Below are 281,949 nucleotides of genomic sequence, written 5' to 3'. Positions count from 1 at the left end.
TTAATCCTCTCCCTCTCCCCCGAAAAATCCCTTCTTAGTGTGCATTCTCATTGCCTACCCTAACTGTGTACCAAATTTCATCTCTTTAGGTTCGGCGGTTTGCTCTGGGCGATGATGAATCAATCAGTCGGTCGGGACATATATACATCTATATACCCTGTATACTATATAATTTTATATAGTGTTCGGGGTATATAAATGTAAAATTACTGCTTAGCGCGTGCAATTTTGAAGGTCGTTTCGTTAGAAAAATTCACTTTGCTGCCGGAAAACTGTGGGTTTTTTTTAACAAAGAACATTGCTCGAGTGTTCCTTTCCGACTTTAACGATTCTTTTATAGCACGCTCTATATTGTATGACGTACAGTTCCATCGAAGGAATTCTTTCCATTACCGTTTCATTTTTAACCGTCGTAAATGTCGATAGAAGTTAATAGTTAATGAACGTTACAACATTCTTATCCGCAATCCCTCTTAGAGTGGTAAACTATTTTCTAATTCGCGACGTCACTCGGAAATGCATACAGCCCTTAAAATTTTGAAAGGCTCCGAAGGTCGATTTTATCTCCTAGAATAGCGCTATTCCGCTACTCGATATATCAAACCGAAATCAATATAAGCGTACGTCCGTAACGATAATTGGTATTTTGGTGTTCGATATAACCTACAATAATGGATATTTCGGTGTCGGTCGAAGTTTATCGATTATCGATACGTCGAAGGAATTTCGAAATCGAGCGCGGTAGCTACATCGATATGAAAATTTTGGTTCGGGGCAGTTCTATCCTAGAACCCGAAGAGAAAAACACTCGTCCTTCTAAATTTTAACGTCATCGCTTCATTCACTTTTTTCATTTTTAACTTTTTCTGCCCACGGGTGCGAAAAAGGCTTTTCTATACATCTCGAATTTGACCGGATCCACCACGGGAGCGCCCGGTGACGAGGGACGGGGCGACATATCGCCTACGAAGGACTGGTCGGATGCCCTCGGACTGCCTCAATCGTTTCCGCCAGCCGCCCGGTTACAATATATGACAGAATCACTTACAGTAGGTGATGCTCCTGGTCGTTAAGGCAGATTCCGTTCCAAAGAAACTTCCCTTGTTAGAATTCATTGATATTTTGATTGTAATGTATATTCTAATATTTGTAATTCGTACAAACGTATATACCACGCCCGATTTAAAACGCAGAAAACTTTAAAATAGAATTTCGGATCGATGGTAGAAAATATTCCCCAAATGATACTCCAGCGAATTCCCAAAAACGACAGTCGACTAATTCTTACGATAATAAGCAAATAAAGTTATTTATTTATTATCTAAATCCTTGTCATTTCTGTAAATACGACAAACCTCTTCACACGGTCAAATATTAACACGAAATTTTATAACGTTTGCAAAATAATTAAAATCAATTTAGAAAAACATTAAGGCACGTTACGAACACTTAAGGTGTTTATAAGGAGCACTAATCGTCTTTTTTGCCATTATTCGTTCCCGTTGCATCACGCTTTATTAGAAATATCTCCTTTAATTATCGAAATCGAACCGATAAAAACTCGAAGATTGCGAACATCGTTACAACTGTTATTCGTAAATATTATTTCTTATCATTTTCTTTTCCCGCTTGTTAACGTTACGTTTCGGTCTTTTTAAATAAAGCAGCAAATTTTAATTTCAGTTTCGAATTTAAATCGAAACCGCATGACCGTTTGTAAAAGCAACAATAATCCCCTAAATGTTTAATAATTCATCTTAGGTAATGTGAATTTTTTTAATAAAATCTTTCAATAAATGAATATAAATACAGATATTCGATGCGATTCGACCTTCCACGATAAATGCTCCAACAATTTGTCTACGGCAGCGGTTCCCAACCTTTTTTTGACCAGGACCACTTTGATTTCGTTGTTGTTAGCGGGGACCGAAAGGTTTAGGAAAAATAAACTTTAATCAAAACTTTTAACGTAAGTAATTGTTAAACTCGAGAGTAACGCGCTTTAACAGTACTATTATAATAGAAAACATAACATTTTTAGTAAAAATTAAATTCATTGTACGACCTTACCGACTTAAAATCTATATAATAATAATAATAAAATAAAGGAAACAATTAAGAAAATCATTTTAAAAAGTATTAATTCGCTTTAATCGTTTCACCGAGTTAATATTTTTAGTTTTAATACTTACAAACTGTAAACAATACTAAAGTCTAACTGTAAAGTCTAAATTTTATTATTTTTGTCAAGCAGCTTTAGGTAAAAATATCGTATTAGTTAGTTTAAGCAAGAAAGGAAACCTATTTCCAGGTATACGTTTTATAGTTGTTTAGTGTTGTGTCCCTAGTTTCTTTGTTGTCTCTTAGATTCCGTTTTGTCTTAATTCTATCGTTTCGTTTTGTCGTCTTTGCCATCTTATATAAAAAATTTAAGAAATAAATAAAATAAGGTAAAATATATATATATATATAAAACAACTGTCGTCGTGCTGGTAGATCTTTGTCACGACACGCTCTTACTTGTCAGCATTCTTGTTTAGTAATGAGTTAATGTAACTAGTTTTAAGTTAGTTACCTTAAATTTAATTTATCACTAACTTAAAATTAACTTTTAGCTAAGTTAGGTTTAAGTTTTTAGCTGTTTTACCTGGTTGTTTCAGTTATGTTATTCCGCTTCCGCAGTTACGTTATTTATCACAGAGGGAGTAGTAGGGTGGGCGCAAAATACTATTTTTGGTTCTCTCCTTCCTAACATTTAACCACAACATAAAATAGCTTACGGCTAAAAATAGAATAACTAAAACACTAATTAATATTATTATTCTTCTAGAGAAAGAATGAAGAAATCTTTGATGAACCGTTACTTGTCTTTCTGTTTTTCTCAAATTGGATACTTCGTCGGAAAATATCCTCAACATTGTGCCGCAGCCTCCTTCTTGGTCTTCTTGATTATGGGAAGTGGATTTGTCAATTATTCTATCGTCAGAGACGTAGAATATCTCTTCGCTCCAATCGACGGAAGGGCCAAAAGTGACAGAGAATCCATCAACACTCTGTTTTCTAGCGAAGAAACGATCGCAGACGACTTATTAAGGGCCACCTCTCTCAATAATTCGGTGAATGTCATTGTTGTGGCAAAAAACAACGGATTCTTGACGGACGACGCTCCCGCGAAAGATTTAGTTCAGATAGACGCCATCGTCCGCAACGTCAGCATCTTTTATAATAACAAGTTTCTTCGTTTCCGAGACGTCTGCGTTAAGAACGAGCGTAACAAATGTTCCGAAAATTCCGTTTCCGCCCTGAAAAATAAGTTGCGAAACCCCGATAAAATTTTAATGAGGTAAGCTTTTATTCTCGACGAAGAAAATGTTCGCGAGTTTTGAAAAATAGACAATAAAAATATAAATTGGTAGTGTAGGTTTCGTGTTACGAATAAAATTATTTAATCGAGGAACATCAAAAAAATTTACATCTGGTGTTTTAAAGAATAGGATATATATGTATATATATATATGCAATAGCCACGCTATATATATATACAGGGTGTTTTTTTTTATCTTGAGACAATGAAATAACTCAATTGGATCTCATTATTTTGGGAAAAAGGTAGGCAAAAGTTATAGGGTTTCGCGCTCTTTCCCGCTCTTTCCATGTAAATTTTCCTAAGGCTATGGTTAATAACGCAAAAAAAAAAAAAAAAAAAAAAAAATGAAGCAGGCAAGATTGGCGTGGACCCAATAGTACAAACGCCATGTTTACAGACGAGAGTGGTTTTTATTATCCAGTGGCCAGTATCAGCTGCTGCGCTGCAAAATAGACGAAAGACGTTACTCGAATGTCTAACGAAGTACAAAAGTATGCTCCTTCGGCAATGATTTGAAACGCAATCGCATGCAATGGCATTGAAAAACTTTAGTTTTTGAAGGTCACAGTGAATTCGAATCGGTACGAAACCGTTGTTAGATGTCGTGACTTCAACACGGGCAGAAATGCATTTGGATTTCAGCCGAGCATTTTAAAGCGAGACTCGTCACTCTTGGCCATCTCGAAAGTGGTTTTTATCAAATACAAATTTCACTAATTCCTATTCATTTATTTCTTTTTTAACGCGCCATAAATCGCCTTACTCGTTATTGCTGGATGCATTGAACTGAAATTTATAGGACTGGATTTCAATTTTTCCGTCAATAAGCGAATTAAGTAAAATATTTTGTACGCTATATTTCGAATATTCTATTTTATTTATATAATTTAGAAAAATACAGTATAAAAAAAATTGACGTATTAAACAATTTAATTTGCTGTGTTAAAGGTCTCGCTTTATCTTTCAGTTTGTGTTTTCCTTGGTAATTTCAGACGTTAACATTAGAATTTCAGTTTTAAGATCTTACTTTTCTCATTTTCCATTATAATTTCTTCTTTATAAAGTTCTGAAATGTTCTTTTTTAGCTTCTTTTTAATAATTTCTGTCGAATCCCTTCTAACTTGTTGTAGTTCCCACTTTCCGTAACTTCTGTTTTCTGTTTTGTCTACCGGTTATGGACCGATACCAGTTGTTTTGCTTTATCTGCTTGAATTATGGACAAATCATTATTTATTAAAAACTTTTCAACTATTTTATATTCAAGTCGTACTTTATATTTTTTTGTCGAATATGCACCTCACCTTTTCTCGTTGTTTTAACCTAACCTAAGTTTTTAATAAAGCAATTCTTGAAAATGAATTTTCTTCTCTTCTAATTTCTTAAAATCATTTTTCTATCTCTGTCGCTACTTCCACTGGCGGTTTATTGATTAGATTACAAAAATCTCCTCCTCGAAGTAATATTTACTTCCGTTTTATTTAAAATTATTTAATTTTCCCATTTATCATTTTCTTCTTTCGAGGGATATTCAAATTATATTTTTCATTTCTGTTCTTTTTTTAATTTTATACTTTTGTATAGAAGACTGATTCGATGGTTAGAAGTTAAAAATATATTGCACGAAAATCAGGCAGGATTCCGGGCTAGTTATTCCGCATTGGATAATATTTTTGTTTCGTACACGGTTATTCAGAAAACTTTTTTACCGAAACGGAGGAAAGCGTATGCTTCTTTTTTTTTTTTTTTTATTTATCTTCTGCGTTTGACAGAGTCTGTAGGAACTTGTTGCGGTCTAAGATGTTGCGTTATGGTTTCAGTTATAAATTTATATCTTTACTCGTTGCTTTGTATGAAAATTCCTCGCTTATGGTAAGAGTTGGAGGGAACCGTTCGCCATTAATGTTTTTTAAGACTGGTGTTAAGCGGGGCTGTATTTTGAACCCAATCTTGTTTAGTATTTTTTTGAACCATCTCTTTGGTATTATTAATTCTTCCGGTGATGGTATAGAAATAGATGGTTTCCGAATTAAAATACTAGCTTACGCGGATGATATTGTAATTTTATCTGATCCTGCGGTTGGACTTCGAAGATTGATTGATAAATTGGCAATTTATTTAGATGAAAATGGTTTGAAATTGAATTTGAATAAGTCTAAGATTGTTGTTTTTCGAAGAGTAGGTAAGAGTGCGAGGGCGGGTAAATGGTGGTTTAAGGGTTCTCCGATTCGAGTTGTCTCCAATTACAAATACTTGGGTGTTACATTTTCGTCTAATGGTTAATTCCGTACGCATTACATTAATAAGAGAACTCGTGCCAGATTATTGATGAATAAAATTATTCGGTTGGGGAGATCTGCCAAATTACGTAATCTGACGGATTATTTACGTTTATTGAAAATTGTGGTTTTGCCCTCTTTGTTATATGCTTCGGCGATTTGGGGTTTTAACCCGACCGATGATGATGGTATACAGACTGAATTTATTAAAAACTTATTTTATTTACCTCGTTGTACTGTACACCGGGTTATCTAATTACGATGGAATGTGCTTTGACCCCTATAAAACTTATAATATTTAGTAGGATAAGAAATTGGATTATTAGAATTTCTAATCTCGATGACTATCGTCTGAGTAAAGTTGGTCTGAAATTTATACTTAACAAAAAGTCTATAGATTGGACACGTTATCTTATTGATACATGCAATAATCATGGTATTAATTTTATTAGGTTAATGATGATTTGGATCTAATGGACTGGTCTCTTCTCCTTGTAAAGATTTTTGATAATTTTTTATATAATATAAATGAAAAAATAAATAAAAACGTATATAATTGCTAGTATAAGAATTTGAATGTTACTTTTTTTGATAATTCTTTATATAATCGAGATGTTTCCCTTAATATTTTGTCTTTATTTATACGGGCTAGGTGTAATTCGTTGAACTTTTTAAATAATTACTCGAGAGAATCGTGTAACTTTTGTGTTGAGAAAGAAATTGTGGACGCCTGGCATATTTTGGCTAAGTGTGGGCGTCTTAAGGTGTTACGTAAAGAAATTTTTGGTTGCGAAGTTCTTACCAGGTCTTTATTTCTTAAAATTTTATCGGAACCTCGTTATCAATTTAATGTATTTCGTTTTCTAAGAAAATCTGTTAAAATTTTGTTTTAGGGGGCGTGCTTCCTCTACTATAAATCTAGCCTCGTAGACGGTGCCGTTTGGGAGCATCTGTCAGTGCTGTGTCTCCGATACTAACTTTTTTCTTTTTATACGTAAGCAATTTGTCTTTTTGGTTGTTTTATTTTTTTGGTATTTTGTATTATATTGACAGATGCTCCCGAACTTTAACTTTAAACTTTATTTAATTACTGCATTTGATTTGTAAATTTTATATAAATAACAATTTACATGTAAAATAATTTATTATTGTATAATTTTGTTGGATTATATGTTTATTGTATTTAAGGGTTTTGTTTTTGGGAGATGGTTTTGCTCCCCGCATCAAGGAATGTATCCAGTATGCGTAATAAATAAATAAATAATTTTATACCTGTTACGTTTTCATTCTTCAGCTTAAAAATTATTTATTTTTAAATTCAAATTTTTAATCTTTATTCTTAATTGTCTCTTCCTAATTTTATATCTAATAACTGATCTTATTATATCTTTCTATGTTTTTAATATCGTGATGTTGCATTACCATTGTAATATTCCTTGACCGTCTCGATGTTCCGGGCAGAGGCACATACTCTTCTCTTAAAAAACCTATAAAATGTCATATATCCATTCTCGGCATCCTTAATTAAGTGTTCTATGAGTGTTTTCAATTTCCACCTTTTTCCGTGGTTCCCAATATAAGTGCATTAAAAAATATAGAGTTAAGCGTAATTTTCTCCATTTTTTATATATTTTTTTTACCAAAGTCGCGTTATTTTTATTAAAATTATATTAAAAGTATATAAAATTTGATGAAACTTCGATAAAATCTTAGATATTCCGACTCGTAATCCGAGGTGAAATGTTAAAAACAATAAACTGGTGTTAAAAAATACTTTAAAATCTTACTGTTTGTAATTTTCTTTCTTTTTCCTGTGTATGCATTTCGATCTTTCGAACTCTCATCAACACATTCGCAGGACTAACATTATTCTATAAACAAATAAATATCTCGAAAAGAAGAACAAAAACTTGCTAAACGGTAATACAATTCTTTCCATTACTATCAATTTCTTGTTTCTATATCGTATCGGCTACTTGGGCATTAACTTCTGGGCTATATCACCCCCGTGGTAAAGTGAGAGTGTGACGTAATTACCATGTAATAGTAGTTGTATGCGTTTATAATTGTTACATGGGGCATAATGCCTTCCGGGATTTTTGTTTTACATCTACAGTCGTACACCATTTTGGTGACATTTATACCCGTATTTAAATTTAGTAAATTTACATTTTTGTTTTTAAAATAGTGAAATGTTCTCTTATTTTTCTCTTTTCACTATTTTTTCAATTTTATTTTATTATTTTAATATTTGGTCTATTATGCGTTTTCATTCTTGTTGATGTTCCATCCAAGGCGACCAATGGTGTTTCAGTCTCAGCTCTTAAATGTTCTTTCACTCTAATCTTAAGTTGTCTACTTGTTTCTCCTATATAATTCTTTTATTATTATTACAATTACAATTTAATTCATACACTACACCCGCTGAATTCATTTTTCCCCTTTATTTCGTTTAATCTTTCTCTGCCTGTAAATTTTAGTTTGTTGATTAACATGGATATTACTTGATGTCCTATTTTTCAAAATTTTTATTTTTTGTTCTTCAAACCGTCCTTTAATGTACGGAAATTTATAAAATTTATCTTTATATATCTATTTTTCCATTTTCATCCTATCATTTTTAAGGGTAATCCTAGGATAATCATTAAGAAAATATTTCCTATAAGTATCATTAACATTTTTTTCTATGAACTTGGTTGCTCGCTGTTCTCTCGATTATATGTACAGTATTTCCTCGGAATTAGCGCAAGGTTGCCGTTGAGAACAAATCACACAGGAACACTTTGAGTGGGACAAGACCGGTTTATTGATACAAAAGGATATGTATTTCGGGCTTAATGCATCTCTTCAGTCCTATTATATCAGATATAATAGTATATTATATACTATTACTATACTAAGACATGATAATTTCATTACTTTTAAAAATATATAAAACCCTGTGACGAAGTCTCTTTGAACCCTCGTTAGGATGTGACACCACCGAGTCTTTCAGGAGTCGGAAATCGCGACGGAGAGTTGTCACGTCACGCGAGCGGTCGCGGGTGAGCGGTTACGTCCGTTGTGGAGGTGGAGGAAGGAGAAACGAGGAAGTAAGTCACTCGGGACACTGGCTAAGTAACAAGAATAAATTTAATAAAAATAACAGAGAATACAGGCGATGCATAGTTAACAGTCCACCAAAATTTCTTAATACACGGAGAGAGAGAGTTTACATACCTTGGTTAAATACCTTGGTTGGGAGATTGGCCGTCCAGCAGGGTTTAAATGGTATCCACGAATTATATTCCACCGAGACACACAGTAAACAAAATGTCCGCGGTATAAAACACTCCACACAGTCTTCTAGGTAGCACTTGGGCGTAGATCGAAGGTAAAAGTTCCGGGATGTTTTTCCAAGGGTTGGTTTCACGGTGACCAGAAGACGACTGCCTGGATTTGTCATCGTTCTTCCTTATTATTTTTTTCTCTTGGGTTTTTCCATGAGGTCAGGATCTCGTTGTTAAGGGCCGGGTGTCCAATACATGAATTACTTCTAAGAGTTCCGGGTGACACACAACTAACTATCAATAGATAGATCATTCTCAACGAGGAAGCAAGTTCGTGGGAAATCATTTTTATGATCGTTTGTGGAGGTGAAACGATCGAAAAAGTGATTGAACACCTTCGTCCATTCGTCCGTCACATAATTAACTTCTACTCCATTATTAAAAAATATATATATATATAAAAAAAAAACATTCGATATGTATATCAACGATATCAAAACACGTACAGTACAAGTGATACTACAAACCAAAAAATAGAAATAGAACACATTTACTGCACCTTTCAATTAAATAACTACCCGAACAATTATCAACAAATGGATGCACAACCACGCGATAAGAATAATTTACAGAAAATTAGATTATACCCTACTGTTTTTGAAAGCATCCAAAGAATACTAACACTATATAATATCATTTTAGCACCCAAAATTTCTTAAAAATCAAAGAACAAGTTAATAGTAATATTGACGTTTCATTAAATAATAATCTTGTTTACAGCTTCATTGGTATCTGTCATCCTAAATACTATTACATAGGTGAAACTAGCAGAGTGTTTAAAAATCCGTATAAAAGAGCATGTAAGTGCTGTGAGTATGATTACACCAACTCAGCAGTCGCCACTCACTGCGATCAAATTGGCTGCGAGATCTCACTCAACAGCGTCAAAATCCCTAAAAAAAAAAAAAAAAAAAAAAAAAAAAAAAATATTATTAAAATTATGAGGTCCCAAAAATGGGTTGACATTAAACATTTATATTAGAAAATTGTTAAAACGAAACTAGAAAAAAACAAGAACCTCCATTGTTAAAAATCGACCGAAGATCAGATTAGCTTGTTCTACTCATATGAAACCGCGACGAGAAAAAATGCTATTGATGTAAAACAGAGCGCAATAATTGTAAACGAGCGTCCTCCAGTAGAGATGGACCTTTGACAAGGCACTCGTATACAAATAATTAGAACAGAAATTTTGAAAAGGGGAAAGGTTAATGACGAAAAGGAACATCGCGTCGGGTTGTTAATATTATAAGACGTCACAGACTACACAACAATGGGGGAAAATATGAGCGCAAGTTCCAAAGTTCCATCAACACTTTCCATCGGATGGTGTCGGGTAGATGCGGCGGGCAAGGAAAAGTGGTGTCGCAAACGCACCTTCGCCGGGCGGCAGCGCAACCACACAAAAGGCAATCCGCTTATATTTCGGTGCATGCGTTCAGTATTCAAGATGGCGAACGATATCGACACTGCCGTTTCCGAATGGTTATCAGTTTCTCATTTCTGGTAGCAATGAGCCCATGTACGGGGCAAGAGCTTTATTCTGACACTCGAATCACGTTTGTATCCACAGTCATTCTCTCAAACGAAGCTAGACAGTATTTGAGGTTTACTAAATCGACGTATAAATGTAGGATACAGTAAATGTTATTTGAAGAAGAATATAATTTCTACTATGGTCGTTGTTCCTGTAATTTTTAGTGAAAGCTTTAGCCTTTAGCTTTTATTGATAGTACTGCAGCATATCTCAGAGGTATGGAATTAGAGAAGCGAATATGGTTTCCACTACCTCTGTTTTTGTTTTATTTGTTTTGTTTTATTGGCCACCCGATAAGATATTCCGATTAACGATTTTGCAAATATTTTCGATGGGAGTTAATATCCGGATGTCTACGTGAAAAAGTAACAGAAACCATTTTAGAATACGTGTTGGCGATCTATAAAACGGAATAACAGTTTGTTTGTTCATTTACGGGCGATCTGCCTAGGAAGAATGCCTTCCGAGAGGTCTTTTTAAGGGTATAAGGGTAACTGGCCCTATTTAGGCGTTACACACGTGGAAAAAACCCGGAAAACTCCGCGTGGCCGTCCGTCCTGGCCAGGCACGAACTCACGACCGAACTCCCAGCGTTCAGCGAATGGCCACTGGTGGGCTAAGGCAGAGATGGCGAACCTACGGCACGCGTGCCCAAAGTGGCACTAAGAGAAATCATCTGGCACGTAATGTATCGTATGATTTCTGTCTTTTTCAATCATCCTTTCTGTTTATCACCCGATCATCTTTTTTTCAATCAGATTTTTTACATTTATTCGAATTAAAGCGTATTCGTTTAATTTCTTTAAATATCATTATTCGAAGTCTAAGACATCTTTAAAGCTAAGTATGCTTACAATATGGCAGGCGGACTCAAAAAGGTTCGCCATCCCTGGACTAAGGAATAACAGAAATTGTTGCTACGCGATTAAGCATTATCCCTAACGTCCCTTTCCAACAATATTTAGTAGGATTAAATTGATTCACATTTAAAATTGTTGTAGAAATACTTTTGTTTGTAGAAATAATTGTTTTTATTTTTTAAACCAAGGTATCCGATACAACGAAGCAATGTCGGGATAGAAACGTACCCAATACATTTCGGAGGCGTGTCAACCAACGGAAGTGGATATATATTGAATTTCAAAGCTTTTCGTATGTTCTATTTCATGGATTTCGGGACAGAAGAAAAGGCCAGGATAGCCGTAAAGTGGGAAGAAGCAATAATTGATACGTTGTCTCGAGTGAAATTTCGACACATCGACGTTATGATGGCGACTGCTCGCTCTTTCGACGTCGAAGCGACTGGTAACTCGGCATTGAGTATACCGCTCATGGCTATATCCGGACCTATCATGGTTTTGTTCTCGATGGCAAGTTGTATGACGTTCGACATAGTCAGCAGTAAACCGTTGGTCGGATTGGCCGGACTCATCAGTCCTTTAGTGGCTACTGCAGCTTCTTTCGGTTTGCTACTACATTGCGGAATGGAATACGTCGACACGAACATAGCAGTTGCCTTCTTATTGATAGGTGAGTTTCGTTTCCAAAATTTATCGAAAATTTTTAATGTAGAATGTACCTTTAACAATATTTGGTTGACAGTGGCGTGCCGTCATTGGAAGCGGTGGAAGCGCCGCTTCCCTTGTATTTACTAAAAAATAAATACTTATTGTGCGATTATTTTCGTATAATTAAAATTAATTTATTATAATTGCAGTATGTATCTTATTACAAATTTCTATACTACATGTGAAAAAACCGATAAGATTGCTATTGTATATTCGAATATCAGTGGCGAAATGGAAGCGCCGTATTGTCGAAACCGGATCAGCTTCCAAGCAGCCAGATTATACGCATTGGCGCACGCGCTTTACACAGCATCAACCTCACCCGGTTTAGCTGGTGGAAGCTACACACGTATAACGCTTCCGATGTTTCTAGCTGGCATGTTTCCAGCTAGATATTCGGCCGCCCTCGCCCGATTATGTGAATCACGAGTAGACTAGATTTATAACTTAACCCAACCGATAGGAGTTTACTGGTATGTTTTTACGATGGCGCTGTATAGTTGACAGGAGTTTTAAAAAATCCATTAAAATATTTGATATTTTTATTCCGTTCTCCTATCTTATATTACTTACGGATTTCAAGGTTATTGAACAAGTGATATTACGATTTCGTATGTCCCGTCTATAAGGAAATGTAGAAAAAACGTGTACAAATCTTGTACAATGTTAAAAAAATTAACTATTACTGTGGCAGCATCATTTACAATTAAATTTAACGAAAGATGCATAAGGTACAAAAAAGCTCTAGAATTTATTTTCCTTAAATTTACGATTTATGTATCCGTTGTCATAAAAATTTGTCTTTCCACTTTTTCCCAAGACTACAAATATTCCAGTACGAAGTAACCGGTTTCGACTTATTTCTACTTAAGAAGTAGTTAAATAATTAAGAGATTAGGGAATTGGGAACATAAATAAAACCCTGCCGAAAGAGCCGGAATTTTACTAAACAAAAGCTTAACCCAACCAGTTTCTAGCCCAGTACAGTAGGGACTGATTTCTTCGTAATATTAGATAATAAAGATAGAAATTTTTCCAGTTCGACGAGAGTGACCGAAAGTTGTAAATTTTGGAAATTTTCGTGGACCCTAGTCCTAAAACGAATTAGTTAAAAAACAAATGACGGACAATCTATTAAGTTTAACATATTTAGATTTTCACAGCTATGGCCAGAAACGTTTGAAATGTACAACAAATGTGTCGCCTCCTTTGAAGTATACGAGTGATGCGGCAAAAGAGGCATTCGACATTGACCGGTATCGGCACCCTCGGGATTTGGCAGCCCGCGTGCATGCCGTCACCGATTTCATCCATTAGTCACTCGTAGGGAGCTATTTGACTAAGTGGATTGTTTTAAGATTTAAAAAGTAAAGAAGATTTTATGTACGTTTCTTTACAAAGCTACATTTAATTATAATTTTTTTTAAAAGTATATTCATACAATTGAACAATATATTGTACCGGGTATGTATAACCACCGCACATTTTATTTCGCCGAGTAAGTTTTTATCATTTTACATATAATTTTAGCCCTTATATCGTGGCTAGCGATTCGGAATGTAATTGTGATATTAAAAATACATTTCGAGAAGTCTACGGTTTTTACTGGCTTATCGAACAAACAATACGAATGGAACCAAGATAATCACTGACGCGCAATTAACTGACTTCCCCTGGAAGTCGGCTTCTTGCAGAAACGCAGCTTCCCTATCATCAAATGTCACGGCACGCCACTGTTGGTTGGTAACAGGTATTTTATGACGAGAGAGATGGCGCTTTTGAAAGTAAAAAAATGTTTTTCGGAATTTAGTTTTTACGTTAATAAAATAGAACTAAATGTTAATTTTTTCTCTTTATTCTATTCTATTCGTCTTTCTCTGTTTTGCCAGTCTCCTAATTGATGAAAATGTATGACTTTATTATAAAATATCATGTATTACCTCGATGAATTCGGTGCTGTTTTTATTTTCTTTTCTCAATCTTCTGATTTTTGAATTAATTTTTTCAATCGTCATTACCTCTTTCGATATTAATTTACAAACGAGCAATTATTAATTATGATATCGTCACAATGCCATATATCAAACTTTTAATCATTTTTTAATTTAAAAAAATCACTTGATTTTCGGTCCGAACCGGAAGTTGATATACATATAATCGGTACTTTCAGCCCGAAACCTTCCGTAGCTGGTCTCGATTTTTACCGATCGAACTCCGTTCCCCACATTAAAGGACAGACAGGAAAACGGATGACAGCAGGAATATATGTCTGCAATTTGAAAATTGCAGTCTAATAATTGTAAAGCGCTATTAATCATTTTGCAATGAATAGCTGTTCTTGCGAAATCTTTCTTTTAAATTTTGCAAATTTCTTTCCTACAGAATTTAGAGGTTTTTATGGAATACATTAGCGAGGTTGAGGCCGAAGTTTTAAACGCGAAAACGTGTACGTCGGACGTTCGGCGCCGCTTTCTCGTAAGCCTAGAAGTTTGACAATGGCGTTTGGAAAGTCAGTGGAATTACGCTCGACATTTCAAACGCCATTGTCAAACTCTAGGCTTACGAGATGTGGAAAATTGCAGGAACAAGTGTTCACGCTATTTGTGAGTGTAGGTGAATTACCAAGTGGGGAAGAGACACAAAGAGACAAGTTGACAATAAGTTTATATATATATATTAGAGATGATGATACAATTAAAGTATATATATATATATATGGTTAGGTTTACAAAAATACGATTTCACGAGCACCTGAAGTCACACCGTTACAAAGTTATAGTATAGATGGTTCAACCTGCCGTAACTCAGTTCGTCCTGGGAACAAAGAAATCACAGTAAAGATGAATATTTCACAATATATTAACGTTTGTCTATAAATATTGAGTGACACACGACACTTGGGGGAATAACACACATATGGAGCACACGTACTTGTCCGAGGCGTAGAATGGTCGATGGATCACGATTACGAATTGTCCCTTATTCGCCTGTAAAAACTGTCCTCGTGAAAAAGCTTACCGCACGGGTCCGTATGATTCACCAGTCTTCTCAAGGAAGGACAAAAAGCCCAATAACCGGTTGGTGCCGCCTTAAATACCCCTTTTTCGTGTACACGACGGGTTGCCAACCATCATACCCCCACAACCGAAAATAGCCCAAAAAAAAATACAAAAATAAAAATATATATATATATATACATATGACAGACGGCTGCAGCCACACATATGCCCCCCCTAAAGAGAGGAAAAAAAAAGAAAAAAGGAAACACCCTTATAAATTTTTTTTTTTTTTTTTATAACACTAGTACCCTCGATTCAGGGTGACATAATCAACCCGTCGCCGTCTTAAGTTATAGGGATAATTCCGTTGCTGCGTCACATGAACTTGATCACGACTCTCCGATGTGTCGTGCGGGTCTTCCAAGGTCTGAGGTGGGTCACCTGTAGAGGGGCAGTAGTACCGAGTTGGTTGACTGGTTTGGCGAGGGTCGACTTCCTCATTATCCTCATCATCACAATCACCCTGAGTCCATTTGCTTGACCTTTTCTCCTTTCTAGATGGTGTAACTTTGTCTCTTGGTCCAAAGAACAGTTTTAAACGGTCAATATGGATGGTCTGTTCATCCTTCTTTTTTATTCCTTTGACTTGGACTACTACGTCACTAAGTATGCGCTGCACACGAAAAGGGCCCAAGTACCACGGGGAGAACTTTTTATGATGAACTTTTGATGGTCTTCTCACCAGCACCAAGTCTCCCACTTGAAAGCTTCTCAACTTCCGGTTCTTGTTCCAGTACCCCCGTTTGGTTCTTAATTGCACCTTATTAAACTCGTCAGCAGCCCTGCGGCAGACCCTAAGTTTGCTCATCAGCCTCTCTCGATATTCCACGATCCCTCCACTTCCTGTTTTCGGATCTTCGACCCTCAATTCTCCGGGTAGAACTGGATCGAAACCGTACATTAAGAAAGCCGGGGTTTCCCCTGTTGACCCATGGATGGTATTCCGGTATGCCAATAATGCGGCAGGGATGTACTCATCCCAGTTGGCGTTATCACCATTCGAGATCTTTGCGATCATCTCGATAATTGTCTTGTTGGCTCTTTCACAAGTCCCGTTAGATGTGGGTCTATATGCAGTGGTTGTTTTACGGTCGATCCCAAGTAACCTGCATGCGTCAGTCATGAGTTGTGAAGTCAAGTTTGTCCCACGGTCGGAGATGAGGGTCTGCCCCCCACCGTAGCGACACACAATGTTCTCAAATAACGAGTCGGCTATTGTCTTGGATGATATTTCAGGTACTGGGATAGCTTCGACGAATCTTGTGAACATGTCAACGAACACAAGAATGTAACGGTTCCCCTTCCGGGACTCGGGCACCGGTCCAACCACATCAACCGCAAGCACCTGCATCGGATTATTGGGGTGGGTTACCTCCTGGACGGGGGCCTTATGGGTGACCCGGTTAAAGCGCTGACATGTTCCACATGATGTTATATAGTTCTTGACTTTAGTTCTCATATCAGGGAAAAAGTAGTTGTCTCTAAGTTTTCTTAGTGTTTTTTCGATCCCCATATGCCCCCCTATTTCATGGTGGTGTTTTATCACCGGGATCTGGGCAGCGTCACCTACACAAATGCAATTGACACGTTCGCCCCGTCGGTTCACCCCGCTCTTGACTAGGATCCCGTTCCTTACCTTAAAGTCATGTAGGTGGGTGGGGGCTTCAATCGCCCCTCTACTTAATAACTTGCCCTTTGTCGAACAAATGTGATCATCACTTTCTTGAGATGCAATTACCAAATCACTTATACTTTGCTCATTATTATTCGGCAGTGGTGACACAGCGTTAATACTTACTCCCACCTCCTCAGGTTGATCTTTGCGACTGTTACGAGCGCGGGATAGCAAATCCGCCACCTTGTTTTCACTCCCTTTTATATGCACCATCTTAAGATCGTACTCCGTCAATTCAATAGCCCACCGCATGAGACGCCGATTATGATTATTCATGTCCCTTAGGAACACAAGTGGCTTATGGTCTGAATACACAATTATTGGTCTGCCTAGGACCAGAAACCGGAAATGACGGAGAGCTGCTAGTAAGGCGAGGCACTCCTTCTCCACGATGGAATAGTTAAGTTCCGTACCGTGGAGTTTCTTGCTAAAGAAACCAACTGGTGCGAGTTGGTCCCCATACCCTTGATGTAGAGCAGCTCCCACGGCAAGTTCAGACGCATCGGTGTGAAGGTGAAACACAGAGGAAAAATCCGGGTGCTTCAGCGTTGGAGGAGTGGTGATAGTTTCTTTTAACTTAAGAAAACTATCCTCGCATTCGCTCGACCACTGGAACCGACGCCCTTTCTTTGTTAGCTCGGTGAGCGGCAAGGCTATGTGTGCGAAGTTTTGTATAAAAGGGCGGTAGAAGCTTAAGGCTCCCAAGAAGGATCTCACTTCTTTCACAGTCTTGGGTTGTGGTATCTTTAAGAAGGCACTTACGTTATCTGGATCCGGCCTCACCCCTTCCTCGTCAATCATGTGACCCAGATACCGGACCGAGGTCACGGCGAACTTACACTTTGAGGGCCGCAAGACTAACTCGGCTTCCCTAATAAGGTCGAGTACCTCCCTTAACAATTCTATATGATCGTGCATATTTTCAGAAAATAAGACTACATCGTCTTGAAACACAAAGCAATTTACTCCCACATGTTTGGAGAGTATAGAGTTCATTACACTCTGGAAATAGCGCCCCGAGTTCTTCCCCCCTTGGGGCATCCGACACAATTGATATTTACCCCAAGGGGTCGTGAAGGCAAACACCTCACGTAGATGGGGAGCCACCGGTATCTGAAAATAGCCGGAGTTCAAATCCAGGACAGAAAACACCCTGCCCCCTTTCAGCTGTGCTAAAATGTCATCTATTCTCATCAAGGGAAAGTCTTGTCCCTTAGTGACCTCGTTGACCTTCCGCAAGTCCAGGGTGATCCGGATGTCTCCATTACTCTTTGGGACGATGTGCATAGGGGAGTTCCACTCAGAAATCGACGGTTCAATGATGCCAGCTTCCAAATACTGCTGGATTTTTTCCTTTAATTTCGATAGGAAGGCATGCGGAATGCGATATTGCCGAGTATATATCGGGGTGCTAGTGCACAGTTCGAAGTCATGGATGTATTTAGTTGTACCTGTTAGCCCTTCGACCGCTTCGTTGAAGATATCAGTGAAGTCATTGATGATCTGCTGTACCTCTACAGCCTGCTCTGGCGGAAGGTGAGTTAAGTCAATTTGGGCAGTGGCGCTTGGTGGTGTGGGTACTTCACGAAGAGAAGCAATTGCAAAGGCCGCATTTTGTTCGGCCAGAGGGTCCCCTCTATCCATGAGGCGTGCTACTTTAACTAGCATTTCCGGGTAAGCACGCAGGAAATCCATACCAAGGATGCCCTGATTACCCACCAAAATTACCGAATCCACCACAATAAATTTCACGGGGAACGCCCTATCGTTCAACACTACATTAGTTAATAATTCTATGTTGCTTTTCATTACACCGCCTGACACCCCTTTCACCCGTACATTGACCGTGCTGGTATTAAGGGAATTACCCTTTAAGTAGTCCAGTTCATGACGATTTATAAGTGACCTTTCCGCACCGGTGTCTAATAACAAGTTCACAGCATGGCCGTTGATTTCACCGGAAATGAAAGGGAGGTTGTGGTTATTAATGCCCGGTTCATTTGCCAGTTGAATATTCACTTCGGAACCACCGTCCTGGCTGCCACGATAGTCCCATTCTAGTTTAAATTTTTCGGGCAATTAGCACATAGATGGTCCCTACTTCCGCAGGCGAAACATCTCCTAACCCGACCAGGTATGACCTTAGGTTTATTTGGGTTGCATTTATCCGGCCCACATGCTAATCCCATGACAGCCTGAGACAGCTGTAGTACGGTCTCTTCCAACTTAGCTAAACGAGTCGTAACTTCCGATCCAGTTACGTTACTCTTATCGGGAGAAGTTGATTCATTGCGAGGTGGTACAACAACACCACCTACTTGAACTTCCTTGAGTCCGCAGGCTTGCTCGATCTTGGCTAATTTCTCGGCTAGTTCGACCGCCTCATCAAATGATTTTGGTTCGCGCTCTAACAGTTTCATTCTTAAGTCTGGGTTTATCCCGTGGATAAATTGATTGCTTAACATCTCATTTCTCAACGTGGCCATGTGCGGGTTTGCACAGACCATCTTTTCAAACGATATACACAATCTAACTTTGTACTCACCTACCGACTCATTACGTCTTTGTCTTATGTTGATGAAGTCCTTCAATGTGCTTCCTTCAGTTGACTTCTGTCTGTGGAAGCTATCTAGCAGGGATGTCTTAATTCTGTTGTAGTCATTTCGGTACACTTCCCGTAAGTCCAACAACAGGCTGAATGGCTCTCCTTTCAGGCGTGATTGGGCTACCACTAAGCGAGTTCCGCTTGTCCACCCGGCGATTGTTGACACCTCCTCCAGAATATCAAAAAACTGCTTGATGGATACATTATCTGCTGAAGTGCCTGAGAATGTTGGAATCATCCCCAGGTATCCCGTAACTACTGGGGTTGCCGCTGCTGGGTCGTGGTTTCCTGTAACGTTCGTGGTCGACTCAGGTTGCGTGCCATCACTCAAGTGCTCGACAGTCTTTGTCTCCATTATAGACCACGTGGTAATCCTGTCGCGGACGCCAGATGTGGAAAATTGCAGGAACAAGTGTTCACGCTATTTGTGAGTGTAGGTGAATTACCAAGTGGGGAAGAGACACAAAGAGACAAGTTGACAATAAGTTTATATATATATATTAGAGATGATGATACAATTAAAGATATATATATATATATGGTTAGATTTACAAAAATACGATTTCACGAGCACCTGAAGTCACACCGTTACAAAGTTATAGTATAGATGGTTCAACCTGCCGTAACTCAGTCCGTCTTGTCCGAGGCGTAGAATGGTCGATGGATCACGATTACGAATTGTCCCTTATTCGCCTGTAAAAACTGTCCTCGTGAAAAAGCTTACCGCACGGGTCCGTATGATTCACCAGTCTTCTCAAGGAAGGACAAAAAGCCCAATAACCGGTTGGTGCCGCCTTAAATACCCCTTTTTCGTGTACACGACGGGTTGCCAACCATCATACCCCACAACCGAAAATAGCCCCAAAAAAATACAAAAATAAAAATATATATATATACATATGACAGACAGCTGCAGCCACACACGAGAAAGCGGCGCCGAACGTCCGACGTACACGTTTTCGCGTTTAAAACTTCGGCCTCAACCTCGCTAATAATTTCACTTCGGTGTACGTATTTTCTTGAAATTTGTGTTATTACGTCTGATATTTTGAGATTATTCAAATTTGAATGTTAGTGCAAGAAACTACAACTCTAACAGAAGAGCAGAGTTTGGATTGATTTCTTTTCAGGAAAGGAAAGATTTTTCCTTTATTCAAATAATTTCTCTTAATAATATTGCTAAACATTGAGTGCCAACCGAAAATTTGTTTTTTGCCAAGAAAATCGAAATTTTTTGCGAAACGTTAGAAACGTCGAGAATTTTTATCGTTCCGTGCCAAATTTTCTCCGATTATTTCTTTCGAAATTTACAGATAAAGATTTTTACAGGCATAGGCATGGACGATTCCTTCGTCTTGCTGGCCTCTTGGAGACGAACGAACAAAGAAGACAGCGTGAAAAAAAGAATGGGCGAAACCTTTTCCGAAGCGGGAGTATCCATCTCCGTCACTTCCTTCACCAACTTCGCCTGTTTCTGCGTAGGATTCGTTTCGCCTTACAAAGCCGTTCGCATCTTCTGCACGTACAGTGCCGTGTCTGTGTTGTTCGACTTCATCTACCAAATCTTCTTCTTCGGAGCTCTGATGGCACTCGACGGTTACAGAGAGCAACATCGCCTTCATTCGTTTCTGTGTTATCCCGTCAAACGAAAAGATATCGGTAAGTAATATTTGATAAGAATTCGGGTATATACTATGATTGGCAATACTATAAAACGTCTAGTATGTTCTATTCTTAAATGGAGATTAATGGCGAACTAACAGAGCATTCGACATTTTTCCCTTCCTAACGTACAAAGTGGACACATCCATGATATTTTTAGAATTTTACAACTGTATTTTAAGTTGTAACTATAATTAATCCGAAATTGGTAGAATTTCGAACGTTTTCTTATATGGACTGTGGGTTCGTGTGTAATCAGTCATAAGACGCGTCAATAGACATGTTTGAAACCGTAACTAATTGGCGTTTTTCTTCTCTGTTTTGGAGGATTTTACCATTTTAAGACAAATTTTTCCAATTGAAATTAATCGAATCATTTATATCCGAATCATATTTTGAATGCCAACCTCGTTTTGTTTAGTTTATCAACGAGACGAATAAACCTGTTTTATTAATTAATGTTTTATGATAACACTATTTCAAAGTGTTGTTTTAATTATTAATAAGTTGAAGATTTCATTTTTAACGAAAACTTTATAAAAACTTTAAGTATTTGTAAATATTTTCCTACATACTAGCTTCGAGGCTTTACACAGTTCTAACCTATAAGTTTTCTAAAACGAAACTTGTACGGAACGGAGAAAATTCTCGGCAGGGAACGGTTTTCTGCGTAAAATTGTATAATAAGCCGAAGACCATTTGACCACCGATAGCATTAAATGTAAAGTGGAATATTCAGCGTAACGACAGCTTAAGTTTAAATTTTAACGGGATGCAAGTTTTAATCATCTTTTAATTTTAAAAAATCACGTCGCTTCGGTCGGGACCGAAAGTTCGTGTATAGTTAACTGGTATGTCTGGCCTCTAAGCTTTCCATATTTGCTGTGAATTTTAGTGGTGTCTTGCCTCTGTATTGTACATTGTACAGTACCTCTCCCGATAACAATTCTGGAAATTTTGGAATTGAATTCACGTAATTTCTGATCCAAACCGGAACTTGGTGTATCCTCCTGTCTCTAAGCTTTCCATTTTTGGTCTCGACTTTTATCGATCTAACTTCGTTCTCGAGATTAAGGAAGAATAGACAGGCGGACGCCATCGGAAATTTATAGGTCTGAAACTTGAAAGTAAAATTAAATACTAAGTAAAACGTGGTACGCTCTCAAAAACAATTAAAATATATATACTGTATATGTATTTGGCTCAACTTTCTGAGGTCTACACGACTTCGGCGATAAAAAGTTACTTGGTTGTACCGTAACTTTTCGCATTTCGCGTGTTTTGTGTATTCAGTAATTATTATGACAATTACTTACAATATTTTACTTTCAGAAAATGAAACGTCCGAAATGGAAAAAGTCAAGACGGAATCTGACAAAAGTGACATGGCCATGAAATACCTCTCCGAAAAACTGGGAAACCTTCTCTGTATAAAAATAGTAAAATTGGTGGTAATAATCGGGTTTTGTAGTATTGTTGCCGTAAGCGTGTACAATATGAGAGATATGAAACAAGGGGTCGAATTCGTGGATGCATTTCCCTATTCCTCTTACGTTACGAAATTTTTGAACGAGCACTATCGATATTACACAGACTATCCGCACCCGATACAAATCGTTTTCAATCACAGTTTGGACTATTCTAATTCTATTGTACAGGGAGACGTAGAGAAAATTTTACAAACGTTTGAGAATGCTCCTTATATGGGCGGATCCGAGCTCTCTTTATGTTGGATACGAGAATATCTTTCTTTCATTCGCAATGGCGAAATAAACTATTTGATGAAAGATTTTAACACCAGCGATTCTCGGGGATTCCTACAAGGGCTGAAACGGGTATTCCTGAGAATTAAACCTTTCTCTCCTTTCCGAAAAGACCTAGTGTGGAATAAAGAACGAAACCAAATTCTAGCTTCTAGGTGTTTTGTGATGTCAAAGGGCGTCAGAAGTGGAAGTGACGAAAAATTTCTATTGGAAAATGTGCGTCGTATCGCGGACGGTAGCAAACACCGGATATTTGTCTATAATTTCTGGTTCGTCATTTACGATCAATATTTAAACGTGCTGGCCATGTGTGTGCAAAACGTGGGTGTCGCCTTAGGTATGCTGAGTTTAATACTCCTGATTTTAATACAAGACGTTCGAATTGTCGTTTGCGTGGCCCTGAACGTTCTCTGCATTTTGATACAAACTGTGGGGTTCATGAACTGCTGGAAGGTCAAATTAGATCTGGTCTCGGTCATGATATTAGTGATGAGTGCGGGGTTCTGCGTAGACTTTTCGGCTCACGTGGCTTACGCGTACAAGTGTTGCCAGAAGGAGACTTCCGAAGAAAAGATCAAAGCTTCTCTGTATGCTGCAGGTTATCCGGTAATACAAGGATGTCTGTCTACCATTTTGGGTGTAGTAGTCTTAGCATTTGGACCGTCGTATTTATTTATTTTATTTTTTAAGCAAATCTTACTGGTTACGGTTTTCGCCGCTCTCAACGGATTGATTCTGTTGCCAGTGTTGCTGAGTATCGTAGATTCTGTTCGTGTTCCTTGGAAAAAACAGATAATTGTCGACTCTTCATTTGAAAATAGGCCTATCTAAAATGTAGATATTGGAATAATTTTCGGAATTGATACGAGTAATCATTTGTTTCAAGCCATTGAATTTATTATATTACTGGCTCTTCCAATTAACGTCGACGAGTTATCGTCGTTAAGTTAATAATTATATTTTGGAACATTGTGGCTTCTACTAATTTTTGCTTAGAACTGGGTCTATTTATGATGTTTTATATAACCATGCGGAAGATATTGTACTTAATGTAATTGGGCACGATTGAATAGAAATCTATTGTTTAATTGACATTACATGTTATATCTAGATAATTTAAACAGTTATTCGATTCTATTTATTTTTCAAAGTCAGTTTGATTATGGTAAGTATTGTTTGTAGTTAAAACTTCCATTGCTATTATTAAAATTTTCATTATATATCATTAAAGAATTTCCTACATGTCTTAGGCCGCGACTCCACTAGCGTAAAAACGGCCGTAAAACCACTCGCCGTAAAAGCTTTTAATCACGTGACTATGATATTTTACTCTCGAGCAGGTCGTAAAACCAATGTAAAAGCGAGTCGAGCAGCGTTCGACTTTCGAAGCGAATACGGCCGCAAAACGGTACCATCCACCAATCAGAAGCCAGTGAAATCTAGGTCATTGCGACATGATGCGAAAATGGCGGAAAACGAGCTTTTGTGTACGTTCTCTCGTGGCTACTAGGAAAAGAACTAGAATAGATCCGGAAGGATTTATCGAAAACATCCGAAAGTATTCGTGTATCTACGACAAGAGGTATCCCGATTATAATAATGAATGCCTAAAACACGAGATATGGACAGCCCAAGGAAAATCTTTCATTTAGAGGAGTATATAATAAAAAAGCTAAGCTTATAAATGCTGTATATTATCTTAATAGTACAATAATAAAAGTTAATATATGAAAGTAAAGATATTATTTTTATTGCAGTTGTAATTATAGTACAGAAAAAACTTAGAATGTAATCATTGTCTTTATATCGATATATCACCCATACAACCGTAATATTAATAGTACCGTCGCCGTAAAAAGCTTCGCTAGCCGGACCTCCACCGCAAACCCAGCGCAAATAGGTCACGTGATTAAAAGCTCTCATGGCCAGGGGTTTTACGGCCGTTTTTACGCTAGTGGAGTCGCGGCCTTAAAAGGAAAATAATACCACTTATTTTAGAAATCTGTATATCTATCTTACTTATACTTTGGCTAATACCGTTTATCTGTCTATACGATATATTATTTACTATCTATGCACAAAGAAATTATCTAATACAAATTTTGTCCCCTCGATAACTTACGTAGATATAATAAATAGAAAAACAACGTAAGTCTTTTGGCAAGATAAAAATATACAAAACCATTTGTTTGGATGTCTTTCATAATTTAAATTTTAGTTGTGTTTATAGTTTTCTTATCTATAAACCAGAAATTAACAGAATCGTACCGCAAGGAAACCGAATGCGTCCTCACTATTAACCTCCGAAATGGGAGGCGTTTTCGTCTCATTCTTTCATAACTAAATAAAGTTTAATTACATTATTTAATTAACAGAATCAATAATTAATTTGCATATTTAAAATTATAACGTATTGTAAATAAATAATATATTATAATATGATAGTAATCGAAAATTATATGATTAATATGTCATATTATGTAGTATATTAAATTTTACTCCATTCTAATTTTTATCATCATTAATCTTTGCTTAACTTATCATCCAGCTCTTTAGAACCTGTATATGGAATATTGGAGTATAGATTGATAGTTATGTGGAATATAGGATGATAGGTTGATGGTTATGTGGAGTATAGGATGATAGGTTGATGGTTATGTGGAGTATAGGATGATAGGTTGATGGTTATGTGGAGTATAGGATGATAGGTTGATGGTTATGTGGAGTATAGGATGATAGGTTGATGGTTATGTGGAGTATAGGATGATAGGTTGATGGTTATGTGGAGTATAGGATGATAGATTGATAAGTTTTTATTTTGTGAAAGGTTTATATTAACTAAAACAGACTCCTAAAGATTAGAATGGGGTTAAATTTAGTTAATCTGTTCATAACGAAAGTGAATAAGACTTTATGTTTGATACTTTATTTGTGACGATGTGCCTAAAGCGAGTGAAATCTTGCTGCGTTACCTTTTGATGTGACCCTAGTGCATGAACAACGCATTCAATGTTGGTTACATAGTGACCAAAATTGAATTACGTTTAAGTCGAATACTACAGTCAACTAATAACAAACTGTCTAGTAATTAAATTATATGGATGTATTAGAAAGGGAAATTGAGGAACACAGCCCTACAGGTATGAGGGAAAAAAGGTATATACGCCGACAACAAATTGATGTCAAATATATATATATGTATATACACAAATTTGTAAACCCATTAACTGGACTAAGGTACTTGTTTATAATTTACATCCAGAATGTATAAATGAGATGTTAAATTTGATTATAAACTATATTTTTTACAGAATAAAAAATGACATTAGTTTTCTATGTCTTTATAAGATCATTCTGTTTCCTGTTTATGAGGTACGTATACGGTTACTGTTATGAAATCTCTGCAGAAGATGCAGATTTAATAAGGCTTATAATTTTTAAATTACAAGCAATTTTGATATAAAAATTATAAATTATTTAATAAATTTTAGTCTCATTTTTTATTTTAAATAGAATTATTTGAAAATAAGTTTTGTTTTTGTATAAATTTACGAAAATTCTTAAAATTCATGCCTAAAACCAAGAGGGGTGCAGGTTTGAGCCATAAACTGTAGAAGTGTACATCTCCTTGTATCATAAAAGGCAGAATTGTATATTGTTTTGAAACTGTAAAGTGTAAAATCAACAATATAGAAATACTTTTGTACGAATCATGTAAATTTTATTTAAAGTTATGTGTAAAATTTTATTTATTTAACAGTTTTAAAATGTAAAAAGATGTATTAATATAACTATCATCTATATAGAATAATAAAATAATTCATCCCTTCATAAGTCTTTATTTAATTTATTTATAACACAATCACTATATTCTGTATAAAATAAATTACATTCTTAATTTATAACAAAAATTATAAAAACATTTATTAATTTTTACCATAAACAATAACAAAAAAACATCCACTTTTCATGTGTGGAACACAAGAAAGTAACTTAATTTAACGTCCAAAAATTGCTTTCAAATTAAAAGATCATAAATAAAATTATAATTAATTTATAAAATATTATTAAATTGTAGCTTTATAAATATAAACTTCGATACTTTTGACACTAATAATGGAGCGGGAGTGAGAAAAGTGGAAGTATGGCCATCATTCTATTGTCAATTTGTGAAATGGCCGAATGATGCACCACCTTTTCCCCATTTTGAATAATTACTGTATATCACTCGGCCAGATTTTGAATAATTTGGAAGTAAGTCGTTAGCGAACATGTGTCACTAAACAATATATTATTACATTGAAGTGGTCATTAAGTAACAATTTCTAATTACCGAGAGTTTATAGAATACCGCTCTTATACTCTTTCAAGTTTTCCTTTGATTCTACTAAATTTTCATTATGTGGCTAATTTATAAAATAATAAAATAAATATTCGTATTTTTTTCAAAAAAGTATAATAATTTGAATAAAATATATATATATATATATATATTTTATATACTTTACAAAAGAAGATTCAAATCCTTATACAATAAAATATTGAATATGGGATCAAAATATAAAAACTTGAATTTTTCTTACTAAAATATATATTTTAAATATATTGACTGAAAAATAAATATTTACATTGATTAATATTTCTATGTTTTTTTCCTTGATAAAAATTTTATACTTATTTAAATAAATTAGAAAAAAAATTACACGTAAAAACATCAATATTTAAAAATAAATTACTAGGTAAATATTATTAAAAATATTAAATTTGAGTTAATATTTTTAAAATTATTTTCAAAAATATTAATTATTAATTTTATATGTATATATATATATATATATTTTTTTTTTTAAAGTTAAACACGTCTGCATAACGTCATCTGTGTTCAATTTTTGAAAGAAATAACGTTATTAAATTAACGAATTATATAAATTTACGATTCTACATCTAAATCATAATCAATATTTTAAAAATGTCCGAAATTCTATTTTAAAAAAAAGAAGAAGAAGAACAGAAAATAATAAATAAAAAAAAGAAAGATCAGAAACTGTGTATTGGATTTCTTTTCGAGATGCATAAACAGATATTTCAAAACTGTCAGTTTTTATTACAAAAAATCATATATTTTGTTTAAAACGATTTAAAATTCGTTCATGAAACAAAATTCATATATACATAATTTTTTTCTTCCTTCTAAAAATAACATTCCATTAGACGTGCAGAATGTAAAAGAAAATTACAGTGAGTCTATCAAGTTGTTTTCCATTGTATATAAGAATAATATCGAACAGAAATTTACTTAAACAACGAGAAGCCATATTTTTAAAGTACATTCTCCGTGAGTTTTCTTGTGTTCATTAAACTTTTACCGATTTACACTTTGCAAAGGTACAAGAGCTTTTATAGGGAACGAAAGAAGCACGTCCTCTTGGTGCTACTACGGTTTGTTTATAGGATGTTGGATACGTCAACAAACCATATTTCTAGTGTGCAGGTAAGGATCACATGTTAAGCTATAATACTCCTTCTTCTCTTCCATGTTGATAATGCCAAAGATGATTTATTCATTGTTTATTTGTTCAGTTAATATCTAAGATGATGGCTTGCAAATTAATTTTTATAAATGAGAGTTCTTTCTTTTGTTATTTTAATCGAAAATAATTAAATTAATAATTTAAATTACACACAAAAAAAGTCCCAAAATATTTTAACTATCTGAAAATATAAAAGGGGAGACTTTGAGGATTTAAGCCTGTTACTTCAAGATTCATCGTATTAGTTTCTATTGAATCTTCTTTTTTAATCGAGATCTCCGGCTCTTAATCTTACCACGTATATTCTCGATTTTCATCTACCTAACTCATTCTCGAGATTAACGAAGGACAGACATACAGATGAACGATAATGGAAATGTATAAATCTGCAATTTGAAAATTGCAGCCCAATAAAGATATTTTCCATGATTCTGTAAGACCGGTTGGATACTCTTTGAATATTCAGAACATTTAAGTCACATTTAATATTAAACATGATTAAATCCGAGATCATTAGCTATATAAATATCTGGACCATATCATATGTGGATCAAAATCTATTAAATATCCAAATAGCCTATTGGCATCACATCCTATTGAATTCGCGTCAGATCAGCCTGAATGACTGGATGAAATTGGACATTGGTTGACTACTCATAATCGTTTAAATCAGTTAGATTATGCTAGATAATTAAAATGATTATGTAAACGGAAAGTTTAAAATAACCGAATAAATATTCTGTGGATTAAGTGGATGGAATATTTATACATATTAAATTGAGTGGATCAAACCGAATTCAAAGACGAATGGGTTAGAAACTCTTCTGATCTGTGGATAATCCGTATTCAAATCTGACACGAATCTGATTTTCATGGTAATTTGAGTTAACCATCATTTTCTATCCCACATTTACACGAGCTGATCAATCGTAGATCTTTCATAATGCAAGAAACTGAATCCCATAATAAAAATCTTACAAATAAATTATTTTTACTTCAAGTGTAATGTTTGATTTCTTCAGTTCATGGGTATCTAATTTAGAGAAATTAGATAAAATATTTTAAATAATTAATTTAACAAATCAGTAATTAAACAAGTGAAAATTATTGTGACATCATTACAATGGCCGGGCTGCAATCTTTAGTTTATTTAATTTAAAATATATGCTCTCGATCTCAAATTAGTTACATCTTGCGCCTGTACATCATACTTTTCCTGATAACAACAGAGTCATGCAGATGATCTGCATGACTCTGTTATTATCAGGGAAAATTCTGGGGGAAATTTTGAATTTAAATTACATATCTTCTGTTTTAGACCGGAAATTTATATATAGTTGATCGGAGCCTCCTGCTCCTAATCTTTCCATACCTGGTTTCTATTTTTATCTATCTAACACCATTCTTCAGATTAAAGTTGGAATTTATAGGTCAGCAATTTCTTTAAATTGCAGCCCAATTAGTTTGAATAACCAAGAATACTTCCAAGTGGGACGTTAATAAAATAAGCAAATTTGATAACCAAAATACCACAATTCAACTGAGTATCTGATATTGTTATCAAGCCACATATCCATACACTCTAGCTTGATAACAATATCCGAGCTAAAATAAACCAGTTATTCAAATTAAAATTGAAAAAAGGAACGTCCACAAGCTGTATAAAGTAAACCCAAAACTTTTATACATCAATCATGGTCATTTGGGACCCGTGCATATTGTTTGATGTGCAGAACGTAACGTACTAAACATAAATCGACCCTTAATTAAATTAATACATTTAATTAAGTTTAAATGATTATGCCCGTAACACAAAATATTAATTATATTTAAGAAAAGCAATTATTATGAATAATTGCCGCGAAAGTTTTATTTTTAAATAAGATACAAATCAATTGCATAGAGGATTCTTTCATAACAACCTCCAACATTTCGACTTCACCGTGACCTTTCACCGTAGAATCACCGTACACCTTTCTTAGCAATTTTAAAATCTCCGTAGGTGTTTTACCTAAACGCTGACAAAATTTAATGTTGGAGGTTGTTCTTGAAACTCCACTTTGATTACGTCGCAGGACAAAGGTAACTATCTCCGGAAAAAAACAGCAGCGCTCGCGGTTTAATCACATGACATGGGTGAAATTAACCTGAACACCTAGGGGTGGTTTGGTAGAATCCATTTCATACGCTGTAACTTCAAATACATGCTTTTGTTGTCGTAGATTACTGCATTCCCCGAACTTTTGGATCGTACCACGTATTACTTGAATAAAAAATGCACTTTAAAATGGTGTTTCGTCGTTTTTTTATTAATTACAGACCCAAATAAAACAAATATTTATTTTATAATGTTTTCAAATTATGCTTTTTTTTCAAATACATTTTTGTTTGTCTCCTTTATAATAAATGGATTTGTCTATTTCTAAGTAAAAATTGAAAGTGTCTGTAGAAGTAATTTTTTAAAATATCCTTTTTCGTGATAAATTTTGATACTTATTACTATAATCTAGACACGTTAATCCTTAAATAATAAAAGTAGAACAAAAATAATAATTTTCCTATTCCAAAAAACTTCTCAAACCACAGTTATTTAATTTGGAAGTTGACTGAAATTTCTTTATTAAACCAATATGTGCATTTTGCATGTATCAATACCGTTCACCAATTTGGTTTTAGGTTTTTCTGTTTAAAAGATATTTTAAGCGATTTTAACTTTTCTTTTTTGAAAATTTTTTCGCCCTGTAGGCACTAAGAAGGCCTTTTTAAGCAAGCCCATTACGGGTTCGGCCACCACACAATTGGGCTGGGTGACGAGGGACGGGTTCCGACATATCCGCTTGGACGGATATGTCGGGACCCGTCCAAGCGGATAGTTTAACCCACCAGAGGGGTGGCAGTCTACCCCTCCAGAGGAGTAGACTGCCACCTTGACCTCTCGGCTATTCGGCCGTCTTTAACGTTTCTTTATGCTATTTTCGATGATAAGTTTAATATCTGCTTTTAATATTTTAATTTGTTTCTGTAGTCTACTTTCTGTACTGTGGGGTATAGGCATTTATTATTATTATTGGGTGTACTATAGATTACTCCCTATGGAATTTCAGGACTTTGATTATATATTTGAACTCAGGGGACCGAGACGAGTTCAACGATACTCTACTTTTGGACCGGAGACGAAAAATAAAAAAGTTATCATACTTTTTTCCGGCGATCGCGCGATGATAGGAAGTCGCATTGCTCTCCGCTAAGTCGGCCTCGCTATCGCGATCGGGAGTCGCGTGCTTGCCGTTAAAATTGCTTTTAGTAGACGTTTTCCCCCCTTTTTTTTACTTTGTTCAAGAACTACCGTGAATCGATCACTAGTTTAGCACATGGCGGCGTGTGGTGGCTCCCATACGAGAGGTCAGTCGGGCCGCCATGTTCGTTGCCATAAGTAACCTTAACCGAAATGGCGATCGCGCGATGATCGGAAGTCGCGTCGCTCTCTCCGCTCTCGTATCGCGTGTTTAACCCTACTGGAGATGACCGTAGTCCGACGTCATAGTTTGCAGACTTTACCGCAAGATGGCAATACTAGCAACTACGGTGCCGTCTGCATGAGAGCATTAAAAAAGTATGGTAAGTGAAAAAGTATGATAACTTTTTTTATTTTTCGTCTCCGGTCCAAAAATAGGATACTGTTGAACTCGTCTCGGTCCCCTGAGTTCAAATATATAATCAAAGTCCTGAAATTCCATAGGGAGTAATCTATAGTACACCCTTATTATTAATAACAGTACCTATTGGCTTAATAAAGAAATCTATTAGTCAACTTTCAAATTAATTAAATAATTGCATTTTGATAAATCTTTTGTAATAGAAAAATTAAGTTTTTAATAAAATTTACTATGTAATATTCTTGATAGTTATTAATTAATTATAGTCCATCTTGGCAAGATCATTTGTTGCATAATTCGTTGCAATCTACTTCACAGATAAAATGAGTGTTCTCTGCATAAAATACACGCACATACTGTAATTTACTGACTTATGAGTCTTGCCATCCTTCTGATCAGTATACAGGTCTGTAAAGTGGCCAAAAACATTTATTGTGATTAAAGTAATTACTGGAAAAGCACGAATGGTGTGTTTTTTATTTTATCCTCAAATTTCAGGTTATTAGAAAGGAAATTTTTGAGTTGGCTACTTTTGGGCTACTTTTTAGAAAATTGACTACAAACACTAAAAACATCTGGCAATGTTGGTCGCACGTTCTATCTCGAGGGGTGCTTACACTTTCGGAATCAAACTGATCCAAGATCACTTCGATCGTTCAAATCGTGTATACATACATACATACATACATACATACATACATTCTTTATTTAGGTACAAAAGTACATTTCTCGGCCCCGCGTATGCATTACCTCTCGGTAATGCATACGCGGGGCCGAAATATTAAATAGAATAACAATGGGTACATTGAGTAAATATATATATACATTAATACAATTAAATTAAGTAAAAGAATAAGTATGATAAGTACATAAGTATATGTAAGAACAATATAGTATTTGTAATAATATAATTTATAGTGTTTAAATGAATAAATTAAACAAAAAAAAGGCAGCTGAATTGCCACACGTGTGGGCTCTTGGAAACAGCATAATGTATGTGTGAAGGTTTCAAATAGCTGTATAACTTAGCCCAGGTAATTATAGTTGCTGAAAACTGTAGGAACATCCGTGGCAGTCATAGTTTTATTCAGCAATTAAAATGTCAAAATGTTTGTCTGTAGGAAAAAAGCAGAGATCCAAAATGGAGAATGCCTGATGAGTGGTCTACAGGTGATCCAGTATGTCTATGGTTTAAGACACTTTTCCTTTGACAAGGCACAACTCTCAGACGATGTAGCGTTCACGCACTAAGGGACGACCTAAAAGCAGCACCTCTCAAAGCACAACTGAAGCATACATAAGCACATTGGTTTCCACGAAAAACTGAAATTTCAAACTACAATTAGAAACACGTCGAATACATCAGGGCACGTTGATTACTTGAAACACGCTGAACACTGAAATATCGAGGCACACAGAGAAAATCCATTGCACAAATTTAGGAGCTTGCCGAAACATATTTGAAGCACACTTGACCCATTGAAGACACCACAATGATATGTTGAGACACACCCAAGCACATTGAACTGATTTAAACACTGAAACACAATAAGCACTAAGCTTATTAGGCACACTAATGCACACGAAGCACATTAAAACACTTATGAACATGCTGAAGACACATTGGTGGACGTTGAGGCACTTAAGTGGTAAATTAAGAAAACTAGAACTCTAGAATTCGTTGAAACATATTATAGACATGTTGATCACACTAAACACGCCAAGCGCGTTGAAGCACATTGATGAACACTATGAGGCACCACAGTAAAAAAAAAAAAAAAAAAAAAAAAAAAGGTCGGTTTGTTCCCGACGAGACCGTCGAAGAATACAGCCACGTAGATCACCACACCTATAAGTTCAATATCAAAAAAGCACTTCTCCATCGAAACGTTTTATTAATAACGTACTTTGTTCATTAAGCATCTCACCCGTAAGGGTTGACACTGACAGAGTAATTTCTCTGTTCCGTCATAAGCTGTTAAAAGTACATTTCTAGCTGGTGAGTATTACACTTTCTTAAAGTGTGCTTTATCAGTACGCAGATTGCCGTTCTTAATGTGTGCTCTGTTAGTACACAAATTAATAAAACAGGCTGCGGTACAAGCTGGTAATTAGAACTCGCCAGTGCAAATGTATTCTGTCAGTACATATAATTAATACAGTACTTTTCTTCGTAGGGCAATCACTAAGATAGTTAACGTTCAGTTGATTGGGAGAAAGCACCGGGTCATCGCTTCACTCAAAATGTACACACTTTTCGTTAGAGCGAAATTGAGCATAGAATATCAGTAATGAATGTAGTATGTATATGGTGTATCATTGCTTATATTCAATTTCAAGTTATTTTATACTAAGGATATACTAATTATATATGAGTTGATTTGCAATTTTAACAGTTTGTTTGGCAAGTTTTATAAAAGCATTGTAAACATTTTTGTTTATCCAAATATCTGATAAGTTGCATGGCCATCTCACACCAAGCTCCTCCATCAGTACCCTTAGTTCTTGTCTTTCTCTCTCAGTCATAACACAATCATAGAAGTAGTGTTTCGAGCCATCTATGATATGGCAAGTAGGGCATTCATTCGATGTCCTATTAGTGAATCTGGCCAGATTACTGGCCATGGGAAGTTCGCCAGCTAAGAATTGAGTGGTATAATAATCCGGGGTAAACAATTTTAATTTATAAAATTGTTGTATATCCGGTATGTAATCATAATCAATCGTGTATACAAAGGAACTACTGCGATCCGATCAATCTCTATTTGCGTATACAAACGCCATCCAGGATCAACTGGATCGCGATCAAAGTAATCCGAGCGGAGGGTAAGATCGTTTGGATCGGATAAAAGAGATTAAAGATGGCGGCTTTCATTGTTGAAGTTAAGCTTACAGTAAATAACGAAGAAACACGTTTAATTGTTGACAAGGAAACTTATTTAAAACTTATAAATGGCAAGTAAAAACATCATTATTAAAATATTTTTTCATCTCAGTTTATCGGATAAGTATTTAGAGAGTTTTGCGAGATTGTACAGCAAGAATGTATGGCGTGCACTTTCATCTTTTCTGAAAGTTTTATTTTTTAATTTTGTAAAATTTTAATTTAAATTTTATTTTGTGGAAAACAATTATATTCACAGAGTAATACGATTTAAAAATTCGTACGAATGAGCACAAACAATTTTGTCAAATAAACGATAATTCGTAACAGCGTACGTCGTTTAGTACTAACTACAGTTTTAATATCGAAGGATAAAACAAGGATCAATTAATTAGATTATATGTTAACTAATGGATTATTTTACAGAGTTTCAAAGATATTAGACATACTGAGTTTTAAAAATATTATACATGTTAACTAACAAGGAGAGAGTATTATTAACTAACAAATGTTTGCCGCCATCTTCGATCCTACTTGTATACTTTGCCATGACGGAAGCTATCTGTATCACGTGACAAGGACTGATCCGATTTTACAGATCGATCCATACAAAACGAAAAGTATATGCACCCGAGTACAGTCGGATTTAATGACGATTTTATTCTTTATTAGCATTTACAATTTTTTAATAAAATCCATCCCTATTATCAAAATTAAGCTTTTTGCCATTTTATAACAACTAAAAATATAAAAAGTTTTTAATAATAAAATTTCAAAGGATGGCGCCCCACACACAATTTTAAACGTCGTCGAGAAAGTTAAGCGACTCGTTGCCAGATTTTCTGTTCTAGGTGGTGTTGGCACGCGAATAGCACCGAAAGGTTATGCGCATGCGCATGGTTGTTCCGGACAGTTTCCGAGTCCGAGGCGACCTCGATTCAACGTTAATTACAATAAATATATAATTAAACATTGCTCAGGTAGCTTTCGAGCAGTTAATTTCAGTTTGGAAAACTACCTTCGGCTTTTAACATTGCCGGCTGTTGGCATACGGAAGCTGACTATAACTTTTGGAAATAAACGAAGGAAATGAATGTGGGTTTGCCGAAAGGGGTGCGAGTATTCGCCCCCGAGCGGTGTGGGTGAGTAGGTAGGAGTGTGGACATTCCTTCGAAAGCTAGCCCGTTTATTATAAACGTTGAAAAAGAGCTTACAAAAGTTCTCCCAAATCACCTCTGAACTGCGAGATTGTTCCTCGGTGAGGTAGATGCTCCGGGGCAGCGTTGATGGAGTTTAGTCGGACCGGAAACGGTCGAGAAGACGAAGCAGAAAGACAAAGTTTACAACTCGCGCTGACCTTAAGTGGCTACGGGAGAGAATATAGCTAAACAAAAGGCGGGAAAAAATCCCGCCCCCTCTATTCCGCGGATTAAAAGAGTTCTCATTTGGTTAGATCTTCCGCCCTCCCTTCCCGATTGGTCACCCCTCCGTTTTTGCATGCAACAAAACTCGGATTAGGGCCCGAGAAAGATCGATGGTCCGCGTACAATTTAATATGTTATTTCGACTCGTCCGAGAATTGTTTATTGAAATCTCATCTCCTTTTCTCGTACTTTAAGCTATTATGTTTCGATATTACGACAGTCGAGAATTTTAACGATTCTGTTAAGACATTCTCCCGTCCATAAATTAAAAATTCCTCTTTCTAAAGTTCATTCTATTTTACCGATTCATCGTATTTACCACTACCACGTCGGGTTTGGCCTTTCCGAACGAGCGGCCGCAAATTCTCGTCGTCTGAACTCGCCACTTTCGTAACTCTTCCGGATGTGTTTACAATATTCGTTTGCTTTTCTCTCTGAACAGTTTCTCCTCGTCACCACGCTGTTCATTCCACACATTCTTTCGTTAATAATTTGTTACGTTCGCGTTCTTTCAATTTTTACGCGCGTTCGCTGGGTCAGCAGCCTGGCATTAAGAACTCTTGATCTCTCTAACCTAAAGCCAGTAGATATTAAGAAATCAACTATCTCCAGTGTCGTCAATACTTCCTTCCTCGACATCCTTTAATGCTAAACATAGATCGTTGCGATATTTACATAAATATGCAATATTCGGGAGTATAATTTAAAGGCACGAGTTTAGAAATATCATTTAAAAATGAAACGTTTTACAATGGTTAAATTCAAATCCTTCGCTGCCATTGCGGAAAAATGGCGTCGGGGCAGGGGACATTTTTGTATTGTTATTTAGATCGTCCGTGCCGCCCGATTTTTCGTCGGTTACCCGTTTGTCCTTAACAAACACTTCGTAGTTAATTATTGCGTTTGGATGTCGACAATTTATTGCATTATTGTTTGGTAAAGCTAACCTATTAAGTATGCGGGCCGGATGGCCGAGCGGTCAAGGTGGTAGCCTACCGCTCTGGGGGACCCGGGTTCGAATCCGAACGGGTCGAGAAATCCCCAGGAATTTTTCGGGGGGTGGTCCGTTCGGATAAGTCGGGCCCCGTCCCTCACCACCCGGTCGCCCCATTGTGGGCCTGGCCGAACCCATAATGGGCCTACTAAAAGAGGCCCTCTTAGTGCCCACAGGGCGGAAAGAGTTAAAAAAAAAAAAAAAACCTATTAAGTATTGTTATGTAAACTACTGTTTTTAGCAGTGGCGTGCGATCATTGGAAGCGACGGAAGCGCCGATTCCACCTTCCAATGACCTTCCCTTGAATTTTATAAAATATAAATTTTCATATTTTAACGTACTTTGAATTAATTAAAATTAATATTTTATTATAACTGCATTATGTATCTTTTACAAATTTCTATACTACATGTGAAAAAAACGATAAGATTGCTATTGTATATTCGAATAATTCGGTGGCGGAAGGAATGTCGAAACCGGGTCAGTCTCCAATCAGCCAGATTATATAGGCATTAGCGCATGCGGTTTACAGTGCACCAACCTCACCCGGTTTAGCTGGTAGAAGCGACACACTCGTAAAGAGTACAGCTTTATATCCGGGAGCGGTTGTGGGCTGTTATCCGCCTGCCTGTCAACTTCCAAGCAGCCAGATTATAGGCATTGGCGCATGCGCTTTACATAGCACAAACGTCACGGTTTAGCTGGTAGAAGCGACACACGCGTAAAGAGTACGCGACTTTATATCCCGGAGCGGTTGTGGGCTGTTAGCCGCCTGCTAGATATTCGGCCACCCTCGCCCGATTTATGTGAATCACGAGCAGACTAGATCAACGGCGGGCAACCCGCGGGCCAGCTACGGCTGGCGAAAAGTTTCTATCCGGCCCGCGAGATCTTTAATAGATAATTAGTTATTTGTCCAATTTAATAAATAGTTATTTTTCCAATTCTTTGTAATTTTCGAAAACGATAAGAGAAATAAATGTAGTAATTAACTTTTTATTTATTTATTTCATATTTGCAGACTAAAAAAAATTACGAGTCACAAGAAGGCGTCAATTAAACTACTACGGCGCGGAAAAAAACGTAAAATTTATTATGGCCCATGTTATAAAAAGGGTTGCCCACCCTAGACTAGATTTATAACAACCCAACCGATAGGAGTTTACTGGCACGTTTTTATGATAGTTCTGTATAGTTGACAGGAGTTTAAAAAAACTCCATTAAAATATTTGATATATTTATTCCGCGTTTATTCCGCTCTCCCATCTTATATTACTTACGGATTTCGATGTTAAACCGGTGATATTACGATTTAGTACGTCCCATCTGTAAGGGGATGCAGAAAAAACGTGTACAATTCTAGTACAGTGTTAAAAATTAACTGTTACTTTGGCAGCATCATTTACAACCAAATTTAATGAATGAGACGTACAGTAAGTACAGATACAATGGTACAAAAAAAAGCTCTAGAATTTATTTTCCTTAAATTTACGATTTATATATCCGTTGTCATAAAAATTTGTCTTTCCACTGTTTTCCCAAGACTACAGATATTCGGGTACAAAGTAACTGGTTTCGAGTTATTTCTACTAAGAAGTAGTTAAATAATTAAGAGATTAGGGAATGGCGACATAAGTAAAACCCTGTTGAAAGAGCCAGAATTTTACTTCAACAAAAGCTTAACAGAACCAATCACTCGCTCGGTACAGTGGGAAACTAATTTCCGTGTACACCTGGTATTAAAACGAATTAGTTAGAAAACGAATGACTATTGAGTTTAACATAGTTAGATTTTTACAGCTACGGTGAGAAACGTTTAAAATTTACAACAGCCCCGCGGCGTCCTTTGAGATATACTAGTGACGCGACAAAAGAGGCATTCGACATTGACCGGTCGGCACCCTCGGGATTTGGCACGCGCACACTCACTACACACCTACCTGGACCGGCACTAGTTCCACCCATTAGCTACTCGTATCGAGATATTTGACTAAGTGGATTGTTTTAAGATTTAAAAAGTAAAGACTATTTTATGTTATTTTTATGTACGTTTCTTTACAAAGCTATATTTTAATTATAATTTTCTTTAAAAGTATATTAATACAATCGAACAATACATTGTACCAGGTATGTATATCCACCGCACATTTTATTTCATCGAGTAAGTTTTTATAATTTATTTTTAATTTTAGCCCTTATATCGTGGCTAGCGATTCGGAATGTAATTGTGATATTAAAAATACATTTAGAGAAGTCTACAGTTTTTACTGGCTTATCGAACAAATGAATACGAATGGACCCTAGACCGGTGATTCTTAACAGGGGGCCGCGGCCCCTGGGGGTCCGTAAGAAGTTTGCCGGGGGCCGCCAAATTATGCAAAATTTCCTTCGGAATATAATAGAAAGAAAATTGATGTATAATCCGAATATCGTATTGAAAAGTAAAATAAGAAAGATAAATAAATAAAAACTAAATAGGAAAACTTTATTTTGTATTTCTTCCTACATACAGCTTTGTTAGTACAGAAGAAATAAATGTAAATATGCTACTTACACCGCAGTATTTACTTTTTTTATTCCAAAGCAATTTTAAGAAACTATTAATGCTTGGAATTTTAAAAATAATTAGGAAAAATAGTAGGCTTTGAAAATTTAAATATTTTTGCAAAAGTTATGCAAAATCCTTACCACAAGTGGGCGTTTTAGTTTTAGTTTAGTTTTAGCATCGACATTGGATCGATTTATTGACGTGTTTCTTATTTTATTTTCTGTTAAAAATTAATGAGTTTTCGTGTTTAATTGTGAAGTTTGAATGTTATTTAAATAGATAATGAAATAATAAAGTTATGATTTACATTTATTATATAAAAAATAAAGCAATAATAAAAAAATCAATTTATTATAGATAAATAATCAAATTATCAAATATAAATTATTATTAAAAAATGGGGGTCACAAAAAAATTATGAAATATTTGGTGGGCGGCGAGTATAAAAAGGTTAAGAACCACTGCCCTAGACCATCACTGACGCGCAATTAACTGATTGCCCCTGGAAGTCGGCTTCTTACAGAAACACAGCTTCCCTGTCATCAAATGTCACGGCACGCCACTGGTTTTTAGTATCTCGGGAAACCGACACTAACTGCGGCCGGTAAAACTTCCGTTAACTTAACGGGTACTTTACGCTGATTCGACATTAGTTTGCCAGGCCTGGGCTTTTACGCGTGCACCGAAAAAAATTTAGTAAGAATAACGACAAATATCAAGTCAAAGAAAAAGTTCCAAAATATATTCGATTTACTAATTAAATATAACTATGTACTGTACAAATGTCTATAATCCAAAACAAAATTTATTAACGAAAATCAACCCGACAATAAAACTCAGCTACTTAGCTTAACTTAATCTTAATTCCCCTTTGAAAATTCGACAAATCAAATACTTAAGAACTACGAACAAAATCTCTTACGAACTAAACGTCTATCCGTCACCTCACTATACTAGGAACCCGTTTCCTCAATCCTTTCGCTATCGTCAAATCGAATTCCTCTTTAAACACCTTGGACTTCGCCTCGAATTTTTCACTCGGTAGTACACCTCGATCGTCTTCGGTTAGCGTGCTGGTTTTATGCTGCGAGGAGACGTCACAATTCAGCTAGGTTACTCCCCTTATTTACATACTTAATTTTTTCACATCAAATTTCTTTCTGACAGCTTCAATTCTCCGACAAAATCTTATAAACCGTTTACAAAGCATTTAGCACAATTTTCTGGGATGTTTTATGACTGTTTAGTAAGTATTTCTTTTCTAGTGAGTGTGGGGATTCCCCCTCCATGTTTTTCTGCGGACTGTTTATTTCCGCTGGGCAGCGCAAGTGCGCGTGATTTTTCCTACGGCGCTCGTTCTTTCGTGAGTTGGTTTATTATCTTCTTTTTTGGTTACTAAGAGAGTGGAGGGGAACCTTCGTCCTAACTAAACATAAGCCCCAAACAAAATATAATAAAACGAAAAATAATAATAAAATAAAAATAACGCTCGGACTCGGTTCCTTACAGTTAGGATTAAAAATAGCCAGTTGTTGTTTTTAGTTTTGGTCATATAGCGATTAGTTCCCTAGGTAATGCGCAAAGTCGGAAGCTCGGTTGCTCCCGAGGCCGTGGTCTCTTCGCCTCACCTGTCGGCACGGTCCCGTGTACGCGCATCGTCTTCGACGTCACTCGGGACGTTTTTGAAACCACCCAGTGGCGTAGCGTAGTGGGGGCGGCGGGGGCGGTCCGCCCCGGGCGGCACTTTTAGGGGGCGGCAAAATTTCACAATAAATAATAACATCTTGTAAAAATTTGAACCATTTTATTTCATATTTTTGTCGCACCTACGATTCGGACCGATTGAAATGAGCACGGAATTTTTCATTACTTGTTCTGTGACGAAACTGGGGAATCCCCTTTCTTTAAATGAATGTATAATAATGACATCTTGCTCATTGTGGCGACTGACAACACCGTCTGTACTGACTTGTAAGGATTCCCCGTATTTTATTTAAGGGGGCAAAATTTTCCTCCGCCCCGGGCGGCTGACACCCACGCCACGCCACTGCTCTCGCTTCCTGTAGTTTGCGGCGGCTCTAAGAATTGATTAGTAATAAACTAGCAGATAAGCCCGGCGATGCTCGGGCAGAAAGTAACAATAGCGAAGATTATTACATTATAGCCAATCTCACCCGTTTTCGCAGAATGCGAGGTAATTAGTCTAGAAAGGGTCCAGACTAATTACCTCTTTCCAGACTAATTACAGAATTTTTAGACGGTCTAAAAATATGTTCCATTTCCCGCAAAAATGCAAAAAACCGCATCTGCGCCTGTAAATCTTGCACGTCGCTTTCTCTTCACACTTCATTGTTAACACTTCCCCGCGGGAGAATTTCGAAAAATCCCTTCTTAGTGTACGTTCTCGTGACGTATCCTAACTGTGTACCAAATTTGAACTTTCAACTCCTAACGGACCTAACCGTTTGGGCTCTGCGCTGATTATTATTATTATTATCATCATCATCAACCCATCTCGAATATATATATAGACTAACCAGCAATTATTTATTGTGACGTGGTCACGATGTCGGGCTGCAATTTTTAAGGATGATATTTTTAAATAATTTCATTAAAAATACATGCTCTCCGTCTCAAATTAGTAGTGGCTCGCCCCCTACATCATACTTTTCCTTTAATAATACAGTGGTGCCGGTTATCTATCTGACATCTTTCGGGGAAAATTTTTGAATCGAAATAAAGTGACTTCCGGTCTGTATCGGAAGTTCGTATATAGTTAATCGGAAGCTTTTTGCCCCTAAGGTTTCTACATCTTGTTTCGGATTTCATCTGTCTAACTCCATTCTCGAGATTAAGGAAAGACAGCAGCCGACAGTGGGAATTTATAGGTGTAGAATTTTTTCAAATTGCAGGCCAATAAACCGTAATAATAAGATTGCAGTTATTTTCGCTAATACAAAAATAAACCTTCCAGACTAAACGACGAACATTAAAATATCCGTCTCTCCCTGGGATTTTTATAGGCTATAACTCGGATCTAAAATAATAACGGATAGATCTAAAATTGTTAATTACCGGGAATAATTTTTTCCGAAAACCAGAAATATTTGTTGAGGGTTGTTCGAGTAAATGCGTTGCTACTTTTTAAATTAACTGGAATAGTTTAGTTTTTAATTAAACTTAAAACCAGGGCTAAAATAATTCCCACTGGATTAATAATTGAATAAATTTGCGAATAAAAATGGCTTTCCTTAATTTATTATTATTATTATTGAATATTATTTCCGACAAATTTAGAAAAAGAGAGAGAGAGAGAGAATTAGGAGCACCAAATACCCGAAACAATGTAAATGCTCAAATATTTAAATAAGAATTGAAAGAAATATCTTAGCGAAAACAAAAGATAGTTTACAAGATATTTTTTAAAGTAATTTTGATAAAGTAGAGAAAATACTGACTTAATAAATAAAAACAGAGTTTATTGAACACAATCGGTATATGAAAACAGAAGAATGAAACATTCGTTTCCAGTGAGTGGAATACTTGAAAAGTTTAACATAATTGTTTCGATAAAGTAGAGAAAATATTGACATTCGCACAGTGTATCTTTAAGTAATATACTAAGAAAGATCGAAATGCGGTTGTTCCCGTTATGTATACAGTCGTAGATACCAAAATATAACACAGCTGACCCTTGATAATCCGACAGGTATCACGGCCGGATGGCCGAGCGGTCAAGGTGGCAGCCTACCGCTCTGGGGGACCCGGAATCGAATCCAAACGGGTCGAAAAATCCCCAGGAATTTTTCGGGGGGTGGTCCGTTCGGATATGTCGGGCCCCGTCTCTCACCACCCGGTCGCCCCATTGTGAGCCTGGCCGAACCCATAATGGGCCTACTAAAAGAGGCCCTCTTAGTGCCCACAGGGCAAAAAAAGTTAAAAAAAAAATTCGACAGGTATGGGACCAAAAGGGGTGTCGGATTACCGAAAGTGATTACATATTTGGCATTGTTTTGCTAGCAGTAGCCTACAATATTCCTACATTTTATGAGTAAAATGCTGCCTAGGTTAATATGGAAACGAAACACCCATTTCGGTTAACTAAAACGTGTTTATTAAAAGAAATGTGGAAGCCGATAAGTGTACAATAAGTGTACATACAGTATGTATAGGCATAAATAATACAGTACGTACAGAACTGCTCGCGGAAAACACAAGAAATGTGTGTCGTCGTGTAAGAATTGGATGGGGAGATTCGTGTCGCTACATCTTTCTGCGCAAGCAGACACGTAACGTGACGGGGACTACGGTGACCTTGACGGGAGGTGCGTCGGACTACCGAGCGTGTCGGATTATCAAGGGTCAGCCGTATATCAGTAATAACTGCGATGGTATACGCAATTATATACAATAGTGAAGTATTTAATGTCGACCGAGTCTAAAAGTAAACAAAGCCCGAGGCAAGTCACGTGATCGGACCTTCTCCAGTGTTGGTTAATAGTCGATGCGAAAAACATCGCGTGTATCAGTCACAATCATTTCTGTTCCGAAAAATGTCCGCCGAATATTATAAAGATTTAAACGAATTAAGCGGGCATAGGCATAAGAAAAATTAATGGCCAACGAGCGAGAACTGCCCTATCCAATGGACGACGATTTAGCAAAAATGTTATTTCACGATAACGCGAAAGCGTGGCCCAAGATCGCGTTAATGGATCTCTACGCTTCATTTGTAGACCGGCTCTGCTTTTACACAAAACAACTGAAAAATTACACGTCACTCGAGAGTTATAATTACCCAGCGAGTGGAAAGGTGAAAGAAATCACCGTTTACCCGTTGACGGATTTGAAGGTAAGAATTAACTTTGCTACTTTAGCGCCCGTTGCGAAACAAGTTGGAGTGTGAAATCTTTATTTATAACGTTTAGTAAATTTAAAATATACATAAACAAAAGATAATTTTTCATAGCTAAAAAAATTCTGAAGAAATTTGGTGGAACAATAGTTGTAAAGATCTTTCCATTTAAAGCGGCGGCCACTTCTAGGTCTAAATTAAACTAGGTCTATTTAACAAAAAGCGTGGTAAAAGGAAAAATACAGTCTGGACAGAAGAAGACGTTTCAACATCCCTGGGCAGTGGTGCAAATGAATGGAGTTATTGTAACACAGGTTATTGCACAGGTATGGCCGGGTACGCAAATCAAAGCGGAATAATCCATTCCCACCAAACAAAAAACAAAATACAAACAGGTTATCGCGTCCTCCAACTCCAACACTGTTGGATCAGAAACTTTTTTCTGGAATCTTTGAAGGTAATTGCACAAAATATAACTAATGTCTTTATAACTTTATCAGTTATGATTGTTACTAAAGATAGATTTATGTTGTCGTTCACGAATCGGGCCACTGGTAAAAAACATCAATCATAGAAGTAACTCTGTCTGAAAGTGACGAAACAGAGACAGCTAGCGAATCAGAAATTGACTCGGCACCAAATGAACCATCGTAAAGTTCTGCGTTTCCAGGATGTTTCATTATCACGTACTGAACTCGTCGACGAAATCGAGTTAACAAACCGGGAAAATCGGTTAGTGGAATGTCAAACTAGAGATCGAGCGAACGAGGATTTGTGGTGGAAGTATCTAAAAGGAAGATTAACTGCATCTCTGCTCGTATTCTTAGACGTCAAACTTTGCAAAAATTTGCAGCTCCGCAATCAACGTGAATATTACGCACAAATACAAGGACAGATGGGGATTGCAAAAGTCAAGGAGTGTTTTTTGTATGTTACAGCGGTAATGATGTACTGTACAAAAAATTAATTTTAACTTGGTTTTCTGGCAACACGTAGTGCAAAAACTCTCGTCATTTTATTTCAATTACATAGTAACTGAAATATTTTCAGAATGTGTTAAAAAAGTTCGGAACAGATATCGTTTACTTCGGCATGCGAGGGAAAAAAGACCGGAAGTACCGAGGGTCCGGGATGTTTTGGTGCTGGTGCTATCACCTGTCGTGACGAATACGGTCAATAGTGAAACAGGCCTGAAAAATAAAAACGAATTCGATAGAAACGGAAATATTAAACTGTACACCTGCATGCAATAAGTTTATTAGGACATCGAATTAGATAAATTAGTTTTCCGCTTATAAAATATACTTAAGAGAGCGAGTAACCGAGTTGTAATCAGCGATTCTATGGAAGCGTCAGGCGTAATGATGTCAGTTTCTTTTGTTTCGAGTGTCGCTACAGAAAAGATGCCACCGCAGGAACTCGTTTTGTTATTCCCTTTGTTTCTTCGCTTCTCTACGTAACGCATTACTAACTATATTTTTTCGGAACTACCGGCAGACGAGGAATGAGCTTAGTTAAAATCAATCTGTCGAATCCTCCTGCCACATTACTAACTTTTGTAAACAAATATTTGCCGTTTATAAAAATAATACCATAAAAATATTTAAAGTGTTTCCAAACATTACCATTTAAACCTTACCATTGCTAATTATACCGGTACTTATGGGTTAAGAGGACGCCAGTCGGAAATTGCGATCAAAATCGCGTTTTGAATGAAATTATCTAAATAACAATGGACCGGTAAATTTAATTCTAAAAAGAAGAAAAATTACTGTTTAAGTTGTAAAAATGAAAAGAACAGCAAGAAAATTGATTATTGATATCACCTCTCTGATTCCAGCAAACAGAAGAAACAGTGGGGACGCACGTTCTAACCTAACCTAACCTATTCTAATAAATTACCATAATTATTATCAACTAAATTATTAGAATAGCTTAGGTTAGGTTAGAACGTGCGTCCCACTGTTTCTTCTGTTTGCTGGAATCAGAGACGAGCCGCCATTTTGGCACCATAGGTAACACTATCTGGAATCGTAAGAAGTAAGCAGTTTTTGAAATTTGTTAAATATTAAAACTAACCCTTTTGTAAATCGTTAATTTATTATTTGATTTAACAATTGTTTTAAATAAAAACTAAAAATTATTCGGAAAAATCACAATTTCCGACTGGCGTCCTCTTAACACATAAGTACCATTATATCTCGAGGTAAAACGTAAAAATGTAATAATGGAGAAAAAATTTAAGCTATTGAAGAAAATGAAAAAAACCCGTCTGAAAAAATATGTAAAACAGTTGGATATTCGAGCCACAGGCAAACTTCACGCTGGGAATACAGAACTCGTTAGTTGAGACGAAAGGTAAACGCAGCACCCCTAAATGAAGCTTCGATGGTTATCGGAGGGAACGTTTCTCTTCAGCGCATTGCTCAAGCGTAGCCAAAAGAGGGGAGCGGAATCTTCGGCCTGGTGCCACTCGATGTACTTTTTGGTCTTCATCAGGTAGCGCAGCTTCTTGCTGACGATTTCGTCCGGGATGGCGCCGTATTTCAGCAATACCAAAGAATTGTTGGTTTCGAACAGTCGGTGCTGCGCCAGTTGCATCTCGAATTTGCAAAACTCGCTGCGTACGAAGTTTTGGGAAAGAACGAAAACCACTTTTCTGGAATTGTCGATGCTGTGCACGATGTTGTCGGTTATGTCGTTGCCTGCCAGGAAGTCCCTCTGGTCTATGCACACGCGCAGGCCGAAGTCCTCCTCTATCTTTACCACTAGTTTCTTGGCAAACGCTATATCTTTGGAGCTGTACGAAATGAAGACGTCGTATATATAACTGTCTGGATTCTTTGTCTCTTCGTTATTAGAAATTCTCAAGCGAACGTAAAATACGAAATATCTGACATACCAGCGATACTTGTAGCCCGCGCACGAAAACAAAAATAGGAGAAATGTTAGGACCAGCGCAGGAATACCCACGCGGACCAAGTAGTTAACGGGAACGACGACGCACAGATCCAGTCGATAGGTGGCGTTTATCAATAAAGTGCCATCCTGATTTTCTTTGGTAAAACTGCAAAGGTATTTGTCGTGTTCCGAATCGGGGACGTCTTTTCGCACCCAGTCGATCATCCAGGGCAAAAGACAGGAATTGCAGTCGAAAGGGTTTTCGTACAGCTGCACTCTCCGCACGTGCTTGACGTCGCGGATCATCGACCGTTCCAACACGGCGACTAAGTTGCCGATCAGACTCAAATTTCGCAGACGGGGCAGAGCGGCGAAGGTATCCGATTTCCAGAAAGTCAGTTTGTTACCACTCAGATCGATGCGTCGTAATTGCTTTAAATTCCGGAAAATACCGGAAGGAAGTTGTTTTATCAGGTTTCCGGAAAGATGCAAAACTCTGAGTTTGCGGAGAGAACGAAAAAGTGACTCTCCGACCGACTCCAGGCGGTTCTCGTTTAAAATCAAAATACTCAAGTTCTTCAAATCCCGGAAAGTTCCAACGTCTAACTCCATAATGACGTTCGAGGACAAGTCCAGGGTAGTTAATCCGGTCAATCCCCGGAAAGCTCCCGAATGAATCTCCCCGATTTTGCATTGTCTCAGTTTTAGAACCAAGGGGAAAAAACGAGCGAAGGAATCGTCCGGGAGATACCGAAGGGGAGTTCCTTGCAGGTTCAGAATAGACTTCGAGGGGGTTGCCCGAGCAACGTCTTTGGATAATAAAGCAAAAAGATTGCCGGGCGGACACAAATGGCCGAAATTTAAGCGGAAGAGACGAGGCATAGGAAAGATGGCCGACGGGAAACCCGAAAGGGGATTTCCTCGCAAGTCTAAGTGCTCCAAGTTGCGAAGGACTAGGAAGGCCTCGGACTCGATCCAGCCGATTTCGTTATAAGGAAAACGCAAGACACGCAAGGTGGAAAGAGGGGGAAAGTTACCGTTTCGTATGGAAGTGAACCCGCAATAAAAGCAGCCGACGCTCCGGATGTCAATGTCGTCGAAGACTGGGAGAACGGGCGAAGGCAGCGTCTGCACGTCTTTGCTGAAGACGAAATTAGCTTTTTCGATGGTTGCCACCGACAGGTAAGGATTCAGCATCTTCATCCACACAATCACCGAGTGATTCACTTTGGAATCGTCCAGCGTCCGCAGTAGCAAAGTCGGATCTACGACGACCGGGTGCGGACAGGGAACCGCGTTTTCACCCAATTCCGACAGATCGAGAGAGGGAGAGACCAGGTAGGTGAAGACGCTCGACGTATAATTCCAAAAATATATCTCGACGTCGTATTCTTTCAACATCCCTTTCGTTATCAGTTCCAAGCATAAAGGTCGGGCGTTCAAAGGTGGCTCTAAATTGGCCACGTGTTTTACGCTCTTTAATCGTACCGAGTGGAAGTACAGGGGGTACTTTTGGCTGCTGCGCTTCCGTTCTTCCAGAGGCAACCGAAAGACCAAACGAACGGTGAACCACTTGGAGCTGGTGTGGAATATCGAACGGCAGTGGAAGTGATGATGATAGTACAAACTGCAGTAAACGAGAACGGTCCCGTTTTCCTTCTTCAGCCATTTGCAGGTTTTCAGTTTATGCATGCCCATCCACGTGTCCACGGAACGGCACCGATTTTCCGAACCTTCCTGCCGAGCCGTTTCCCGGAAGCTCCACGTTAACGTCGCCAGGAACATCTAGAAACGAGAACGAACGAAAATTGTAACGATTGGAGATTTGCCTAAGCAACGCCATCTTAAAAAAGGTAAGATTCTGCGAAACTTTTCTTAATGAAAACTTTTTGCCGTATATTTTACGCACAATTGCGCAGAAATGAAATTCCACCATTGGTTAACCGTCAGGAGTTTCATTTCTGCGCAATTTCTTTTGCGCATTCAAATTGGAGAAATTCGAAATACAGTATATAAAAATAGTCCCCGTCAAATATACGGCAAACTTAAATAAGCGAGCAAACAAATTACAGCGTGGGGTGTTAGTTTCAGACACATTACACGGGTGTATTTTACCTTCCCGGCTATTGCACGTAACGGAGGGAAAGTACGGACACGGGTTAAGAAACGACCCCTAAGGTTTTTAAGTTGTTGGACTGGGGATACCCCGAAACGTCGAGAAATGCGAGAAAGTTGGGAGTTTTTTCTGTGTGTATGGATGTTAATGCGTATGTGTATGACACGATTTTGTTCACCTACTTCGAAGCTTAATAATTCCCGTACGTTTTGTCGAAAATTTCTGAAAGTTCGTAGGAAGATTTGCGTATTAAGGACATATTAGAATTTGACGGTTAAAGGTGGTGACAGTGGGAAGATAGAGGAGTCACGTATCGTATCTCCAGTAGAGTGGGACTTAATGAAGATTTTATTCGTTATTAGCATTTAAATTTTTGTTATAAAACACGTCTCTACCCTCAAAATTAAGCATTTTAACCATTTTATAACAATTCATAATATAAAGTGTTTCTTTTTTTATAAACTCTGGTAACAGATGGCGTCACACGCGATTTGAAATTTTTAAAAATATTCTTGTGGTTTGGAAATGTCGTAGATGAAAGCGCGCGTTTTTTCCGAAAAAAAAAATAATAATAATCGAAAGTTAATTAAATGTTATAATTTACAAAGAAAAAAGTATAAGAAATAATTTTGTAGTTTTCTGTCTTGTATTTCGCGCCCGTACAGAAACGAGGGGAGAGAAAAAATTGCGGAAAGCGTATGGCGAGGAGAAAAAGTAATTATCGAAGTAGAAAAATATTCCATTGTATACAATCTTAGGACAAGGCATTGTAAAAGTATGGATACTCGACGTGTCCGCAGAGCGTTTCCTTGGCCTAAGCGCTAATCTGAACGTAGGCTTTACGGTTTATTTTCCCGGTTTGTTAGGTTCTTCGTATTCGAGAACTTGTTCGGTTTTCGCGTCGGACGGGTTTCAGATTTAACGTGGAAAACCGCGTCGTTTAGACAGGTTTTCGTTTCAGACGATTTTACCGTATCATTTAAAATTCGAGTTAATCGAAGATACAAAAAGACAGAGAAAATTTTTCCACTTTAATTGAATTGTTATAAAATATTTTAGTTTACATGTTATTTAATCTCGAAAATTTATCATAAATTAATTGCGTACGTCGCAGTTCGGGTTTCTTTTCCGAGGAGTTCCTTTCAACTCGTCGAAACTATATTTTATAAACAATTGCGCTACTTTAATTGTGGGCAAACTTGTCGACGAAAGTTAAGAATTTTTAAGAAGTTATAATGGTTTATAACAAAAGGCGGATAAGGGGAAAAACGAAATCGGCAGTTTTAGACTTTTGGTTTTATTGTGTTTAAGCTAAACCGACAGTGCGATGATTTCGACGTCTTCCCATTAACGGTACTTGGACCCGCGACTATTTCTGTGGTCTCGATTTCGGAGTGAAAGAAATTCTGATACTTTGCCAAGGGGGGATATTTAGAAGAACGCTTACCTGAGAAATGTAAATCGAAAACAACTTCATGAGAGTCGCGCGTGAAACTCGTTACGAAGGAATAAGCTGATTCTCTGTTTATTCCCCAGTTTTTATCTCGCCCTCGGTCGCTATCGGAAATTAAACAGAACGAATCATCCCGAAAATCGCCGATCGATCCACGCAGCCGTGGCTAATAAGACGGTGTGGCATATTGGCGAAGGACAAATGCGCAAATCGAACACTGTCAATTATTCGCAAATTAGAACGATTCTTCGACTCGTAATTCGAGTTCCGTTAATTACGTTTAACTTTATTTAAATCGGGAAACTAACGAGGTGTCGAATTCTGAAGAACGATGCCGAAATGCCTGGCATCGTTCTTCAGAATTCTGTTCCGTCGGAATCTATATCGAAAGAAGATTAAATTCTGTCGTAGAAGAACTCTTAATTTAAAACAATTAAATTTTCATCAAAAATTTAAATGTTTTCTCATCGAGCGAAATATCGCAGAAATGACGTTAAATAGATGCAAAATAGTTTTAAAGGAGATTCCTTCTGTCAGTTTGGCATTAAGGTAAAAATAAAACTCATTACGTGGCCGAATAACCTTGGCCATACGCGTAATTTGGTCCAGGTTTCGGCGGATCACGGGAGAAATTCCTAATTAAGGTGTGGTGGCCGAGCCATCCGCTTCGCGTATCCAGCCAATTAAAAAGTATTAATAATTATAGTTTCTCGGCTAGACGACGCCATCCTTTACAAACTTTACTGGTTTCGGGAATTACGTAGGTGCTACGTAAAGTCTCGACTCTTATGAATATTGAGAATGACCATTGTTACTTATCCTTTATTTCGTAATTTCGGCGACGAGGGGACTAAAATTTTGTTGTGAGAAAAACGAAAGATAAAGCGATATTCTTTATCTTCGTCCGATGAACACAATACAGTGATACCTCGGTTTTCGTCGATAATCCGTCCGAAAACAATCGACGAAATCCGAAACCGACGAAAACCGAGGCTGTATAAGACATCCACCATCCTTCGCCGGGCTAAGTCTACCGGACAGCCCCCTTCTCAGTAACTCCGTCTCCGTATAAAGCGTCCGGTATAAAGAAAGGATTGGGGCTCGAATTTAATCTTAAGTATTGCTCGAGTCCAATCTTCCCGAAATCTTCAAAGTTATGGCGAATCGCGTCATTATCCAACCGGGAATGTTAATGTAGTATGAAGATTACCAATCGTTAATTAAAATCATTTACTTCCGCCTTTTAATATCCGTTTAGTACGAGGCCCAGAAATTGCGTTAAAAGAGAAAAATGTAAAATTTGTTCGGGTCGGCAGTAAAGAAAATAAGTCGGATAAGTGTCGAGTGGGCGACACAGGATTTTGACGTCGACGCTCGTAAAGAGCAGCGGGAAAAACAAAATTTTAGATAAAGAAAATTTAAAAAGGAAAATAGTAAAAATTTAAGACGCAATTTAGAAAGCAAAACGAAACTAGAAAAAGTTTTAGGATGAGCCCCACTGTCATCGTCACCGATTAAACGCCATCGAAGTCTAAAAGATTGTATCGGGTAGACCGTCTCTAGCCGACATTTCCCGTACCCTAAACGGAGCTCTGTTTACACCCGGAGACAGGTGGGAGACCACTTGGGAAGCCAGGAGAAAAAGATTTAGCCAATTAGCAATAATTCGATCCCGAGAAAATTGTAAAACCTCCGATGCCAAGGACAAAAGAGAGCTTTCTCTCTAGAATACATCTGTTGTCATCGTCGTCCTCTTCCGTCTTCTTCCATTTTTTTTTTTTTTTGTGCTTTTTCTCTTATCGAACATTGACTCCACGTCGCCTCGGAGCTCCGCCAGCGTTGAAAAAGAAAAGGGAAATGAACTCGCGAAGACTCGTAAACCAAACTTCGGACTTCCGAACATCCACTTAATTGTGTAAGCATTGTCTCCTAAATAAACGGTTTCCTTGCGGAACCCTTGTCTTTTCTGCAGTGGCGTGCCGTGACATTTGACGATAGGGAAGCCGTGTTTCTGTAAGAAGCCGACTTACAGGAGCAATCAATTAATTGCACGTCGGGGCCCGTTCGTATTCGTTCGTTCGATAAGCCAGTAAAAACCGTATACTTCTTTAAATGTATTTTTAATAGATTATCCGACGTACTTAATAAATAACAGAGGTAATTATATCGAACTTTGTTATTAGATTCAATAAATTCCCTACGTCCTCTAAATGCCAATTCTCGCTTCGAGAAAAAACATATAACGTCTATTAATTTAGATATATCTATTAATCGTAATTATCTCGTTATAATTTTCGATATTTATTTTATATCGTCTACAAATGTTAAATTCTATTCCGCTTCGATTTCCAAATTGCTTCAACTTTACGAAAGAATCGTCATTCGTCATAAATTTTATGGTCAAAATGTCGAAATTTTTTTGTCGACGTATTTATATTTAATTTCGGCATCGCGTCTTTCTCTTTTAATAACGTTTTCTTTTTCGTTATACGGTCTCGAGCCAAAACTTTTTTGAAATAAATTTTTGAATCACTAGCCACGATATAAGGGCTAAAATTAAAATTATAAAAAAAAACTTACTCGGTAAAACAAAATGCGTGACGAATATACGTACCTAGTACAAAAAATTCTTCGATCGTACGAATATACTTTTAAAGAAACTTATAATTAAATATAACTTTGCGAAGAAACGTACATAAAAATAACAAAATATTCTTTACTTTTTAAATCTTAAAACAATCCACTTAGTGAAATAGCTCCCTAACGGGTGGCTAACGAATGGAATCGGAGACGGTCCGGGTAGGTGTGCGCGTGCCAAATCCCGAGGGTGCCGATACCGGTCGACGTCGAATGCCTCTTTTGTCGCGTCACTAGTATATATCGAAGGACGCCACGGGGTTGTCGTAGATTTTAAACGTTTCTCGCCGTAGCCGTAAAAATCTAAATACGTTAAACTTAACGGATTGTCCGTCGTTTTCTAACTAATTCGTTTTAGAACCGAGTGTCCGTGGAAATTTCCAAAATTTACGACTTTTCGGTCACTCACATTGAACTGGAAAAATTTCTGTCTTTATTACGTCTAATATTACGAAGAGATCGGACCCCGCCGTACTCGGCAAGAGATCGGTTGGGTTAAGCTTCCGTTTAAGTAAAATTTCGGCTCTTTCGTCGGGGTTTTATTTATGTTTCTAATTCCCTAATCGCTTAATTATTTAACTACTTCTTAAATAGAAATAAGTCGAAACCGGTTACTTTGTACTCGAAGATCTGTAGTCTCGGGAAAGAAGTGGAAAGAAATTTTTACGACAACCGATACATAAATCGTAAATTTAAGGAAAATAAATTCTAGAGCTTTTTTTGTACCTTGTACTGTACGTCTCATTCATTAAATTTGGTTGTAAATGATGCTGCCAAAGTAACGGTTAATTTTTTAACACTGTACTAGAATTGTACACGTTTTTTCTGCATCCCCTTACAGATGGGACGTACTAAATCGTAATATCAGCGGTTTAACATCGAAATCCGTAAGTAATATAAGATGGGAGAGCCGAATAAACATATCAAATATTTTAATGGATTTTTTAAAACTCCCGTCAACTATACAGAACTATTGTAAAAACATGCCAGTAAATTCCTATCGGTTAGTTATTATTTAAAGTCGTCTACGTGGACGTTATTTATTAATAGGACCTTGTACTGGTGTATTGGCACAGTAATGAGAGTTAATTCAGTAAAATTTATTTATTTTATCACCTGTAGTAGCAATATTTGATAAAATAAAGAAATTTTACTGAATTAACTCTCATTACTGTGCCAATACACCAGTACAAGGTCCTATTAATAAATAACGTCCACGTAGACGACTTTAAATAATAATAAATTGTAAGGACAGTAAGGCTTTTCTAATTCCTATCGGTTAGATGAAGTTATAAATCTAGTCTACGGTGGGCAACCTTTTTTATAACGTGGGCCGGAATAAATTTTACGTTATTTCCGCGGGCAGTAGTAGTTAATTGACGCCTTCTTGTGATTCGTAATTTTTTTAGTCTGCAAATACGAAATAAATAAATAAAAAGTTAATTACTACATTTATTTCTCTTATCGTTTTCGAAAATTACAAAGAATTGGAAAAATAACTATTAATTAGTTATTTTTCCAATTTAATAATCTATTAAAGATCTCGCGGGCCGGATAGAAAATTTTCGCGAGCCGTAGCTGGCTCGCGGGCCGGGGGTTGCCCGCCGTCGATCTAGTCTAATCACGATTCGCATAATCGGGCGAGGGCGGCCGAATATCTAGCAGGCGGGCGGCTAACAGCCCACAACCGGTCTGGGATATAAAGGTTGATGCTTTATGCGTGTGTTGCTTCTACCAGCTAAACCGGGTGAGGTTGGTGCTCTGTAAACCGCATGTGCCAATGCCTATATAATCTGGCTGATTGGAAACACCCGGTTTCGACATTCCTTTCGCCACCGAATTATTCGAATATACAATAGCAATCTTATCGTGTTTTTCACATGTAGTATAAAAATTTGTAAAAGATACATAATGCAGTTATAATAAAATATTAATTTTAATTAATGCAAAGTACTGTACGTTAAAATATGAAAATTTATATTTTCTAAAATACAAGGGAAGGTCATTGAAAGGTAGAATCGGCGCTTCCATCGCTTCCAATAACGGCACGCCACTGCTTTTCTGCCTCCTCAAAGCCGCCACCCGCATACATTAACCTCATACCCGTAAACCTTGGCCATCCCGACGGTTGGGAATACCCCCCCCCACTTCTTTTTGTTACATTAGTTAATGTATAACACTGACTTTTTACAATAAAATTAATAGTTATTTCACAGTTTAGAACAAATAAAAACTTTTGATTAATGAGGTCGCGTGTCTACGTTATATTTTACAACAAATTTCGCATTCTTCGGCATAAAAATAAAAGAAATTCGTCATAAAATGAGTGCCTCCACCACTTCGCATCTATATTTCTGGGTGTTCTCTCTCGAACCGGGATACGCAATCTCTACAGCTGTTTCGAACATCTGCATAATTTCAATTTTACGATAATTAATTATCGATAAGTGTGTTTAATGTTACACACAAAGATCGGTTAACGAAATATTTGTATTCGCATTCGTTGCGGTCTTATATTAATTTTAGGACCGCCAGAGCACGAGGTTAATTATAATTATAATTAAAAAACAGAGGTCGCGGCCGGTTATAAACAAAAGTCGAGCAAAAAATTCTATCAAAGACGTGAAAATTAATAAAACTAAAATGCGAGTAAAGGCTGCATTGAATTTTGTTATCTGATATTCGGACAAGAATCAATTTTATCTGAACTAAAATAATTATTTACCGGCGATAACATTGTTTATTTTGTAAACAAATGATGTTATCGCCAACATTCTGTGGAAATGACTAAATACAAAAGTTGCTAACCAGCTAAAGAAATGCGCTATTCAAATACCATTTGAAGGTTATTTATGTGAAAAACGTGGCCACGCCCTGCCTAGATTTTCTTTTAAAATATTTCGTTATACTCGGAATTTACTATTGCTTGAAGATTTTTAATTACACGAAAATAGAGAAAAATAAACATAAAATAAATCGTTATAAATTGTTTATAACGAAACTTTTGTATACATAAAATGCGTGTATACGTTTATAACGATGGAATTTAAATAAATTACAAAAAGTTTCGATAGTTTTCAATAATAATAAATAAAAATATTTTATACATTGAATCGTTTCTTTTACATTGTCTAAAAATATTCAGAACATGAAATTGTAAATATTTATTAACAACATTCGGAAAATGTAAACGTGATTTGCGTACTACTGTATACGTTTAATAGTTTAGCATTAAGAAAAGAAATTATTAACTTTTATGTAAATCTAATTATAACATTAACTGTTCAAAAAACATCAGCAATATTGATTTTAAACATATTTAACATCTATATATATAATCGAGAGGAGTTGATGATAATAATAATAATAATAATAATCAGCGCAGAGCCCAAACGGTAAGGGGTTGAAAGTTGAAATTTGGTACATAGTTAGGGTACGTCACGAGAACGCACACTAAGAATAGATTTTTCGAAATTTCTCCCCACGGGGGAGAGGGACAGGATTAAGTCTTAACACTTCCATCGTTGATGGAAGTGTTACGTAACAATGGACGTGTTAAGAGAAAGCGACGTGCAAGACGCAGATATAGTTTTTTTTTCGTTTTTGCGGGAAATCGAACATATTTTCAGACCCGTCTAAAAATTCTGTAATGAGTCTGGAAACAGGAAGGACCCAATTCTTGCATTCTGTGAAAACGGGAAAGGTTGACTATAACGTAATAACTTTAATATTCGCTAAAACCGTTAGGAATTGAAAGTTGAAATTTGGTACACAGTTAGAGTACCAGATTTAAGTACCAAAGTGTTAAGTAACAATGGAGAACGAGAGAAAGCGACGTGCAAGATTTATGGGCTCTGGAAAAAAAAGAAAAAAGAGGAAGAGTAATATGTTAGAACAAATTCGGTTTTCAAATTTAAACAGGTTAGTTCGGTTTTTCTTTAGAACATTCGATGAAAATCGAACGATAAAATCAGAACACGTCGTAAAAATCGAACAATATCAGAACATTCGATTTTCAAATTCGACCTTTCTTTAGAAATACTTAGTTTGTTGATGAAATTACTCTTTTTCTTTTGTGACTATAACTTAATCATCTTAATTATCGCTATCGTTACTTTTGCACGAGCAACGCCGGGCCTACCTGCTAGTTTAATATAATTAAGTAAAATATTGCGCTAAGAAAATACAGCGAAAAAGACTCTTTTTGTAAGTGTACTTTGAAGTGTTGATTCTAATTAGGCCTACTTAGTTTAAACATGGCGGACCGCTAGGCTCCGCCTACTGCTTGTCAGCGCATCAAATGCAGCCACAACGAGTGCTAACACCCTATTGTTTATTTTTCGTGAATACTCACGATATATTATCTTCGTAACTGAAGTTTTAGACTATTTACAAAAAATATAATATTTTTGAGTCTATCGTAATCATTTTAATGTAAAAAGTGTCAGATCCTGCAGAAAAAGACTGACACTTTATCATTTTTAACATTGTGGATTTTTACCTGTTTTTTACCTTTGTTTTTAAGAAGTATTGTCTCCAAAAAACCATGTTAACTGTTACTTCTGTGGTGATGTCAAAGGATTATGATAGACTCAAAAATATTATATTTTTTGTAAATAGTCTAAAACTTCAATTACGACCCTATTCTTTACTCTGGCTCTACTGAGTGTCCTAATAGTTTTTCTGGCAGTGGAGTTTCCGTCATTTTATTCGTTTCATCCTATTTTTTAACACTATGGCGTATTCTTCTCTTTAATGCACACGCCTAAACTGTGTCACACACTATTTTTAACGATGTTAGCGGAAATAATTCAATACTTTATTTTTAAATCCCAAACAATAAATTTTATTAGAACAAAGATATAAAGTATAACTTGTAAAGTTCGTCTATCTTTTCCTTTTCTAAACAAAATATTTGAGACAAACAATGAAGCAGCAGCAATTAAAGAGGAAAACTCTTCGAAATGTTTTTGTTCAGAAAATAACACGTACTCCTCGCTTTACGACCGCGTTCCGTTCCGACGACTAGGTCGTTAAGCGAGGAATTTGCGCCGGGAATATAGGATCGTTGTAAAATTATACAAATTATGCAACAAACTTGAAATTTATTCATAAAAAGACTATTTTAGTACGCTATTAGCCGATCATAGCACTATAAGACTATTATAGTACGCTCAGTGCGCGTCACCATTCGTCACTGACCGACCTCGGGCCGAGAAAGGGGATTCCCCGAATTACAGGCCGAAACTCGATTGGTCGTTAAGCGCATAGGTCGTAAAGTGAGGAGTACCCGTATTTCTAAATAATTGAATACAGAACTGTTATAATTTCTAAGTCCTGTGTAAAGTCTATATAATCTGTTGTATAGGAAATACTCTATAAAATACTTTAGATGAATTATTTTGCAGATTATGTAGTTCGTATTGCGCGAAATGTCTTCGATAGAAAAAATTATTAATTGTATCCTCTGGCTAGCTGAACAAAAATCCTTAATCCTAAGTTTATAGATGTTAAATCTCAAATAAATTGTCTTCTAATACATTTTGTAGATTCTTGTTGTCCGTTATAAAACTAAATTATTAATATTTCAATTGCGCGGAGATTTCTCGCAGTAACGGCTCTTCAGTTTAATCTTATAATTAAAATGTGTTAAATTTTAGAAGAAAAAAATTATAAATTAATTTAAAATTCAAAAATCTTTTTCATATATATGTTATGAACTAAGTAATGGCCGGGCATTATGAATAACGACAAACAAAATCGGTCATTGTAATAAATTATGATAAAAAACCTGAAATTTTTCAGATTGACCGGTCACTACGAATACTGCTATCACCTGGTCGGGCAATACTTTAATTAAACTCTTTATACAATGTTAGTATCATTTTTGGTATACTTAAATATATAAAATAAATACAGTCAAACCTGTTTTTATGCGCTCTTTTTATGTGCGATTTTTTTAATGCGAATTTTTAATTTGTGCGGTATAGTTGGCGACTAGTCTCGTGCGATCCGTCATGTCTCACGTTGACTTATTATAGCTAAATAAACTTATTATAGCATAAATGCACTTATTATAGTAATATTATTGCATGAATATGCGAAAAATGAAATAATTTACTTTTTAAGTCAACAAAACACCACCTGGACATAAATATGTAAAACAGACGATAGACCAGACGATGCAGTCAAGTGCTGACATCTGTTGTCAATAAATTCTATTTCGTACGGTTTTGAGTTATTTTCTATGTGAGACTTTTTTATGCGGTCCCTGTTGACCGCATAAAAAAATATTTTTTAATTGTGTCGCGAAAACTATTATTTACAGCCATTCGTGAAGTTTCGTGAGATTTTTTTTATGCGTTTTTTTATGCGGTCCCTATCCCCCGCATAAAAACAGGTTTGACTGTATATTAATGACTGTTTCGGAAATGTCTATCAAATATGTATCTTTAAAAAATTATTAAAAAAACCGCGTAATGGTAAGAATCTAGTTTTACCAATAATATGGTTATAAAAGTTACTTTTTAATAAAATCTTTTAACAGATGACACCACACACAATTTTAAACTTCGCCAATGCGTGGACAACCGGCGGGAACGAGGCCCGATAATTTATATCGAAGACTGACTGCCCGCGAAATATGCCTGGAGAAAATTCTTTACCTGGATTGGATCCTGGGTCCTCCAGAACGGTGGTTCTACGCCTTAACCAACTCGCCTATCGAGCCGGCTTTTGAAAATATTTTGTACTTCTATTTTAAATGGTTTATTTACAAACTTTCTGAACTTAATTATTAAAAAGATATCAAATCGTGTTATTAATGGTTAACTATTTGGTGTATCTTATTAAACTTAATTAAAATTAAGAATCTTTAACTAACAAGGAGACCCTACGGCTTTGGGGAAACGGATTTTGATGATCTTCGGTGTGGAGGTAGTACACCGTGTGAATGAACTATCTGTAAAATACTAAAGTGCAATACTCAAATGTAATCGAGAAAAATGAACTTAAAGTTTTCTTTAGCACTTTATATAAGTTACGCGTACTTCCACTTGAGCGTGCTGTGGCGTGAGTGGTAACGCTCTCGACTCGTACGCTTGCGTACTCGGGTTCAATTCTCTTGTTCTGTATACTTTTTTTAATTCATAAATACTTATAATGTATTTATTTATTTACTCATTCATTTATTTTTTATTATTTATTTATTTTAATTTAAAGAATGAGTGAAAAAGACTTTACACCCATGTTCAAACCCGGCATAAGTAGTTCTCTCTCAACTTGAAAAAGGTGGGTTTTCAAAGTAAAAATATTAGACTTGGAACAGTAGAAATTAAATTAAAATGAATGAATGAGTAAATAACATTATATTATTTAAGTATTTATGAATAAAAAAAAAGTATACAGAACAAGAAAATCGAACGCGAGTACACAAGCATACGAGTCGAGAGCGTTACCACTCACGCCACAGCATGCTCAAGTGGAAGTACGCGTAACTTATATAAAGTGCTAAAGAAAACTTTAAGTTCATTTTTCTCGATTACATTTGAGTATTGCACTTTAGTATTTTACAGGTAGTTCATTCACACGGTGTACTACCTCCACACCGAAGATCATCAAAATCCGTTTCCCCAAAGCCGTAGGGTCTCCTTGTAAGTATTAGATTTTAAATGAAAATATATCAAATTTTCTAAATAATACTTCAAAGTTTCATTTGTTACATGATTTTTTTTAGTTAAAAAAGTGAAACTTGTATTGATTGTATGCCACGGTCCAATTTATATTTCAGTTTATTTAAAATATTAGTAAAAATAACATACGACGAAACAGGTGCAAATACATCATCAAAAATACCACATATAAAATGCTTGAAACTTGAATCTTTCCATTGGGTTATTGAAGTACAGATACAACACACGTGGGATGCAATTATTATTTGTAATCATCGGGAGTTTTTCTTACGAAATGATAAGATTGTAACTTTTTAAATATTCCTATTCACTAAGACTTATGCCTGTGTTCTGATAAAGCATTTTGTAAAGTACAGTAGAGTCCATTTATGATCGCCATCGCCATTAGACATTTAACGTTTTTCAGAAATAGAATGTCTCACAACGCATGTTAAGACTCACTGAAATTTTTAAAGCAGCATAAAAATTTTAATAATGATATACTCGTACAACAGAACTGTTTAATTAAAAATAAAAAATGATGTTATAAAATTTTTATTCCCCTTTAATTGAACGAGTCTTAATATCTACCTAAGCAGTTATTTTTGTACGAAACTTATGTTATAATAATTAAACTATTTTTTTGCTATTTCTATCCCGTGGGCGAGCGGGTTATCATCGAGCCTTTCGACTGGAGTGGCCGCCTGGTTCCGACTCGGACGACTCTGGTAATAAACCCGTCCGGATTTGATCCGGATCCTTCGAAGTGAGGTGCAGGCGCTTTAACCGCCTCGGCCGTCCGACTGGCTATTAATTATAACAACATTAATTACAATAAATAAATCTTCGAGTTATACATTTTTTTTTAATTGTTTGAACCTATCCTTTTAATCCCTGAGTTAATAAAACCAGAATTTCCATTAGGGAAAGGTCGTCTAGTACCGGACGGCGGCTAGAATCGGACAAGCGTTGTTTCTAAAATTTGCTGCAAGTGGCAGAACCTGTGAAGACACCAGAATGTTGGGAGAATAAAGTTCAGATTCCGCCATATTTATTCAATCAGCAGTGTTGTTGACACTTGGCAAAATTTTTTTTTTTTTAAATAGTGTTTTGAGTAAACGAAGAGAACTTCTGTTTGTCATAGTTTGCCTGAAAATGAGAAGTTTTTTTTTTGGTTAGTTTTGTTAAAGAGCAACAAACGTTGTTTTCAACAACGTTTGTTGTTCTTTACTTTGTAGGCCGGAAATCTCCTTAAGCTTACTAATAATACTGATAACAGATGTTTTGTTCCATGATGTTTCGGTTGTATCGGACAGATATGTTGCGGGTTGTATCGGAAACAGTTTAAGGTTGATAAGAATTATATTCTGACGGAATGTTTTTGTTTTACGAAACAATATGGATAAACTATGGCAGAAAAAAGGAAAGAAAGAAGAAAAAATCTATGCAGCTAAGAAAAAACTGCTGGAGGAAAATCATCTAAATAAAGAGAAACAAAGAAAAAAAAACAGTAAATTGGTCTAAATCAATTCAAGAAAAGAGAGAAGACCAAGAGACTCACTGCATCATCTGTAGTGAAATCTTTGAAGAAGACTGGATTCAGTGTAGGATTTCTGAAGGTTGGGCTCGAGAAAATTGCGCTGATTTTGAAGGAAACAATTTGTTTTATGAATGTGACGTTTGTATTACAAAAAAAAAAAAAAAAAGTAAACACAGAATGCATTTGTCATCAAAACGATTTGTTAAATTTTCAGACTGATAATTTTTTAATTTTTCTCATTTATACCACTTTCTTATCATGTATTAACTTTGTTTTACGATCTGTAATTTGTACTTTTATAAATTTCTCAATAATAACTCTGCCTAATAATAATAAGTCGTTTGTGAAACCAAAAGTAATTCTCTTCTTACAGATTTTTCTCATGTCCAATACAACCCCCTCTACAATTATAATTGGTAAAAATATAACGACTATAAAAAGTGTAAAAAAATGATTAATATTTTTATCTTAGAAAAATGAGTTTTAACAGGTGTTTTTATAAGACAATGAAGTTTTGTGTGGAATGTAATCTAGACCAATTAGGCAGTAAAATTTTTTTATAATACAGGAAAAGCTTAGGTGTCCGGTACTAGACTACCTTCCCCTAATTGTAATCTTATTTAACTATACCACTTTATATTATCAGTCTTTTATCGTCATCAGAACACACTAGTCACAAAGTAATTCCTACAAACAAGTTGTACTGCATTTCTAAAGTTTAGTTCTCTATAAATTCTTTTATTTAAATCTCTGAAAAAATAAGTACTTATAACACTAAGTAACTTTATAAAAAAATAGATTAATGGATGCGTTTAACTTTACGTGATCTACAGGTCTCATTTCATAGGCTTAAGCTGGCCTGTCCTTCAATTCATCTAATTTAGTCTTAATGTATAAAAGTGTAACTATCATATAAAAAATTTTTTTCTTTTAATTTTAATACATTGTTTTAATAAAAATATTTCATTCTTTAAATAATTTTTATAACAAATTGCAATAATGCTTTGTTGATAGAATGTTCATTAAATAAACGTAGGAACATACCAAAGCTATTTTCTCACACTTCAGACATAGACAAATAAAATTAATAAGATTTGTTAATGGAATAATGTGATTGACTTAGCTTCTCCTTTTTTGCTTGTCGCTGATGATAGAGCTGTAATAAAAATTTCTATTAAAATCATATTATGCATAGAATATCATAAATAGAATTCTTACAGCTAGACTAAATTATAAAAACATTTGAAACAATATCTGATAAATAAATAAATAGAAGTTCAAAAGCGAAGCCATTGTTTCAGTATCTATTCATACTTAACTGATCTGAGTGATATTAATTGCAGAATACATAATTTACATTAGATAACTATTTAGTGTATTAACGAGAGATTTCTCTTAACCCTGGAGTTGGTAAGTAGTGGAAGCCGTAGCCCGTGTACGTTTCTACACCGTTCATGTACTACGTCGAGTTAAAGCTTGTGGTTTAGCTTGAGTTAGCTTTCCGATCTTTTAAAAGTTTGAGCATTTCAAGCATTAATATGTAGGACTGTAAAAGTGACATTGTGGCAGAAAGATTTGTGTCAAGATGGGGTGATTTATGATGGCATAACTGTATGGACTGAGAGAAAAGAAGTAGAGAGATAAATGAAAAATATTCACACAAGAAAGGAAAGAACAAACAGATGAATGGATGCCCATTCACCCACAGACCAATGCCATAAAAATGTATGTTGTCAACAACTTCCAAGGAGTGTTTGGATGATTAATGCAGAAGTAAAAAAGATATCCTAAAACAGAAGGCTGCAGATGTGACACAGCTATCAAACAGCAAGTTTTATCAGGCCAATATACAGATCCCAAGCCTCCAATATCTCTGGAACCTTAGATCTGAGCCAAGACAGACCTTTCAGGCTTCTAAGTTACTGTGAAGTGTGCGAATACTGTACACAAAGAAACTGAAATTTTAAAATCAGAATCTTTAATTCGCATAACAGGATACAGGAAATTTTGTGGAATGCCAGCTATAAAATCTCTATCCCCGACAGGTGTATATATTAGTATAGTTACCGACAATATAAAGATAATACCGACATAAGTTTAAATCTCGCGACGATTCTTTTCCTTTTTACAAAATAACCAGTCTACTAAGAGTAATTAAAATATATGTATATCTTACAACTAAACTTATAATTAATTATAATTAACGTAGGATAATAGATAAACATAGAACAATAAAGTAAAGAATAGAAAGAAAAAGGAAGGGGTACCCAAATATTTTGGCGTTATTTACGGTGCAATATATATATATGTGGTGTCTGTGGATGGCTGAGCTGAGCGTTAAGAGGCGTATGTAGAACTCGGTTTAAGAAAACACGAAGAACTTCTTATAACATATAAGGACGTACACTTTAATATAATACAGAGGACGTTACAACACAAAAAACACTAACAAATCGTCTTGAGGCGGACACGTCGTAGCTTCTTCCTTTCCTACTCTTACCATCGTCTTCTTTTCGCCACGGGGGAGAAGAATGCGCTTAAGCTTTGTCTTCGTCTTTTCCCGCGTGCGCCAGAATGGGTGCGCACGACATTCGGCTTGACCAAGTCGCTAGCGCGGGGGACGGGCACCACATATATATTGGGCGGATCACTTCTTAATCACGAAAAATATTAATTTCTTCTCTAAAACGTGGATTGCTTAACAGACTTGGACGAAAAAATACTCTTGAACGTTTTTACGATTGGGATTTTCCTTCTTTCCCTCGTACCTCTTTGTCGTCTCCACGCGGTTCCAAAAACGTGGTGGGGAGCTACCTTTTGCATGTTTTTCCTCGTCCAGTCCTCTCCAAAGAATGAGCTTTTGGTCCCCGTTCTATCCCGAGGGCCACATACCGTCCCATTGTCCTTAAGAGACTGCCTGCTGTTACACCGTTAAGCACCGGTTGGGAGAAAATTCCAGGAAGGGAAGATAATAGTAATAGGAAGAAGAAAGAAAAGGGAAATATATTCTAATATAAAATTAAATACAACCGTACAATAATGGCATTTAGCCACATTACCCATCTAAGGCTTGTTGAAAAATTCAGAAATGCAAACAAATAAGCACAAAGTTTTTTTTTTACAGGACAACGCCCATCTGCACACAAGCAAAATCATGACCAAAATGGTAGAAAACCTTGGGCTTCGTATTACCTCACTCCTTAATTTCCCTGATTTTGCACCAAATAGTATACTTTTTTGACAAGATGAAACACATTTTGTCTAGACAAAATCTTACAGACTGAGTTTGTCCATATATTAGAGAGGTGGTGACCGACGTTTTCATTGAAAAAATATGAATGTCGGACGTTCAGCACCAACTTCCTGTAAGCCTAGAAGTTTGACAATGGCATTTGGAACGTCAGTGGAATTATGCTCGACGTTCCAAATGCCATTGTCAAACTTCTAGACTTATAGAAAGGCAGTGCTGAACGCCGACATTCATGTTTTTGCAACAAAGACGTTGGCGGCAACCTCTCTAATATCCTAAAACAGGGATGGCGAACCTTTTTGAGTCTGTGTGCCATATTGTAAGCATACTTAGCTTTAAAGATGTTTAATGTGTGCCAATGTCTTAGACTTCGAATAATGATATTTAAAGAAATTAAACGAATACGCTTTAATTCGAATAAATGTAAAAAATCTGATTGAAAAAAAAGATGATCGGGTGATAAACAGAAAGGATGATTGAAAAGGACAGAAATCATATGATACATTACGTGCCAGATGATTTCTCTTACGTGCCACTTTGGGCACACGTGTTATAGTTTCGCCACCCGTCCTAAAACATTGGTTTGCTGAGGCAAAAAGAAAATTACCCATGAGATGGAAAAAATATACTGATGTTAATGGACACTACATCAAACAGGCAGAAGTGTAAGTTTACCTAATAACTGAGTATAGTATCATTTATTTCTAAATATGCTGCATAGTAGATTTGCATCAAGGAAATTAATACAATGTCCTCCTTTGACTTTTTCTTCTGCATATTTGGCCAGGAATATTCTAGCTAAATATGCAGAAAAATTACATTATATTATAGACAAATACTCTTAAAAAGATTTATATTAATATATTAATTTTTTTGGAAAATTTTCTTCTGTTATGCCTGTCATCATCAAGCATAATACTTTAAATTCCAATACTATATTATTATTTTTTTAAATAATTCAAGCATGGCATGTTAGGTTTTTAAAAATGGCACACCATTTTTTTAAAAACAGGCATAATTATAACTTTATTCTAATCTGACAGAAAACTATTGGTTTTTATAACAGGGTTAAAAACAATTTATTCATGTAAAAAATTCTACAACTTGAAATATTTCAAGAATTTCATTATTTGACTTCTGAAAATGAATCCAAATTATGAGTGATATTTTTCTTTGTTTTCTAATTTTCTTTCTTTTTTTTAATCTCAAAGAAAGAAGTTCATTGTATATGCTCTTTTGTTAAGAAATTTTTATTCCGTGTGTTTCTATATATACAAAGATACATCTACATACAGTATATACATCTAATAATTGATATATTTTTTTAATCTTTAATTCTTTACACTCTATAAGAACTAACAGAATGACCTTCATTATTCCCATCCTAAGTTCAAATTTTAGATTCCAAAAGCATAAGTACACATTTTTATTAGGGAAATCAATTTTTGCCCAATGGCCATTTCTCCCTCTATTATATATAACAGTCTGGAAAGTAAAAATCTGTTTTTATATTGTTTAAATGTTTTAGCTGATTTATATTTTTTTTATATTATGCAAATATTTTCCAGTGTTTTCTAATCACTCCTTATATTTCATTACATTTATAATACACATACATATTATCACTGTGTGGGTACCGATGCGGTACGATGAAGTCGGACCTCCGTCTAATTTCGGCTAACAAGTCGGAGGGACTTGCCCACGTGTCAGAGGTGGCTTATTTTTCTGTAAAATTTCCCGCGGGGACGGGACTACTTTTTCATCTGGTCGAGTGTAGGAGGGAACAGGGTCGTGGTAAGGCAACAGGCGATATTTGAGCAAGCAAGACACCAATTAACAAGATAACAACATTTATTGGATACTAATGAGACGTTACAAAAACTAATATTTAGGGGGTGATATATATATTAGTATATCCCTAACACGCGAGGAGAGAAAGAGAGTTCACATTGGTGGGTTCCATACCTCTTAGAGAATCCGTAATCCAAATCTGCTGGACACAAGAGTCGTTAATTCCTTTGAAAATACAAGGGTCGGTAACTCTTTAGGCACAAAAATAAAATTTTTCGTTAGGCACAAGGACAAGATGCAAAATCCAACGGGACTCGATCTCGGTCGACGATCCACTCCCGAGGGGGGGGAAGAAAGCATCTTATATAGCTTTTTGATGGGAAAATCGATCATGCGATCTCTCGCGGAATGTGATCAGGCCATAGGTGTTCCCTGGATTTAAAACAATACGGCGAATTCGGACACTAACTATAAACTCAAGCTGCAAGCTGATCTGCACACAGCGTGAGAATAATGGATAGTTAACATTTATATGGCGAGGGACGCAATATTTTCTTGGTTAGGAATGTTTCTATCGAGGTTGTTTATAATAGGGAAAAATTATTACAGTTTTGGGTCTAATGGAATTTCCAGATCTCACAACTGCATTTTGTCAAAATACAGTAATAATATAGGTTATGTAATAAAAGTTGCCTTTTTTATATTTTTCACACATTTGTGTTCAGTCCCCAATGGACCTAAGTCTATTGGACGAAATGTTCGGGTAAAGGCACATTAATCAAGGACTTTACAGTTTTGTACATTTTTTTACAATAAGGTTTAATAATGAACACATAATACAAAATTAATATATTCTAAATGACATGAAAAATAACGTAATTACAATTTTGGGTTTTAAAGACAAAGGATCGAAGAAATTACTTAAAAAGTAAGATACAGCAATTCACATACCGACAATAATATTCTTCGGACGTTCCTTGAAGTCTCCTTTATATATCTGGCGTGATATTTTTTTATACCATAGAAATGTTCTCCTCGATGGGTCCGGATTTTTTTCACTGTTCAATTGAATGTCCGCATGTGTAGTCTTCCTTCTCCTTTGTTCTTTCACCACAGTCTAATTTTGTCGCACAACTGGTTGGGACCGAAGGGAGAAACCAAAAAGTGTGGTGGACGGGAGTCCAACCTTTATAATCCCCGCCATTGCGCGTGACGTCATGTCCGTTGCTAACCAATCCGCAATGGAGATCGGTTTTTACCCATCCAAAAACCGATATAGGGTACAAAACGAAACGTTAAAAAAAAAAAACACAAACAAAGAAAACCCGATACAAATGTATACATATATATATATACAAAAATAACGATATAATAGTGCTTAGGCACTACATACCTCCCTCAATTCAAGATTACTTGCCGTAGTGCAGTCTACGGAAGTCTATAATTCTATGTCGTAAATTATACGGTTCTTCTTGTTTCTCACTTTCAATAATGTCACCATTAGAATGACTTTCGCTTCTCTCATTAGGAACGGTCTTAGATGCTGTCCTAATTATTCTCAGATCAGGGGTCTCATCCTCATCATCTGACATGTTTTCTATTTGCACCCTTTTTTCAATTTTTTTACGTTTGGGTCTATCAACAACATCACCGTAACATAATTTTAGTCGATCTACATGCACAGTGTCTTTATCCCTTAGATTACATCCCTCAATTTGATAGGTGGTGGGATTGATTACTCTCACTATGCGGAAAGGACCTTTATAATTACTAGAAAATTTTCTTTTCTTACCACCCTTCCATTTTACCCACACCCTCTGTCCTACACTAAACTCCCTTAATTTCTTATTAATATTGCGGTATTTCCTACAAATTTTATTATGCTGACGAGCTTGATCGCTTGCCATACACCTAATGGCCCTGAGCTTACTTATCAAAAAGGATCTACGTTCATCAGTATTGGTAGGATCCCAACTTTGATCGATGTTTGGAGTGTGGGGGTCAACACCGAAAAGGAGAAAAGCAGGTGTATCATCAAGGGCTGAGTGGTGCGCATTATTGTAGGCAAAACATGCGGGAGGAATCAAGTCATCCCACTCAATATTGGTCTCACCCGATGACTTAGCGATCATGTCGATGATAGATTTATTTACTCTCTCACAAATGCCGTTTGAGCATGGTCTGTATGCGGTCGTTATATTTCTTTTAATGTTAAGCCATTTGCAACAATCAGAAAATAGGGATGATAGAAAATTTGTCCCTCTGTCAGAAATTATCACCTCAGGGGTGCCATATCTACAAATCACTTTCTCGAAAATCATGTTACTAACAGATAAAGCAGTTTGGTCGGGTAGTGGGTGAGCCTCAACAAAACGAGTAAAGATGTCGATGATCACTAAAATGTACTGATTTCCCTTACTAGTTTTATGAATGGGCCCTATTATATCCACGGTGAACTTCTGAAACGGTGCTATAGCGGTTTCATTTTCCTGTAAAGGTGCCTCCCCCCTATGTATGTTATATCTCTGGCACCTTTCGCATTCCTTAACAATCTGATCGACCTTTTCGTTTTAAATTCCTGATGAAGTAGTTTCTTTCTATGTTCTTTATAGTTTTACGTACCCCCCAATGGCCTGAAAGTTTGTTTTCATGTACAGCCTTAATAACCTTTTTGGCCAAATCTTCGCCAACACATAATTGATTCATTTGATATCCCCGGGATTTTAACCAAATTTTTTTATATAGGCAGTCGTTCATAACAACATAATCACTCGAGAGCTGCCTCGTAACCCCCTTACCATTACCCCTTAACAAATCCCTTTTTATAGGACCCAGGGCACTATCGTTATCCTGGGAATGAATAATTTCCTTTCTTGTTGGGAATATTTCCCCCGTTGATTCAATATTTAAGCAACTCACTCCATTTACATTCCTTGATAAGAAATCAGCCACCTTATTGTCAATTCCTCTCACATGCTGTACCTCAATATGGTAATCTGATAGTTCCATCACCCAACGGGTTAAACGCCTGCTGCCGTTATTGATGTTATTCAAAAAAACCAACGGTTTGTGATCTGATAGAACTATGATTTTTTGACCTAAGACCAAATATTTGAAATGTCTTAATGCTAGTATGATAGCAAGACACTCTTTCTCGATGGTAGAATAATTAACTTCTGCACCTTGAAACCTCTTGCTAAAGTACCCTACAGGAGCTAAACCTTCATCTCGTCGCTGTTCCAACACAGCAGCAGCTGCTATATCGGATGCATCTGTATGTAAATAGAAGGGCTCATTGAAATCTGGGTGGGCCAGTATGGGAGGATGAGTGATAGCCTTCTTTAAATTCTCGAAACTAGTTTGACATTCCGAGTTCCAAACAAATTTAATTCCCTTTTTCGTAAGGTTGGTTAATGGATTTGCGATAACAGAGAAGGAAGGGATAAAATTTCTAAAAAATCCCACTACCCCTAAAAAACTCCGCACACCTTTTACGTTATTTGGTGGTTTAATTCTTCTTATGGAATCAATGTTGCTAGGGTCTGGGCTTATTCCCTTATCATTGATCACGTGCCCTAGATACTTCACTTCCTTGGCTATGATCTGGCATTTACTGGGGTTCAACTTTAACCCCTCATCCTGCAGTACTTTCATGACCCTACTAAGTAGCTCCAGGTGGTCGTCTATTTTTTGGGAGAATAAAACCACATCATCTTGAAAAATGAAGCAACTATTTCCTACAAATTTTGCTAACACCTTATTCATAACGTGTTGGAAGTAACGGCCACTATTCTTAGCTCCTTGGGGCATCCTGCATAACTGGAACTTTCCCCAAGGAGTAGAAAACGCAAATATATGCCTAACTCTCGGGTCCAGGGGAATCTGGAAATACCCGGCTTTTAAATCTAAAACGGAAAAGAACTTATTACCATTGAGTTGAGATAAAATATCGTCGATTCTCGCCATTGGATACACTTGGGCTTCAGTGACCTCGTTTATTTTTCGTAAGTCCAAAGTTATTCGGATCTCCCCCGACTCCTTTGGCACCACGTGGATTGGTGAATTCCATTCTGATGAGCTTTCCTCAAATATCCCAGCCCTCAACAATTCACCCACCTTCTCCTTTAGTGCAGGGAGATAACTGACAGGGATTCTGTATTGTTTCACACTAATGGGGTGGTTCGTCGTCAGGCTTACGGAGTGCATGTAATTCTTCATGCCGGATATATCGGCAATCTCCATAGCCACAGCCTTGGGGTATTTATCTAATATTTTTCTAACACTAATTTTTATATTATCGTCTAAGTGATCTAGATTCCATACCTCATCCTGATGCCCCCCTCTACTACTAACATTTAAACTAACGTCATGGTTTCTAATCGAGGGACTTGCCCTCACAACGGAACCTAACTCAGAGAATATCTCGGGTTTATGATTCAAAACGTCCATTCCGAATATAAAATCATAATCCACACCATTAGGAAAATTGATTATTGGAATTGTGAGATCCATTTTATTACCACTTATTGACTTAATTGTAAGGGCCAATGCCTCATTACTCGTAATAATTACACCTGACATGCCTCTAATGCATGCCTCACTTGTGATAGTATCACTTATCAATTTTTTTCTCCTAAGTTCCCTTACAAATTCATTATTTACCAAGGTGCGTTCAGCACCGGTATCGATTAGTCCTCCTACCCTTTTTCCTTCCAGATCCGCCGACATGATTGGCAGCATATGGTCAGATAAAAAAATACAATTGGTTAAGTTCAAATTGTTTTTTCTCTGGTCAATTGTCTGACCCCCCAATTGACCAGATCTTAGTTTAAACACACTCGCCTATTACATTTTTTTGAGACATGCCCTATTTCGCCACACGAGTAGCATCTTCGCGTGTCCTCCCATTTAGTTTTAGGGTTTTTATCCAATTTCATTGTATCTAGCATGTGCGTCATGGACTCGTTCAACTTCTTCAGTTGTACTTCTAATTCAGCCACACGATCTGCCAACTTATCTTCCTTTTCACTTGCATTCCCCGAATGTCCTAAATTTGCATATGCTTCACTAAACCTACCGCGTGTGTTACAAGCGGATTCCACTTCTTCCTCTTCCTCTGCCTTCAATATTGCTTCATCTAACGTACTAGGTTTGGATTGCATTACTTGCCTACGGGTCTCAACTAACAAACCCTTTATGAAGCTCTCCTTGACGGTATTATCCCGTAAGATTTTAACATGAGGATTGTGTGTTACAGCCTTAGAGAATAATGACTTTAACCTACTGCTATACTCACACACTCTCTCCTCCTTTCGCTGGGCTATATTTAACAACTGGCCTAATGGATTACGCCCCTTATCTTTATGAATAAAACATTTTATAAGCTCCTGTTTTAGTTCTTCGTAATTGCTAACTCCCTGATCCTTAAGATCGCAAAAGACTGATAAAGGCTCACCTTTCAAGCGGGCTTTGACGACGCTAACTTTGACCTTTTCATTCCAACTCGCCAATGAAGCTACTTCTTCAACAGTTTCGAAAAATCTCCGGACATCCAGACTGTCACTAGGTAGATTAGAAAAGTAGGGGATCATCCCCATAAAGCCTGTCACCACTGGTGCATTTCCTATCTCTCCCATTCTTTCACCAAGTGATCCGCTTGAAACTTGTTCGTCCATGATTTACCAATTTCGATCTTGCAGAAAGTTCCCGAATTACTAGTCCTTTTACACAACAGGCCTTACCCTTTTTTTTTTAGTATTAATAAGAATCCTTTTACAACATCCTGTCGCGGACGCCAATGTTCAGTCCCCAATGGACCTAAGTCTATTGGACGAAATGTTCGGGTAAAGGCACATTAATCAAGGACTTTACAGTTTTGTACATTTTTTTACAATAAGGTTTAATAATGAACACATAATACAAAATTAATATATTCTAAATGACATGAAAAATAACGTAATTACAATTTTGGGTTTTAAAGACAAAGGATCGAAGAAATTACTTAAAAAGTAAGATACAGCAATTCACATACCGACAATAATATTCTTCGGACGTTCCTTGAAGTCTCCTTTATATATCTGGCGTGATATTTTTTTATACCATAGAAATGTTCTCCTCGATGGGTCCGGATTTTTTTCACTGTTCAATTGAATGTCCGCATGTGTAGTCTTCCTTCTCCTTTGTTCTTTCACCACAGTCTAATTTTGTCGCACAACTGGTTGGGACCGAAGGGAGAAACCAAAAAGTGTGGTGGACGAGAGTCCAACCTTTATAATCCCCGCCATTGCGCGTGACGTCATGTCCGTTGCTAACCAATCCGCAATGGAGATCGGTTTTTACCCATCCAAAAACCGATATAGGGTACAAAACGAAACGTTAAAAAAAAAAAACACAAACAAAGAAAACCCGATACAAATGTATACATATATATATATACAAAAATAACGATATAATAGTGCTTAGGCACTACATTTGCATTCAAAATTTGTTAGTTACTTTTTATTTAAAAGTCCATTACATTCATTATATCCTTTCCTTCTTTTACTTGTTTCAAATTCAATATTATCTATTTTTTCTAGGTATTACTGGCTTGTATTGCTTATAATTTGATATGAATTTATAAAATTAATTTTACAGAATTTTAATTCTAAAAAGTAGTTAATCTAAGTAAAGTTTTTGAATTCACTGCATTTACCAAAAGATCCAGACAATATTTTAAATATTTATTATATAGCACAAAGAGGTGTAATATAAAAAACATCCACAAAACCTTTGTATCTGCAATTGTAAATTTTTTATTAGCAATTAATGTTTTTGATCTTAAACAGATCATCTTCAGGTCTAAATACACAACTGAATTAAAATGCGAAAAATAGAACATACTAGTTTAAAAAATTAGAACAAACCAAATAAATAATAATTTTATTTTATAACTATTTACATTATGTATTCATTTATTTGGTTTGTTTCAATATTTTAAACTAGTATGTTCTATTTTTCGCATTCTAATTCAGTTGTGTATTTAGACCTGAAGATCTGTTTAAGATCGAAAACATTAATTGCTAATAAAAAATTTACAATTGCAGATACAAAGGTTTCGTGGATGTTTTTATTACAATTAAACCCAGTTCATTTGTATTGCTGTAGAATTGTTCAAAAGTGTGATATATCAAAATGATAAAAGATACTACCATGTACTTTGAAAACTGTTTGAATACTAAGAATAAGGGTCATCATCAGGAATAAGAGAAACAAAGCTACTAGAAACTAGGCATAGCTACAAGTTTTTTTAAGGAGACAATTCAAAATTTGCATAGTGTATCAAATTCATCAAATGCACCCAATGGAAGGTTAAGCAAATTACAAATTTTAGTTTAAAACTTACCACTCGTTTCCTTGAAAATTCTAGTAAGAACTCATCAACTTTTAATTGACCTAAATTAAAAATGAAAAACTAGTTTAAAAATCTTTATCTTAAACAAACATGATATATATTACTTTATGACATGTTCAAAATAAATTTTATTGCAAAAATAAATCAATTTTGATAATTTTAAATGAAGTGGTGATGATTTTACTTCAATAAATGAATTTCTAACTTCATTAATGCATAATAAATAAATAAACCAACGATATTCTTTCAAACTTTGAACAACAAACTTCTACATGATAACAAATATAAAATAATTATTTTAATTATCTTAGTTTAGTAATAAATATGAATATAGTAGTTATATTAATAATTAACAAGTGATTTGTGAGACCGCGAATTTTAGCGGAAAAATTTGTGTAAATGAAAGAAAACTTTCATTTTTTTGTTCAAGAATTTTGTAAACAATCACAGATAGAAAAAAACTCCTCGCGGAGAAACGGAGCAGAGGTCTCCAGTAACTATCAACAGTTAGGTGGAAAGTTGACACTTGGCTGTCAAGAATTCGCAAGTCATCGTCAACAACCGACAGCTTCCCACACTAACTCTATAAAAGCTCGCGCAACCGGAACTTTGCGCGAGCTTTTCCTTTGCGCGCTCGCATAGGAAGTTATTATTGTACTTGTGTCTGTCTCCATGCCCAGGAACGAAGTCCTGTTGGAGAGGACCTACGAGAAACTCTTCCACATCGTCAGTGACCGCCATACATCGAATTATATCGTCCAATCTCACACCCAGAGGTATTTTGTTAAGACCTTTGTAAACTCTCTCTCTCCTGCAACGGCATTAGGCTTAACGCATAGCAGTCTTAGAATCTGTAACTTGATAGTTGCATTCAGGCGTATGTTAACCGCATTTACTCTCATAGTATATAGTAGAATAGCCTTGTAACCAATATTGTAGTAATCTAGTTAATCAATAAATGTTTTCTTTGTTAACCTGTCTCCTGTCAATCAAAGATGCCTGTTGACTTACCGACGCACCTCCCCACTCACTTTTTTGCCCTCCTAGCCATCCGAAACGACGAGATCGGGTTTTGCCAACCTGTGCAGTGTAAGTGGTCAGAGAAGATAAACCCCTGACCCTCTGCTTATCTCACAAATTATTTTTATGATGACATTGTCACAATGCTGGGCTGCAACTTTTAATCATATTCTTAATTTATCCAATTTAAAATGTATGTTCTCTATCACGATTTGTAGTGTCTTGTCCCTGTACATCATACTTTTCCTGGAAACAACAAAGTCATGCCAGTCATCCATGTAATTCCATTCAAGAGAAAATGTTTGAATCAAAGTCACATGAATTCAATTCAAAATATATATAAATATGAATACTATATACAAATACAAATTAACTATGTGAAAACTTCCAATCTAAACCAGAAGTTTGTATATAGTTAATTGGGGCTTCCCACCCTTAAGTTTTTCGTATCTGGTCTTGACTTTCTGCTATCTAACACCATTCTCAAGCTTAAGAAAGGACAGAGAGACAGATAGATGACAATGGGAATTTATAGGTCTACAGTTTTTTTTGAAATGCAGACCAATGAATTTTTAGTTTATCAGTAACTATTTTAATAATTTTAATTCAGTTGAGTATGCTTAAGACAGCATTCCTCAGTATTGCTACATCATGCCCCCTTATTCAAAATAACAAGATCAATTAAATACAAACAAACGTTCTATCTGGTAACAGAACTTCAACAAAAATTCTGAATATTTTCGGCCTTCACCAAGGCCTGCCTCAGGTTTTTAACGAAACCAAATTCCAAAGTCAAATGTCAAAATAATGATGTACGAAAATTGATTTTTTAAAATTTTGAATGTCTTATCATGTAAGGCAAATTTATATGGTTGATTGACTAAAACTGTAAAAGTGTGATCATGTGATCCATACAAATTTTTATGCCATACATATTCTATAAGACAAAATTATTGTGTGTTAACTTTGCTCAACTCTTTAATACATGTATGTACTTCCATGCATGTGCCACTATATTGCAGTCCTTAAAGTTAATACAATTGCTGGTTAGGCTGGCTTTATATATTTCCAATGCTTCCAGGCTACAAATATGATCTGTTTGAAAGGCCTGCCTGATTAACTTAGTATTCTGTAGGTCCGCATGTACTTCTGGGTATGCCTAGTGGGTGGCGTACGTGGACAAGGTGGTAGTATGCCTGTTGTTCGCAAGACTGTACTGATGTTCACATACCCTTTTACATATTGATCATTTGGTTGAGCCAATATGGACTAAGTCCCTTCGAGGAGTTTAGGTTTTGGAGAGGAAGAACCTGTCTCCCTCTGCTCCTGTCTTAGTTTTTGTGAAGTTTGCCAAACTAAGCCTAGTTTTAGGCCTAGCAGCATTCTAGATAGTACTAGAATATAGGATTTTAGGGTTAGAGTAGAGTTAGCAAAGTGGTTTGGCTTAGTTTTGTTAAGCCTAACATTAGGGTATTCTGAAATTAGTATAGTATTCGTGTTTTGGCATCTCCATCTTGGCCTCTCCTGCTGAAGACAGCATCAAGCAACTTTAAAGGAGTTCCACCATCTTGGAGCGGTGTTTACCCCAGTGTGAAGTTGTGGTTTACTTGTGTTAAGTTTGTGCTGCTACATCACGTTTCTGCTCTGTAGATTAGATATTTTCAGTGTTGTGTGCACAGTGTTTCCTGACCAGGTAAGCTGGACATTATTCTCTAACTTTTACTTAGAGAGGGCCCCCCTATCTCCCCTACTGTTCGTGCGTACAGGTGCTGTGATAGCACTGGTACACGTGGGAGGATGTACAGTCTGGGACTGCATGCTTAATAGTGCTACCACCAACCATGCTTGCTTGGCCTTCCTTGACTAAGTGCCCACTCTTGTCAGTGGTCATTGCTATTGTCGATAGTGTGTTCATGCATCACACTCTTTCACGGTTTGGCTCCTAGACCAATCAGGATTTTCGCTACACATCTGTTTCCTGTCATTCTAATATACAGATTTACTGGGCAGTTTAACAGTGGGTGTTCCATAAGAAAAAAAGTTTCATTTCTTCTGCTAACAGTGGGAGTCACCAAGTTTTGTGTGTCGCCGGTTGGAATATCATCTCTATACATTCATATACGGTTGTCATAAGAAGCTATTTGTTTTGGGCTGTGGACTTTGTTCACCAAAGAGGTGAGATCTCTTTATTATCTATTTCATTTTTCTGCTAAGACAGTATAGCAACCTGTAACCCCCAGGGTTTCTGTATGAGGCCTGTAATATGCTTGATGAACTGAAGGGTTAATTAACTTCTAATAGTTGAAGTTTGGGAACCAAAAAGCACTCGAGGTACATTGTTGACCTGTTTCAAAAGGTCACTGACCTCACAGACTCTAGCTGTGGTTCTTGTTTGTTGGATGAGTTAAGCAATAAGCTTGGGTCTTTGGCTACCTAGGAGGATTTGGATGAGGCACGCCTCACAGTCTGCTAGAACCACAGCTGCCCTTAATGGGCTCACCAAGGCTGTTCGTGGTACTGGCAGATTTTCTCCACTGTCGGGCATATGGAAAATCATGGTCAGCTCACCAGTTACAGCGACACTGTTAAACATTTGGGCAGGCCTCACAAACCCATTTCTTCTCTACCTAGGCCATGCCACACAGTCCTTGTTTATGGGGAGCCGAGTCAAATGATTCTGAGGCTACAAGGAAATTGCTCACTAGCAGTATTAGCCCTCATGGACCAAAAATTGGAGTTCAGCACATTTGTAGGTTGCAAATGGATGGGGTCAAAGTTGATCTTAGTTGTAAGGGGGATGTAGCACACGGTCTCAAAGGTTTGCGGTCTGCACTCATCCATTCCAAAGAAGCACCTGCCACTGATGAAGATTATTTCTGCGCCAAAGCAAGTGAAAAGAGTGAACTTACTAGATGAAATCTATGAGCAAAATAGGGTGTTCACGAAGTCTTTCACCAGGGAAGAATTTCAGGGAAAGGCTAGGATTCATTTTCCCATTGGTCAGTGAAGTGCACTGCACATCACATGGGTGGTCGAAGTGTTCCCTGATGTGAAGGCTCTTCTAATGAAGGAGGGCAAATAAATATTTCAGTGGACATGCTGCAATGTAACTGACTTTGTTCCACTAAATCAATGTTTTAAGTGCCCTAAATTTGGGCACTTTGCAAGAGATTGTGCATCAGAAATTAAAGCTTGCAGTCAATGTGGTGGCCCACATTCATACAAACAGTGCGAGAAAAAATCTGAGATGCCAAGCTGCACTAACTGTCTAAGAGAAAAACAAGGAAATCATAATCATAACACTCTCGACAAAGGGTGCCCCATTATGATGAGAATGAAATCACAGCCATTTACAGGATTGATTATGACCTTTAACCTCCTCTCTGGCAACTGTTTTCTCCTGTGTTGGCATTCTGACAACACAGGAGGCCCTGGGCGTTGGATATTGTCAGAACCCTCAAGCTGGCTGTTGCCTCACATCCTAGGTTTTCTTCCAAAACATCATCTGCATTGAAATCTCTTCCCTGCTTCAAGGTGACTGCTTTTAATGTTTACTCTTCACTAGTACCAGGATCTCAGATGCACTACAGCATCTTTCTGATGCAATGGGGCACTTTAGGGATGTACAGTTTCTAATTGTTGGAGATTTCAATGTGCATTCACCCATTTGAGGTGGAGAGTATAGAGATGAAAGAGGAGAAGCCACGGAGGACTTTGTGGCAGTGCACAATCTACTAGTTTGTCAATGGCCCGAAGTCACAGCCCACTTTCTCTGGTGTCTCCTGGATTGATCTCACCATCTGCTCCGGGGGCTCCACCCCTTTATAAGAAATTGGAATGGCACCATTGACAGCCTTTCAGATCACAAGTATCTGATCTTCAATCTCTACTATACTGATCCCTGCTGTGAAGAGTATCTGATCTCCTTCCTCTCCTTTAACACTAAGTCTGCTGACTGGAGTCAGTTTGGGGACATTATTCATGAATGCTGCCATCTCCCCATTTATGATTACTCTTGGACACAGACTGAGGAGTGTATTGAAACTGTCATTGGGAGCATTACTGATGCATGTAACGAGTCTATTCCTAGGAAGAAAAGAAGAAGGAGAACAAACCCCTGGTAGAATGACATACTCGCCTCAATGCACAGGATCAATAACCAGCTGTGAAGGAATTTCCAGCACTGCTAGAGTCACTGAAGGAAGAAACTCTGCTGTTGCTACCTTCAGTTTCAACAAGAATATGAGGAGGAAATTAAAAAGACAAAGCTGGAGTCCTGGTGCTCCTTTAGGTGGTGGGGTTTTATCTATAAGCTTAGCGTCAACGAGCTTAAGACTCAGAACCTTATCAGAAAACTTTGGGGTCATTGTTAGTGATCTTCAAACCACCATGAACAGATTGTTTGAACACTTCTGTTCCTGCGACCCCAGTGATGATGACTACTCTGAACAGGTCTTGATCAGAAACCATAACCACTCTGAAAAACTTTCAGGAAATGATCCTCTTTTCTCCTTCTTGAAAGTCAACAATATCATTACAAATGTGCAAAAAAAAGGCTGTAGGCTATGATCAAATTAATGCTGAGATTGTTCAAGAAATTTGGAAAGCCTAGCCAGATCTTCTTGAAATCTTTAATGTATATCTACAGAAGGGTATCTTCCCTTGCTCATGGAAATGTGCACAACTCATCATCATCCCCAAAAAGTGAGGGGAGCCCCTTACCATCAACAACATGCAGAATATCTCCTTAATGTCTATTCTTGGTAAAGTCCTGGACAAACTCCTTTATAATAAGCTATACTGGTTCTGGGAGTCGCAGGGGCTCTTTCATAGTGCACAGCATGGCTTTAGATGGCAGAGAGGGACCATTGACGCTCTTATGGAATCAAAGAAGCACATCAAAGGCTTATTCTCTGAGAATACTTATGTATTTGGGCTCAGCTTGGATCTCAAAAATGCCTTCAACTCAGCATGGTGGCCACAGGTCCTGTACCGGCTTAGTGACAATGGCTGCCCCAAGAACCTCTTCTGTTTGATGAGGGACTACTTTAAAGACAGAGAGGCATCATCAAGGTTGAACAACATCTTTTTTCAAACAAACTCCAGCAGGGATGCCTGCAAGGGTCTGTCTGTGGCCCCCTGTTCTGTTATATTCTGTTGAACAGTTTTCTCCGCCTTGACTTTGGCACCAGTGCTAGATTTTTGCTTATGCAGATGATGCCTTCCTTGTCTTCCCAGAAACTTCCAGGTGCGTGATCGAGACCATGGTGCGAGACCACCACTAATGATATTTTATTGAAAATGTTTGACTGGGGCTTCAACAACAAGCTAATGTTCAACATAAACAAGACTAAGGGAATCGCCTTTTCAACTCCACGCTCGACCGATTTATATTCATGTGTCCCTTGTGTTTGCTTCAGGAACACCTCTATTAAGGGTGTGGAAGTTTGTTTACTTGTTTACATTAGTCACTTTGGACTTTTCTGATTCCTTTAAAAATTTTTTTCAAATGATATATGTTTCTTACATTTCTGTTTGTATTTTCTTAAAAATTTCTTCAACATTATGAAAATTTTCTTCAACTCGCCCAGCTATCAGCTTATAACTTTACAAATTCTATTTTATTGGCTATTATTGCTAAATAATATTGTAGATCCTGTCATTCTATACAAATTGATACCAATTTCGCTGTCCTATCTCTTCGCAATCCCAACTTTCACCCCCCGAACACCGCACCATGTTGCCATTTTCAGTGTTTATGTGCAACTTCTATCCCTTCCCCACACAGCTGCACCCCCACTACCCACCATTTTAAGTACAGATGTAAACCTTCTATCCAACAAAAATTAAAACGTGAGATTATCATTTATAGTTTACGAGATATAAGCATGACAAATCTTGCCATTTGTTTGGTCACTTCAGTTTCCATAGATCTCCCTATACTGAACCAAATTTAAAGACGTGTTTGGATCAAAAGGGAGCGAGAGCGACAGATGGATTCTCCAGTGTTTGCAGATTTCCTGACTTTCCACGACTTTTTATGCTAAAAATCTAATCCTCCGACTTTCTCTGATTTTCCAGGTCTGTAAGGACCCTGCACAGGTCAATAAAAGGTCCTTATTAATCATTCAAATATTTTTAACTTTCGAGTAAGCATTTTCCTTTGGGATCCACTTATGCTTACTGATTACAATTTAGTTGAATTTTATTTATATCAAATCTAATATCTTAGTTTTTCCTCACCTTCCTTGGAGTTGTCCTTGACCACAGACTTTCGTGGAAGGAGCACATTTCCCACATAACCAGTCACACCAACCTTGTCTTTAACAACCTTCTCTGGATGCCAGAAATAGTTGGGGTTGTGACTATGAGGCCGTCAACGCTATTTACAACTGTTTGTTCATGCCCATCATTTGCTACACTTTGGCTGTCTGGAGTGAGGCAGCCTCCCAATCTCACAACCATCATCGGCTTAAAACAGCCCAGCATCTTGTTTTTCTACAACTTACTTGTTGTTACCGCACTGTTTTGAATGTTGCTTTTCCTGTTCCTGCAGGGAAGCCTACCATTCTCCACCAAATCCAATACTGTGCTAGATAGTTTCTGCTTTCCACGAGAAAGAGCATCACTATTTCTGGTAATACATATAATGCTTCTTGCTATGAGGTCAGCAGGCCTTTAGTGAACTTGTCTCATCCAACACTTAAGAGGAGCCTTGAACCTTGTGATTTCCCGACTGACAACAAGGTTTATACTGATGGGTTGAAGACTTCACAGGGTACTGCAAGTGCTTATGCTGTGTATATTAATACCAATAAAGTTAGGCTTAGTAAACACTAGTGTTGTGTTGTGTTTCAAAGACACTGCATAAAGAAAAATCAACATAAACAGGAAGTTTAAAGAAACCATAGAAATCATAAAAAGTAAAGACAGTATAAATAAAAACTTAAGTCTTAAAATAAATGAAAACTGGCTCAATATATTGTAAATTAAAAAAAAATTTTCTGCAAAAAGCAATCTTTCAAAAAATAATTTTTGCAGAATAGATTTTGATAAAAAATCAACCACAAGGTGGAGAATGCCATACGTGGCAACACTAACAATACCAGCGCAAACATCAAAAAAGGGGTGAAGAGGAAAAGGGGGTGGAAACAGCTCAAAATTTTTACAGTTGTAATATATTTTTAGTTTTTACAGTTGTAATGTATTTTTACAGTCATAATTTTTTAAATTGTAATGTATACTGGTTTATCCACAAAAGGATTAAGACAGTTTTTACAAGATTTTAAATTATACGAAGAGTAACCAAAAGGTACTGTACATCTATCTATCGTTCGTATACTCATTTTTTATGTAAGTTCTCTCTACTGTAATAGATAAAAAATATATACTGCATTATAGTTGAGTGAAGAGGGGCAAAGCCCGAAACGTGTACAAAATAATGTACCGTATCGACTAAACTAAATAAAGATATTTGATGAAAAATCTTGCCAAGTGTCTTTGGAACACAACACAACACTAGTGCTTACTAAGCCTGAATTATAGAACGAGACACGGTTTCATCGAACAAACCAATGAAGTTAATCATGATGCTTATGTTCTACACCTAGGGTGTTCAGGCTTCAGGCTATGATGTTTGCTGTGTTTAAAGCAATAGAGTTTTGCAACATAAACTTTAGTGATAATGACATCTCCAGCCTGACTGACTGCTTTGCCACCATTCATGTATTATCTAATAAAGATAGCACCCATTCCATAGACAAAGATATTAATGTAAAACATTGTTGTACTACGCACGTGGTGACTGTGATCTAACAAAGAGAGGAACAAATAATACAAAAGAAACGTTCTTTTATTTCACCTGCGGTCTTTACAATTAGCAGGATTCTTACAGATTCCGATACTCCTCGTGGTATGTTTGTATTCTTATACACACAATTAACCCACACACACAGGCAGAACTGTTAATGCAATTCCCATGACAAAAAAATTGGTCTATAATAATCTAGCATGGTACAAAGAGAACTTATATCTAAAGAACTTAAAAAAAGAAAAAAATAACTGGGAAAAAAAATAGGACAGGTAGATCGATAGTGTAAGACAAGAAGGGTACCCCAAAATGGTTGACACTCGTGGTGGTAGTGGCCGAAATATATCTTTCTTGGTTGATGAAAATGACGTAAGTATAACTCAATCAAAAAACTTTCCTATAACCTTTCAGAAGTCCTGATATCAAAATATTCAGTCTTCTCGAATTATGGTCTTAGCTTAACATCTCTTTCTATCTTTCCAACCGATGCTAAAACAGTCTGGAGAACACTATGATGCATCTTCTTTCGACGTCCCAGCTAAAAGTGGCTTATCCATCCTTACTTTTGCCCTCAGGGTTACCCCCTTTCTTTTGTGTTCGAAGTAGGTCACTCACCACCCATACTTTCTAGAAATTGTTTCTAGAAGAAGAAGTTTCTAGAAATTGACAGACAAAAGAACCGAGAACAAAGGAAGAAAATATAAAAATATATAGGTCTTCTTGTATATATCTGTAATATATAAAATAAAAAAATAATGGTGTACTACCACAACATAGGAGAGAAAATCAGAAACTTGGGAAAGTGCTCTTTTAAACAAATTGCTACCTTATCTAATGCTCTGTTAAGTAGACTAGAATGTACAATGATCTTTTAAACATATTTACCATTTAGAAAATGGTCTGCAATTTTATCAGATTCTTCTTCAGCTTCCATTGTAGCAACTTGCAAACTATCTAAAACTGAACTCAGACTGTAGGCATCAGCAAGCCTTTCATAATTTTCACTACTCTGCTCAAATTCTAATTTCAACATGTTTGCTTCTTGTACCTATTAAAAATATATTAATTTATAAGTTGTGAAAACTTTTATATATATGTGTAGTAACAATAATAATAATAACAACAACAACAACTTGACAAAACTGTGTCAAACAGCTGGTTAGCTCGGGGATGCCTCTTTGGAAAGACAGAAGGCTTCATGATTGCCATACAGGATCAGGTCATAAATACTAGAAACTATAGAAAATACATACTCAAAGATAAACACTCACAAATGACACATGCAGAAAATGTCACATCATTCCAGAAACTATACAACACATCACTTTCAGTTGCACAGACAGATTATTTACATAGACATAATCAAGTAGCAAATATAATACATCAAGAGCTTGCAAACAAACACAAATTAGTAGACATTCATGAACTATACTACAAATACATTCCACAGACACTATTAGAAAACAACACGCACAAAATGTACTACGACAGAGCCATAATCACAGATAAAACAATTTATCACAACAGATCAGACATCACACTCATTGACAAACACAATAAAATCACATACATTATAGACACATCCATTCCAAACACTCACAATGTACAAAACGCATGCACTGAAAAAGTCAGCAAGTACACAGAACTCGTCCAGGAAATAAGGCATCTGTGGAGGATGGATAGCGTGCTTACTGTACAGTACCTGTCGTTCTCTCCTCTACAGGTGTCATACCACACACAGTACACAAAAGCCTGGGCACATTACAATTGAATAGAAACACATACATCATACTATAGAATGCCACTATATTGAATACATGTCATATTGTTAAAAAATTCCTGAATACAGACATACACACTGACACAATTAATTTTGGCTTGTTTTGGTTGCTATGCTTTGACTCTGGTCCAGCATAGTACACAGCAACTGGTGTCAACCGAGCATAACTCACTATACCCAACATAATAGTGATATAAATAAACAACAACTAACCCGTTACATATAAAGATCAACAACTGCCGAATTATCGGGCTAGCAAATGGCTATAGCAATATTAATAATTAAAGTTAATTTGCTACTAGAGTTAGGCGTTAGGCGCCATCTCTTGCTAAATTTAATAATTAGAATTTTAATTAAATAATTTAAATAAATTTAGGCCTAACTGGAAGAAAAGAATCGGCCCGAAGCGGGATTCGAACCCGCAACTTCTGCTATCCGTGCAGACACGTTACCAGTTACGCTACCCGGACCTTCGCTCCGATCTTCCCTTCCAGTTGATATAAGATTACCGTACCACCATCAACGGTCATTACAATGCCGGCTGGGGACACATTAATTGCCCACGTCTTCCCAAAGGCACTCAACCGGCCATCGCAAACCCGGCAAGGCGTATATATATATATATATATACGCCTTGCCGGCTCTAGTAGCAAATTAACTTTAATTATTAATATTACTATAGCCATTTGCTAGCCCGATAATTCGGCAGTTGTTGATCTTTATAATAGTGATAAATAAACTATCCACTTTCTTCATTCTATTTACAGTAGAGCATCGTTTATCTGAATCAATTGGGGACTCGGGTTGTTCGGATAACTGATTATGTACGAAAAAATATATTAACCTATCCGATGTTGAAATTTTTCTCCGTTGTGTATCGCTTCGTTTGAATTTTCGTTGATTTTAAGCCTAACAAACATTTTTATAATAATAATTGAGTCTATTGTATTGTTAAAAATTATTTCTTTATTTTGTATAAACAAAATAAATATATCGAAAAATAAAAAAATTAAAAAAATATACTTTAGAAGTTAATCCAGTATCAAAAGCGTTCGATTCGGCACGACACAGTCCGACAGAAAAGCTTTCGGTTAACTGACGCTTTGGTTGACTGGTTTTTGGATAAATGATGCTCTACTGTATATCGAAAAAGAATAGTTTCATTTTAAATAATATCTACGGTATTCAGTATTTTCCTACATTGACAAGGAATAGGTTAGAAGACACCCCACAGATGCTTGAAACCATGGAGAATAATAAATCCTATATAATGTATTTTTTAACATATACACATATAGTACAGTTTAATTAAAAAATTATATACTCAAATTAAGGAAAATAATTTATATAAAGCACTGTACAGTATTTATAACAATACCACATGCATGAATATTGTTTGTTCTGTGAATGTTATAGCATGTCTGTGTGAGCAGGAGAGGAAACTAGATAAAGACAAAGGGATAATTCACGACACTGCCCAGGTAAAGAAAATGCATGCAAAATTTGAATGTTTCCAATTTTTCAAACTGCAGATAATTGAAACTGCTGTTGATGAAATAGTAGATTGAACATCATTTTGAAAGTTAAAAAAATTGGAATATGGTAATGTTTGAACGATAGAACTGTTTTTTGTATTCTTTCCTCATGAGGGCAGATAGATTGTGACCGAAAACATTTGACCAGTAAATTGTTACTTGTTTGCTGGAAATCGCATATAAGTTTCATTTCTTTGAATATTACAGTTCCAGTTTATACACACGTCATTTTTCTTATGGAGAATGTTTGCTTCCCTTATCATATCTTAAAATTGAAACAATTTAAGAATCTAGTTAATTCAAACTATTAATATATAACAATTTTCAGAATAAAATTAAATAAAATATATTCAGAATAAATTTTCTAGTAAACAAAAAAAAAGTAAAATAAAAAGCAAACACAATTTTGAAAATATTCAATATGAATGTGCAATAAATTTCATTACTTAGAATCAAAAATTTAACATGATAAAGATATTGAAATGAAACTATAGAATTAAAGTTGAATGAAAATAAATAAGTAGAATCTGTGTGAAAAATGAGTATCAATAAGATGAAAGGAAAAAATTCTACAGTTACATAGGGATATCTCCCGCATAACTTAGCAGTTAGGTTCTGAAAAAGTAGTGTTATGCAAATCCATGTTATACAAAACAAAGGGATAGAACAAAATACAGTCGACTCTGCATAAGTCGACACCCGAATAACTCGACATCGTAGGTTAATTAGTCAGTTTTCTGTGGTCCCAGCCGACTTACATAGGCAATAATGTTATTAATGTTAAAAAACTCGGTTTACTTGACATCGTTTAATTCATCACCACTGGATAAATCAACATACTTTTTCTGTTTCACACTTTTTAGAATTCTGATAAGTCGACTTCCTCCTGACAAATGAGTTCACACCACACGACTTATTGTACGGTGTGAACTCATTTTTTCAGGAGGGGAGTTGACTTATCAGACATCTAAAAAGTGTGAAACAGAAAAAGTATGTTGATTTATCTAGTGGTGACGAATTAAACGATGTCGAGTAAACTGAGTTTTTTAACATTAATAACATTATTGCCTATGTAAGTTGGCCGGGACCACAGAAAACTGACTACGTAACCAACGACTGTCGAGTTATCCGGATGTCAACTTATGCAGAGTCGACTGTGTTTATTTTTTAAAATTATTATTAATTATGTAATGAAAAGCTGAAAATTAAATCTTAACATTGAGGCCAGACTTTTTTTGATAGTGCTACCAAGTAGTAAGTGTTTAGTAAATGTACAGTACAGTACAATATGTTCAGAGATGCTAGAAGTATTGTATTAAAAGAAAGTATAAATTACAACTAACAAAAATTGTTTACTTTTTTATGAATGCAGAAGTATTATTGTTCCTTCATTGCAATTAGGGATTGCAATTGCTGGATCCCTCATCCAGCAATCCAGCTTGATCCAGTGCATTCTTCAGCCTGCTGGATCCAGTACCAGGTGCTGGATCCAGTGCTGTGGATTTGCAAATACTCAATTAACTTTCTAAATAATGGTGCAAAAGTCTACGTTGTCAGTGTTGCTGCTTTGCTACATGCACTAATGCTCTACGGTGAGAGTTGACGTTGCCATTCAGTGCAGCACGTGCTACACCCCCTCTCTATACCGCACCACCCACCCTTTTACCTCTGCCGATCTAATTGCCAGTTGACTTTCCACTCTAGCTAAATAAAATAAGTAATTCCTCTCCTAGTCCTGGTGCATTATTCTAATTTACGGTTAGTTGTGACATCAATGAATCACGTGACGGGACAATTTATGATTATTTGACGACCTTGAAACCAACTAATGTAGAGACAGAGCTTTCTCCACAGCGGGATATATATGCAGTTCATTAAGAAGTAGGTTGGGAGACAACACTATCAATACCATTTGTTTCTTGAGATCCTATTTCCAGAAAAGTAAAAAAAATAACAGAAGTGATTGATTTAATTTTATTTAATCCTTTATAATATTTTATTCAAGACAAGGCTAATATTTTATAACTTCTACTCTAATTCTATTAAGTATGAGTTTTTAACTTTAATTCTATAAGTGGTTAGTGGGCTAGGCTAGGCAATTTTATTGTGAAAATTAGTGAGAAACTGAGACTATCTAGTTAGTTAAATAAATTAATGACTATCAGTATCTTAGATATGTTATGATATGAATGTATGTGATTCATGATTGTGATAATAATAACTAACTACTAGACTACTACTAATTACTTACTCACTATTTTACTAACACGAATAATTAAATTAGTTATAAATTACTACAGACTAATATGTAGAGCCTATATAAGAAAACTGGTAAGACTGATACCCACTTAGCCACTAATTATCCGTCCTCACATTATAATAATATATTAATATAAATTAATTAGTAGAATTACCTTTGCTATTATTTAACTTAAAGAATACATCATAATTATAATCTAAGTAAACATTTAAAGTTAATTATCTCTATCTCAAGTGTTAAACCGAACCAAAGTTAAGTTTACTACCTAAATGTGTAAGAAGTTTTACTGATTTATAGTGACCAGTCTAAATAATAAAAGCTGCTTAAGTATTTCAAAAAATGTTTTATTTCTTTAAAAAAAAAACCATAAATTGCTGGATAGATAGATAGATAACACTTTATTGCACCAAAAATACATCTGCGCTGGATCCAGCTAGAATGATGTTAATCCAGCAAAAATCCAGCTGGATTAAAAACACTGCTGGATTGCAATCCCTAATTGCAATTTATCATTCATGAATTACAATTATTAATAATTAATATTTAAACAAGATCATTTATTTTTTAAAGTTATATTTGTTTTGGAAAGGAATAATAGTACAGTAGAGCATCGATTATCCGACTTAATTGGGGACTGGGGTTGGTCGGATAACTGAAAAGTCAGATAACTGAAAAGTATGAAAAAATACATTATTAGTATAGTGTATTAGTCCTGGTTTAAATACTAGCCTCCCTTTCATGGTCGAGCCAGTGCTGCCAGCTAAAACATGCAAAAATTTAACAAAAATAATATTAAAGTAGCCAAGACGTAACCAAATATTGTAGCGCCACATCACTAGTGGACATTTGAATTTGCCGACTAGAACGTGGATAATCGATGCTCTACTGTATTTTTAAATATCTGAGTTTTTAAATTTTCTTTACATTCTATGTTTTATATCTTTTTCTTCCTTTTCTCTCAACTAAAATGAGATTATTTGGTTGAATATCAAATACAGGTCCTCAATGTTTTCAATCAAATACAGGTATTTAGTATCCAGCCAAATTCTAAAAACTTATTTTCTGGCCAAATATATCTGAATATCAAATAATGCCAAATGTTCAGTCCAACATAAATTATAAATAAATTAATTATTCAAAACTGTGAGGTTTTATATCAAGATTCTTTTATTTGTATTTGCAATTATATTATTGTTCATGGATATGGAAACAAGATAAAAGGAATGTATTTGTATATTACATTTGAAATCAGAAAAGTTAAAATAATTAATAATACAGTATATACTAAAACTTTCAGTTATTTTTAAATTATCATCTTTTAATTTTAAAAATAAATTTATTATATATATACAGTATATACAGTGGAACCTCGGTATACGACCTTAATCCGTTCCTGATGGTTGGACTTATACCGAATAGGACGTATGCCAAACCAACCTTTCCCATAAGAAGTAATGTAAAAACAATTAATCTGTTCTTATGTAAAAAAAAACTCCTCTTGATATGGTATATTAATGGGGTTGTAAAATAATTGAAACACTGTTTGAGCACATTAATAAAAAAATAAATTTTATTATAGATTTTTAAAGTTATTACAGTAATAATCGCAAATAATTGCTTCTGATATGCTGTCGCCGGCACATTGTTTTTCAGTTATCCAAAGCAAAAGCAATTTCTCAACACAATCTGATGTCTCCGATCTTTGTTTAGAAATTGATTTAACCCCTTTTGCAACGTTAGCAGATTTAATAATGTCTTTATTTTTCATGATTGTCGATATCGTCGTTCTCGGAATACAGTAAGCAACAGCTAAATCTCGAACACGCATGCCACCTTCATATTTCTCAACAATCTCTTTTTTCAGTTCCATTGTGATTCTAGTCATTTTTTTTAGTTTTCTGTTGCTTTTCATTTGCCTTTTTGCAATTCATGATTAATAAAAATAATAAAGTTTTACATACAAATTAAAATCAGAAGAAATTTAACAAAGTTATAGACTGTGGCACTGCGAACGTCTAGTCTGGTCTAGTACACCGATAGTGCTACTTGTTCATAGATGATATGTATAATTGAATTAAGTCGTATACTGAACAAAAGTCGTATACCGAGCAAAATTTGTTTCGTCCAAACAGGACGTATTCTAAAGCAGACGTATACCGAGGTACCATTGTATATAGAAATAGTTATATATACAGTAAAACCTTGATTATCTGAGTCCCAATTAATTGAGGTTACATATTATCTGAGGCAAACCTGTAAATTAACACAATGTTTTTCTATTATTCAGAAAAGCTTTGTCATGAATACACAAAGTGTATAATTACTGTAATAAATTTAATTTCCACTGTACTGAGGCACCTGCAGAACATTGCAGCAAAGGGAGAAACTGCTATAAAACAAAATAATTTGAACTTATAAAGTACAAATAAAAGTACTTTTGTACAAAGTTATTTTTGTTTCTGTTACCCATTTAAACTTTGATGTGGTTTGACAGGATATAGCAACACAACACATGGACAATCTGCCAAGAAAGAATGTCTAGCAAGAGGACCTTCTATGGAAAATTGACCCATGTTTAGCTGTTACAAACATGAAGAAAACCTGGAAAATCCATGCAGCCAGACTGCTGGTTAAGCACAAACCCACAACCAACTACCAATGTTCAGGAGTTTTATCACTTAGCCACTGGTGAGCCAACTTCAATATAAGACAAACTGTTCATATTACAGTGTAGCTAAAATAATACATATTCATCGTAGACTGCATAACTTATCAAAACAACATACTCAGAACACCTTACAGATTTGCAGCTGTGTTTATTAGGTACTAACGAACGTTTTCGGTCGTATTTAACGACCTTCTTCAGGAAATATCAAAAAATCAAACACAAGGACAATTTGCAGTAACAAACAAGCATTTGGAACGTTTTTAAAAAATATTCTAAAGCTCTCTTTAGAATATTTTTAAAAATGTTCCAAATGCTTGTTTGTTACTGCAAATTGTCCTTGTGTTTGATTTTTTGATATTTCCTGAAGAAGGTCGTTAAATACGACCGAAAACGTTCGTTAGTACCTAATAAACACGGCTGCAAATCTATAAAGTGTTCTGAGTATGATGTTTTGATAATACATATTTTTATTCTTAAATTTTTGTCTGTATTTGTTAGGATCAAGAAGCAATCTTGTACAATTCCATTTAAGTAAATTTAAGATTTAAATTATAAAGTGTTCAGAGAGTTGAACACAGAACAAGAGTGGAAACACAAGTGAAAATTTGAAGAGAAGTTAGGGAAATAAATGGTTAGTTTAGAATGTTAGATTCAAAGTTTGAGAATGATTTATTGGATTCAAAGTTGTGACTTTGGTTTTGGAGAGAGAAAGAAAGGACAGTGCTCTCTGGTAAAAGTTGTGTCAATCCATAGTGGAATGAATGTAAACACAAAATGGTGTCAAATTGCAGTTGGGTATGGAAACTCAATGTTTGAAGAGAATGTGGAACTATTTGAGTCAGAACTGTAGCAGTGGTTTATGTACACTTTGAAATTAATGTGTTTCCTAGTTGTATATGTTATAATAATGAACTTGTGTGAAACTATATAAATGTTAATCTTATATTTTTGTCACATCAATGGCTGAATTCATTTTGTCATCCTTTGAAAAACATTTTTTACTATACTGTATTAACAGTATAAAAACAATGTAAAAAATGTTTTTCATATTACACTCACTAAGGTATAAAAAGAAGCTTAAAGGTAATACCATAAAAATCCATTATATTCATAATTTTTACTGTGCAGATGTGCTGCCAGTTACACTACCCAAGCTTCCAGTTGCACAGTTATACTACCTCAAAGGCTCGGGTAGTGAAATTAGCAATGCATCTGCATGATAATCGGCAGTTGCAGGTTTGAGTCCCACTCTGGGCAGAGTGGTTTCTTCGAGAATTTTCTTAATTATTTAATTCATAATTTTTAATTTGAAATGACCTTATTTGTCTGTTTTATCTAAGTTTTCAGTTATCCAAGGAGGCACTGGTTCACATTTACTTGGATAATTGGGGTTCTACTGTATACAGAAATTTCAAATAACAGAATGAAATAAATTGTAATACCATAAAAATAATTTTATTTTTCATATCTTCTAGAACTTGCTGCTGTTGCAGATTCTCTCCTATATTAACAAAATATGAACATTAATAATAATTATAAAAATATTGTATTTATTATTGCTAAAATATAACAAATTGCAAATTGTGTGATAAAAATAAAACTTTTTTTTTATGTTAAATTAGAATAATATCTATTTTAAACATTGGATTTATAATAAAATCCAACTTTTAAAATTGACAGAATAAATTTTATCAATTTATTACATCTAGGTTAAAACAGAACAAACTAATATTGAATTACTGTTATTAAGTATAAAAACTTAACAGTACTTGTCAATCATTTTTTGATTGTAGCTACTAAAGTTCTTTCCAAATTCAGATTTAATTTATCAACCCCTTTCTACATCAATACAAAATAAGAATAAAATATATAAACAACAACTCAGATGAGCATTAATAATAATAGATTTTTTTTATTAAACTTAATCAAATTTTTTTTGACAATTTTATTATAATTAAAATTATCTTTAATCTCCAAATACATTTAATTCAAGTTCAAGCCACTATTTCACAAGGAATATAGGGATACTTATAAAGATTCAAAATTTAATTTAAAGAATCACTACATTTATAACAAAATGTATTAATTATATTTTTGAAATTAAAATTCTGAATGAATGTTAAAACACCATCACCACAAGGTCAAAAGAACATCAACAATAGAGGCACCATTGAAAGAGTTAACTCAAACAAAAACATCTGAGATGTAAAAATTGTGCCAAGAAAAAGTTATGACAATTTACATAGCAATCAAATGTTTTCCTGAGGAGTTTTTCTTTGGTAAAGATAAAATTAGTGCTTTGAATTGTTACCCATTGGAAAATCCTGTAATGGGAATTAATACGAGATACATTGGGGCCACAGCAAGAATGTTGGCTACTCGCTTGACCGAACACCAAGATGATGTGGCAAAAGGAAGGCGCAATACTGAACTCGCAAGAAGGGTGTGTGACATGAATTACAATCCGTTATGGGCTCACTACTATACTCAGGACTTGCAACGACCAAAAGCTCCTCTTTATATGGGAGTCGCTATATATAACAACGTTGGAAACATGCAACGCACCTATTCTGGAACTGCACAATGTATGGATTGCCCTATACAAATGATTAAACGGCAATTTACATCATCTGTCACACTATTGACAGGAAACAGCACCACGCATGCGCCGTATTACATCACATTTGCAACATTGTATGTATTTCAAAATCGTAGTGGATTCATATCGAATGTTGTGCAAAAACCATTTTTCATTTAAATTTTGTGTGTGTTCTTCTTTTCAAATGTTCATGTTCGATATAAAAATCTTTTATTCGCCTGAAGACGACAGAAATACATTCGTCGAAAGTGCTCGGAAGAAAAATATTTGGTAACACTGTACACAGTGAGTTCACTTTGTATTAATATTACTTTGGCGTGAATAGCATACTAGACTATATTAAATAAAAAAAAATTTATGAGACTGACATTATAGTGGATGTTTAGGTAGACTTACTTACATCCCAGTTTTAAAGCTTGTCCCAAAGTCCCGGTTAGTTTGATGTTTTGCCCTGGTTTACCTTGTAATGATTAGATCTCTTCATTGTCAACATTAAAAAATACATTATTATTATTAATTTTATTTCTTTGTTTTTTTAGAGATGGAAACCCATTTAATTCAAAATGCTGAAAAAAAACTGTACATTCATAGATGCATTGAAAAAACAATATCCCTTTTTAAAAATAATAAATTGAATCATTAACTAGTCATTTTTTTTTGTCTCAGTTTGGGAAAAAATAAATATGGTAAGCCTGTGTATAGGGGTCTATAAAGCATCTGTTTTAAGAATGTTGGAAATTTTTTAAAATTTTATTATCTAGCAGGATCTGCCACATTGTTGAAAGGGCCATCTCGTCTTTAAAACTGATGCATGTGGTGTTGCGTCCTGCTCTAAATATCTCCATATTGGCTCCACCAAATGTACATTGGAGATAAGAATTAAAGAACATAAGGCTGACATACAGCACAACAGAACTACAACGGCTCTCTCAACGTATGTGACCGATCAGGACATCACAGCGGACTTTGATGTGGAGCACATTATCCTCGCCACCACCCCCCTGAACATCTCAAATGATTGGATGCTATGGAGATATTTAGAGCAGGACACTACACCATGTGCATCAATTTTAAAGAATAGATGGCCCTTTCAACAGCATGGCAGATACAGCTAGATAATAACATTTAAAAAAATTTCCAACATTAGTACGGAGCGCATGCGCTTTACACAAAACATCGCTCGTTTCGTTTTTAAATCTGCTGGAAGGTTTGTGCGTGTGGTGATTCGAATGGTAAACTTTTCAAAGGAAAAATATTCAATTCTCAACGTCCGACTTATTATTTACACAAAAAGCCTGAAGAAGAGCCCAGAAGGGGCCTCGAAAACATTAGCTATCCTGTAACAAAACCACTCCGGTTACCAGGTTTAACTTAAGTGTTATTTATGACAGTGAAAATTTAGTCTACTAGTTTTTTAAATTGTAGCCCAATCAAACTGAAAAATTGTTTTATTTTCAAAAATATATGTAAAATTACATTTATGCTCAATATACTGTCAATAACTTTTTTGTAAATATTGATTTTAATTTATATTCCATATTGAGAAAAAGTGATATAGGACAATATTGCTTGTTCTTTATCCCATCAATCCAGGATCTCATCTGCCTTGATACCATTGATCTTGGTGGAACTTCTCTCCTTGCCCATCACTGAGAGCACCCAAATTTTCAGGGAAAAATTTATATGCAAATGTAAGAAGTGTAGTTTAAGGGACATCCTATAACCCATTTTATTGTAGTTTTCAGTAATTCTCTTATAGTTTTCTGTTGCCCAAAACTATGTTCCAACTGCTTTAAAAGAGTTTTTGAGCAAGCTGTGCATCCTGCAGTAATTTTTTGATTTGATTTCCAACAAATATTCCTTCCTTAAGCTTATCATCATTTAGTTTTAAAAAAATCTGTTTAAGGTATTTTTGAATACCTTAAACATATTTTTTTAGCAGTGCCTTCTTTAGCCAGTGCTTTGATGAAGGGTTTTATTAATCTAAGTTTTATGTGCAGTGGAGGAAACAAGACTTTTTGGGTATATCCTTTACATTACCTTGACCTGAAATAAATTCATCTCTCTGAGGCCATTCTTTTACGTTAAAACAATTTTGTGTTGCTCTACTATCCCAAAAACCAAGAAAGCAATATTTGTAAAATCACCCTGAAGTCCCAGTAACAGCCCCAGACTATTTAATTTAACCTAAAATATTGGATTTTTACCCAGGTCCTGCCAAATCAATGTAATTTTTCCTACTTTTAGTAGATCTATAACTCAAAATAACAGATTTTTTTCTAGCCCCATCTATTGTAAATTTTGTGTTTTTTCAACATTTAATTAATATTTGGATGTTTCTGGGAAGTTGAAGAGTTCGATGATGCACTTGTTACATCTCTGATATGTACTGTACAATAGAAAAATTGTATGAAGAAAGTCAGAAGACTGATACAATTGAAGAGAGGCCATCTACTGAACATTCTGATGCTGGTCCAAGTGTAGTGCCGAAATTTAGTGAAGCCATTGAGTCCTTCCAAGTCATGAAGACTTTCCTGATGAATTTCAACATAAAAGAATAGACTGTACCCCTATATGACATTGCTAATACCAAGTGGTTGTTGTATTTGAAAAGCAGAAAGATGGCATCAAAATAAACCAAGATGGACAAGTTTTTTTAACAAATTGTGAAGTCAAGTTAATGCTAATGAGCATATGTAACACTGGTCTACATTAAAATTGCCTTTTACATGAAAATGTACTTTAACTATAGTTTTCAATTTGCTGAATCTAATTACAGAACTTAGAAGTAATAGTTAGCTCAAATTGTTGATTTATGCTACATAATTGATTTTTAAGGGATTATTTTTAATCAAATTGAATTCAACGTTCTAAAGTTCTAGTGCACAGATTTTATGTTGGTAAAGTTATTTAAAGCTACTTTCTGATGTCAAAAATGACATTCAATAGTTTAATTTTTTAATTAATAGATTTTTTTATATATAAGTTTAATTAAGTGGGGGGGTCGCAAATTGCAATAAAAATAAATAAATTTGCAAAAAATTTACAAATATACAGATTGCTAGTATTCACCCTACTTTAGAGTTGTCTTATTCCAAAGGTTATATCTAAAAGTCCCGGGAAAGAGAAAACCAGCTGTTCTCAAGGTCATTAAGTTGTAAACAAAGCTGAGTCAGAGGTGTCACATTTCGCAGAAAGGCGAGACAAAGGACAATAAAGGGCTTTGAAAAGGAGGCATGAGAATCTTTTAGAGGAGTTGTTCATGATTATTTTAGGCAACAGGAAATGTGAAAATTATGATGAGCTTGTAAACAATCTTCTACAAAAGTATCAGCAGATGGGTTACAATATGTCCCTTGTGGGATTGCGAAGATCCTTAGGGTTGAAGATCACAGGTGTGGGTGTTTGATTACCACGAAAGAATGGAGACAAACGAGAAATACACTTAGAACTAACTTTATGTACCAAAAATTTTATATACAACGTCAACGTCTCCACAAAGTTGGCACACGTAGCACAAGGCGGTTCACAAAACAAAAGTCCTTCGGCGAGAAGACAAAGAGTTGAACAAATCCAATCGGTTCAAATAAAAAAAAAACTATTTGCTCCGTGAGGTTATAAACCAGCAACCGATTCGCTTGTCTAAATCTTATATCGTATCTCCGATTTCTCCCTCCGATGGAAACGGATTACCAAAACCAGGAACTTCCACACACACAAAGAGAAGGAAGACTGTTCACCCCTATGCACACAGCAGTCATGAAAAATCGTTCTTTCCTCAAACATCAGGAACCAGAAAATGGGACGTTGCCAGCCCCTCACACTTTATATAGCGTGCCTACCGCCAACACAGTGCTGCCATAACATATATACAATAAAAAAAAAAAATATAATAATAATAATAATATTTTACAATTTTAAAAACATCGTGCGTACAGAAATAGATAAAATAAAAACAAAAATGACAAGAGAATAAACAATAAAATAAAAATATTTCGACAATATATAAGAACGACACCCTTAACGTTCACTTTCTTCTTCTCTCATCTTGATTTTTTTCCTGCCAACTGCAGTGAAGTATGTGACAAACATGGCAAACAATTCCACCAAGACATATCGACAATGGAAAAAGATACCAGGGCCAATGGGATGCGTGAATGTTTGTGGACTACTGATGAAACTTGAAAAGAGATACCCCTTAAAGTGATTACAAAAGACAAGTGAAAAAGAAGAAAAATTCTTGATTAAAAAATGTTATAATATTTTGGTATTATTTCTTAATTCTCAATTTCACGTAAAAAGTTACAAAAACTAAATAAATTAATGTTCTTTTTAAAATAAATATAGTTGAGGTTCTTTGACATTTTACTTAGATTTATAATATTTCATATTTGTGATATTTTGAAACCAAGAGCTAATTTTAAAATTTTATTTGTATATTCATATTCAGTGACCCCAAATTAGTAAAAAAACATAGCATTTATTTAAAAGACACACAAAAAATTCAATTTTGTAGACCAGTGTAATCTGCCTCTTTTTGTGTGTAACAGTATAGACAGTCTGTTAGCTTTCTTGTACACATGTATGGCATAGTATATGATCTTGTAACATGTGTGTTTCTGTAGAATAAAAAAAAGATCTTGAGAGACTGAATAATTTCAGGTACAAGTATTTCTTACATATAGGGGGTTAAAAAACAGAATTTTTTTGAACAACAAATGTTTACCAGAGTTTGTGGGAGATCCATTGTTTGTGATATAATGGATGATTTTTGTTAGCCCAAGAAATCCATTAAAACAAGGTTCTACTGTATCTGTATTTTAACATCAAGTCTCTGCATCTGTAAGTTCACAACTCAAAAACCTTATGTGCCAGAGAATTTTAACTTCATTTTTGTGTTCAGTGCGTAAGAATTAACAAAAAAAAAACCCCCTTTTTCCAGTCACAAAAATGGCTGTAAACTAGTATTATCTTTCAACAAAATATTCAGAATTACTACGAGCATTTCGGGATGGAAAAATTAACCCCCCCGAAAACTGGCGACTCTGATTCCCGTGTATATAGTCAGTCAGTGACTTTTTTTCACTTCGCACAGATATTAATTTTTTTGATGGCTGAATCCAGATTTTTGACATTTGGATTTTCAGATTTACTATTATTATTATTAAATATTACATTTTAAAATACAGCAAAAGTAAATTTGTCCACCAACTCCTTCATTAAATGTAGTCTGTTTAACTTTTATTAACAACCCTTCATAATTTGTTAATCTCCAGTTAAACTGATTGATCCTTCAGTAGTTCATAGTAAAAAGAATGGAACTTCTGCTTTATAAAATAAGTTATAAATGTAAACATATTTTTATTGTTTCACTTTATATTTTATTGCTTGTATTTTATCTCCATATTATGAGAAAAATCATACTTATATGAATCCTATAAAATCTGGAAAAAACTGAAGCAATATATATTTCTACATCATTACTACTTCAGATAAAATATAACTAATTGATGTATTGACTTTCCAGATAAAACGTCATAATATACTCGATGCTGTTATAAAATTTATTATAACAGCATTCGAAAAATTATTGATGTATTGTGAAGGCAAAGCTCTCTGTCAAAAAACTTGAATCAAAATAACGTTCTAATTAAATATCTAAAGACTTCTTATCAAATAATTTCAGTGAAAATCATTTCCTTTATGGAAAAGGAAAACGTTGAAAAACTAATTTATAGTTTTGATATATAACTTCCTTTCAATATTTGATAAGTTATATATTTGATTTCAAACTACATTAAATGATTATGACAAATTGGAGCAGTAGGTCAATATTTCTTGATACTTTTAATATTAATTATTTTTTAAAATAAGTAACTTTATTTTAATATTTAGTTACATTTTTCTATTATAGACTATTCATGTAATTATTTCATATTAAATTAATAGACTATTCCTTCATTAAATGTAGTCTGTTTAACTTTTTTTACCAATAATTAGTCTACTGTGGAATTTTTATGTAATTTACCATTTAGTAATCAGTCAAACAGTTAGTATTTAAAATTTGTCAGTTAAATTTTCAGAAACTGAAAATGCACTTTTGCATATCTTTCCTTTATGATTTTGGGTATATAGCAAATATCTATAAACATTTCTTAAGTAGAACTTTTAAATAGCAATTTTCTGTCATTCATTAACATAAATTAATTAATGTTTATTATAATTAGTTTAATATTTTCATTTGTTATAAAACTGTATTTTTTTTATAGAACATAGAAGTAGAAACAAGTAATACAAATTATTATTCTATAAAATTAGCATTTGTTTCAAGCATAGCAAATATTCTATTATTATTATTATTATTATTATTATTTTATTTCAAATAAAGCAAATATAAATACTGATTTTCATACAGAAAAATAGTTTTTAATGTCCAGGAAGGAAGAACAATCTGGACTAGGACTTTTAATGTTTATATTATATTTGTATGTTTTTTGTTTGTTGTATGCTTGTTCCTAAAATGTTTATTTAGTTAGTAAACTATGTACACAGATTTTACAATATAAAACTGATATAAAGAATGGTAAATATAAAATATATCCTATAAATGATAATTTTATTCAAAATTGTTATTGTTTTTACACAAAAACACCAATTTTCACTAGTTTATAATTTACTTTACGCATAAAACAAACAATGTAATTAAAATTATCTTTGTCAGTAAAGAAATTATGAATAAAGTATCAAGTTACAATATCTACTCTATAGTACATACATAAACTGCTTAGTTTAAAATTGTTATGACACTTTTTTCTGTCATAAAAAAAATAAAAACAGTGGCACTGGGAATTGATGATTTGTCATCACAAAATTTTTGAATAAGTGAATGAAACCTATAGCATGATCCAGCAAAGCAAGTAGGATGTTCCAATGGGAAGTCCAATGTCAGGAGGACTCTTATGAAAACTTATACTTTGTAAGCTTGAGAGAACTATCTGAGGATATTTCACAGAAGACATAATATTATACAAAAAATATGTGAATGATATGTCCATAATTTGGAGAAACAATCAAAATTCAAGACTTTTTGAAATGGTCAACAATGACAATGGTTTGAATATAAAATTGGAACAAGAGAGCTCACTTTTTAGACATTAATATCTGTTTAGACAAGGAGGTATATACACTATCAAACCAACATACACTCTCATACACAAATAACCCTTACAAATACAAACTTTCATCATTAAGAACACTGGAGGAATCTTTTTATATTGCTCCAATATACAGGACAGAATAAAAGAAATCAATAGAATCAAAGAAATAGCAACAACATTTGGATATAAAACATCCACAATAGATGGGTTATCAACAGTTTTGAAGAAGACAAAGATAGAACTCTAAGAAACATCAATAGAACTAATAAGTTAATATAAAATAAAAGGTTGAGTTGCATCACGAATGAACCGGCAACTTAAAATAACTTTATTTTAATATTTAGTTACATTTTTCTATTATAGACTATTCATGTAATTATTTCATATTAAATTAATAGACTATTCCTTCATTAAATGTTTCCTTCACTTTATATTTTATTGCTTGTATTTTATCTCCATATTATGAGAAAAATCATACTTATATGAATCCTATAATTGTTTATATAATAATTGTCTTATAATTGTTATTTAATATAATTTCATTGTTTCTCTTTGATAAGATAGTGTACAAAAGTCTCTAATATTTATAACCTGTTAAGAAATGATAAAGACAAACTTAAGAAGGAAGAACAATCTGGAATGCACAAAAAACCCTATGAGAACCAACAATTAGGAATAAAAAAAAAATTACGTTGGTGCTACACAAAGAAACCTCATGACGTGTCTCAAAGAACATAAATACAATATTGAAAATTCATACTAACACAATACTGTATTAGCAATAATGTCACAAACAGAAAGTGTGAATGTAAAGTGGGATGAAACAAGCATTGTGAAAGCAGTAATCTCTCCATCTCTTGCAATGAACATAAAAGAGAGAGAAATATGAAAAAGCAAAATTAATGACCAATGGCTGAATGCCAGTGATGCAAATGCATTACCCTCAGCATGAAAATACATAATAGAAAAGAAATTAGGACATAAAAGCCCTCAAGTCTTATATGGCTCTATGATCAAGTTTTTTACTTTTATGTTATATTTTGTTAGAAATTTATCTAATATTTTTGTTTTCTGAATTTTATTTTTGTTAATTATATTTTGTTCATAATACATTTATTTCATTTGTTCAAGCTTAAATTTATAATTGAAATTTTAAGTTTAAATGTAGAATTTTAAACCCTTTTACTAAAATGTGGTTGGTTGTACTTTATTCTTCTAAACAATAATCCAAACTGCAGTCACTCAGGGTCATTCTATGTATTTTATTTTAAAAATTCACCAAAAATCAAATTTTTATCATAGAGATACAACAAAAAACATATATTACTTTACATAGTTTTTGGCACAATAATATATAATTGTTCGGAGTAAAAATTACTTACAAAAAAAATGTTAAATGATGACCTAAATTTTTGATGTTATAAATTACTTATGGCTCAAAAGTTTGACAAAATAAAATTCTCCAATTTTGTTATCTGTTTTTTGCACCAAGCCAGCATAAAAGAGACTATTGTTTTGTACATGATGATAGAAGATTTATGCATATTTATCTTTTTTTTCATGAACAATATCACTTTATATGAAACAGTCCATATATACTAGTTTCCGACTCTCTTAGGTTAGTAGGAAATTTCATTTTAGGCAGTAAGTGGAAAATATCGAAACAAAAGAACAATAAAACACCCTACACAAAGAAAATCAATTAGTGAACATGTTTTATTTGTTTGAGAAAATAAGTAAATAAAATAAAACTAGAACAAAAATAATAATAAATAACTAAATATATATATTTATAACTTATAGGCAAGGCTGTATTGGTAAAAAATCTAGTCTGTATACTCTGGTCGATATAGACGCTAATGTTATGTCTTGTCCCAATTTCCCATCTCTCCCGCCAGCAAATATGAAATATCTGATAGCAAGGTACTGTCAATGTAAAACTCATGTTTCAATTTTTTATTATCTGTAGGAATTTACAAATTACAATACTACAAAAATACTGAAATTAAAATTCAAATTTGATTACATAGTTAAATATGTTTCAACGAGCTTTTGTCTTGTCACGGGTAGGTGAATTGACATGGCTCTTCTTAACTCTACCATCTATAGCAGAACAGTGGCTAGACAGCCAGGATTTAACTAATTTATCAGGTTTGAACAAATGTAAAGGAGGACCGTTCGCATTTATAAACATTAAATTTGACACATAAGTGAGAACCTTAAATCTGTGATTATATTGTTCATTAAGCTGTATCCTCTTTCACATTCTGCTATAGAACAAGGCAAAGTAGCCACAGTGTATAAAACAGGTTTCAAATTTTCAGGTATGAATTTTGCAGCACAGTCTTCAGTTAACTCCCAAGTCCTTGCATAGCTTTAAGTTCATCTAGATGGAAGTGCCAACAAATCCTTCTTATCTCAATTTCTCTATAGTGGGTGTTTGATTGCATTGTTTAAAATGTTTGCAGTTTCTATTATTGAGATATCCTTAAGCATTTTGGCATTGCTGTCCGATTCAGTCAGAGTCTCGTTTTCATTCTGTCCACCACACTTTGAATGAATTGGTTTGCATTAATACTGACAGTTTTAGCATTTGGAACAAGAGTTATGGTTTGAAAATTGCTCTTCATTTTGCAGTCTAAAGCAGTCTGCGTTTTTTCACCGGGCTTCTCTTTGAAACTTTCAATAACTCGTATTTTTATTTGGATAAGATGCTCTACCTTAGGAAGAGTCATTTTTTGAGATTGAACTTGTTCCGATAGAGCAGACAATTTCTCCAATATGTCATATACAGAGTTCCTACTCAAATTTTTGTTTTGAATTCCCTGACTTTCCCTAACCAACTTTGTCCAAATTTCCTGACCCTCACATTTCTTACGGTGTGGAATATCGACATAATAAAACAGCATTTTATTTACTGTGAACATCGAGTATATCTATCCCTCTTTTTGCCTAGTTGTATGTTTCAAAGACTGCCACATTAAAAAAATACAGTACATACATGACATCCTGTAGAAAAACGTATGATAGAATCCACAACTTCAATGTAATTAAAAAATAAGCAATTTACAAATGAAACATGAGCTTTTTATTTTATCATCATTTATCAATATTATTTGTATGTAAATCTAGTAAATATAAGATAGCATAAAATCAACAAACAGTATACTGTGCTTAAAATGAACTCTGCAGAATGTAGCTTTTTTTTACTTTCACAATCTGTTTTCAATGAATCTTTTAAATGTTTATGGATTGCTTGATAAGATGTCCATAAGGCCTTTATGGTGCAAAAACTGCTTGCAACCCATCTCACTTCAAGGATCCATCCTATTTTTTAAAATTGGTAACCAAAGTCTTCGCAAGCAGACTCCAAAGCCCAAAAATTTTTGGGTGACTGACTGTATAAACTGTATAATTTGCCCATAAGAAATGATCAATGCCTCTAACATCATCCATTGAATCTTCTACTGACAATTCCAGTCTACAGGGCAAGAGTCTTGTCCTACATGCCTCTTTCCTAATTTTCCAGTTTTTAACCAGGTATCTGTAACAGTTTCTTGTTGTGTACCATATGTGTTGGTTAAATCCTACCAGATAATGCAGCTAGAGTTAAATTCGCCGCCCTCTAACATACCCGAGTATATTAATCTGTTAAAATAGAAAATTAAAATGACATATTGAGAATAATGTAGATGCTTTTTTTAAATAATTACTTATTTATTCAATAAAAAATATAGAGTAGAAAAACAAAACTTATCGAAGCAGAATGTAGTTGTATTTTGTTCTGTGCAGGTGATGGGACAACGTAAATGAGCTGATTCTTCTGAAGTCAACAGCTATAAACAGAAATTATAAATGATGCTTTTTGCCCACTTGTATACAACTATGAAACCATGAAAATGATGTGATAAGCCCTTTCCTTTATTAAAGCTGGTAATGCTAAGCTGATGGTTTTATAGAGCTATAAATAGATTTAGGGTGCCAGAGTTGTGAGGTAAAGGCCTCATTTCATTTATAGCTGTGAGAAATGGAAAGACATTTCCCACACAACCAAATGTCTAGAAAGTCTAAGGCTACATTTTGCACATAGAGGTGCTAATTGACTGACTTTCTGGCTCCCTATATCTGAGACTTCCTAGTAGGGAAAACAGAGAACTCATAAATGCAATTTGACCTTGCTTCCACACCGATTGCTTCTTTTAGGAGTCAAAGGAAGGCACGTCCCTTTGCTTTCCCCTTTGTGGCAAACAACATTAAGATTCAGAAGCAAAAGGTATATGACAAAAGATAGAAGATATATGCAATTTTACGATAAAACACAGAAAGTGTATAATGTATATGGCCGTATATGCACCAATACAGCCCTGCTTATAGGCAATAAGCAGTAAATACCAAATGAAATAAAATGACTACAGAAAAATTGACTGGTGCACATGTTTCCTTTGTTTCAAAAAAAAAAAAAAAAAATTAAATTAAATAAGTAAAATGACAGAAAATGTTTTATTAAAATTAAACATTTTTCAAAATGATGAAATATTGTCATGTTGTAAAAGAGTTAACTTAATATCTGAATATTCCATTTTCATATTAATATTTTAATCATTAACTTAGAAGGTTCTGGAAGAAAAGAATAGGTCCAAAGCAGGACACGAACCTGCAACTCCCACATACTGTATGGTCACAGTGCCAGTTATGCTACCCAGACCTTCATCTGGATCCTGCTTCCAGAACAGAGCTTCCTTGCTTCCATAAGTAAATAAGTATGGTTATATCTAAATTAATCTAATCTAACTCTATGGTTTTATCTAAATTTTATTAAATTTCATATAATTGATATAATACTTGGTTATTTATGGTATTCCATTTTTGTAACAATTTATTATCAAATTTAAAAACCTGAAGATGACCTATGATAATAGATTAAAAACATTTGTATAATAGACAATTTTTCCCAGCAAGCATTACACGGTGAAGTAAAATTAAAGTGGACATGATTGAGCAAAGCAAGGAGATTGGGCTGAGGGGAAGAAAATCAAGTCGGATAGGGACAAGAGAGGAGCAAAGCAAGTTGGGGCAGAAAATTAGACCACCCAACCCAAAAGAGATTGAGCACAGGAAGTGGGGTTGAACTGAGGGGTGGCCCATGTGGGGATTGAATCACCATGAAATTTTTGTTATGAATAGTCTAGGTCAGGGACAAGTGGATGAAGCCCCCATGCAGGGACAAGTGGATGAGCAAGCAAAAGAAAATCATGTAACCATGGAATTAAAACATTTTTCTGTGGGACTTTCAAAAAATTATAATGTTCAATTGATTTTCTCAAAAATTTTAATGTTCAGATTCCAGAACCAAAGTTTGTTTTTTGTTCTGGAATCTGATTGTTGTTCTATATTCAATTTTGAAAAAAAATCTGGAAAGAAAGCTTTTTATGTGATTTGAATAAAAACTTTTTATAAATTTATTTGAGTGCAGTGATGCATTTTTAAATGGATATTTGAACATAGCTTATGTTATCAAATCCTCATTCAGAATTGTTCAATCTTTTCATTTGTCTTAAGTATATAGACAAATATACGTATTGAAATTTTTCTTATGAATAGTCTATGGTTATTCAGAACAAGTGGATGAAGTGTGCTTGGAGTTGGGCTGCATATACAGAGGCCAGAGGAGCAAAGTTCGCTAGTTATGATATTTTTAATTCTATTTTATGAATATGGATTTACTATATTTTCATGAATCAGTATCCAAAAATACTGATTCATGAAAACACTTGAGAATCAAAATTAACAATAAATAAGATGAAAAACCAAAATCTTTCAAGTGATAATACTTTTAATTAGAATACAAACGTGAAGATAATAAATGATGGCTAATACTTTGAATAAATAAATCTTGTTGTCAGGTAATCAAATAAAACAAAACAGAAAAGCTGAAAACTTATAGAATTCTGTTCTGAAATAGGTTACAAAACTATATAATATCACTCAGTATATTAGTGCAATATCAAGAATGCTCACAATCAGATTAGTTAATCATCTGATTTTGCATGGTGGCAAGCTAGTGAACTGTCTAAATGTATATTAGATTTGGCACTGAAACCTCTGAGCAGACACAATTACTAAAATCCTATTCAGATTCTGACTTAATTTTTATTTGAAAAACTGCTTATTTTAGATTTAAATCCATGTAAATCAGCCCACAATTCCTCAACAACACTGGATTGGTCTTTACAAAGGAACAGAATTTATTTTACAATCAGAGTCAGTGAGAGCTTGTATGGATACAAGCTCTTGTGGCTGTACGCCATATTTTTATACATATGTATTTTAGATTTAATTAGTTTTAATAATTTTCTTTCTTTCTTAACCCTTCTTTCTAACTTCCTTTGTTCATTGTTCTGGCTTCTGGGAACGGGGGCTTCCCACTCCCCACCCACCAGGGGGCCGTGTGGAACAAAGAGTTCGAGTGGAGGACGAGTAAAATCTGGGTCACGAAGGGTCACTTTTTCCCCGGCCGGACAAGAAGAAGCACGGACGAAAACGGCGAGCTCGTAAGACGGAATTCTACGAGGGCCGAATGGAGAGCCGTGAGGTGAGGATCTGGATTTTCGAATCGGAGACACCGAAAAGAAATTATAGTAGAAGATATTTAAAACGTTGACGAACCCAGAGGCACGCAGAATAAACCACCAGCCGGCATCGGAGTTCAGCGAGAACAAGGGTACCCCACTATCCTATCAATTCTTCTCATTTCCCTATCTTTATACTTTTCTATCCCTAGGTTTAAGTTAGTTAAGGATCGCGCGGGTTTCATTAGTATTGTCGGGCAAGTAGTTTGCCAAGAAGGTAAGCTACTTGGGTTATTGTTACAATCAAACAGTAAGAGAAATTGGACTGAGGGAATCCAAAAAGAACTCATTTGTATATATTATTGATCGCAAAATTAAATTTGTTTTAATTGAATCCACGTGTCTGTGTATTCCTATCGCGCTTCACACATCACATTGGCGTCCGCGACAGGATTCCCTCCTCGTCGATCCAATTCTCTGTATTGCTGTACTGATTATCAGCCATCGTTGAAAGTTATATGGAGGACAAAGGTACCCCCAGTATGAGTTTAGTGGCAGAAAGCCACAGTGAGAACCCCCCACTCGTGGTTACTGGATTCTTAGGGATGATCCCCACTTTCTCGAATTCGCCTAACGATACGGTAAATATAAATCAACTATTTAGAACCATTGATAATGTGGCTAAGTTAGCCCAATGGGGGGACGAGGTTAAGGTGGCTGCGTTGCAAGCTAAACTAAAGGGTGAACCATTAAACACTTTCTTTTGTTTATTGGAGCAAACGCCTGCACCAACGTTTAAGGAAATTGAGCAAGACCTAATTAAATGTTTCCAGAAGCACGAAGGGAGAGGAAGGGGCTTACTTGATCAATTATTAAATTTGAGGCAAGGAGGAAAGGAATTAGTCAGTGAATATATCATTAGGACTAGAACCATAATGTCTAGGGCTATCCGGAGTAACCCAAATATCGCGACATTCAGAGACGAGATTATCAAGGAGAGGTTCATCAGGGGATTAGACATAAGTATCAGAAGTCACGTGTGTCGCAGGGAACCTGCTACCTTAGAGAAAGCCTTTGAATGCGCTGAAAGGGAGGAAGAGCTAGAAAGGGAATGTAGTAATCCTAGAGACCTCAAAACGGTCTGTCATAACTTCCAGAGCGAAAGTGGGTGCTGAATGTACAAGTCCTGAAGTAAGCCCTAATAATACTCTAAAGGATGAGGATCGATTGGCTAATTTAGAAAAAGGGTTGAAGACCCTGTTCGAAATAGTTTCCAAGATGGCCGAAAACCCGACCCAGACTACTAAGTCGCCTAATATTAACGGCAGACTTTGTTTCATTTGCAATAGCCCAAATCACTTGGCTCGGAAATGCCCCAAAAGAAATAGTTCGGAATTGAAACCAGCCCGGGAACCCGATCAGGGTCAGTGTCGCGTTCCCATCCTCACATTTAAACTGACCGAATTTTCACCTTCGGAGAGGGGACTCCCGTTAATAAGTGGCAGGGTAGCAGGGATAGAGATTAAGTTCTTAATTGACTCTGGTGCAGAAAGGTCTTTAGTTGATATAGCGCTGACTCGAAACGCGAAAATGGCTAAGTCTTTCCAAATTTCAAGAAGGGGCGAGATCACCCATATCAGAGGTATCAACGGCACGATCTCCACATGTAAGGAAGTCCTAAAGGGATCCATAAGCTACAAGGATGAGATAATACCCGCTTCCCTTTGTTGTATGGAATTCCCGGATAGGCTAGAATACCAAGGGATCTTGGGGATGGATGTTATCAATTCAATCCCGTCATTGATAATTGATGGATGCACATTCATAAATCGTGAAGCTAGAGTGTTGAACCATAGTCCTCGCCCATCGATCATGTATTTCGATTGCTTAAGTAGTACTCTGATTGACACCGCCATAACCCAGGAACTACAAAAGCTAATGACGAAAATCAGGTGACTCGCGTCCTCGATAAGTATCCCGGTTTGTTTTCGGAGGGGGTCGAAGATTTGAAAAACACCGATCTTTTTATGCATAGTCCCAGTTTCCACCATAGAGTAGTGGAATCACAAATGGAAGACGATTTTTTAAAAAAAATGAAACTAGGTCTTGCGAAAGCTCAAAGGAACCTGCATCAGGGTCTTGCCGGAAAGGGTGTCCAGCCAGAATTCCAGTTGGAAGGAGGTGTGTTAGTCCACGTTAAACCAGGAAGATATGGACTATATAACTGGAAGCGGATATGTGTAGGTCAGAAAATGAGTGAGGAGGTTCTTAGAGCGTTCCATGAGTCTGGCCTTGGGGGGCACTTGGGCATAGAGAAGACTTGTAATACCGTTGGCAGGCATTAGTACATACAGGATCTACAATCGATAGTCCGATCGGTAGTGAGAGTGTGTAGGACATGTCAGCGGTGCAATACAAAAAGGAAAGGGCGTAACTTTAGTGCTGGTGAGAGAGTGTGGCTGTTACGCAAGCACCAGGGTAGGAAGTTCGGGAAATTTTCCCCTAAGTATTCGGGCCCTTACCGTATTACGAGAATTTTTGGTCCAGTAACCGCAGAGTTGGGTGGTAGTGATGGGAGAAAAAATTGTATTGTGCATTTCAATCGTCTGAAACCATATTATTCATATGCTGTATATAAGGGTCAAAACCATTACCGACCCAACAACAATGATTCCCCGAATATAACCGATGATGATGGAGGTGATGAGATTGCATTACAGTACAGGAGACAGCCGATGACATCTATCAGGCGACAAGAAGACGATGCATCACCAGAGAATCCCCTTGAATCGGATGACGGGCATCAAGCTGTTCCCGCAAGCGAGGGTCGATACCACCTTCGAAAAAGGAGAGTAGATTACTACAAACTCCATCATGGACTTTGAGCCTTTCCGATGGGGCGTATGTGGCTGTACGCCATATTTTTATACATATGTATTTTAGATTTAATTAGTTTTAATAATTTTCTTTCTTTCTTAACCCTTCTTTCTAACTTCCTTTGTTCATTGTTCTGGCTTCTGGGAACGGGGGCTTCCCACTCCCCACCCACCAGGGGGTCGTGTGGAACAAAGAGTTCGAGTGGAGGACGAGTAAAATCTAGGTCACGAAGGGTCACTTTTTCCCCGGCTGGACAAGAAGAAGCACGGACGAAAACGGCGAGCTCGTGAGTCGGAATTCTACGAGGGCCGAATGGAGAGCCGTGAGGTGAGGATCTGGATTTTCGAATCAGAGACACCGAAAAGAAATTATAGTAGAAGATATTTAAAACGTTGACGAACCCAGAGACACGCAGAATAAACCACCAGCCGGCATCGGAGTTCAGCGAGAACAAGGGTACCCCACTATCCTATCAATTCTTCTCATTTCCCTATCTTTATACTTTTCTATCCCTAGGTTTAAGTTAGTTAAGGATCGCGCGGGTTTTATTAGTATTGTCGGGCAAGTAGTTGCCAAGAAGGTAAGCTACTTGGGTTATTGTTACAATCAAACAGTAAGAGAAATTGGACTGAGGGAATCCAAAAAGAACTCATTTGTATATATTATTGATCGCGAAATTAAATTTGTTTTAATTGAATCCACGTGTCTGTGTATTCCTATCGCGCTTCACACATCACACTCTCACTGACTCTGATTGACTCTCTGCCTTGGGTTAGAGCAGTCCTCTTCTGCCATTTTTGTTTTTTGAACAAATGAAATATGTTGAATATTTCTTTATTAATAAAAAGCAGTCTTAAAAATTATATTTTCTATTTGTAAAAATAATATTCATTTATAGGGTAACCACTAAGGGCTCTAAATTTTCTTTATTCACAATGAAAAATTCCCAGCTTTCCTTCCAACAGTCTTGCTTACAATTTGTGTTAGTGATTTGGCAGTTTGGCAGTATAAATTGGCAGTACTTTTGGTTACCTAAATAAATAGACAAGTGGTGCTAGACAAAATAAATCTGAAATCAAGTAAACGATTAAAATACTTTCAATTGGTTTTCAAAATAGAACAAAGTTCTTAACATATTTTTTTAATCAAATATATAATATATTTGATAAAAAATTACATTATATTGCTTAATTTATGTTAGTCTCAGTGCAACTTTACATAGTGTTAAGGTTATTGCTTGGTATGGTGTAGCATCTTTTGTCCATATTTCTTTGAAGATGAAGAAGGCAGGTTTCATCTTCAAAAAAATCAGCTCACTATATCAAAATGCTTCACAGCTTTCTTCAACTGGAGTTGTACTAGTGTAATGTTGAATACCAAAATCTCTGATTTCAACAGAATGTAGCAATGGCTGACACTAGCAATAATTCAATGCAAGTCTTTAATCAAATGTTCCCAAATTGAGTAACCTCACAATGAGATAACATTGAATGGCCTCCAAGACTACCTGACCTCAATGCCTTCAATTTCTTCCTTTGAGGATACCTCAAGAGCAAGATGTATGAGAACAGATCAAGGACTATGGCAGAGTTGAAGCAGAATATCTGGGAAATTAATAAATCTATTTAGCCTACTATTAAGAATTTTGACATATTTCATATTTATGGCAACTTTCTATTGGGCAGATGTCATAATGCAGTTTAATTTACATGCTTTAATATTTATAGAATGAGCTAGGAGTTTAAAACAAAATGTGTTAAAATGAGTATTAAAATAAATGTAATTAAACTTAGATATTATTGAGAGACCATTTTACAAAGTTTATTGATAAAGTCAATGAGTGATTCAAATGCACTTATTAAATATTTATTCAACACGAATCTTTATTTATTTATAAATCACATCTATCATAAATATAATTAATTAATTTTGAAAAGTACTATATAGTTTTTCTGTTATTAGTCTATTAAATTGAACGTATATCGCATTTATAATTTATACATGTGCATTTATACAGTGGTACCTTGTACTTAAACCCCAGAGTTTGAATGATGCTTCCAAATTTGAACTGTGTGTGCATTGGAAAAATATGCTCACTGCATAAATGATGTCTGTTGTGAACCCAAATCATCTCTTGCTCTTGCTGTGAAAGCATCTCGCATTATGCTCGAGTGTTTTCAGCGCTTTTTTCACTTTATTTTTGGTATGTTCAGTTATAAATATTGTATGTTATTTGTCTATTTTTAACAATTTCTTCTTGCAATTTTTCTTCATCAACAGCTTTTCGGCACTCCAAATATCTTGTAACTTTCAGTTTAAAATTTCCTGAACAGAACTTTTTAAACAACATTTGACATGTATGAAGTTTTGGAGCATCTTCATACACATTACAAATTGTTTTTACTGTTTGTACTGCATTATATCCTTTATGAAAATCATAAAGCATAATATGCTGAAATGCTTTTTATCCAAAGACTTTTCAACTTGATTTTATTCAAATAAAATATGAAGTAAAACGTTTAAAAGCTTCTAAACTAAGCATATAATCTCACATTTGCAATAATGTGTTAATTCATAACTGTTATAATTAAATCACACATCTATATTAAGTAAGGATAGCTGTTAAAAATATTGTGGCGTGAACAATAACCAGTCATTGGTAAACCCAAAGGGATGTTTATTAATTCACAAAACATACTAACTCTGCAGCACACAGTACAAGAAAAACTGATTTTTAATCTGACAGCTTGCGATTTTATAGCACGAGGGAACCATTCTTGAAATATGCAAATGATAGTGAATTAACATACGAGAACGTTCTCAAAACTTTGAGAAAGTGAGCATAAAAAAACTAATTCATCATCAAACAGTTTGAACTGGAGACCTTCGATTCATAGATGGAAACGATAACCACTGTGCCATGGCACTTGGAAAAAAGTAAACTGCAGCAATATGCAAAATATTACTGTCAACATAATACAACCTTTACTTATTAACCATGGCATCTGAGAATTGAAATAAATATTGTATATGGATCTGGGAATTGATTAATTTACTTTCCATTATTTCTAATGGGAAAAATTGATTCACAGTTCAAAGTCAGAGTTTGAATGGCCTCCTGGAATAAATTAAATTTGAAGTACAAAGCATCACTATATATTATTTATTTTATATAATTATTGTAAAATATATTTTAAATTTAATTCATAATTTATATGCTTTAATATTTACAGAATGAGCTAGGAGTTACAGAAGCAATTTTCAAAAGAAGAATCAGAAAAATCCATTTTAATGAATAAAAATTTGTATGCTTATCAGAAAAAGAAACATGGAAATCAGTAATGTAAACAAGAGCAATATAAGTAATACTTTTACAAATAAAACATATTGCTTATTTTCTGAAACTCTTGAATTATTCATCATTATAAGCTTGATTCTATCCATAATTTGCATTATCATCACCATCATCATATATAATTGTATTTCCGAACTAAACACTTTGCATGGGAAAATTTTAAAATCGCTATCTGCTTGTTTAGGAACTACATATTCCCTTCTCCTACTTGATTTCTACCTGAAACCTTATGTTCCGTATTATTTCTGCATTACATTAGGAATTTTGACTTATTTCATATTTATGGCAACTTTCTATTGGACAAATGTCATGACCTACGATTTATGGAAAACACTGTCTACAATGATGCCAAAATCACAATTTTTTAGTGGAAACAAATACTGTATATATTCAATATATGCATGGATAGCTTCAATACTGACTTCAATGCCTATCATTGTGATACAAAATACCAAATTTGTAACTAAAAAGTTTCATCCAAAAATTGGAAAAAACACTTGCTGGATAACAGGAAGAAATGCATCAATTATATATTTAAGCATTCCAGTTGGTGTAATACTGTTTGCTAATTTAGTAATGTTTATACTAACAACAAAAGCACTTATAAAAGTTAAGAATACAACAAAGATTCTGAAAATAAATCAAGGAAGAAATACGTAAGTAATTAATTTTAAACACTTATATTTAGAGTAAACTAATGAATTTATAAATAGAAATGATAAGCTATCTTTAGTTTATGAAATTTCTATAGTAATAGATAATTTATTGAAATATAAAATTATTAACTACACTTTCATTCACCAACATTCCTCAAGATTCATATTAAATCTATAATTAAGAAAATTCACTTGTAAATTTTTAAATAATAATTAATAATATGATATTCTTAAATTAAAGTAAGGAACTGTTAATATAATTTACTTTTTAACAAAAACTACAGTGCTAGATGATCAGTTAATGACATAATCTGTTCAAAGACAATGTTTGCTACCTGAATTGTTCATTAACCGATTATTGATTTACCATAGATTTTTGTGGAAATTTGGTTAATTTGTTCTGGAGACCCCAAAAAGTAAATAAATAATTAATATTTGGAGACAAAGTTCGCCCATGCAGGGACCACCATTTATTAATTCTGTGTTCCAGACAGACAATACAATCTCGGCAACCGACCTTTCTTTTTAGGCTACTAGCCACCAAAACACTAAAAGTCCTTTTAAAAAACACATATTTTTCCAATTAAAAAATATAAAATTTTTCTAAAAAAGGAACTGGTGATACGAATGTCATCTTGCCTTCTTGGGGTGTTTCGGCTTTTTATCCACAACAAAGAAGCACTGGAAAATGCAGATTTGAAAAAGCTTCCCCCTTAAAATAAATAAATAATTATATAACTTCTTACTATGTTTATTTATATGTAATAACAAACTAAAAGTAATCTCTTCATTTTTTCGTGAATGTCACATCTTTGTTTCTCAGATGTAATTTTTGTTATTCCTTTATCTGCTTGAGTCTTCAGTCTAAGATTGTAGATTAGCTAAGGTTGTATCTACTGTAGATCTGTTGTAGCCATACTGCCTAGCAACATCAGACATCTGCCCACTCTACCTTGGCTAGTTTCTATAGTGAATACAGTTCTTGACACTCCACTCTTTTTAGGTCCCATAATATTATCACTTTTTTACAAAAAAGTTCAATAAAGCACTTACAAAAATTCAGAGAACAAAAATCAACTAGTGCAATAGAAGGTTATGTACACAACTGTGAAAGTCTTGTTCCATAAACCATTCATATATGCCAGTAAAATATAGCTTTACAAATCTTAAATGCAGCGTTGCTTCTTGTGTTTGTTATCTGAACACAAAAATCTTTTGCAAAAGTGTTCGTTGTCCAAACTGTTCCTTACCTAATAAAGTTGAGGTTACCAAAGGTAATAATTAGAAATATTTTTAACATTGCTATTGTAAAGCTGTGATATTTCTAGACTTGTAATATGTATGCAAAAGTTTGAATGTAAAAAAGTTTCACCAAATAAAAATTTGTGATAACTTAGATGACAGTCAAAACTTTTTATAGGAGTTTTCCTCTGATAAAGATAAGCTTGGTGCTTTGAAGAAAAACATAAAAGAGAATAATACAGGTAAAAATCTTGTGGGTACTGCTTTAAAGTGCCAAGTTTATCTTTACCAAACGATAACTACTAAAAAAAGTTTTGACTGTTGTCTAAATTGTCATAAGTGTGAAGCCCACCATTTCCCACCCCAAAACATTTGTTGTTATTGTATCTATATCTATATATGTAATCGAGATGGGTTAATAATAATAATAATAAGCGCAAAGCCCAAATGGTTAGGAGTTGAAAGTTGAAATTTGGTACACAGTTAGGGTACGTCACAAGAACGTACACTAAGAAGGGATTTTTTGAAATTACCCTCCCCCAAGGGAGAGGAAAAGGATTAAGGCTTATCCTAAAAAACTCAGCTTCTACTGTACTAGTTTAGATGCAATTTTTTTGTTTTTAACTGCATTTTAGTAGGGTACCATATGGGGATGAAAGAAGTGTATTCCTTAACAATGGAAGTGTTAAGAATGGAAGTGTTAAGTAACAATGGAAGTGTTAACAAAAAGTGACGTGCAAGATTTACAGGCACAGATGCGGTGTTTTGCATTTTGCAGGAAATTGAACATATTTTTAGACCCATCTAAAAATTCTCTAATTAGTCTGGAAACAGGGGGACCCAATTCTTGCATTCTGTGAAAATGGGTAAGATTGGCTATAATGTAATAATCTTAATCTTTGCTATTGTTACTTTTTGCCCGAGCAATGCTAGGCTTATCTGCTAGTGTATATATGTATATATATACATATATACATATATATATACAAGGACGACACCAGCCAATGGGTAAGGGGGGGCAAGATGATGTAAATTGATAGAGGATATGAATTGTATGTAGGTAAAATAGAAACGATTCATAAAGTTTTAATCATTTACTATGTACCGGAAAAGAAATATCTCAAATAAAACATTTTCTTTAACATACAAGAAGCCTAAGAAGATTATTTTAATTAAAACTTAGCATTTAAATAACTTTTTCGAACTTCTAGGGGAGGGCAACTGCCCCTCTGCCCCTCCCACTGGTGACGCCCTTGTATATATATATATATATATGTATGTATGTATGTATGTATGTTATGGACAAAGTGATCAATATGGGCATTATAAATAATGACCAACAAAATCGAGCATTGTAATAAATTTCAGTAATTTATCGAATTGATCGGTCATTATGAATACTGCTATCATCTAGTCGGGCAAAGTGATAATAATACGTTGAGGAGTGAATCATCCAACATACATTAGACAATCAGCACTCACATCTGAGTTGCACGTGCGTATTGTGTTTAGTACCAAATTTGGCAGCGGAAAGCATTCCTCCCAGAATGGAGTCGCCGGCCGGCGGTGGATTGTTTAATGTCACTAGTTATTTATTCACGGTAGTTCTTGAACACATGTAATCAATATCTAGTATGTATCAATAGTGAGGTTGAGGCTGAAGTTTTAAACGCAAAAACGTGTATGTTGGACGTTCAGGACCGCTTTCCTGTAAGCCTAGAAGTGACAATGGTTTTGGAAAGTCAGTGGAATCATGCTCGACATTCCAAACGCCATTGTCAAACTTCTAGGCTTACAGGAAAGCGGCGCTGAACATCCGACATACACATTTTCGCATTTAAAACTTTGGCCTCAACCTCGCTAATATCTAGTGACGTTAAACAATCGGCATCCGGCCGGCGGCTCCCCTCTGGAGGAATCCGACAGGAGCACAAACAGTTGCAACCACCACCATGATGGTGCACATAAGTAAAATTTACATTTAATTAATGTAGTTAATAGTATTTAGTTTTAAAATATTACATGTTTTTTTTAAAATACTTTGAAATAATTCACAAAAAATAAATATTTCTAAATGAAATAAGTGAAGATTTTTAATCAAATTAAAATGGCGCAGAATTTAAAATTTGGTACTAAATGCGATACGCACGAGCAATTCAGAGTGTCCAGTGACAAGCGTATGTTGGATGATCACTCCTCAACGTATTATCATCACTTTGCCCGACTAGGTGATAGCAGTATTCATAACGACCAGTCAATTTAAACAATTTAAATGATAAATATTGACGTACGCCACGGACCCCGATATAAGAGCAGACTTCGATAACACCAGACTCATTAAGAAGTCGTTTAAGACGGACCACATCAGGGCTTTGGAGACTCTTGAGATTTACAAGGCTACCAAATCGGGGAAATGTATTAATTTCAAGGAAAGTAACGTATTATCGTGCGCGTGGCGATATGCCTCTGAGATGCATCCGCAGTGGTAATCATGTTTTACTCCTGTCTATTAAATTTATGTTGTATCATTCGTCATTACTGCACGCGGGGATATTTGATCTTTTTGAATTTCGAAAGCATTCGATTCTTTTCGCATTCCATGATCAACGAACCTGACGAAGACCTCGGTGGAGGATCGAAAACGTTAGTTTATGTGTTAACTGTCGTCTTATGTACCGGGAATTTTAAGGTTGAAGAGGCTGTATTGGAATTTATTTGTACCGGTAATCACGGGTGAAGATTGTCTTTCGATAAATATTGATTAATTTATCACACTGCGCACCTTTTTTGGTCATTATTCATAATGCCCGATTAATCACTTTGTCCATAACATATATATGTATGTATGTATGTACGTATTTGTGAATTGTTATTTACATTATCTGTATAATTTTAGTTTTAATCACTTTACTTTAAATCCTTTTGCTAATAATGTACATGTATTCGCTGTAATTAATCAAAAATTTTATTGTATTTTAAAATCTATGTTTATTTTATGTGTTTTTTTTGTTCTGTCTGGTTGTGTAAAGAACAACTGTTAGCTATTAGACAGGACACCCCTTTGAACCCCCACAGCTCGAAGGTGCATGTGTAAACGTGACACCAAGACTGTTTATCTATCAACCAATGTTGTAAAGGAAATTTGCCTATTTTTCCGATTTTAAGAACCCCTCTTTTTAAATTTTCAGTAATATCAATTTAAAATAATTTAGAGAAACAAATTACGATAAAAAACAAAGTTTATCAATTAAATGTCATAAATCTCACAATGAGCAAAAGAAAAAAAATCTCTTCCTTCCCACCACCCAGTCTCCATGTTGACCTCTAGACTGATAGAGAAGGGCAATCGAATATCACTAGAAGTCAACGATTGTTACGATGTTTAGACTTATGTCATAAACTTAGACAAGTATTAATGATGGGAAACTGTCAGTTGATTAAAATTATGAGGCAAGGCAAGGCATTTCACTGAGGGAAAGTATCAACAATCTGACCAAACAGCCCAGTTCGCGACGTCTCATATCAGTTGAACCTGGACACAGCTTGAACTACAAACTAGTAAATCGAGCATCACATGATAATTCTCCCACACTAAAAACATATAAAAAGAGGTCACACCCTGTCATCGGGGGACATAAGCAGACTGACTGACTGGCTGATAGCAGAGTTACCAGACAAAAAGGAAGAGAACAGAGAGAGAAAGTGAAGAATGGAGAGAAGAAAACTCTTTTCCTGGTATGCTGTGAGTAGCGCAGTTTGGATACCCCTTCGTTTTATAGATAGTAGCAGCAAATTTCCTAAATCGGATTTTATAATTTTATTCTTTCTTTCTTTCTTTCTTACAATGAATGGTTAATATGGAGTTTGCAGCTCATGTAGGTTTATTATAATTTTGTTCAGAACTTTTTTTAAATAATAAACTCTTGTTATTTGTACTTGACTCTGCATTCACCCTCCTGGGAGGCTCATTCTTGGACTTCAGAGTGACTCTTATCCTCATGCCTTAACTATTTGTTTTTTTTGTCTAAATCGAAGGTGTGTCCAACAAAACACACTTTGTGGCAGGACCTAAACTTCTGTAATCTAATTTTTGACAGCCCCAACCCCCACATAAGCTTTTACTTGGTGAAATTTTTCTACATCCCAGATGTTTTTGTTTGTATATCAATTTTTGTTTAATAATTGTATTATTACATCAAGACATAAGACGACGACATTCAATTTGGTCGGTGCTCGGCAACTGCCAAGTACCAACTGAACACATTGCTGACAAATGCGCTGCCAACTTAATGTTTTCAATATGCTGTTTAGAAAATTCCTTATAAAAAATTTTAATTGGCATATATTTTAGCTTTTGTTATTCTGAGTAACACTTTGAATAAAATTCATTTGTTTTGATACAATTTTATGTTTATAAGCATAAAATTAAGCTGTAAAACTGAATTAGCTCTATGGAAAACCCCAGAGAGCTAATTCAGTGGTTAGTGAACAGGAAATCTGTGCTCACAAAAACATGTAGGTGGTTTGATGGATGTTCATAAGATCTGAAAATCAACACCATCATGTGTTCTTCAACCAAATATGTTATTAAGGCATTCCAAAAGCAAGCTGTAAAGATTTGTTGACAGAAAAAGGATACTCTGTCAATATGATGTTATATAACTCCTAGACAAAAAATTATACCTGAATAACTCAACACCATAGGTTAATTAGTCAGTTTCTGTGGTTCAACTGACTTACATAGGCAACAATGTTATTAATGTTAAAAAACTCGGTTTACTCGACATCATTTAACTTGTCACCACTGGATAAATCAACATACTTTTTGTTTCACACTTTTTAGATGTCTGATAAGTCGACTCCCCTCCTGAAAAAATGAGTTCACACCGTACAATAAGCCGTGTGGTGTGAACTCATTGTTCAGGAGGGAGTCGACTTATCAGAATTCTAAAAAGTGTGAAACAGAAAAAGTATGTTGATTTATCCAGTGGTGACAAGTTAAACGATGTCGAGTAAACCGAGTTTTTTAAGGTTAATAACATTAATGCCTATGTAAGTCGACCGGGACCACAAAAAACTGACTACGTAACCGATGAGTGTCAAGTTATCTGGGTGTCAACTTATGTAGAGTTGACTGTATATTATTTACCTAACTGAAAGTTTAGTGTAAATTTTCTCATGAACAACACAAAGTACAAAACATTTTTAGACACTACATAAACAGTGCTTATGTATATTTATTATATCCACTAATCAGACAAATTAACTCAAATGTGTTTTTGCTACAAATGGAAACGAAATGACAAAAAAAAAAAAAAAAAAAAAATAGAATAACAATTTGTCCATAACAAAAAAATTAGAATATTAGCTAAATGTGGGTTACATATAAGAAATACGACAAAATAAACTTTAATATTTTGTGGCATTGACATTTGCCATAATTACTGCTTGAAAGCTGTCGGACATGGTGCAAATTAATACTTCACATTTGTTTCTGGTTATGCAGTTCTAAATGTATCAAATGCCCATCACTAGTCAGTCTTTAGAATTGGGCACTGTTCATTAAGTCGTCATTTCATGACTTCCCACAAATTTTCAATGCAGTTTAAGTCTGGAGAATTGCTTAGCCAAGGCAGGATTGCAATCTGTCGTTCTTGTAACAAATGTATCGTTAACTTTGCAGTATGAGAGGATGCCACATCTTGTTGAAATAGAAATGTTTCCTCAACTAAATCCTCTACAGATGGTATCATAAATGTCTCTAAGATATCTTGATATGTCTGTGCATTGACATGTTCCCAAAGAATGCAGAGTTGTCCTATGCCATTAGCACTCATTCATCCCCAGATTATGACAGACAACGCAAACTTCACGGATCTCTTCATACAGTCCTTTTCAAAGGCCTCTTCAGTTGTTCTCCATACACGTGGGCCTTGGTCACCACAGGAGAGACAAAACATGAATTTATCACTGAAGAGAACATTATTCCAGTCATCTTATTCCCGCCTGAGTTTCTCTCTGCATCATTTGACATGCGCTTGTCATTTCTTTTTCAATTCAGTTCATCTATACACACCGGGGTGAAAACCATATACTTCTCTTGTAAACCTTGTCACCGGTGCTGCCAATATTCGTACGCTAACGTTTTCGGCCCTTCACTAGGTCCTTCTTCAAGCGAAAATTTATTCGATTTTCTTTTTTGACCGTTAGATCGAAGAATATCCGCTTTTTGGATAAAATTCGAATTGTTTGATTTAGTATCTATGGAAATCGCATGTCAATAATATTCCAAATTTTACGCAAAATGATCACGCGCTTATTTTCGTGACGTAAACTATCAAAACGCAATCCAATCGCATCTTTTTCATGTCAGTTCCTTGCAATGGCCTCTTTAATCATTTTGCCTCCGTAGGTTCGAATCGGTGTCCCGAATTAGCGCCTGCCATGCCAAAGATAATTTTATCTCGTCCTTCGAATTGATCGGTTGGGTGTACGAGAAGGCTTTACATATCTCCACTTGCTCTAGCCATCGAAGGCGGTCTGTGTGTCGCGTGGCAATGAGGAGTTGGCGCCACAAAAAGATCCGTTGAAATTAGGTGGAAAGAACATCAGCAGGATATTAGAAATAACAGAAACAACACTGCGCTCGCCGTTTACGCTTCAGATCAAGAAATAACAGTGGACTTCGCAAGCGCTAAACTCCTCATTGCCACGCGACACACAGACCGCCTTCGATGGCTAGAGCAAGTGGAGATATGTAAAGCCTTCTCGTACACCCAACCGATCAATTCGAAGGACGAGATAAAATTATCTTTGGCATGGCAGGCGCTAATTCGGGACACCGATTCGAACCTACGGAGGCAAAATGATTAAAGAGGCCGTTGCAAGGAACTGACATGGAAAAGATGCAATTGGATTGCGTTTTGATAGTTTACGTCACGAAAATAAGCGCGTGATCATTTTGCGTAAAATTTGGAATATTATTGACACGCGATTTCCATAGATACTAAATCGAACAATTTGAATTTTATCCAAAAAGCGGATATTCTTCGATCTAACGGTCAAAAAAGAAAATCGAATAAATTTTCGCTTGAAGAAGGACCTAGTGAAGGGCCGAAAACGTTAGCGTACGAATATTGGCAGCACCGGTGACAAGGTTTACAAGAGAAGTATATGATCATTTCTTTTTCATTGGAGATGACTTCGTCATGGGAACATGGCAGTTGAAGTGAAAGTCGTGCAACTTTTAACATGTGGTTCGTCTACTAACATTCACTCCACTTAATCTCCATTGTGCATGCAAATGCCTAATGCTTTTAAAGCAGTTTTAAATGACAATCCTTCTGAAGTTTCTCTCATTCCTCACAGTCGTTACTTGATTATGTCCACATTGCTGACATTTGTTAGTTAAAACTTGAACACAGTTTTGTTGTTTCAGTACTCTAAAAACTGTTGGCTGCAAGCACTTTATGTAATTCATAATTTCTTTTTGTGTTCATCCTGCTTTGTGTAAGGCTATGATAGTATCTTAAGTTTTGTCACTGATGTCATGCTCACACTTCATGTTGTAATGTTATACTGCTCTGCCCAGCAATATGCAAATTTGCATTACAATTTAGTTTTTTATGGCTGTTTTTACTAATATTCTAATTTTTTTGTCATGGTCAAACTGTTGTTCTATTTTTTTTGTCATTTCATTTCCATTTGTAACAAAATACATGTTTGAGTTAATTTGTCTGATTAATGGATATAATAAGTATACATAAGCACTGTTTATGTAGTGTCAGAAAATGTGTTGTTCATGAGAAAATGTACACTAAACTTTCAGTTAGGTAAATATTATAATTTTTTTTCTAGGAGTTGTAGAAGTTGACCAATTTTTCCTCCAATAAAAATGTTGTTATTTAAATATTTGTTTTGAAAATTCAAATAAGTATTTTTTGTACAGTACCTATTATGAAAACTTTTCAAAGAAAAATGTGTGGTAATTAAATGCATTTTAAAAACCAAAAATATTTATAGAAATTAAAATTGCATTATTTCTAAAAAAACATTGTGTCTTTCAAATATAGGGTCTTACAAAATGAATGCTATCAATTCATTTTAAATTACTGTAATTGTGTTAATTATTATCCAAGAAATATGCAATGTACCTCAATCAATAGAGTAACCATCCAAGTTTCATCTCCCATCTGATCCAAACATCTTGTTATCTATTACTTCTAGGATGTGTCATAAATGAAAACAATAACTCTCCAATAGCATAGGCATTTTATATTCTATGATTTACAGTCAAAATCAGTCATCATTGCATAACATTTGTAATCTGCAGGAGCTTTAGAATTGTAACTCTTGTGGAAGGAATGACAACAGATATGCTGTAGAGAATGAATTTTATTGGATATGTTGGATGTGTGCTATGTGACACAAAGTGCACAGATTGAGAAATTGTAATGGGCAAATGTGAAACTTGGACACGGGACAATCCTGACCAAAATTTTTGGGCACACCGAAAGTTATAATAATAATAAGCCTATTTCTAGCACTAAACAATAGGCAGAAATGTTATTTGGTGTGAATAAAAAAGTATAGACTATTATAAAGCCCATTATATCTACACACAAAATATATTATAATGAAAAAGTATTAAAAATTTATGATGATAATTCAAATTTTGTAGGCCCTTGAAACTGGGTGCCCAGGGCTTAAGCCCTATTAATCTCTATGTAGATCCGTCCCTGTATACAATACACGTATGCCGACTTAATACCACAAGCTTTCGATACAATCTGGCCGCATTAAATGCTTTGAATGACGTCACGCACACGCACTTGTTTGCAGCAATAAACCTCCACACGAGCAAGTGATAGAGTTCCTGCAAGCATCATACTGACTTAAAACGGCTAGCTGCTAGCTGCCAATGTAAAAAAAAACACAAATGATAAGAGAGTTTACAGGTTAGAATAATTAAGGTAAATATAAAATATAACACATGGCCGACGGTAATACATTGTATAAGTATATAAAAAACAACGTTTAACAAATTACTTTGCTTTTCGTTTATTCTTCCGTCGTTCGCTACCAGTTGACCAGTCCACATTTCCACAAATACGAAGGCGACCTTTCTTTATAGGCTACTGCCGACGTAACAAAATGTAAAATAGGTAAAACGTCCTCTGGAGCTATCGCCACTTTCCGTAAAAATTACAATTTAAGGTAAATATAAAATATAACACATGGCCGACGGTAATACATTGTATAAGTATATAAAAAACAACGTTTAACAAATTACTTTGCTTTTCGTTTATTCTTCCGTCGTTCGAATAGGTTCGTTCGAGGTTAGAATAAATTATTATTTGCATATTTGTTCTCATATAAAAAGTATATTAGCAGTCTAAACTTTCTCTTAAGCATGCGGCACATGCTAAGCAAGCCCAGAGAATTCACCCTTGCTTGGACAGTTTTCCAATGTTTTAATGTACATTATAACTCAAATAATAATTAACATAATTACAATAATTTAAAATGGTAACATTATTTTTGGAAGACCGTGTATTTTTTAAATGTTAGTTCTTAAATACTTTACTTAACTATATATTGAAAAAGTATTAGTTTATATATGAATCTAATTTTATCAAATTTATTGATTTCTTTTGCAGATTCAAGCTATATATCAAGTTATTTCTTGTGATGGGATTAGTTTGGTTCACTGAATTCATTCCTTTTATTTATGATGAATGCCACTTGGATATTTTAACAGATATTCTGAATTCTTTACATGGATTATTTTTATTTCTTATATTCATATGTAAAAGGAAGATATTTCGAAATTTAAGTAGCTGTTTTCATAAATACAGATATTCCTTATCTACATCAGAAAGAAAATCCTTTGAACTAAAATCAAATATGATATCTGCATCTAAGAATACAGAAAATTTCAAGTCTATTACAACCAATTTTTAAAATTAATTTATAGAAATATAAATTTTCAGATAACTTAATACTAAAAGCTTATTGTTAACAATTATACAAACAAGATCAAAAATTTACTAATCAAGTTTTTCTCAAAGTCATTTTAATTTCCTTTCAGATCACTCCATCAGGATGAAATTAAAATTTTTAAATTCAAAGAACCAATGCTTGAATTTAAACTTCATTCTATCAAAGTTAAATATTTTCTGCTTAATTCAGAGTTTTTTTTATAAAATATCTTCAAATGAAGTTTATGATTAAAATTTCCAAACATTTTTTTGCTTTTCAAGATTATATTTAAATAATTTATAACTTAATAGGTTATTTTAGTGTAAACAGACTTGTAGCCAAGGATGTAAAGACATTCTCTGTTATTTCCTGTTTATCATATTCACTTCTGTTGTTGCAATACAAATTTCATCATCATGCTAAGGGGGACTGCATCAAAAGCAGGCAGAATCAGCTTATCTGTTATTGTCCATTAAATATCAACATCTATATTCTTAATTTTCTTAAATTCTGGTTTTAGTTTGATTATGGCAAGAATTAAAAAATATCAGCAAGATTTAATTAAAAATACAAAATTTACAAAAGCATAAGATAAAGATGCTGATATTAAACAGACAGAGGGTAAGTTAATTATGCCTGCTTTAAGGACATGCTCATTTATGACAGTAGAAGAACTTTACATTGCAGCAGTTCATGTAAATATGAAATATAGGAAACAACAAGTATATTCTTATAAACTTTATCATATTTAAGATAACCTTTAAAATTATGAAATGTTTAAACCTAACCTTACAATGAAACTATTTTAGAGGCATAATCATAAATTGTATTTAAACTGAAAATGTGTTTAAATGTGTCATTTTGGTTTACATTTTAACCAAAAACATTCATGTTTTGATACTTTGAAACATTTGAACTGTGATCTTTTAATTTTAACTCCAAACTTATGGAAAAGATCTAAAGATAAAATTAAAAAGAGTTTAGAAAACATTAATCCAAGTGAATAAATTGAAGAGTTCTTTATTTATGATTTTTTTATGTTCTTACAAGGGTTGTTTGTTATGGCTAAATTGTCACTTAACATTAGTAGAATTAAACATGTAGTTACTAGAAATTATAGTGTTAAATTTCTAATATTCATTGAAGATTCAATTATGATATTCAAATACACACAATTGTTTGCAAAAAATTCAGTACAGTGGAACCAGGTTAACTCAAACTGGGATAACTTGAAGTCATTTTCTTTTCCTAATCATCTAGTGTAGGGATTTACTTGATAAATCAAACTGGCTAACTCAAATTTGTAGAACTGTTTAATTCAAACAGGGTTTTAATACAGCATTTTCATAAACTCTCCAGAATTTTAATTTAAAGAAAATAATTTATATTCATCTATAGAATGAACTAATCAAAAACTTTCTATAAAGCACAGGAACCACATATGACTAAAAATAAACATTGTGTCATGTGATTGCAGGTCAGGGTGATGACTTCTAGACAGCATGTCTGACCTAGATACTATAAATGCCATTTAAACCTGCTTTTTTTCCTGAACATTTTTGTTTTTTTTATTGTCAATTGATTTCTCTGACTAGCTGTCATAATAAATAAATGGATTCTTGGTCAATTAATTTAAAAAAAACAATTATAGTTTGATTCAATGTAAACATTTCAACCTTTGTGGCAAAATTTTAAAAATATAACAATCATAAAAGGTGGTATGTGATAAAAAATAAACAACAACAATTCTAGGTGCAATATATCACAATTTAAAAAAATCCTTACAAAACCACTTAGGAGTGAATGGATCAACCATTTGGGAAAGCATTTCTCAGTTGTTTATCTAACCATTTGGTTAAGGGTTTTTCTGGACAACATTGAGAGGTTTACATTGATGCAATGATTCTACATAATAAAACCCACAGAAATATTATATGGATAATTTATTATGGGTTACCAATAAACCAATGCACAAAATTTTGATTTTTAGCCAAATCTTCATAACTGAAAGTCCAAATTTTTTCCAACCAATTCGAGTTAACCAGGTTCCACTGTATATTAGAAAAGCTTTTTAATGAAATTTAGCTTTTAGATTGTAATTAAACATATAAATAAGTAAAATACTTATATCAACTTTTTGTAAATAAAAATAATATTAAATTTTTTAATATTTTATTTTGATAGAATAAATAAAAAATTCAATAAAATCTTATTAATAAAAAGACAAATCATTATACCATTAACTGCAAACAGAAAATATTTTTATTAATGTTACTATCTACAAAAAATTTTTTAAAATGTTCTTTATGTTCCAAATGTTTTAAATTTAATGTTTAAAAATGTTTTTATTCTGTTTTTGTACTGTTAAAAAGCAAATGCTCCAACATGTTCAATTTTTAACTGACATTGGATTTTGTTCATTTTTTAATGGGCATTCAAATTTTTACTTTCTATGATTGTGTTCCATTAAAAAAATGTTCCATGATTCACCTGATGCAGGACTTGGGAGCCCAAAAATGTTTATGCAGTGTACATATTACTGACACCGGACAATACGTTTGTAGTGCAATTTGTAACTCTATAACCCTACAAATCGATCAGATAAGTGCAGATAAGGTTAACTTTCTGGACATCAATTTTTTACTCATAGAAAGCCAAATCCATACCAAAGTCTATCTAAAGCTGACATTTCATCTGTTCTATAACTCCAATTCTTCCGTCAATCTTTTCATCTATAAAATTGCAGCTTACTGCATATTAATCAAAAATGCCTATATTCATTGCTCCAAAGTCATGGGCTAGCATACTGAACTTAACAGATCATTCATCTAATGATAAGAAATGGTCTTCAGAAGCATAAGATTCTCTGTCTCATCAAGAGCATTAACCATCCAAGCCTACTTCCTTCTCCAATTCCCATGTATTCCAAAAACCTATAATCTTTGACAAATCACTAAAAATAACAGTAAATGCATAGCATACTGATAAATCTGACTATGTACTGCCTCCTATGGAATGGTAATGATCTCATGGATGAGAAATGGAACTGTATATCATGCAAACCAAAAATGAAGAGACTGGTATCAGCACAGGATATATTGGTTACACCTCAAGATCCTCAATCAGAGGCCGACCAATGCAAAAATGACTTTAAAATTGAGAGTCTTCTTACACACAACTTCCCAACACAGACATAGGCTGGCAGGTGGCCAAAATCATTTGAACAATCTCTCATCCCTCCCACACTATCATTGTAGAGACATGCAAAATTTACAGTCAGTCTGTTACCAACAAGTGCATAAAGAGAAGAGACAAGGATTCTCTCCTTCTCTTGGCAATATCTTCTCATGCTTTTGACAAGTACAATTCGAATATGAAACATGTTGAACAACATGTTTAAAATCAATGAATTGACATAGGAAACACATTGTTCATCTGGCATTTCACTTCGCCACTAACTGCCACTGTCATAATGCACTTTCTCCACATTTGCTCTATCTGAATCTATTCCATTATCCTTCCTTCCAACACCAGCACAACTTTTGACTTTTGAAGCTTGAGGATGACCTGTTAATCAGGTCAAAATTGTTAGCATTCTACTAAAATACTCACTGGTAAAGGTGCAGTAATTAGTCCAACTAAATTATCACAATGGCTAGTATTGTATTTCATCTTCTAATCCAAATAAATACAAATAATAGTAAAACTGTTTAAAACAAAGTAAATTAAACCTGAAATTTTATACAGTAGTTCAAATCTGCTATTGTTTATGAATGTTATTTAGCATATTTGCAAAACCTGTCAGCTTTAACCTGAAATGACATTTAGAGTAACTGAATACATAATTTACTGATGTGAAAAAATTAAAGGATTTTAGTTTAAAAATAATTAAAATGCTGTAAGACTTAAGATTACCACCCCCAAGTAGTAATCTGCCTTACAGCATTACTTATGTTCATGTATAATAAATAAATAAATAAAATGGTCATTCAAAACATTGAGCTTAATCAATCATCAGATTTAATAAAATTTTTTTATTAAATTTAATAAATGTCACTTAATTACCAATAATTTTGTAATCTTTTTAGTATCCTGAGAGAATTCATACTGAAAATTAAGAATTCTCTCAAGATTCTCAAAGAGCATTGAATCAGTCAAGAGAAAAATTATCATCTAATTCTAATTTTTGAAGCTTTACATTAATATTCTTATAGCAGTTACAAGTCAATTCCCAAATAACTATTAAAAAATAAAAATAATATGCAGTTATAAAAGTATTGTTGCTGTGTTTAAAATTTATTTTTAAATGAACCTTTTTAATAAAATCTTATATATAAAATTCTCGTGTCACAATGTTAGTTACCTTACTCCTCCGAAACGGCTTTACCGATTTTTACCAAATTTTATATGCATATTTAGTAGGTCTGAGAATCGGCTACTATCTATTTTTCATACCCCTACACCATTTCCCCCCTTTCAAAAATATATTTATATATGGATTAAGGCTTTTATGTCCAACAGATGGCGCTAACTTCCGACGACCTAAGTTTGTTTTTCTGTGAGGCATTATGCTTTTCTGTGAGAATGGACTGAAGCAGATCATTTTCTATCTATCTATATAAATAAAATATAACGTTCGTTTGTTCCTACCGATTCCTTTGAAATTTTGACACAATGTTGCATTCGAATACGCACGTGTTTTTATATAATATACATGTCGAAATTCCCCCCAGTGGGGGGAGATGGACGGGATTAAGGCTTACCGTGAAGAACTCGGCTTCTATTATACTATTTTACATGCGGTTTTTTGCGTTTTAATAGGTTACGTCAAGAGAATGTACACTAAGAAGGGATTTTTTGAAATTCCCCCCACGGGGGAAGTGTTATACATTTATAATAGATACATTTTGAGCCACAACAACGCGTGGCCGGGTCAGCTAGTTTAATATAAAATTTTTTATGATTAGAAATAATGTTAGTCAAAATTAAATAATAATTATAACAAACAAATAAAATAACAAAGATAAAACTCCAATTTAAACAATAAAATTTATTTTCTTTGATTGTCAATATATATTTTATAAAATAATTATTCTATTTTAAACTTTACACAGGGTATCCCAAAAAGATGTACTCACTCTTTGATAGACGATTAATAATATGTTTTTTTAATTTAGTAATAGGTTTTAAATTAATGTATTTATTTATTTGTTTATTGATTTAACTTCTTAGGACTGTGTGTTTGTCAAGACACGTCTATTTACATAAAAATATTTATATATTTGACAATCAAAGAGTGAGTACATCTTTTTTGGGACACCTTGTATTTATGAAGCCAATTACATGAAGCCAATAATAAATTTCTGCAAAATTGTTTTGTCTTCATAATAATGAATAAAAACAATATAAAAAACAATTTAAAATTTCAAACATCTTTTAAATAGTTTTTACACAAATATATTTTATTTGCAATAATATTTACAAAAGAAAATATGAATATACCATATTTCCTGTAATAATCATTGATGTACATATTCTTCTTGTCATAATCACCCACCTAACTTGTATTATGAGATAAATGACACTGTTGACCTAAATACTGGTATATTAGTGGTGTTTGATATTAATGAATGATAATATTTAATCAATTATCAATATGATTAAGTCAGAAAAATAAATACTGGCTAATACTGTTATCAATATTTGTTATTACTGATATTGGAAATTATTGAAATTTACAAAGTTAACTAAAAGTAATTCAAGTACTCCATTAAATTATTTTTTATATATCCTGTTCATCAAAAGCTAAATAAAAGCCTAACAGAATGAAAGCTTAATGAAAATTACTGTTTAGGTATAATTTAGTATAAAAATTAACATTTACCCCCTTAAAATTATGTATAATGTATGTAAATATACAAATGAAGAACACTGGAAATACCAACGTCTTCCCACAGAGCACTATTTTTGCTGAAAGGATACTGTAGACAATAAAGAACAGAAAACAGAATTGTTATGCTGCAAAAAATACATAATCATGTTCCAAAGATGATGTTTACAGGATTTAGGAAGACGAAGAACTTGGAAGATTGGAGGCTGGTCAATCAATTACTGAAGTGGTGAGATTCTTTAACCCTTTCCCGGCCAGAATACCGTTCTGTCGTAACCCTAATTCTTAAGTGAATCGGCCAGGGTACCGATTCATAGTTACCCCGTTAAAAATCAACTTTTATAAAATTTATTGACAACAGATGTCAGCACTTGACAGCAACTTGTTGTTTATTGTCTGTGTTATCCTTATCATATGGAAGGCAGAACCGGACATCAATAGGTTTATTAACGCAATGAACAGCAACGGGTATGGGCTAAGCGTTAAATTGGAACAAAAAAGCAACATCTCCGCGCATTTCCTCGACTTGGACATTCAAATAAGGGACAATAAGACCACACATAAGGTATTTTACAAAAAATGCCGTGTACCTCTGTTCTTCCCAGCTTTCTCTGAGGATCCATATTCGTATAAGATAGCGGCTTTTAGAGCACTAATTAAGCGCGCGTTCATGCACAACTTGAAATATGAAGACACGGTGGCCGAGCTTAGCCGTATCCAGGAAGTGGCATCACAACACGGTTATGATAGAAACATAATGTACAACATAGCACGCAAGTACACATGGGGAAATACTCATAACAACCCACAAGCCGGGGTAAGATCCGTTGATAATAGTGCTAGAAAAATAGTTGAGTATAACCACCACTTAGATGCGATATACAGAGAAATCGCATCCAGCACCCGAAACAAAATAGCTTACGGGAGGCCGCGGTCAGTATACAGCTTACTTCGAAATGAGAAGGACAATTTGGACATGAAACACGCACCGGGTGTATATGTGGTTCCCCTGTGGGACGACAGATTTAATAGAAGTCTGGTTTATGTGGGTTCTACTAAACGCTCCCTCCATCAGCGCCTCCAGGAACACAGGTACGACATTGCCAACAATAAACTATCTATCACACTGGCAACGTATGCCACACAGCAGGGAATCACTGCCGACCTCCAAAATGCTCGTATAATCAGAATGTCGCACCACACGGACCAACTCAGAACGCTTGAGACCCTAGAGATATATAAAGCGGGTTTGCACAACACATGCATCAACTATAAGGATGCAATCAACATCTCGCAAGCCTGGAAATATTGCTATGAGGGAAGTGCGCACCCACAAATAACTTAATATTGCATTAATTCGTTTTACATGTAACGATCGGCGAACGTAATTGTATGCATGTGTAGATAACATCCTAGCTCGAGCATAATGTTCCATCTTATCTTTCAATTCCATGATTTCAAAAATTGGAATAGAATTCGCTTCGGTTTCTTGGTTCCATTCACTGGCATTTGAAACTACCTTTGTGCTCTGCCTGATGAAGACCCCAACGGGGTTGAAAATGTTAGCAGTTGTATAAACACCTAACACTGGATTGTCAAGGTTTTTGTGGAAGAAAGAATTATAATAAGTTTATTCAGCTAAACTACGTCAATGTGTTATAAATATTCAAGTTGTAACCCTTCAGTTCTGATATTTTATATATTTTTTTAATTTTTAATTTATATTTTAATCGAAAATATCAGAAAATGTTACATGTATTGCTACTGGTAATCATATGTGTATTACACGAGTATATAATCTCCTTGGATATGAAGTGAATAAAGTATATTAGTTCATTATATTAGTTGATAGCAGAATAAAGTTTTGATTTCAAGCAAATGTATAATATAATGAGCGATAATTTCACAACAAATAAACGTACAGGCATAAGTGTTATATCGAATTGTACAAAACAATATTCTACATTGTTCTGGCTCAGTGCCAATAAGAATGAAGTAACCAGACAATGTTAATTTTGACAAAAAGTAACAAATGTTCAAGTTTGAATGTCAGTTATGATATATTATTTTTTTTTTTCTCATAAATTTCTCTAATAAAAATTATTGAAAAATATCGTATTTAAAATGAAAGATATTAATAAATGTACGTGATTTTTTCATACCAATATAATAACAATAATTTGATTTTGCTGAATTTTTAAATTAATATTGCTTGACTGACCTTGACTGACATTGACCTATACTGCCCTTGGCCGTTTTACAAAATAAACGTAAACAAGGGGGTGGTACAATTGACCGGAAAAGGGTTAATGTCTATCATTCTACACTATATCTGGAACTTGTTACCAGTGTGTTTTGTGAAAAAAGTAGTCTATCACAAATGTTTTCAAACTTTCGAATAGTTCTTCAGGTAAAATCTGATGGAACACTTCAAAATAGAATGTAATTATTCAAAAAACAAATCGAATGCCTATTTGACGAAATACATTGCTATGGGCATGCACATTCGTGCATTTCACCTCCAGTATTAAGGTGATGTTGAACTTCTTGTCTATCATTCTGTTATCTCAAAGCTTTGGAGACAATTCCAAACAACAGGAACCATTGTCAGAAGACCTGTTTCAGGTCATCTATGGATAATATCTTGGGATAATTGTTGTATATGGCTCCTAACCAAAAGAAACAGTAGGACATCTGCATCATCTCTGTGTGTGATAGCCTCATGCCATCTACAGGAAGGCAGGTATCTGTCTCAACTCTTACCAGAAGGCTTCATAAGGCTGGACTCTATGTCCGTCAATCAGCAGTATGTGGTGTCGGGAGCAATCATGCTTAACTTGATAACAATGGGTTCACAGATGAGTCTAGGTTCTCCCTGGAATCTGACAGAAGGCTTATATTGATCTAGAGGGAGGTTGGAACCCATTACAAACCACAGAACATAATGCAAAGACATACGTTTAGTGATGGTGCTGTCTGGGCTAGGTTTTCATTAGGTGGAGGCACTGACTTCCATGTGTTTGATGGAGGTATTCTCACGGGTATTGGGATGAGATATCAGACCACTATGTCAAACCTTATGCTGGTGCAATTGTAGATGATGGAGATGATTTCATTTTAATGGATAACAATGCTCATCCACATCAAGCATGACTAGTTGACCAATACCTTTATGAAGAGGGAATAGAATGAATAGATTGATCAGCATATTATCCACAAACCCTCGATGACTTCCAAACCACTCTTTTGCATGAATGACAATCATTGTCTTCTCACTTTTTGCAATGTCTTACTGAAGGTATGAGTCAATGCTGTCAAGCTTGCTAAATGAGGCCACATTCCAAACTGACCTCAATATTGTATTCAAACCTCTTTTTTCATATTCCCATTTATTGTTACTTACATTCACTCATTTTTTCCCAAATGTATGCAGTGTATACCTAAAGTATGTATGTATAACCCTATGAAAGTTTTATAGATTTGTTTAAGTGGTTTTGAAAACATTGTCAATTTTGTGATCTACATTTAACTTTTGACAAGCAGTGTATTTGTTACAATATTCTGATTTTAGTTTTACATTAGTTTTATATATCTTCTGGTATTATGCTTTTTTCCTTTTTACATCAATACTTTTTACTCCAATAATTTCCCATCAAAACTGGAAAAAATAAATCACTCAGGAGGCAATTATTACAGATAATATGGCATACAAATTAAAAAAATCTTTTACATTTGAAATAAGAAACTACTCACGAGCAAGTTCTTCATTTTTCATTATGTATTCATTTTTCAATTTAGTCAAATGAATAAGTTCTGGCAATTCATTTAAAAATTCTTCCTGTTTATTTGTATCATCTCGAAGAATTTTAAGTTCTGCAAGACTAAAATATAAATTATTGAACAAAATTTATTATATTAAATTTTATTTTAAGCTTACTTTTATTTTATTAATACATTTTCGAATTGTTTATTAATTAAGAGAGATTAATTAATTTTATAATTTTACATCATCTATTGATTATATTTGATTTTAAATACAAATAAAACAATTTCCAGTTAACTTTTTAAGAATAATCACAAAAAGTAATGAACAGAAACTAAACAGAAACGATACACTTTATGGCCTCTTACTTCTTGATCCATATTTTATAAAATTTTACAATATACTTGAATAAATGCTCAGAGTTTTAAAACATTACTACTCTGACACCTTATACCTCTGAGAAATTATTAATTTAATAATGCAAACGTTTTCTACCTGTTCCACAGGTCATCTTCAAGCAATTTTTTACTTCTGGAATGTTATCTCATGCAGGTTCGAATATATATGCGCATGATATTTCAAATTTTAAAAAACCGTTGGAACATTCCATGTAAAATATAAAATATAAACAATAATAAAATATTAATAAAATTAATTAAATAAACATATTGATCCGCTAAATAATAATTTAAGGGACGTAAGCTAACATAATATATATTTATATTTTATACGGGATGAGGATATGCTGTATGCTTGATTAAATGGGGTGTTTGTCAATCATGAATTTCCACGCAGTTGGCAAATTCGTTGCGTCTTTATAGTTCAAACATCTACCTGTTGTCCCTGATTTGTATATTTCAAATTTTTCCATGGTTAATGCTAACGATGGTGAGCATACTTGTTTGATAACTTTGGCTTCATTCCAATTAATTACTGATCCCTCCGTTTGTGCCATTCTTGATAAGGTGGTAGTGCAGTGCCCTTTACTGATGTCATACATATGTTCTTTTAGTCTTTTGTTTAAGCCTCTGTTAGTGACTCCTATGTATTCTTTATTCAGGTCCAATTGATCATTTTGGTATGGTATTTTATAGACCCCAGCGCATTCATCTGCTTTTGTGCTATCTTTGTCGTTCCTGAGAACACTGTAGATGGTGGGTGCCCGCTTATAAATCAGCTTTGCATTCTTACATTTGGCTATTTCCTTCATTATCGTGGACAATCCTTCTCTGTACGTGAATTTAGCTATTTCTCCATTTGAATTCTCTTTCGGTTTCTTTTTATTAGGTGTTATGTAAGATTTTATTAGGTTTACGACTATTGACTTTTTAAATCCTAGGGTTGTTGCAATGGTTCTAATTCTATTCAACTCTTGTATTCTGTCACACACGTTAAAGCAATAGGCAAATGCTCTTCTAATAATGGCCCTAAATGCCGATAGTTTGTAAGTGGGCGGATCGTTTGATGCGGAGGGAATGTATAGTGGGTCATGCGTGGGTTTGATATATACTTTCGTAGATAAGGAACCTTCTTTAAATGTAACACTGATATCCAAAAAATGTACCTCTGTTGTGCTGAGCTGTTCCAGTTTTAGCATCAGGCCATGGTTATTCGAATTCATCGCATTCAAAAAATGTTGTATTTTTTCGTCTTTCTTCCATACAATTAGTATGTTGTCCACGTATCGTTTGTATAAAATGATATCATCTTTAAATGTTCTAATAGTAGTTTGCTCCAACTTATGTATCACCAATTCACAAAGTAGCCCAGACATTGGGCTGCCCATGGGCACACCTTTCTTTTGCTTATAAATCTTGCCATCAAAAACAAAAACTGAATGGTAACATATTAGGTCAGCCAGTAGTTTCATGTCTTCGGGGTAAACGTTTGCATTATTAAATTAATAATTTCTCAAAGGTATAAGGTGTCATAGTAGTAAAATTTTACAATATTTGAATTAATACTTTTTAGGTTTTACTTAATTTTTATTTAATAATAAGTTAGTTCGTATCCAATATCATCTGAAATTAACATTAGAATAAGCTGTAACATTAATGAATAAAAAATATAAATAATAACAATACCAAGCGATACAATAATACAAGTGATTTAAATAACGATGATTTTAAATTGACATTGCAAATAACTACTTAGGTACTGTATAACACGCATTCAATCCTAAAGAAAAAATTTAATTAAAATGTTCTATAACATTTATATAATCATATCTTTCTCTTTTTTACAATATTTACACAAAATTTAAAATTTCAATAGGTTCAGAAATTTAATTACCAAAATATAAACAAAAATAATTAATACTAATCAAACTATAATCAGGGTTTCAAATTTTGTTTTAAATTTCATGACTTTCCCTAAGCAACTTTGTAGTGTACTGTATATATGTCTTGACCCTCACGTCCCTTACAGTAGCAAATATCTCCCCCTTATGCAAATATCCTATTGCTTCAATTTTTTAGTTAGTTATTTTCTCTAATTAATAGTTATTTAATTTTTAATAATAATAATAATAATAATTTTTATTTTCGTAATATGGGATATTCCCGTTACAAGGGGGAACATAAATTAACACATTTGATAGTTAACATTAATAACAGTATTTATCTTGAATTACAAAAAGATATTTTTGATTAAGTCTCTATCAGATTTGTTACTGGCCTTCCCGGACAATTTAACATATTTAGTAAAAAAATTGTATAATCTTGTTATTATAGTTGGGCTCATTTGAAACAACTTTTTATAAAATTCACTAGTTGATTTACTCTCAGATAAAGTAGAAATACCGTATTTTTGCCTAATCTCTGTACAACCTCTACATGCACATATTATATGGAAGATCGAAATTTGCTCCTGACATAATTTAAATGTTTCTCTGCTGATCCTTATATAATTCTGATCCACTAATATATAAAAACTGTTTAGTCGGAGCTGCATATAAAATTTTTTAATTATAAACGGTAGGTGAAAATTGATGTATTCGTTTGAAGGAGGAAAGTTTAAATTCTCCATATACCAGGGATGGAATTTTGAACTCTGTAATTTAAGTATTTCTTGATGAATAGAATTGTTAAACACATTTTCTATTAACGTACAGTTACCAAATTGCCAGTCTTCTTCTGTATTTCCAAATAAAATAGGAGAAATTCCATATTTAGCCAGCATTTGACTATATTTAGTAAACCAATTGTTGACATAATTTTTCTTTGTTTCTGTTAGACTTTTCAGATTATTTAATATGGTCTTAATCCAAGGATGATCACTGTTAATCATTCTTTTATAAAATTTTTGTATTCTTGATACCAAATAGGGCTCCAATTGTAGTCGGTTTGTGTCATGTCGTATGGCATATCCAGGGACTGTTCTATCTATCCCATATATTTTCCTTATATATTGTAATTGTATTATTTCAAAACGAGTAATCCAGTCAATTCCCCATATTGGGAAAGCATAACATATCGAGTTCATCACTATTGCCGAAAAAAGTTGCATTTGTTTTTGAATTGAACTAATTTTTATTTTGACCAATAGATATATAAGGTTATTAATTAGTTTATTAGCTTTATTTCTCATATTTTTAAAGTGGGCTTCGAAAGATAAAGTTGAAGTTATATTAAGCCCCAAGTAAGAGGTCTCCTCTGTAAGCTTCAATTTCTCATTTAAAAGGTAAAAATTATGGTCTTGTTTCGCCAGTCTTCCTCCTCTCCTGAAAATTTGAATATATGTTTTGCTTGGGTTAATTTTCAGCCCAAGTTGTGTAAAGTACTTCTGCATTAAATTAATTTTTCTCTGTAGACCAATTTTTGTATTTGAAAGTAAAACAATATCATCTGCATATTGTATTGAGTGGATTACACAATTTCCAATTCTTATTCCATCCTCTGCTTTATCAAATTGTTTATTTATATCAAATATGAAAAAGTTAAACAAAAATGGCGATAATGGGTCACCTTGTAACAGACCCCCAAAAATATCTATGGGGGAGAAGACAGTTTTGCCAGATTTTATAGTAACATGATAATGACCAAATAAAAATTTTATGGCATTTATGAATAAGATATCTGCTCCATTTTTTCCTAGTTTTTCACTTATTAATTCTATTGAAACTGAGTCAAAGGCCTTCTCCAGATCTAAAAAAGCAGCGTAAACTTTATGCCTTTTTCTAGATAACTGAATTTGAATAATTGATATCAATATAAAAATGGCTATTTCTGTACCACCATTTTTAGCGAAAGCAAATTGAGTATCGGACGTCAACTGTTTTTCTTCTAGCCATTGATTAAATCTTTTTGCGAGAATAGCTGTAAAAACCTTCCTTAAAGTTGATAGTATTGCAATGGGTCTATAATTGCTTGGGTCTGTGCAGTCTCCTTTTTTATATATCATTCTAAAGTATGCTGAACGCCATGAATCTGGATATTTATTATTTTCATACATGTAATTAAAGCTAAGCGCTATTAAGTCGATTGCTTCAGGTGGTAGTCTTTTTAATAAACAATTGGGAATTGAGTCAGGACCTGTGGCCGTGGTTTCTTTTAGTTTGTTAATAGTTTTTATTATTTCTGAGGCCAGAATTGGTATATTTATTATCCTCTCCTCCCTGTACAAACCTATCTGTTCTTGATCTGGGTAAAAATTAATATTAGTTAATTGTCTTTTTCCAAAAAACTTGATCCATTTATCAAATCCAATAGGGTCTTGTTTTTCGTTACCTTTCCTCAAACGGTATTTTTTCACAGTCAGCCAAAAAAATTTGTTGCTTTTGTCAGTCAATAGTTTTTGATTGATTAAATTGAAGTATTTCTTTTTCTTCGCTTTAATAAGATTTATATAGCTCTTCTTGGTATTTATATAATCAATTAATTGATCTCTTGTTCTAAACCTACGAAAAGTTGCTAATTTAGTTTCCTTTCTTCTCTTTGCTCTGTAGCATTCCATATCAAACCAGTCTTGCTTAAATTTGGATTTTATTTTATCTAAATATCTTATTCTTATGATGATTTGGTTCTATCTTATATTCATTAAATATTTTTATTAAACTATCATATAGTTCATTAGTCTCCATTTTTTCAATTAACTTAATTCTTCCTCCTATTTCAGTTTCAAACTTTCTTAATTTGAATCTGTCTCTCGCAACCTGCTCTTTCTCTTTAATTCTTGCCTTTTCATATTTTGATTTGATTGAATCATCTCTAATAATCAAGTGTACAGGGAAATGGTCAGATAAGTCGTGGTCTAATACTTTAAATTCTTCACAATAATCTAGTATGGCTTCAGAGCACATTATGTAATCAATTACCGATGCTCCTCTTGATGACATAAAAGTATGCCTACCGGGATAGTCTTCTTTTGTACGACCATTAAGAATGTATAAATCATAATTTTTAACGAAATTTAATAATAGATTCCCTTTAGGATTACTACCAGTGTCATGACTATTTCTTAAGTTATAAATTGTTTGATTATTACCCTTATAATAGGAATCATTATAGTTACCAATTCTTGCATTAAAATCACCCATGATTATCCAACAAGAGGTAAAATGCATCCAATCCATTATAACCTTTTCCATTTCTTGATAGAGATTTTGTAGCGTTTGATAAGGTGGAAAATAACTTACTATTATTGCCAGAATATTATCTGATTGATTATTAAATTTAGGAGACTCCAATTTAATTAATGAGAATATAAAGTAAGTTGTTGAAAAACTATAAATCATTTCACCCAGAGATTTTTTCATTATTAACATTATTCCTCCTTTTGGTCGACCTACACCTAGATTTTTTTCTGCTGGAACTTGTAAATATTCAAAGGCCTGGAGAAGATATTCCTCATTTGTATTTAGTTTATTGACCCACGTTTCCTCCAATCCTATAATATCATACTTCGTTAAGATTTTATCAAAATAGCAGGCGGAAAACTTATTTCTAAGTCCTTGAACGTTCCAAGATAAAATTCTAATATCCGAATCTTTAAATTCCTCTATATTAACTTTGTCAGGTTCTCTATTTAGATTACTCAACATCTTAATACCATTATTATTAGAGGAGCTTAAATATTGATAGTTAACTCTAAAAAAGTTTTAGTATCAACTAAACAATTATTTATAAAACTATACGTTATTTGCTTATTCTTATATATTAGATAGTCATTTCTAAGAAATATCTGTTCACCTTTTTTCTTGACTTCTTTATAGTATGGGAGGATTTTTGCTCTACGGTTTCTGGATTCCTGTGTCAGGTCGGATGACATACGTATATTTTTAAATGGCTCTTCTAAGGATACTTCTTTATTTTTATAAAAATTTGAAAGTATTTGATTTTTTCTCTGGACCTTGTTCAGTGTAACTTTCAATATTGATGGATCTTCTTTTTTTATTATGTGAATGTCCAGAATTTCCTCTTTTTTGAATTCTGTTATCTTAATATTCTCTCGGAATAATTGTGTAAGACATTCTTTCAAGTTTGTATTTTCTGTTATCGCTAATCCAAATAACATTAGATTACATTGGTTAGTTATATTTAAAATGGTATTTACCAAGTATTGTTGGGCTTCTATTTTTCTATCTAAGTCTGGCACTTTTGTTTCCAATAGATTTAAATTATGCTCTAACGTACCAAGTTTAGCTTTAAATTCGCTTATTTCCTGGTGAATTAAATTTATTTCGGCTTTAAGGTCCAATATTTGTGCTGTGATAGAGTTATGAGAGTCTTGTATCAACTTTGAAAGTTGTTGTAGAGTAGTACATGACGAACTGTCTTCTGTCTCTACCAATTCGGAAAAATTTTCTAACCTTGTTTCTTCATCCTTCTCCCTCTCTATTTCAGCTATTTTCCTCAGCTTTTCCATCTCCTTAAGTGTAGTTGGTTGACGACGGAGCATTGTATCTACACATGCATCCTTGGACACCTTAACGGCACTTGTACTTCGTGTCAATGGAGGTCGTCCTCTCTTTGTCGGTGAATGAGATAACGGCCCTGGATTTTGTTCTACTCCTGCCATTATTAATTTTAATCTAATTACTAACCATAAACAGTTCAACAATAACCACCAAGTTAACAATTGATTTAATTTTTTGGCACACCAAAGATACTCCAATGCAATTTGCGCCATCTTGGTCGAAGGTCTGAAGCGCCCCCTCCATAGTTATTTAATTTTCATAATTGTTGAATAATTAAAATTAAAAGTAAAATCCTTTATTAAATTAAAATAGTTTATCCTTTTATTAATCCACAACCATAGATCTATGTGGCTTCCAAAAAAAAATAAAAAGCCATTATTTCTTATTCATTAACAAATCCAGTATAATCCATGTACTGTACAAAAGTATGTATTTATTAAATTTTCTCTTAATAAATTTCCTGGACTTTATATAATATTAATAAACTAGGAAAAAATTCAAAAATTGTTCTGTTAGACAATCAAAGTTATTAAAATAAAAATGATAAATAATACCATTTAAAATAAAATTATTTATTTTTTGTACTTTGTTATCATTTATTTTATCATTCAGTTCATTAATATCTGCCATCAAACTGAGATTGTAAATGGTAATTGTGAAAGATTAATAGTTAAAACATTTCAAAAAACTTTTAATCAATGTTAGATTATTAAGAGTATTACAGACTTTTCTCTGAAATTCATAATATAGCAAAATTAATACACCTGTGTTAAAATTTACAAATGACAATTGATATTCCCATTTGTTATATTTGTGACTTAGTTTGATCGTCTGGCATTTTGCAATACTCTCCTCCCTGTTGCATTTTATTATTCTTCACATAAGCAATCAATATTAGTTTTTAAAATTAATCTGCACTATCAGTAAAAGAAGTAAATGTCTGTATTAATTATATAAACATTAAACAAAATAAAAAAAAATACACAACTGATTACAATTTATAAGGTCTGATTTTGAGTGATTTTAAAATACAATCTTCAATGCAATAGAATAATAAGTCTTATACACATAAGACTGTATTAAATCTAAAATTGTAAAAAAAATTTAAACTTAAAATTAAATTTTGGCTAATGGTATTTACATCAAAATATATACAATAAAATATATCAAAGCTACAAAATTATCTTTGTGTTCTATTTAAAGACGAAACATGTAAACATAATGATCGTAAAATACACTTCACACCAACGTTCAAATAAATAAAATAATTAACACTTCGGTGTTGCGACATTACAAATTACAACTTTTTAGACGTATTCGTTAGCACTTTCAATAGCTTATAGCTACCATCCTCAGGCAAAAAGTCAAATACAATTATTTTTGACTGTTCAGCTTTTGAACAGACTTTTGAAATTATCTAATGCGTGCAGATGGAATTCAGAATAAATTAATTTTAAAAATAAAAAATATTCGAAATTTATAGAAATGTACTGCAAATGATGTAATATCTTCAAAACTACTTAAAAAGCAACCGTATTTAGTTGTGATACAAATGAAAATGCAAAATCATAAATTATTTCTCCAACACCGGTAACTGGTTCAGGTATGTGTTGTTTAAATAATGTTATCCACAATTGTGGGATTTCTAAGATCGGAGTATTGCACAGTGTTACAGTGGATATATAGAGGTTTTCCCATATGAATAATTCTCTTCGATCGTTGCATTGCTTAAGTAATTTAGTGTGCCCCCAAAGTGGTAGATAATCCTGGTCTAGTACCTTTTTAGCTAACTCCATTGTTGGTCTATTGTTTCTAATATCCTCTTGATGTTCAAGGATGTGGGACCACAGCATTCTGGTAGTAGTCCCTATGTAGATAATTTCTTCCTTTGATGGTGCATGTTTTAACGGAATTTTGTAGACCCTCAATTTTTCATTTAACGTGAGAGTATCTCTATCGTTGCATAACATTCTTCTTAGTGTTGGATGTGGGCCTATAGGCAAAGTAAAGCCATACTTTCTAAAAAGACATGCTATTTTTAGCAATGTAGGGCCCAAAAACAGTATCAGAGGTTGTACTATCTTTAGTTCTTCTTGCAGAGGAAAAACTGGAAACAATTTGTTTTTGGCATGGTTATGGAGATAACGAAACCTGGAAGGAGAATAACCAGCATTGTGCACCACCCTATTAATTTTGCTCTCAACAAGAAAACAATTTTCTAGCTTCAACATATATTTATTTATTTATATTTTGACGTAAAAATTAAAATTAACTCATTTGATATGGTTTGTAAAGTTTAAAGAACTGCTTATGAAGTTGGCCTTTAGGTATAGTATGAAAAAATTGATGAATAGCACTTGTGCATTCTTTACATTCTATTATACACAACCCACACATTAAGTCAACATTTCACTGTAATAGTCTTAATATTCTTATTATCAACAGTGCATCTTTATTTAAATTGTAAAAGAAAAACTTAATACAATTTTTGAAAAGTGGAAGAACTACATGTCTTTAAGTACAAAATACCCCAATGACATGCATTAACCTAGTGTTTCTCTCAAACTTCACCTTCTGGTAGACATGTTTAATAAATTTTAATGTGCAATTTACCTAATTTGCATAGTTTGTTGTCAATATATTTGCCTAGACCCACAGAGATTTGTGAAAGTGCAAACTTTCACAGCAACAGAACTTTCATTCCTGAAGATGAAGTTAAATCTCAAAAGGGCTTAAACAATTTTAAAATTTTTTTGTAGTTATTTCTTCATTAAAAGCAATATTTTCTTCTTTAAATAACCACACCATAAAAAAACCTTTAAATGCAGCGATACTTTTTAATCTTCTAATCTTCTTTTTGGTCCTTTTCTTCTTTAAACCATAGCAGAGTTAACATTTTATTAACTGTTTTATAAACATATATAAAATGTAAAATTCTCATAATTATTTTACAGCTTTTACACACAAATCTATTTTACTAATAACAATTTTACAATTAAATAAAATAAAAAAAAACTACATTTTATAACTGTCATGCAAAAGTAACAGAAGAGTAAGTAACAACAACAATTAAGAAAGAATTTAAATCGTCGTCTAAATTTTTTCTCATAGAATTTATATTTACCTCATTTCTTGTAACTTTGGAAATTCAACAGGTACTATAGGAAATGGACCATTACTTCCAGCAACAAACTTTAAATAAATTATTTAGATTTAAATACATTTTAATACTATGTATAAAACTTTATTTTTAAAATTACAGAAATTACATCTAAAATCTTTATTTTTTGTAAATAAATAAATATTTTAGAGAGATTAGCTTTTAAGTATCTTAAAAAATATTTCAATTAATACAAATTTAATAAAATGGCCAAGGACAATAAATACATATAAAATATTCACAATTCGGAAGACACAATAAAAGTCTTCGCATCCAGTCCCTTTTTCAATCCTCGGGAACAAAAACATTTAAAAGCAATTGTTTTTAATCATTTTTACATAACAAAATGGATGAGAAGCTGAAATAAAAGGTCGACTCTGCCCGTAAAGACTGTTTTATTGATTTGAAATCACCAGAATTTTATGCAAGGAAAACTGACAAGTTGCCTGAAAAATGGCAAGAAGTCATCAATAATGACTGTGAATATATATTAGATTAAACTCTGTTATTCTATATTTTATTGGTAAATAAATTTCATTTTATGAAACTAAAATTACACAGGTCAACAGTGGTTTTAGTGCCACGGTATTTTGAGCTGATTTCATATGAATTTGATGCCCTGAATTTAAATATGGCATTAGTTTTTGCCTAGGAGCTCTAATTTTTAAGATATAGTATTTTAGCGAAATATACATTTCAATATCTTAAGTTAAATCCATGGATCAAATAAAAAAACTAAACACGGAATTTTTATTATTATATTATGCAAATATTATCCTATACAAAGATAGAGGAAAAAGTCATCAATAAAACTAAATAGTTCTTTTCCGTGACTTTTGTGAATGTATTTTGGAGATCTCTAGTGAGGTCATTTAACTCATCCTGGTTGAAACGTTGAAGAATTGATGACATTCTCTTGTAATCACAGTCACCCTCATTAGAATCAGAGGAATACTCATCCTCACAGAGCTCTGGTAGCTGGTGAAACAATGGAATCGGCACTTCCTCTGAGTGGGGGACCGAGCATCTTGCAGAGACTAAATCAGGATAAGTCCACTTGCTACAGTTGTTACGATTGATTCCATTAGTATTTACTAGGCAGAAATAACAATCATTAAAGTGATTTTTGGGTTCTCTCCAAACCATCGGTACACCGAATTGCAGACTTTTTCTTTTCCCAGTAATCCACAGTCGTAAATGTTCAGTACAAGTTTTACAGACCTGATGTGGTGCCCAGCTTTTACCCTGATCACCAAGCCGAATATCAAAGTATCCAAGATAAGCTCTCTTTACAAAGTCACTAATAGTTTTTCTGTTTTCTTTTAATGTATATTCTCCGCATATGTAGCAAAACACATCAGAATGATTTACACAACTTCTTCTACTTGAACTCATTTTATTTCTATTCAACAACACAAATAAAAGCATCTAGAACACAGTATGTTTTAGGTTAACTTTATAACAACTCTTGCCTTAACACAAATATCACACGAGGCCAACTTCAATCTATACACTGCACGGCTAAAACTTACAAACTTACTTCAACTCTAGTGGAAGCGTTGAACATCAATTCGTTACCAGATGTTTACTTCATCTGGTGGATTTACCTGGAACTAACTGGATGGCAGACCGACAATGGGGAAAATATACAGGAATCAATCCTTGCATATGTGATTTAGAACTGTACCAATTGGAATTAGAGCTGCACATTTCATGTAGCACTGTATGTTAAAAAAACACTGATCTATAAAAGTAGAGCTGATAGAGAAAAACTGATTTCATATTTGGATTCAGCAACCTGAACATAGCTAAAATCAGTTCTAAAATCCTAGGCACCAAAATTTTTTTTTGGTTAGGCTTGTGTTATTTATGACTTAATCCAATATAAATGTTGATTCTTTCCTGAAAACAATATATTCTGACAAAAGTAAAATCAAATGTCTTATCCTTAAAACCAGTTGCTTGACTTGTGACTAATTTGCTGTTTTTTATAGCATATTATAATTTTGTGCAAATTTTCATCCTTGTACAGGAGATTACAAGCATTTTTTAGAAAAAATTACTTTCTGTAAATTTTAAAATTTTAAAAAAGATATGAAAAAGATAAATATTCACAGTTTGGGAGAAACAATAAAAGTCTGAAAATTTGTTGGTGCTAGGTCAGGTGAATATGGTGAATAAGGCAAAAACAGACCAGCCAAACTCCAAAATTTTTCTTGGGTAACCTTTACCATGGCCTTCTTTCTGTTAAAAAGTGCAAAACACTTTTCTTTAAGTTTTAGCCAAAGCTACTCTTACTGTTGAATGTATATATTTGCAGTAACAGGTTTGTTGTGTGATAACAATTCAAAATGGATAATTTCTTGACAATCTCAAGTTGCACATAAAGAAAAATCACCAGAATGGAATTTTGTAAAACACTTTCAAACTGCTCTATCTGAAACTAGCTATTATTGTGACATGGTTGCAATGCCAAGCTGCAATTTTTAATCATATTTTTAATTTATTTGACTTAAAAAATATGCTCTTCTCCTCACCTCTTCACCATATATGCTCTTTACCTTGATAAGTGACATTATTTAATTAGTACTATAGTGTCTTGACTGTGTAAATCATACTTTTCCCATTAGCAATGGAGTTGTGCCAATCATCTGTCTAACACCTTTAGGGAGAAAAGTTGTGAATTGAAATAATGTGACTTCTAGTTTGTACCTGAAGTTCATATACAGTTAATCAGGCCTCCTGCCCCTAAGCTTTCTATATCTGGTCTTGACTTTTATGTATCTAACTCTGTTCTTGAGATTAAGGAAGGACAGATGGACAGACAAATGGGTGAATGACAGTGGAAATTTATAGATATCTAAAAATTTAATAACTTTATTAGTTATAGACAAAAAATATAACTGAAAGTAATATATTTTACTTTTAAATTCAAATATAAAATTAATGATGTAAAGCAACTGATTACTAGAAAAAAAAATGCAGTAATGAGTTGCTTAACTTGATGACATTGCTTTTGGAAACATTTGGTGGAATCATCTGTTATGATATTTTATTTAAAAACTTTTTATATTTTTAATTATTATAAAATAGCAAAAAAGTTAATTTTCAGGATAGGAATGGATTTTATACAAAATTGTAAATGCTAATAATGAGTAAAGTCATCATTAAGTCTAACCCTAACACAAGATACAAGATATGACACACGACCCCTTTTATCTCCCCATCCTGTCAATCATTAACCACCAAAATTTAATAGCATCGATCCCCCTAATACACAAACCTCCCTGCAAAATTTCAGAAATCTTTGAAAAATAAATAGGAGTTATTAAGCTTCAAAGAGGATGAAAAACTCATGCCCCCCACACACACTAACATAAAAAAAACACCATCCATAAAAAAAAACCCAAATTTTTTTTTCATTTCTTGACGTTTCAAGATCCAGGACAAAAAATGTTGGAGGGTCATTTTCTGACCAATTGCAATACTTTTCCATTGTTATATATAACAGTCAGGAAAGTAAAAAATATCTAAAATCAAAAACCATCTGTTCTTTGAAATTCCTGACTTAATAATTTCAACATTTCTAGGTTTACTTCAATCCCATCCATTGAAGAACATTGTATTTAATTCCTAGAATAATATATCTGAAATTACAGTTTCTCTCTGAGAATGAACTGGAAGACAATCTAAATATATTGATATTACTAAATTAACTTTATAATTGTTTATTTTCAATTTAAACATGACAAAAAATTTATATTTGTTTACACTTAATACATTTTTTTAAACTTACTTGACTATATCCTTCATATATTCTATCAGTAGATTTATCGTGATAATTTTTACTCCTAATTAAAAAAAATTGAAAAAATTAAAATAAATTCCTATTGGTATTAAATTAAATTAATTTAAAAATTTAGGATAATATTGTTAAAATTAAATGTAATAATAAATTATGATTTATATCTTTTATTAATACGGTCAAACCTGTTTTTATGCAGTCTTTTTTATGTGCGATTTTTATTTGTGCGATTTTTTTAATGCGAATTTTTAATTTGTGCAGTTTTTTTTGTGCAATTTTTTATTTGTGCGGTATAGTTGGCGAATAGTCTCGTGCGATTCGTCATGTCTCACGTTGACTTATTATAGCTAAATAAACTTATTATAGCATAAATGAACTTATTGTAGTAATATTATTGCAGGAATATGCGAAAAATGAAATAATTTACTTTTTAAGTCAACAAAACACCACCTGGACAAAAATATGTAAAACAGACGATAGACCAGACGATGCAGTCAAGTGCTGACATCTCTTGTCAATAAATTCTATTTCGTACGGTTTTGAGTTATTTTCTATGTGAGACTTTTTTTATGCGGTCCCTATTGATGGCATAAAAAAGTATTTTTTTAATTGTGTTGCGAAAACTATTTTTTACAGCCAGTGAAGTTCCGTGCGATTTTTTTTATGCGTTTTTTTTAATGCGGTCCCTATCCCCCGCATAAAAACAGGTTTGACTGTATTTACATTTTTATCTTAATTGATGCTTAACACTAATGCAGAAAAGGTCATCTAAGAATTAACTATGCCTTATTTTCCTTACAAATAAGCCTAAAAGCAACGAACAAAGCTGGAAATATGATTACATTAAAATCTCAAAAACCTTATCCTTGCATTTCCAGCAAACAAATTTATTAACAACACAAATGTTTTTGGCATATTTCATAAGCCTACGTCAGGTTTCTAATCTAGCTTCAATTTGATAATGTTTGAAATTAGAATGTTACTCGATAAGTAACATTATTTAATTGAGGCAGAGCATTAGTGAACCCTCTTAGAAGTGGCTTACAGAATTGCATTTGTTCTTGAAATCTGTTTGATCAATTTTGATAAAACTTTGCCATTTTCCATTAATTACTATGAAAACTCCAAAAATGAAATAAAAAATGGGGGTTTATGACTTCATTTTCAAGATACAAGGTCCTAACAAGAGCACTTACAACAAAGAGATGTCGTATAATTTCCCAAGGTTGCTAGTCTATTATTCACATAGAATATATCTATGTGACTAATAGAATTGAGTTTGTTCTCAAAATTTGATAGGCCAGTTTTGATAAAGCTTTGCCATTTTATATTGATTGCAATGAAAAATTCAGAAATGTAATAAATATAAATGTAAATAAAAACCACAACTGTAAACTAGAATGATATATATAGACTCTCATCTAAACATCAAATTTCCAGCAAAACACCCAAATTCAACATTCGAATGTTTTCAACCACTCCTTAATCAGCCTTTATCGGGAAAAGTCAAACAATAACAACTGTTCTACAAGGCGTGTTTTTAAAGTAAGTATCGTTTTAATATAACGCTGCTGGAGCGCTGCAGTCGGCACTTAGTGCATGCGTGCTAGGTACCTACATCTGTTGAGAGGCCACAAACGCCATTACGGAGCCAGTCGACTGTGTTTACTGTTGTTTGTGTGTTACTGAAATGCCACCGCTCATCGAGAATCCCGCCGACTGCGAAGTGCATGTCGTTATTCGTTTTCTCAGTGCTAAAGGCTCAAAAGTGGCTGAAATTCATCGCCAAATCGGTGAAGTTTATGGTGAAAGCGTTATGAGTGATGGAATGGTACGAAAATGGGTTAGGGCCTTTAGTAATGGCCGCACAAACATTCACGATGAGGAACGAACTGGGTGACCTTCAGTCATTATCGACGATTTGATTGAAAAAGTGGACTGTAGAGTGAAAGAGAACAGACGATTCACGATTTCATCTTTATCTAAAGAGTTTCCTGCAGTTTCAAGAAGTGTTCTCTATGAAATTGTGATTGGACGATTAAATTATCGGAAGTTGTGTTCCCGTTGGGTGCCGAAAATGTTGACGGAGGAGCACAAAACCAAACGTTTGGCCAGTGCATTGACTTTTCTTGAGCGCTACAGTGACGAGGGAGATGATTGTTTAAGTGTATTGTTACAGGCGATGAAACGTGGGTAGCCTACGTTACACCGGAATCGAAGCAACAATCCATGGAATGGCAACATTCATCATCTCCAAGAAAAGTCAAGTTCAAGCAAACAATTTCTGCTCAGAAAATCATGTGCACAGTGTTTTGGGACAGATACAGAGTGTTGCTTGTTGATTTTTTGCCTCATGGTGAAATGATCAATTCAGCTGCATACTGTGAAACTTTAAAAAAACTGCACCGTGCAGTACAAAACAAAAGGTGGAGCTTACTGAGCAAGGGTGTCGTTTTGCTCCACGATAATGCTCGTCCGCATACGGCAAATCAAACTCAAGACCTAATCACTTGGCTGGGAACAATTAGACCACCCTCCATACAGTCCTGACCTAGCACCGAGTGACTATCATTTGTTTCTGCATTTGAAGAAGCATCTGGCAGGGCAGCGCCATAACAATCACGACGAAGTCAAAACGACCGTTCTGCAGTGGTTGTCTCATCGAGGCGGCAACATTCTTTGAGGATGGAATACAAAAGCTGGTCCCACGATACGATAAGTGTCTCAATATTAATGGGAATTATGTAGAAAAGTAGTGTAAAATATGGGCTTTCACATAAATAAAAATTTTGTTAAAAATGTTTGCTTGTTTTTTTTTATATTTCAAAACGGTACTTACCTTAAAAACACGCCTCATATTTATAAAATGTAGCCACGTTGTACATGTAATTTTTAAAAAATTTTTTAAAATCAGTTCAAACAATGGCTGTGACGTATAATAAGCAACATATATTCCTTTAATAGTCTAAATAATACTTCCATGCATTTGGTATGGGAATGTAATCTGTGTTGATGCATGCTCCTCTTATGTCTGCCCTGTAGATTTCTGTGGCCTCTAATGTTCTTATGTGTTGTCTGTCAACTACCTCAGGTATTAGGGTAGTCTCGTCCCATAAGGGGGAAATTCTCGGCTCAGTGGCATACCAGGCCAGGGCTGTATTGATGTTTCCTTTTGCCACGTCATACTTGTGATCTCATAACTAGGCTTGTAATGATCTACATGTAGAACCAATGTACGTTAGTGTCTTGTTGAACCTGTCATCCTGTATGTGGTAAACTACAGGTGCTCTTGCGTCCTCAGGGTCATCCTTTGCATTAGACAAAAGGCAGAACATAGTGGGTTTCATTTTGTATGCTATGAATATGTTTAAATCCTTGGCAATCCTCCTGTTCATAACTTAGGACTACCCGTTTCTCTTCTGTGTTGTTAATATTAGTATTGGTGTTGATTGACCTGGCCTGATATGAGGATGTTATATTGTTGATAAATGAGTGGCTGTACACATGCTTGGACACAATATGTTTCAGTTGTTCTAGCTCAGGGGTGGTGAACCTATAGCACGCGTGCCCAAAGTGGCACATAAGAGAAATCATCTGGCAAGTAATGTATCATATGATTTCTGTCCTTTTCAATCATCCTTTCTGTTTATCACCTGATCATCCTTTTTTCAATCAGATTTTTTACATTTATTCAAATTAAAGCATATTCGTTTAATTTTTTTAAATATCATTATTCAAAGTCTAAGACTTTGGCACACATTAACATATTTAAAGCTAAGTATGCTTACAATATGGCACGCGGACTCAAAAAGGTTTGCCATCCCTGTTCTAGCTCATTGTTAGTATCTGAGAGCTGCTTACAATGTGAGTGAGCTCTAGCCACAAGTACGCAGAATGCAGACGCCTTATATGACCAAGGGTCAGCAGAGTTGGTCGGTATGAATAGGGGGATGTATATGGGTTTGCGGTACACTGGTGTTGAACTTATTATCCAGTACATAAATCTTAATGTCTATGAAATTAATGTCGAAATTTCATTGATGTACAAAATTTTAGCATTAATCCGTAGTTGTTATTATTGAACACTTTTAACAAATCCCCAACATCCAGTCTATTTTGCCATATAATTAAAATGTCATCAACATATCAGGTATAAATGAGGATATTATGTTTGAAGTTTACTAAGGACTGTTCCTCCAATTGTCATACAACCAGTTCACAAAGATCATCCAAAATGGGGCCACCCATAGGTACCCCTCTTTTTTGTATGTAGGTGCACTCATCAAAGTAAAAACATGAAGAATTGCACAAAAGGTGTGCTAGTTCTAATATCTGAGAGTAGAAAGATTGAGCATCAGGGGTAGTGCTTAGAAAGAAATCTCTTAAAGCACAAAAACATGGTTCTAAACAAATAGATGGAAACATGGATACAAAATCAAACACAGTGAGATATTCATTTCCACTTAAATTAATATCAGCAAGTTTGGATAGAAGTGTGCCTGAATCGAAGATCATATATGAATATGATTAAAGATGGCGCTTCAACATGATGGATCCGATCTTCAGCAAAATGTTGGGGATCTGGCTTTATTGATCATAAGGCACAAGTGTTGACCTAGTTTGTGCATTTTTGCAAAGGCGAACAGGCTAGGGGTGTCAGGAGAGCTGACTATTGTGTGCTGTAGGCCTAATGCCGTTGCTAGGCTAGTGTGTGTGAACCTACAGACACGACTTTGTAGTTTCGTTATATATGAGGCAGCAAGTTGACATTTTGTATCTACTATGTACTGCTGTAACAGATGGACGTAGGTGGTCCTTTTCATGATCACGACCACCTTGCTTTTATCTGCCTTGACCAATCCTGTCCTGGGATCTGAGCCAATTTTTACTTTGTTTGATGTCTTCCCAGAATTGATTAACTTTTGGCTCTTGTTTGTGTTCTTCAATAGAGAATAGTGACTTCCATGACTTTTTCTGATGAAGGTTGATTAAGAAGTGGCCAAAAATATTCGAATGTTGAATTTGGGTGTTTTGATGGAAATTTGACATTTAGGTGAGAGTCTATATGTAAATGTAAAAACTTAGAGTCCGTGATTTCATTTTTGATATAAAGTGTGCCATTTTCTTTATAGCAAGTGATGTAAACATTATGTAATCTAAAGTTGCTGGTTAATTGGTACAATGACTTGCATTTAATTTGTGTTACAACAAAATACTGACATACTGTCCAAATGAGACTTAAATATCTTTTCAAACTGATTTTTTACTTTAAACATGAAGTTTACATAGTTTGGATGTGTCTGTATTAAAAGCACAATTTTGTAGAAATTGTGACTTGTGAACTTTTTGCAGTGGAATCTTCAATTGTGCTGACCTTTCTACAATTCTGGGTCTCAAGAACATTGCAGTTGACTCCCTGTGCACGCTGAGGCTATTAACTTTTGCAAAAACATAAACCAGGCCAGTAATTATGCCCTGTTGTTGATAAAGCCAGATTCCAATGTTCCAAGGCTGGAATGTGTGAGGAAAGTTCCTCTGATTTGAACTTGCCGATACATATTGTCCCCAAAAGTTCTGGCAAAATCCACATCATGTTAAACCTGCAGAAGGTCAATGACATAACAAGATCTCAGATATTCACCATGGCCAGAATCGATGACATCCTGGTGCAGATTAATGGGAACAAATACTTCCTTGTGTTGGATTTAAAGGCAGGCTACTTTCAAATCCCCCTTGACCCCAGGGTGAGGCATGTCTTTGCATTTACAACACCTTGGGGTAAATACCAACTGTGTAGAATGCCCCGAGGAGGAAAGAACAGCAGTAGATTTTTCCAATATGTGATGACCAGGATTCTGGCTAGGTTTGTGGGGAACAGCTGTTTTGTCTTCCAGGACAATATCGTCTTATTTTCGCAGAACTTGGAGGATCACCTTGAATTAATGGACCGTGTAATTAGCACCTTAACAAATGAGGGCCTAAAGCTGAACTGGGATAAATGCCAATTACTTGCACGCAAGGTTAAATACTTAGGACATATTATTTATAGTGAAGGGGCGAGGCCCGACCCCAGTAATGTCGAGTCTATTGAGCGTGTGAATGTGCCAAAAAATATGAAGGGTGTTCACAGCTTTCTTGGCATGTTTGGTTTTTTTCGGAACTTTATTCCATCCTTTTCTGACATTGCAGCCCCCTCATCGAGCTCATTAAAAAGGGAAGGAAGTTCTTGTGGAATACGAAATGTCAACTGAGTTTCAAAAAATTAAAGGAGGCAATAATCAATCCTCCAATTCTCGTGCATCCTGACTTTGATAAACAATTTTTTCTACATACCAACGCCTCCAAAGCTGCGGTGGCTGCCGTGCTTGAGCAGTGTAAGGAAGGGGGTTTAGCTCCAATAGTTTATTTTAGTAAGCATTTCCAAGAGTCAGAAAGAAACTATTCAACCATCAAAAAGGAGTGTCTAGCCATCATCTTGGCCCTGAGACATTTCAAATTCTTGATATTGGGTCAGAGGACAACAATTCTTTCTGACCACAATCCTCTGGTGTTTCTGAGTAATATACAGAATGGTAGTAAATGCTTGACCAATTTGGTCATGGAGTTAATGGATTACCATATTGAGATCAAACATGTTAAAGGCATAGATAACAAGGTGGCAGACTTCCTGTCTAGGAACATTAACAGGGTGAATCAGTTCAATGTGGACTCCACAAGAACTGTGGTTGTAAGCCAGGATGAGATTTGCAGGATTTGAGGATGAGATTCCCAGGATTGCGACCACACCTTTGGCCCCATAACGCAACCCTGACTAAGAGAGACATAATGCGAGACCCTGATAATGATGTCCCAAAGCATCACCTGCCCCAGTATGTCATGATAGACGACTGTTTATATAAGAAGAGGTTCCTGAGGTCTCATAACCAATATGTCAATCAACTGTGTGTAGGAAAGGGTCTCGCTGAAGCTGTGGTCAGGGCGGTGCACGAGAATAACCTATCTGGACATGGGGGGGTGAAGAAAACTATCAAGAATATTGAGAAACATTATTATATCCAGAACCTGAGAACTAAGTTGGAGGAGGTAGTCAAGGTGTGCAGTAAGTGCCAAAGGCATAACATCCATAAAGGCAAATCCCCCTTCCAGGAAAATGAGAAAGCTGAGTCACCCTTCCAAAAGGTGGCCATAGATATAATAGGGCTCATCCATATGAGAAGGAACGAGAACCGGTACATCCTGGTAATAATCGACATTTTTACCTGTTTTGTTGAGGCTCACCCCCTGAAGGATCAAACGGCTTGGTCTATTAGCAATACAATCTTTAATGAGGTGATTTCCAGATATGGTGCACCTGAGGTTATTATATCCAACAGGGGCACCAATTTTTTGTACTCGCTATTCTCAGACTGTTGCAAGTGATTGGGGATTCACCAGAACATCACCACTGCTTATCGGCCATGTTCTAATGGAATGTGTGAACGTGTCAATAGATCCTTAATCGAGATGATAGCTAAGTCATCGACCGATGGGGGAGTGGAGTGAGATGAGATGGTTCCCTTGGCTTGCTTCACCTATAATAATTCTCATCACTCCACTATAAGTGAATCGCCAGCTTTCCTTCTATTTGGCCTCAACCCCCGCATCCCAAACATTGATCAAGTTTCTGATAGTATGACGACCGACAAATGGAGAGCATACATGATAACCAAGATTTGTTTGTTAAGGGAGGATGCTAATATGTGGGGGCATTTAATCGTAAAGGGAAGGAATACCGAAACAAAGTAGGACCCTGACAAAATTTTTAGAAGGGCAAAGAGTCTGGGTTAGGGAGATGGGTGTTAAGAAGGGAAAGTTCTTGAGTAATTATAAAGGCCCGTTTCATGTCACAAAGGTACTAAGCTCAATGACTTACTGGGTGGAAGGCTACGACTTGAAAGATATAGAAACTGTCCACGTCGATCGTATGAAGCCTTGTTACAATCGGCAGATTGTTAGTAAGGGAGAGGCTAGGAGAAAGAAAGGACTCAAGAAGGTAGAATCAGAGAATGAGAAGAAAGTGCTTGATGATAGGTTAGTACCGAGACGCAGGGAGATATCTTTTGTACATAACTTTGCGTTAGTTTTATTATGTTCATTATTGTATCAGGTTTTCCTTTTTTTTTTGTTTCGTTTCGTCTTTCGTGGTTGACACCTTCTCGCTACGAACCACCTTTTTAGAGGTGTGTGTAAAAAGACCTTTAGATTGGTTGTCAAAAGGTCACATGGGGACAGCAAGAAAGAGGATAAATATAAGGTCCAGGTGTGGAGGGACACCTTGTTTTTTTTCTAGCCTTCGTTCGTCTTGTCAAGATTGACGCTATCGAGGGATATCAAGAAAGTACGAGGGTAGGAAGTAAAAAACCGTTGGGAACATTGGAGAAGGGAAGAGGACTAGAATCCAATTTCATCTGTGGCATTTGAAAAAACAACAAAGTGAAGAGAATCAATAAGTAAGTTAGAGCATCTGTGGTATCATCCCAAACAACTATTTTGTCTCCATGTGTGATAATTGTCGGTCAGACATCCTCATTTAAGTACGAAATTACTGAGAGTAGATTGTTCTCATTGTAACTTCCATGTTAATGTAAGTCTTGTGTGAACCTTGTTTCGCGTTAACTTAGGAAGAAGGAGAGTGAAGGTACATGTGATATTTGTACTCGGAACACATGAGAGTAACAGAACTTTTCAGAGGAGTTCATATGAACCCTCAGTTTGCTGAGCACGTGTTAGTTATAAATAAATATATATCTGTAAGCTGACTGTTTGTTAATTGTAGACTAGTAGACCTCGATCTAGTTCAGGGTCTCTCTCAATATAACATCATCATCATTTGTTATTGCATATTGGTTCAATTATAGAACGATTGTGAACATTCCAGTAAATTGATAACCTAATGATAACCTATGTTATATAATATTCTTTTGATAAAGCAATCAACTCATAAAAGATGTAGTCTTTGATTTTTATTTTTGATATTGGTAGAGACTTAATTAATTGTACGTTCCAAGTTGGGATAAAAGAATTTCTTTCATTGATTGTTTGTTTTATTTTGCTTGTACATAATCGATCTTGACTTGTTTTGAATAGTTGAAATATATAGTTATCATTTTTAATTAATTATACATAATTTAATTATACCAAGGTATCTTTTAGGCCTTGGTATAATTAAATTAAGTTAAATAATCTACTAATGCAAAGTAGATAGATAATATCTCTGATGTGATAAGCTCTTATCATCCTCTCACAGTAGATATTTTAACTTAATATATTTACTACTAACTTCTTGTTTATAATCATTGTTGTTTATTTATATATCTATTACTGTTCAACCGAATAAATGATGTTGTGGATTTTTGTTTATATAAGTGTTACTTTGGATCATTGTATTTTGCTTTCCCATTACGTCCAAGCCTGGTACTTGATTAGAACCCTAATTTTGTGTAACCCCACTTTTTGTGTTGCACAGTACATTACAGAACAATCTAGTAACACAAAGGGTACATCACCTACATGTCAATATAACAGCTATCAAATGACAGGATAATAAATTACTCTAAACCCACTTACCAGCCTTTCTTTATACCATCCAACTTGTTTGATCCTATACACTATAAAACTTGCAGCCTTTAGGACCCCTAGTAAAGAATGCTTACACATATTGATCTGATGGATCTGACACTACATGCAAATTGTAATGAATTAAAGACTATCACATGAATACAGCTCTTCTCTTATTATCACACCTGCTCAAATTTATAGGCGGACAATAGCCAATAGGACACCAACAAATAGGAAGAATTCAAACTGCACCATCCTTAATTATGATCATAGACTCCACCAGCTCTATACCAAAATAGAGAAAGATTTGAACCAGGATTTCTCAAACAGGATTCCGGGATCCTGGGATCCTGGTCATTTTTTTAACCCAAGAAATATTCCGGGAAATTTTTCTTTACCGGGAAATCCCGCAAATTTTTTAAAAATTCACTTTTTTCTTATTTTATGCTAAGGTTGAGGAAATTTTGCAAATAGAAAGTATTATTAACTCATAAACTGTCAGAATACATTTGTATTTATTAATTTTAAACCTACTTATTAGTTTTTTTAAACTTTTGTTCGTTATGGCAGGTCACAAATGGTCAATAATCAATACGTAGCTTATTTGTGGCAGAACTCTCAAAATTCTTTACCAGTAATATCTGGAATAAGTGTGCTTATGCTGTCTTAATTTTTAACCATGCTTAGTAGCTTCAATAACTGCGTAACGCCAAGTTGTGCAAATTGGGCAAGAATACAAACGAGTACGAAGTCTGCAAGTATGAAGTTTTTCTTCATAACCTGATTATTAAAGACAAATGAACTGCCGAATTATTGGGCTATGATCTTTCTATTAATGCAGCCGAGGTAGACAAATCAAGAATACTAGAGAACAAAAGAAGTATTACAATCTCGAAAACGAACTAGAAATCTTTCAGGATACAGATGAAAACACATAATATTTGTCTTCTCTTAAATGCATTAAACACGATTCCAATCACATCAATTGAATCGGTAAAGGCATTCTCGGTATCAAGACTTTTCATTACTAAAATAAGAATCAGATTGAGTGATCGGAGTATTGACCATCTTTGCTTTTTAAAATCTTATGAAAATTTACAATATTTTGTATTATATGTTATTTAAAAAATCAAAAATTACCTTCTAAGTTAGAAGTTTGATCTAAGTTCATTTTTTTTAATTTTGAACTCAATTCAAAAGCATTTTTGTCGTTGCTGTATGCAGTTTCCAGCAAACTTTAATACATTTTTTCTATTTGTGAAAATTTCTATGTAATTCAAAGGTAATTTTTAATACATATCTTATACAGCATTATTAATGTGATTTTGGAGAATGCAGAACGTATTAAATTACTTTAAAAAACGAAAAATAATTAAATCATTTGATTTCATGACATTTTGTATATCTTAAAAATAATCAATTTTGTCCCTGGATCCTGGGAAACAGTTCACTTTTATCCTGGGATTCCGGGACAAGCAAAAGACCGGGAAATGAGAAACCCTAATTTGAACCTAGTTCTCATGTATAAAAGATGCCCCCACAAGTATTCTGATTGTTAACTAATGGTAAAGTTGCTGCAGAAGATGCACAAGCTCCAGGTGTGTATAAAATCCCTTTATATGATTGCAGGTTTGATAGGCATCTCATCTATATAAAATCAAATAAACAAACCTTTTGTATTTTTCCAGCAGTAACTTTTAATCACAGAACAAATGTTTTTGACCTAATTTACAGGTCTGCTTCAGATTAGGAGCCATTCCAAAAATGAAAAACTATATTCAGTTCTAAAGTGAAACAATTCAAATACTCTGTGTTGCTATTTAAAATTGAAAAAATGAGTGAATAACGGTCATAAAGAGCTTTACCTCTGTCTTTCTAAAAATACTGTTTTTTAGCTTTTCTATGCTACATTCTGTAGAATATACAGTATTTGGTTGGAAGTAAATATGATGCTATTTAAATGTTATCATTACTTTGTCATTTACTCCTACTAGAAGTTGCCAAATCTTTTTATATGGCTGCCTTCTTTGGTATGTAGATGGTCTGTTTTAATTTACTGTAATTGCTGCTTGTCGTAAATTTCTTTTGGAAAAAATGGATAATAAAGGAAAAATAACAAGAGAGTAAAAAAAAAATGGAAAGATAATATACAAGAGTCAAAGAAACAGTAATGATACCTATGTAAGAAAGAATGGAGTTACGGTTCCTGAGAAAACAAGTCATTTATTACAGACAGTTGTCCAAACAATTTTATAGATGCATGCTTTGAATGTTTGTTTTTGAAGTACACCTGCATACTAATTAACCACAAGGAAATGGATAATTTATATCTTATTTCTAATAAATGATAAGATATCATAAACCATCCATTTCACGTGGTTAAGATTTATATAATTTATTCGAATTTACATACATCTTTATTATTAATTAATTGAGCAATTGAAAAAATTGAAGATCTATGAATTCCCACTGTCATCTATCTGTCCTTCCTTAATTTCAAGAACAATGAACAATGTTAGACAGATGAAAGTCGAGACCAGGTATGGAAAGATTCAGAATAGGTAGCCCAATTAACTATATATGAATTTCCAGTCTAAACCAGAAATCGTAATTTTGATTCAAAATTTTTTCCAGAATACAGTTACATATTGTAGATAAGGGGTGGCCAACTTTTGTGCACATAAGATCTACTTTTTATCTTAAAAATGTGTCGCAATTGACCTGTTGTCATAGGCATAGTCTAAGTGGGGAGGGGGAGGTGTGAAATACATACTATGTTTATACACTGTGTTTCAGTACGAGGTGCACTCCTGCGAGCTACAGGTAGATAAGCAAAATATATGTTCAAAACTATTTTTTTTATTTTTTAAATCACTTATTAAGTTTACGAGATATAGGCTCATGAGTAATTATTAAAAATATTTATTAATTCAAATTAGCTACAAATAAAGACAGATTGAAAATTTATTTTATTTCCTTAATGTTAATGGGAGGACTGAGTTTGCATGTCTCTAACCAAGGAATCATTATTAGGTATATATCTTGACAAAGTTAATAATAATGAGTCTTTAGTATGGGAAACAGGACAGTACATCATTTAGTCTTCGTTAATTTTAAGTATGAAAATGCCGATTCACACAAGTATGTAGATCCGAAACAAGAATAAATATATTCACTACATTTGGTGATACTGGGATATTTTTCTCGGTTGACGTATTTCCAAAAATCATCTTCAAATTTTTTGGCTTATAAAATTAAATCAGTTTGTAAAATTATAATTTCATTTTCTAATGCCTTTTGCTCTATATGAAATGTCTGAAATTTTTTGGCTAATGCATTTCACACTTAAATCTTTTTTAAAAGGAAAAGATATAAATTCCACAATTTCTTTAATTTTTTCAAAATCTTGGAATCTTACCTCAAAATCTTCAATTACTTTTTGGATTTCCGTGAAGTATTTTTTGATCTTATAATTAATATTTTTATGTTTTTGTAGTTATCTGCCATATTTGGAAAATGATTCAGATTATTTTGTTGCAGATCTTCTATTAGCAAAATAAATTTTGTTTTACATGCATCTATGCAACTGATCATATCGATTACTGTTTTTATTATTACTTTGTAATTCTAAATTTAAATGACTTAATATTGAAGTAAAATTGGTAAGAAATGCAGTCACTAGGCCAAGTTTCATCATTTAAATTTTCACATTTTCTATCTTGCTCATAGAGAAAATCTATTATTTCAGACAATAAATCACGAAATCATTGCAGAAATTTACCCTTGCTTAGCCATCTTACATCGGTATGTAGTAATAATTCAGGATGGCCTTCGTCGAGCTTCAGTTAGAAGAGATGCCGTTTGAGGAAACTCCCTCGAATTGAATTAACAATTTTAAATGCTATGTCCATTACCTGTTTTGTATTTAGTCTCTTGCTGGCTAACACTTGCTGGTGAATCATGCAGTGGTAGCTCAAAAAGGCTGGGAATTCATCTTCATTTTGACATGGAGTTATAAATCCATTTATGCGACCTATCATTGCAACTGTGCCATCCATTGTTATTAAAACTAATTTAAAAATCATTTCACAAGTTTTTTCAAACCATTTAGCAAGTTTCTTAAGGCTTTGAATGTACAAGGCTTGTATCTACACCTCTAGTCCTTTCTTCCAAAGAAATCATACCCAACAATTCTTCTTTACAAAATCCTTAAAAACCATACGAATAAAAACAAGTAATTGTGCTGTATCACTTATATCTGTCGATTCATCACACTGAATAGAAAAACAAGAACATCTATTAATATTGTTATATAACTGTTCTTTCACATTTCCAACCATCTTCTCAATTTGTCGCATCACAGTGTTTCAAGACAGTTGTAGATCTTGAATTGCAGCAATAATTTCACTCTTGTTCTTAAATTCGTTAAAGAATGAATCTGACACTTCCAAAAAGTTTCCTTTACAAATTCACTGTAGAAAAATTGTTTACATTTTTTTTCTAGGAGATAACTTATTTGAAAGATGCATTAGTTACTGCTTGTGACTTCAACATTGGCTTTTTAAAAACATTTTGTTGATTTATTAACTGAGTTTTAAGATCCCAAACTTTATATTTTCTCAATTTGGATGTTGGTGGATAATCTGTTTGATACTTGTTATGTTAAGGTAAAAAATGTCTCTCCAGATTACTTTTTTAGCAATGGCTATCGAGGTAAGACATATTAAACAGCGGCATTTATCATTCACCATTGTAAAAAAGTAATAGAGTTCCCATTCTTCATTAAAATGATAAGTTTTCGAGTTTTTTGGTTTACTACTCATGTTCATGGGTATACTAAAATGCAAAAGAAATATGACAATTTAAAGAATAAATATTCAATTAAATATTTTCCTAGAAAATTAAAAAAATTCACGAACCACGGTAATTAACTCCGTTAACCCTTTTCCCTTAAAATCTTGTTTACTCTTATTTTGTATTCCCTCCTAAGGCAATATAGGTCAGTCAGGCGATATTACTTTAAAAATTCACCAAAAATCAAATTATCATTATATCTATATGAAAAAAATCAGGTATACTTATTAATATCTTTAGTTTTAAATACAATATTTTTCAAAACATTTTATTAGAAAAATTTATAAGAAAAAAATATATATACATCAGAACTGACATATAAACTTGATAATTTGTAACTTTTTGTGAAAATTAACATTGTCTAGTTAACTAGTTGTTTGCTGGCACTGAGCCAGAAAGACATAGAATATTGTTTTGTACAGTACAATTCAATATAACACTTATGCATGTATGTTTATTCATTGTGAAATTAATGCACATTATATCAAACATTTGTTTGAAATCAAAATTTTATAGCAGTTGATAGCAGATATCAATTAATATAATGAACTAATATACTTTATTCACTTCATATCGAACGAGATTATATACTTTTACAATAAACATATGATTACCAGTAGCAATACATGCAACAGTTACTGATATTTTTGATTAAAATAAAAAATATATAAAATATCAGAACTAAAGGTCTCAACTTAAATATTTATAATTAATGATCGCAGTTTAGAGGTCTATTGTCAAGAACACTCACTTATCAAGTAAATAGCAAGGTTGAGGCCAAAGTTTTAAACTCAAAAACATGTACATTGGACATTCGGTGCCACTTTCCTGTAAGCCTAGAAGTTTGACAATAGTGTTTAGAATGTCGAGCATGATTCCACTGACTTTCCGAACACCATTATCAAACTTCTAGACTTACAGGAAAGCGGCGCTAAACGCCCAACGTACACGTTTTTGTGTTTAAAACTTTGGCCTGAACCTCACTGATAGATAGGTAAGAAAAGACACAATTTAATTTAAAACATAAAGAAAATGTACTTACATTTTGAACAGAAAAAAAAATTAAAACTCAACGTTGTCACCATGGATAAATAATATTGATTAATAATAATAATAATATTAATACTAAAGAAAACATACTAAAGTACCAAATATTCAAGCTAAATGGCTGTTTTCTATGAGTTGAGTCACAATTGTATGCATACTGTTGCATTTGTGCATTACGTTCACATGTTGCGTTCGGTTACAAGTGTAACACATTAAGTCAAGACATCGCAAGTGATCAACCAAAATTGGCTTTGCAATCAACCGGTCAATTGCAAGCAACTTGTTGGCCACCCCTGCTGTAAATGACCAGCATGACTCTGTTGTCATCAGAAAAAGTATGAAGTATAGGGACAAGACACTACTAATTTGAGTCTGAGAGCATATATTTTAAATTAAATAAATTAAAAATATGATTAAAATTGCAGCCTGGCATAGTGACAATGTCACAATTTTTGCTTGTTTAATTTATATAATTATCCAATGTAATTTTTAATTTCATTTAAATGTATAAATATTGAATTGCAATGTATAAATTTTAAATAATGTCAAATAAATATTCGAACTGTTCCACTTTAGAACTCAACACAACTCTTTCATCTTTGGAATGTCTTCTAACCTGAACAAGGCCTGTAAATTGAGACAAAAATATTCATTCTGTGATTAAATGTTATTGTTGAAAAATTACAAAAGGTGTGTTTGTGTGATTTTATCCAAAAAGTTCCAGCTTTTAAAAGATATTTGATCATAAGTATTTGTAGAATCTCCAAAAACAGATGTGGCACTGTGCTAGCCAATTTGCCTCAGTGCCCGGGGTCTCTCCATGTTGGGATGCTAAACTCATATGAAAGATCCTTGATCAGAATACACTTTGAACAGCTGAGGCAATGGAGATTTATAGAGCTACTCTATTGGGAATGTGCATTAACTACTATACAGCCTTATATTACAGCAGGCATGTTGGTATATTCTTTATTCACTTAATTCTTAAGAATAATATCAGGTCAGTCCATAAGTTCGTGCGTATTTTTATCTACAAAAAAAGCAGCAAAAGATTTTAATTAAATTTTATTTCAATCTATAATGTATTCACCATTATTTTGTACAATTTTTTGCCATCTCGATGGTAGCTTTTTAATCCCGTCTTCATAAAATGATTTCGGTTTTGAATCAAAATATTCAGAAATAGCCTTTTTTACAGTGCAGACTAGTGCAGAGAGAGCATCGTCGTCGAAGTCGACGGATCTTCCCGTACGAGCCTTATCCTCCACACTAAAATCGTTGTTTCTAAATCTTTCAAACCACTTCTGCGCAGTCCTTGAACTAATTACGATTTGATTATGTACAGTATTTATTTTTTTGGCTGCATTTGTAGCATTCTCACCAAATAAAAAGTATAAAACGTGTCTTTTATATTCGTCGGTTACTTCCATTTTAACAAAAATAAACAACTGAAATGTTCACAATTCTGAACAGTATTATACGAATGAGATCCAATTTAACACTTCAGTGTAAAAATTATCACATTAGACTGACATTTTTAACAGCAAAACAAAATTTTTCTCAAGGTCATAAAAATGCGCAAGGACTTATGGACTGACCTGATAATTACGTTATTTTAAAGATTTTCTGTTAACATAGCACCAAAGCTTCTTTGTAGTACTTTCTAACAATTCTCCAGTAGCTTATTATCTTGATAATGACTAATTAATTTTTTCATCCTTCAGCTGGATCTTCTTCAGGTCGAACATAAAAGTTTTAAAGAAATAACACCTTAAAATGGGTTTAATATTTTGTATCCCACTTTATAGCAATGATGAATTAAACCCGGAGAGGCATTCAATTAATAGAACATCTTTTAAAATGCAATGTTTATGCTCAACCTGAAAATGATCCAGCTGAAGGACTGAAAATGTTAGTCATTGTCAAAATAATAACCTACTGGAAAATTGTTTAGAAGGTACTACAAAGAAGGTTTGGTGCTATATTTCCACCCCCCGTATTAAGTAATAGATGTAAGTAGAACATTTTATGTTAATTTAAGTTTTTAAAAATGCATCATTGAAAAAAATGTTTGGAAACATTCCTTTTAAATTAAGTTATGTCAGATGTTCCTGTACCTGTAGAATACTTTTAGAATACTGATGTTCCTGTAGAATACTTTAAGGACAATTTTAAATTTATGAATTTGTTGAGTTTGATAGAATGGTTATCCTACCTGATAAAGGCCTCTAAATTGGGCCAAAACAATTAATGTGTTTATTAAATCAAGTGCTGGAGTAAACAGTATGGTTTTATTTTTAAATAAAGACAATGACTGTTGTTCCAGCTTTAAAAGTTTATATAGTTATTATCTGCATAACATTATTATAAATTAGAATTAAACATACTTACATATCAAAATTTCCTTGTATCATTCAAAGTCAATTCAGATTTTATCCATAAAAATAAAATCTGAAAAAAATTATATTCAAATTAATAAAATTTATTATTTGAAAATAATTCAAAGTCTAAAGATTAATTATCAATACTGATTAAATTTTATTTGTTTTCTTCTTTTTTTAAATTAAAATAGAGATAAACATTAATTATACTGAATGGTAACAAAACTGGCCTTCTGACCAATTATTTCAAAACTAATAAAGCAATCACTATAGATCTTTTGTCAATGAGTACTGTTTGGAGCATGTGGTAAATAATGGTGTAAATTTTCACCCCTTCAGACCTTCTATCAAAGAGGGCTGCTGTAATCTCAGACTAATAAAAATAGGGTGCATGACAGCTGGACAACAGTCAACTGAAAAATAGTCAATTGAACAACACAAACTTAAAAATTTTTGCATACTTATCATGCATACCATTTGGCAGACGTATGTATATATATATATTGTAAATATTGGTAAAATATATATAAATAATATAAAACAACCAAACAATCACCTAAATAATCAGGCTATAAATATAAATATGATTAAGACTTATGAGTTATAAGTTATGAACTATGTAGGAGTTATTTCCAACTTATGAAAATATGGTTTTTTGAACAACATACTATAGCATTGCTAATTACTATATATGAGAAATGGTTAACCAAGAACATCAAAGAAAATAAATTCTTCAAAATTCTTTCAAAGAACTTTTATAGTTTTTTGTTTTAATGTATAATGTAATGTATTTTTAATTTTATGTAATTGTTGCCTTTGTTCTAATGTATATTTGTTAATTTTGGGAGTAGATATCAACTGTCCTTTGAAACTTTTCTATTTACTTGTAAAAATAAATAATGTAACATGTACATATATGTTTGTTAAATACAAAATTGTTCTTTTAATTCATTTATTAAAAAATATTATTTAAATTTACCAGGTAGGTGGTCAATAGAAAAGAAAGGCGATTTTTATAAAAAAAACAGTAAAAATTTTGTATTTTGTCTATTATTGATCTCTTATTTTGTTGCCCAGATGTCTAGCACCAGTTGACAATTGCCCATTCCCTGTTGCCCAGTTGACAGTCTTCCATAAAAATAGCATAACAGCATACATTGTAAATTAAAGTTTTAGTGCATGTAAAAATTATATTTTTACATGCACTAAAACTACCTTTTGGTGAATCATGAAATAGCAATTGAGATCCCAGAAAAGGCAATCAAATATGCATGCTTTATAAGCAAGCTTTGTGCTTTATAACGCACAAGGGGGTACCAGTGCATCACTGCCTAACACAAATGCAATGAGGGAGCGGTTAACTTTGTAACTAGGTTTAAGTTAGCACTGTTTTATTGAACGCATTTTGATATTTTAATGAAGTCCCAATCACTACTGTGAGGAAAGAGTCACAATAAACAGTGTCTCTACTGTTAACAAATAATAAGTGTGCCAATGCTCTTGCTAAACCTGCCACCAATGATTTCACCCTAAAAATTACTTACAATAAGCTACCAATTTCTTGGGTCAGCCTCATGCTGTGGGAAGATCTGAATAGATGGCAACAAACCTGGAACAATGGTTATAATGCTGTTACCCACAGCATTTTCCCCAACATCCAAGATCTCTACTGGGCTAAATGGATAGTTTCAGACTTTTATACCACACAGTTTTACACTGGCCATGAGCAAGGCCATTGTTATTCAAGGCCTGCTTGTAAAGTTTTATGACATCACAGTACTGGTCATTTCTTTAGCCAATCATCAGAGTGTTGCCGATCATTTATGTAAAATTGAATATTTTTTATCAAACAAATTATTTTAAAAATTAATTTATTGATGTAATATTTAAATGTTATAAATGTATTAAATAATTTTTAAGTGAAAAAAGTTTCATAAATAAAGAACAACACTGCATGATTATCTTTTAAATTTATTATATGAACTTTTTAAACAAACAAATATATCAAAAGTTTTGGAATTATTAATTTTTATCTTACAAAGAATAGTAATTCATTTTAAAAATCTATGTTTATTATTACATATTACTTCTGTAAATGTATTTACAAAAACTTATATATAAAATAAAACGTAGAAATCTAACTTAATATATAAATATTTATTACTATTATGAGAATAAGTGTAAGTGAATGTAAATGTGTAGGTAAAGTATTTAAAGTAATTAATTTACAGATTTATTGTAAGTTTGTAATTTCCTTTTTCTTCCAGGCATATCTTTCAAAGCTGACGTTCTTACTTGACAATAATTATTTTAAAATATTTGAAATTATATTTTAAAAATTTTTCAAAAGAAAATATGGCATTGTTCCACAGATACATGGAACACTGACAGATACTAAATCAATTAGTTCAATTCTTTCAAGGAAAGTTTAATAATTAATTCTTTTGTTTTTTGCACTGTAGAAATTGATCTTCATACTTAGCTTGTAATAAACATTGAAAAAGCTTAAATAATTCAACAGTTAAAGAGAGAAATAAATTAGATGGATATGAAAGACCTCTATCAATTTCCTTAATATAGCTTATAAGTTAAGAGTGTAAAATGTCAAATTCTAATTTTTTATCTAAACAGGATATTACTGATTTACACTTTTCACATAAAATCTTCTGTAATAATTTACAATCATCATAACCAGCAATAAAAACTAATATTTTAATAGTAGACAAAGGAACTGTTATCATTTTGCATTTGATAGGATCATCATCAAAACATTTGTAAGAAATATCCATCCATGATTTAAAGGAATCCTCATACAATTTTCTACTTGAGCTGACATCAAATCTTTAATATGGAAATTCCCTATTCTCTCAATTTCAATTTCAGTAAACTTAAAATTTTTAATTTTTTTCCACATTCTAAAACCTAAACAACACTAACATGTATAACTATCACCACACATTTGGCAATATTGTCCAAATCTAGTTTCAAGATTATCTGTTTGGAACTTTCCCAAAAGTACAAACTTCAATGAAAATTTTTCAAACAAATATTCAATATGATGAATCATAGCATAAGTTGTATGTTTTAAAGCAGTTTATCTTTCATTTTTACTTCTGTTTTGTTGTATCCTTGTAAATGACTCAATGCTTCAAATTTAGTCTGTCAATCACACTTCTTTTCTGATCCTAACAGCTATATAAAGTTTTTGTTATCTAATTGGGTTCCATTAAAATATATGCATATATCAAAATTTTGAAACAGTTCAACAGCATGGGTTACTTGTGGAATATCTGACATTGCAGCAATTTTATATAATAAAACATATCCTGTATCGAATAAATGCAACCAACAATTTGCAACATGATTGGAAATACCATCTTTCAAGTCTGCAAATGATTTAATGATATCTTTTTGGCACCATTCATGAAACTGTTGATTACCATGTTCAAATAATTCTTTTCTTCTGTCATCACCAGTTTTTCTTTTGGCAGGAGGCTTATGTGAATGGTAAGCTGGACAATTTGGAAATATAGAAGGATAGGCATCTTCAGTTAGTTTTGGTCTTAATCTAGGAACTATTAACCATGACCCATCATCTTTTTTTACTTTATCTTCTTTAATGATAAATTTATCATAAAAATGTTTAATACACACAACACTGTTTTTAGGAGAAAAGTCATTATGTGGTATAGCTTTAATCCACTTACTAATCATTTCTGGACTTTTGGGGAAAGAGAAAACTGTTATGCACTCAGTAGATGAGTAATTGCTTTTACAGCCTGTCACACAGCATCTTTGAGGCATCTATTAAGTAAATACATATATTTAAATTCTTTTTAGGTACAATATAAAATAATTAGTAACATATTCTTACACATATCTACTATAGACAAACCAATATATTATTAACTTTTGTTATATAATTTTTTCCCAATTTTATCCTAATTAAACTAGTTTATTCAATTCACTTGGAATTATAAGAAATTATTAATATTTTAATGAATGGGGCAACTTAGATAACTTGTATAAATCAGGAATTGTACCAATTGTCGAAGTCTTATATTGATGTACCAACAAGAAAATCTTACTATTATTTATAATAGCCATTACAACATTAAATCAAATTGACTTTATATCCGCAAAAAAATATAATGTATAACTAAAATGTCTTTCCTTTTAAAGTATATTTATGAATTAGGCCTAATTTGAAAATGTTGAAAAATGATCTACATAATAATTAGTTATGTACTTAAAATACTCCTAATTTTCTTATTTTTATATAATTAATAATCAAAAAAAATGTCTTACCTTTGATAAACTATATGAATATAAATATCTAAATAATATCCAATTTGATAAACTTATAATGAACCAGAAAGACAAGCTTCAATATATCCAACATCACATTGTCCAGTAAATTGTAAATGACCAGTAGTCTGACATCACCATTCTTTAATGGTGGTTACAAGCCAGCCTTGAATGGTGGTTACAAGCCGGCCTTGCCATGAGAGGTTCAACAGCTACCTGGCTCGCTTCTCCTGTGGTGGCACAAACTGTTGCTCATACTGTGGTACTGTGACAACAGTCAGCATTATATTTTTGACTGCCTGATTCTTGAAAAACCTAAGGCAAGCTGTGCTGGATAGTGGGGGTAACTGGCTTTGTGACTGCAAGCAGTTAGTTCAAAGCGAGTACACCTATGGACACTTCTATAACCTAATAAAGGCTTACAACAACCTTGCTACAACACCACGCTACAACACCACAGTGCAACACCTAGTGCTGCTTTCATGGACTCCTTGATTATGATCGTGTATATTACATTTTTCTGTATATTATTACATAATTGTTCTCTTATATGTTTACATTACTTTATCTCATCTTACTCTGTATTATATAATATTATGTTAAGTTATTTTATTCATATGACTGATTTTTTGTGTATTGTTCCCTGTAATATAAAATATGCACTTTTATTGTACATATCTAACCTGTTCCCTTATCTGTAAATTAGTTACAATTTTGTAAATAATTCTGTACATTGATTAGCTTTGTATTTACACCATTATGCATCTGCAAAACTTTTGTCCTCTGAAAAATATATAATATTAATTTATAAATAATTTTAAAACTTACTTTATAAACGGTACATCAACGATGTACCATTTATAAAGTTCGATAAACTTTATAAACAGTACATCGACAATATTCTCATCCTACGGAGGGTAAAGCCAAACACATCAGTGTTTGTCAATTCATTGAATGATAACCCTTATGGCTTGACCCTACAGATGGACCAAGCTCATGCTTCTTAGGCCCATTTCTTCAACATTAACATCAAGTTCGAGCAAACAGCAATCCACACAGAAGTATACCGTAAACTGGGGTCAGAACATCTATATATACCGGTAGTGTCATGTGACTCTCCCCATTATAAAATAACAGCTTTTAATGCCTTAATTAAACGGGCCTACACACACTCCTCAGATAGCTCTCCGAGCCGAGCTGAGGCGTATTGTACATATATCCTTTGATAATTGTACTAACTCTGTTGTTTGCCAAAATAATCAATATACTGTACTGTACATACAATGTAATGTATGCATGTTCACTCAGTGAAACATCTCATTCTCAACAGATGAGCCACTGCCTGCTACTGCTATGCAAAACCAGCTGGACTTTTGTGCCAAATGAAAATGAATGAATGAACGTCAACAATGGTGACTTGACACCCACACAACATCAGTCATCATGAGAAACCAAACTGACTGTCACTTGCATGATGCAAAATTATTCAGATAATTAGATGAATAGAGACTTGTCATCCAAGTGATTGAATGTAGTTTAAAAAATTTGTTTTGAGTATACAATAGTTTGGTAACTTACCTTACCAGCTGTTATGTATACATAAAAAAAGAAAATATTGGAATTGTGTCAAAATTGACCCTCCATGTTTTTTTTTCAAATCTTCACATTTTGAGACACCTGAACCAAAAAAGTCAAAAAGGAAAAAATTCTGTAGATAAGAAATGTGTGTGTGTGTGTTGGTATCTATTTTGTTTAATATATCAGAATGGAATAGGGATTAAACAAAATTTGGCATGGTAACTTGTATACCTTATAAAGGACATTGATGTTATTAAATTTTGGTGGTTAAACATCAAAGGAGCGGAGAGGTAGAGGAGATCATGCAGCATATCTGAAAAGGTGTCAGACTTAATAAAGATTTTCTTTTAGATTAAATTAGTTATCCTAATAGATAGGGTTTTAATAAATTGATAAGCCCTCCAATTTATTAAAACCCTATCTATTACAATAACTAATTTAATCTAAATTAAAGTCGTGGGCTTGAAGCATTATTTAAAGATTTTACTTATTCACATTTACAATTTTTTTTATAAAACTCATCACTACTCTCAAAACTAAGCTTTCTGACATTTTATAATAATTAATAATATAAAAGCTATTTTTTAAATAAAATTTCACAACGGTTGGAGAAGTTACATAATTCATTACTGAATTTTTATGAGTGGTAGAGCAATAAAATTCAGGGAATCTGATAGTATACAACAAAATATTCAGAGATTGAGAGAACCAAATTTGTTGTTTATTTTCTGATTTGAAAAGAACAAAGTTTGTGGATCATTTTTCTAGTTTAAATAGAAGAAGAAGAAGGGAGTGTACATTAAACAAACAACACGGGGATGATAACAGACCAATTGAAAGCCCATCTACATGCCATTAACTGCAAGAATCTCTAATGTGCACCTTCCTCCCTCTCTATAGTGCAGTAAAGCATGTGAAATATTTTTATTACTATCAATAAATGGAGTTTTTCTTGTTGACCATTGCAGTGGTGTCACTTTCATCCGGATCCACATGTTGGCACAATACCTTCTAAAAAGAGACACAAAAAAATTAATATAAGATTTGCCACTCCAGTCAACTACATGAACTGAAAGTCATCATAAGAAAAACATTTCAACACAAGGTAGTGTAAAATCTTACACTTCCTATTAAGTTGGACTATTTGCATATCCATATCACTTTTAACCTAAACTTAACTGCAGTCAACTACTGCATTGCATCTGAGGCCTTTTTTGCAGAAACAGCATATGTAAAAAACTTGATGCTCAGAAAATTGGAAAAAAAAAACATTTCTATTAAATTTCATTAAACCTGGACATTTTTTGCACCAATTTTCCAAAACAGTGAGCTGTTCCAAAGGTTTTGGTGTATTGTCAGATTATTGCCTTGGACAGGATCCAAGAAAAATTAAATTTTTTTGATAACTGACATGTGTTGTTCTTTCCAGAAACTTTATTCCCACAGTTGTTTTTGCATGAAAAATTTTGTACATGTCATTTCTGAATCCTCACAGGCACTGCTGTTGTCTTCCTCTTCAATCTCCACATGTTGTTTATCACCTACAACACTTAACATAGTTTTGTAGAACTTCTTCTCCTCTGCCTACTGTAGGAAAGCTGACAGTTTCAGGCAGTCCACAAGTTTCTCGCCCGGTTATAGGTATAATAAACACAGACTATACCAGAAAACTGGAACTGTACATGAAGATAAGAATTACACCTCAATTCAATTCAATATTTCCAGCAAAAAAAATTCAATCTTCTAAAATTTTCAGCCCCTACTTTATAGACCCTCGTCAGGAACTGTAAAATGGAAAAATCATTCTATAAATAGAATGCCGTAGCATTTTAAGTTTAAAAGTTTTAAATACATTCAAATACAGGCTGTGATGTATCTTATATGACCTATAGTTTATGAGTCTAGATCAGGGCTTTTTAAACTATGGGTCGTTACGCCATTTGGGGTCGCTTAGCGAAATCTTGGGGTTGCGAGATTTTAATGCAAAAGTATCTACATACAATCATGGAACACCAGGGATGTAAAGCACACTTTCGGGAATCTCTTGCCGGTGTTGTACACAAAACGAAAAATCGTCGTTAACGTTTTCGAACTTGGTATGCAAAATATTGAAAATAATTTGTGAGAGTTTGAAAATGTTCTTCTGCCATTCAACACCACATATTTATGTGAAATTACTTTTTCAGCTTTAACACACATCAAATCCCAATATTGTTCATCGCTAAAAACTATTGAAGAGATTTTATGTCCAGCAGTGTCAAACATTGCACCAACATTTAGTTTGTTATGCAGTAAAAAGCAAGCACATCCGTCTCATTAAGAAACAATTTACCTTTAATTTTTGTATACTTAACCATATAACGGCTGCGCTCGAATATATTCAAACAAACTAAGACCTGGGCCAAAATGCCCGGGCTCAAATATATACCAGCAACGATATATTTTTCCCAATATTCTCTTTTATTTATGTTATTTCAAAAAATGCAGTTTTGATGAAAAATAGGGTATATAATTTTTGTAACTATAATGAATACAATTTTACAACTTTTTGTGCAATTTTTAATTTTATATTTCTGTATGTTTTTAAACAAATTCTAAAACTATATTTTTTCATATGTATATATATTGTTACCTAATCAATAAATCATCACAAAATATTTATATATCTTTATTTTACATTTTTTTGGGTCGCGAAAAAAATCACAATCATAAATGCGGTCACGAATAAAAAAGTTTAAGAAGTCATGGTCTAGATCACTGGTTCTCAAACTTATTTCGACCACCGCCCACTTTGAGATTAAAAAAATTCCTAGTGCCCCCATATTTTTTAACTTGCCTTTTTACATTACCATCTGTTGCGTATCTTAAAAACAGTTGCAAATATAATGTTTAAACATGCATTATTATATGGATAGGATAGATAGGGTGTGATCTATATCCTATTTCTGAGATCAAAGAATGTTTCAATGAGAGGAAATAAAACTCATACTTAATCATATTTAGAAGTATTTTTATTAACATTAAAAGAAGGCTTTGAATTTAAAACTTATCTAATGTGAAGGATGAATCTGATGTATTTCGACCAGTTTGTTAATATCAGGATCAAATTCACTTAAAATCGGCCGTAAGTCGCCGCGTTCAGTAACTTGCAGCCGATTTCTGTTTTTAGTTAGCAACGTTGCTACAGCACTAAATCCACGTTCAAACAAATACGACGATGGGAATGCTATCAGAAATCGTTGAACAACTGACTATAACTCGGGGTACAGTTGAGAGATTTGCTTCTGCAGCCAAAATTCTTGGTAGCCATTCTTGAACTTTCATTTTTAGCATATTTATGCAATAATGTTACTATAATAAGTTCATTCATGCTATAATATAAGTCAACGTGTTAGAAATATTCAGGTTGTGATCTTCAATAAAAATTAAAAAATATATAGATTGTCAGCATTTTATATATATTATAGTCAGATTTTTATAGATAGAATTTGTCTGCCATCGCCCCTCTAGATTTCCTTAATGCCCCCTAATTTCCTTTGAGCCTTCTACTGCCCCCCTGAAAGCCTCCAGTACCCACAAGGGGGCATTATCGCCCACTTTGAGAAACCCTGGTCTAGATGATATTTCCATGCCTTTGGTACATGAATGGCATCTGTGTTGACGCAGGCTCTACTCCTGTCTGCCCTGTACACCTCTACAGCTTACAACATTCTAATGTTTTGCCAGTCGAAGACCCTGCGTATTAGGGTAGCTTGGTCCCAACGGGGAAATCCACAGATCACTGACGTAATGTGCCAGAGCTGTATTAATGTTTCGTTTTTGTACATCATATCTGTGATCTTTTAACCTGACTTGCAGCAATCTGTATGTGGATCCTATTGTCCTGTAGTGGGATACGGTAAACTCCTGGTGCTTTTGCGTCCAGTGCCGTCCTTTGTGTTAGACAGAAGGCAGAAAACATTGGGTTTCCTTTTGTCCGTTACGTGTATGTCTAAATCTTTTGCAATCCTTCTGTATAAGTAATGAAGGGACTTATATAGAATGCCGTCGCATTCTTTTAAATTCAGAATGCCACAGCATTCTACAGTCCCTGGCCAAATTATTAGACGCACTACAGAGTTTTCATAATTCAATGTTTCATACCCGGTTTGGTGTAGGTCTATCTTATAAATCATAATTTTGATAAACGAAACTTATTTTTTAATGTCATTGTATACCTATATTTGTTATATTTCATTACAATGTTAATATATTGGTAGGTATCAGAGCTTAGACATTGAAGTATAGCGTACAAGAACGAACATGTTTCAGTCGCGTTCTTGCTTGCTACTGGTGTGGACATGTTTCTGTTCACCTCTTGTATTTAGGTCATGGTATACAATTACGCAAGTGTTTGTTTTCTTCAATAGTAATATTTTTACCAACCAGATATAATAAATTGTGATCTTTTGACATGGGGAAAAAGGGAGACCTTTCACCACGTAAAAAAGCTGAAGTCAAAACCCTCGTTAATACAAAAATGTATTCCAACCGTGAAATTTCACGAAGGTTGAATGTGTCTGAAGCTAGCGTACGACGTATAAAGTCGTACGCTAGCTTCAGAAAGTTGAATCAGATCAAGATCTGAGTTCAAAAAGAAAAAATAAATGTGGCATAAAGCCAATTTTCAACCCAAGGTCAGAAAGATGTCTTAAGAAAATTTGCTTAGAAAACAGATTTGCTACCACTAAATCAATAAAATCTCAATTGGAAGATGCAAACGTGAATGTTTCTGAGTGCACTGTTCGCAGAAAATTGAAAGATCTGGATTTTAAGGCTTACCGTCTAGCAAGAAAACCCAAGTTAACAGTTGCAATGAAAGCAAAGCGTTTGAAGTGGCCCAAACAGTGGTGTAATAAGGATGTAGACTTCTGGAGATCGGTAATTTAACATTAAATAGATTATTTACTATAAAATAGACAAATTAACAGTAGGTACTTGATTCATAAGATATATTTTTTTTTGTTTTCTCAGGTCTGTTTCAGCGATGAAAGCACATTTGAAATTTTAGCCAACAAAGCTCATTTTGTCCATCGTCATAGAAAAGAAAAATTTCATTCTGACTGCGTCATTCAGACTGTTAAGCACCCCACGAAAGTAATGATTTGGTCTGTCATCAGTGGCAAGGGCACTGGGCGCCTGTATGTAGTAAAAGGCACCATGAGGCAAGACCAATATAAAGAAGTCTTGCAAAATCGGTTGCTGCCACAGGTTAGAGAATGGTTCCCAAATGGGGAACCATTTATTTTTATGCAAGATGGAGCTCCCTGCCACACAGCCAAGTCTGTAAAAACATATCTACAAGAGCAAAATATCCCTCTGTTGGATTGGCCGGGTAATAGTCCTGACATAAACCCCATAGAAAATGTGTGGGAGCTCATGAAGAGGGAAGTGGCCAAAGAGGTCATCACAACCAAAACGCAGCTTTTGGAAAAAATCATCCATGTGTGGAATCATCATCCACAAATACAAGAGACAGTCCAGTCTTGCATCGACAGCATGCCGCTCCGGATTGAGGCTCTCATAGCTGCAAAAGGTGGCTCAACAAAATACTAAAATTTAAATGGCAATTTTGTATTTTTTTACTATGTTAATAAAAACAAAAATTTTCAATAAATATAATGTTTTATTCGTGTTAGCACCTATGTAATAAAGTAAACTGTACATTACAAGTTAAATTCATTGGTAATAAATATTCAAAGACCAAATTGTAGTAGCTGATAATTAAAATTTGCATAAAAACTATAGTGCATCTAATAATTTGGCCAGGGACTGTATTTATAGAATGGTTTTTCCATTTTACAGTACCCAATGAGGGCCAATAAAGTAGTGGCCGAAAACATTAAACGATTGAATTTCTTTGCTGGAAATATTGAATTGAGGTGTAATTCTTATCTTTCGTATAAGTATTGAATCTTTGTAGACATGTGGCAGTGTCAACTTATTGATCCACTTCCTGGTGCTTCTAATCAGAATATTTTTGTATGACCTAAATTGTGTGTCACAAATTTGAACAGCTTTTTTATCTCCAGTGACTTTTATATATCTCCTTGCTGATTTGAAATTTAACTTTTACTCCAAGCAATTATTATTGTGACAACATCACAATGCCGAGCTGCAATTTTTAATCATACTTTTAATTTATTTAATTTAAAATATATGATCTCTACCTCAAACTAGTAGTCTTGACCCCGTACATCATACTTTTCCTGTGAGCAACAGAATCATGCTGGCATCTAACTCTTTTCAGGGGAAAATTTTTGAAATGAAATAACATTACTTGTGGTTTAGATTGGAAGTTCCTATATAGTTAATCGAGTTTCTTAATTTAAAAAACTAAATTACCCAACTATAAACAAACAAAAAAACTGGGAACAAATGTTAGTTGTAAACCAAAGTACTTGCATAATACGTAATTTTGTTAAAAATTTTTTAATCAAAGGTTTAAACTTTAATGGTCCAACGAAAATTAATTATAATGATTTCATAGTAAATTTAGAGGACATACTAACTATAATAGAAATTAACAAGAGAGAACATGTCAGGGCCAATTTTAAACACATTTTAGATCATTATAAACATACTAGTAATCATAAAATCAAACAAATCAAATTTCATAGCAAACTTACACATGTTAAAAATTTTTAACCAATAACAATTTAACTATAGTCCCTGCCGATAAATCCAAATAAATGGTTATAATGGAAAGAAAAAATATGATAAGGTCAAACTTAATTTATTCTCCTCTTCTCAATATCACACTTTAACTGAAGATCCTACTTTAAGGATACATCAAAGTTTAGTAAAAATAATTAAAAAACTTAAAGAATCTAATTATATTAATACTAATGACATTAATAATATTCTTGAATACAACTGGAAAATACCCAGGCTCAACATCAGAGTAAAAACTCAAATTAAATGAATCTTACCACCCACTGGTTCACATTAAATTTTATATTCTTTACAACTTAGAGAAATTCCTTAAAAATAAACTAAATATATTTGATAATTCAATTAATAGCATTAAAAACTCTGACCAGTTCATTAAAAAAACCTCCAAAATCTGAATATAAATAAAAATATGAAAATGTTGAGCCTGGATATAAAAAACATGTACCCCTCCATCTAAAAACAGTTTATAATAAATACATTAAATAGCTTAAACTGTGAAAAATGGATAACCCAACTCGTCGAATTTGTTTTAGTCAATAATTATTTTATTTGTAATAATAGTTTCTTTAGACAATTAGGTGGCATCTTTATGGGCTCTTGCATTAATCCAAAACTCACTGAACTGTGCACGATTAACATCGACAATATTATCCATAAACTAGGGAGTATAACGTTCTACAACCGTTAAGTTGACGACTGCTTTGTTGTTTATAACAATTAACCAACTCTCAAATCATACTTCAACACGCCAACAATATCCAAAAGAATATATGTTTTGAAATAGAAAATAATAGCAAACTCAATTTTTTAGACATCACTGTGGAAATAGACCAAATTTATTGCACTTTCCAATTAAATAACTACCCCAACAGAATTATCAACCAATGGCTACACAACCACACATCTGGTCTCCCCAAACCAAAAACACAAATAATTTACAAAAAATTAGATTATACCCCCTACTATTTTTGAAAACATCCAAAGAATATTAACACCATATATCATTTTAATACCCACACTAAACAATAAAATCAAAAATTTCTTACAAATCAAAGAACAAACTAATAGTAACACGGACCTTTTATTAAATAATAATCCTGTTTACAGCTTTGCTTGTAAGCAGGGCGTTGGAGTCAGAGTTGTGGAGTTTTGGTATTTTAGCCGGAGTCAGAGTCGTCAAAAATCCCCCCGACTCCAACTCCTTTTCCAACTTATTATGTATATAAAAAACGAAAAGGTATTTCAATCGTGTCACATTTGACTCTCCGAGATTTTTTGCAAATCTATACGTTTGGAAATCTCTCGAACCCAAAAAATGTCAAATAAAGGAAAAAATTTGCACGTCCATGCATGTATGTTGGAGTCTAATTTGTTAAATTTCTTTATTCTGCTCTGAACTATTAAACAATATCTCAGAATGAGTAAAGTTTAAGAAACAAAATTTGGCACAGTAGCGTGTGTATAAAGGGCATTAATGCTATTAAATTTTGGTTCTTTATTGAAGGTCGACGGGGTAGAGACATAGAAGGGGTCACGCGTCATATCTCCAGTGCGGTCGGACTTAATGAATATTTTACTCGTTATTAGCATTCGCAATCTTATAATATAATCGAGATGGGTTAATAATAATAATAATACTGTAATAATGATGATAAGCTCAGAGTTCAAACAGTTGAGTTGAAATTTGGTACACAGTTAGGATACATCATCAGAATGTACACTAAGAAGGAATTTTTCGAAATTCCTCTCGCGGGGGGAAGAGGGAGATGGTTAAGGATTACCCCAAAGAACTCCATTTCTACCGTGCTATTTTAGATGCGGTATTTTGCGTTTTTGTGAAAAACCGAACATACTTTTACACCCATCTAAAAATTCTCTAATTAGTCTTGGAAGAGAGAGGACCTAATTCTTGCACCCAGCGAAAATGGGCAAAATTGGCTATAATCTAAATATCTTAATCTTAGTTATCATTACTTTATGCGTGAGCAACATCTGGCTCATCCGATAATTTTTTTTTTTTATTTTTTTATAAAACTCGTCTCTACCTTCAAAATTAAGCTTGAGTTCTAATATGAGAACAGACAGAAAAGGAAATCTTACAAAATTTGAAGATGATATTTATTATGCACTGGAAAAAATAAATCACATTGACCACTCTTTGAGTTTGGATGTTAAAACGGCAATACTGCACTATCCAGACATTATCCAAAATACAACATTGATTGTCACGGCATTGTCACCAACCAAGTTTCGGTAGAGCGTTTATTTTCCGCTCTTAAAATTATTAAATATGATTTAAGAACTTCGGTGAATGCTGAATTAACAGAAATGATTTTTTTGTAAGAAGTAATTCAGTTTATAACAGAGATAAAAAATAATAAATTAATCAACGTGGCAAAATAAGCAACCTCTTTTTTACCAGTCTAAATGTTATATTTCTCATTCTTGACTTAGTTTAATGTATCTGTATACTTATATATTATCCAATATACTCGTATATTACGTACTGTACAACATTTTTATTAAACTAATTTGTTTGTATAGGAATGTATTTACTATTTTTATTCATACACGCTTACCAAATACCAATGCCATCATCAAACGAGTCAATAAATGTGAACTTATATATTCGGTAGATGTGTCAACTTTTAATGTTTAATTAATTTTTTAAAATTGTTTTATTTTGTATTTTTTTAAAATAATCAGAATCGTCGTCGTTATTACTTTCCCGGCTGTTATACAGTAAGGCCTATAACAAAGGAAAAGAATGATAATCGGTCAAAAAATGATTTTCTCAGATTTTTACGCTTTTGGACTCTGAAAACCTCGAAACGTAGAGAAGTGCAAAAGCATCTGGGGTTTTTTCCGTACGCACAGATGTTAGAATGTGTACCAACCGATTTAGTTCAACCACTTTCAAGCTTAATAACTCCTGTGTTAAACCATCCGACTCCAATTCAAAATCGTGCCTCCCGTACAGTCTAACATTTGTACATACAGGAAAAAAAAAAACCCCAAATCTTTTGCAAATCTCGACATTTCGAGGTGCCCGGAGTCCAAAAATGCAAAAATTTAGGGTGGGATCATTTTTTGAACTATCACTACACTTTTCCTTTGTTATATATAACAACAGAAAAGTAAAAATTATTGTATTGACTCATTACTTAGAGGCATATTTTAGCTTTGGAATAAAAAAGTTTCTACGTTCTACCATTATTAGAACTATATTTATTGATGCTAATATTCTGAGGTCACATGATGATGTCAGAATTTTCGAGCCTACTTTGTTAACAAGTCCACCCTCGGTCGCAGTCGGAGTCGAATCGTAAGAAAAAAGTCGGAGTCAGAGTCGGGTAAAAATCTACCGACTCCACAGCCCTGCTCGTAAGTGTCATCCAAAGTACTATTACATAGGCGAAACTAGCAGAGCATTAAAAACCCATATAAAAGAACACATAAGAGCCACAAAGTACAATTACACCAACTCGGCAGTTGCCACTCGTTGCAACAAAATCGGCTGCGAGATCTCACTCAACAGCGTCAAAATTCTTAAAAGAGGAAAAAATATTATTAAAAGAAAATTTTACGAACACATCGAAATTATTAAAGCTAAAGAAACACGCAGAATGAACCTAAATACAGGTGCAGTCATCAATGACATCTGGCAGCAATTCTTAACTAAGTAGCAAAGCCCATTAAGATGTTCTACTGCCTTCCATCATATCCCACCGTGCAAGACACACCAAAAAGGGTGCATCTCCATCAGATTCAGAAACTTGCTCAATAAGTGAAGCAAGAGACTTGTTCATTTCATCAAGAAAGTGTACAATTTGGCGTCATTTTTTTAAAATTAGTCCATTGTAAACTGAAGAAATGACGTCAAACTGACGTTGAAGTGTACTTTTTCCGAAGAAAACAAACAGGGCAGAGATGTAATGCAGAAATGCAACATTTCAGGACTGGTGATCAACACTGGAGACAACCTGTTAAACTAGAGACATTTGCTTGATCGACTTACCAAAACCTTTTTATTTCCCAGTTATGTATCATTATCTTCCTAAAATTAAATTGAATCTATAATTTTTTACTTCAAATCTCAAATATTTAAAGTAAATTGTTCAATTTCACTAATTAATCGGTTACCTATATCTCGGTAAGTTTAATTATGTATACACCTATAACAAATATAACTTACACAAATTGTCCAAATATTATAGTAATTTATAATTGCAGAAGTAATAAAAAAAACTCTCGATTATTTTCCGGATCGTCGTCCTCTGACTGACTCATTCGAAGCGACGTAGTACTGTACGTCGCAGAGCGCCATTACTAAAATTTATTAATAATTAAAATTTTCGTAATTATAAATTTAGAATTATATTTACTAATACGCGAAATTAGAAAATAATAATTAAAATTTAAATATTTTAAATACTGAATTATAAATTTTTAAAAAACATGCATTATGGGTAAACAATGTTTCTTAGGTATCGAATGAGGTTGGATAATTGGTTGAAATCGAACTTTTTAAAATTAAGGTAATTACAATCGATTTTAATTAACGGAATTAAGTTATTTTATGCATTTTTAATTAAGAATTTCATATGTAAATAGTAGATTATTAATTGTTGACGTGTAAATTTGTTGTTTAACTTCTTCCTCGCATGTAAGATGGTTGCAGAAATTTTCATTCTTTACATAAAAAATACCTTTTGCAATGTTTTATACGAAACTATTTTAAGTTTCTTGACCACGTGGATGTCATTTTCCCAAAATACAGGCCAAATAATCGTGTTTTAAGGTCAATATGTTGATGATCTACCAAATACATTGTTCGTACACACATACAACATCGTTTCGAGTTGTATTGTTGGTTGATATATTGCTCTACAATTTGGGGGGTTCCCGCCTCCCTCAGGCACCCCTAGAATTGTACCCGTCATTTTCACTCAAAAATGTAATTTTTCCTTCTCTTTCTGAAAATACCAAATAAGTAAAAGTGAGATTGTCGATTGTTCTTTCTGTATTATTAAAAGTAAATATGCAATATTGGGTTTGTGTGTGTAAATTCGTTTGGTGATAGTGACTGCTAGCTCAGTGCGTGGACGCCGACGTTTGTTATTTAAGAAACCTGTGTTAGATTTTCTCTTTAGATAAAGTGTAATTTCTAAAAAGTGCAGACCGAGTATTTCATTTGTTGGTAATTATGTTTACGGCTTAAGTTATTTTGTTATTTTTTTTTAATCTTTTATCGTACGAAGTGCGATCGAGAAAGAAACCGGATGTGGTTTGTGAAGATTTTTATAGAAGTGTTGAACACAAGATCGTGTTAATAACAATCATATGGCTTTTTCCACCTTTATTTAGTCAATTAAATAAAGGTGGAAAAAGCCATGTGATTGTTATAAACACGATCTTGTGTTCCACATTTCTAAGACAATACAACACGGTTTCACAACAAATCAAGATTTTTATATTTAATTTATATCTGGCCGTCGACCCTTCCGACGGTTACCCTATAATTTACGTGATGTCGATGCTTCTGTCCGGCCTCGAATGCTGTTTTTTACTGCAATTTTTCAAAAATTCCAAAGTGCCCGTTGCGGTTCGAACCGGATCTGTTCGACCGTGTCAAAACGTCTACTCTCGAGCTTTTGTTTTGTTCTGGGAAACGGAAAGAAATCTCGAGGAGCCGAATTCGGCTAGCGGGGAGGATGGAAGATGACCGTCGTGTTGCTTTTTTTTGCAAAAAATGCTCGTACTTTGAAGGTTGCGTACGTGGGAGGTGTTCGCCGAGGAACCGGGTTTGGTCGTGCCGGTTTTTACCTTTTGTAACGAACTTCTTTATGCAGTAGTTTGAATTCTCGATCTGATTGGGAGAAACAAATTTCTATTATGCAAAGCTTCTTATGACCGAAAAACCGATCGACGTGCTCTTTGCCGTGCTCCCAATTTGTCTCGTCTTCTCGGTCTCGAAGATCGTGCTCTCGCCTGCGGCTTAGTTATCATTAGGTCTTTTGGAGCGTTCTGAGGGTCTTGGTGGGAGATTTCTCAAATTTAATACAAAATTTAATATTTGCTCTTTGCTCGATTTTTTTCATTTTCAAATTGCAGCAAAACACTAGCACAATCGTGTTAGTGTTTTATTTTTGCTGCGATTCAAAAAGGAACTTGTTACGACATTACAAAATTGTGTGTTGTAAGCATTTTGGTTCGAAAAACTCGGCACTGCTTGGCAAACTGACGCTCGACATCTAAGTAGCAGTCCCTGTTAGCAAAAATACTGTACCTTGTTCTGTTGCCAAACAATGAGAACAGTCTGCTTTTTTTTGTTTTATTGCATCACATGTGTTTTAACTACACACTGAGTAATTGGTCTCTTAGTGATGAAATTGGTGAATAGTGGTTTATTGAAATATTCCTGAAAATTTTCATTCTTAGTTTTGAAAGTAATTTGGAATAACTGATGATTTGTTTCAATTCAGAATAAATATAGATTATGATAATATAATACATTGTGCACAAATGCTGCTCAGAATGAAGCACTTGGGACTATATCAGAGCAGTAGACCATGCCCATAGGAGTAAAAAAGCCAAAGGAACTGAGGGTCTATATGTGATCCTTCACAAGATAGTTTTCCAAAATCAGCCTTGTTAAACAAGTGATAGGCTTAATGGAACATGTAGCATGACTCCAATCATAACCCCAGTAGTAGTTGATGCAATGGCATTTTACAAGTTTTATGGACTTTTATTATCCATTTTTACTAAAGTTGTAAATAGTTTATTTTTAGCATTGTTTTGAGAAGTAACTTCATATTTTAATCTTAAATAAAACCCTGTTTTTGAAGGTCTTCGAAATTTCAGATAGGTCGATTTTGGGTGAGCTGTATCTTTGCAGTGTCACACATATACCATTGGTTCCTTTTGATTTTGTGTACTCCTATGGGCATGCTGTTCTGATAAGGTTCCAGTCTCCTCATTCAGAGCTGCATTTGTGCCATATATTATTTGTTTTAACTTTAGAAAAAGATTTTTACACTATACAGTAAGTTTAGCATGTAAAAAAATTTAAACTTATCTCATTGCAAAATTTTAGATTTGTGTCATCAAGATTGTATTAATGTTAATTAGAATAAACTTCTCTGCAAACTGGAGTGTTCTGTAACACAAAATACACAACAAAAAACTTAAGTTCTTTCAGTAACATTTTAACAAAATAGGAACATTTTCAGCCTGTTTTTGAGGTCTACATCAGGTTTAAAGATACAAGTTCTATAATGGAACATATCAAACAATGTCAGCAGAATTGAAATTTATGTAGTTAAAAATTCGAATAGAGTATTAAAAAATTTCTGTAGAATTTGAATTTAAATTGATAAATTCAAAAATGTAATAAATATGTTTGAACCAGTCACAAGTTCAAAGGTGTGAATGGGCGGGATTAGGATGTTAAGATTAGATCGAAGTGCATCTGTCATGCCCATAAAATTTATTTTTTTGATGTTATGGTTAATATGATTGCTGAACTGGCCTGCTTTAAAGATCTCCAACACCTCTAAGTCTCTAATATGGTCATCATGCCAGGTATAACGTATTAATCTTGCTTGGTCAAGTTTAGCCTCAATGTTGTTGTCAGAGGCCTATGTGGACCTGCACGTGCAGTGTGTGGTTTCATGTTGTTGTTATCATATTTGTGCTCTTTTACATGCTCCTTGAGGAATTTTTTCATGGCACCTATGTAAACTAGGGATCTGTCAAACTTATGATCTAAGGGTATCCTATACATTCTAGGTGCCCTTTCTTTGTTTATGATGTCTTTCCCATTTCTTAGTAGTGCATATAGAGTGTGGTTACCCATATATGCAACATATGCAATGTAAGCACCTTTATGTGTTGCTATTCGTTTATATATAATATTCAAGTGATGTTTGTAAGTAATTACCACTTAGTGTTTATCTTCCTCTTGTTAGTGTTGTCATCTGTATTGTTACTGTCATTACTCTGGGCCTTACATTTATTGGATAATTGATAGATTAAGTCGGTAGTACTCAATCCGGTCCCTATCGCCCACTAGTGGGCAATTCGAGCCTTCGTGGTGGGTGGTAGGGATTTTGTTCCGATGCCGAAGCTACTTTCTGTCGTCACCATGCATTTATGACTCACTGACGGAGCAGGTTGTACTGCACTCTAGTGCGCGTAACGAGGGCAGGATGTAACAGCAGCCATCACACAAGTTGAGTTCATTTCGTGATGGGGCCAGCCTTACCAAATTTGGCTACTTTTTTCAGTTTGGCATAAAAAAACATATGGCACACTGGCAAAAAATTGTCTGTGTATTATAAACATATGCAAAGTATAAATAAAAAATAAATTTAATTACGTATTTTTACTAAACCACCACTCAAAAATTACGAGTACTTTGCAGTTGTGCTAAATTAAGTTACTGCGGAACCGGGTGGGCGGTTAGAAAATTTTACTACCAACAAAGATAGAAAAGTGGGCGGTAGGTATAAAAAGGTTGACTATCCCTGGATTAAGTGCTTACTGAAGCCATGTGTGCCTGCACTGTCTGTGAGCAGGCCAGTTAGGCAACTGTATTAACCATAAAGACAGAAAACAAATTTTGTCTGGCGGATGCACTTCAATCTGATTTTAACACCTTACTCCCACTTATTTACATCTTTGCACTCCTGATTGTTTTAATCATATCTATTATCTTTCCCAATTTATCAATTTAAATTTGAATTTTGCAGAATTTTTTTTATAATCTATCTAAATTTTTATGATATAAATTCAAATTCTGTAGTTGTTTTGTTTCATACATTTTCAGTACAGAATTTGTATCTATAAACCTGATGCAGACCTCAGGAAGAGGTCAACATTCACATTACGTTAAAATGTTGTTACTGGAAAGACTTGCATTTTTTGTTGTGTATTTTGTGTATTAATGTTGAGATGCTTGTTCAAAAACTTGCCAGCTGTAAAAATTTATGCAATTTAAATTATTAATATAAAAATTTTATTATGGGAACACCATAATGAAGAATTTATAAAATTTTAAACAGAATAAAAATAAAATAAACTTTGAGAAATACAAAACAAATGAAAAGTTGTAAAGATTTTTATTAATGTTTTGTGTAAAACATTATCATATATAATTTTTTTTCTATGTGGTAATAATTTAAATAAAATCACTTGTAGAAAAAAAATTGTGTAGTATTTTCATTTTTTATATGTGAGATAAATGAAAAAGCAGACAAAACAGTTTTATTTGTAGAAATAATGAATTTTTCTGGTTCAGTTTCATCTATTTAAATTTAGAATGAAGTTAATAAACAATTAATAAAAATAAATGCAAACTATTTGATGTCATGGATTATTATTTGGTTTTCAACTTCATTATGACATTTATGAGATACATTGTTCAAAACATAAACAGGTAAACTGAAGCATTATTCTTACAGTTACTCATATAATATAATTATATGTTGCATCATATGATAAAAAATTTGCTACAAATTATAAAAGTTGCACTTATTCTTATAAAATTTAGGTCATTAACAATTTATGCATATTTATTAACAGACAATATAAACATTCCAAGAAACGGGGTTCCTACGCATCTGGAAAGTCAGGGAATTTGTTGAAAACTGTCAAAAAGTCAGGGAATTTGTCTCCTTAACTGCCTCGTTGATTTCATTTGCTGAATATGGCTGATCAAGTGTAGCCATCTGCAGGTGGCAAGAAGTAATGCTGCAATCTTTAATAAGAAAATATACTAGAATCCATTTTGAATCTGAAATGGCTTTTTTTACCATTCTGAAGCCATATAATTTTACAGTTGTGGATTAATAACAGGATAAACTACTATTATGTAATAGTGTTTAATTTTTAATTTTAATAATTCAGCAATTATAAAAAGATGAATTTGTTATTTAGAATAAAAATAACTAATTAAAAATTAGTTTACAAACTTTTAAAACTTGAAATCGTAATTTATTAGATTGTTCAGTTCAAAATAGCTAAATAGATCAGTAAAAATCCGTGATTTAATTGTTTTTCACATTTAAAACATTACTATACAACATAAAAAATTATAAATAGCTACCCGACATTTACAGTAAAATGCTGGCGCCAAATAGTAGTTTTTTACATTTGTTGTTACGACTTTCCTCGAAAAGAACTGTACTGCAAGTGTATTTTTTCCCCCTCTCCCGTTAATTTCCGCAACTTCGATACATAGTTTAATAATTAATTTAACAGAAATGATGTTGGGTAACAAATATCCACTGATTTTGGCAAATTTAGGGATCATACCTGTAATAGATATACTGTAGTTATCGTTTTGAAAATCAACTAGGTAATCTGATAGTTTAACCAATGTTAACTTGCTTATAATTAATTATAAATTTAAAAAGCTGATAAATTTTTAAAAATTAATTAAATTAATAAAAAAATTAAAATTAATTTGATTATCTTTTGTGCAAAACAACACCAAAACAATTTTTATAGTTATGTTGCAAAAGAAAGAGATTTGTAGTTACGATTCTATGTGCCGAACTTCTATATTTTATTAACATATAATTGTAATTTCATTTGATGTTTATTTCTGTATTTGTTTTATTTTATTTAAATTCTATACATTTTAAGAATCCTAATTTTTGTAATACTATGATGTCATAGGAATACAAGTCTGAGGTTCTGGAATTGTCCCAGAACTCACTAAAATAGAAAAACATAAAATAATTAAATTATTAGATGAAAAAAGGAATGAACAAAAAATTTTTATAGAAACTTGAGAAATAGTCAAGACGATTCAGCTCTCAAGATCGATCATTTGGATTGGAGTCGAATTTTCCACTGTTTGAAAAGACAATGAATACTTCTGCAAACTCCGATTCTTCAATTGACGTAAGTAAATTGGAGAATCCATTAGATCCCCATCATAAAGTGTGGGTTACTGTCCGAAACCAATCCAGGGAACAATCGAGAGACAGGAAGGTGATAAAAGCCGGTGTCTCAAGGACACGGGGTGTCGAGTCATCTCTTAAGTAGCCATCGCCATCAATCACCTCCAGTCATTTGCCTTTTCCCCCACTTTATCTCTGCTATTTCGCAGCCGCTGCTGCCTTTTCCTTCCACAAATTAACGGTTGCCTTTCAAAAGGAGGACTTTCCTAACTCGTGAAAAACACGAGTGATTTACATTAGTGCTAGACATCGAACAGAAATCAAATGAACTTTCCTTTCCGGATCGTTCACCGAACATTGCTCCGGATTCCACTACCGCCACTACGAACTTAAGACGAGAAACGAAGACAACTTTAGCTATATTGTAAGCATATTTTTACAATAAACGGGTTAAATGGTAAAGAGGCGTCTTCTTCCGTTCGTACCACATCTCCCACATACTTATTAGTCCCTCGACTTTCCCGACGTTGGGAGAATTAACTTTATACCCTTTATTTTCCCAAAGAAAAAGAGTCGTCATATCTCACACAAGCAAAACGCAAAGTTTCAAATGTTCTAATTCACGTTTGAAATTATGTTAAACCTGAGGAAGGCTATTTAAGATTGCTGAAAACATTAGTTCGTTTATTAAAATTTGCTATAAAAGTGAGAAAGATGGTTTGTGATATGATTTGCAATAATTATAAGATTTGTAATTAAGGGTTAAAATAGATAAATTTTGTCTGCATTCTTAAGAAAATTTTATGCAAAGACAAAATTTAATGCAAAATTAAATAAATAATAAATAAAAATTATTAAAAATAATTATTAAAACTCTGGCCTTTACACCGAAACCAAAATCAAAGTGGCGGCAACGGAACATTTTTTTCTTTTAATGAGTTTCCAATTTGGCTAATTTTTTGCTAGATTTAGTGGATTTGTTAGAGAAGCTATAGTAAAAACTTACACCTATCCCTCTTTATATACAATCTATTTTTACACAATTTTGAAATAATGTGGTTGACAAAAGAAAACTAATTCTTTTTTTACATGATCGATTTTTTATGAGGGAAAAAATGCTTTATTTAAAAATTTTTAAATTTAACTTTTTGTTAAAATTATGTTGCTGTTTAAAAAAAGTTACTTATTTTGTTGAAAGATTTTAAAATTATGTGTTTCTAAGTCAAGAGTTCATTTTAAGCACAGTACAGTACTATTTGTATATGAAAGAATACTGTTTGTTGATTTTATGCTATCTTATATTTACTAGATTTACATACAAATAATATTGATAAATGATGATAAAATAAAAAGCTCATGTTTCGTTTGTAAATTGCTTATTTTTTAATTACATTGAAGTTGTGGATTCTATCATACATTTTTCTACAGGATGTATGCATACTGTATTTTTTTAATATGGCAGTCTTTGAAACATATAACTATGCAAAAAGAGGGATAGATATACTCGATGTTCACAGTAAATAAAATGCTGTTTTATTATGTCGATATTCCACACCGTAAGAAATGTGAGGGTCAGGGAATTTGGACAAAGTTGGTCAGGGAAAGTCAGGGAATTCAAAACAAAAATTTGAGTAGGAACCCTGAAGAAAATTTCAGTTTTGAATAATAGTAAATACTGTATATTCAAACTAAAATATTTCTCAAATATCATAAATATAAGTTAAATAAATAATTTCCATGAAAGAATGAAACTTCTTACAAAGCTCTCAAGAACACAATAATATTTTTTATTCATTGCATTTTATGATTTGTAAATTGCTTATTATATTTAGGAATATCAGTGAATTTAAATTTCAGAATATAAGCTTAGTTTATATGTCAACTTAATATGTTAAACTGCAACAAATTTGATTGCAATGATCTTTATATAGAACAATAGCTGAAATTGAACCAGGAGATTTATAAAAATGTATGCTAAAATCAGTTTTGGTTCTTACATTTTCTTTTTTTTTAAGTTAATAAAAGAAAATTATTAGCAGTTAGTTTAGTTTGCTGATTAGTTTTCCATTCTCAGATCTTTTTCTATCTTAAACATTAATTGATTTACTATGTACTAAGAGTTATTTTCTCATAGTGTGTAGTAGTTTTAAATTGTTTTAAGATTTTCAATAATTTGTTTTGTTTCTTCTGAAAACTTACTTAAATCAAATATTTGCAATTTGTTATCTAAAAGATTACTTTGTAATATTAGATATAAATTGTCTACAAATTTACTAATTTAGTAATCAGATTTAATGGAACCAGTAACACAAAACACCTTTCACACTTTGTTTCTAGCAATTAAGGGTGAACCTGTGAAAGGTTTTTTGTGTTACTGATTTTAAGTAGTTCTAGCTTTGAGTGCAGCAAACAGATTTAATAGAATTTAATTAAATAAAAATATCATACTTTTGATAATTTTAAAGAATTAAATTATTTATAGCTAATTTTTATTATTGTGGTTGCAACATTAAGGATGACCTGTGAGTTATTTATATATTTACTTAATTTTAAATAAATAAATATAAATACTATTTTCATAATACATTTCGGTAAAGATTACCGTATTTTATGGACTATAAGACGCACTTTTTTCTTTGAAAAATTGCCTCCAAAATTTGGGTGCGTCTTATACTCCGTAGAGTCTTATAGGTATTTTTTTTTTTTTAAATTGCTTAAAAATTAAGGTGCGTCTTATGGTCTGTAGCATCTTATAGTCCGTAAAATACGGTATTCATTATGTTTTAATATCTTTTCAATCAAATTCCAGTATAGTGGAACCTCACTTAATGAGCACCTCGCACAACGAGCAAAACAAATTGTAAAAATTTGCCTTGCTTAATGAGCAATATTTCGCATGACGAGTGACGAGGAGAGGAGAAGTCCCAAATTGTGCACATGCTCCATCGGTCTGTGTTTAGCACTCGTTCCGCTAGCATCTTAGTGTCGCTTGCGATCACATATTTTTCCAAATTTGTGTTCGCACATATTACTTATAAACATCGACAACCTTAGCCCGTTATATAATAAACACGCCAAACAATATGCCAAATTTTTGGGTCATTAAATTTAATGACCGATTCCAAATTAAATTTTAGAAATGTCTGAATTAAAAATTAACTATGTATAATTATTAAATTTAATACGAGATGGAAACATAACTGCCTACCTCTAGTCAAATTAATTAATTTCTAATATTTAATTATAGCCTTTACATAACCAAAGAGTTTGGCATATCGTCTGGAGTGTTTATCAAACATATTAGCTGTGAATTTTTTTTGTTTTTGCAAATTGAATTCTTATTCCAGGATGGTTCATTCCATGCTAGAAGAAAAGACGACGACGATTCACGCTCCTTAACGGTGTATATTGTACAATTTTCTTTGAATGAATGTTATACATAAAATATTTGAGTATTTTTTTTCGGCATGAAACGCATTATCGTATTTTACATTAATTTCTATGGGAAAAATTGTTTCACATTACGAGTAAAACTCTGGAACGAATTATACTCGTTAAGTGAGGTTCCACTGTATAATTATTTCAGTTCTACTGTAATTTACTTTCATATTGAAGTGATGGTTTTCAGTTTTGTATTTGGTTATTGCTCAAGTAAAACAAGTTTTTGTGTTAATTGGAATGTTAAGTAAAATCTTACATTTTATTTTATGAAATATCTCAAAACAATAGTAATAATTTTAATTAAAACAAATTTTTAATTAGATTAGCAGAAATCTTTTGAAATTGATATTTGCAAACCATTAAAATTTCCATGGTAGAAGCACAATGAATTAAACAATAATGCTAATTTATATAAATAGGATTTCAATATTAAAATTGAAATTCTAAAATATTTAATTTAAATTTTAAAAATATACATTACTTTTAGGCCCTGGATTTGGTTTTCATTTGGAATCAAATCTTTTTGTCTCCAGCTTTATTTTCTTCCTTAGATCATCGTTTTTAATGTTATCTACTTATAATTTTTTCTTATATGTTTAATTTTCTATTAAGCAGCAATTGTGAAGCATAAGTTTAAAAACAAACTTCAAATAAAAAAATTTTTGGTTTCATTCTGAAAAGCTTGAGTATTTTGATCAACTTCAATTATTTAATCATTAAAAGCTTGTTACAATAACAACAATGTGCAGTTTAGATTTATATTTTTATTCTTGATGACTTTTAATCAAGAATTTCATGTTTTCAAGAACTTAATCCAATTTAAAGCAAAACAATACAAATGAATGTTAAATCTATTTCCATTATCATTGCAAAATGTATTTTTAAATTAATTATGTAATAAATAATTAGAAATTTTGATTTTACAGGAGAAATGAAATTATTACATTGAGCTGCTTCAATATATTTTGATCTCGTGAAAGAAAGAAAAATTAATGTGTCTTAATTTGTAATTAAGTAATTTTTTTGAAATATAATTTTTGTATATTTTAAATATGTTGACTCCTTCAAAATAGTTTTTTTCTTTTATTTCTTCTTATTATTATTTTAAAAATATATTTTATAACAAAATTTATTATAAAATATGAAAACTATAAAATTATTAATAATTTGAAAGTTGATATTTAGTTTTAAAATTTAAATTTATTATTAATTTTATTTCTAGTTTGCGATTTAGTGCATTTATTAAGTTTACGTCTTAAATGTTTAAAGATTATTACTTTATAATTAATTTTTTATTATTCATTTTATTTAAAGATTGGCTATATTTGTTTAATTTTAACATAAAACTGATTTTTCTTTCTTTTCTCTTAGTGTTTAATCGTCTGATCATTAATGTTTTGTACAGAAAACTTTATTGAATGACAAGATAACAAAGTATGCGAGCGCCTTCGGGACTAAGTTCTGGCAATAACATAAACAATCAATGTCACATTAGTAACGAAGCTTGCGGAATAAAGGATGTATGGTCCAAGAATTTGGAAGAAGAATTTAAAGCAATTAGACATATAGTACAAAAATATAGCTATGTTGCTATGGTGAGAGGAACCTCTAGGAATATCATTATGATAATACATCATTATTGTTAATTTAGATAGTATTTAATTATAAATAAATTAGGATTTACAGAAAATTTTATTACAGAAATAGTAATTTGAAATTTTTTTTGTAAAAGTTTCAAAGTATTAATACCAAAAGATCATCTTTATACAAAGTGATTTTTTTTATCAAATGGACATTACTTTAAAAAGAATATTTTCACAATACCAAATAAATTGTAACTTTATATTGATTAGAATTTTAAAACAATAAGTATTTTCAAGTAATTACAAATTCATCTTCAGGATTGACAAATCAAACATAAATTGAAATATAGAATATACTTAAATTAATATATACAACAAATAATATATGAAATAATAATATATAGTGATTACAAAGGTAAAAAAATAAATTGTGCATTGATGTGAGGTTTTATAAATATATCTATAATTGGTTCAGAAAGTTCTTGTACCATAGATGTTTCTTGCAAAACTTGGAATCTGATGTATGGTTGCAGATCATCAAACATAAATTCCATTGCTCATTTCTATCTCTAAACACATCTTTTGGTAAGCTGTCAAGGGTGAAATTGTTTTCATAAAATTAGGAAAAGAAATAAGTTATATTTAAATAGAACTCAATTATTATATTAAAACTGTATGTTGATATATTTCTTGACAAATCATTAAAACAAACATAGATTTAGACATTATTGATATTATTAGAATTATTAAGTAATAAATGAGATAGATCTGCAACAAATTAATTATATATCAGTGATACTCTTAACAAAAATTTCACTGAGAAAAATAGCAAAAACATGAAAATGAACTTTGACAGTTATCAAATTTAAATTTGCTGAAATTCTTTATTTCGAACAAAAACAAATTATTACTTAAATTAATGTTTTGATTACAAAAAGTTTCAACTTTTTGTAGTCAAAATATTAATTTTATTTGATATTTAAAGTTACAAATGACAGAAAAGTCCACAATAGTTTTAATCAAATATCATTTTATTTATGATTTGATATATTGCAAATTATTCAATGTTTATCATTGAATAAAAATTGTTTTCAAGTAAATATTTAGTTTTGATATTCAGTTGTGAAATTGTCACTTAAACTAATTTAATATTAAATTTTACAAGTGATAGTACAGGTACGCCACTGAATTTCTGGCAACTGACAGTTCGGCACTTCCTCTAATCGGAACAAAATTACGAAAGGAACTTGAAATTTCTATGGCCACCAGACTAGTTTACTGGGTAACCACAAATAATTGGTACCCCACTTGTTGGTAGTGATTCTGCAATTCTGTGTTATTCTTAGTTTATTATGCTTAAATTTAACCCTAGTTATGGCTCCTAACAGATAAGTGTGTCAGTGGGATGTTAAATATAAACACAAGTCCATATCAAACCAAGATAAAATTTCTAGTGGTCCAATGTATACTTTAGACATATGGGTGGTGTATAATTAGTAGGTTAGAGGTTTGTTGATAAATTATTACGTGTGACCACGGTCAGTCTGGCAAATGGCTAATCTTTGGAATTGGGGTTACAAGAATGTATCTGTAATAATTTTGTAGCACATAAAGGAAAAAACCAGCATTTAGTATTGTTTTCTAAAAATTTCAGAATTTATTTATTTGAAGCAGTCGTACTAGATTAAACTCTTAAGTAGATTTCTGTGTGATATTTAATTTTTATGTGATATATTCTTATAAAATTAGTTGAAATTGCTGTTATATTCCATGACATTAAATTTAAAATAATAAGTACAGAGAAATATAGACATTCTTAAGTTGATTTGTAATTACTACTATGAATATATGCCAATAGAATGACATAAAAGTTTATAACAGTTGCAAGTATTTAATTAATATAGTTATTATATTCAAGCTGAAGAGATGCAAATGCATTATCTTCAGCTTGGAAATACATTATTGAAAATAAGTTAGGACATAAAATCCCCCTATAAACATATTTGGCTTTTGTGTTATATTTTATATCTTTCTTAATTTCATTTTTATTTGTATATTGTTAAATAAATAAATTATGAAAAATATAAGGTTTATTCATTTAACTTTTTAAATTGGTATTTAGAATACTTCAAAAGTTAAAATTTAAATGGAATGTTCTATTTGCAGAACATTTTCAAAAAATGGATTTAAAAACCTGATAATGGCCTCTGGGAGTAGGCTGGAAACATTTGTTAATAAAAAATTCTCTCAGCAAATGCACAGGTGTTATAGTAAGTTTGTAATTTATCTCTGCTGAGTACTTCTGGATTTTATTAGTATATTCTTAAATGTATTGGTAATCTTTGTTATATATGTTTGTTATGTACAATTTTTAATGATAAGAAGGAAAATGAAATTAGTCAAGACAAATATAATAGGAAGAACTATCAAGAAAACTTCATTAATGGTGTGCCAGTTTTTTTAAATGTTAATTAGTGGACAGATTAATATTCTATTCTTATAATTTCTTGTATTTTTAATATTTGACATATACACTTTCTTGAACTTCTTTTTGTTTAATTATATTTTTAGCTAATATGGCAGCAGATAAAAAGCATAACAATAATGTTTAAAAAATATGATCAGTTTTGTTGTTCTTCAGTATAGTAGATTAATAGGTTTAAAGTTTTAAATTCATTGTAATAATACTTACATGATGATAAACTTTTAATGAAAATAAAAAATCACTTTGTATTGGGAAATTGCCATTAATGTCTAAAAATAGCAGTTACAGGATGAGTTTATTCCCTGTATTCACTCTTCCCACAATAAATATTAAAGGAATTATATTTTTTTGGTACATTATTATACAATTATGATTAAAGTTTATTTATTTGAATAATAGCATGTTTACACGTTTCATTTATTAAAATATAAATAAGTTGATTCATTAATATTTTTTTAATAGGTATTTTCATGTTATGTTTTTCCATTATTCACATATGCATTTTATCAGTTTTATCGTCACGACTAGGTGCATAGATAGACACGGGGCATTTCTACATTATTTTTATTCGAAATCCCGGAAGTCGTGCCGACAGATGAGGGGCTTATGCCCGAAACACGTATCGGCCTATAGGAGATTCCGAATAAAGATGATGTAGAAATGCCCCGTGTCTATCTATGCACGTGAAGATAAAAACAGATAAAAGAAGACACTGTTTCAGAATACACAATATGCATTTTATATTTAATTTGTTGGATATTAATAATTATGGAAATAAAAACATTGAAAATTTCTTCAAAGTACATTTGTTGGGATAGATTATCAATTTAATTTTTTATTACAATTTTATTCTAACTTGTATCTATTATTTAAGAATCATGTTTTGGCAAATGATTGCCAAAACTTTTGATTCAGTTATAAGAAGCTTCAGAACATTCAAGTACATTAAGATTTTAATTTTTTCTTTATAATTTAAGTTATAAATAGTTTTTGAAATGAAACTAAATATATTTAAAAATAGTGATTTTTAAAAAGTTGAATTCCTTTAATGTTTATCTGATACTTTAATAGCTTCATCGTGTTTACTTAATTGTTTTATGTCTTAATTCTTTTACTGTAACTTTTTAGGATACAGAATTTCCCGGTGTTGTTGCTCGACCCATAGGCGAATTTAAAAGCAGTGCCGAATATCAGTACCAGCTCTTACGTTGTAATGTCGATCTGCTAAAAATTATACAATTGGGTTTAACATTTCTGGACGAAGAGGGCGGAACTCCATCCGGCTACAGTACATGGCAGTTCAACTTTAAGTTTAATTTAACGTAAGTAATACACAAATATTAAAGGTTAGAATCATTACCTACTTTGCAAACATGATACCTAATAAAAATGTAGGCTGTATTAACTTAGTAAAAAGTTCTTTCTTACATATTTGATCACTATAGTTCATTTTTTCTTTACATTTTTGAAAGATTAGCTCTCATATATTATGATTTGATTGCTATTTGTGACATGATCCAAATAATCTGATGGTATCAAAGTTCAACCATTATTTGATGCAAAAATTGAAGGCCCATTGTTTATTAGCTTGAAGAAAAATTGAAAATTTTGAAACCAATAAAATGCCTCAAAACTGACGGATGTATATGTGTAAAGTTTATTACAGAAATATAAAGTTAAATTTTCTTATTACATTATTGGTTTATACAAAGTCCATGTTAATGCAAAATAGATTTGTGGATCTTCAAATGAGGATAGACATTTTAATGTTATATGTGATATGAAGTGTGCTGCAGTCTCTTGAATTCAGTAAAATTACATTAAGTCATTTAATATAAAACGCACTGATTCTGGCTATTCCAAAGTTACTTGAATCAGAGTGGCAATTCACAAACCACAACATGACTTGAGATGCACTTTTCAATTTTAAAGTTGACCACAACACTTTTGACATTGATGTTATCATTGTTATGGCAGTGCAAGTACAGTGAAACTTCTCTAACTCAAAGCTCCAAAGATCAGGAAAAAGCTTTGAGTTGCAGATGATTTGAGTTAGAGAACAATAGAGTGAAAAATGCTGATTCTGAAAAGATTTGTATTTTGCCTCTACTATATAAACAAACTTTGATTGTTTTTTGTTTTAAACCACCCATGTAACACCTACAATGTAACTATTGGAATCTAGAACAGCTTTTCAGGTTCATCTTGGTGAAAGGATCTCTCACTTTCTCTCAACAGGACGTACTATACCTGAAAATCTGTTTCGAACATTATCTGCAAATGGGTGTTGGACAACAGATACAATTGACTCACTTCATGGAAATCTAATAATCAGGATCACTTTGGATAAAATAAGTATTAAAATTTGAGTCAGAAGTTGAAAGTAATATAAATCAGTGTCAGGACCGTGAAAATCTTCGTCTTGGAGAAAATTCAAGTTGGAGACGTTAAATTCCTACGGTATTCCTTAGAGACCTACCAAATGCTTTGTTTTCTTTTAGTTAAAGAAATATTCAATTTACAGACGTTTGAGTTAGAGATGTTTTACTGTATATAACACATCAATGATGTTTATTCCAACTTGAAAAATTACACTTTTTCTTATAGCCAGTGCTTTGTACACATTGACAATGCCAAATTAATTCAGACAGGCAACATGCACATTGAAAACCAGAAGTTAATGCGATTGGGAAATTTTCAATAAAACATCCTAGTTTTACAAAATATTTATTTTTAATTATTTTAATAATGAAATAATGAAGCGGTTGAATTACAATATTAAATACTGTAAGTAGTTCATATTAAAACTAAACAGTTTCCTTGAAACCCAAGCAAATAAGTTATTTTTAAATTTTTAAAAGTTTTATGTGTATTCATTCCTAGATTCAATCTGAAGACTACATCAGCCTGTTATATCTAGTAGCTGTAATCATTCTATAGAATCTAAGTGATGTTGAAAAATGAGCATTGATTCTTTCTTCAAGCCACTGTAGGAATGTGCATGATGATGCACATTTCTACAGTGATTATTTTGATTTTTTTTCAAGCCACTGTATCTCAAGAAAGTGTATGTTTTGCAAGTTGATGGTATGGCCATTGACTTGTAGTGAAATTTACTTATAGTCATATTTCCAGTTTGTTTAAAACTCAGATGTATGTATTTGGGTTATCAACAAATTAAAAAAAAACTAATTTTTAACAAATTATTAAGAATATTATTATATAAGATAATTCAAAATAAAATATTAACCCTAGTAAGGAAATAACTTGTTATACCAGATTTGTAGTGACAGTGATCTATATAGTTCTCCATCTTGTGGAAAGAAGTCAAAACTCAGTTATGGAGTTTTGATATGCATCTTCACTATAGGTGTTAACATTTTTTTAATCATACTGTACATCTTCAGAAATTTTTTCTAATTGAATTTTGATCTAATAAAAAGAATTGCCAAAGAATATTTTACAACTCAATTAAAAAGTGTTGCTAATAGAAAGTGCATTCATGAACAAATGATGATGATTAGTAATTACAGTATCATAACAAATGGAAAATTTTCTGTGGAACAACAGCAGAATTTAAAGAAATCTTTAATACAGAATTATCAAATCTTTAACCCTTTCCCGGCCAGGGTACCGATCTATCGTTATCCTATTCGTTTAGCAAAACGGCCAGGGTACCGATTGATCGTTACCCTGTTAACAATCGATTTTTATAAAATTTATCGACAACAGATGTCAGCACTTGACGGCATCGTCTTGTTTATCGTTCATTCTACATATTTTTGTCCAGGTGGTGTTTTGTCGACTTAAAAAATTTTAATTATCGGTTATTTTTTCTTAATTTTTCATTTTCTGATAATTTTTTATTTTATTTTTAGCATATTCATGCAATAATATTGCTATAATAAGTTGATTTATGCTATAATAAGTTTATTCAGCTATAATATGTTAATATATCGTAAATATTTAAGTTATGACCTTCAGTTCTGATATTTTATATATTTTTTTTAATTTTTAATTTTTAATTTTTTTTTAAATCTAAAATATTAGCAAATGTTACATCTATTGCTATTGGTAATCGTATGTTTATTACAAAAATATATAGTCTTGTTTGATATGAAATGAATAAAGTATATTAGTTAATTATGTTAGATGAAAGCAGAATAAAGTTCAGATTTCAAACAAATGTTTAATATAATGTGCGATAATTTCACAACGAATAAACGTACGTGCATAAATGTAATATCAAACTGTACAGAACAATATTCTACGTCATTCTGGCTCAGTGACAATAAGAATAAAGTAACCAGACAATGTTAATTTTGACAAAAAGTAACAAATTTTCAAGTTTGAATGTCAATTATCATATATTATTTTTTTTTTCTCATAAATTTTTCAAACAAACTTTATTGAAAAATGTCGTATTTAAAACTAACTATATTGATAAATATATGTGATTTTTTTCATATGAATCAAATAATAATTTAATTTTTGGTGAATTTTTAAAATAATATTGCCTGATTTACCTATTTTGACCTTGGCCGTTTTACAAAATAAGGGGGCGTGGCAGACGGCAGGGAAAGGGTTAATTCTGCCTGATATATTCTGCATTATGTATCCAGGTGTGAAGACACATGCAGCAGATCCAATTCTGTAAAAGATGTGCAAATTCTGTTTCAGATATCTCAGGTTCATTAGATGGCAAAAGCTGACATTTTTTCCAGTCTCACAAATGCTTGATGGGTGACAGATCTAGAGATCAGGCAGGCCAAGGAAGTATGGCAATGTGACAGACATTTCCAGTAACCTTGTTGTATTTAACTGAGCATTACCTTAGAGAAAAATGGCTTGTTTGCAGCCCTTGTGTGAAAGGCAATGAAAGCACAGGATTTTCCAAACATACTAATATTCCATCAATATCTCTTGCATCCTTACTAGGAGTGACTGATTATCATATGAGATGGCTCTTCAGACCAGCACATCATCAGTGGGGCAGTAAAGGTGGGATTGAAGCACTCACCAGTAGTCCACACAAAAAAATAGTGTCATCTATTACCAGACAGAATTGGGATTCATTGCTAAAGACAATATGCTACCAATCTGTTGCATTCTATGCTTCTCTGTCACAGCACCACTGTAAATTAAGCTAATGATGTGGGTTCTAATGGAAGGAGGTGTAGCAGTTGTTATGCATGCAAAATTGCTTTTGTTTGTCGCCCTCTACAATATGGAAAAACATGTGGCTTCCACCAACAGTTTCCACCATGAAGAGCTTCTGTGATGTAATATTTTAGTCATATTTAAACCCTAACATACTGGGATGCAATTTCATTCATTGTACAAATGTTGTTATGTTCATTTTTACCAAAATCAGGTAGCAGTTCACACGTGTCTATGGGCCACATGTTGTGAACCTCTAATGCAGGGCTTCTTAAACTATGGGTTGCGACCCCATTTGGGGTCGCTTAGCGAAATCTTGGGGTCACGAAATTTTAATGCAAAATATTGAAAATAATTTGTGAGAGTTCGAAAATGGCATGCTTTGTGTCGTAGGTTTTGTGAGTTGTACTTTGTGTCACTTCTGGTGCAGCGAGACAACGATTCAGCAACACTGATTGTAGTGTGAACTAGTGTAGTGTTGTTACTTCTCAGTGTATTCAGTTAGTTGTCTCTGTTCCATTGTAACACAAGAGTGAACTGTGGTAGTACACCATTATCGTTTTTGCAAATTTGTATATATCTTCAATATATATGTATATTTTCATTGTATTTCATATGTATATTGCAAAATATTTATATATCTTTATTTTATATTTATTTATTTATTGGGGGGTGGGGGTTGCGAAAAAAATCACAATCATAAATGGGGTCGTGAATAAAAAAAAGTTTAAGAAGCCCTGCTCTAATGTAAGGAAAAAACAGTAAACACAATATAACACATTAATTCATACTCTGTGCAAGTAACAGCTTATAGAAAGTATTTTCAAGATATCTAATTCATAATTGAAGTTTAGACTATTTATAAAAATTTATAATATTTTTGAGTCTATCTTAATCCTTTTACATCACCACAGAAGTAACAGTTAACATGGTTTTTTGAAGACAATACTTCTTAAAAACAAAGGTAAAACCAGGTAAAAAATCCACAATGTTAAAAATGATCAAGTGCCAGCCTTTTCCTGTAGGATCTGACACTTTTTACATTAAAAAACACGAATTCTTCTCACCATGTTCTCCTTATCCATTCTTAAACTGCTTCTGGCCCTCTAGTGGTAGATACAAGTTTTCTTACTCATTTGCATATAGTTACAATTTTTGTAAATAGTCTAAACTTCAATTATGAAGAACATATATCCTGAGTATTCGTGAAAAATTGTAAGATATCTAATTTTGTAGAAGTTTTTAGTAATTGTAACCTTTAAGAAAGAATTGTATTTGGAAAAGGGTTAATTAAATTTTCATAATGTATTTTACAGACTAAGATAATGAAAATAAAAATGCATGGTTTAAAATTTTATATAAAAATTTTTTTTAAGTTTGACCTTCAAATTTAGTTTAGTATCCCACTGTCTTTCCAAATCAGTGCTGAGGTAAGCTAATTTTTCAAGTGTGGCTAAGTTTCTTTATAATTCTTGATTTTATGTATTTGTACTGATATATGTGTATAATGAAGATATGTTTAACTGCAATAATACATTTGTGCAATAGACTTCTCAGTATAATTGAATTTTATAAGCAGTAAAACCTCTAAACCTTGAATCTGAAGGGACTAAAACGTGGCCAGTTCAAATTACGGAGAGCTCTTCACAGAGGTATATAAAAAATACAAAGCAATAGAATAAGGGATGCATTTCTGCAATATAGTTAAGTTCAGGATGATATTTGAATCTTTATTACAACAATATAAGAGGCTATAACAATAATTTAAATAAATCACTCAATCATCTACAACCAGCCTTGTGCAGCAATAAAAAGAATGGTTTATTAAACTGTAAAAAGTATAACAAATCTTTTTTTGCTACTGCACAAGGTTGGGTGTAGATGATTGAGTGATTAATTAGTGAAGTTGTTATTTTATGAATGATTTAGATAATATCAGGAATTTATATATATGTGAGACAAGCAGAGGGTCAGGGGTAAAACCTCGCTGACCACTCTGCTTATCTCACACTGGTGTCAGGAGTAGGGTGAAGCCAACTTCCAGGCTTTTGACAGGTTTTTGTCCGTCCAAGACAGGATTTGGGACAATTTAGGAATTCCGTTCCCTACATATAATTTTAGGATAAGCTAAGCTAAAGAAAGATAGTACAGACAAAAGAATGGAAGGCGAAAATCCAACAGCCACGCTTGGAGGACTAAGCAATTTGGTTCCTTTGCTGCCTGCATTCATGGGACAGTCAGAGGGTCTTCGCATAAGTGAATTTTTCGAATCCTTGGAGGATATAGCCAAGATAGCTGCTTGGACAAAAGCACAAATGCTAGCTGTAGCTAAGCTGAGACTGATAGGAATAGCTAGGGAGTTCGTTAGAAAGGATCGGCGAATTAAAGCTGTGGAAGAGTATGAGGAATTTAAGAAAATTCTAATTGCTTGCTTTGACGAAGAACCTTTCCCCATTCGTCTGAGCCAGGCGAATTTTATGCTTGTTTTCAGCGTCCAGACGAGGACGTTCAAACCTATGCAGTTCGATTACAAGCCCTCGCAGCTGAAATAGAAATAAAGCAAGAAGGTGTAGATATCACTGAAACGGCTATTATCCAGCGCATACAGGTGAAGGAGTTGGATGAGCGATTAAAAGTGCAATTTCTAAATGGGATAGATATCAAGATCCGGAAGCATGTGATGAGCCGAGAAGTGGAAACATTCGACAAGGCCTTAAAAGCCGCCATAAGCAAAGAAACAATGGAAAAGCTAATGACCCAGCCTCGTGGGGGTATTCGAACTACTCGAGGGGAGTCAGAACTATGGAAATCTTCCAAAGATAGACGGAACGAGTTCACTTTTCCTTCGGAGGACTATCTAGAGAAGTTAGTGGAGGAAATTGACATTCTTTGAAGTAAAGTAGAGAATCTGCAGGGAAATTCGACCCCACAATGCAAAGAAGATCGCACCTGGTCGGCGGAAAGACATCCGAAAGTCTCATCAAATGAGCGTATCCAATGGATTCACGGAGCAGACGAAAACCTCAGCGGATGAGTACAGTGGAAAAGCGTCATTCGAACCACAAAAACCCAAGCGAAGCGGGAGCCCTTCATTTTAGGGTATGTCAATAATGTACCAGTCAAATTTATCGTTAATCCTAACATAAATGAGACGCTGTTATCTAAGGAAGTAGCCAATAGACTTATGAATAAAGCGCCAATCCACTTCGGATCAAAAGGGAAGATAAAAGGGTTGAACGGAAAGGTAATCCAAATCATCGGGGTGGCAGTACCTACCTTCAAATTAAGGGGACACAAGTTCCCCATGCCATGTAAGATCGTAAGACCCGAAATAGCATTACCATGTGAGGGTGTAATTGGAAAGGACTCCTCAAGCAGGAAAATTTGACGCTCGACAGGGACAACAAACGAAATCTTTTGCCCAACGGAAAGGTAGTTCACTTCTGTTTGTGGAAAAACTCCAAAAAGACAAGAGGTAGAAAAAATTTGACCCCCCCCCTCCAACCAGACGAAACATGGGTACTCTGCTTTATGCAATCAGCACCTCGAATCGGCCAGCAACAGTTAATACCCGCTCAAGTTACGGAAGCGAAAGTCAAGGAGCCGAATCGGATCCGAATAATACATGCAACACCTCCTCCAGGGGATAGAAGGCATGACCGAGGAAAGATAACAAAATCCAAAACCAGACGAATCAACGTCGAGACCGGAGAAGTTGAGTCGGAAGATCTACAGAGCAACAATACCAGATTGGAACCAGAAACTTCTCCAGAGAGAGAATTCTGACCAAGTTTAGTAAAATTTATGCAAGTGCTTTGACTTTTAATGATTTACTTTGGTCTCCTCAGCAGACGAAACCAGTCTGTGGAAGGCAACCCAGCACGAACAGCAAATATAACTGAAAGGAACGCGCAATGACGACAAAGTTATATCCACTTTTGATCCATCCTGTGACGCCAATGCCGCAAGTTAAGCACCATTCCTTCAAAACTTGCCGCAAATCCAAAATTTGGGCAACAAAATTAGGAAAGCGCATGATCTAGCATAGGCTTAGCTTCAAGATATTATTAACCGTTTTTTTTGAGAGAGAGTTTATTATAACCAATTTTGTAACTTAGTTCTTTATTATGGTGTGACTATGTTCTATATTATTCTGTGACTGGAAAGTCATGTGGAAGTGAAGCTACCAAGGCAAGTCAACACTAAGTCCGGTATCCAACCCTGGGCAATTCAGCAGAAAACAGCCGTAGCGAGTTACCACTGACGTTAGGACAAGGTCAACGTCCAAGTGATTGACGTATGACATCCGAGTGATTGACATAGCAACCATCAACCCACAACCGACACCTCCTTTGCTAAGAACTGTGACAGTAGGTCAATGAACGTTTCAAGGACACTCTGAGACGTGCTATCGGAAAAAAATTACGGATTTAGATGTTACGCGTTGAGTTGTTGAGATCGTCACGCGAAATGTTGTCAATCCAAATTTTAATAATGTCATAGGGAATTCTTTTGTATTCTAGTCGTAAGAATAGGATATCCCTGTCGGTCTGGAGAGAATGTAAATCCAAATGTTAAAATTATACTATCCAAAAGGACGTATAATTTTAAAGAAAACCGAGAGTACTGTGAGCCCGCAGGTTTAGAGGGCATAAATTCGTGAGTTTAAAGGGGTTCATGACCCGCAAGTTCGATTGGATGTCGATTACACATCCGACCCGATTGAAAAGAGAAAACAAAACCCAAGTCATTGCGAGTCAGCAAATTAGTGATCGAACGTTGAACGATAGGTTGGCTCAGTGCCAACAGCGAGCGTATAAAAAACCGATCGTCCAGGAAGGTCTGAATACAATGTCTCCAGTCCCGGTCCTGTCCGAGGAAGAAACAGGGAGAAGACATAAGACTGATTCCAGCTTCCATAGTCCAGGAGGTCATCGCATAGTCATCGGACCACATATTAAGGTGTATCGACGTGTAATAACCTTTGTAAACTCTTTCCCGCTAGAAGTTAGGCAGGTGACACTTTATTGGTTAGATCGCAGTTAGCGATAGATATATTTTGTCCACATTTTAGCAGTACTCAGTTATCTTTATTCTATGTGTATTTGCTTTTGTTATTTAATAAACCTTTATTGTTATTTGTTAAACCTGTCTCTTGTCAATGAAAGGATGCCTGCCGACTTACTTACGACCTCTCCACTCACTTTTGCCCTCCTAGCCATTTGAAACGACAACGAGGTCGTGTTTTACCAACCCATGCAGCGTAAGTGGTCAGCAAGGTTTTACCCCTAACCCTCTGCATATCTCACATATATCATAAAATTATCTCTCTATGCTACAGTGAATTCATTCAAAATCAAATTTCACATATTACATCACGTAAATTATCTACAGAGAAATTTAGGTGGTTACCAAATATATATTAATGTAATAGACTTCACAAAATCCCACAAACTAATTCGTCTCAAAATAGAAATATGAAGTATAAGAAAAGCATTTCCAATAAAAATTAAAAAACAAAAGCACTAAAACTTTAGCTACTGCAGTGCCCCTTCTCTTGCCACCATTACAAAAATACCTGCTAACATTTCTGCCAGGCAGAGAACATAACTTTTAAGCCACTTGACAATGCTACAGAAAAACTACTTTAGCAAATTTTCTGCTAAATTGGCAACTCTGATATCATTGGCTTGCTTATCAAGGTGTATTAGAGCTACTTTATCAACCAAACAATACACCAAAAGTAATTATGAAACTTAAAAAACGCCAAGAAACACGTTATTTCTGTCCAATCTGTCCAGAGAAGCCAGCCCTTTTCATGGAAGATTGTTTCAAAAATTATCACAAACAATAAAAATATTGTTTTGCTTTTGATTTTGAATGAACTTTTTATGATTGTATTTTCTGTTAATTTATTAATAAATGTTCTGTTCATGTAAGCCAAACTTGATTTTATGTTCTTGCCCCTGAGGCTATCTATTCATATTTACACTGATATACTACGAATTACATTGCAGCTGCACAAATATGGCAAGGAAACAAACTTCAATATAACTCGTAGGGGGCGTCCAAGGCAGTAACGTAAAATACGAGTCATCTCATAGTTGGCAGTCAACGTGTTAAATAAGGCTCGGGCCGTACCTAATTTGTGATTAATAACTGTAAGGTCTCCTGATTTTCTGTCATTAGTGTACTTAAATAATTGAATTTTGTGGTTTTACTTGCTTGCTTTTATTTCCATTAAGTGAAATATTGATATTCTTGATATTTTTCCAATTATCATTATTTTAGTTTTACTAGTCAGATTAAAAGTTTTTGCTGCATTTTTGAGTTCAGAAATTAATAAAGATGACTTTTTTCCCCAAGTCGGGACATGGATAATTTTTGTTTCTTCAATTACTCTTGTGAAATTTTAGAGTTCAAATTCCTAGTGTTCTTTATTGTCTACTCTGAGGGCAATATCTGCATATTTCATATTATTAATGTTATAACCATTTAAATTGATTCCTTTAGCATTTTTAAGTGCTACATTAACCATTTGAAGAGATATGGAGAAAAGGAACAGTCTTGGACAACTCCTTAGTTGTTGCTAATTTTAATAATTTCCTAGCTGTTATAACAGAGGAAAAGTATGACGATCAGTCAGAAAATACACCCCCGAAGATTTTTACATCTTTGGTCTCAGGACCTTGAAATATCAAGAAATTTTGGGGTTTTTTTTCTGTATGTATAAGTGTTTGTTTGTGTGTGTGTGTGTGTGTATGTACATGTGTGTGTGTGCAGGAGGGCATGATTTTCTTCACCCTCTTTGAAGCTTAATAACTCTTATGCTTTTTGTCAAAATTTTCTGAAATTTTGCAGGGCTGATCATGTATCGGGATTGATGATAAATTTTGATGGTTAAAGATTGACTGGGTGGAAAGATAAAGAGGGTCGTGTTATATCTCAAATGGGATCCGACTTAATGACGACTTTACGTGTATTAGTACTTACAGTTTTTATAAAACTTGTCCTTACCCCGAAAATTAAGCTTTTTGCCATTTTATAATAAAAAATATAAAAAGTTCTTTTTAATAAAATATTGTAGCAGATAGCACCACTAAATGTGACCAGGAAAGTTAAACAACTTTTTGGATTTTTAGTTGTGTTAATGGTTAAATTTGCATATTTGTAATATTTTTCCAAATAAATAAGTAGTGCTGAATAATTTTTACCTCAGAATCTTAATAAGATTTATCCTATTTATAGAGTCAAAAGCTTGTCTAAAATTAATGAAACATAAATACAAGCAATTTTTTATTATAACATTGTCACAATGTCGGCTGCAATTTTTAACTTATTTAATTTAAAATTATGCTCTCCACCTCAAATTAGTATTGGCTTACCCTTATACATCATACTTTTTTTATAGTCATGCCAGTCATCTATCTAACACCTTTTGGAGGAAAATTTTTGAATTGAAATAACATGACTTTTGGTTTGCCCCAGAATTTCATATACACTCAAACCTGTTTTTATGCGGTCTTTTTTTGTGCGATTTTTTATTTGTGCGGTATAGTTGGCGACTAGTCTCGTGCGATTTGTCATGTCTCACGTTGACTTATTATAGCTAAATAAACTTATTATAGTAATATTATTGCATGAATATGCGAAAAATGAAATAATTTATTTTTTAAGTCAACAAAACAGCACCTGGACAAAAATATGTAAAACAGACGATAGACGAGACGATGCAGTCAAGTGCTGACATCTGTTGTCAATAAATTCTATTTCATACGGTTTTGAGTTATTTTCTATGTGAGACTTTTTTTATGCAGTCCCTATTGACCGCATAAAAAAAAATACAGTAGAGCGTCGATAAGTGGAACCAATTGGGGACTGGGGTCCTTCCAGTTAATGATTTGTTCCAGTTTCCGACTTTGTACGAAAAAATACATTAACCTGTCCGATGTTCAAATTTTTCTCTGTTGCGTATCGCTTCCTGTTGAATTTTTTCTCCGTTGCGTGTCGCTTCGTGTTGAATTTTCGTCAATTTTAAGCCTAACGAAAATTTTTATAATGATTATCGAGGCTATCGTATCGTTAAAAATTATTTCTGCATTTTGTACAAACAAAATAAATATATTAAAGAATATAAAAAACATGAAAATTGTACTTTAGAAGTAAATTTAGTATCAAAAACATTCGATTCGGCACGACACAGTCCGACTGAAAATCGTTCCACTTTCTGGCCATTCCACTTACCGACGTTCCACTTATCGACGCTCTACTGTATTTTTTTAATTGTGTTGCGAAAACTATTTTTTATAGCCACTTGTAAAATTTTGTGCAATTTTTTTTTATGCGGTCCCTATCCACTGCATAAAAACAGGTTTGACTGTATAGTTAATTGGAACCTCCTGCCCCTAAGGTTTTCATATCTGTTCTTAGATTTCATCTGTCTAACTCTGTTCTCAAGATTAAGGAAAGACAGTCAGACATACAGATGACAGTGGGAATTTATAGGTCTACAATTTCTTTCAAACTGCAACCCAATATATTTTTGTTGTGTGCCCAAGTAATTTAGCAGTTTTTTGAAGTGTGAATATATGGTATGGAAAATAATTATAATTAATAATGGGATATTTATTGCTAAGTTATGCTTTTCATATTTTTTTTTAAGTGAAAAAGAGTGCAGAAATATGTGTAAATTCTTCCATCCTTTCTATTTCTCTTTAAAGTTGGCTGTCCGTTCACTTCGATCCCTAGATCAAGAATGTCTTTTTTCTCTTCTGTTTAATTGTGAGAGCCATCATTCTTGATGAGTCATTTTCTTATGAGGATGATCCTTGTTTTTTCTATCTTTTGACCCAGGGTAAAACAGTTGGCTGCGTATTTTCGTTTACTGTTCTACATGTATAAAATTATTAATGCTTGGCTAATGATTGCTCCAAAGTAAGGAACAGCCATTTTGAAAGAGATTTAGATGAATATGCATTATTGACATAAGTTTATATAAATAGTTATATATCTGCAAATTTAAAACATTAATTTTTTTCCAATATGATTTTAATAAATTTATACATTTGGAGTTTGAATTTAGTTATCACTTTATAAAAAAAATTGCATATGTTTCTTATAAGGTAATCAAAATTCAAAATATAGAAATAGTCTGTTAGCCAATCCAAATATGTCAGATTCTCTAAGATGGAATAATGGCAACTGCCGAGTTATGGATTGAAAGCATTGATTTTTGGAAATGTAGTTTATTATTCTGACATCTCACTAATTGAATGTTAGACTCCATGCTATTATTTGTATAAAAATATGGAATTATCATATGTTTGCAAAAATAGCAGCACTTTTACATGTTCCAGCTTGTTTTGCTTATAAGACCCTGCACTGCTATATCTGTGATGAGGTTACATGATTTTTCCATTTATGCACTCAGGAGATTTCCCTTATATTTATCTGTATATGTTGTGTAAGCATTGCATTTGTCTGTGTGGCACAGTTGTAAATTTAGAGCTCCAGAACCTATATGCATGGGAACAGCATTAAGGTGACCAACTTTTTAACAATGAAAAGGAGGACACACACAAATTGAAGGAAAAAATATTGTAAATAAAAGAAACACTTTATTCATTGCAACAATAATACACTATAATAATCTCTACTGCATGCATATGTGCCATGTTGTGTTTCAGTAAGAAGTAAACAAAGCTACTTGCATGCAGTGCACTCTCTCAAGGTCTCCCGTGCAGAGTACGTGCGTTTCATAATCGCGTTTTGCTGCACTGCACCGAGCCTCGACGAACCGTCGTGTCAAATACAAACACGTCACGTCACATTACATGCAACGGATTGGCTCGGCATCAATCGAATATGGAGATTTACAGATTAGTCTTCAAATATCAAAAAGAAGGACACGTAGGAGGACACTTTTCGAATGTTTTCTGTGTGAGTTGCATCTGTGGATCATGCCTGTAAGTGTAGACAAAACCTTATATAAATTAAAACCAGTTATTCTGTATAAATAATTAAAAATTGTAATGAAAATTTATAGTGAATATGAAAAAAGATTATTTTTATTTAAAAAGTTCACACGAATGTGACATTACGGATTGATTTGATTATCTCAATTTCTTGAGTTATATTTAATTTTATAAACTTTTTTTTACTGTGGTTGAATATGTAACACATTATCTTAATTTTTACATGTACAAAAATATTTATTTATTGTATTATTAAAATTACTATTTGAAAATTATGCAAAATAAGGTTGTAGAAATCATAACTATCTTATATATATGCTTGTATTCTATATATATAATCTGTTTATTAACTGAAAACATAAATTTTTATGGAATCAAGACAAATATTTTATTTAAGGATGAGAAATAGAAATTTATATTACATAAACTCTTTGCAATTAACATAAGTCCGAGCGTAGTGTTTTGGTAAAATTTTGACTCACAAATCTTATAAATATTTCAAATTTTCACCACAAAGTTTTGCCAATTCATGTAATTCATTAATAATTATGAAGAGAAAATATAAAAAAATAAAACTAATTTATCACACGCATTTAATAATTATTATGTTAAAAAATTTATTTCAGAAAAGATATGTATGCACAGGACTCAATCGAACTTTTAACTAACTCTGGGATTCAGTTTAAAAAACACGAGGAAGAAGGGATTGATCCTTATGAATTTGCTGAATTACTTATGACTTCAGGTGTTGTTTTATCAGATAATGTCAAATGGTTGTCATTTCACAGGTGAGATTGTTTAGTATTATGTAATGTAAATGTTTTGTTGTATTTATATCTCATAAAATGTAATATTCACTGTTAAAAATTAGTTTATGCTGCTAATTAAATTTTAACTTTTGAGAATTTTTGAAATAATTTTAATTCAAATATTAACTAAAATGATAATTATAATTTAGTAATTATATAAAATTGCAAAATTTAACCCTTGTAAATCATGAAAAGTTTGTATAATGAAAGCAAAAAAACATTGTGGTACACAGATAAGTCTGACTAGGTGTGTCAAAATGATGATGCAATTTTGCAATAGTAAGTTTTTTGCTATAAACTTACTCCAGTTAAATAATTATATATTGTATAAGTTAATAATAAGTATTACCTCCATTCATTGTTATTACAGAGATGCCAACTATGACAGATTTTTATGTAGTTTATACAGAAGCTATGCATGTCTACCCCTGTGATGAAAAAGTATAGGGAATGGTTCAATAAAATTCAAGATTTGAATTTATTCATCAAAATTTAGTTTGTTTAATTCAAAGTAATCCCCTCCCACTGCAATGCATTTATGCCAACATTTTTTCCAATACTCAAAACATGCTTTAAAGTTGTTTTTATGAAACTCCTTCAGGACTCTTAGCAAATTTTGTTTTAACGCATCAATTGACTCAAAATGGTGACCATAAAGCAGAAATTTTAGTCGAGGAAACAAGAAAAAAGTCAGTGCTATATCGGGTGCAGAGAACTTGCGCAACTATATTTGTTGAATTTTTGACCAAAAATTTATGAACAACAAGAGCATTGTGAGCAGATGCATTATCTGGTGCAAAATTCATAGGTTTTATCATCACATATAGATTGTTTTCTACAAATTGCTTCATGCAAATGACACAAAATGTTCAAATAATATTCTTTGTTGACAGTTTGACCAGTCAGAAGGAATTCATCACGCACAATACCACGACACTCAGAAAAGTCAACAAGACCATCATTTTTGACCGACTTTGATGCAGACTTTTTGGTCTCTATTTTCGAGAGCCGTTCGCTCGATTGTCGAGCTGTTTTGGCGTCAAAGCATAGATCCGTGTTTTGTCACCCATAACGACGTGTTTTAATAACAATTCACGTCAAGAAAGAATTTCCTTGGCCATTCTAACACGTTGTTTTTGGAAAAAATTCAACATTTCGGGATGAGTGGAAAAGCAACATACTACAAGCCAAAATGATCTTTTAAAATTGCCCGACAAGATCCAAATGAAGCCGAAACGTGTTCGGTAATGTCCCTAATTGTTAAACAGTGATCGTCGAGCACCAATCTCTGACTTGAGCAATACGTCGTTCGTCAGTTGAAATGGATAGTCTACCAGAGCACGGTTTGTTTTAGACACATTCTTTGCCTTCCTCAAACATCCCGTACCACCGAAACTCTTGTTTTTGGTAGACAATCATCACCAAAGGCTTTTAGCAACATTTTTTGTAGCAGTAATTCCATAGTGAAAACAAAATTTAATGCATATACTTTGCTTGATTACACTTGACATTTTAAAAAATTGCTGGCACAAAAATTCTTTACATACAAAACAAGCATTTGTTTGTAAATAAAACAGACACCGACATACAGATTGCCGCTAGATGTCAACGAAAGTCATGGCAAACGACAGCAACATCTTGCACACGCACAGTTTAAATGAAATATTCCCAATACTTTTTTATCACAGTAGTGACCAAAAAGTATTGGGTTATCTGCAAGTCTGTCACTTACTACCACAATGATGTATTAAATGACAGACTCGTGTATAACCCTGTAAAAACTATGGAATGATCTTTTATGCTCTTGAATAAGCATGCTAGTACAACAAGTAGGTGTTAATTAAAAATTTGTTCATGTAGAATTGGTAGTATATTCTAGTCTCAAACCAAGTAAATTCTAGTGCATTCATACCAATGATATGGACTATGGCCAGACAGTGGATGCTTCCAGTTAGTAAGCAGTTAACTAAAGATTTGTATGATATAAAAGTTGTTCCTGTGCACTATTAAGACACATGGTTATTCTAAAACCTGTCAAAATGACTCCTGCTCATATCTAAAAATGATGGATTTTCTTGTATTGTTACAATTGGACACACTAGAAAAGTTCTAGGAAAAAACTGTGTATATGTGCATGATATAGGCAAAATAACAGATTCAATCAATTATACAAATTTTATTTTATCAAATAAGAAATATTAATATAAAAATTACAAATATAATAAATGCTCTTACAGGTACTCCTCACTTTACGACCGAGTTCCGTTCCGACGACTATGTCGTTAAGCGAATCGGTCGATAAGCGAGGAGCTCGTGTCGGGAACATAGGATCGTCAGTTCAGTTCAGTTCAGTTATTTAATTAAAAAGATACCAAAGGTACATAACCGGTGCCGTAATACATAACCGGATGAAATATAACAGAGTTACAATAAATATATGAGTTACAGATATGTAAATTATTTAACCAGAATAAAGCATAACATCAACTACAAATATAGTGACATGTAGACAAAAAAAAAAAAAAAACACAGAGCACAGAGCACAGAGCACAGACAATAACAAGCATAGCACGAACAATTTTATAAACTAGAGGCGTCTTCGCCGAGACGGTAAACTTGCAATAATTGTTTGTAAAATTGCGTCGTCTCTTTGCTGCATATGGACTTTCTTTAGCGTCAGTTCCATTTGGTCCAGTTATGTTTGCAGCTATTCGTACCTTTCTCTTCAATATTGACGTCAAATTCTACAATTCTATTTCATTCACGCATCTCACTATCGTTTTCGATGCGTATTTGACGTGAATGATTGTCACACTCTTGAAGCACTCTTGAAGTACTCTTGAAGCGTTCTTGAAGCACTTTCTTGGCACTTTTGTAGGACTCTTGTAGCTCTTTTAAAGTAGTTACTAAGTATTTAGATGTGAAGACGATGAATACACGGTGAGCTAGAGTTAACGAAATCCAGGAACACACAATATGGCTGTTGGCAAAGAATGAGATCAAATTGATTGATGATAGAAGTTAAGATAGAAGTAGAAGCAATGCTTCTACCTATATTGTATTGCAGGAAGCTAATTTAGTCTTAGGCTGTAATTCCATAGTCAGTTCTATTTATTAGATTGGTTTTGATTCTCGTGTATACCCTACAAGAACTATCTCTGGCATTATGCCCAGCCATGGTGTGTTCATGTCTACAGTTACAACATACCGGAGGTTGGTCTATATTTGTGCATTCGTTATAGGTATGTTGACCAGAGCAGTGGCTACATGTGGGCATCTCTTGGCTGCACATTGCTGTGGAATGGCCATACCGACAACACCGAAAGCATTGGAGCACTGGGCAAAAATCTGTTGTTTTACATTTTGACCATTGAATTGACAGTTTTTCTATCTTTAAAAGTTGATTTCTTAGACTAGGTGTTACCTGAATAACCCAATTGTTGTAATATTTATTTTTCCTTCCCATTCTGAATTTCGCCCTGAAAGCCTCGTTGAATTCCTCTTCCTTATATGTTTCACTGATAAGGTCATTTTGTCTGTAAATGTACAATGGTAGCTCTTCCCTAGTAATCTCAGTAGGAACTGAAAAAATGGCCACATGTGGCAGCAATTTCCGAGGCTTCCTTATCAATAATTGGGGAACTTCTGTAGCTATGTGCCGCTCAAGCTTAAGAGCGTTTTCAGGGTTCCCAATCTCTATAGCAACTCCTCCACCTCCAATGTTTCTCACTTTGTCAATTCCAATACCTAACTGCGATGGTTTGACCATCTCAAATAATATCTGCCGCACTTTATTGCAACTTTTCTCGCTGTCTTTACTGTATAGGAGAAGTACCTCCCTGTTTGTTCCTAAGTGTCTCAGTCTTTTATCAGTGTTAAAAAGCTTGCCGTTTTTCAGAGCTTGACTATAGTTTCTTTGTGGAGGAGTGTCTGTGTGTCTGTATGATGCCAAGTTCTCCAGTTTTTCTTGAATGTATGTCTGATTTTTAAGAATTTCTGAGATGGGGGCGTCAGGCAAGGCCGCCCCAAGGCCACTCAAATTCTCCTGAGTTGTCTTTAGAACAACTTTATCTTTTATATTAATCAGTTGTTCCTGCATATGTAATTTTAGTTATTACATAGGATCGTCGTAAAATTATACAAATTATGCAACAAACTTCAAGTTTATTCATAAAAAGACTAATACGGTACGCTTAGTGCTCGCTTCACCATCTGCCACCGACCGACACTCGAGCCGAGAAAGGGGATTCCCCGAATTGCAGATCGAAACACGATCGGTCGTTAAGCAGATAGGTCGTAAAGCGAGGAGTACCTGTAATAAAGTGGATTTTTTATTTATATTTTTAATTGTTTGTTATTAATTTTATGAATTGTTTCAGACGATAATTTGAAAACGTTAGATCTTATTTTAAAATAAAATTTTTACGAAGATCTTAAAATTGGAGCAACGACACCGTATAAAAAATGAGATAGACGAGGAACGATGCTCCCCCGTCCGGCCTGCCCTCTGCCACAACATACAATCCCGCACTATAGACGGCCTTCTTCTTAGATTGGCATTTACGCCGCTAGTTCAAAATTTCGGCCGGGGAGACTCATTTTCCAATCCCGGAACGTCCTCGACGCAACAACGACTTCTTTCACTTAACCTATATTTCCGAACCATACACAGATTTAATAAGGTCTCCCCAAACATTTCCAATTATATTCAAGTCTGGAGACTCGACGGGCTGCTCCGAAGTCCAAAGATTACGTTTAGCAAACCAAGACTGTTTCCTTTGAAGAATGGCTGTCTTGTTGGAATACATACTTAGAACCAACTTTGCTCACTTATATTCAATAAGTTACTTTTTATCACTTGTAAGTTTGATTTTGAGCTCATTTTTCCAGAACAGAGAAAACCACATTGCATTTGCTATTCCATTCAATAGCCGACAAAAGCATTACTCGATCAATTTGCCTCTGGGACAACTTTTGTCCGTGTTTTCAGAAATCATAGAAGTAGCACTCGATCGAATCTGTTGGGATCATCCAAATTAAATTGTTTTTCATCCGAAAGACAACGAAATGACATTCTTTCACTTTTTCAGTCCATAATGTCATTGTACAAATTCTAATTACATCCTTTCGTGCCGGTCAAAAGAGGCTGCTTCTTCGTCTTGTATTTGAACTTTAGTGATTTTTGTAACATTCTTTGAACAGTTTAAAGATTATCATTTATCTTATATTTTCAAAATTTTAGCTGCAGAACTGAAACTTGCTGGCAAGCAATATTTCTGTCTCGATATTAGCTGAAAGCTATAGGACATCCTCTACTTGTCTTCTTTCTATAATAATTCTCGTCCGTGAGAAAATTAATGACGACACGCTTACTTTTGTTCAATCGACGTGCAATTTTACATTTGGAATGTTCACCGGTATTTCAATTTCTTTAGAAGACAAACTAGTGCCTTTAGTCTTTCAAAAGTTTGGAATAGTTTTTATAAATATTCAGTAATTGCATCAATTATCAAAATATTATTGAAATTAACTAATTCAGCAAATCCTCGTTAGTTCAAAGTTCAAGAGATGAAAAAATTGCGACTTTGAATCATCGGGTTTCGAATTGAGTGGAGTTGGCACATTCATCCAAGGTGATTTCACTCCACACTTTTTGTATTAAAAAAATTCATCCATTTGCATCGCTTGGTTTTTCCCTCTCGAACCACGTCTTTGTCATTTTCCAAATATTGTTTATTTGAGATAAATCGGGTGAATTTCGAAGCTGCCGTAGAAGAGAAATTTTCTTCTCCTTCGACGGTGTAGCATATGCTTAGTCTTACGTGCAAGTGCATTATCCCGACGATAAATGAAAAATTTATTTATCAGCAGGATTAACTCTTCAATACTTGGAATTATAAAAGTCTGTATGGTATCAATACGACGAAGACTTTTTTAATTCCAAGTATTGAAGATGTGGCGGTAACAGTTTTTTTCAGAACATAAAACTCACCGTTCCCATTGGCAGGCCATCTCCATACCGTGACCTTAAACGGAAGGAAACTTGGTCGATTTTCTTACACGTTCTATTTAAATTCCTCGGTTTTGCGGCAATAAATACCCACCGTTTTTCGCCGAAGGTCGGACAAAAAGTACTTTTGTCACTTCGGGTCACAGATTTCCAATCGTCTATCGACTACCGCACGGGTCGTTTTTGCCGCTTTTTTGTTTACGAGTGGCTTTTCTTTAAGAATTCGCCATCCGCAGTCTAATTCTGCCAGTCTTTGCCACACGGTCGTAGTACGCACATTCGTAGCGACGTCACTAGACCGTTATCGAGTTAAACCGGATGCCAAGACAAACACATTGCCACGCAAATTTCATTTAAGTAAAACGGTATTACGAGAAGCGGTAATTTTGTGTCGACCAGAATGTTTTCTCGGGTTTTAAACAGCTCTTCCGTTCTCTCTAATTTGTTTTAAGCATTACTTATTACAGATTCCGTTCTTAAAATATTAGCAATTTCCTTTTGTGTTTTCTTCTTTCCAGTGTTTCAGTTTGACCTTTTGTGACGAGTTAATTGCTTTCCAGAACCGATATTCACATACAGAAATAATAACAAATGCTTACACAGTCAAATGCCAGATGTTCTAGAACATTCTACAAAGTCAAACGCATGCATTTTTATGCAAATCCAAACTTTTAAAACAAGTTAGAAATGAATAAATATTTATTCAATTCTAACACATTGTTAAATTATTAATGTATTGATCTCGATTAATTTTGCTCTCTCCAATTTTAAAACGAAACGTGTCGATAATTCGTAATTAATTTTCAAATTTGTCGGTGGAAATGTAATAAAATGAATTTTTTGCAACACGACAAATTTGAGAAAAGTAGTAGTGTGTAGCGAATAAACTTCTCTAACGAAACATATATTATTAGGGTATTTACAAGTGAGCGGCTTTACCCCAGTAAATTTGCTCTTACAGCTTTCGTAAAAGTCAGAAAAGCATTACTTTTCTCTATCTCATTTTTGTTAGTGCAGGTTCTACGGCAAGAGCCAATAGATTAGAAACTATCTCCAAGTAACTTTGACCAATTGTTAAAGTCTACAAACGGAGAGACGGTCGCATTATTTGTAACTTTGGAACAGCGTTTTTTCTTTGGGAAAGAACGAAATTATAACATTTTCTTCGGGAAAATGTTTTAATTTCATACTTTCCCAAAGGAAAAATGCCATCCAATAAATATGCGAGTAAAATAGCATTAATTTTCGGTGGTACTCTTAAAAAATTAACGTTTTATTATACTTTTAAGTATCAAACAGCGAGCTTACGTCCGTTGGCTCTCGCATTTAACTGTCTCTCCAACTAGGCAGTGCCGTCACTTTCCGTGCGAGGTCGGAGACAATTTTTACGGTTACGCGACTGTTTCGCTCGGACGATCGGGCAAATTCGCCGCTCGCGATATTACTCGTTACGTAGTTCGACGGAACCGATGAATATTTCGTCTACCCCTCTATTATTCCGTAGTTTGTTTTTAAAACGACGACTTTCATTTGTTTCTATTTGCCAGAAATTTGATAAATAAACGAAAAATAAAAATAAATTATCGTTTAAAAAAACGAAATCGGGGACCGGACAGATGCGTAGATTTCAATAAAATCGATGAAAATCTCAAAAAGAGCTCCGTTTCGTAATCCCGGCGTAGCCGAGACGAGGCCGAAGCGCGAAGCGCACCCGCGCGCCTTTCGACCTAGGCCGCACGCTCCTTTCTGGCCAACTTTCTGAATGCGTCGAGTCGACGGTCGAACGAATTTGCTTGGATATTGCCAAGTTTGCGGCGGTCTTAAAGGCCACAGCGAGCCGGTCGAAGGCCGCGTCTAGCGGAGCGACGAAAGGGAACGCGGTCGAAATCCGCCGTGCCGAGGCCAACCGTAACCCGATCCCGAGAAATTACTCGTAACGGAAACGGATGCGGGTTTGGTTTTATAATAGAGTAAGAATAAGAATTTTGAACAAGTTTCGGTAATAAGAGGCTCGAACGGCCGGACGGGGTGTGGTTTCGACTGCCACGTCAACTACCAAATCTCCAATAGAGTGGTAACATACAATTCTAGCGTAGCGAAAAGCGGATGGCACTAATTAAAAATAATATTCACCCTCTTACCGCAGCTTGTGGCTTAGGCGAAGGAAAATAAAAATAGTGCGGGCTACATTGGAAAGACGTTTTATTTAGAGGTAATTTCGTAAAATCTCGACCGTCTAGTAGAGAGGTTTTCCCTAGCCAGGTGAGCCGTGGTATGGAATTGACAAACGAAATTAATTTTGTTTGTATGTAAATTAAAATAATGACGGTTAATTTGTTGGTGATAAAATAACTGCGGTTGCGCGTCTGGCGAAACTGTTTTAATCGAAGCCTGGATTTTTTGCAGCGGCTACGATTTCGGATACCTCTTAAAACTACTTACCAATCAGAATTTACCCTGCGAAGAATCCGAATTTTTCGAATTGTTACACATTTACTTTCCCGCCGTCTACGACGTAAAATACCTGATGAAGAGCTGCAAAAATCTGAAAGGAGGATTGCAAGAAGTTGCCGAACAACTAGAGGTAAGTTTATTTAATTTACTGTTTAAAAACGGCGAAACGTTAGATTAACACCGAATTTACTTTACGCGGTTAAACGACTAAACTGGATAATACGGAATATAGACAATTGTCGACGTTATTTTTTCAAAACGGCGGGCGTGCGATATACTGTATTTAAGACGCGATAAGATTTGGTTTTCCACCACGTGGTGACCGGAGGGGAGAAAACAATCGGTTAACCGCGGGCGAAAACATTCGACGCCGACCGAGTGCTTTTATCGGCGAAAATTTAAAATGTTTATTCGATTATATCGGTCCGAGTCTCTCTTTTTAATTGTTTAAAAATTTCCGTTTTCCCCTTTAGCTGGAGAGAATCGGCCCCCAACATCAAGCGGGAAGCGACAGTCTGTTAACCGGTGCTGCATTTTTTAAAATGAGAGAGGTAAATAAATCATTTTATTAAAAAATATTCCAATCGCTGCCAAAATTGAATAATTAAGATTTTGCGGTAAAATAAAAAGATATAACGGACCGGCTGGCCTTAAGCGGATAAAAACGAAGTTTTTTTATAGAATAAATTTAGTCAAAATACTTCGGGGCGCGAGGAATTCCGGCCTACGAATAACGGAAGAATTATACGGCCCGCCCAAATATTCGTATAATAATGCCGACGATGGGCGGGGTCGGAAAAGGCCAATAAAACGTTTGGAATAACGCTACCGAAATATCGGCGCGCTCGTTACCTCGGACCGGAGTTTTGTCGGCCAGACTAACGGACGTTGTGGTTTTTCGGCAGATGTTCTTCGAAGACAACATCGACGACGCCAAGTACTGCGGCCACCTGTACGGACTGGGCACCTCCTACGCCGTCAACGGACAACCCGAAGATGCGCTCAACGTCTCCTGACCGCCGGCCCGCGGTGCGCCGCCCGTCCAATTTCTACCGGGGTTCCCGGCCGGCGGCGTCCCGTTCCGCGGGACGGACTAGGGCCCGCGGGCCACTTCCCCTCCTCCCGGAGTTTTAACAGCCTTTTCGTCTTTTTTGTTTTTTAATCTTTGGCAGACGCCCCGGGGGCGGCCGCCGCGCGCGTCTGTGATATATGGAATTCCATTTTTATTACGTAATTTTTGATAATTTAGCTACAGTCGACCGGGACCACGTCGGGTTTTTAAGGCGAGAGCCGCGCCCCGGCAGATTTTATCCACCTTTATGTAAATAAAAGAATAGTTTTTGTCCGTCCGAGACTCTTCCTCCCTCCGCCGGGGAAAGTGACAAATTTGCCGCCGAGGCCAGACCAGCTTTTAAGTTTTTGCAAAGGACGAAACGGCGAATTTACAAAAGTGAAATAACTCGCGTACGTAACGCGCATTTTATTACTTTCGTCGTTTCTAACCTTCCACTTTCCGACCGCGGTCGGGCAATTTCCGTAAACGGGCGATTAAGCGCGTAAAGAATACATTTGCCACGGTCTCGTGTCTCGAGTTTTTTAATTAAATACACTTGGCTTTTACACGCGGCGTGGACATTAGATTCGATCCGAGTGACGTGCGCTGCCGGCTCGTTCGGACGGTCGACGGGTGACCGTAAACTATAAAACGTAGGGCGACAATCCGCCGGCCCGGCCAAATTCTCCGTACAAGAAATAAAGTCGACCGCCAATTCTCGCCTCGGTCGCGCGCCAGTTTTTCCTCCGAAACGTAACCGAACTATTCGGCGGGCGGGACGATGTTTCCTCCTCCCTGCGGATCGGACATTCGCAGCTTGGCCTTGGCTTCGGCCTCCCTCTGCATGGTCTCTAGTTTATCCAGGGTGATGGACTTTAGGGGCATCAGCTTGGGTTTGCACAGGACGAACGACCGTTCTTCTCGTTGGAACAGCATTCCCTTGGTGGGGATGGCTTCCTTGGCCGGGGCTCTCTCCATTTTCTCTCCTCGCGACGTCATCTGAAAGCCAAAGCCGATTAACCAAATACTATCGCTACCGTAAAAGGCCGGATGTTAAGACATAGATAATAGTTTACAAAATGGGCCGACCCGTTTAAACTTTAAAATTACAGCCTTTTTTATTTGAGTTAACTTGTTTGAATAAAGCTTAGTTCACACCGAGCGAATGAGAAAAGCGAAAAACGAGTTTTATTCGCTTAGCGAAATCGATTGCGAACTTTAAGGAGCCAATCATTCGCGAGCGAGAGAAAACGTCACCTCGAAAAACAAAATGGCCGTTTCCGGTATTCCGTCGTTAACCACGTTTGTTTATTTATCGAGAAAGAAAGATACGTCGAAAAGAAAACGACGCTGGGTGAGAGAAATATTAAAAATCCGTAATTACAACATGTACTCTATCGCGTGAGAAAGTTTCTGTCGTCGTCTCGAAAACAAGAACCACGTGACAACTAGCGGGAATACGATTGGTGGCGAAATTTTTCGCTAGCGAAAAAGCTCGACTGTTCCGAACTTGGAAGCGATTCGCCGGAAACGACGTCGTGTCTGACGTGTTATTCGCTTTCGTAAGCGAACTACGCTTAACTAATTGCGGCGGGCACCCTCTGGTGTCGGGATTTCGTCGCTTACCTTCGAATCGGCAATCGGTCCCATCTCCAGACTTTCCAATCCAATCGTCTTCGGCATAGCGCCACATTCCGTTACCACCACGCCGGCACCGTCGACAAGTTTCCATCCGGAGCCGGATCTATATAAATAGGTCTGTACGCCACCCCGTCGTCCTTTGCCACGGCGGCCATTTTGGGGCTTACACCCCACACCGCGTCCCCAAAAGCGAAAGAATGGGTTATTGCGTGGCACTAAATTGTAAAAGTAAATCTTCGGACGTTAGATTATTTAGATTCGTAGAAAAGCAAGATTGCCGCACAGACGGGATAAATGACGGCCGACCGAACTTTCGAATTCGAGTACGATTGCAAATGCGAACGAGACTGTCGAGACCCGGACGGAGCCGTAGACGGTGCCGGTGGTAGCAAAAAACTCAAAGGAATCGTACCGCTACGCGTGTTCTTCGCCAAACACTGCCGGTTTCGGGTAGTACTCGATATAGTTTTAGGTGATGCGGGGACGGAGATGCCGGTGGCAGCGAGCGCCGAAGCGTCGGTCGAGGCTCGGCTACCGCTGGCTTCTTCCGACGCCAGCGTGGACAATAGGCAGTATTACCGGTTCGAGGTAAATACTGCTTTTGGTCTGTAGGAGTTACGGGCACCGACGCCCGTGCTTATAGCGTAACTCTGGCGAACGAGATGGCGACCGCGCTGCGCCGTTAGGACCAATATCTGGCAAAGGGTGGCGCGTCGAACTCTTTTCGTTCTCCGTCGGTAAATGGTAGCCGGTGCCGGGCCGTCCGTTAAACGCGCGATAGGCTCGGCGGAGCGGGCGGCGCCCGAAAATAGGCCGCATCCAGCCAAGTACGGTTCCTTCGACTGTTCTTAGATATTTTTCACCGTTTTAATGGCGCTGCGTAATGGTCCGAAATTATCGTTAGACGGAATCTCACTGGTTTTACGTAAGTTTAGTTTCGTGTCGTACGAGACTACCTATCGGTTCCAGTTTGTTTAAAACTCGCACTATTCAAAAAGTCCCAAAGTGGGATGGCCGAGCGGTCTAGACGACAGCCTACCGCTGCGGGGGACCAACCGTGGAATCCGGACGGGTCCGTCCGGATAAGTCGGCCCCACGGCGGAAACTTAAAAAAAGCCTCGAAATGGACCGTTTATATCCACCTGGCTCCGGACCGGCGTGGCGGCAGCCAGTCCAGAGCGAGATCTTTTTGTGCACGGTATATAACGGAAAGCGTCGATAATCTCGGGTGAGACGAGATCGAAGTATCTGCAGACTAAACCGGGGCCCTGGCAGCTTTTTGACCGAAACAGATGAGACGCAAATTTTTTCATCCTCGCATTTCGTCTATAAAACGGCTCGAAATCGTCACGAGGAAAATAGAGGGCGGCACCGGAATCGATAAATGGTGGCCAAGTGCCCCTAGTTGTTATAAAAAGAAGTATCGACCGGCTAAACCCGAGTTTTCGATACCGTCGACGACGACGTTTACGTCGGCATTGGATATGGCGTGGGAAACGGCGCGGACACATCGTCGCAACGTTTCCGTCTTATTCGCTAAATTAAGAAAGCGGACGATGAATTTCTCGACGTTACTGGATATTTGTAGGCAATAAAGGCGAATATTCTCCCTCCGCCGACGGAAGGAACGATTCGCCGGTTTTATTCCGTTCCGGAAGAGTCCGTCGTCGGAACCGGAAGCAACGAGGAGGAAGAAAATCCGACGGGGTTAATACTTACCGGTAATCGCTCCCAGATTCTCTCTTACGGACGTTCTTTCTCTTCGAATCCGCCTTCGCTCAGCGCCACCTGCCTCAATCGATTTTCACTCCAAAACTTACCGGAAAATATTTTCGATGCAATTTTAACATTTTACTTTAAGAAGGACGACGGCGATTATTTATCCCTTTGTCGGAAAATGGCTTAATTCGGTAATTTCCTGTCCTCGAAAAGAGAAACGGACGATTCCCATTCGATGCCGGCGAGAACCGATGCATCGGTTAAAATCAAATAGTGAAAATGCACTTGTGAATTTGGTGTTTTTCAAAATAATTAAAATTATTGTTTGTACGGCAATAACCGATAAGAATTATGTAAAATATTTTAAGATTCGAGCGTCGTTTCAAAATGGGAAGAGATAGATCGTGTACGGCACCCCGCGATAAAATAATTGGATATCCGATGCCAAAAAATTCACGGTCGTCGCGACTCGCAAATTGTCCACAGTATTGTATCGTCGTTCCGAGTAGAGAGTATGCCGACGGCGGAAGAATAGGGTTAAGCCGACGTCGATCGTATTTACGGGCAAAAATGCCGAATATCGGCGACGGAAGGAACAATATATTCGTTCCTTCCGGAAGACTCGCCCGAACGGGAGAAAAATCCCGTGGCGATCGGGAAAAAGGAAAGATTCGTCGTTTACGAATCAATCTATTTGAAAATAAAAAGAAACAAATCGGAACGTCGTAACAATTATTAATAGCGGTACGGCACCATTTAAAATTTAGGTCGGTACTCTACGGGGGGAGAGGTTCGGTTTTTTCCCAATCGTCGCAAAATTGTCCGAAATTAATTCCCGTGTTTTTGAGAATGGTTTTAACTTTTGGCCCGATAACGTAACCGGGAAGAGGATACCTCGATTTTCGACGAGGGGAGAGCGGAGAGAAAATCGGAAATTTTTAGCTCCGTAAGGCCAGGAACACACATGCGTAAAAATCGGCGTAAAATCTAGCATAAAACAGAAAGCGTAAAAATTTTTCTGAAATTTTGGCTGAAACAGAACTGAAAAAAGAGTAGAGCGTGTCTCTACTTTTTCGCCGTAAAATTTTTACGCCAAAATTCCTCCAATGAAGAGAAGTCTTTTCTGTGACGTCAAAGTAAACACATGGTTTTTATTCTAACAATGGCGGCAATGAGGGACAACCCTATAATTGTGACCGTCTCGAAAAAAAAACGAAAAATAAATGAAATAGAGGGGTTTATCGAATCCGTTCGATCACATCAGTGTTATGTATAAAGACACTGTATTTAAACAACATTTATGGATGGCTATAGGTGCAAAAATTCAAACAACAGGTAGGTCTAGTAGAATCGATATATAGGCCTAGTATTTAAATCACACGTTTTTTATTTGAATTCGGAATACAAGTGTATTAATTTAAATTTTCTATATTATAGCAGAGGAAGCGGAGAAAAAATGGAAGGTACAAAGGGATAGATATATGAGAGAAAAAAAATTAATAAAATTAGCACTGTTAGTGGCAGTGGTGTTTCCTATTCTGCCAGAATTTTTACGTATGTGTGTTCTGGCATAAAAGCGTAAAACAGAAACTGAACCGAAAGCTGATTTCTGATTCAGTTTTCTGCCAAACAATTTTACGCATGTGTGTTCTTGGCCTAATACCCGAACTGTCTCGGTTATTGCAGAAATCGAAAAGAAACCAGAACTGGTGATCTCCGTAATTGTAATTTTGTGATTAAATAACAAAAATGAGCTTCTCTACATTCCCAACCCATTAATTGGCGTATCTCGTACTTTTATCTATCGGTACCGTTTCTTATTGTACGTCGACACGTAAATCTCCTCGATCTTCCCTCCTTACCTGTTTTTCATAATTTTCTTTCACTCGGCAAACTATTTTTCTTCTTCCACCGTTTTGGCTTTCTTTTATCGCCCGCTATTCCGTGTCTATCGGCATTTCTTCTATTTAATTTAATTCCTCGCTTTCTTTCTGTTTTACGTTGACCGATCGCATCGATAACGGCGTAGCGACTGTCCGCGCCGTCGTCTTTACGGCGGCTAACTATTACGCATTTAGGATAAAGCGAAATAATCGATGCGGACCAACTAATACTCGGATATAAAAACATTACTTTGGCTCTATTCCGAAATTCGTCCGGACAGTTTTAGGAAACTTCTATTTTCAAAGAACGGATTAATTACCCAGGGGCGAATTCTCTGAGCTTTCTTAGCACGCGCCGCATACTTAAGAGAAAGTTTTGACTGTCGATGTACTGTTTATACTAGAACAAATATGCCGATAATAATTTATTCTAACGTGTAAACTCTTTTATCGTTTGCGTTTCCTTTTACACCGGTGCCATCCATTCATGCCGGAACTCGATGGCTCGCTCGTGTGGAGGTTTTCCCAGCTAAACGAGAGCGCGCGCGTGACATCATTCGAAGCATTTAACGCGGCCGGATTGTATCGAAAGCTGGCGGTACCCAGTCAGCGTACGCGTATTGTGTACGGGGCGGATCTATTTAGGGACTAATAGGGCTTAAGCCCTGGGCCCCAGCGTCGAGGGCCCACAAAAATTGAATTTTTAATACTTTTTTATTATATTTCGTGTGTAGATATAATTGGCTTTATAATAGTCCATACTTTTTATTCGCACCAAATAACGTTTCTGCCTATTGTTTAGTGCGAGAGATAGGCCTATTATTCTTATCATAACTTTCGGCATTCCCAAAAGTTTTGGTCGGGATTCGCCCCTGTAATTACCGCTTTTTTACGGCGTATAAGACGCCTCCCTATTTCGGCACAGAATTTTTAGGAAAGACTATTTAATATGTACCGTCCCTTCGGCGGTCGGGCCCAAAATATTTTTACCGTCTTTTGGTTTTAAAAAGTAATAATGATAATATGTTTAATTAAAGAAGAACTTATTTTTATTCGAGAATTGGTTGGATAAGTAATATGTTGGCCGTAACCTATTTGAGGTCGTTTGGGCTTCCACTCGTCCACGTTTTGTTTCCGTGCTAAGACGGATGCGATTGAAAATAAATAGACGATCGGTCGAAGAGGGATGTGTCCCGTCGACACACTCCGTTTGTCGGTTCGTTGATCTTTACAAACAAAAACATAATTAGCTGGATGTGTATTGCCCGTAAAACTTACAATTAACCGACAATTCTTTCCGTTTACTTTAATCGCCGGGTAACGTTTCCTCGTCGTCGTCCGTATATTTGCGAGATGCTTGGCTTTCGCACCCGTATCTGCTCCGCGCTTCTCTATTGTCCGCCATTTTGAACGATAATTTCGTTCGGAATTCACCTTCCACTCGCGTATTATTCCAGTTCTGTATTTACGTTTTCGCTCACCCCAGATACGCCTCTGCGTATCTAATCTAATCATTTTAAGAAATGCTTTTAATTATTCTTCGTTCTGTCGATATCTTTATCGATGCTCGAGCTTCCTGTCCGATTATAAGACTAACATTTCTTCTACGTTATACCCCATTTCGGTGTTTATTTTTCAATATTCGATTAACGTCCTCTACGCGACATTCCTTTCTTTCCGGCCATTAATATTTTAATCGGTTACAGTACTTCCAATTTAGTTTCTTTCTCGTTGTTTTCGTATTCGACTGTGGCAGAGAAATTTAACTGTTTTTATATGTAAACTACTCTTATTGTTATTCTCTCCACATTCGTAACTTCTCTTTCGGAAGTAATTATCATTTCGCACCCCGCTTGCGGTCTTCCGGTCTCGAAATATTTTCCGTATTATTCGATTTCGCAGTGTTGTGAATTTTGTTAATTTAATTAATATATTACGTCCTTCGATAATCAAATTTAATCCCGATTCTTCCCTCGTACGTTTCCTTCTTGTGTGTTGTATAACTAAAGAAAATTATCTCCTATCAAATTGCGAAAAATTATGAATATTACAAAGTATTCTCCGGCTTCTTTGACTTTTACGTTTTGTTTAAAACACTAAAGAATTCGATGCGATACGACTTACGCCATTACCGGGGATTTGGACTTTACTCAAATTCTTCTTTAATTTACAGAAATAATTTACCAGAAAGGGTATTGTTTTCGTCGCGTTAAAATTTATCGGAATAATAATGCAGCCCGGCATCGAGACCGTGTCTCGATACGTAATTGCCGGTCTTTCGAGTGGTATATTTAGAATTTTTTAGGACGATATTAGTTCAAATATAACGGGTTTCTTATTTGAGAAGAAGCGTAATTGGCCGAAGAAGTTCAAACATCGTACTTGTGAAAAGTGATTTTTCTCGCTCCGAGTCCAGTCACGAAACAACCTAAAATTGTGTCGAAATTTAGAAACGAATTTAGAGATAAAATAGAGCGCGGGAGACGATTACCTTCGGACGACATAAATGTAAAGAAAAAGCGAAAACTACGGAAGAGACTACCGGTTAAATGAATTCCAGTTAGCCCTATTCCAATTCGCAGAAATCCGCACTAACGAGTAAAGAGAAGAGCGGGTTGATTTCCGGAAACAACTGCGTTTATGTAGGCCGTATATTGTAGTTATCGACGTTAACAGATGATTGTTTAAAGGTTGCTTTGTTTTAATTAATTAAAAAATGACAAATGATTTGTAATTAAAAACGGTTAAATAGAAAAGAGCCATATGGGGGACAGAAGTACGTTTTATGCTTATTATTTAAACTGAATACGGAGACAAAACTAGTAAGTTCTCAACCTGGTAGGCGATATTTGTTGTGAGTATTTTCTGTTTATCCATAATTCTTTACTACTACTTATTATCGTTGTAAAATGCTGCTCGAATGCTCTGCCGACATTAATATGGCCTTTTAACGCGTTTGTCACGGGTGCCACCGCCTCGTTGCCGATGCGGCGAGTGGTCCCGGTCCGAACCCTTTATTCTCGTCGACTATTCCTAAGGAGTTGACACGGAATAATATTAGGGTGTCGCGCTTAATTGTTAGTATCGGTAAGTCGGTTGTTCTTTGCTCGGTAGAAAGAATATTCACCACGTTTCTTTAGATGTTAGGCTACTCTGTTTATCGCTCCTTGCGCGACTTAAACGGTGTTCTCTCCTAATATAACACTTTTTAGAATTTATCTTACAGATTTTAAACCGAATTACAGTAGTTTCGGTTTTCTTTTAGTCGTCCCGCAATTAAATCGACGTGTTAGTCCACGATCGAAGCGACGGTTTGTAAAAAACAATGCAAACTCTGCGAGAAGTAGTTTTAGCAAAGTTTCAAGCATTTTCGGAAGTATCGCACTAGGCGTGTGGAAGTCTTTTCCGGAAAGGTAGCGCCTTTATGAGAATTGGGCACCCATTTCGTCACTAGAGGAAACATTTCATCAATTACGACATTATTTTTGTATCTTTCGATACGAGCGCCGAGCCAACCTTTTTCCGATATCCACGTTGGGTTCCGTCGGAATACATAACGTAAAATTTCGTGCACTAAGGGGAGCTCGACTTTATTCGTTTGCCGATTTAATGTAGACCTACTTATATTTTCTTACATAACCTCTACGTGGCAAGGACCGTAATATCGGACGTCGTGATACCGAGTTATTGTTAGTAAATTGCTAATAATTAAAAACACTAAAAGAAAAGAAAAAACTGTCTTATTTAGATTTTTAACACGTAAAATGTTAGAACCAAAACACATTTTAAAATTAAATATGGAGGATTGGCCCAGATACCGGCTTGGCCGGGGAAAGTGACGGGTAGTGGCTGTCCGGAATCGGTCCATTCGTTCTCGCTCGATACTCGAACAATTCAATTCGATTACATATATTATGAAAGTAGAATATTCAAACGAATACAGATCTGTATTTATTTAAAATATGGATCATTCGAAGACGCGTCTGTGAGTAAACGCGTGCACGTATTCCGTGAAATACCGGAGCGAAAGTGTAGCCTAAGGTTTGAAGCCGGTTGGCATTTCTTCCGCCACCCGGGCGGGTGGCAATAGACGCGTTATAGACCAACGATCGTTCTTTTTGTCGCAGTCGTCCGCCGACCGTAAACCCCGAACTTTTGCACCTCTGGCGGGCGTCGTGCCGCGTGTGAGATCGTGGGTGTTCGGTCGAACTCGGATTAATTTATCTTTGAGAGTCGATTTGTACGCGAATACTCGTCAACCCCTTTCGATAGTCGTCGGGTCTCCCGCCACCGCTTAGTTATACTCGCGAACTCGGAAGCGTTAAATCTAACTTATCTTCCGAGTGGATGAAGGTTTTAAACGAACTTTAACCGGAACTCGGAGGGTTACTTTCGAGTGTTACGTGGGCCGACGAGGGAGTTCGGTTCCGAAAGGAATCGACCGAGAACTTAAAATATAAACACATTTATTTAAACAAAAAAAATTAATGCAAAAATATGGAATTTGTTCCATTTCTAAACATTATCAATTACGAAGACAAAAATATTCCACGCGAAAACTTCGTATCCTATCCACTACCTTATACCTATTCCCTAGAGAGAGAGAGTTTACGTACATAAATTTATATTATCCGACGTCCATACAATCGCACCGAGAGTCGAAATGTCGGTGGGATCGCACACTCGGAGTGTCGAGAGGTCGACTATTTATCCGTCGGACACGTTTAATCCAAAACGGGAACGGCTAAAACCTCGATGTACGGTACTTAGTAGAGTAGCGCGACTAGAGGCGAGGCTAGAGCCAGAACTACCTTTTTGGGAAGATCCGAGTGTCCTTCTTTCCCAGTCAGACGAAGTCGAGCGTAATTTTTCCATCGAGTTAAAAATTTAAAATAATATTTTAACAAATATTTCTCCTAAATCCCAGATTCTCACGCGCGGCACATCCGTCCCGGAGTTCTGCTTTCCGGTGTCGAGTGCAAACTACGAACATTGTAAATTTTTGACTATATTTTTATCGGTGTTATTCGTCGTGCTTTAAAGATTATCTTTTTCAACTAGCTTACAGAATAGGTCTAATCGTAAACGTTTGCCGGGAGTCATGGATGGAGTCGCCGTCTTGGTCGCGAAAGTCGCCGTGTTTTTCCTAGTTGCGGGTAAGTTATTCCGTAATATAACGTGTTATAATAACAGAGATTTTCCAACGGATCGACGAGAAGACGTCTTCCGTAAAATCGAAACCTAGAAAACAGAGGACTGTAAGAAACTACGTAATTCCCGTCCGTATTTTACGACGAAATGTAGACTGTACGTCAAACCGACGCGGTAAAAACAAAAGACGAAGCGATTACCGATAAATTACAAAATTGCAACGAAAACGACGGTAATTCCGAACGACGAAATTGAAAGTTGGAAAAACCACACGAAAACGGGCTTTTTTTTATAAGGAAAATAAAAGTTTAATTGGTAACTTATTTGCCGGTAATATCAAAGCACGCTTTGAGAATTTAACAGAGTCTTTTTCTGACCAACTCGGTGGTTTTAATAACAAACTCTCGGTCTTATTACTAATTTTTTACGTCATCGAAGGGGCGCGGCAGGTTACATTTACTCATTGTCCAGAAAAACACCCCAAGTTTTGCAATTTATGCTCCATAAGAGATTCGTCCGATAAGTTAAAGTTTTCCCGAAGATCGGTGTCGCTCGAAACCGTTATTTGAATTTTTTACCGCGTGTAATATGGCTTAATCGTTTAATTAGTCGAATGATTTAATAGAAGACGGAAAGACGTAACGGGCGTAAAGTGACGGTTGGCAAATTTAAGCGCCAAATTAAAAAAAAAAAAAAAATGCATCCGCTTACAATTATTTGTCGCTATTAATTAATAGACAATATTTTAAAATAACTCGGTAACTTTTATTTTTCAGGCCAATTTATTTCGGTCTCTTCCGAAGATACGACCTACGAACACGTTACGCTTAATGCTCGCTATCCGAACGGTTCGAGTTTATCCGGGTTCATCCCTTGCTCGTGGTTCTGCCCCATCGCCTGCGTAATAGGGTTTGATGGCTTGTGCACCGACTGCGAATGTTCCTCTTCGTACGCGCCCGTCACCGCAGGTACTACGTTTTAATACCGCATTTGCACGCCTATCTCTTCGCTAGTTTGGTTAAAATGTAAAAGCGGAGATACGAAAAATAAATTTGTCTGCAACTTGAGTTTTTATGTAATAAAAAACAAGAAATTAATAAATTCTGTCGGTTGGATGAAATTAAAATGCTTATATAACATTTGCATTTTACCATATAAATACGTAAAGCCAGGGTCTTCGAGATCTTTATTCTCTTTACCCGGAAAGAGATAAAACGATGTCGCCTAAGGGTGCCACTTTGCGGACACCAGCCAGCGAAATACGTGGCGAGACGCGATAAATATTAAACCCTGCCAGAACCAGAAATTCGCTCGCGCTGGCTTCTCGCTTGCGCGTGTTTTTCTTTACGAGAACTATATCGCTCGCTACTAAATTCGCGTTTGCATAGTCGCGCCCTAATACTACGTTCGCACGCAATCCACGGCTCACTTCGATCTCCATTTACCTACGATCTGGATTGTGACTGTCGCCAGTGGTGATATTCGGCGGGTTCGCACAGGTTCGGCCGAACCCGTTGTTAAAATTTTCGGTTTCCCGAACCTTGTTAAACACACGGAACATTTCTCAGTGGGTTTGTTTTTTTTTAAATATATCAAAATATGCGTATTATACTCTGTAACACTACTAAACTAGAGCCTTATACCCCGTTCGCACCGAGCATTTCAATCTAGATTGTGAGCGAGGTCGGGGACTATGCCTTGGTGCAATCCCTCTCGACCGTTTCAATCGAGGTTTAATCGCGATCGATTCGAGAGAGTTCTCGAAAGTAGATCCAGTCATAAGAGAGATCCCAGAATGACACGCGCGCGAGATAATACAAGATGGCTGTCGAAACACTTGTCGCGCTATGGACAGCGAAAGAAAAAGTATAATGTAACTCGAGAGATGATGACACGTGTGTATTTGGAGAAGCGCCATTTCGCGGTAAAGATTACCCCTGCCTAAAAATAAAAAATAAAAAAAAAAAAGAAAAAGGTCGACAGCCCTAAAATATTATCGTTACCTGCCCTTCACCCACGGCTCGTTACGTTCCAAGTACGCCACTGATTGTTAGATATACGGTTGCAAGAAAAGGTATTGTATTTATTTCTATTCAAAACTTCCATTTCGTTTGTCGGTGATTGTCAGGGAAAAATTTTCTGCTAGCGAAACCCCTTGTTAAATATTTCGAATATCACCACTGACTGTCGCTAGTCGAACGTCGCGCTGTTCGCACGGGCAGTCCGCCCGAGAACAACCCGGCTATTACACGCGATGATAAAACTGACATAACTACGCGGTAAGTCGCGAACACCAACAAACAAAATGGAAGTTTTAGTTAGAAATAAATACAGTACTTTTTCTTGCCATTTATCTAATAATAGACACATGTCATCGTCTCTCCAAATACAGTATCTTTTTTGTTTCTCTCTCGATAGCCCGACGCGTGTTCCGTCGCCATCTTGTATTTTCTCGCGCGCGTGGGATTGTGGGATCTCTCTTATGACTGGATCTAGTTTCGAGAACTCTCTCGACTCAATCGCGATTGAACCTCGTTTCGGTCGAGATTGAAACGGTCGAGGGAGGTCGCACCGAGGCATAGTCGCCTAGAGCCCTATATAAACAGAGTATGGCCACTCTAACGTATGGACGCCATTTTGAGGCCAAAGTTGCAGTGTCACAGTACTGCTTAGCATTTAAACGAGCAATGTTAGTTAAAAACAGAAATTAGATTCAGAAAGAAGTCATATTAAGTTAAACATTTTTAATTATTATGTTCGGAATAATTGTAGTTTATAAGTGATGGACAAAATATATAACAATAACGGGGCTTTTTTTTTAAACTCTTTCCGCCCTGTGGGCACTAAGAGGGCCTATTTTAGTAGGCCCATTATGGGTTTGGCCAGGCCCACAATGGGGCGACCGGGTGGTGAGAGACGGACCCGACATATCCGAACGGACCACCCCCCGAAAAATTCCTGGGGATTATTCGACCCGTTCGGATTCGATCCCGGTCCCCCAGAGCGGTAGGCTGCCACCTTGACCGCTCGGCCATCCGGCCGTCACAATAACGGGGCTAGAAGCAAAAAAGTGAAAATATTTTTTAAAAAAATTATATTTAGTGGATCACATTTATTCACAGCACTATCGCGATATAAATAATCTGAAAAATATGTATTTAAATTTAAAAATATAGTAACTAAAGACAAAAATTATAAAAAAAAATCAATAAAGTTTATTTTTCAACAAGAAAAACTCGAGTAACATAGTGTAACGTAGTAACAAATAGTGATTCTCTGCATTTTTTGCAAGAAATGCAGATAATTTCTAATTATCGATCATTTATTAATAAAAAGGGTAATTTCCCCGTTACGGGGGGTGTTCTGTAGTCGCCTTTACAATGTCCGTAAAGAGGGAAGAGGCAAGCCTTGTTCAATTAACATTTCGTAGCCCGATCTTCCACAAGCAAATTTTAACTGCGGAGCCTTTCTTGTTGTATTATTTTGCCATTTTATTTTCCGTGTTGACACGTTTCCGAGGGCTGTTATTTGATCGGGATTGAAAATTAATTTTATGTTTGTACTCTGCGTGTTGACTCTAGACTTTAATTTTCTTATCTCTTCATAGAGATCCTTATTCTTTTCTGCACTCTATGCACTTAATTCTATGTAATGCATTATGCAATTGAGATTACAATTCATTAATTTTGTTTCGATTTGGTGACGGTGGCTGGCTAACAAGATTACCGGAGTCTCGAAATACTGGACCGGATGTCTCATTGTCTTCATCTTCATTCGTGCTTTTACATTCTTCAGCATTTTCTTCAAAAAGAATCAAAGTATGCAATAAAAAAATAGAATATTTAATAAGAATATTTTAAATTTATATTATAAATATACCTGTACTGGGCTGCGTAGATGTCATAGGAGATAATTTGTAGCGTAACTGTGGTCCAAGGTCGGATCTATACGCTCACAATTGTTTCTATGCCCTGTTTTTGATTCGGAGCATCTTCTCTTAGGTGCAGGCCTGTGAGAAAAAAGTGTAGGACGGCATCGAGCTTCGGCAATCTTCTTCCATCCTTCCTGTGATTCTCACGCCGATCTTTCTCAAAATGAACCGATGAGAGTTAATTGTAAATATTCACATCACTAAACCAATATACTTATAAAGGTTAGAATGTGTTAACAGACTTAATACTCTTTAGCTTTAGTTTATTAATGTGCGATGTACAATTAAATAGGTAGGCAAAGCGGAAGTCCTTTCTCATAAAAATTCTGACAAAGTAATGCATGTTTTCCAGGAATCCATAATTTCTTATTTTCATCCAGCCGGTTTACTTTAATCGCCAATGCTTTTTTTTCCTAGCTTTATCACTTGGAAATCGATGCAGTTTGAATTTAGGAGCTCTATTTTGAGCAATTAATGGCCGATCGACCCGGCACGATCTATTTTTATGTGGTAGCTTTAAGAGCGATATAGATGTATCGATAGATCTAAAGGCTAAAATAATAATTTCTGACGTCAGTATAGCAAAGTAAGAACTAACTCGATGTTTAGAATCTATTTTAGATTGGAACTACCCGGTATATAAAGTTTTCAATCCTGTTATTTATCGTAATAAATAGCTGATTGACACTCCCTTGCCATAAGCGGGTCGGAAGCTGGCCTCGTAACGGCGTCCACAAACCACGTGATCGGCAGTAGCCAATCATATTTTGACCCCCCAGTTGACCATACTCTGTTTATAGAGGGCTCTATAGTCGCCGACCTTGGTCACAATCTAGGTTGAAATGCTCGGTGCGAACAGGGTATAACACCACAAAACGGGACGTCGGGAGATAAAAGACGGGGTGTTTCGCTTCCGGAAACTGGGCGTGAAGTTGGTCGAAGGACTGCCGAATCAAGGAAAAATGTGTTTTCGCTCCCGCGGGCAAGTACAATTATTTCAAAATGTGCAAATTCTGTAGCGTTCGAAAAGCTTTTGCTTATACTGAACCAATTAATATAAGCAAACAATATAAACAAAAACCAAGCAAACAGTGTTTCCAGCGAAATAATCCTTGCAACACGCTCAATGGGAAAAAGACATTTTTATCTTTCTTCAATTCACTCTTACTATTTTAGTCGATTTTTTTGATACGTTCGACCGACAATGGCGAAAAATGAAGATTTTCACTCGGTTCCTAAGAAAATTATCGAAAGAGATACAGTAAGAAACCCAAAAACGGCCTAACGTGTCAACCGGTTTTATGCTTTAGAGTGGATCGTCGATGGCGAACACAGAAGTTAATCGCACCTGGAACACCTGGAACGCAGTATATATATATAGTATGTTATGGACAAAGTGATTAATACGGGTATTATGAATAATGACCAACAAAATCGGGCATTGTAATAAGATTTCAATAGATTTTAGATAAAACTAGTTTTAACTTTTAACATTAGTTAAAACTAATCTTAGCTACATAAATATGTTTGGGGGAAATAAATAAAGTTATGTATAGTGATTCGGGGGAAGATGCCTAACATTATGCTTACGAAGGAAATTATAGAGATAATCTGGGTTTTGGACCCTCTAACGAAAATATCATATTCTAGAGCATGTTTTTACAAATAAAACTTTGGAGTATATGAAAAATAATTGTATATTGTGTTTGCAATGACGACTTTTTCAACTGTCTGGCATTTTAGGCATCTCACCCCAAGTATCCGGGTGAGATGCCAAATGCCATTAGGGTAAGATACCAAATATAATTGTATATAAATTAATTTTCGAATATCTTAACCAAATTTAATTTATTGCATAGGTAATACAAAGTACAGTACTTCATAGTAAGTATAAAGCCTGGACTCCACATTACCTGAAAACAGAAACTCAGAAACAGAACTGAAACATGCTGCGTTTTCATTTCAGTTCCGTTTTCGTTTTACCCCTTGACGCTACTAGCATCGAAATGAACGTTACGTGGAAATGCGCCATCTGTTGATCGGTTCTATAATTGTCGTAAAGAGTCAAACACGGACGACGCTACGGATTTCACCATGCTTTCTCTGCATTTATCAACAACGAAACTGTTAATAATCTTTGAATTATTTACATTTTTTGTCGTACAGACATCTGTATTTTCTAACTTCTTCGATGAATAATTTCAAATCTATTTGTTTCTTCGTCCTTTTCGCTGCACTTACCGCCATTACGACAATCAAACTACACGTGACTACGTGTCACAAATCTTTGCGTTTTTATTGGTTGCAGCACGACAGAAGCGCGGAACGAAAACGGAAAAGTTAAATATTTTTAAACTCTGCTTTCAGTCTTGTTTCTGTCCAACTGAACGTTCCAAAACTGAAAGTTCTGGAACGTCAGTTTGGCTTTCAGTTTTACGATTACGTCGCGGATTACGGTAATGTGGAGTCCAGGCTTTACAGTGCAGTATAGGTATTGTTAAGTTTCCGCCCGTTCTAACGTGCTCTATAGCTAGCTGAAAGCTTCTTTCAGTCCTAAAACCTTTTTGAGAAGTTTTTATATAATTTCTATGCGTATCCTGCAACAAAACGAGAAAACAAAAATTTATTAAAAGTAGGCATATTGGAATTCAATTAACAAAAAATAGGCATGTTACCCCATGAAAAATGTGGCATCTTTTCCATTTATCGGGGTAACATGCCTACGTTGTACGTGTTCTAGCATGTCTGATCGGGATCGGCGGTAACTCACAATGGAAACTTTAGAACCTTAACTACATCACACATTAATTCCGCAATTTTTAATAAATTGTATTTTAACTTTTAGTTTTAAAATGATTCTAGAAACATTTCGCAACGAAAACTTCGTTCTTATCTCGCTTTTATTCTTTTCGGATGTAGAAAATGAGATAACGGTAGACAACTACGGCTTTCCGCACTCGATATTGGCCCAACGATTCATCGTACAAACACGTGACAGTATCTGACGTCACCGTTTGAAAATATCAAAATGTAGCCATCTTTCCCGTTTACCATCTTACCCCGAATCACTCTATATGTTGCAGTCAAAACCAGTTTTTAGTTAGAATGCGTTTTAACTAGTTTATACTGGATGTCTTTGTTAAAACTAGTTAAGTAACGCTACATCAGCGTGTAGTCGGAACGAAGCTGCTCGCACCTTTATTTTCTAGATTATGAGGGAAAAAGAAACACAGAATCATTCGTTCTCAACAATATATTTGATTTCTATTGGATCATTTAAAGGTACAAATATAAGGTCGGAATAAGCCATTAATTAATTGCTATGCCAACGTTTCACGAAATTCTGTCCGTCACTACGGGCCTTGGACTTACAGATTGACTCGTAGCGATCTTTATTGTAACTCTTTAAAAATACTGAGTCAGTTATTTTTTCACTCGACTCAATGCGACATAGGTAAGACCGATAGCTGTCTCTTTTTTCCCTATATCTATTTTGATTTTTGGAAGAGTTAATCCCTGTGATTTATGTATAGTCATCGAGTATGCTAAGGTAAGGGGAAACTGTCTACGAGATCGCGATATACTGCCGTCGTTCGAAGAGCGTATTATGGGGATTATTGGAAACAGATTACCGTAGATGAAAGGTCCCCGATAACTATCGAATTCCACTAAAATAAACAGAGGAAGAGCTGGAGGGCGAACATTAGGAGCATATTAGGGTGGGCCAACGAAAACGAAACGGCAGAGTGTTCGTGTTCGTCCAAGCAAATTGCTCGGACAGGTCGATTTTATTCTCGAGGGGACATCTTTTGCAATAAAGTTTTTGCGATTCTGAATACAACAGACAACAAAAAAATTTTAAAAACTCATTTATTTTGTATTAACTAAAAAAGCATTTATTTCGAAAAAAAATGTTTGTTTAGTTAATATTAAGATTCGCAAAAATTTTATTGCATAAGATGTTTCCTCGAGAATAAAATCGACCTGTTTCGATAAATCCTTCCGGATCTATTCTAGTTCTTTTCCTAGTAGCCACGAGAAAACGTACACAAAAGCTCGTTTTCCGCCATTTTCGCACCGCGTCGCAATGACCTAGATTTCACTGGCTTCTGATTGGTGGATGGTACCGTTTTACGGCCGTGTTCGCTTCGAAAGTCGAACACTGCTCGACTCGCTTTTACGTTGGTTTTACGACCTGCTCGAGAGTAAAATATTATGGTCACGTGATTTAAAGCTTTTACGGCGACAGGTTTTACGGCCGTTTTTACGCTAGTGGAGTCGCTGCCTAAGTGTTTGTTATTGCGATAGTGCAGTTAAGGAAAGGATTATGTATTTACAAAATTTACTCTTAAACGTGATTATTATAAGCTCAATTTGAAAGCTTCAAAAATTATAAAATGAAGTTATATTCTTCGTATTATTTTATATTTGGTTTATAAGTTTCGCGTACAATACATATATGTTACCGGCAAAACCCGATTTTACGCCAAACTAGTTTAGAATTATTATTCAAGTATATGAATGATTAAATATATTAATGGTTAATTTAAGTTCATCATAAAACACAAATAAGTTCATTTTTAATTTTAGTTTGATTTTAAAATTTATTTTTATTATTTCGTTTGAATTTTTGAAAATATTTTCGAAAGTTGATTACCTTTAAAAGTGCATGGCTTAATAAATAAATAAATAAATAAATAACAAATTGATAAGTGCTGATTAGCTTATTTTTATTTTATAGTTTTGTACAAGTGTTGTGTCACTTCTAATCAATACCGTTTTTGGTTAATGTTACCCTAGGTATCGAAGATGGCGGCTCGTCTCCGATTCCAGCGATCAGAAGACAGGGAACAGTGGGGACGCGCGTTCTAACCTAACCTAACCTATTCTAATAAATTACCATAATTATTAGCAACCAAATTATTAGAATAGGTTAGGTTAGGTTAGAACGCGCGTCCCCACTGTTCCCTGTCTTCTGATCGCTGGAATCGGAGACGAGCAGCCACCTTCCATACCTAGGGTAACATTAACCCCGTTTTTTATAATTAAGTACACTATGTTTGAATAAATATTGTTCATCTAATTGATTGCCTTTTAATTTAATTTTAACCATTAATCTACTTGAATAACAATTCTAAACTAGTTTGGCGTAAAATCTGGTTTTGCCGGTAACATATATATTTTTGTGAAACTAATTGGAATATTTAAATCGTCATTTTTCAGAATCTGAATTTCAAACATTATTTTTGTAACAAAACATGTTACAGTGCAGTTTCCTTGTATAGACTTCAATATGGCATCGTATTATATATCGATCAGATTAGATCTGTGATTTTATTTTGTTCGGATGTCTCTTATTTATTTGTATCTGCCAGTTACAAGATGCACCTTTATTACAGTTTCATAATCGATAAATAAATGTTTGCATTCTAAAACATTGTATTTTATGTTTAATGTTGATGTTAAAACGGGAAATTTAAGTTCTATTATTTTTAAAATTTTGTACATTAAAAATAATAATAAATTTAGTTTGTTTATTTACATTCAAAATTGTTAAATGGAAAATTTAAAAAGATAATTTTAACTGACGTAGGATATATATGCAAGTTATTTTACATTACAATTGGAACCTCTTATATATAAAATTTGGTTAATGTTACCTTAGGTAGCCAAGATGGCGGCTCGTCTCTAATTCCAGCAAGGAAACAGTGGAACTCACGTTGTAACCTAACTTAACCTAACCTATCCTAATAAATTACCACAATTATTAGCAACCGAATTATTAGAATAGGGGCAATTTATTAGGATAGGTTAGGTTAGGTTAGAACGTGCGTTCCACTGTTTCCTTGCTGGAATTAGAGACGAGCCGCCATCTTGGCTACCTAGGTACACATTAACCCAAAATTTTATAGATTTACTTCATAAATTTAGTTTAAGCGCAGTTTTTGTGTACTTATAAAATTATTATTGTATTCTGAAAGGGAAAAGTGTTCTGGAACACTTTTCTTAAAAGTGTTCCAGAAAACACGTAAAGTGTTTTTAAATCGTTGCAGAAGAAGTGTTGTTACTGTTCTTAATAAGAACACTTTTAGTTTTTATTTACACATTTAGCACACATTCGAAACGTTATCCGAGCACATTAAAAAAAAATGTCACGAAAATGATAATTTTGTGATCAAAAAGTAGAAAAAGCGTTCCGAAACACCTTAGGAATGTAACCCCTTTTCCAACTTGTCACCGGAAAACGCCACAACGCGAATCTCGCCGACCAAATAGCCAATTTTTTAAAATTAAAATTTAACTACAAATAGAAATAGTGTTTATTACAGGAGTATACACAGTTCATACATAAATGAATTTCCACCTTTATCAAAATTCATTATTGATACATTAGCTTCATTTCTGTGCCGCAAAATTCGTCATTTTCGGAACTCGTCATCTTTTCAGTCCACATTAATTCCAGTTCGCTGGACTCTACTATATATAATAAGTTTATCAAATTCATATTTCAAAGTAGAGGAATAATTTTTAAAGAATACATTATTTTATTTTTCAGTCTCAGTGAGTCAGTCAGTTAGCGAGGCCGACGTTGCTTCATTATATTACTCTGCAGTTTTTCTTGTATTAAACAATGGAATTATGGATTTATCTCATGAAAAAGTAATTTCAATTTTTTTAAAAGTAAGCGAGTTGAGGGAACATTTATCGACAAGCTATTTTATATCAGTTTTCACCAAGTTTCATTTTTTTCACATACGAAAATATGACGACGACACCCGTATCGTCATAACTATAACTACATTAGAGACTTTTTTCACGCGTAAAACTCTTGTATATAAATAGAATCGCCGAGTAGAAAAATATGACGACAGAAATCAATAATTTTTTCGCTACAACTCTAAAATAAACCGACTCATTGGCACGTTATAGCCGCGCTACCGCGTTTCCCCGAAAATAAGATCTAGTAGAAGTTTTGCCGAATTGCTAAATATAAGGCCTTCCCGAAAAGTAAGATCTAGCAAAGTTTTCATTTGGAAGCATGCCCGCCGAACAGAAAACCAGAGCGTGCAGCTGCGATTCTTTTTAGACTGTCACCGTTATCCCCTACCTTCACCGTCCGTTGCAGAGCAGCAGCGGGCGGGACACGAAGACCGTCACCTACCACCAACCCCGATGGTCCCTTTTGCGGCCGTCACTCGTAAATGTGCAGGCAAGGCATCGAGAGGTCCGTCGCCTGCCGCCATACCGTACGCCGTCCCTGCCGCGCCGTACCAGTGTGCAACGGTGAGCTCCCCCGGTGGCCGTAAGCCGCCATACCGTACGAAAAATAAGACATCCCCGAAAATAAGACCTAGCGCGTCTTTGGGAGCGAAAATTAATATAAGACACTGTCTTATTTTCGGGGAAACGGGGTAATTGAAAACGGCGCGTGGTAATCGGTTTGGTAGCCACGCGTCATCATTTTAGCAGCGTGAAGACTTCGGATTAATTAAAATAGGATTCGTAACGTTCCACCAGTAATTTGACTTTGACTATACCGTGATTCTTTACCTTTTGATTTTATTATCGATATAATTAGAAAACCCGATCGGCTTCGTAGTTTTCACCGAGACGGTATCTCTCGTCGCTAATAACAACAAAGTATATCATTCGAAACAGAAAAATATATTTATTTTTCAGTAATAAAATATAATAAAAATCTGGCCCTTTATCTACTAATCTTGTATATACATAGTCTACATATATGTAAAATTATATACAGAAATCCACGTTAATACATACTCGGATAAAACAAAGACATAACTTACTCTAGCGACACACATCGCGCATTGAATTTTTTGGTCCCGCGACACTCGATGCTAGAATGCATTACGTTCGCTCGGATTTAAGTAATAGAGTTTGCGATAAAATTCGCGATACTTCGATAAATGACGTGGTCGAAACAGACTCCGTTAGTTACCGTCCTCTATCGAAACAAAATTTATCGAAATTGCTAAAGATAAACTTTTCCAGTTTAGTTTTTTCGATTATCTGTAGCGAATCGCAGTTTTTGGGGAAGTTATTAGTAACATCGACATATATTCAAAATGTCGGTTGTCGTTACGCGAAGGTCCTTCTTTCTTCCGTTTCGACGATGACTTTTTAACGAAATTTGCGTACAGTTCCCTAACGAAACCGAATTTTTACTATCCAGGCTGTTATATATAACAGAGGGCGATCGGTCGAAAAATAAATCCCCCGAGATTTTTACGTTTTCGACTCGGAACCACAAAAAGTCGAGAAATTCAAAAAATTGAAACTTTTTTCTGTGCGTTTGGGTGTTGTGGGTGGAAGGTACGGTTTTATTTACTCAGTTCGAAGCTTAGTAACTTCGCTTTTTACCAAATATTTTGAAATTTTGAAGAAAATTGTATGTTAGGGGCAACGATGCTATTAAAATTTTGGTGGTTAAAGGTCGAGGGAATGGAAAAAGGAGGGGAGTCACTCGTCACATCTCCGGATCGGATTTAATTAATGAAGATTTTACTTTTTATTTGCATTTACAATTGTTTTTGTAAAATTCATCTCTACCCCAAAATTAAGTTTTTGTCATTTTATAATAATTAATAACATTAAAAGTTTTTCAAACAAAATCATATAACAAATAGCACCGCGCAAGATTTTAAAGTTTGGCCGGGAAAGTTAAGCGACTCTTTCCTGGATTTTTAAGATTTCGATTCGGGTCTACGTAGTTCGAAATCAAATCTTGGAGACTGAATGTGTACCGTACTTTTCAATCGTTTCGAATATTCGATAATTTTCGGAACCTAGAACTTCCGCCACAATTTGTTTGGCGAACTTCCTACGATGACGGACAGCTTTGGTAACGTTAATTCGGCAGTTACTATTTGTATTTATTGTAAAATCTTTGTTTACGATGGGCGGAACGATCGCGACAAAAGTAGAAATTAAGAATAGATGAAACGTGGCAATGTATCGACTCGAACGGCTTCTATTAACGACGCTAAGAAATATTTCAAAACAGACGATCCTGTGGATTACAAATTTCTTCGATTGAAATGTCACATTGTACTGGATATTATTGGAAGTTTGGTCTGTGCGCAAAACTTCTAGATATAAATTCTTCTCGTTCCAAAAAATTCTCGAGACGATATTTATGGTACAAAAGCAGTTGTCAAAAATAGCCGGGTACGTGTCATTTGAACCGTTAAAATTTTTCTTCGTTTGTCAGCGAAGACTTTTTCTCCGAGATTTCTACTTTCGATAATTCTTTTTCCGTTACTGTTTATTGAAATACATTAAAATTAAAATTAAGACATAAAATTATTACTAATTTTTAAAATAATTTTTACCTGTTTCGTCGTCCTTCTCCTTACGGGTTTTTAAATTCCTTAACAATCCGTAATATATAATTGCGTATAATACTCCCAATATGGCGGAAGCCACTCCCATCGATCGGAAAGCGATTCGATTACGAAATGCGCTTATTAAATTTCCTCCTATCAGACTTCCCGACCCTCTCCCTATAACGTATAAAAATTGTTTAGTACAGTTCCTTAGTAATGTAGGAATATTGGAAAATTTCCGTACGTACCGATCCCGAAATGCATTCCTGCCACACAGCCTTGGATGGTGGCCAAAAGACCTTTCGGTGCTAGGCCGGCGGCGTAAGTCGCGGCTGCCACCCACATCAGATGATACGTGGACGCTTCCATGGCTTCGAATAACACGAACCACCAAGGATTGTGAATGTAGGAATATCCGATGCAACGAATGGCGTAGAAAAAGAAAGCCACTATCAGTAAGTTGACTCGACCGAATTTCCGGACGAAGAAATCCGAGGTGTAGAGGAACGGCAGACCCACGATGGCGCCTACGGTCAGAGTCAGACCCAGGAGATACTTCGGACTTCCGAGATCCAGAAGATGCCAAAACAGGAACGATTCCAGAAAACCCCAAAACGTGCCGAGAAAGAAAATTACTATCAGAAAAACGACGACTTCCGGCACGACGATTAGATTTTTGATATTTTTAACGATGTTTTTGGCCGGAGGAACCACGGGCAGATTCAGAATATACACTAGGACCATGTTGCATATTATCAGGAAATCGAAAACGTAAAAGGCGGGAGAGTAATCCGTGCGTCCGTTGTAAGCGGAAACCACGTCGACCAGAACTCCGGTGAGAGGAGAAAAGATGGCGGTGGCCAAAATGGCCCAAACGCGCTGGCGACCGTAGTCGTCTTTGTGCTCTTTGACCATGGCCAGAGTAGTCGCCTCCGTCAGAGAAAAAACAGATGGCCACGAACACTTGAAAACACATAAATACGGCGAACGCCGTGGCTAAAGTGGGAAGCCTCTGTCTCCACGCTATTTCGCAGCTTTCTCCATCGACGTCGAACGTTTTAACGCGACAGAACGGCGGACAATCTTCCGTGACGTTTTCTATCGCGCACCTAGAAAGGGGAACGGTTCGATTATCGTCGGCCACGCTTTGTACGGTATAAGAACAGGACACGTTCGTCGCTTCGGAATCGACGGACACGTTCAATTTTACGGAAGGAGTTTCATTATTGTCTCTTCCTAGGTGGATGCAATAAGGGTTTCCGCTTCTTTCGAAACACAGAGTTTCCACGGATTTCGTAGCTGGATGGCATTTCGAACTGCAAAACTCCACCCGAACGTCTATCGAACGATTTCGACCAAAACACGGTTCTTCCAACGTCAACCGCGGTTTTTGCCAATTTTCGCAATCCAGACGACCTTTACTCTGGCACGTCGATCGAGGAATGGCGGGAATGAAGAGGAAACTGGTGGCGAAGAACACATTACAGGCGAGGGCCACGTACAAAACGGGTTTGTATCTTCCCAGTTTATCCGCTATCAACCCTCCGACGGCCGGTCCGAGAAGTTTAGCGATCGGAAAGAACGTGTATATAAAAGCAATTTCGCTAGCGGTGACGCCTAATTGCTTCAAGTAAATCGTCATGTAAGGTAAGAGACTGGAAAATGCTGAAAAAATAAATATATTTTACATGTATTTTTAACGCTATTTATTCATTTTCTAGAATAAAAAAGCGCGTTACAGTTTCGACAGTTACCGAACAAGTAGGATATAATGTACTTTGTCACAATAAAAATTTCTTGCTCTTTGGATTTTTGTAAAATATATTACTTTTATATATACAATATATACACACATACACATTAGTATTTACACGTGCCGTAGGTAAATTGTATATACGCATTTATAGCCTACATACAACTTACACATACGCACGTAATTTCGCATTTATAGAGTAAAAGACGCCACGCGACTATGGCTAATTGCTATTAACTTATACGGATAATTCTAGAAATATTTTACACGGCTGAAAGGAGCAAAGTCGGCACTCAATTTTTTTGTAGAATCGAAGAATTGTCGAGAAAGTGAGACATTACGAAATTTCCCTTTCTCATTACTAGAGGCGAAAGTACACGCCCTTCTCGACACTCGCTCGGTCTCGAATTCACGGGATAATACGAATAAGCAGAGGCGAAAAAAAAGAATTTAGACGAATCGACCCGACTAAACGTTTGATAGCGTGGACTTGCTCAAAATCGACAAATCGGCTTATCAAAAACGATTACAAACTTCAATAAATTGACTGGAACAAAACTGGATATTCGAAGAAGTAAAATCGGTAATACAAAGCCAACCTAATCGAGTCGAAACCTCCGATAAAGCAAAAATATTTGGAAACTCAAACCACGACTACAACTAAATCATAAACGATCGAGAGCCACGGCAGTGACTCGGCGCCGAGTGAAAAAGTCGCCGACCGACTATACGTGCGGAAATCGGAGTTGCCGACGTACGGGGTGGCTTTCTCCGTCCCAAACGCCCGCAGTAATTTCGAGTATCTGGTTGGAAAAATACTCGTTTTCTCGGTGCGCGAAATTTCAGGTTTTCGTATTAACGGGTTGCCGAAATATAATCGATCGAAAAGTGCCAGTCTTCTTCTTCGTCCGGCACCGCACACGCTCTTGGGGAAAGAGCTACAGGGTATAGAAAGCTAAAAATTTAAACTTCGACCTTTCTGGTTACGAATGAAGTGCCGGGCAAACTTCCGGGAAGATAGTTCAAAGTTCGCGGGGTTCTCCATAGAGCTATTTTACTTTTCTCGCTTAATTTTACACTTATAAGGATAAAATTGGACGAAAACGGGTGGTTTTCGTTCAAAATTTCGTCCGGAATAACAAAAGCTCAAACTTACGCCAGTTAAAACTTTTTATAACTATTTTACTAAACGGCGTATCGAAAGCGTTGGGTCGTCTAACAACACGTCACTGCGTAACGTAATAATACAATCGTTAATCGAAAAACAATCGAAATCCAAATAAAAACATCCGAGATGTAAAAAGTTGCGCCAACTAAAAAATTGGGATTTTTTCGAGTTTTCGATCGACCGATGGGGGGCGAACAAATTTTCGGTGGGTCTAAGGGGAAAACGTCTTTTCCGAGATAAATCCACGTAATTTTAAGAGCGTCGCACGGAAACGATATTTAAACGACAAAAATATCGTCTGTACGAGAGGATAAAAGTCGTAAGTACGACCTTTGGCGTAGATGCGTATCTTTTACGCTTTTATACACGAGTTTTAAAGACGAGGTGGCGTTTGGGATAAATTCTGTAATAAGACGGAGAGAGATAACGGATCATTTTGAAAGTCGAAGGTCGTTTCTCGGAAGAAGAACGGAAATAATAATTGTCGCGCGGTCCTGTTTGGCCAAGCATTTCGTGGGCCAAAACTCTCGAACGGAATTAACCCAACGTATTTTACAAATTTTATAGAATATAGTCGATTGGGAACGCACAATTATTGTTTAACGGCGTTGCAGAAAATATCATTTCCTTTCTTATAATGGTTAAGACGGATGTGCGGCTGGTATAGGCTATTTACTCCGAGAGACGAGAATACGAACGCGCGCGTACGATTAGCCGGCGTTTAGACGAAGCGGCCATACGCTCGCGGGAGGAAATCACGCCTTCCGGAGGTCTTTTAACCCCGGTTCGGGCGTTACGGACGTGGAGAAAATCCGGAAAACTCGTAGTATTCGGGGACGAAGAGCGCTCGGCCGCCGGTGGGCCTTCTCGCTTCTTACTCTAGAATTAATATTCTATACACGCTACTTTTTCTGTCGAGGTTTGTCAATTTTGGACCGAGTTATTTTTACCGAATTCCCTTCTTAAATTAATCTTCCGATGCAAAAATTCTACCGAAAATTTAATCGAACTCGTAATTTCTATAACGGATGGCGAAACGAACGAGTAAGGACGTTTTAAAAAAGAATCGAGAATGCGGTAATCGTTCTAATCAAATACGTGGAAAACTGGCGTCTTTCGTGTTCGGTGTTCGATTGCGGCGCGACGACAAAAAACATTAAAAGAAAAATACCAATAAAAAGTCCGGCAACCGGTCGCTCGACTTTCCCGATAACGTTTCAAACCGCGTACTCGGCCCCATCGGTAACCGTACTTTATTGTTAAAAACTTTTTATATTTTTTATCGTAAAATGGCAAGAGGCTTAATTTCGAGGGCGGAGACAAATTTTATAAAAAAAAATTGTAAATGCTAATAACCGGTAAAATATAGTCCCGTCCCACTCGAGATACGACGCGAGACCTCCCTTTATCTCCCCACCCCGTCGACCTTCGACCACCAAAATTTAATAGCGTCGTCCCCTTAATAAACAAACCCGCCGAAAAAATTTCGGAAATTTTCGACTAAAAGCGCGGGAGTTATCGAACTCGAAAGAGAGCGAACAGTCGTGTCCCCTCATTCGATAACATCCATACGTACAGAAAAAAACCCCCGAAATTTTTTGCATTTCTCGAGAATCGAGTCAAAAAATGAGAAAAATTGGGGGACATTTGTCGACCGATGGCCATATTATCCCTCCGTTACGTATAACAGAGCCGGGAAAGTAAAAACCGAGTCTTTATGGAACGAAAGAGGCGGTCCCGTAATTACGTACCAGACGATTCGGAGATTACTTCGAATCTGGAGAAATACGTCGATCGTCGTCCGTTATTTAAGACATTTCGTTGGCGGTTTAAGTCTCGTCCGACAATAAACAGCGCGGGTAAGACGCGTGTCTCCGCGAAACGAGCGAGTCCGAAACGATCGAAAGTAATACTAAAGTATAATTTGATTAATTAGTTTCGTAATTACGACGTATTTTATTGTTGGCAATTGCTACATTGTATCTTACTGCGTTCGGTAGTGGAGTTTCGTCCGTTTTCGAATCGGGCCGACGTTTACCTTAACTCGGACGAATTCCTTTTATCCCGTCGCGACTTTTTACCCGGGAAGAAGCCGGTCTGGCGAGATGCGAATCTCCCGACATTTTCTGTGGCCCAATCGGGTGCCCGCGACGATTCGGAAGTCGAAGGTTATCCGGTTACGTGGCGGTTAACCTCGGCGTGCCGAGGTCGTCGCTTCGTTCGCTACGTACCGACGCATCCGTCCGTGGACGGCTCGTTTTTTCTCGGTTGATTTATCGAAAAGATTGAATAAATCGAGTGATGCCGGTGTAGAGGGACGAGGTCACCTTCCCCGCGCCACTCGTTATCTCTTAAATCTTTAGCGCCGACAAACCTTAGTTTAAATTTGAAAAATTTTCTCGGATCCGCTTCGTTACGTAAACCGCGTGTAGTTGCGTAGGCTACGAAGAATAACCACCCGAATAAATAGGGTTATCTAACACGCACTGGCCCGTTTGCGCTTTCCTATACGGATATACGATCGACTCCGTTATCTTTGGTGTATACGTAAATACGCACAAAAAACCCCGATTATTCGATCGACGCGGACCGATGGTACCTCGATGGCGCTTATTATTAGAATTTATAAACGTTTAAACCCATTTAAAAATATAAAAATTCTCGCGGTGATTAGCCGCGGTTTTCCGTTGGTCGTATATTAACCGTTTTTTATTTTATAAATAGATAAAACGTGATTTTAAAACACTTTTTTAGGTTTTAAGCCAGCCTAATTTTAATTTTTGTGCCGATTTTCCTTATATTCGTTGCTAGGAAAAAGCATAATATTAGTATTATTTCTTCGAGCAACGGATTTATGTATCGGATAATTTCCATAAAATTGTTGTTCAAATTAAACTAATAAAAATTCGTGCGGTTGCCTTAATAAATTTAAAAACGGACGGAAGAGAAACGATGGCTGGAAATGTAAGGGAGAAAATTCTATCAAATACATTTTGATAAATAATCAAATTCTTTATACGGTTTTCGTTTTAATGTCATATCGCAGTACAGGGCTGGGCGAGCGAGAGTTCGGCGGGAGTCGAAATGTGTAGGTTTTTGCAAAATGCGCGGAAGCCGCAGTTCTGTACTGTCGTGGCGGATAGTACGGTAAGGCGCGCGACTTTATTATTTAATACAGTCAAACCTGTTTTTATGCGCTCTTTTTATGTGCGATTTTTATTTGTGCGATTTTTTTAATGCGAATTTTTATTTGTGAGGTTTTTTGTGCGATTTTTTATTTGCGCGGTATAGTTGGCGACTAGTCTCGTGCGATTCGTCGTGTCTCACGTTGACTTATTATAGCATAAATGCACTTATTACAGTAATATTATTGCATGAATATGCGAAAAATGAAATAATTTACTTTTTAAGTCAACAAAACACCACCTGGAAAAAATATGTAAAACAGACGATAGACCAGACGATGCAGTCAAGTGCTGACATCTGTTGTCAATAAATTTTATTTCGTACGGTTTTGAGTTATTTTCTATGTGAGACTTTTTTTATGCGGTCCCTGTTGACCGCATAAAAAAATATTTTTTAATTGTGTTGCGAAAACTATTATTTACAGCCATTCGTGAAGTTTCGTGAGATTTTTTTTAATGCGTTTTTTTTAATGCGGTCCCTATCCCCCGCATAAAAACAGGTTTGACTGTATAAATATACAGTCGAACTGTGTGGCGTTTACTATTTCTATATTACCGACGAATTAGCGGTCGCGTAAGGTGGAAATTGTATCGAATTCGCATTAAAAATGTTTTTATTCGTTGGACTCGGCTCCCGAAGATTAAATCTCGAGTGCGCCGCCGTCGCTAACCGTTACGTAAAAGAAGTTTCTTAAATAAAATAACAAAAGAGTTTTTTTGTCCGGTTAGATTAACGGGGTTACGGGTAGAATGATAAATGGCGCGAAACGAAAGGTGGCTAATCGAGTCGTAAAGATAAAATTATCGCTTTAAAAATATATTATATGTACGAGGCTAGTTTATTATAAATAAAAAATGCCGTAAAGTCGACGTCGTGGTTAGGCATATAAATGTCTTCTTCGTCGACTTAATAACGCAATATTTCGTTCGTCGCGCTCGGAATCGACCGCGGAGAAATACGACTACGCGGGTAGGAACGGAAATAATTCAGAAATACAAAAGTATTATAAGGTAGTTAATTTTACCTTAACACAGATTTACTTCCTCGTCGATTACGACACGTGCCAAATCTATTTACAGAGTCACGTTTAAAGATACGACGAATGAAAATTTTGAATATTTATATTTTCGACGTCGTTCGTCCGACCGTTTCCCGTATTTTGGCGGATTTCGAGGATTTTTCCGCCGTAAGCGAGTAACTCGATAAATTCTACGTTATCGCCCGATAATAATAAAACTTTTCTTCCTTAGCGGATGTTCTTCGTATAATAGAATAATCGACGGGTTTGCTACAAAGATCGAACTTTTCGGATGGCGCGTCACGAAGAAAGAATCCGACGGAAACAAAGACTACGTTCGTCACGCCGAAAGTATCCGCTTAAATACGAGATCGCGGCCGTCTGTCGGCGTCGAAAGATTTTATTACTGGTCGTTGCCGGTTCCGCCACTTTCGGCATTTTATAAAATGTCGTCTTCGGGCGAAGAAGAGAAGAACGTAATTTCCCAACGTTAGAATAAAATTTAAATGGAAACGTCGACCATTCGAAAACGGAAAACAAATACAAATGTTTTAGAAATTTGTTACGTGTAAAACGAACTTAAACGCGAGAATAGTACGCGCGTGAAGAAAATATCAGTAGGGAGGAAAAGAAGCCGATAGGTATTATCCGGGGTGACGCGTTGTAAATGTAAATTTCCGAAAAGTGACGTTACGCGCTCCTAGTTTTTCGATAAGTAAAGCCTCCCGGACGAAGGTAACTCGACCGTCCGCGCACCGAACGAGAAGCCGAGTCTCGTTCCCAACAGGTACGGTACGTAATTTTGTTCCGCCGCGCTCGTCGTCGCCGATATCGTTCCGGTGTCGGGTTAGGTCGGATTTGTCGTTTTCTCGTCGCGGTCCCGACGTAAAAAAGGTTTGCGTCCACATTCGACGGTGGTAACGGACGCGAATAAACCCCGGATTTTTCTAGCGTGGATAATTCGTCTCCGACCTGGCGGAGGAGTCCGCGAAAGGTTACTCCGATAATTTAATCGGGGGATCGAGCCCGCAATTTCTAAAATCTTTGGCAACGCGTAGCGAGACGGGCCCCGGGTACGAAACGGGCGGGGTTACGAACGTTAGCTCCTCTTTCTTCGTAATTAACGCCGTAGGCGGAAAGGACGACGCGCGTACCCGGTTATCGACGTACTTAAATTTTGCACGCGTTTATCCGATTTTCCGGGTCGGTGTTTTAAAAGAATCCGATTGCGGGTAGGAGTTTTCTTTATCTAACGTAAATGGTGAGACGATATTAATTAAATCCGTACTCGGCCCGTATTCGGACGTTAACGACGCGTTAATTCGATACGAGGTGACGTTGGCGCTTTTAACGGGAGAAGTTTTTCTTTCCGATATTTTTCGTTTCGTCGTAAAAGTTAAATAACAGAAAAGTATCTTTTATTAAAAAGTAATAATAAGACGGAAACCGGAAAAGAAGCGGAGCGAATCGGCAACGTAATAACGAGTATGCGGAAAAATGAATTTCAAATTTCGATAAACGAAGCCACCGAATCGAATCGAAGAGAAAGCGTTCGAATTAATTATCAAATGCCATTGTTGTTCAAATTAAGTATCGTTAATATAAAAAGAACGAGGAAATATTCCCGAGGTTTATTTCGTTTCTTTTTTGACCGAGCCGTTTGTCGGAATCTTTTCAATTTCGTTTGTTCCGAACTCGCCTTAAATACGAAAGATGACGGAAAAGTAGACCAAAAAATCTAAAAAAAACGCGACACCTTAACTTGCCGAGAAATTCGATCGAAAAAAACGTAACCGGCGTTTTCGGCCGAAACCGTTGGCCATCGTCGGGTTAAACAAATTCGAACGTAAACAAAACGAAACAAAAAACTTAAATACGAATAAAATAACCAATGAAATATACATGTACGCGCGTAAAAAAACATAAAATAAAATGAAACATTATTATAAATAACAAAATATGTATATAAATAGGCTACGCGTATAGGTTAAATAAATATTAAAACACTATATAATAATATCTTACGCGAAAATGCGAAATAGGCAAAACTAACAGAATCGAAGCATTAAATTAAGAGCCGTCTAATCTTTTAATTAAGTATTTCCGGGCGAGGGCGACCCTTCGGCATCTCTAGTATTAATGCGCGTATGGCGCAATCCGCTCTCATATATTTGAATTTTTTCGGCGCTAATCGCCAACGCGGGCGAACGAACCGGTTCGATAACACTCGCTTCGTCCCGTTCGACCACCCGGCCCTCGACTCGCGCCATCCGCGATAGTATTGCGGCGTCGGATCTTTCGCCGACGTCGTACCCGCGTTCTCTCGATCCGACTCCTAAGGGTCTATTAGTGACACCGACGTAACTTTTCTTAATACCTAGTTCCGAGTTTTCGTACGGATGCCGAAGGGTCGCCTTCGGCCCGGAAATACTTAATTAAAAAATTAGACGGCTCTTAATTTAATGCCTCGATTTCGATATTATTATATAGTATTTTAATGTTTATTTGGCCTATACGTGTTTTGTTATTTATAATAATTTTTATTTTATTTTACGTTTTTTATACGTGTATACGTATATTTCATTCGTTATTTTATTCGTATTTAAATGTTTGTTCCATTTTGTTCGCATTCGAATTATCGGGGAAAGGCCAGTAAGACTCCCTTTTGACCCCGGGTGTCGAAAGATCCGAAGCGGACGACGTCGACTGTCGAAAGTAATTGCGTCGAGGAACGGTTTTACGTTAAAAGAATCTAGAACGTTACGGAACATTTTCTTGGTCGGAATTCTTTATCTGGCGAGAACACAAATCGGAAAGAATGCTAAAACTTTGCGAAAAATAAAAAAGTGGAGAAATTTTCGTCGGCGGAACGGCGTTAGAATTCGAATCTTTCTTCGGGAAGCCGGTTCTTAAACTTTTCCTCCATCCGCACTCCTCGCATTTTAAAACTTCGTTCCGGAATCCCCTCGAAAAATTTGTGGAGAGTTTGTTTAATTAAGAGCTAGGATCTCGTTTATACTCGGCCTAAGTAGACCTTAGTGACGAAGAAAAATTTATCCGCGCTCGTTCGCCGACGTAAAATCGTTATAGCCCGGGTTAGAGATTTACGGGAGAAGAAATACGTAATTATACGTGTAAATTCGATATCGGTACTCTGTAATTAATGTGGTATTTTAAATAAAGACCGGGTTGTCGATAAAAACGGTTTTAGAAAGTCGGACGAAAGGAAAAAATTTATGGGTTCGGCGCTCGGTCGAATTTTAAAGCTTAATCGACGGCCTCTGGGAAATAATTTGCGCGAAATTCGCCGATTAGCCTCCGCGAGACGGAGTTACGTTCGACGCGAGTTTATACTCGTCGGCGTTTTCGTAAAGTTCCGTCGTATTTCGTAGTCGAGTGTAATAAAGACGAGAACGTTTCACCTACCTCCGTACCAACAAAACAGAACGACTTTTAAAGGCACCAACTCTTTCTTTACGGAGGGGGCGATGCAAATCACCTTCCAACTTCGCCTTTGGGGTGGAACCCGTTCTTTCTGAAAATACGAAAAAGTCGTTTTTTAAAACAGAATTGTTAACCCGTCCGTATCTGGGTTTTATCGTAAAATTACGCCGATACAAAAGTCGACCGACGACGCGAGATGGCGATAAATAAGAAAACGCTAAGTTTATAGGCTTAAGCGGGATTCGTTTGGCCGCGGAATTAAAAATTCGAGTACGCTTTAGACAATTATAAAATGCGCAATTTGTACGTCTTTTCTGCCGTTATACAAAGCGTGAAAATACGTCGTTTCTCGGTAACATCTGGAAATCTTTAAAATTGTGCGGGTTCGAATTGCTCTCGACGATAATTTTAATTTTTGATGGAGTCTTTTCCATTTAATTTCCACTTAGTTAAAGCCGCGACACACCGGACCGGGCGTCGACCGCCGGCCGAGGCAAATACCCCCGGGAGGACTTTCTTATCGGAGTGTTAGGCCGCGACTCCGCTAGCCGTAAAAGGGCCGTAAAACCCCTCGCCGTAAAAGCTTTTAATCACGTGACTCATGATATTTTACGCCTAAAAGCGAGTTGAGCAGTGTTCGACTCGCTTTTACGTTGGTTTTACGACCTGCTCGGGCGTAAAATATCATGGTCACGTGATTAAAAGCTTTTACGGCGAGGGGTTTTACGGCCCTTTTACGGCTAGTGGAGTCGCGGCCTTAAAGCGGGAACCGCAAAAATTCACCCGGCCAAACCTCGGTCACCACCCGGCTTCCGTTTAGTTACGACTCGAATCCGGGAAACACCACGCGTCGTGCAGAGAAGAAACGACGTATTCTAAAATGTAAGGGAATCGCTCGGTCCAAGTGCGGATAATCTAGTGTATCGCTTTTTGCCATTTTTTAATCGCGTCGAATTATGTAAATATTTTCGTAAAGCCTCTCCGGTCAAATAAAATAATTCCGATTACGTTTTATTCGGCATTATCGAAAGTCGTCGGATACAGATTATAAAGGAATATTTCTGTGACAGAGAAGACCGCTACGTTATCGTAACGGTAATGCGTTAAATGCCCTTCGCAACGTAACGTACGCGGGCGAAAACGTCGAAAATCGATTTCCGAAATAGCGGGGGTCGACGATGCGCGGCCCCCGGTCTGTCGTCCAATGTTTAGGCGCGGCATTGTAGTACGGTGTCTGCTTCTTTTACGCGAAAACGTTCTTCTACGGGATTCGACCCTTCTGTCGAATACTAACTCAAGTAGCACGATGAAGTCGGCCGTGGAATTTCGCCTCGACCTTTATCGAGTATTATTCGAGAAATCCGTTCTTCGGCGATTCCGGCGGGAGCCAATATAACTTCGGGACTCGTATTCCTCTGTTTTTGACGGGCGAGTGACGGTGGCAGTTACGCCTTTACGTATATGCCCTTAATGTCGGCGGGTGTGCCGATTTATCTTAAAAACGGTGTTGCGGAATTCGATACGTTTACTAACTTATTCCGTCTATAATTAGCGACGAAAATAAAATAATAAAAATAAACGTCGGGTTCGATGCTTTACGTCTCGTACGCTTATTAACAATCTCGATTATTACGTTAATGCGCCAACACACTATTGTATAGAGCGGTGTTGGCCACTGCCACGCGGGCGTGGCCAGAGTGCCCGGAGTGCTTCGGAGAAATATTAAATGTTTTTCAGAATTTTGAATATGATTTTTAAAATCTTATTTGTCCTTCGTTCGCGACCGGCAGAAGGGAGAAGGAAGCACAGTATTGGCTAGAATGGTCTGCGCGTCTTCCGGCATACGGGAGTTCCACCAAGCTTTTATAAACGTAGCTCTTTACGCGTCGATTCGGTCTTTTTAATTTTATAGCGTACGGCGTTTATAAAACTGTAAGTTTTTGTGCGGGTAAGTTTAACTTCCGGATCGTCAAAACTTTTAAAAATCCAGCGTAACTTATTTTACGGGACGACCGAATTATTCGGTGGCATCCTAATACAAAACCCGGCAGTTTACGGAGAATGCGTTTGTCACTTACCCGCTTATCGGGAGGCGCGGGGCCACTGGCCGATTCCGTCACGCGGCAACGTCCCTGGTTTACGGCTTTCGTTTCCATTCCTGAAAAACATTATAGGGATTAACTCTCGTTTCGCCCATCGATAATAATAATAAAGTATATAACGATAAAGCTAAGCGTATAACGGCAGTATAGTATCTTAAAAATTCGACAATAAAAGTTAATATGTGAAAGTAAAGATACTGTTTTTACTACGTTTGCGATGATAATACGGAAAAAACTCGTAGAATATAGTCGGTCTTTATATCGATAGGTGACGTATACGACCGTAACTCGGATAGTCCGCCGCCATCCGAGCGCGAAGGCAAATAGGTCGGCTGATTAACAGTATTCACCAACAGGGTTTTTGCGCCATCGGAGCGTCGACCTTAGGCGGATCCGCTCCATTTGGTTTATGAAAAAATAATCCATTCGGTAATACCAGTCGATAATTATTTTTTAAAGATTTTTCTGTAAATCCGGCTCATCCGCCACTTATATTCTAGTAAGAGGCTGGTATTTAAGAGCTGGGATTTAAGGGCGGGGATTAAAGCGTTGATTATCCCGGTTAAATAATTAAAAAGACGTGGCAAAGACCCGAATAAAGTCTACTTTGCGATTGTATTTTTGTCTCCGGTACTCGATGGTGACTTTTTTGCCTCGACCGGCAGTTTATCGAGCTAAATATTTTATTTACGTTAACATTACGCCGGGGCGCCGTACTTCCCCGAGAAACCGGTCGGTAGATTTCGTACTTGGTCCAGCGTGACGTAACGAATAAACTTAACCGGGAATGCGAGTAAACGCGTAATTTTAATATTTAGAAAAGCGCCGGGTAAAAGGAAGTTGTCGGTCGACCGAGTCTCGGCCCTTTTCGACTATTACGGGGGAAGGTCGGCGGTGGGAAGGAAATTAACTTCCGGAAATCGTTGGCAAAACTACCGGGTTTACCTCCCGTCCACCCTCGTCGATCGGCAGGAGGTAAGTGTGGGTCCCGATGGCAACGGAAGCTCGGCGCTAAATTGCCGTCGGTCTTCCGTCGAATTTCTCGAAAGCGGAATTAAATGTCGCCCGTTTCGCCTCTTTACGGAATTATTAAACGCTTAATTATTAGACTTTTCCACCGGAGTGGGCAGACGATAACTCCCGCGGTAAAGACTACGCCTCCGGAGCCGTAACCAAATAATGGACGAGGTGCCGAAACAAGAATTACCGCATTCCTCTAGTAACGTCGAGCAGGAACCGCCGGAAAGAGTCGTCCGGAGACGTTTCGGCCTTTGTAGGAAAACCCCAACGAGATATTTTCTGCCGCCGTTCCGAGAAAACGGAGGGGATTAAACCCTTTCTCTCCACCCGGTCTTTTCTCGGAAGTCCAAACCGGGACTCTCCCCTCCGTCTACGTAAACTGCTTAAATCATTTTTCCCGGTAATGCGGAAGTGCCCTTCCGGTGCGGCGGAAAATTATCCGGCTCCTTCTTCCTCCCGCCCAAGGATTTACGCTCCGGTCTTCCGCACGGGCGGGCGAGCGCGCACCGTAATTTACCAAAGAAATGCTCCCGTATGTCGGCGCGTTCCGATCGCATTTCGCAAAATCTCGGGCGAACAAACGGAAGTTTTAAATCAAACCGGCCCGGGCACGGCGGAGACTTTAAATACTCAACGGAAGATCGGGTTAGAAACGGAAACCGGCCGCGGCCTACGGGACGCTCGGAATTTCTGCAATCGTCGACGCCGTTAAATTTCCATTAATGGCGTTTAAACCGAGACGGAAATTCGGGGCCGTGCCGCGCGATGATACATCGCGAGAGGGCGGCATACGCAGCATTTCCGAGACTCGCATCATACCGAGAAAATCTACCGCACGGCCCTGCGCAAATACCACACGGACTGTCGTGCCGTCCGGCCACGGGACTGGGACGTCGTCTCCGGTTTCTCTGACGTAGAATTAAGCCTTTTGCCGGGAAGAACCCGGTTTTTACACTATTTGCCCGGGTAAAATCGTTTGCCAGCACCCGAAATAGTTGGTGGGTTTCTCTCCGACGACAAAAGGGATGCGTTGGCGGCCAGTAAGAAAGAGTAAAACAATAGTAAAGAAACGAATGACGATTGGCAAATTTTAAAAATTAAGGAGAAAGGGTCCGGATATTCTCTTTTGTAAACTGTACTTTCGGTCGGAAGAAAAACGTCCCGGACTCGGAGCCGTTTCCAATATCCCTCACTTCCGGTCCGTATTAATTAGCCTCTTTTAAAGTCCATCTCCGGGCGATTTGGGCGATTAGTCGCTTACGAAATTAGAGAAGTCGTCGGTAGCGGCAGCCGAGTCTTCTCCGCTATTTAACTGCGGTCGACTTTATTTATTTAATATTAATTTCCGTTAAAGGCGCCCGTTCCGCTTTTCTCTTTCTTCCGCCCCCCCGGAGAACGGAGCGTCTCGGTACGCGGGCTACCGCTCGGTATTTGGCGGGAGAAAAAGGCCATTTACGAGGCCCGGGTTCGGGTGTTTTATCACCCCCCGGGCCGGTCCAATACGTAAGCCGAAGGGACGAAACCGGTCCCGTTCAGGATAATTTTCCCGTTCGAAAGAAAACGTCCGGGTTGGTTCGCACCCGCCGGTGGCCGAAAGGAAAAGGACAGAAAACGGTCCCGTACTTCCGGTTTTGGCTTCCGACGGCGCCTGCCGGCGAACGTTAAAAGACGGGGTCAAAACAGTTTGACCTCCGGAAAAGAAAGTAATTCCGTCGGACGAGAGAATCTTCGCGGGAACGGACGCCGGGTGGGGGATTCGGGCCGTCCACCCGACCGTTACTTTTAAGAAGGCGAGGAAAGCCCGAGGCCTTACCTGGATACCGCCGCTCCTCCGGATCCCACGTCTGAGCCGGTGGCCGGCCGAGCGGAGGCGCTCGGCCGAAAACGTCTACTGCGCCGATTCGGAACGACCGGCCGTAGCGCCTCTAGCGGAATAATCGGCGTAGAGGCAGGCGGAAAGGCAAAATTAGGAAAGAAGCCGGTTCCGTGGCCGTGCGGGGAGAGGGAAAAACTACCGTCGAAACTGGGTCCGTTGGCTACGGTTTCGGCGTAAAGGTAAGCGACGGTAGTCTACCTTTACCTGGCCAACGTATCGTACGTAGCCGTACCGGCGCTTCTCCCTTTTATCCCCCGCGGATACGGATCTGAACAAACCTGTAATTTCTTCTATTTAAATCGAAATTTTTATTTATCTATATATATAAAATTACATGTTTTGACTGATTCAACATCGCTCGGAGCAAACCGCCGAACCTAAAGAGGTGAAATTTGGTACACAGTGACGGTACGTCGTGAAAATGCACACTAAGAAGGGACTTTTGGAAATTCCCCCGCGGGGGAGAGGGAGACGATTAAGACTTAACCCGAAGAACGGCTTCTATTGTACTATTTTACACGCGATTTTTTGTTTTTGATAGCAATAACTTAATTTTCAAATGTACAATATTTACCAAATCGTCCAAATCGTTGGTGGGAGCAACGCCGGGCTCATTTGCTAGTAAAAATATATTTCTATAAATCAAAATTTAAACTACGAGTTTACCCTGGTTTAACTTCTTTCATTAATAATAAATTGGTAGAAAATAATTTTTCTGTAAATTCGTAAGTCTGATGTTATTTTAACCACGATGCGAAAAACGTGTTTATTATAACAAACTGGCAGATGGCTCGGGCAAAAAATAACAACGCCAAAGATTAAGATTAGAAGTACAAATTAATCTAATAGATCATTTCCTACTTCTAACCTTTCTGTTTTATTAAATTATAGTATTTGATTTATATAACTGTAAAGGTTATCTTACGTAAGAATTTATCCCACCGAGTGACTAATCAAACACATTTTAAAATTCTTTAAATTGTGCACAGCAGAGGAATAAACAATTTCTAAAATGCGTTACGTCGGTCACTCGGTGTGAAAAACTTTTAGGTAAGATAACCTTGGTAGTTACATAAATCAAATACTATAATATAACAAACGTTAAAACAAAAACCGTATAAAGATTTTGGTTATTTCGGCCTACCATTGCCATACTCGGATGGTACGAAATGGCACGATTTCGTTGGTCGAGTAGACGGGAATTTAAATTAAATACTGTAATAAATTTCTCAGATATCGTAACATTTTCTAACGTTCACTCTAAGAAACTGTACCGTTCGCAGCCGAATATCGGACGGTAATCCGCTAACCGATCAAATTTGGCGAAAGATGAACTAAATATTTAAACTCGACACCCCGGAAAACCGCTTAAAACGTATTTTGTGCAGCCGGTAACGTCGTATTACGTAATTTTCCGATTCGAATGCCCCCGTACCGCTGGTCCGATAGAGAGAAGGGATGTCGCGGAAGGGGGTTTAAGTAATTCGACCAAAAGTAGTCGTTGACCTCCCGGAAGACAGGATGGTCAACGACTACTACTTCGTACCGGTCTACTATTAATATTTGTAAAGTGATCCGTATTAGGAACTTCGGTCACTTGCCGGGCCATCGGGTAGTGCTAGCCACGTACCGTACGTGATCGAAGTCGCTAACATTAACCTTCGAAAGATTTCGTATAAAACTTGTTTAACTAAAAAAAATCCTATAAAAATGCCATAATAATTTCTTCTATGTGATTACATAGTTTAAATTTTGGCAACGGATTGTATAAACTACGTGGGAAGTATGTACTCGTAAATATTGCGTTTATAGAAAAATTATTGGGCTGCAATTTGAAAAATTAGTAGACAAACTCCGACTGTCCCGATGTCTGTCCGTCTGCCTGTTTCCTTAATCTCGAGAATGGAGTAAGATAGATAAAAATTGAGAGCAGGTATGGAAAGCTTAAGGACAGTAGACCCAGATTAACTATACGGAAATTTCCGGTCTGGAATAAAAGTAATTTTACTTCGATTCAAAATGTTTCCTCGAATGGAGTTAGATAGATGACCGACACGACTCTGTTGCTAACAGGAATAGTATGATGTACAGGGGCAGGGGCACCCTATGATTAAAAGTGTCGAGAACATTGTGACGAAAAGTTGCAGCCCGGCATTGTTGCGATGACGCAATAAATAATCTGTGGTTAGAATAAGTTTGGTTTATTTGGTTAAAGGTAAAGAGACGCGTGAGCGATCTGCCAAGGAGGATATTTCCTGGGAAGATTTTCGTGTAAAGCTGGCTCCTATGTACGCGTTACTAACTTGGAGAAAACCGGGAAAACTTCACGTTCCGGGAAAACCCACGACTAATTAACTACCGTAGTTCGGTGCTTTTATGCACTTCGCTACTGGAGGGCACCTATTAGAATTAAGAAAGTACCGTTCAGAAATGAAAAAACCCGAGTCGCTAGATACGGAAAATTAAATACTTATGTGAGAGATCGGATTGGACGAAATGTTCGAATGAAATTTCATTTTTCGTCTCGAAAAGGAGATTTATTTAAATCTCAGAAAAAAAACTTTTTCCATTTTTATTACCGGGGATGAGTGCATTTCTCTCCCCGGGAGTCGTTTCCTTTCCCAGGGAACTCGGAATGTGTCACTGGGAACTAAAACAAAAAATTCACTATCGGTAAGAAATGTAACGTGATTTGGAGTATAAAAAAGGAGTAACTCGAGGACAAAGGATCGTCGAGAGTTCGCGAACGCATCGACAAAAAGTGTCCCGTAAAGGTTTCTCGTCGTCCAGGCTACCCGGAACTTGTTCTCTCGCGTTTCTTTAGTGAACACCGTCGAACTCCCCGGATTATTAGATCCTCCAGTTCTCCATCGCTTCCTCGACCGAAATCCAAGAACAGGAAAATCTCAACCGCTCCCGGATTCCATCCCCACCGAACGACCGGCCGAACGAACTCGAATCGTCGATCCCGAAGTCCGCGCAATCTAGTGCATCTAGGTATATATATACCTAGATGCACTAGATTGCGCGGACTTCGGGATCGACGATTCGAGTTCGTTCGGCCGGTCGTTCGGTGGGGATGGAATCCGGGAGCGGTTGAGATTTTCCTGTTCTTGTACTCGCGGTTTCTCGTAAACTCTCTCTCTCGACCGTTATTCGATAAGACAGAGCTATGTATTCCTTTTTGTTAAATTAAGGGTAGAGTTATAAACTCCGTAACGTAACCGTATCCGTATTCGTAAATGTTTGCTACACTGGATATCTATAGCAATAGTTATAAACTACCGTAAGGCCTTTTCCGTATCCGTAAAGGAACAAACTTTTTTACGATTTACAAAGTAGTCCATCGTGAGCATGCGCAAAATCATCGGTAGTTACTGCCAGATCTAACACTATAATTATTTATTCATTTTATTATTTTTCTACTTTTTTATGACTAAAGTAATTCTTATCTTAAAATTTTATATTATTCAGAAGCAGCATTTTCGGGCAAAAGTTACGTTTTAACCAATTTGTGAAAGTTTCGTCGGTTGCTTCCGGCAGAACTTCCGATTGTATATCTACTGACGGCGACCTACCGCATGCGCAGTTGGTCAATTCTGCATATCCCTGCCGTAAAAGTTTGATCGATCCAAACTTTTCTTACGGAATACGGTACGGACATACGGATACGATACGGAGTTTATAACCACGCTATAAATCGGTTATTTCAGTCGTTAACGACGTATCCGAGTGATTCACTTCCGAGCCGTCTCTCGATCCTCCTCCATCGCGAATCCAGAATTTGCGGCCATCGAGGTTTCTGTGTCTAGCCTAGAAGACACAGACGTGTCAGTTCTGACAAGGCGCTAAAGACGTGCCGAGTCTCCGGTCACACTTATATAGGCCTACTTATTATAGACTTTTCACATTCCATTCCACGCGGGCGAGTCTTACGCGCCTACCTGTCGTGGTAATTAAGGGAATATAATATAAAGTTTTTAAAATTATATTCTTTTTCATAAGAATTATATTATGTTTATTATTTAATTAATTCTTTGCCAACAGATGGCGCTACGTGTAAATTAGCGACTCGAATACAGAGAAATTAATTGATTTACAGAAATCCAAAAGATATTTTGGGGTGGGTTTTACGACATTATCTAAGTCAGAAGTTCTTAAACGTAACTGCCGAGTTTCGTAGCAATTGGTCGAACGGCCTAGGAGTACGCTCCTAGACCATATAGTGAACAAACAAACAAGCATCCTCGTTTATATAAATAGAAGATATAAGTTAATTTGAAATTTTGAATATTTAATACGCTTAAAATATTGCATTATTACTAAAGAAACAAAAATTTCTTAAATACACGTATTGTAAAAGAAAACAATCGTGCAACAAAACAATATAGCAATTAATAGAATAATCCAAACAGTAGTCGGTAATTTTTCTTTTTGCCAACCAAGCAGAATATATATAAAATCGTGGAAAACGTAAGTTAAAAATGCGTAGAATCGAAGAAAATTTAACATTGTTTCGACGAGCTCGGACCGAGGGGGGAAAGCGGTATAAAATAAAATAAAACTAGAGACGAGATTACCGTATAGCAACGTTTTGCGACTTTTCTGGAGACGTGACACCAACGAAGTGTGACGGAATTCGCGACACTTCTCCGGGAAGATCGAAAGCTTACGTAGATTACAAAATAAAATGATAGGCCTATACATTCGTAATATTCGTTTTCAATTTTAACAAATACGTAAACGTTTATTTGTAAACAATATTCCATTTATATTTTACTCGAGTCGACTCGGTAAACACGCTTAGTCTCGTGGTTTAACCTTCGATTTTAATATTTCGTCACACGGTCGGAAAACACCGCTTTATAAGTTAAGCTATAGGAAATTGAATATTCTACGTATATGTTTGACGAAACCTGTTACGTAAGTATTCCACTTTTGATGTGTTCGAAAGGCCATCCTTTAAATTACAGATTTCCCTTATTGTTGATATTTTAATATTATTAGTTTCATTAATTTTCTTTCTGTGAGAAAAAGCCTATTTGGTTTTCTACGTTAAGATTTCTTGTTTTTAGAACTTTAGTTCGCGCCGACTATTCGCTGCCACTTTTGTGTATTTTGTACATTTTTTTTTCCTGTGATTATTGTTGTTGTTGTTGTTATTTATTAATGTTATTATTACTGTATTTTTTCAAACAGACTTATTATTCTGCGCTGAATTATTAACATTATTATACTTTGTGTTGGAATCGTTATTGGTCGATTATAATATTATGTTGTATACCCGTACGTGCGGGATTTCCTCGTAATAAGTAAATAAATAAAAATAAATAATATTATCATTTGTTTGGATATTTACTACAGCATGAAATTTTTCCAAATCCTTATTAAATATATGGATGCGCTTTAAAATACGCTCGTGTTCATCATCAGTTTCCTTTCGTTACTCGGTCCTATAATTAAGCTTATTTTTATTAAATGTCATCGCAACTCGACATTTCGGTCTTATAGCGATAACTTCGTATCGAATGATATTACTAATTACATACGAATTGTTAGAAATATAATTTTCTAAACGAATTTATATTATATACCCAGTTGCGCGCAAGCACCGATAACTCGATAACGTTATCGATACCGGAGCATTTAAAATTGCGGATAAGTATATTGTATTCATTACATCTAATTCTACAATCACGTTCGATTTGCTTCGTTCGTAATGTACTTTGTCGAACTGTCACCGAAGTTACTAGCCATTTATTTTGTTTAGAAAGAAAACAGCGGGATCGCATTCGATATATATTTTCACCGATTTTATGGCCATATCCTATTCCGCAAACTCCGTTAGTTGGAATATTTTTTGCTAACTTAATTAGAGTTTATATCGCCAGCTATTTTTGTCGCGGCATCAAAACTTTTTCCAAACGCTTAATTCTTCTTTCTTTGTATGTAAATACGTTTAGGAACTTTATGTATGTTCTCAAGCCGCTATTTAATCCTAAACCTTCCAGGTAACGCGCAAGCCCGTTGTTCCGGTCGATTTGCGTAAATATTTTCAAACTACTGTACTGTGAGGACCGGAAGCCCCCCTTTCCCCTTTTTTGATTTTTAAAAATTAAATTAAAAAATTTATATATCTTGTTAAAATTATTATTAAAATTTTGTTAATTATTTTATCTGACAACTACGCAGTCGGTAGAAGGAAGTAACAACCTAAATTGATGTAATAACTGATAAAACATTTGCTCGTCGCTTCACCCCCCTTTTTGCTGTAAACTGTTACATTTAGTATAAAGATGTGATAAATTTAAAACCTGTGTACCTTAGAGTGATGGACAAACTTATATGTTGTATTGGATCACTTTATAAGGAATTTAAACACTTTAAATTACCTAGATTTAAGAAAGGGATTGTTCACCCCCCTTCCGTCAAAAAAGAAGTTAGTTTCCGATTTAAACATCGTTTATCATCACTTTGTCACGTTGACGTCGAGCAGTTTTACCCCTTTGTTTATTCCCCAAATGATGTAAGATTGAAAGGATTTGATTGGGTAAACTGTAAGGATATTATCGAAATACGCGCCCAAATCCGGGAGTCCATCCATAGCTTTCGAAGTAAAAACAAGGGTTGGTCCTCAAATATAAATAGGAGTCCCCCGGGAACCTCGGCAGAGAAAGGAGTAACGAGGTGTTCTCCACGAAGCTCGTTTGGGAGTTCGCTCTACACCTTCCTCGCGAGAGAAAGTCAAATTGGGTTCTCCACATAGATTAGATATGATACAATTCCTGTTCTAAATAGAAATACCTCCTAGTAAGAGAGTCAAGACTTATATTTTGTGAAAGAGAAGAGAACCGTAAGAACGAATAGAAATAAACTTTTTCCTAGAAGACTGAATTGCGAGTCAATGTCGAGTCTGCCAAGTGTCAAGGTAGTATGTCGTACTCGGGAAATTTATGTTAAACTCTCTCTCTCACGCGGTTAGAATCTAGAGTTAAGACAGCTTTAATTTGAATCATTTATTGTACCTTCAATTTATACAATTATTAAATATTATTTTGTTATTCTTAAATGGACTCATCATTGACTCAAATCCTTCCAGCACCTTTCCAAATTTGCTCGCGTTTCTCCCGCTCGTTATTCCGCGAGGTTTAAAGGCGCGTTAACCCGCTAAATCTAAAGGTTAACTGGTGTCGGGAGAAAACGTCATTCGGGGGTTTTCGCGAACCTCTGATAAAATAAAATTGATCTTAAGGAAGCCATCCTACTCGGAGAGGCCGACTCGCACTCGGAGCCCAGTAAGCGGTGGACGGTTTTAATAAATAAACTCGGTCACCACCCAGGCGGATCTCACAGTACTCTTCAAAATTAGTAGTTTCGGGATCGGTATAAGATTTAATTAATAATTTTTTTTTCGTCTCTTATATACAGCAGGGAGGAAATATGGCGATCGGTCAAAAAGTAGCCGTCCATTTTTGAATTCCGGGGATCTCGTAACATCGAGGAATGCAAAAAAAAAAAATTGTACGGAAGTTTGTGTGCGTATATAGTACACGATTTTGTTCACCAAATTTGGAACTTAACTCCTGTGTTTTTTGTCAAAAATTCCTGAAATTTTGCAGAGAGGCTTCTGTATTACGGGGAAATGTACTCAGAAATTTTTAAGAAAATCGGATCACTGCTTGGAGAGAGATTAAGAGGACAGAAGCTATATCTCAAAAAGCTTTCAAGGTATGGAAGTTTTTACTCATACAAATAGCAAAGCGATTAATTTTGAGGGCAGGGGTGAGTTTTGTAAAAAAAAAAAGCGTAAATGTTAATAACCAGTAAAATCGTCATTAAATCTTACTCTTCTCGAGTTATGACACACGAACTCTGTCTCCTCACCCTCTCGACCTTTCACCACCAAAATTTAATAGTATAAATGCCCCTTATACACAAGCTGCCGTGCAGAATTTAGTTTCTCAATCTTCGCCCCATCCTGAGATATGAAACAAAATAGACGCCAATACACAGACACACACATCCACGGAATGTTTTTTGACTTTTTTAGGTTCTAAAGGTCTGAAAACGTGAAGATTTGCGTAAAATTCGAAGGGTCAAATTGGACGCGATTCCAATACTTTCCCTCGCTATGTATACATAACATCTGGGAAAGTACTTAAAAGCGGATGCGTCGTCCGACGCGGAGACATCGTCCCGTATCAGAGCGGCGTTACTTTCCACGTGTAGAAAAATAACTTTAAAATATTTTCGTGGGAAACGATATTCCTGTAAAGTCAGTTGTAATTAGCGAGTGGCGAAAAAGAAACGTTTTGTTACGGCTGTTTTCGAATTCTTTATTCCCAACTCGTTCTTTTTCGAAAGAACTCTTTCTATAAGAGCACTTCCATACGTATGGTCAAACTGTACGAGAACGAAAATCTTTTATCGCGTATATCACAAATTTGGCTACAATTTATTTTTTCTTGAAGACCGGGTCTTTAAGTAAAATGTAATGTGGCAGTCGCCATATTGGTTCTTTTGAGTTGCGTGTAGGGTGTTTCTAGAGCGAATTTGGTTATTTGTTTTTTCCATCTCGATGATTGTTTGGATTTCTCGTTATCTATTTTTTTTTAATGGTTTGGTGTTTAGCACTAAATTGTAAAAATTCGTCAGCCAAAGGTAAAAGATTTTTCTGCGTTTTCGCTGACAAAACAATGAGAATAATGATTTAAAAGTTAATGTAAGTAATGGTTTAAGTAATGATTATATACCGAGGAACTAGATTTATTAGAATCGTTTGATAATAAATTTTCATCGTAAATTATCGAAGAAGAAATGCTGCCTTCAAGATTTTTCGTCCTGAGGTGACATTTATTTTATTGTTTGATAATGTACTCGACCTTATTGCTCCAAATTAGTACACACTCCACACTTACCACCTTCCGATCGACCAGGGTGGACGGGAGGTAAACCCAGTAGTTTTGCCAAATATTTCGGAAGTTAATTTTCTTCCCACCGCAGACCTTCCACCCGAAATAGTTGGAAAGGGCCGGGACTCGGTCGACCGACAACTTCCTTTTACCAGCGGCAGAAATATTTATTACGCCAGTATCGTAGCATTAGAGCTATTGGCAGCGCAATGTCCAGTATATCTATCGACTCTGATAATATTATTATAATAAATATTCATTAATCAATTATTTTTCAAAAACATCTTATTTATATTAATTAAATTACTATTATTATTTATTAATTATTTGTGAAGATTTCTACTGTGTGAGATTTGTAACAAATTAAATGTTTTAAATGAATAACAATTATTCGGTCCTCAAGACAAATATTATACAATGAATCTGTTCATGAATATGTTGTCTGGAGACCGAAAACATACTTTAAAATTTAACTTCCGAGGCTCCCGTTAGCAGTTTGCGTAATGTAAAAATGCACGCGAATATAGAAAACTAAATACAGTAGAGAGTCGTTAATCCGAACCCTGGTTATCCGAACGTCCGGTTATCCGAATCTCCGGTTATCCGAACGAGTTTCAGTCGGACTGTGTCGTGCCGAATCGAACGTTTTTGATACTAGATTTACTTCTAAAGTATAATTTTCATGTTTTTATATTCTTCAATATATTTATTTTGTTTGTACAAAATGAAGAAATAATTTTTAACGATACGATAGCCTCGATTATTAGGCCGGATGGCCGAGCGGTCAAGGTGGCAGCCTACCGCTCTGGGGGACCCGGGATCGAATTTGAACGGGTCGAAAATCCCAGGTATTTTTCGGGGGGTGGTCCGTTCGGATATGTCGGGCCCCGTCCCTCACCACCCGGTCGCCCCATTGTGGGCCTGGCCGAACCCATAATGGGCCTTCTAAAAAGAGGCCCTTTTAGTGCCCACAGGGCGGAAAGAGTTAAAAAAAAAAAGCCTCGATTATTATTATAAAAATTTTCGTTAGGCTTTATTTAAATCGACGAAAATTGAACGCGAAGCGACACGCAACGGAGAAAAATTTCAACATCGGACAGGTTAATATATTTTTTCGTACACAATCGGTTATCCGGAAAATCAGTTATCCGAACAACCCCATTCCCAATTGATTCGGATTAATGACTCTCTACCGTATATTCTAATTTTAAGAAGTATCTCCAATGTTCTTCCGAAATTTTGCATTTCCAAACTAAATGAATTTATTCCGGTGCCGTATCGTACCAACCAGGGGCATAGTTTTTTATTTTGAAACCTAATCAGTTAAAGCCCGGCAGCAAATGTGGCAATGGCCTCCGAACAAAAAGATACTCTATTTGGAAAATTCCGCGGCTGAAACTGGAAGGAACCTACCGGGCAGGAAATCTACATCGCCACCTTATAACCCAAGAACCAATATGGCGCTTATGTAGGGAACATCGGCGTTCCGACCCGGCGTTTTTAGAGCTTGCCGAATTGGCGGCAGTTTATTCTTCTATTTTCCCGGGCGGAGGCGGGTAATTTTCCCAAAATCTCCCTAGACAGAAAGGTAAAAGACGCCTCTGCGGACGTTTTCCCACAGCCGTCCGTGAATCGGAGGGAACCTTTTCGAACGGGCCGTCCGTTTCCCATCCACTTACCGGCGCCATCGGTAAATATCGTCTCGGCAACGGGAGGAAAACGGCGGACGTCCCGACCAATAGAAATTGCGGTTAAAAGAGTGCGACAGAACCAAAACCGTACTCACTTTTCAGACTCGGACCGGTAGTCTCTTCTTTTTCTATACCCAATCTTCGGCCCCGGCCGCCGACCCGTTCGACAAGAAAGATGGGGAAATCGTTTCGAAGAATTTTGTCACTTTTAGCCCGACGTAAGTCGGGAGTGGCGCGGCAAATTCTTTTTGCCGCGTCACTTCCGACTTTCTCCGACTTTGGCAAGATTTAGTGCAGAACCGCCGTAATGTCACCGCCGTAAGAAGGAAGAGGCGCCAATTGTTTGGCCGCGGCTTAGAAAGACCGACGACTGTTTAATTTCTCGAAAGACCGGCCCGAACGTAGAGCCGGGTTTGAGTGGTGGCTGGCGTGACCGGTAACCCGCCACCAGACGGCGTATCCGGGCTACGCGCCGCCACTTAAACTCGACTTTAACGTACGGCCGAGCAATCCGGAGTCGAGTCCGACCTTTGGCGGAAGAGGAATAATTTGCTTGCTTTTTCCCATTGGGAGGAACATAGGAACATCCGACGTACAAAATTGTGTTTGTTTGGGAAACACACCATCGATAGTATACGTTAAGATAATTTGTCGAAAATCTTACTCGTAGTATTTATTATTATAATTGGACGGTAGTCGAAAAAGTGAAATTTATTGCCTTTTTTATAAATAAAAGTAATCGCGCTTTGGCCAAATTTACAAGAAAACGGCCAGTTCCCACCCGACCATTCGAAATCTAAGATGGCGGCCGAGACGTAATGCTTGTCGGGCATACTCCAACTCGGATGGCAGCTATTGAGCCGATCTCCGTTTGATTTAATAGTGAAAATTATCGGAAAAACTTCGGATACCGTTATTACGTCGAAACGGAATCCGAATAAATAGTTTATTTATTTATTGGACAATTAAAGAAATGTCCACGAACACCCGATTTCCACCCTCTTTTTAACAATTATAGTGATTCGGGATAAAATGGTAAGCGGGGGACGATGCCTAAATTTTGTTATTTTCAAACGGTGACGTCAGATACTGTCACGTGTTTGTGCGACGGATCGTTGGGCCAATATCGAGTGCGGAAAACCGTAGTTGGCTACCGTTACATTTTCTACATCCGAGAAGAATAAAAGCGAGATAAGAACCACGTTTTTGTTGCGAAATGTTTCTAGAGTCATTTTGAAACTAAAAGTTAAAATAGAATTTATTAAAAATTGCGAAAAACAATTAATGCGCGATGTAGTTAAGGTTCTAAGGTTTCCATCGTGAGTTACCGCCCATCCCCATCGGCCACGCTAGAACACGTCACTCCGCTAGGCATCTTACCCGGACAAATGGGAAAGATGTCGCATTTTTCTTGGGATAACACGCCTGTTTTTAATAGATTTTTGTTTTCTCGTTTTATTGCAGGATGCGTAAAAATTATATAAGGACTTCTCAAAAAGGTTCCCGGACTAAAGAAAGCTTTCAGCTAGCCATAGAGCGCGTTAGAACGGGCGGGAACTTGACAGTACTTATATTCTGCGCTGTTACACTTACTATAAAGTACTTTGTACTACATACGCAATAAATTAAATTTGGTTAAGATATTCGAAAATTAATTTTACAATTATATTTGTTTTGTTTTTACCCCAATGGCATTTGGCATTTCACCCGGATACTTGGGGTGAGATGCCTAAAATGCCGGACAGTGAAAAAGTCGTCATTGCAAACACAACATACAATTATTTTTCATATACTTCAAAGTTTTATTTGAAAAACATAGTCAACAATATGATATTTTCGCTAGAGGCCCCCAAAACCCAAATTATTGCTATAATTTCTTTCTTAAGCAAAATGTTAGGCATTTTTGCCCGATCCACTCTATACCCACATTAACTATACAGATACTTCAACAATAATTATTATAAAACAAAAAAAAAATTGTTAATGTTATGTTTACTAACAAAAAGTAAAATCTATAAGAACGAATTTTATTAAGAAAGAAACGTTTTGCGTATTTCATTTGTTCAAAAAATGGCAAAACGGGCCGCATTTCCCCCGTCCTCGAACGAATTTTCCGCTGTTTTCTTTCTATTTTAACTATTTCAATAATAAGCTTCGATTCGTTACGACAATAGAAGAAAATATCTTCTTTTCTCCTCGATTAACACTTTACTTATTTAAGATGATAACTTATTTTTAAATAACGCCTTGTATTTTTGGTAATATAATTCCTTTCATCTGTTGGAATGCAGAAATTTAAGAAATAATGTTATTTTTATTTTCTACTAAATCATTTATTTCGTAATGTGTTTGTTTAAACTGAGGTATTTATGAGGCAACAGATGGCGTAAGGCTCCATCTGTTACGATATCATACTTTGAAAATTTTTTATATTATTAACTGTTATAAAATGGCAATAGCTTAATTTTGAGGGTCGAGATGAGTTTCGTACAAAATTGTAAATGTTAATAACGAAGAACACCTTCATTAAATCCGATGCCTCTCGAGATGTGGCACGTCACACTCCATTATCCCCGCACTTCCTCGAACTTTAACCACCAAAATTTAATAGCATCGATGTCCCTTATACACAAACTACCGTGCCAAATTTCGTTTTTAATCTTTACCTCATCCCGAGATATTAAACGAAATAGATGCCAACACACGTACAGTACATGTACTCGTACTGTACATTACGTATCAACGGAACTTTCCCCTTTTTTTTACTTTTTGTGTTCAGTAGGTCTCAAACTGTGGAGATTTGCAAAAAAAAGAAAAGAAAAGAAAGAAAAATTCACACGATTCCAATACTTTTCCTTCTTATTTACATCTTACGGCCAGTGCCCGATGTCTAGCCAATTGGCGAAATGGCTGGCCACTTCTAGCTTTGGCCGAATCGCCTGGCCAAAGTCCGAAATACGAGAGAATTTACGACTACTTCGGGCTTTGGCCGACTAATTCGATACGCGCCCGACACTCGATGGCCAGTCGGAGAATTGTCGAAGAAAAAGCTAGAAGTTTTGCGGAGCTGGATGGTGCAGTTAAAGGAACACATCGGCAAAGAAAAATCTCCTTAAATACGGCTGAAAAAATCACGTCGAGAAAAATAAAACTTCTTCAATTACAGTTGAAAAATAAGTTATCTTACCGGGATGAAGGCCTCTTTACTTTTACTCGTTTTTGCAATCTGAACTGCCGCGATATTTCGAGTTACCTAACGCATAGACTCGTTTACGGTTGCAACGATTTGTGGAACACTCGCTAGCCCAAGAACGCGGCACGTATTCTAACCCGCATCTGGAAACAAAACGTGCGGTGGAAATCCCATATTCTAGCATTAATTAATTGTCCGATTCCGGATTTTACGAGATTTCTTTCTTCTCGTTACGTTAAAGTTAAAATATTTACCGAAATTGGGCAGCGTATATGTTATTGGGCCCGCGAAGAAATAGCTACCGAAAGAATGTCGGTAGGGTTTACTATTTGTATCCAATAGTTTTTAAATTTTATGTAGCCGCAACATCAATATTATCATTTAAAACTGTGATCCGTAACCTCGGCGCACTTACGTTATAGTACGGGCCTGGGCAAATGCGGCTCTTTTCGAGTTACACGCGGCTCTCGCCGAAAGTGCTATCCTTCCCAGCCTTACCGTACCATCCGCCGCGACAGTACAGAACTGCGGCTGCGGCGCATTTTGCAAAACCTACAGTTCGGCTCCCACCGAACTCTCGCTCGCCCACCTCCGGTATAGTAAATTACGTCACACGTCAGCTCACAGCCACTGCCAGTGTCTAACGATTAAGACGAAACGGTGATGGCAATTTATCAATGAATAATTATACAGATATAAGATTTGTGTTTTTTACAACAGCTAATTAACGTTAGGTTTCGTTGGGCCAAAACAAAATTGATATCTGCGCAGAAAGAAAAAGAACTCGAGCACCGGGCCTGCGGGAACACCGAAAATCCTCGGCCTCCGGTTAAAGATTGACTCGACCACGCGCTCTCGGCGATATTTCATTAACCGGAATCGATGGCAAAGAAACGAATTTCTCTTAATAACGGTAAACCGACTCGTGGCGCGCGACTGCTTTAAAACTCTCCGTCACCGGCCGTCGAGCTAGAAGTGGCCAGCCGTTTCGAGAATTGGAATTGGTTACGTCAGTCATCGGACGTAACGGCCCGGAAAATAGAAGCGACGTCGTACGGAACCACGCGGTCGGCAGATAAACGAGGCTAAGGGCTGTTTTCACACTATGACCGACTGGGCCGACCGGTCCGACTCCTAGTCGTATTGCCATGGCAACAGCAGTCGGTCGACAAACTGGTCATTCCAGTCGGACAGATTTAAAAAGTTAAATATTTGTAGTCGCGTCGGAACAGTCGGTGAGCTACAGCCAATGAGAGCTTCGAAGCTATAACCAATCAGAGTTTAGATTTATCCGAAGTTAGAAAATGGCGGAAGGTAAAGTTTCTCGGAAGCTTTAATAAACGAAGTTAGAAAATATCCGTGGCTTTATGATATTCGGCGAGCCGATTATAAAGGCGACATCGAAAAAAATAATTGGTTAGAGTAAAGCGAAAGGTATCCAGCTAAAAAAATAGTCTTAAACTTCATATTAACGAATAGACGTAGACATATCTAAATGTAATTTGATACGCTGAATCGATTGGTATTAAAAAAATATTACTTACGATCAACCGTTTAAAAGTTACGAACGATTTTTTATTTCCGTCTATTTGCTTCGTTTAAGAACAACTTTATTAAGAAATACGCAGGCACTCATCGATATTAACAAAACGAATTACTTTAATTCACCATAATACATTTCATTTACAAGAGAAAGCGACATTAAAAGTGCTAAAATGGTGTCGTTAGCCCGCGAACACACGACAACCTTATAAAGACGGCCATGTTTTCTGTTTAAATTGAAAAACTTACCACGATTGGCTAGTGTTCTGATCTGTAAGACGCGTTCCGATTGGTCCTTACGAGTCGGCCACCGACATAATCGTACTCAGTGTAAATTCTTTTACTACTAGTCGGCCCGATTATAGGCTCGGGCGGGTCGGACCGGTCGGACTAGTCGGTGACAGTGTGAAACAGCCCTAACTCGGTAATCCGTGGCCCGATTTTAACGAAAGGCGTTTTTTATTTCTATTGTCGTTTGGGCGGGAGATTCTCGAGACGCGGCGGTATTTCCTCTATTTAGATGCGACCGAAGGAACTTAGACGCTTCGTAGTCCGCGAATAGATTTGCAGCGTTTCGAAAGATCGGCGATCTCCTTTATATCGAGAATCGCGGCGGTCACTCCCCGCCGAGTAAAATTCACCCATCGACTAAATAGAAAGGAATCGGAGTTGCGGTTTTCGGGAGTCGCTTTCTCCGCCCCAAACATCCGAAGTAATTCCGAATTCTCGTTCGAAAGATGATTGTTTTCTTTGGTAGCGAGCGAAATTTCCAGAGTTTCTATAAAGCGGTTGCCGAAATACGAGCGACGAAAAGTGAAAAATAGTCATAAAAGCCGTACTTTCTTCTTTATCCGGCAAGGTAGACGCGTGTAAAGAAAAAACTACTCGGTGAAGGAAGCTCAAATTTTAAACTGGTTATGGGTGATGTACTGGCCAAACCTCCGGGAGATAGGTCAAAGTTCACGGGAATTTTCCATAGTGCTAATTAAGTTTTGCGGCTTAATTTTATGCTTATAAAGATAAAATTGCACGGAAAAAAAAGAATTTTATTCAAAATGTTACTCGGAATTACAAAAGCCGAAATTTATGCCAATTAAAACTTTTTATAACGATTTCTCTAAACGGCGTATCAAAAGCGTTCGGTTGGCAGCGCATTTGGTCGGCGACGCGTTCGGTCGCCCAGCCTCGACGTAATAATACAATTATTAAACAAAGAAAATCGATATCCAAACAAAAACACGCGAGATGCAAAAAACTTTTTGACAATTCGGACGACGGTCAAAATTTTTTTTGGTAAAGACGAGCTCGGCGTTTCTTACCCGTATTTACCTTACATTTTGCCTTTAAGCGCCGAGCTTATCTTCGGCAAAAACACTGCTAAGAAAGATTTCGACCGTGGTCTGAATTGTCAGAAAATTTTACTCGGCGACATTTTTTATATAAACTATTTCGAATTTAGTGTTTACGTTTTGGCCCCAACGAAAGTAGATTCGGCGCTCCTCCGGGATCCGCAGCCGGATCCGAAGTTGACCGAAATAGTTTTTGACCGGATCATTTAAAACGTAAATATTAAATTGGAGCCGGCGAATTTCTAGAAGACGAGGCAATCGGTAATGTAAAATTAAGACAGAGAAAATCATCGGACAGTGGCTTTGCAGTCCAAATTAATTAAGAGATCAAAGAAAGAACACGTAGTCGTAGGCGCGGAGTCGGTCGAAATTTCCAAGTTTCCAAGATTTGTTTTTAAAGCGAGTTTTAATTTTGACGGTTAAGTAGCCTACAACGAAAGGTCGGTGGTCGAAAGGTTATATTCCGAAACATCGAAAGTTTTGTTTTTTGGAAAATTATCACCGAGTTAGGAGAAAAAGTAGATAGCCTATTAAAGACGGACGAAATAGCTCCACGCCCACGCGTACAGATTGTAATTTAACGGTATCTTGTACGGAATATAATACCATTCGCGGCCCACCGCCCGGCCGGGAGGAGGTAAAAATTTCGTATTTTTATGTAATTATTGTTATTACTTACCTGCGAGTAATTCGTTCCCGCGCGATTATCCACTGCGCTTTCGAAAGACGTTGGCCTTACTCGAAAACGGAAACGTTTTTGTAATCGGACGGGGAGTTTGCGCGCGAGTTAGTCGACAACCCGTGTGTAAAAACACGCGCGTCCAACGGTTCCTTACGAAATATTTCTATCGGAAAATAACGTTTCGGTCCGACGATCGATTTCGCCGTAAACAAACTTTTCCTTCGACTAATTTCGGTTACGGTCTTACGGACGGCGCCAACGCCAACGGCAGAAAAAGCCGCGAGATCGTCTACCGAGAAAAATTTTTGGATTAAAACGACGCTATACGTAGAAATTGAATAGACGGCCACCATACTGTATTAAAAACCCGAGTTTATCGCATTTACACGCATTTACGATATCCCACGCGGTAACTTCGCTCTCTTTCTTCTACATATTTTACTTTTTAATA

At 35.3% G+C, this 281,949-nt stretch overlaps 7 protein-coding genes across 15 annotated transcripts; 3 read left to right on the top strand and 4 right to left on the bottom strand.

Annotated features, from left to right (window-relative positions):
* Window positions 1-2,796: 2,796 nt before the first annotated feature.
* On the top strand, window positions 2,797-23,917 carry LOC136982001 (patched domain-containing protein 3-like). The gene is made up of 4 exons (XM_067278436.1): window positions 2,797-3,343; window positions 11,558-12,039; window positions 20,746-21,075; window positions 22,411-23,917. Exons 1-4 carry the CDS (start codon window positions 2,838-2,840, stop codon window positions 23,670-23,672), a joined length of 2,580 nt encoding a protein of 859 aa, XP_067134537.1. The 5' UTR covers window positions 2,797-2,837; the 3' UTR covers window positions 23,673-23,917.
* A 23,190-nt stretch (window positions 23,918-47,107) lies between these two features.
* On the bottom strand, window positions 47,108-49,420 carry LOC136982012 (toll-like receptor 13). The gene has a single exon (XM_067278452.1). The coding sequence runs from the start codon at window positions 49,418-49,420 to the stop codon at window positions 47,108-47,110; it is 2,313 nt and encodes a 770-aa protein (XP_067134553.1).
* A 14,551-nt stretch (window positions 49,421-63,971) lies between these two features.
* Vsp37A (Vacuolar protein sorting 37A) lies at window positions 63,972-185,294 on the bottom strand. 2 transcript variants are annotated; one of them, XM_067278446.1, is made up of 10 exons: window positions 185,203-185,294; window positions 172,115-172,211; window positions 168,418-168,477; window positions 150,520-150,574; window positions 146,688-146,755; window positions 136,638-136,765; window positions 94,001-94,059; window positions 85,201-85,363; window positions 75,477-75,526; window positions 63,972-64,207 (listed from the first exon to the last, which is right to left on the bottom strand). In XM_067278446.1, exons 3-10 carry the CDS (start codon window positions 168,438-168,440, stop codon window positions 64,136-64,138), a joined length of 618 nt encoding a protein of 205 aa, XP_067134547.1. In that variant the 5' UTR covers window positions 168,441-168,477; window positions 172,115-172,211; window positions 185,203-185,294; the 3' UTR covers window positions 63,972-64,135. The 2 variants fall into 2 exon arrangements, with proteins under 2 accessions (XP_067134547.1, XP_067134549.1); XM_067278448.1 differs by lacking the exon at window positions 172,115-172,211 and having other exon boundaries at window positions 185,203-185,284.
* Window positions 100,950-127,209, top strand: LOC136982000 (G-protein coupled receptor Mth-like). 4 transcript variants are annotated; one of them, XM_067278433.1, is made up of 3 exons: window positions 100,950-100,980; window positions 114,994-115,771; window positions 126,673-127,209. In XM_067278433.1, the coding sequence occupies exons 2-3, from the start codon at window positions 115,068-115,070 to the stop codon at window positions 126,974-126,976; spliced, it is 1,008 nt and encodes a 335-aa protein (XP_067134534.1). In that variant the 5' UTR covers window positions 100,950-100,980; window positions 114,994-115,067; the 3' UTR covers window positions 126,977-127,209. The 4 variants fall into 4 exon arrangements, with proteins under 4 accessions (XP_067134534.1, XP_067134533.1, XP_067134532.1 ...); XM_067278432.1 differs by having other exon boundaries at window positions 100,960-100,984; XM_067278431.1 differs by lacking the exon at window positions 100,950-100,980 and adding an exon at window positions 106,945-107,066.
* A 161-nt stretch (window positions 185,295-185,455) lies between the features above and the next one.
* LOC136982006 (CCR4-NOT transcription complex subunit 7-like) lies at window positions 185,456-225,185 on the top strand. 5 transcript variants are annotated; one of them, XM_067278441.1, is made up of 7 exons: window positions 185,456-185,545; window positions 196,733-196,956; window positions 200,558-200,751; window positions 215,190-215,351; window positions 223,789-223,966; window positions 224,310-224,387; window positions 224,742-225,185. In XM_067278441.1, exons 2-7 carry the CDS (start codon window positions 196,798-196,800, stop codon window positions 224,850-224,852), a joined length of 882 nt encoding a protein of 293 aa, XP_067134542.1. In that variant the 5' UTR covers window positions 185,456-185,545; window positions 196,733-196,797; the 3' UTR covers window positions 224,853-225,185. The 5 variants fall into 5 exon arrangements, with proteins under 5 accessions (XP_067134542.1, XP_067134543.1, XP_067134545.1 ...); XM_067278442.1 differs by having other exon boundaries at window positions 185,476-185,545; window positions 196,767-196,956; XM_067278444.1 differs by lacking the exon at window positions 185,456-185,545 and adding an exon at window positions 194,422-194,442 and having other exon boundaries at window positions 196,767-196,956.
* A 231-nt stretch (window positions 225,186-225,416) lies between these two features.
* BBIP1 (BBSome interacting protein 1) lies at window positions 225,417-226,737 on the bottom strand. Its single transcript, XM_067278449.1, has 2 exons — window positions 226,517-226,737; window positions 225,417-225,889 (listed from the first exon to the last, which is right to left on the bottom strand). Exons 1-2 carry the CDS (start codon window positions 226,571-226,573, stop codon window positions 225,653-225,655), a joined length of 294 nt encoding a protein of 97 aa, XP_067134550.1. The 5' UTR covers window positions 226,574-226,737; the 3' UTR covers window positions 225,417-225,652.
* Window positions 226,738-246,861: 20,124 nt separating this feature from the next.
* On the bottom strand, window positions 246,862-281,514 carry LOC136981998 (major facilitator superfamily domain-containing protein 6-like). Its single transcript, XM_067278430.1, is given in 7 exon segments — window positions 246,862-248,497; window positions 248,569-248,739; window positions 248,811-249,507; window positions 249,509-250,227; window positions 259,114-259,222; window positions 261,210-261,289; window positions 281,496-281,514. Coding segments are annotated over 6 exon segments (1,848 nt in total). The 5' UTR covers window positions 261,288-261,289; window positions 281,496-281,514; the 3' UTR covers window positions 246,862-248,423.
* Between the last annotated feature and the right edge of the window lie 435 nt (window positions 281,515-281,949).

This window comes from Centruroides vittatus, unplaced genomic scaffold (assembly GCF_030686945.1).
Source record: "Centruroides vittatus isolate TY-2023 unplaced genomic scaffold, ASM3068694v2 contig_8, whole genome shotgun sequence".
NCBI classification, from domain to species: Eukaryota; Metazoa; Arthropoda; class Arachnida; order Scorpiones; family Buthidae; genus Centruroides; species Centruroides vittatus.
This window is presented reverse-complemented; position numbering and strand designations above follow the sequence as displayed.

Coding starts and splice junctions, on each gene's coding strand:
- LOC136982001 (XM_067278436.1), top strand. CDS start 2,838: ATGAAGAAATCTTTGATGAACCGTTACTTGTCTTTCTGTTTTTCTCAA. Junction 3,344..11,557: donor CCCGATAAAATTTTAATGAG/GTAAGCTTTTAT, acceptor TTTTAAACCAAG/GTATCCGATACAACGAAGCA. Junction 12,040..20,745: donor AGTTGCCTTCTTATTGATAG/GTGAGTTTCGTT, acceptor AGATTTTTACAG/GCATAGGCATGGACGATTCC.
- LOC136982000 (XM_067278433.1), top strand. CDS start 115,068: ATGCTTATCAGAAAAAGAAACATGGAAATCAGTAATGTAAACAAGAGC. Junction 115,772..126,672: donor ATAAATCAAGGAAGAAATAC/GTAAGTAATTAA, acceptor TTTCTTTTGCAG/ATTCAAGCTATATATCAAGT.
- LOC136982006 (XM_067278441.1), top strand. CDS start 196,798: ATGCGAGCGCCTTCGGGACTAAGTTCTGGCAATAACATAAACAATCAA. Junction 215,352..223,788: donor AAATGGTTGTCATTTCACAG/GTGAGATTGTTT, acceptor GATTTTTTGCAG/CGGCTACGATTTCGGATACC. Junction 224,388..224,741: donor CATTTTTTAAAATGAGAGAG/GTAAATAAATCA, acceptor GTTTTTCGGCAG/ATGTTCTTCGAAGACAACAT.
- LOC136982012 (XM_067278452.1), bottom strand. CDS start 49,420: ATGTTCCTGGCGACGTTAACGTGGAGCTTCCGGGAAACGGCTCGGCAG.
- Vsp37A (XM_067278446.1), bottom strand. CDS start 168,440: ATGATACAAGGAAATTTTGATAT. Junction 150,575..168,417: donor ATACAAGGAAATTTTGATAT/GTAAGTATGTTT, acceptor TTTTTTAATTAG/GAGTAAAAATTATCACGATA. Junction 85,364..94,000: donor AAAATAAAATTATTTTTATG/GTATTACAATTT, acceptor TATTTTTAATAG/GTACAAGAAGCAAACATGTT.
- BBIP1 (XM_067278449.1), bottom strand. CDS start 226,573: ATGCCGAAGACGATTGGATTGGAAAGTCTGGAGATGGGACCGATTGCC. Junction 225,890..226,516: donor GACCGATTGCCGATTCGAAG/GTAAGCGACGAA, acceptor TTTGGCTTTCAG/ATGACGTCGCGAGGAGAGAA.